General features: G+C 52.3%; 1 long non-coding RNA gene across 1 annotated transcript; it reads right to left on the bottom strand.

The window, feature by feature from the left end:
* Nucleotides 1-2,050: 2,050 nt before the first annotated feature.
* Nucleotides 2,051-128,388, bottom strand: LOC118988946 (uncharacterized). Its single transcript, XR_005066888.1, has 3 exons — nucleotides 127,843-128,388; nucleotides 94,228-94,321; nucleotides 2,051-2,173 (listed from the first exon to the last, which is right to left on the bottom strand). It is a non-coding gene; the product is annotated as an uncharacterized LOC118988946 (long non-coding RNA).
* Between the last annotated feature and the right edge of the window lie 159,970 nt (nucleotides 128,389-288,358).

Consider the following 288,358-nt stretch of genomic DNA (forward strand, 5'->3'; position numbering starts at 1 on the left):
GGCCACGCCCATTTGTCTCTCCGTGGCCTGGGGCTGCTCTCCTGAGTGGGGGGGCCACTGCAGAGCCCCGGGACCCACTCGGAGCTACGCCACAATGGCAACGTGCACGATTTCATCTTGTGCGTGATCACAGGAAGATTTATGCCTGACCCGAGAAGCCACTGTTAGGATATATTAGTACCCCCACTGTGGAATGCTAGTCTCTTTCCTTTAACCCACTGTTTTATTTCACCATCCATGCACACAGTATTCATGGTACACAGCAAACAAATACTGACTATTCCGCAGGGCCAGATCCTGATTTTTAAGGAGTGAAAAATACCCAGAAATCACAGAGTACCAACATGGCCATCAGTTCTGTCTGCACAGCTCTGTCACACTGACTGCCATGTGTTACCACCCTGCTAGACACCTGAGCAGCTGCCAAGCTGCAGCGCAGCCCGAGGGAAACAGGATACGGGCCACAGAGCACTGGTGGCACCTGCTGCCAGGACTGCTGACTCCTGGGCTGCCCTGCCTGGCCACACCCAGGGGAACCTGCCCCTCCAGGCCCCCTGCAGAGTGCAGCACAGGCCCACACGTGGTCAAGTGTGGACAAGCAGGCGTGCCCCCTGGGACCACAGTATCTCTTCATCTCCTGAACAACCCAACTTGCCCGTCCACCTTGAAAACCAGCTGTGATGCTGTAAGTAAGAAGCCTGTTCAAGGCCAAGCTGGTTGAATATAAACATGGGTTTTTCTTTGAAAACTAGCTTATTATCTCAATTCATGGTGAGATTCGTATTTGAAGGCTTTGTAGTAAACTACTTTGATACCTATGTAAATGTAAACATTGAACTCCATGCTAGAAATGTCAATTCAACAAACCCACATTTAAATATTAAACTCTTATAATAACCCATTACATTTTTTAAACTTTTGATTAAAAGTAAATGAGAGACAAAACAAGATAGCCTATATATATAAAACATCCACAGTTTAGACACTTTACTGACTTTAAACTCAAGTATGAATTTAACACTCAATGTGAGAAGTCTTTATATTTTTTAACTCCAGGTAAATGACAATTAAGCACAATGCCTTCCCAAAACTAAGCCAATGAGTGCAGTGAGTTTGTCAAGCAAAGTGAAGAGGGTGCAGATGAGAAAACAAGGAGAACAGCTGTGACCTATTATGCCAGTTCCGAAGCTCCTGAAGATGGCGGTTCCCACAAAGCCGCAGCACGCGGAAGACAATCCCAGACTAATTTCCAGGTGGCAGCAAGTAGTTCTTTTATTAGAGAGGCAAGTGGGGTAGTCGGCAGACCAGTAAATTACTATCACACAGCTCACCTTAAAAGACAGGCCAGAGTATTCGTCACAGAGCATCCTGAGAAACTAGCATTTCGCCAATAAAGTCGTGTGTGCAAACTGCCTCCCCAGTGCGGACACCAAGACGACTACCGGAGCTCGTACTCCAGTGAGAACATATACGCTTGAGACGCAGGGACTCTGCACAGGTGGGAGAGTTCAGTCACGCTACAGTCACTCTGACCGCCAGCCTACGAGACTCCCTAAACAATGTGCGGCCTGAGCAGCAGTCCCTTGGTCACTCAGCCCACACTCCAAGCCACAGTTAGTACACTTGACTAAAAGTATATGACTAACTCCAGTAACCAGTTGCTTTTGCGGCAAGGGTGGATTTTGCTCACAGGAATTCAACAAACATTCCGGTTTGAGGCCTGGTGTCCTTTTCCCACTGGCACCCGAGGACCCACGCGGGGCCCAGCGGGTGCGCGTCTTCCCTAGCCCCCACCCTACGGAGCTTCCACAGTAAGAGCCATATATGCATTGTCCAATTTACTGCAGATGGCTCTTTTTGGCATGAACCGTCTATCTGGAGAAGATGCACAACAGAACTCCGAATTACCTCCCGGCACCAGGAGGCTCCAGGAGGCAGAGCAGCGAGCAGTGACGAGAGAGGCTGGAGCAGCAGGGGAAGGCCCAGGGAGAGGACTCTGTGCTCAGCCCCACATGAGTGAGACGAGGTGGGGAGTGGCAGGTACCTGAACCCAGCTGTCGCCTGGTGACTGAGTGCTCTTTGCGTCAGGCGTGTCTGCCTCAGTCGGTCAGAGTCGGGAGTTCAGAGGTGCCGACTGGATGTGATTTCACCAATTCTTCTTCCGGTTCATTTTCTAAAGGGCAGAACAACAGTATAATGACCACCTGAAGAAAGGAGCAGCTGGTGAGAATTCTCTCCTTTGTGCTATTATACTTAACAAACAAGAGTGACGTTCCCAGACAGGTAACTAACTGCACATTAAGAAATGTGGGCATGACCCCATGCAGAAACACTGATAGGGAGGCCACAGTGGACATGCAGATGGGCTCTTGAGCACCTAGTACTTTACTTTGAAATCCACAATATTTAACAGTTTAAAATACGTGTCTAGGTTTAAAGCTCAAACTAAATGCACTTAATATTTAGGCCCATTATGAGCCAATTTGTAAGATTGTTATCTTCTTCAACACTTTGATGTAGTTTAAGAAACAAGTTAATAAGTGAGAAATACTTTAAATATGTAATTATTTCTTGGAAATAATGTGATTGCATTCATAACAATATAATCTGGAGATGACTGGGGTGGTTCCAAATGTCAGCTCCATTTTATTTTAGTAGAATAATTACAAAAGACATTATCTCAATTAATTTAAATTAGGATTTATTTACTAACTTTCTATCAAGGTTCTCTGCAACACTGTGTCAATGTTAGGAACTACTACCTACTTTCAGATATTCCAGTTCATCTTTTCTAACTGGAAAAGATTATTTCAATCAATAATGCCTAACAGAGGATCTCTTTTCATCACAAAGGAAAGATGAACTGGAATATCTGAAAGTGGAGAAGGAGGTGCCTCAGTGGTTCAAGCTATTGTTTCTGGTGCAAACCTCAACTCCGAGAGGCTCATTAAACCGAGTCTAGGGCAATAACAGCCGAAGTGTTAATGGGCAGCAGTGAAGTGTGTCAGGCAAATGAAGGACCCTGAGGGCTCTCCATGCTGTTCACGATCAGCTACTGGTACAGCATTACCATAAATCCTCTAAAAGACACTGCACTCCACTTCCTGTGTGCTACTTCGCCATAAAGAAAATATTCGGAGTGCTTTGCAGGGAGGGGTTTAAATAAAATAATATGTAATTGCCTATGAAATACACAGCCTATAAAATACAACCCTAACAAATTTTACTATTTTCCCTAATAAAGATTTACCAAATCAAGTACATAAACAGAATAACTCAGAAATACACATGAGGCTAAAGAGGTTTTAAAATTATGTACCCTGAAATATTGAGGATGAAAAATAGAGTAAGACTTAATGTTTGTTTTGTGTCAAAGTCTCAACTCATTTAGAGTTATGAGATTTTAAAATATGTTAAGCTTTTAATACAAACTGTGGTTTGTGGTTTCATTTACATGTCTATGATTTTGAGCCATCTATACTCAAAAATCTTTGATAACTGTGTTTTGTGACCTTTTCCTGTTGACCAGTACTCGACACACACACATGCATGCACACACATGTGCAGAATATGTGGGCACACAATGTCAGCAAGAAATTCTTCTCAATACTAGTTCTATTTATAGTATGATTTGTACATTTAACTTCTGGATGACAAAAGCAAACACCCTAAACCTTCTCATATCAGATACACCCTTACAAGGCACCTGGATTCAGAAGTGAGCTCTGTGTCCAGGCCAGGACACAGCAGTGCCTTGTCCACCCTCAGTCTTGAATGACACCCAGCAGAGCTCAGAACTCAGAGCCCGGGGCGTGTAAGAGAAGCAGTGAGGGCCACAGAGGCACCGTTTCTGCACAGCAAGGGCTCATGAGGAGTGTCCTTAAAGAACACACTTAACTGCCACCCGGCCTCCGTGGAACACGAGGCTGCACTCCATCAGGTACTACCCAGGCAGTGGCATAGAAGCCTTGACATGACTGACTTTGAAACTATAACATAATGGTTTAAATATATGGACAGCCACATGCATGCATGATTTCTAGGTTGGCAAAACCCATCTTAGCCAACACTGGTATGGGTAGTTTGGAGTCACTGAACTACTCTGAAGTTCAACTTTCTCTCTGACAGAAACAGGACTGAGCTGGCAAGGAAATCACTTCCTTCAGGTCCAAAATACCCAACACCTAAGTCCTCAATGTCCCACAAGATGCCTGGCATGGCTTCCTGCCTGGTGAACCACCTGTACGAGAAGTGTGCTCCTCCCATCTGTGAACGGGCTCAGAGTGCTCTGTCTGCCCAGTGGTCACAGCTTCCAAAGGCAGTTGACACTGGGAACTGCTCTCCACAGGCCTGTGGCCCTCGGTGCTTCCTGCAGGGCAGGATGCTGAGGACAGAGCTGCGAGCCGCCGTGGAGGAGGCGGTGGTTCTCTGTGACTTTCCCGGCAGGTGTCAGCACACGGAGGTGCAGACATTCTTGTCGCTGCCACCGTTGTCTCCTCAGATGTCTTATGTCAAAAAGGCCCCCTGATTAACTGAGTCGTGCTTAACCGACACACACGTGTGCCTTCTTGGCCAATCCTGCTTGGTGCAGGATTACGCACCAGCAGACATGCTTCTGGCCTTGTTTTCTCCCTAAGAAGTTCTACACGAGACTGGTTAAAAAATGAGAGATGGTTCTGACACCAGACCGGAGCCAGACGCTGCCTATCAGCATGGTCGAAGGAAGCTTCTTGGGCAGTGGGTGGCCTCTGTGAGCTCCACAAGGTGCCAGTTGCACCCCCGGCCCTGACTGCACGGTCTCCCACTTCCCACCTCCAGAGAAGGGCTGCTACTCTGTGAGCAGTCTTCTGGGCACTGCCCAGGCCCAAGCGGGATGCAGGAGGTGCCGGTACAGGTCTGTGCAGTGTACCCTGTGCAGGTGTGCTACGGCTGGCCCCGCCCTCAACACCAGGTCACAGACTCCAACTGGTGGTGGGTGGGGGTGGGTAGACCCTGGGGCCAGGCAGGCGGCCGGCTTCTGCTGGCCTTCCCTGCCTTGGCAGCAGGCTTCTTTCCTCTGTGTCCGGTGGAGCCCCTTGTAGTGAGTGGCACCCCTGTTCCCAGTTTTTGTTCCAGAAATGCCTGGCAGAGGACAGTTCACTTCCAACTGGCATGATACTCAGCACGTGTGCATTTCCGGTTTCCAGAGAAAACACAGATGATCATTTTCAGAAGACAGAGATAAGAGGAGATACATAATAAAATGAGTAAAAGAATGAGGATATCTTAAAATAGAAAATCAGAAGAATGTACACAGACTTTATAATCACTTTAATGTCACTGCAAATACTTTGCACCTCTCCTTCCTGTGTTTTGAATCTAAACCCTCGCACAGGTTTGCCTGGTGACTTCACTGCTGAGAGTGTTAGGACGTGCTTTTGACAAGTAAGAAGACCCAAACATTAGCCCGCGTGTGGCCTTTCTAAGAGTCTCTGTATTTCCCACAGTGTCACCCAAACCTCTCAGCAGGGAACCAGTGGTTCCAGTGTATTGACTGACAGCATAAAGGGTACCAGGAAGTGCAATTTGTAACTTGGAGCTTTTATAGATAAAACGGTGTACGCATGACCCATCCTCCAGCTAGTCTCTGATAACTAGGTAGTCCCATGCTTAGACCTGTCACTAAATCCACCAACTCACTGGTTCTCAGAAGGGAAACTCAGTCCCCGCCATGGGCATTCAGGGGGAGCTCCTCGCACTACCTGCCCAGAGGAGGAGGCACTGAGGTGGCAGCCTGTCTGTGTCTGGTGGCGGCCAGTGAGCAGGACATGGCAGAGGCCGTGCAGAGGTGGAAGAACAAGCTTGCTGTAAGGAATTCGGCAGTGTGGGTAACAACTTAAAATGTGCAATCCCTAGCCTAACAATTCTCATGTGTAAGATCGTTCAATGCAATACTGTATGTAATCAAAAATGGAAACCCTCAACAGTGGACTGGTTAGATTATGAAGAATCATTTAGGACTGGTGAGCACATCTTCACAGGGCAGAGTCTCCAAGTCGCAGAACAAAGAGACAGAGGGATGGTGCAGAGCAGCACACATTACCCCACCAGGGCACACAATGCAAGTCAAGAACCTGACAATGTTCATTTTCACACGTGTGCACATGTGAGGACGTGAACAGTGTTTTAGAGTGTAGCTCATCTTCGTGTGTGTGCACATGTGAGTACACGGACATGCAGAGTATAGTTCACATTCACGTGTGCGCACATGCATATTTATGATGTAATGCATACCCATACATGTGCACATGTGAGTACACAGACAACGTTTAGAATGGGTTGGGACCCAATGGTTAACAGAGATTATCTTTGAAGAAAGAAGTAGGACTTTGAGGATTAGGAAGGACTTCCACTTTTTAACCTTAATTATTTGTAATTGTTTATATTTTAGTGATAAAAATCATGTAACATTATGTAATAAAGTAAACTGAAAAATATCATTTCACACATCTATTACTATTTTTAGAAGTTATGTATCAACTGCTATAAAGAATGATCTACAAATTCAGGTTAAAAACTACACTTCCACATAATAATCACAAGCCACTTGAAACTCCGGAACCCAAACCACCCACTGCTCACGGCCCGTCTGTGACCGGCTCTGGGACCTGCTGACTGCGCACACGCCGTCAACCTGCTGCGTGAAGTCACGGCTCGGCCCCGTTAGATCATCTTCACTCATTAGAGAACATTCTCCCAGATCAAGCAAAATGATACAGAAAGGCAGTTGAACACAGAGGCCACTGGGTGCTGTGTCAGGAAGGGAGGGCTGTTTGGATAGCACCTGCCCTCTGGCAGCTGAACCAGCCCCAGGACCACCAGCAGAGTGGGTCACAGGCTTCCCACCTTGTCAGGCTGGCTGCAGGCCGACCGGCACCTGTGTGGAGTTAGAATTTACCACTGAGCCACAGCCCCAGCAGCACACGTAGGCAGAATGGCTTTTGGAGGCAGAACGTCAGAATGAAAGTAGCCGTGACGGTCTTGGTGTAGTCTTCCCTGTGTCTGAAGACTTGGACACTGAAACCCAGAATAGCTAAGTAACTTGCCTGAGGGGATGTGGAAATGGGGAGCAGGTTCGGGACAAGGACCCTCCTCAAACTGTGTGAAAACCACTGCAGAGAAATCTAAGAATGACTTTCAATCCACCTATTAATGACACCTGGTCCTCAGGGCATGTGGGTAATGCTCAGGCGGCACATAAGGGTGAGGACCAGTGTCAGCCCAGAGCAGGCCTTCGGGGTCTGTGGCTCGCCACTCACAGGTGTTTTCTGTCTGGAGGCCTTGGGTGTGAATTTAGGATCTCAGGAATGAACCCTCATGGACCCAGTGCTGGCTGGACCCTGTAGGGTCTGGTCCCAGAGTGGAGAGGTCCATCCGCGAGGGCGTTCTGGTTTGTCCCGTCTGCCCCTGGGTGGAACAAGCGGCTTTCAGTGAAATAAAAGCTTTCTAAGAGGCAGTGTCCAAACACGCCCAATCTAGGACTCAGAGACCTCATCCTGCTGTCCTTTCTCTCCCTGCACATGCGCCGGTCCGGACCCGAACCACCCCCAGCAGAGTCCACATCACCAGCTCCACTGGGCTCCTCTAACCCTGCTCTTCCTCTCCTCACCCTGTGAGAAGCACCTTTAAAACTACCGCTTTCGTTATGTCAAACCACTGCTCGACAAGAAATCAACTCAGTAATACTAGTATCATTACAAAACCTTACACACGTATCACACTTCAAAGTTAAGTGTTTCACAAACTTATAAATTGCACCCATTTGGCAGGCAAGCATAGCTTTAGTAGGAGCTAACATTAAGCAGAGCTGGAACCAAAAACATCCTCCCTAACCTTGCTTCCAAGGTCTTGCAAAGCTTGGCAACAAATTCTAAGTCTTCAGTTGCACTACTGCCCCGAGTGACCTTCGGCTTAAGACAGTGTGTTTTCCCATGGGCAGAGGGTGCTTTCTCACTCTGGGCCACATCAGTCTATTTAAATATCAAAGGTTTCTCAACCCTTCGAGCAAACTGGCCATTTATCTCTTCCGAGACTTCCCAGGTCACCCCAGCCCTGAGGAGGAGGTCATCATTTCTGAATTATGGCCATGGCCACCCTCCAGCCAGTCCTGACAGAGCGTGGACCATGGATATTCATGTCCACATCTCATCTGACATCCCCAGCTGACTCCTCAGTTGTTTCTGGTGTTGGCTGCTGCTTTTGTAATTCTTATAAAAGATGGAAGTTTCCCCACGTCAGACACGGCATCTGTTCATCTACCACGAGGGGCCAAAAGAGAGGCACTCTGTCGAATGAATGACTTTGAACAACAACAGTGAGTGGACTACGAGTTCCTCTGCCACACAGAAGGTGTTCACTAGTCTGTGAATTCCTCCTGGTCCCCGAAAGCACACAGCACGTGCCAGGCGCTTCTAGTACTTTCTGCTGGGAAACTGAGCCGTTTGTCCTAGTCTACTTGGGTTGCTGTAACAAAACACACAGACTGGGTGGCTTACGAACAACAGAAATCTGTCCCTCACACACACTGGGGGCTGGAGGCCAGGTCAGGGCACCAGCCCATTCAGGTGAGGGCCCTCCTCCGGGCTGCAGGCATCTCCCTAGGTCCTCCCATGGAGGACTTTCTGGCCCAGAGCTTTCTTCTGTGCCAGAAAGCTCTCGGGGCTCTCTGGGCTTAGGGGATGGGTCCAACTCACCCTCCTGTCCGAATCACCTCCCAGAGGCTCCTCCTCCTAAGGCCATCACCTTGGGGGGTGGGGTTTCAACGTGTGAATTTGGGAAAGACACACATTTAGACCACAGTACCACTTCTGAAAAGAGGAGGAGGCTGTGCACCAGGAGAGACAAGGACAGAGCACACCTCTGCTGGAATCGATTGTCTGTCTTAGGAGTGAGCATGTGTGCCAGACAACTTGACACAGGTGTATGCGTGCTCATGAGAGTGTTTGTAACTCCTCTTGGTCCTGAGATGCTGCAACTTCACGGATGGGATTATGCAATTAATCGCTCAGTGAATTGTACAAAACTGCAGGGATCCGGGGGTCGACAGCCAGGATTGCAGCAGCGACCCCCCTCTTAGAATCCATACAAATTACTGTCTGTCAAGGGCTGTGACTGCAGAGTGTGACTTAAATATGTTATTAATTCAACTCAAACCAAGGCTGCACGTTTCCACCAGAAAGCTCCAATGCTAAGGGCATGGGCCACCTACTGGTGGCACCTGTATGGGGCACCTTCATTTCTGGTGGAGCGATGATGCCAAGGACTAGAGAGGGCCTACCAGCTCCCCAGAATGCACAGCACAGCATCTACAAGGCACTCACAGGAGGGTGCCAACTGAGAAACGTGTCCCTCCCTGTGCCAGTGTACCCTCCAACTACCTGCTTCCCAAGTGAGAGAAAAGATCTTTCAAAGTGACAGGATTTTCATGATAATTATTTTATTTGGTCCTCAAGACAACCCTGAGGCCCTGGCTGGCATAACTCAGTGCACTGAGAACAGGCCTATGAACCAAGGGGTCACCAGTTTGATTCCCAGTCAGCGCACATGCCTGGGTCCCTAGGTAGGTGGCATGTGAGAGGCAACCACACAGTGATGTTTCTCTCCCTCTTTCTCCTTCCCTTCCTCTCTCTCTAAAAATAAATAAATAAATAAAATCTAAAAAAAAGACAACCCTCAGGACAGGGCAAATGAGGCACCATGAACTCTGCTTTCCGAGAGCAACGAATCTTCAGGAGGGGGCCTCCCTGAACCCCTGCCCCTGCCCAGACACGTACACAAGTGCAACCCTCCAGCACCCATGGGACACACTTCTGGAGTGGCTGTCAGTGCCCTCCAAAAATCTGATGCCACTGCACCTAGGAAACTGCGACCAAGTTAAAGACCTCTCAGGGCCTTGTCTGCAAGGGAGACAGCACACAGCTGCCCGCGGGATGGGCTCTGAGAAGCTGGAGAAGGGCCTCAGCTCTAGATACAGAAGCTGTCCCAATGCCTGTGCCAGCCCCCAAAACCGCCACACTGGAGAGCCATTCCTTTGAACATTAGTTTCTTGGTTTTTATTTTTATATTTTTAAGATTTCATTTATTTATTTTTTAGAGAGGGCAAGGGAGAAAGAGAGGGACAGAAACATAAATGTGTGGTGGCCTCCTATGTGCCCCCAATGGGGACCTATGCACCCCCAATGGGGACCATCAAACGCACAACCCTTTGATTCGCAGGCTGGCAGTCAACCACTGAGCCACACCAGCCAGGGTCGAACATTAATTTTTTAAAAGAATTTGTCTTTATAAAGTACACAAGATCCTAGAATAGCTACTACTTTAAGTCATTATTGATTCAAAAATACTTTTTTTGCATTGGTGTGGGCCAGCCATCGATCTTTTCTCTCACTTAATTTCTCTCTCTCTTACACACACACACACTCACTCACTCAACTCTCATTTTCAACTTCTCATTTCGACAGACAAGAGAGATCACCAGAGTGCAGTGATTACAAGGATTTGGATGTGGTTTTCAGGATAGCTGGAGACCTAAAAGCATGTTTTGCCCAGATTTATTAAAGTGCAACACTGTGGCACATTCGATGCTTGGCCGTGACAAGAGAGGAGTGCCCTCTGCTCCACTTGGCTGCTGGCAGCAGTGGGCATCTCCCTTTGGACCACAGGAAGGGGGAGCACTTTGGGAACCCCTGGCTCTCCACCCAACACCAGTAACGCGCAGCCCAGAGCCAGCTCAGCCCAGGACTGGCAGGACCTGAGCTGATGACAAGACCTGAGACAGACCAGGAGCCAGGGCACTGAGCAGGGAGGCCAGCCCTCAAGGCGTGGGAAAGGAGGCAGATGCCAACACTGACCACCATGTGTTGCTCAGCGACACCGTGGTGGAGGTGTGCCCAGAGAGCACGGGGTCACCGCCGAGGTGAACTGGCTCTGCTGCAGGAGCTGGGAGTCTCAGAGGAGTGGACAGCCACGCTCGTGGTGGTTTGAAGCACTGGAGGTAAGGAAGGAACAGGGGAAGTCTCTGGGGAGGGGCAGCAGTAGACACAGAGCGATGAGAGAACTGTGTGGGGCAGCAGGTCCTGAGGGTGACTGAACCACTGCAGGGTCTCACAGCTTTTGGAGAAGTCACTGTGGGAAGAAGGTGGAGGGGGAGATGGGTGAGGCACCCAGGACAGAGCTGCAGGGCTAGCACTGACCAGATGGACTCCAGCAGCGAGCCTCCTGCCTCGCAGTCCACCACGCCCTGCCCATCGGGACAGAGAGCAGTGCACATTTCATGAAACGTGCTTGGTTTTCATGGCTCTAATGGCAACATGTTCACAAAGCTTGAAAGAGAGGGATCTTTTGGATGTTTAAAATTATACAATTCTTGTTGGCCCTGTGAGGTTATGACTAGGTCAGAAGATTCTCGATGTATAGGGAATAAAGCATATTTTTGTGAATGTTCTCCTAAGTTGTAGCTGTTTGTGAAGGTCATCAATGTATGGTAGTTCAAGACTCCAGATACAATTGCTTGCAAAATACACACTAGAAAAGCATAGTTTGAACACATAGCTAAAATCTATAGAAATATGCAAAGTTAAGTTTCTTTTTGATAAATTATGATTTAAAAATTTTATGAATGTTATGTCTTTGCCTAATAATTTAACTTCTTGGGACAAGAAGAAAGAGAGAAGGAAATATAAGGTAGAAATGGAAGGAAGGAAGGGAAGTAATGTGAGCAATGTGGACCACACTAGGGATGTTAATTTTCATTTTGAAAATTTGGAAAATACTGCAAGTATCTACCTACAGAATAGTGACTAAGAAGCCAGGTTTTGGTATCCCCAAAGCATACGATCACTAGATGAGAAGCAGAGATATTTGGGGGGTAAATGCATGTATGAGCTCAAAAGAGACGGTGAGTGAGGAGCGGCCCTGGAGCCCAGGCCATGTGCACACACAGACAAGAAGGTGAAAACACTCAGTGCTGCCCAAAGGTCAGCACAAAGCCTGGGAAGAAGACCTCAGGGCTCCCGCCCACTCACACTTCTTTTCAAGCAAAGACACAGTTTAAATGTCTAAATTTTAAAATGTTGAGTTTAGGTAGCAACGTAGTATCTTTTGAACTTTAGGAAATCTGAAATTGTTTCACAGGGTGATGTCACTACAAACCACCTCTCCAGACAAAACACCCTACACCCATTTGCCCAACCTCCTCTGAGCAGCCTGACACTGGATCCCAGCCTGCACCCCACAAGCCCAAAGTGCATGAACCCCGGGCTGTGGAGGCATGTGCAGTCTCTGTGATGGGGCATCACTGCCCCTTTAGCAGTGATGACAGACGAGAGCAGCCAGAGTTAATCAGATGGCACACATTCCACTGTGCAGCGGGCACCTGAAGTGACAGTGATCTCAGAGGGACACTGGGTACAACAGACTCCATAGCTCAGAGCTTTAGTTCAAGGCCTGCAAAGCGGCACTTAAGGGTCACAAACCACCCCGTCACCACCTGGGAACTTGGTGTGAGCTCCCCGCCCCGGGCTTCAGTCTGGCTGCCTGGGAAGTAGGGACACCGTCGGGAACTCTCTCTGCTGTGGAAAGGCTGTGGGATGACTGAGAAAACACGACGGAGCTTTGGAATGTGCCCGCCACTGTCAGCTTCCCAGGGACCCGTCAACAACTGTCTCACGAGCATCCGATAACCATTTTCCAGTCTATTTTTATTTAGACCCCATAGTTAAATAATTAGAAACTACTCTGAGGGGAAAAAAGGACAGGCACTTGAAAAGTGATCTGCTTCACTCTCCTGTCAACTCATGGTTGGGTCCAATAGGCCAAAAGAAGCCACCACACAAAAGTAACCCACTGCAGTAACTCTTACGTGAGACGAAACGGGACTGGCGTCCAGAGGAGCAAGTTCACTGGGGGAACGGGTACACGAGCGAAGCACAACTGCTCCTCAGAGGCCATGCTTCCTCATGGAAGAAGGTAAGTTAACCTGACCCAGCCACGCCGAGATCTCAGCCGCACCAATGCCACATGCAGGCACTCGCTCCACCGCAAACAGCTGCTCAGGGGCAGACGGTGCCCGCAGGGTCTCGGAGGGCAGGGAGGCGGGAGAAACGGGCTCTGCGCAGCAGTGCGTGGGGTCCTCGTGACCATGCTCCAGGCCCTTGGACAACAGGCACCTATGAGCAGGGACCAAGTGCCCCCGCCCTACAACCCTTTCCAACATGTTGGTGCTCACGCACTGCCAGCCCATTCTCCATGTCACCAGTGTGTGAACAAAGGTGTGTGCGCACAGCCACAACTGTAATGTCAGACTGCAATCTGGGGTCTTTACCTTCTCTTGATAAATAAGTCTGTAAAAATTCTTGCTTTATCCTTTCATGAAATCAGTTTTAAAGTCCATCTGTGTAACAAAACCCAAGAAAAAATGTAGACTTTTGAGTAAATTTGTATGAAAGTAAAAATTATGTATATAAGAAATGATAACCAGTTTACACTGTACACACTGGTGGAGAACTTGAAGGTGAGGACTAGGTCAGAAGATTCTCGATGTATAGGGAATAAAGCATATTTTTGTGAATGTTCTCCTAAGTTGTAGCTGTTTGTGAAGGTCATCAATGTATGGCAGTTCAAGACTCCAGATACAATTGCTTGCAAAATACACACTAGAAAAGCATAGTTTGAACACATAGCTAAAATCTATAGAAATATGCAAAGTTAAGTTTCTTTTTGATAAATTATGATTTAAAAATTTTATGAATGTTATGTCTTTGCCTAATAATTTAACTTCTTGGGACAAGAAGAAAGAGAGAAGGAAATATAAGGTAGAAATGGAAGGAAGGAATGGAAGGAATGGAATGGAAGGAGGACAGGTTGGTGACCACCCGAGGCCTTGCAGTGGGATCTGGCCCAGACCTCAGTGTGTGAGGCCCCTCCCACCATGCCCTTTGGCCTATCCCCGGTGACACCTGAACAACGGCAAAACCATCCGGAGGGAAAGGCTAATTCTCTCGGTGCACCAGAGCAGCAGCAGCAGCAGCAAGGATGCAGGGCAAACAGAGCAGGCCCTGCAAGCAGAGGAACGCTCCATATGAGATCGGGGGCAAGCATTCACCAGGCACGAGGCTCCAGGAGATGCCGGAGCTCACTCAAGCACCTGGAAGATGTGCATCCTGGTTCTGGCTCTGTTCCATGTGAACTTCGTGGTCTTAGACAAATGTCCCACCTCTGTGGGCAGCTCTTTTCATGTCTAATTACCAAGTTCTACTGGGTGATCTTACCTGCTCTCAATTATAGAAGTCTAGCCATGACTGAAATGTTTCTCTTAGTGAATTTGATGACTTCATGAGTAATGAGATTTGATTAAGAATTTAAAGCTACACATAAATTTGACACAATGTACTTTATAGACAAAATACACTATTTCATCTGACTGAAGAAAATCCCTTCATGTTTTATTTGTTCTAACCTCCCCTCCTCGAAAAACAAAGAATAAAAGAGTTTTTTTTAAAAGGTACTCCCCAGGCCTGCCCTTAATGAACCTAAATAACAATTCGGAATCATGAAATCCAGCCTCTTCTTGGATTGCACACAGAAGGTAAAACAGGTTGCAGGTCCTAGTGCTTCATGTAAAAGCAAATGTCAAAGGGAAAGCTCTGATATTTGGTCCTGGGCTCCCACCTTCTCAGAGGCATTTCCTAAATCCGCCTTTGATGAGCTTCCCCAGCCGTCAATCCGCCAGCTCCCTGAGGAGCTGTGTAGAGTGTGCGGCACGGAAATGTCATCCGCCAGGGCTGCAATTACGGGCACCGCAGCAATCAGGGCACAATGCAGAGTGGGTCACATTCAGGTGAGGAGAGAACCAGCAATCAAGCCTGGGGATGTGAGAACAAAGCCATTTGCCGTCAACACAACCATCAGGCCTTAATTACGAGGCGAGAGTGGAGCTGGCTGCTGAAAGGCTGATTATTATAGAGCTCAGCTCCAAATCAGCTATGTATTGATGGACTGAGAAGAGAGGAAGCCGACTTGAACTCAGTGGAAAGGAACTGGAGGCAACGGTGATAAGTGCAGAGGGGACACGCTCTAGGGAGTAAAAATAGCTGCAGAAAGGAGGGAGGGTTAAGTACCTGAGAGCCGGCTAAAAATAAGTCTCCGAAAGTCAGACACACTCACCTGGCACACCTGTCGCTCAACCTAACACAAATGCACTCGTACAGGCAGCCAGGACTGCCTGGTTCTATGAGCTGTTCACCCTCCTGAATCCTTTCTTCTTTCTGAACTATGTTCCCGAAGGTTCCCCCAGGCTGGATGTACTGAGTGCGTTCCTGGTTTTTATTTCTATTATTTTAGAGCCAACTTAGGAGAATTCTGAAACAGGTTCTAAGACAAATGTTCCCTCTATATATCATATGCAATATTTTATATTTATTTTAAATATATATGGCTTACGTCTACATTAAAATATCAAATGTCCAGTTCAAACTGTCCTCTGGAGACTGAGATGTTATTACTTGATTGCAATCCTTAACTGTCTTTGAACAAAGCCTGTGCATTAAAAGTGAATGCACTCTTTACTACTACGAGTTATTGAATACACTAACATGCCCAGTTCCTTCCTATATTACAACACCTGCATTTAGGTAGGAGCTAACCACACAGCACGTTTTCCCCAGCATTGCGAACATGTCACTGTTAGAAGGACAGCCCACCATGGAACCTAACTGTGCTCTGGGTCAAGGCCTCAGGCGAGATGCTGCTGTCTAGTCGAGAGTACAGCCCTGCGGACCCCATACAGCCCACTAGCCGGGAGCACGGGCCTGCCGACTAGCAGGCTCACGTGCAGGCTGGGGTTGCACCGGAGAAGCACGCAGCGCCAGCCTGTCCGTGTGTGGGCCTCTGCATGTCCAAGTGGGGTCACACGGCCTGGAAGACAAGCTGCCCGGCCTGCCCCCAGGTGCAGCTGGTGGGAACCTGCAGGCCTGCACCCCTTCCATCACTTCTCCAGGGCTCTGTGGCCAGCAGGAGGCTCAGGTTTTCTTAGCTCTTGCTCGTGGGAAGCAGCAGGAGTTCAGAAAAATGAGAGAAGTGGTAATGTGACTGAGGAGCTGGCCAAAGCCAAGTGCCTCCAAGTTCTGGGTGACACCATTTTTGAAATCCATTTCCAGGGCAAAACTACAGTAAGAAAGCCACATGTGGGCATCGAATCTCGCTGGTGTGCTGGTCACCGAGACCAGGACATGCAGTCGCTTGGCAGGTTCTCTACACACCTTACACGTGAACTCGTCTGCTTCCTGAAACTACAAGAGGAGAAGTAACCTTCCGCCACTGCCACCAGCCTCCCCAGCACCACCTAGAACAGCCCACACAACTGGCTTCTCCAGGTCCCCTCCTTTGTCCTCCAGCCCACCCTCCACCCAGCAGAAGACCACCTCTCTAAAAGTCTGACTAAGCTACTTTCCCTCTCAAGATCCTTCAGGCATTTCTTACTAAATTGGGGGCTTCCCAAACCTACTCTCTTTATCAAGGTCATAAGGAACTGACATATCTTACCCTCAACTCCGATGTTACTTACAATGGCCTACCACGGTAGTTCCCAAAGTGGGGTTCAAGACACATTGAAGGGTCTTTTTGGCCCTATCAACAAACGAGTCTGTGAGGTTGTCCCTCATCTAACTGGATTACCTTTCTAGTTCCAGTCAAACAATTTAATGCAATATGTTGACTACAAATACAGATGAGAATTTAGCTATTCCATTAAGAAAGGCATTAAAGAGATTTTATAAATGTAAAATGGTGACTTTTTGGATAATTCTGTTATAAAAATATGGTTATCTTTCATAGAACCATATTAGTTATATTAACATATAATAAGGTTTTAAATTGCTATTTTAAAATAAATTTTAAGAGAAGTCATTTTTATTTTAATATAGTAGCGGGAGTCTCATAAACAAAACTGAGGTGAAGTCCTGAGAACATGAGTATAAAGGACCCTTGGAGCCCCTGTTCTAATACACTGGTTTGGTGGTTTCTTACACACACACACACACTCAACTCTTTATTTTGCCTGAGAAGCACATAGTACATACTTGTTCTTCTACTAGAAACACCAAGTCCACGCCTAAACGTTACCCCTCTGTATGGAAAAGGCTTATGGCCCACTCTCTGCATCAGCTCTCCATTTTCCTGTAGTTATGTTTCTTTATTTCCTCCCTACCCATACAGGGACACAGCTCCCTGAAGCCCAAGACTTGCCCACCTTGTTCCCTGGTAAATGGGTGGCACCCAGTGAGGACAGGATAACAAGTGCATGGTGAATGAATGCGGTACAGTTGTTGTATCTCAGAACAGATGACTAAAATGCTTTGAAGACCCCTGGTACACATTTGAGCATACAGCAGACTCTTAGTTGTCTGAGATGCGTAAGTGAGGTCTTGCTTGGCAATTGAAGGCCATGTCACGCGTGGGATACTTCTGGCAACCTTGGGAGTTGATGGGATGCTTCCTTCAGTGGTTCAGGATGTAGGGGGTGAGGGTGAGAGAGCCTAAAAACCTTCTGCCTCTAGGATCCCCTTTAGGGCACAGCTTGTAAAAAATCAGGTCACAGGAGAGAGTGAAACAGGCAGGTCAGAGCTAAGTTCATCCAGCCAACCCCATCCATTTTTCCCAGGAGAATGTCAGAGCAACCTGTCATGAAGAATCTGCAAGGTCACCCTGTGATGTCCTTTTCAATCCAGCTGAACCCGGGGAGGTGACACAATGCCCCCAACTTCACTTCCCTGGAAGAAGAGGCCACTGGGTGGAGACAAAGCACTGCTCTGTGAACCTGGCTGGGGGTGAGCAGTGCACCTGCTCTAGCGCAGGGAGGTTGGGCCAGCGCCTTGCCCAACCCAGAATCTGTGACTGTGTTAAAACCAGCTGCATATAAATAAGCAGCAGGAAAAGCTGACTGTGTAGCTACAAAAGCACAGAGACTTACTTGGGCATCCACATCTCGTTTTCTATCTCAGGTTCCCCTAAATCCCAACTTCCCATTTCCTGTCCTTTCAAGCGGGAGATGGCATGGAGGAGGAATCTTCGGGACTCACATTAGCCCAGCTTCGTGAAGTCCAATTTGCAGCCCCTACCAAACATGGGAAAGTGCTGTAGCACAGCCTCCAGTGCAGGCTGTTAACTTACCCCCTGAAATGCTTACTGAAGTCTTTTTCTGTCCCAGACGCCAAGCCTGTTCTACAACTGAGAGGAGAGACAAAAACAGACGCCGCCCCTTCCTGGAGGAAAGCAGAGCCGGTTGTTCCCACTCATATGCAGCAGAAATCTGACTCTTTCTAGACACTTCTATGTGGGGGGTGCATCCTGCTCTGGAGCCAGGAGGCTCCTCTTCAGACACCGTTCTGCCGCGCACCCTGCCATGATGCTCTCACCAAGGTGGAATTCTAAAATCAAAACGCTGGCCTGAATCACTGCATATTATTCTATAAATATACAAGCATTTCACAGAAAATTAATTCAATGCAGATAACACTTGGAATGTGGGCTAGTAGAGAAACGCACAATCTAGAATTCAGCCCCCCACTATGTACTTCACACAACAGTCATAAGAACAGTAAAGTAACACAGACAATTTCTAGGAAAATGATTCAAAATCACAACTATGGCCTTTGCTTCTTTTTCTTCACCCTTTTAACCAGTGTTACTTGTTGGTCTTCACCCTCCTGGATACACACAGTACAGAGAGACATCTGCTGTCACCAGCAGTGGGCAGACCGCATCACACACGGAATGTGGATTCAGCGGCCTGGCCCTGTTTTCAGGTTTCCGTGTCAAATGTCTCATTCATTCTCTGGTGTGTCCCCTGGGTGTCTGCTGACCCCAGCACAGCACGAAGCTTTGTCTGGGAGCCTCCATGGCCCTCCACTGTGAAGCCGGAGCTGTCTTCTGTCATGGGAGCCCTGAGGTATGGGACAGAATCCCGCAATCTGGAACAGGGTGGCGTCTGCTATAGTCTGGGGCCAGAGCAGAGCCCATGATTGCCACAGTGGGGCCCCTCCCTTGGGGAGCTAAGTGCAGCTGACTTGAGAATCCGTAAGTCAAAGTTTCAAAACCTGTCTGTTAACACTAATATGTTTGGGAATACTGATGCCTTCAAGTTAGAGCTTCCAGTTCCACACTTAGAAACGTGCACTCCCACTGTTTTCAGGTATTAACATCTGTGTCTGGGTCAGAAAACCATTTTGTCCCTCTGGAATTTGAAGATGAAAGCTACACCTTTGCCAAAAAGATTCACTGGTTAACAAACATGAAAATGCTTAAAGGTTTCAAAACACAGTGAAATCATGCGCCTGGGTGTCAGAATGCTGGCCTCTTCATACTGCCACCCGTGGTCTACCATAGCTCAGTGTTCTGACGTTTTAAATTCACTAAATGACTTCATACTGCCACCCGTGGTCTACCATAGCTCAGTGTTCTGACGTTTTAAATTCACTAAATGAGCTAAATGCACACGCTTTGCTCTCCATATTCCTATCTGTGATGCACAATCTATAATCTAATATTTGGTAAGCTATTTGTAGCTGGCAGGTTATAAGACAAGAGGTAAGAACTGAAAATCACTCACCAGCGGTCTGGTGTTGACACATCACAGATTCTGTGATGGCATCGGCTCCGGAGAGCAGAGCAGGCTGGGACAGACCACCAGGTGGGTCAGAAGCAAGGAATGCAGGTTGTGGGAGGCCATGGGAAAGGTGTGGGGGTGACTCTAAGGCTCTGAATTACATCTGTGCTCGGTCTCAGAATAAGGGGCAGTCCCAGGCTGCATTTCACGGTTATGACTTAAACAAGAAGACTTCAGTGCCATCTACACACAGAATGACTTTATTAAAACACCTACTATATGTACAGTAGGAATACTGCACAAAAAGGGAAAGAGGAGCAAAATCAATATTTGGAAAATTAAGCTAAGAATTTCCCTAAGTGATGAAAGATATCAACCCACAAACTGCAGTATTAAGAATTCCAAATGCGAGAAATACATAGAAAAGCACACCAGCGCAAATCACAGTAAAACCACTGGAAACCAAATGCTAAGAGAATAAAATCTTAAAACTTGTCAGCAATTACTGACAGCTAACTTCTGAAAATAAATTTTAAAAGATAATGGAATTCTATATGAAAAATGCTTCAAGAAAGTAATATCCAAATCTTGTTAAAAAGTCCTTCAAAATGAAGGTAAAGAAAGAATATTTCCAGACAAAACACAAAAGAACTTATCATCATGTGCATATTAAGAAAAATACTAAAGGACCCTTTAATTGGAAGAAAAATTATCTGATTATATTTCAGAGATAAGTGATGAAACAAAGATCAACCAAAACTCAAATGTGTGGTAAATGTAAATAGTTATTGACTGTATAAAATAACATTTATAGGATTCAGTACATTTATAAGAAAACGACTGTGTTTAATGCCGGTTTATGTAACATATGCAGCACTGCCTCCCCTCCAGCAGCAGCAAACCAGAGGTGGAAAGATGGAGTCAAAGGAAGGTCAGTGAGTTGTGGAAAGTGGAAACACACTCGCTATATTCAATTGAATGCATGCTGTAATTTCAGAGGAACCAATAAAGAACAGTTTTAAAAAGTGTAACTAAGGAGCCAGTAGATGTTAAAAAACAGTATAAAATACCAAAGCCTCTAAGTTTCAGAAGCAGTCATGGCGGCAGAGGTGGAAAGGAGAGCGAGCGCCGAGCGGGAGGCTGCAGCGCACGGACCACCGCAGTGACACCGAAAGGGCTGAGCGGAACCGTTAGCACCACAAAGCGTCAGACTCTGGGCCTGGGGCGTCAAGCTCATTTTCACTGGGGGCCACACCAGCCTGGAGGTTGCCTTCGAAGGGCCAAAACAATGTTTGGACTATATGCATGTAACTGCTCCTCAACTGCTAAGAAGCTGAAATTACATTCAGCCCAAAGTGACTGTGCAGGACACAGCTTCCCCTCCCACCTAGGAACTCATGTGACTTGAATGAAAACTACGTCGAGTGTGTCGAGCTACTGACATTACAGGCTGCATGCTCGGCATCAGCTGCCCCTGTCGGAAGAGCTGGCCTGCACTGGTGTACTGACCTCCTTTGTTCAGCTCTAATTTCTGACCACCTGCCCGCCTTCTCTCAAGGGCTATCTCCTTCCCCCACTGGAAGCCACCCAGGGAGGTACATCACTCACAGGCTGAGTCTCTGCTCGGCTGCCTGAGAGCCAGCCCAGGCACACACATGCTTTCCACCCTGCAAACGGCCTATTTATGAGAGGCAGGCAGCACAAAAGGAAGGTAGAGCTCAGAGCAGCTCCCCTTTCCACCTACAGTCTCCCTGTCTCTGGGGGCCGACACTCTTCCTAGCACACCCAAGTCTACTGAGCCTGAGAAGGTCAGACTTTGTACTCCACCACACAGTGGCTCTTCTGATCAGGGAGCTCTGCAATTACAAGTCATGGCGAAAGAAAGTGACGTGGTCCTGGGAACACACATGGGAGTGTTCTGGAGTGTCAGTAAGTGAAAACTGCCTTGCTCTGGAACCATACAGGAAAAGCCACCAGTGCAGGAATCAGGTTCCTGGGGACAGTGTGGTGTTCAGTCCCTGCCAGTGGTGTACAGATTAGATTTCCAGGAGCATCGATCTGTTCAAAATCAGTGTGTTTTGAAGAAGTAAATGAAGAACATTAATATTTAATCAGTAAGATATGTCAGGTTGTATACTATACATGAATCCCAACCCTTTAGGAGTGACCTACGGTGTTTCCTGTAGGACCCAATACATTGTCACTCCAACTACTGAAACGAAAAAAGTAAATGAAAATTCTGGAAACACCTAACTTGGAAGAGACAGAGAACATTCTCTCTCTCTGTGTGGAATAAACAGTTGCAGTAAATCCACAGTGACAACGATGCACACCGAACAGCTGCTGGGGGCTATTCTCTGGAATTGCATAATGCTGTCCATTGCTTCGGGATAAGCTGAGATAGAATCCGCACTCCTGATCGGCCAGCACGTTTTTCCAACTTGAATATGATCTAACCTATTACTTAATAATATTTTTGCCATTAATAGTTTTTTAATCTTAGGCACTTTTAAGTTTAACATTATTAGTGGTATTTTAAGATAAAGTCCTTATTCTGCAGTCTACCTCAAATGACAAATTAAAATATTAAAACTTTCCAAAAGTATCTTTTGAAGCCATATATCTAATGGCATGTAGTCATTGATACAGAAGTAAAAAATAGAGCTTTTAATTGAAAGCTAATAGCTAAAAGTAAACATTCTTATAAATGAAAGGGAAAATAGTTATTGCACACTGTGAACCCTGAGAAAGAAGACACTTCCTAAGGAGGCTTCCTAGTGGCTTAACTGGGCTCACGTTTTTTAAAACCCAGAGCCTCGCCGCCACTTCTGCCGGGGGCCTCTGGTACACAGAGAGCCCTTCGGGGAGTAGCCTGCCCTGAACTGTCCGCCTCCTGCACGGGTTCCTGCCACTGAGCAGCCTGGATGAAGCAGCCCCTGGAATCCTATTTCTACCAACGGGAACTGGAGCTTAGCCCCGTCCAATCTGAGCTGCAGCTATATCCCCATCGACATCTTCTCTGGCCAATCAGAGCAGCTCCAATCTGACCAATCAAAACAGTACTTTTTGGACCAATCCAAGTGCAAGGCGAGTCCTCATTTGTATGAGGATGAGCCAATCAGGACAGGGGGAGAGATTTATGTGTATATGTCAGCTTTGGCTTTGAGAGTGCACTTTCCTCTTCCATGGAAGACAGTATTTCCTGGGATGAGCTGACACAGACAATGTGTTGCTGGCGAAGAGCAGAGCAGTTCAGCCTAACAGACACCTGGACCCAGGGCCACCTCACAGCTGTGCCATGTCACAACAGAGTTGTTCTGCACTGGTTAAGGCTTCCTTCTTCAGTACAAGAGCAGCTTTTCTGAGTCCAAGCCACTAGTACTGTTTGCATCTGGTAACCCACTCTCCTCGGTGTCTCTGTGGTTGTCCTTCTAATGCACATTCCTAATGATGCATCTCCCTGCCTCCTTTTCTTCAACTAATGAGTCCACATCCAAAATCCTTAGATGGTCAGCCAAGGCCCTTTGGATTCCTGCCCACACTTCCAGTATCAAGCCCTTCACTCCTACCTAATGTTTTACATTATGACAACATCAAAGTCTTTATCATTTCCATTTCCAAAACACACTGGACTGTGTCACATCTTCATGTCTGTGAACATCTATCTTCACTGCCTACCTGGTTCTTGCTTTTTACCTAATAAAGTCTTGGTCATCCTAAACAATCTTAATCTTTTGAAAGTTCTCTTGATAAAACTTTCATGGTACTGAAGAGAAAATGTGACTTGGTCAGCACCTCGGTCCACCTTTCCATACTGGACTGAGTTTGCTTACCTGTCTCTCCCCTGCCTGGGCTAGAAACAACTAGAAGGCAGGACCTGTGTCTCACACATCTTTCTCTCCCTAACAACGCCTGCAACACTGCCGGCCTCACACGCCAAATTCAAACATGGCAACACAGTAGGAGAAAGGGGTGAGAGGTACTGAGTTCGTCCTTGAATACAGACAAAAATGTAATGCTTCCTCTCTAAAGTTCACCTTCCACAAAGCCACTAAAATCAATGCACAGTTAATGCTCATTATTTGCAGGCTCTGTATCTGTGAATTTGTCTACTTGCTGAAGTTTACTTTAACTCCCAATTTAATACTTGCCATAATTTCTGTCATTTATGGATATGCACACAGCAGCAAAAAATTTGAGTCTTGTGAGGTTTAAGAAGGCAACACTCTGCCTTCCTCTTTCAGCTCTTCTGCTGCAAACATGTGCTGTCCAGGGTCTAGTCAGTGCCACGTTTTCCACATCTGGGGGCTTTTCATTTAAAGATTTTATTTATTTATTTATTTTAGAGAGGGGGAAGGAAGGGAGAAAGAGAAGGAGAGAAACAGAGCATGTGTTTGCCTCTCACGTGCCCCCTACTGGGGACCTGGCCTGCAACCCAGCCATGTGCCCTGACTGGGAACTGAACTGTGACCCTTTGGTTCACAGGCTGGTGCTCAATCCACTGAGCTCCACCAGCGAGGGCTCATTTGGGGGCTTTATGTTGGTGATTCCTCTGTTTGAAGTGTCCCCAAGCACAGTACTGAAGGGCTGTCTAGGGCTCCTAAACGTGAGAGGCTGTGGAAAATGCACATGTTAAATGAACATTGGAATGTTAGATGAGCTTCACCCAGGCACAGGTTCTTGTGCTCTTGGCTGTGAAGTCAGTGTTAATGGTCAACAACATATGTTAACTAAGGTGTGTTTAAACAGAAAACCAAAAGCATGGTTATATACTGACTGCCTGATGAAAATGTGACCAGAAGCTCAGAGGAACCCAACTCTGCACTTCCCTTAGGAACAGCAGTTCAGAGTTTGCTGACTGAATGTTCCTGGTGACTTTATAAAAATAACAACTATGAGTAATGAAAACTCACTATATTCCATGTAATCATACAGGGTATGGCACAGATAACACCCATTTATTACAAATCTTTTATTACAAAATCATGGCATGTAATAATGTAACATATCACACTCAAACATACCATATGACATTTTAAATGAAATGTTCAAATTACAACTATAAATTATTACACTCATATTATTACCCTACCAACCACACTCAAACAGGTGTTACTTCTGCCAGACCTTGTATGTGTATGTATATGTGTGTGTGTGTATACACACATTTGTGATATAATATCACAAATATAATGATGTCCTTTCCTGTTTAAAATCCGTCCATCTCTAGACCTGATGAAAAGGAGAGCTCACATCTCTTTGCCCATCTTTTCCCTTTGTCAAAGAGAAAGACTTCCTTTTTTTAATCCTCACCTTAAAGTATATCTATTGATTTGAGAAAGAGAGAGAAAGAAAACACTGATGTTAGAGGGAAACACTGACCAGTTGCCTCTCCCACATGACCTGAATCAAGACCTGCAACCTTCTGGTCTATGGGACGACACTCCACCAACCAAGCCACCCAGCCAGGGCAAAGAGAAGGACATCCTGAAATGTCTTAGCAGGTTTTTGGGCTGAGCCAGGCCAGGGGTGCACTTTGTTGAATGAATGTAAAATAATACACTGTTTAGTATAAAAGTTGTAATGTCTATTTTAAGTACACTATCAACCAGCCAATTACATTTGCTGAATGCTATTCTTCTTATATAACAGAGACTGGCTCTGCACTAAGCCTGGAGCAGTAAAGGGTCAATTCTATAAAGAGTTCATGACAATTATTGTAGTGACACTAGAATGAGACTATTTTTTCATCACAGATTCTCTCGGGATTGATGAAGGCTATGAGCTTCCTCTTCTAAGACATACAAATGCAGAGACTTGCAATTTTACATGTTGTCTGAAAAGAACACAAACTGCCAGAAGCACATATACCTCCAGATATCCTCAATTGAGAACCACCCTGATTGAGAGCACGTTGGAGCACTGGGACTGCCCACACCACGGACTTGAGTTCTGGCCCTGCCCTTTTCTAGACCTGACCCTGACCATAACTCCCTCCCACTTTATCTTCCCACTGTCCACTCCAACTGAAAGGCTGGACAGAACCCCACCCTCTGCCTCACTCAGTCAGCCAGCCTCCCATCTATTAGGATTTAACCAATTTCACTGTCATGTACGGGGAAGTGACTCTAGGCACTGTACCTTGAGGGAGTGGGTCACAGAAATATCACTGGTCCAAACAAGTCTTTCTCCATATGCCTCATCATTAAGACACACCATCCTCTCATAGAGAAAGGAAGAGTGCATGAGAACAGGCATCTTGCAGCCACATGGCCTTGAATTTGAATTCAAGCTCTACACTTGCTACAAATGTGAACATAGGTTTAAAGAACCAAGGGTCCTGATAAAATGGGGCTGGGGCGACACGTGGTCTGTAGACCCTAATGAGGGTCACCCGAGGTGATGCTCCCACATGCCCACCGCAGCCCAGGCTCACCACAGGCCTTCCACATGGGCCAGTGCCCCACCCCCATGGGTAGGAATCTGAGTCATGTGGTGTCCACAGCAGGTTCTCTAAACTTTATTGAGGAGGCATTTTTTCAGTAAAGAAATTATTTTAAAAAAACAGTGAATGACACACACAACCCCCATTCTGTACTGATACTCTGTAATAACTATGGAACACACACACTAATAGCATTTAAATTTAAAAATACTTAATCTATAAATATGAGTAATCTTTTTTCCTTCTAAAATGTACCAAGAATGTTTTTAAAGTGAGAGAAATATCTTCAAATATAACATTATTTTTACAAATCTTACTTGACACTTTCTGATAGAACAATTTCAAGCTCTATTTCTTAGTTCAATTTATACTGATACTTGCTTTTAAGACCTGTCACAGCTGAAAAGATGCCTCTCACAGAGACAGTCATCCACACAGGAAGACAACTCACTGCTGTATTAGCAACTGCAACTAATTCATGACACTTATTTTTCAGTTACTTCTGCAACCCATGCCAAGATTTTTATTGAAATTCACCTAATAAATTTATCCCAAATGCCACAGTTGCTCTTGCAAACCAATCAAGAGGTGCTAAATATATATTTATATATTTTGAACTAATGGATTCAAAGCCCATTAAAATGATAAATGTTGACAGTTTTTAAAACTGTTTAAGCTTTTTTATTTCCAAATTTTAAGTGGGTAAATCTGATTATTTTTAATAAGTTTGAAACATCATTTATAAAAAATTTTAAAATCACATAACAATGATAACATTCCTAATCGTCTATTTTCAAAATGTTCTCTCTGTAATACAAGTTCTTTTTAAAAGAAATTCTCACTAATAACATCACCTTTACTTTAAAATAAAATTAAATTTGTTCATTTACCAAAAGTATCTGCTGATAGCATACTTCATTAGCCACTGTCCTCATTCAAAAATAACAAATTAGAAGTATATGCTTTTCTGTAAACAATTTAGTTCACCTTTAAGGATGACAACCCTTTTATTTAGATCTTGCTATAAAAGCAAGCAGACATCTTTGTGGTACAAATGATTTTCATAGTAGTATACCATTTCATCACAAAGTATTATGAAACACTGTAAAATAATTTTATAAATCCATTTACTGAGGCCCTCAGAAACTGCAATATGTAGCAACATGACAAAAACCAACAGAAACACCAGGTTCTGATGTCAAGACCTGCATTGCTGACTGCTCAGCTCAGCCGCAGGGCACCACGATGATAATGCTGCCAGCGTGACATCGGGTGATGTCATCATGCATGACTTCTGCAAAAACTGAGGGTGTTCATACCCATGTACATTTTGTGATAGGAAAATGTGGTGTAGTTATTTGCTTTAACTCAAGTACAAACATTTCCCTTATTCCCCAGGACTGTGTGGCCCCTGTGAAACACAGTCATTGTGCTTTGGACAGCAGCATCCCGGATTCCCACGTCACTGTTCAAAAATTCCCCCAAGATGTATTTCCTGGCTGAATCAGTTATTTATCTTTCCCCTTCTCACTTTTAGCTTCTCCATCATCTGTAATTAGTCTTAATAGTCAAAATTTCTCTTGTATATGTACAGTACAATCGTGGTTAAAGTCACTGTCATGCAAAGGTTGTCAAAGTTTAAAACACAAAGGTTCAACTGTGGTCACCAAAGAGCTGATGCTCCTTTCTTCCCCCAAAGCTCCCCACCCACCGCCCCAGGGTCTGGACCTGGGGCTGCCACTCTCCTCTGTGTCAGGGCCCCGGTCCTGGGTGGCCTGAGAAAGCAAAGATCCCTGGGTAGGTGTCTACAGTCTGTCTGCTCTTACAGTCACAGTAGGTTTATCATCTATCTTTTGTGATGGGAACAAAGAGAAATACATATGTCACAGAAGAGCAGGGAGGACAGATAAGTGGGAATGAATATTCTCATCAACTGGAGACTTTAGAAGAGAAAAGCTGAAAGAGATGGATTATGAAAGAGTGGAGCTTCAGCCCTGGCTGGTGTGGCTCAGTGGTTGAGTGCCAGTCCGAGAACCAAAGGGTCACCTGTTTGATTCCCAGTCAGGGCACTTGCCTGGGTTGTAGGCCAGGTCCCCAGTATGGGGCACGCAAGAGGCAACCACACAGTGATGTTATTCTCCTTCTCTTTCTCTTGTCTAAAAATAAATAAAAATTTAGAAAGTGGGACTTCTGTTTCCAACCCAGATGGAGTAACAGCATCACCCTTTCACCAGGAACAACCCACTGAGTAGAGAGAGAGACAAAGTACATGGAACAAGAGCTTCCAGACACCAGACACCAGACAGTAAAGGAGAGTGGTCACTGGGGTAGGCAGGAGCATAGGCTCTGTGACTGTCCTGGGTGTCTGCCTTGAAAAGTGCCCAGGTGAGGCCGAGGGAGGGGACCCAGCGAGAGCCCAGTGGACTCCGAGTTGAGGAGATGGGGCCAAGACTCCAGGGAGAAGGAAAGACCCAGACCTCAGCACTGAGCTGCGGAGTGACAAGGACTGTGCAGAGAGAGCCCCAGAGGTCTACTGAGCATCCCTCAGGCCACTCAACAGAGTGTGAGCCAGTGCAAGTCTCAGGAAACCGTGTGAGGCCTGAGGCCGGGGGAAAGGACCCCAAAACACCTGCAGGACAGTACGCAGCTCGCGCTCACAGGAAGTGCACCAAGCACTCAGAAGGGTGTTGACTCAGTGGCAAGGAACAGTTACTCACAGACGGAACACTGCTTAGCTGCTGTCTGATGAAGTTTAAAAGCTACACAACTAAAATTAAATAGTTTCCAAGAGCAAATCTCAAAACACACTTCTAGGAAGAAAACTATATCCAGCACTCAAAAAAGCAAAATTTACAATGTCTAGAATTCCATTAAAAATTATCAAGCACTGAAAAAACCAGAAAAATAAAATACACAATGAAGAGCAAAAGCAATCCAACCATTATAGAACTAACACAGGTGTTAGACTTAGCAGATCATAAACCATAATTGCATTCCATATATCCAAAAAACTAACTGGAAACAAAAGATATTAAAAAATAAATCATATTTCTACAAGTGAAATCTGTATACAGTGGATGGATATATGACACACAGGCCTTGAAGAATGAGAGCAGTGTGCTGAAGATGTCACCATAGAAGCCATCCAAAATGAAACACAGAAAAAAAATAATTTAAAAGTAGGAACAAAACACCAATGAGATAGATGGGTCAACTTCTAGTGGCCTAAAATACAATGTGATTGGAGTAACTAAGGAACAAAGGAAAACAAAAAATTTGAAGTTAATGACTTAAAATTATCCAAATTTAATGAAAAGTTTAAACACACAGATCCAAAACAATAAAACCCAAGCAAAGGAAATATGAGGAGAATTATACACATAAAATACTAATCAAATTGCTTAAATCCAGTGATAAGCAGGAAATCTTAAAAGCAAATGGAAAGAAAAGTCATGCCACGTATAAAGAAACAAGGATAAGAAATATAACATTTATCATCGGAAAAAAGAAAATGCAAGCAAGAAGACAGTCTCACATCAGCTCTAAATTCTTACAGAAAAACAAATCTTGTTAACCTAGAAGTCATGACTCAGAGAATGTACCTTTCAGAAATGAAGGTAAATACATTTTTTCAGACATATAACAGCTAAAGACATACAAAAGCTAAAATAATACATATCATCTGTAGACTTGTCCTCCAAGAAAACTTAAAGGAAGTTTTCAAGCAGAAGAAATACAAAACTTAAAGGAAGTTTTCAAGCAATACCAGAAGAAATACCAGATGTGAATCACCACAAAGTAACAAAGGCCATCAGAAATGGTAACCATGTAAATACATGTTTTTTTCTTATTATTTAAATCTCTTTAAAAAACAAATTGCAGTTTAACCAAAAATAATAATGTGGTGTGTCCTTTATAACAAACACAAAATTAAAATTGATAACACCGAGGCCAAGGGGGAAGAAATGAAAGGCTGCTATAATGTCATTTGAAGGTAAAGTGTAAAACAGTAAGATTTATTTTCCAAACATAAACAGACAACTAAAGTAACAATAGCTACCACAAAAGAGTTACAGCTAATAAGCCAACAAAGGAGAAAAATAGAATTTTTTTTTGGTCAATCCAAAACAAGGCAAAAATTAGGACAAAGGGAAAAAGAACAGATGGAGTAAACAGAATACATACAGCAAGATGACAGATTTAGATCTAACTATATTAATAATCACATCAAATGTAAATTATGTAAATACTACAATGAAAAGGCAGAAGTTGAATCAGATTTAAAAAGCAAAATCTAACTATATGCTGCCTACAGAAAAGGTTGTATATATAAGGACAAAAGGAAGTTAAAGCGTGAAAATATATACCATGTTAACAGTCAGAAGAAAGCAGAAGTGACTCTTTTAATAACAAGGTACCTCACAGAACAATGATTATTAACAGCGAAAAGATCAATTTATATAATAATAAATTAATAAAGAGAGAACACTCTTAAACAGTTATGCACCTAAAAACTCAGCTTTAAAATACACGAAGTAAAAACTGAAAGAACCACAAAGAGAAACAGACAACCCATAATCATTACAATAATTGGTAGAGAGGACTAGTGGACAGGAGACTCCGTAAGGACACAGGCTGCGCGACATGATGAACCACGCGGCCCTCAGGGCCGCGCACAGAACACTCCCTCTGACAAGCACGGAACACTACCAGGGTAAATCAAATTCTCGGTAATGAAACAAGCCTCAAGAAATTTTAAAAGATTCAAGTTATACAAAGTGTGTTCGCTGACCAGTGGAAATTAGAACAGAAGTCAATAAGAGAAAGTTCTTTGTAAAACCCCTAAATAACTGGAAACTAAATTTCTTTAGAACCAATAGGTCAAAAAAGAAATAAAAAGGGAGATTTTAAGGTGTTTTGAACTGGATGAAAAAACAAACCCACAACATACCAACTTGAGGGTTGCTATTAAAGCAGTTTGTTGAGGAGAATTTACAGCAACAAATGCATATGTCAGAAACTAATACAGATCAAAGACTCCAGCTTCTGCCTCAAATAACCAGACAAAGAGCAAATTAAACTTAATGTGGGTGGAAGAAAGAAAATTCGAAGGTCAGAGAAGACATCTGTGAAATAGAAAATAAAAGAGAGAGAAAAAAATTAATGAAACCAAAACCTTATTCTTGAGAATAGATATAAACTTGATAAATCTGCAATCAGGCTGATGAGAGAGAGGTAGGTAGGTAGTTATGGGAGAGAAGGGAGAGAGGAAGGAAGGAAGGGAGGAGAAAGAGAATATTAACAATATGAGGAATGAAAAGGGGAAATAAAGACAGAATATACACATTTTAAAATATAATCAAGGAACATTACATATAAATGGAGCCAAAAAATTTTACAACTTACATGAAATAGAAAAAATTCCTTGAAAGACAAACTACCAAGTTCTTTCAATAAGAAATACGTATCTTGGACAACCTATATCTACTAAAGAAATTCAAATTGTAGTTAAGAATCTTTCCACAAAGAAAATACCAGGACCAGACGGTTTTACTGGTGAACTGTATCAGACATTTGAGAAATCATATCATAATTATAGATAAAGTCTTTCTGGAGATTTGAGAGGAGGCAATACTTCTCAATTCATTCTATGACGGCAGCATTTTTCAGATAACAAAGTAAATCCACAGCATAAGATTACACTGTCCCATGATCAAATAAGGTTTAATAAAAATTAGTATGACATTTGAAATTTAAATGGTGTAATTCATTACAAATGAACTAAAAAAAAAGAAAACAAATCCACATTATCGTGCCAATAACTGAAGAAAGATAATGTGACAATATCCAACATGCATTTCTGATTAAGGCACTTAGCAAACCGGTAATAAAAGGAAATTTTTTCAACCCAATAAAGGGCATCTACACAAAATCTACAGCTTAAAACAACCCTAAAGTCAGAAACTAGGCAGGATTCCCTTCACTGCCACTTCTAATTCACATTATACTGGACATTTGCCAGTGCAATATGGCAAGGAAAAAAATAAAAGGCATACAGACTGACAAAGAAGTATTTATTTGTGAATGATGTGATTGTTTGCGGCAAAAATCTGACGGAATCCACAGAAAAGCTACTAGAATGAATAAGTGAGTTTAGCAAGTTTTCATGATACAGTTTAATACTGAAAAATAATTTTAATTTTCCCTATTATCAATGAGCATTCAGAAACTGAAATTAAAAATACATTATAGCATCAAAAATGTTAAGTATCCAGGTAGAAACTTAACAATACTGTGCAGGACCTATACACTAAAAATTCTTTAAAATTACTTTTCTAGAGAATTAAAGAGGATCTACATAAATGCAAAAACACATCGTGCTTGTGGTTCAGGAGAGTCAGTATTTTTAATATGTCAATTCTTCCCAAATTGTTCTGATCTATGAAAGTTCACATAAACTTTGAGACTAAGAGGCAAAGCTTTTCATTCCATAATTTGAAATAAAAAGCACAAAAACTTGACTCTCTGAGAAATAATACTTTGGGCATGGCTAAATGTGGCTAAAATTGAAATATCTTCTGTCTTAATAGAAGGAAGGAGTTTTGAGTCAGAAGGATGCCCCTGCACTGGTAAAAGTGCCTGGCAAAAGGAAATGTTGAGGGTGGTGAAAACCAGTCTTATTGGCTTGGTAGGCCACGTTGCTTTGCAGCTTCCTGTCCCAAGTCGTTGAGAAAAGCTCTGAGCAGATGTGCTGTATGCAGTCAGCAGCTATATCATAGGCAATTCGGTACTGGTGCTGGGTGTGAGGACTGGCTTGCTTTGTAAGCTTCCTAAAGACACCTTGCCTCACCCTTCTCTCCCTTGCACAGTGTGAGTCCACTGTCCTGCTCAGAGCCAACCCCAACAGGAAAAGGACGCAGGGCAGCAGGGCAGTGCAAGTCAGTAGGACATGGGGAGCAGGGAAGAGTGAAAATGGGAAATGCACTCTACTTCCAACACCCTGAACAGTACAAGCGGACTGTTGATCACAAGAATGATGCTGGCGGTTTAAAAGAGGGAGGAGGAAGAGAAAAAAGTAGATGTCAAAAAGAGTGATCACGATCAAAACAGGACATAATGGCATAAAACACCTATCAGCAGAGTCAGCAATGCAAAGAGGGTGCACACTGGAATATCAGTTTCTGCTTCGTGTCTCCCCATGCCACTGTCCTACTGCCATACTGTACTTACTTCCAGGGGTGTTTATGGAGGCTCTGTAGGGGTTTTTTTAATGTTTTTAATTTTTATGTTATTCTATTACATTTGTCCCAATTGTTCCCCCTTTGTCCTCCCCTCCACCCATCCCACTCCCTGCTCCCAGTCAGTTCCCACACTGTCCTCTATGTCCATGGGTCATTTGTACCTGTTCTTTGTCTATCCCTTCCCCTTCTTCCCACCATTACCCTCCTCCCCTCTCCCTTCTGGTCACGGACAGTCTGTTCCATGTCTCTGTGTTTCTGGTTCTATTTTGCTCCTTAGTTTACTTGGTTCAGTAGATTCCTTTTATTGGTGAGATTATACGGTATTTGTCTTTCACTGGCTGGCTTATTCCACTTAGCATAATGTTCTCCATTTCCATCCATGCTGTCATGAAGAGTAGGAGTTCTTTCTCTCTGCTGCATAGTATTCCATTGTGTAAATGTACCAGTTTTTTTTTAATCTACTCATCTAGTGATGGGCACTTAGGCTTTTTCCAAATCTTGGCTACTATTAACAATGCTGCTAATGAACATAGGAGTGCATAAATTCTTTTGAATTGGTGATGTGAGATTCTTAGAGTATATTCCTAGCAGTGGAATCACTGGGTGAAAAGGCAGTTTTATTTTTAATTTTTTAAGGAAATTTCATACTGTTCTCCACAGTGGTTGCACCAGCCTGCATTCCCACCAACAGTGTACTAGGGTTCCCTTTTCTCCACATCTTCACTAGTGCTTGTTGTTGTCTCTATGGTCAATTAATATTCAAAAAAGGGGTATGAGCATACAATGGAGTAAAAAGTCCCTTCAATAAATGGTGTTGGGAGAATTGGAATGATACATGCAAAAAAATGAAACTAGACCACCAATTTACACCATACACCAGAATAAACTCAAAATGAATAAAGGACTTAACTCTAAGTCTTGATACCATAAGTCCTAGCAGAAAGCATAGGCAGTAAAATTTCAGACATCCCACATAGCAATATTTTTGCTGGTATGTCTCCTAGGGCACAGGATATAAAGGAAAAAATAAACAAATGGGACTACATAAAATTAAAGAGCTTCTGCATGGCAAAAGAAAACAAAATGAAAATCAGCAAAATGAAAAGTGAACCAACTATATGGGAGAACATATATGCCAATGATACCTTGGACAAGGTTTAACCTTCAAAATGTATAAAGAACTCGTAGGACTCAAGACGAGGAAGACAAACAGCCCAATTAAAAAATGGGCAAGGACCTAGACAGACACTTCTCCAAGGAGGACATACAGAGGGCCCAGAGACATATGAAAAGATGTTCAACATCACTAGCCATCAGCGAGAGGCAAATTAAACTACAATGAGGTATCACCTCACACCTGTCAGAATGGCCATCATTAACAAATCGACAAACAAGTGCTGGCCAGGATTCAGGGAAAAAGGAACCCTAGGGAAGGTTTTACCCATATAATGGCACCCCTTCAGAGGCTTCCTAGAGGATGGGGTCGGGTACAGGTGACATCTCCCCCAGGCAGGGTGGGCAGGAATGGCTGTCACAAATCGAGTGTGTGGAGCTGCTGGACTTTCTTAATGGTGAATTGGTCAAGTCTGCTGAGTGTTTCTAGCTAACAGAAATTAGAATTTAGATTGGAGATCTCCATCAAGGACTGGCCCCAGAAATCTCTTACGGGTAGAGGAAAAGCCTGCTTGGAGCTTGTGATAGGCACAGAATGCATGTAAAGTCCCTGTCTGGAGACTGCACTGTCCTACAGCCAATGTGAGGCCACCACCATCAGGAAACAAGAAATACCAAAGGAATCAATAGAGTACTGTTGACTCACATGAGAGAGAGGGGCGAGAGACTGACAGAGAGAGGCAGGTACACAAGAACAAGCAGGAAACAACCGGGACCCCTCCCACAGGGACTCCACCCCCTTCGGGTGCCCTGGGGCGGAGCAAGTCTAGTGTCTTCCCTTACAGCCTATATAACCTGCTTTGCTTTGTCTGAATAAGAGTGAATCTGGTCAAACACATGCAAACCTTGAAGTCTGAACAACACTGAGGTACTGCATCTTAGAAGAGACATTTTAGACAGAGACAAAATTGCTGGGGCAAAACATTACAACAGGGGTGTCAAGCTCATTTTCACTGGGGGCCATATCAGCCTCATGGTTGCCTTCGAAGGACCAAAATAATTTTAGGGCTGTATAAACGTAACTACTCCTTAACTGTTAAGGAATTGAAATTACATTCGGCCCTTTGAAGGCAACCGTGAGGCTGATGTGGCCCCTGCATCACAACCCTTTATAAAGTAAGGCAGCAGCTCCTGCGGAGGGCCGCCACATCTGCCAGGGACTAGGCCCAGGCGAGGCCAGATAGATGGACACGATGGACAGGCGCTGCTACTGCCATTCCTGCCGGAAGTCAGCCAGTTGGACACCATGGGCTGCCTTCTCTCGCTTGACATTATTTAGTTAGTAAATGACTTCTATCCTTCCATAAATAGAACCATATTCTTTCAAGGACTATTGTATGTGGGGGCTAGGAAATAGATGTATGTATGTGTGTTATATGTGTGTATGTATACACATGTACACTCATATGCCTAATATGCCTATATAATCTATTATGTAATTATAAATATTAAAATTGTTTTATATACTTATTTTAACATACTATTTTATATAATATATACTTTAGTCTACCAAAGCAATGAGTTCATGATTTTAGAAATATGATTTTATATGCTATATTTTCCTTCAACTATGAGTTTATGAACATCTATTGGCAAATGAAAGATGAAGAGGCTTCACCAACATAATCTTAGAGACCCAGGGAGACTCCGGACAACAGACCACACAGAGACCTTTGTGAACACCCCCCACCTCCTTGAGAAGGAGGAGTCCTCAACTCTGGGGAACCAAGTTCTATATTTTAAAACAAAAATTTAGGCTTGTTATGACAAATTCTTAATATGATGTAATGTCAAGGAAAAATAAAACATCAATTTTTTCCAAAAAATAATTCTTATAAATGTTATCTTTAAAACGATAAGCAAAAATTATTATAAAATATGTAGATTTAGAAAACCACCATCATGAGACCCAAAACTTGGAATAAGTTTCTCTGGTTAACCAAAGCATCCACATGTGTCCTGCCTCCTGCCCAAACCTCCACCAGGGCCCTCCACCCTGACGCCGTGCAGGGTGCGTGAGGGTCTGGGCTCCCACTCCCCTCCATGCTGTCAGCAAACCCTAGGAGGACGACTGCGCTGAGCCACCAACCACCAGCCACAGTTATGTCTGACCTCTAAGTGTTAGTCACCTCCACACAGCAGAGCTGAGGTGACCCCTGTCTGGATCCAGACAAGGACAAACAGTAAGTCATGGAAGAATTAACTGACTGGCTCATTTCGTTCAGTGTAACAGTCTCCATTTCCATACATGCTGTTGCAACAGAGCTCCAGTGATGACATCATGGATGAGCTGGTGCACGAGGCCCACTACACCACCTACAGGGTCAAGGTGCAGGTGCATCAGGCCAACACCACTGTCCAGCGCTGGTCTCAGAGTTCCAATAAAGACTGCTAGAGGACCTGGTCAGCAGGTCCAACTACTCTACTTCCTTCGAAGAGGGCAAGGTACAGAAACCCACTGATAAAAGCCCGTGCCTCGCTGAGGCCCATTGCTTCTACAGTGGGAGCCTGGCCAGGCCAGGCACAGGGGCAGGGCCCGCCCCGTGTTTCTCCTCATTCTGGCTGAAGCAGGTCTCGGGGCAAGGCCCACCTTCTTCACACCATCTATGCCAGGCCCACCTTCTTTGGGTCGTTCTGGAGAACCTAGAGATGCCTGCAGCATCCCTGGAAGACCCGCCTCCACAGTTCGAGAGCACTGCACAGCCACAGGAAGGACCTGCCCAAGGGCTAGTGCCTGGTCCAGCTGGGAGCCAAGCCCTGGCCTTGCCTGGTCTGAAGCAGTACCTGAAGCCAGGATAGAGGTGTCTTTTTGAGCCTTTTATTTTGTTCTCTTAGAAGTTCTAAGTTTTACCCTAAATACATAAGAGGAATACACCCCAACAACATATTTATAGTAACAAAAAGGATAATTTTCAATGATATCACATTGTTTATATAAAAGATATTTCATTGAATAAAATACTGTAAAAGAAATATAAATAAAGTTGATTAAAAAATATAGTACTAGAATAGCAAGAGCTGAACAAGACCAACTAGCTAGTCCTCCATACCCTTTCATACCTATACAGTTCTTTACAGGCTATCCATGGGCAAATTTTCTCCATTAAAGATAATTTGAAAAAATAATTTAAATGCATTTAGTTATTTTGGAGTCAAATCAGTCATACATAAAGTCAGATTTGTAAACTTCACATTTCTTTTTACAAACAGTATCCAATATTTCGTTGTCTTAAACATTAAGCATTTCTAAAAATAGCTGATTTGTTAGATGGCAGAAAAGTTTTAATTTTTAAATTATTTCCACCACATGTTCAACCATTTGCTTTCATATATTTTTACAGACTTCATAGCCAATTTTGGTCTTTACATGATTGGATTCAAAAGGGTAAGTAGAAGTTCAAAGTCTAAAAGTCTATTTTGCAATTAGCCTTCAGATGGGAAAGATATTTTACTACTTCATTTTCATTTTGGAATGTTTTCAAATATTTCTTCAAAAAAGTGGAAAAAAAGTTTTTAAGCAAAAGCTTTGCAAATACAGAGGGGCAACCTGTGGCAATGAACTCCCAGCTGAAACTGTTTCACCATCGACCTACTCCACATGGGTCAGCTCAGGCAGACTCAGGGATGCCAATCAAACTCAGTGGTTATGTCAAGGCTGGTATGACAGGCAACGTATATTTGCTGTGTGATATGCTTGCAAGATGACTTTCTGAAAATGGCTCATCTAAACATGACAATGGAGAGAAAGAACAATGGAGACAAGTCACTTACGGGGAACAAGCTAGTTTGAGATCACAGGCCAACTCCCAATGAACCTTATCTCAATTTCTACGTGTACTGACTCTTTGGGATTCTCTGTAAGGCAACATTCTAGGGAGGGCTTCTGCCTCCCTGCCTGAGAGTCTCCTGGACTCTCCCTTGTTTAAAAGTATTAGGGAATGACAGCGACAGATGGTAGCCCTGAAGAAGAGTTCCCCTGAGACACTCAAATGGACAGCAGAGGACAAAGGTTGACGGGATCTGTGTCACCTGTGCAGAAGTCGTATTCCTGAAGAGATGGGAGAGAGGATTAGGTGACTACAACGATACTCTTTCCTAATTTTAAAAGTTTGCAGGTGAGAAGGAAAAGGATTAAAGCAGCTTGAGTCTCATCCTGTTCCTGCCATATCTACTTTCCCATTAGGAAAATAAATGTGGGTAATCCTTGAAAATGTCTTAGATTACGGCTGGTGTCACGGCTGGTGTCACTGACTCCGCAGTCGCACAAGGCCCACGTTTAGAACAGCCCCACATTTGGTGCAAGGTTCTTCGGTTGCCATCTTGAAATGTCTAAACGAGGAAGGAGCCCACACTTTCTTTGGCACTGGGCCCCACAGGCTGTGAAGATGGTCCTGCCTCAGGCATTGTCTTCAGCAATGATACCTTCTCTTTGGCATAGTGAAAAGATCTCTTCTCAGTTTCCTTGCCCCGAACTGGACCTTCTCTCTAGCTCATGAGCTGAATCAGCCCCCAAACAGGAATCTGCTATTGCCTATGCCCTCTCTGCCTCTTGACAGATCTACAGGGAAGGGGCCACAAGTATCCTCCCACCCTTACTACCAGAGGGAGATGGGGTGGGGAGGAGGAATTAAGAGTCTCCGCCTCTTGAAAGATCCACAAGTAATACTATGTACACCCCAACTCCGCATGCCACCCAAACCACCGTCTGGCCCCACTGCTCTGTTCTGAGTCACCAACTACCCTGGGCCGTTATTTATCATTTCTGGTTGGGATTACTGGTCTCCCTGACTCTAGCTTTACTTTCCTCAATCCATTTTCTCTAATTCAAGCAGACCTACCATTAAAATGATAATCTCATTCTATGCCACCCTTTCTCACAGAACACAGAGGTGATTAATTAAACCTCAGAAAGAAACAGCTGTACTGTTCATGATGGAGGTGAGCTCTTAGGTGGCAGGCGTCCACCCCAGCCAATGTTCACTGCTGAAGTACAGCAGTCAGTGGGCAGTAACTGCACTGGCACTGGTGTTTCTCCATACCTTGCCTCTCTTCTACTGTACATGCATATGTGCAGGTATGCACACATCTGTACACCTGCAGACACACATACAAACATACCACATACATGTTTCACATCTCATAAAAGACTCTTGTGTATTCCCACACTGTTTGCATAAAGACTTTCCTATAGGTACTTTGGCCCAGAGGAAACTGCATGTTTGAGAGACAGGAGGAAGAGGAAGAGAACCGTGACGTCTAGAGGGGGAAGTGACACTAGTGCAGTCTGAAATACTGGCAATGAGCGCAGGTTCCAGGAGGAGTGCCAAAGCAGAAGCAGGAGCTGGGAGGGACATAGACCAGACCACAGCCCTGGTGCTCTCTGCCCCAGCAGTGCCCGGTGTGGAGCAGAGTTGTGTCACTGAGTAAAAGCAACAGCACTGGCTGGGATGGGAGGATGTCAGCTACAACCATGATTGACCTGGACATAACACTAGAACTCAGTCACATGGCAGCTCACCAGGTATAAGGAAGGTAGACGTCAGTCCCAGTGTGGCTGACCTCTGGCCTGACACTCCCACCACTGCACAGCACAGGTACCTGGAGGTGGAAATGCCTCTCCATGCCCCCAGTATAGGTCTCCACACCACAAGCACAAAGAACCTTCCATGCCCGGTACCACCCAGCCTTGAGACAAGCTGATCAGAAACGCGTCTGCTTCACCACCTCTGCCTTACGTCAAACCCCTGAGATGTGTGCTAATAACAGGGACTGAGGGAGCCCACGGCATCAACACCAAGAACCTCACCACACAGGTCTGATTTCAGAGGAAGGTGAGGCCACTGTGACATGACACACGTGGTTGCCTGACCACCTGCCCTGCCAGCCTGGGAGATCTGCGTGCCCTTGGGGACTCCTTTTACCTCCTAGTCCACTGCCTCATGCTTCCTCTCCTATGCACTCCAGTCCTGGGACAGGAGAGGAGGGTGTGAAGGAAGGGGCCATGAGTGGAGGGCACAGGACTTGCTCCTCCTCTGCCCGACCAAGGGACGTGCTTGCCCTCAGTGAGCCCAGGGAGCTCTAGAGTCAGGACTGCTAAATGGTGACCAACGTCCAGTGGCCCCTAGACTCTGAGGTCCAGGTCTAGGTTTTAATCTGTTGGTTCACATACAGTTTTCTGGTCCTCGATGAGCCACCTCTCCAGAGTACGTCGTCGCTCCCACCAGGCTGCCCCCAGTGAACAACAAGGCCCATGTTTGGGTCTCTGTTCCCCACGGAAGCCAAGGCGGGTAGCAGGGCTTGATCAGCAGGTGCCAACTGGGTATATGAATGTAAACATTCGAAGGCTTAACAGGAAAAATGTCCCGAAAGAGTGATGTGAGAAGGGGTCAAGCTGAGCTCTCTAGGAAGGCTAGCTCAGTTACTTCTCATGACAACCCTGCGAGGCAGAAGTTTCCTTGGCCACATTTTACAAGTAGGGAACCTGTATGGCAGAGGGGTGAGCAGCTTGCCTCGAAGAGGAAGGAAGAGAACAGGACTTAAATGCGGGCTGGTCTGGCTCCAGAGTCCAAGTTCTTAAGTGTTGTAGATTAAACTATAACGAGGTGAGAGGTGGTGAGGATGGACCACTGTATCCACTTCCGGTCTTTTCATCATCCATTCTTCTTATGGGTACATCCAGGAGCCTATGCCTAGAGGTGTTGATGCAGGAGGAACCCCAAGAGAGAGGCCAGAACCTAGTGTTCAGACTTATTATTTCCCAAAAGTCTTAGTCACTACTGTGAGGACCATTTGTATAGTTTGTTGCCAGGGCATTGGTTTATCCCTCACTTGTGAAAATCAGGACTATCCAGGGGACATCTCCCAGTGCCTTTTAAACATCATAATGTGCAATGAAGTACACTCATTGTATATATTATATGTAAACTACATAATAAATTATAAAAGGCAGATGAATGAAATATAATCTACCTACCAGAAATTTCAGCCATTCAAAGTTGACAGCTCCAGAGGTTTCAGAACCTGCCCAGAGATGTGGCCTTCCCTGTTGGTGCCCGCATCTGATGTCATGTCCTCCCCAGGCCGTCCTGACCCCTGCTCTCACACCAGGTCTGTCTCTGTGGAACTGAGTCTTCTCTGGAAGGGCCTCCGTCCCCTTCCTCCCCAAACAGTTGCCCCAGGCCCCGCAGGAATGCCTGCTTCTCCCCTGACGGCACTAAGTCATGTCCTCTCGGGCCTATCGCCTTTCCATGGTTGATAAGAAGGGCAGTGGTACTTTGTTCCAGGACTCAGAACTGCTGCACCTCGGAATTATTCTGGGTGCTAGGCCTCTCCTGGCCCACACCTTGTTGCACCTGCTGGCGAGACCTGACTGGCAGACCACTCTCCCCTCCCTCCACTTGCAGGCCCCACTGTCCTAGCAGTCCTGCCCCCTGAAAGGTGCTCTTCCCCAAGTTCCTTATGGGTCCTCTCGGCCCTGACAGCGCAGCGCTACAAGGCATGGGCCTTAGGCTTCTTCTCTTCTCTACCTTTTTGGCCAGCATCACTTGGTTTTGTGTCATCACACACCATCTCTATGGTGACCCCAGAGCATAATTCTGAACTGAAACGTGCCTCTTCACTTCAGATGACAAATCTGACATCTCCACCCAGGGATCTTAACTGGCATCTCCAACTTCAGTGTCCACAGTGAAAAACTCCTTACCTTTCCCATGAGCACACGCCTCCTCTGTCTGGTGGCATCAAGATAAAAGGCACTGACGCTGAGCAGAGCTGAGCAGCCAGATCCCCAGGAGGAGCCAGCCTGCCACAGCCAGCCCCCACCCTACACACATTCCACAGGCAGCCGGGGCATAGGCATCCTGGGAAAGCAGGTCAGTACTGTCTGCCAAGCACGCTCCAGTCTACTCTCCCTGGTCTGCCTGTTTGTTTAGGCTAAGACAAGGACACTTTCATTTTGCAGATTGGATTTAAAATATGTTCCACACCACTGTTGATTCAGAACCAGCTGAAACCATCTGAAAACATGATGTCCCCTATGAAGCTAAAATTCAGGCATCAAAGACTTTCTAAAGTCTATGCCTACCTGAAGACAGGGTGAGGGGACAGTTCTGCCACATATACTCTCTGTCAGGTTTCATGTCTAAATTGGGCATTTTGGCCTCATAATTAGCCTGTGAGCACAACTATGTAGAAGTCCATCAAAAGATTTTCAATCAACAAAGGCAATATATTCAGCACACACATCCCAGTCCACTTTCCTTGGCTGCCAGGCTATACTGATATTGTGCAAACCATTCTTGTTATGTTAACAATAGCTGGACTTCTTCCAGACAGACCTCATATATACCTGTATGTCTATATATGTATCTGAAAGGACATTTTCACTCGATTATCAAATATAACTTTAATATTTTGCACTAACTTATACCTTTTAGGAAAAAATCATTGGAAAGAGAATTATCATTTGCTGACCATCCACCAGTTGACCAACATTGCACCCTGTGACTCAGATACATGCTATTTAATCCCTCTGACACCCTGAGAGGCACATACTATTAACTCCATCTGGCAGCTGAGAAGATAGGCCCCAGAGTCTTCAACCCCATGGCCCAAGGCCACACACCTCATCATGCCAGTAAATGCTCAGGATTGAACACGGGTTGTCGCTCACACCTGACACATCTCCATACAAAGACTAGAGAATAGAATCACCAATAAATGTCGAAGGTGGGGCGAGGGGACAGTTCTGTCACATATACTCTCTATCAGGCTGTCTATATTAGGCATTTTGGCCTCATAATTAGCCTGTGAGCCCAACTATGCAGAAGTCCATCAAAATATTTTTCAATCATCAGAGGCAATATATTTAAAACATGTGCAACAGGCTCATAATAATGATTTAAGCAGAGGGTGTTAAATCACCACAGGTTTTAAGCACAATCAAATGGTAAAGAAACTGTTTCATCCAATAAATGGGTATCTTATCTAAATAATACCATACATCTTCAAATATTGTTATCTCATTAGAATAAGATTACTTGCCCAAACCAAAGATACAGAGAATTTTAGAATTGAAAGGGAGCTTAGTGAACTTTTCTCTGTCTTTCTCCCTCCTTCCCTCTCTCTCTCTCTCTCTCTCTCTCTCTCTCGGCCAAACCTTCTTATTTGACAGATAAGGTATTTGTCTTTATGTAAGAGCTTCTTGTGATGAAAAAAATATTTTAAATCCTTTTAAATTAAGAATATACATTATAGTCTAGAAACATGTTCTGTCTATATAACATTAAAATAGCCTCCAATTATATAATTTACTTTAGCACAAAAGGTTTCAACCTTAATGTTACACAGATATGTTACAAATACAAATCAACTTAGTAACTTCCTCCAAATAACTTAAAATTCACAAAAATATAGTGTCATTTTTGTTCTTTCTTTTAAAGGAAACAGGTGGGAATTAACTATCTACCCAGCCGAGACAAGAAAGCTGTGCTAGATCTTTGAGTCTATTAATGACACAATTTTAAAACATCATAGGACAAATGTAAGCTAATAACAAGAACCATAAGAAGGGTGTGATATAAAAAGTAAAAGTCTCCACCTGGCTCAGTGGATTGAGCGCGGACCTGCAAACCAGACGATCGTGGTTCGATTCCCAGTCAGGGCACATGCTTGGGTTGCAGGCCAGTTTCCTGCAGGGGCCAGTTCCCTGCAGGGGATGCACAAGAAGCAACCATACATTGATGTTTCTTTCCTCTCTCCTTCCCTTCCCCTCTAAAAAGATAAATAAATAAAATATTAAAATAAAATATTTAAAAAAAAAAAGTAAAAGTCTCGCCCTGGCTGGCATAGCTCAGTGGATTGAGTGCAGGTCTGAGAACCACACGATCGTGGTTCGACTCCCAGTCAGGGCACATGCCTGGGTTGCAGGCCAATTCCCAGTGGGGAACACATGAGAGGCAACCATACGTTGATATTTCTCTCCTTTTCTCCTTCCCTTCCTCTCTAAAGCTAAATAAATAAATAATTAATTTTTAAAAAGAAAGTAAAAGTCTCCACAAATACCCCAGTAGGCTCCCCATTCCTCTCCTTTTGCAGTAAGAACCTTGTTGGGTAGTTAGCTAGGTATATTCTGTGCCTCTACAAATGGACACACACACATATACATACATTTAGATCAGTCTATATTAGATATATTCCATAGATTTATCACATATATTTCACATACCTAGTGTAACTATAGACACATATTTAACGTGACTATCCTTTTATACAAATGAACTCAGGTTTGGAGTGAGTCCTTTATACATATACATGTGTAATCTTTATTAGCATTTCTATACCACTTCACTCTTTTTTAAAAAATACACAGCATCCCTTTATCTGTATGGATCAACACTGATCCATCCTTGGTTTAGTACCGAACAGTGCGGTGGCTTCCACGGTTTCATAATGAACACCCTTCACCACACATGCTGGCACACTGAAGGTGTTTCCATCACTGCAGCTGCTGGGGCAAAGGACATCCACATTTACCACACGGTTGACCTTGCCAAATTTATCACTGCAAAGGTTGTACCAACCTGTACTCCCAAAGCTGGAACAACTAGCATTAGAAACCTAACTCCTGGTGCTCTGTAAACAATATAACAATGAGCTTTGATTAAATGCTTAATGAATGTGAGCGCACTATAGCCAACGTGTGGTATTAAAAATTTAACCTATTGGGTTGGCCCAAAAGTCCAGTTCATATTTGTTTTTTCTGTAAAATAAAAGACACATTTTCACCACTAACTTTATTGATTTGGATATTTTGAGTATGTTGGCTCCCTCCCACTACTGGCTTTGAGTGGAAAGAGGCCAGGGGTGCCGCTAAACATCCTCCCATCATAAGACAGCCCCACAGCAAAGAATTATTTGGTCAAAATATCAATAGTACCAAGAAACTTCACAAACCACTTCTGAAATGTCTGATCAATCACAGCACCTTTTCTTTACACTGCACAAATTGTTTTTTGCATTTCAGTTGTGTTTTTACCTTTCCTAAAATAATAAAGCATAACACCCTGGAAATGTTGCATATTTTCTTCCCTCTTCAATATTAAAATGGTTACACAATAATTCACTAATTTTGATTTTTTAAATACATGCTGATATGACAACTGTCACAATACAATGTAACACAATTGTTCCAAATGAAGTTACAGACAACTAAGCACCACTACAGCCATCATATGGGCAAAATGTAACGAACTGACTCTTTGGCCAACCCAATATATCATTTCTAAACCTTGCACCAGCCCAACCAGGTGCATACACCTAGTTCCATTTTCAGCTCACCTGGGAACTAAGTTACACAATACAGGCGCCAGCTCAGAGAGGACGAATACGAATGGAGACCGCCTGGCTCCACACTGCAATGTGAAGAGTCAATGTGTCTTAATCTAAGTTAAGACAGGAGAAAGCAAGCTTACAAGCCCATGAGTTACAAATTCCTGTGAAGAAAAACAGTTTGTCTTAAAGTCTCTGCAATTAGTAAGCAAGACACTGTACCCGGCACTCGATTTTCATTTTCGTTTATGTGCCTACACAGCTTTGACTTCAACGTATTTCCTCTTTTCTCATTTAAATCGTATCTCCAACTCTGCCCTCACCTGACAGTAGATGGAGCTCCCTGCTCCAGCTTACAACCCTGTCACAGGGCGAGCTGACTGGTCTGCAACTGAACAGCCTAGTCAGAGAAACGGGAGGGAGAATGGCTCTTGAGGTGAGTTTGTGGTGAAGGGGGACAGAACTATGGTGTCTATGTGGACTGGGCTCCCCACAGCACCCAGCAGGGGCTTCACGTCTGACGTCTGAGTCATTCACAAGAGTGGACGCTGAACAGCAGGTGATGCCTCTCTCTGTGAGTTCAGAGACAGGCTGGCTGCCTTCAGAGCCGTGACTCCCCCAGAATGGGGAGCACAGAGCTCAAGTCACATGATGACTGATGGGTTTTGCTAATTGTGCTGTGGTGGGAATGCTGGAAATTCCCTGCACTCCGTCCATCTCTGCCAGTAGGCTGGGTGCCTGTGAGGTGACATGTGACAGTGGAAGTCAGTTCCTGACCCAGATGCCTAGCCATGGAAAATCCCTCCCAGCAGCAGCAGCAGCAGCAGCTGGGGTGTCAGTGGGCTCCACAGGCAGCAAAGCCGAGAGCCCTGATGTTGCCGGTGGCTCAATCATGCAGTGAGGCTGCTTGCTGTGCTGGAGGATTCCACTTGGAGCCATCTTTCTCGGAGGTGCCTTTGATCTTTAGCTATTTGCATACTGTTATGAGCTCAGATGTGGAAAAAAGCACCTGCATGAACAGCTCTTGAGAGCTCTCAGCCTGCGTGTTCCGGTGGTGGAGACATGCGCTTCCTGAGCCCCATGGAACTGCGTTTCCTTCAGGGTTCACATGAGATCACCTTTGCATGCAGATCGGTCCAGGGCTCCTGCCCAGCACTGGTTTACGGAGACAGTCACCCAAGTCTCACCAGAACAGAGGACAGAGCAAAGGTGTTCTCTCCAACGTCAGAGGGGAGTGAGGCCCCCCTCTTCCACTGGGCATAGCTTTCTGTCCCCACTCTTTGCCTCAGTGGTGCCTAGACCAGCGGGCAGATTGGGAGGCAACTACTAACAGCTGGAATGCAGGCAGGAGGGACGTGCGCACGGTGGGACAGCGAAGCCAGACATCCTCTTCCATCTGTGCGTTCTCACGTCTGTTGTCTGTTTTCAGTCCACCTCCTTCTCTATGTCACTGTCCCTGGAGCTTTCTTTCTAGCTCTCCATCAGCTACCTATCATCTCTCTCTTTCTCTCTCTCTCTCTCTCTCTCTCTCTCTATTGATTTATTTCTGTCTAAATCAAACTCTCTCCCCCTGGCTACCATTGACTAATTCAATACACAATTATAGGCTCACTGAGGCATTGCCCAAGATGTTCAGGGCTCATTGAGGAAAAACAATGAAAACAAAAAGAAAAAATGACAAACTGATCTGAGGATCCATACAGCTAAATTTCTGTTTACCTCCTCCAATCACTCCCTGAGTCTCACATTTAGTCTTTTTTGTTGCTGTTGGTTTTGTTTTGCTCTTTAGAATCTGGTTTGGTTTGACAGTAAAAGTAATCAGAATAAGCACCAGGTTACCACAAATCCACTTTACAATAGAGGAAATTTCATTCCATACATATAGCAAAGGCTCGTTTTGCAAATATCCCAGGGAAAGAGAACACAGACACAAATACACAAGTGGATGTGAATTGCTGATGATGAATAAATACCCTCACTAAATGGGGAAGGACAGACATGCTCCCAGCAGTGAGGACCGTGAGGGCCCAAGAAGGGTGTGCGAGGGGAGGAAGAAAAAAGTGGCGTCAGAGAAAGGAAAAGCCACAGAGGAGGGGGCCTCCCTGCTAGAAGAAGCCCTGCCCTCTCGGGGGGGGGGGGCGTGGGCTCCACCTGGAGCTACCAAGGCTCCAGCTTCCTGAGCACCAACAGCTTCTGGGGTTTCCTCCAGCCATGGATGTGCCTCTCAAGAGTCAGTGTTCCCTAGTGACAGGAGCACTGGAACAGAAGACAGTGCTTCCATCTCCTCACTGACACCTCTAAGATGGGGTACCACCAAGTCCTGGGGGCTCCCATGAGGGTGCCAGCACTACACCAGCACCCAGGGGTAAAAACTGGGTGTAACTCTGCCTCGTCCTGATGAGGGAGGGAAACTCACTCATCTTCATTTGCCTCACTGGGCAAGATGACTTCCTGAGAGGTATGACAGGCATTAGGGGTGGTTACACCCTCTGTCTAGGTTTGCAGGTGAAAACTGTATGTGGGACAGGAAGGTGGTACCAGGTGCTGATGGGGAGGCGGAAGGCGGGAGCCTGGTGCAGGCCACTGTGGAACCAGTTCTTACGGCCGCTCGCTCACTGTGACCCAGCAGGTCTTCAACTCCTGGAAAGCCCTTTCCTCTCCCCCTGCTCCGTTTGCCCCGCCCCACCCACCTTTCCTCCCAGGCTGTCCTCCTCACACCTTTGGCCCACCGAAGCCTCTGTAAAGGGGCAGTGACAACAGGATGCAGCCTACAGAGCCACCAGGCTGAATAGGTGAGGTGATGTTTACAAAACAGTAGGCTTAGGACCAGGCACGTGCTTAGCCCTCACTAAATAGTACTTATTCACTGCCTGGATGCAACAGGTGCTCAATAAGCACTTGTGAATGTACAAATGAATGATAACTTTTAAAAAGGCCCCATATTTCATGTCTTAGACATCTGGGAAAAACTATTTTAGAGAGCTGAGGTTTCTCAAGATCACATACTGAGCTGGTGACAGGGTTAGGACGAGACTTGAATTCCAATTCTGGGTTCAGTGTTCTTTTTTACTGCATTAACTTACCTTTTTATGTGTTTAATTGAATGAAACAAATGTAAAAAGAATGGCAAAGGTGATCAGACATTAGCATGGGGTGTGCAACCTTTTTTTCTTGGATCACTTGAGAATTAAAACTGGCCTTGGTGGGGACTGTGCTGGCATAAGAGTAGCCTCTTAGCCATTCCCCACCCAACCCTAACAAGGCAAAAGCAAGTGGGGGACCTGGGAAGAGGCAAGCAAGGCAAGTGGCTGGGAGCCCAGACAGCAATACCTGCAGAGCAGGAAGATCATCCTGCTCGGTCCTTGGGGGGGGGGGGGGAGAAAGACTGCACGAGACCCTCTGAGCACCCAGTAATGCCACCTGAGTGGTCCCTGTGTTAACCTCTGTCCATGGTGTCACTCTGAGGCTACCTGCTCTGCTCTGCCTCCTGGGGGTGTCCCCACATTTGGTGCAGACTGACCTCACACTGGATGACTGCTGGTGCCTAAGACCATTGCTGAGCCCATGAAACGGACGAAGGGCAGAAAAGTGGTCAACTTCAGCACACGTCGCAGAACAAACACCTCAGGTCACAGCTCCCATTCACTTCACAGAGAGAGTGATTTTGAGAGGAGAGCAGAATCTATCAGCATCAGATTGGTAATGGGACAGAACATGAATTCAAAAGATGGAGCAATTGCCTTGGAGAGTTAGGTATAAATTTTCTAGCTGTGCTGCTGAACAACAAAAAAATCCATAATGAACTGCAAAGAGGGGTCCAGATCCTTATATTGTCTTGGAATATAAATAATTGGGCATTTCACTGTAATGCACAATAGTCAGGAGTAACAACAGCCTCTGCTGAGAAATATTTTTTGTTATTGGATTTTTTCCCATTTCTTTTACACAAGGCTGTGATAGGACTGCATGTACAGAGGACCAATCTCACAACCAGGCTCATAACTCTTAGCTAAGTCCATGCTTGTTTAATATACGAAAATGTAAAATCAATCTTACTAAAAAAACCTATTCCATATATTTAAATGGTAACTCACTCACACTCATCAGGGCGGGAAGCTAGATCTGTGAAATGCAAGGGCGCATCTGTCTCTTTAATGCACACTATCATGCTCCTCGTTACAAATGGGAATTAAGTGCACAGTAAGGACTGAAAATGCAATTCATGCATGTTGCTATTTTCTAGGTCATTTCAATTAAACAAACAGCATTGGATGAGCTTACAATTTCACATATGTCCTATGAAGACCATAAAACAAGGAAGGGGCCCTGCTCACGGCCTACAGGGCACAGCAGGAAGGGTGCTGAATGAGGAGCTCTCTGCTGTCCTGCAGGACACACTTACAGCGGGGAAGACCTTGCCAAGAGGACTTCCGGATGCAGATGTGCACATCTGCCACTAGTCAGAGGGTTAGAGGTTTGCTCTGGTTGGCAGTGCGGCTCCCCATCCACGGAGTCAACATGTTTCACTTCCTTGAAAGTTTCCTTCCCATAAGCCCCAGTGCTACATTATGGGTTGGTGGTATTTAAGAAATGGTTTCAAAAGAGTTAAAGAAGATCCTGGCTTAAATTATGGGATTTCTTCCAAGGTTGAAGTCTCAGTAAAAGGAGAGAAAGTTGCACTCACTCAGCTAGGTGAGTTGGGAGCTTAGAGGACTCAAGTGAATGAATCCGAGCTGTTCTTTTTTTTTTTTAAAGATTTTATTTATTTATTTATCTTTAGAAGGGAAGGAGAGAGGGAGAGAAACATCAATGTATGGTTGCCTTTCGTGCATCCCCTGCTGGGAGTTGGCCTGCAGGGAACTGGCCTGCAACCCAGGCATGTGCCCTGACTGGGAATCGAACCGAGATCCTCTGGTTCGCAGGCCCGCGCTCAATCCACTGAGCTACACCAGCCAGGGCCGAGCTGTTCTTTAGCAGGCTTTGTTTGTTTTTCGTTTGTTTGCATATGACAATAAAATAAATGTGCAGGCCTTCCTTCATCCCTCTGATCCTTCAGTCTCGGTCCTCTTTCTGATCACAAACTCAGGTTCATTTTGTTGGCAGCCTGTCTCCTGCCGCATCTGTTTGCTCTCTGAACCCACCCTCCCCAGCGTCCCCTTTCTGTCTCTGCCCTGCCTTTGTCTATCATCTGTCTGCCACAGCATTCCTCAAAACCTTCGATTCTGTTCTCTTAAGCAGGATTTGTGGCCCTGCCGAGGCACATTTTCAGTTGGTTGATGTTGTACTTGCACCTGATCTTGCAACTCCTAGTCTTGCCTGTGATACTACTTCCCAACCAGCATTCCGCAGAAGCTGTATTTCCTACTTCTCCTGGCCCTGTGAGGTGCATATTTTAATTCTTATCATTTTGCCACACTTTGATTGGCTAGGTAGGCACTGACTCACTGTGGAGCCCCCTCCCCAGTCCCTACACACTCCACACTGAAATCCATCACAGCTTCAGCAGTATATTAAATTCTCAGAGAATGGGCTGAGACATTGCAGAACAAGACATTTCTGTTTCTGCAACACTTGCCGAGCCTGGGTGTGGATGGACATTACTGCTGGCAGGCAGAGAGCAGGCACGCTCCTCTGCAGAAAAAGACCAATGACTCCATTTGCACTGCGTTTGAATCTGTGAGACAAGTGATTTTTACACCTCTTCACACCCCTCAAGAAACCCAGGAATTCGCAGGTTACCTACAGCCCACTATATCACAGCCACGGATTCAGAATCGCTCCTTAGTCTCTTAAAACTGCCTGAGAACCACTAGCTCCCCTTTCTCTCCTCATCCTACATCTCCCTTTTAGGGTATTCCTACTCCCTCCTCCCTGCCTGCCCCAAACCCTTGCCTGTCCCTTGCCCCACAGGTTTGACTCACTCCCACGCCCCACCCACCCAGTTCTGTCGGAAGCTTTGGAACATCTGCACCACCTGGCAAAATGTACCATTAATACATGGGACCTGCACAAATCGTGCTATTGGGCATGCTGTCTGTCCCTAATGGTTTCATCCCACCTAAGTCAAGGTGAGTCCAGGGAACCACAAAAGGTCCCTCTCCTTTTGCATTAGGTACCTAAAGTTTTCCTCACAGCACAGCTCTGGTAGTCTGGAGAGAGAATGGCATAGTGAGGAATACAGTTCTACAAACCTAAAGCCTCACACGTTGCTTTCTTTCCTAACAAAGCAATACTGTCAAGTGCCTTCAACTGTTACTATGTGTTTCCCTTTTCATTCAGGGAAAGGTAATGAGATGATGCCTTTTACTCCAAATGCCCACAGCCAGGGAGGCCCGAGCTGCCTTCAGAAGGCCAGACATGCCTGGAACATGCAGGGCCAGGGGAAAAAGACAGGAGCCCCCTTCCCACCCCAGCACACGGATGAAAAAGCCCTTTCCCCAAAGGGGAAGGGAGGCCCTGGACCTGAAGTTGTGAGAGTCCGACAGGCAGGGGAGACGTATAAAGTTAGGCTCTGCCTCCCCAGGGGAACCCAGCAGTGCAGACAAACCCTGGACTTGTCCCCAATGCACAAAAGACCAAGTCAGGGTGCTTACGTAGCACGGCTTGGATTTTCATGTTCAAGAACCTTCCAATAAAAGTGTCTTACTGCTTGTCCACAATGAAAATGCAAGAGCATTACATGATGGAAGTAGATACCTGTTTCATGGGGTCATATCTGGGTTATTCTTTAGACTATCTGACCCCTGGTTTTTCTTGGGACCACGGAACACAGGAGCAAATCTGAGCTGCTGTATTTACATAACAAAGGTGAAATCAAGACCATGGCCAGCTGTCCTTGCCTGAGAATTCACTTGCCCCAGTGTTCCTGGCCAGGTGCCCTTTCCTCTGGGCTTCTACCTCCTACTTACAAAGTGAGGCTGCCAGGTTAGACCAATTACATCACTGGGTCTGAGGAAACATTCACTCCTGTGTCTTGGAAGTTAGGGGGCAGTTCCAGGTTTATCTGTGACACATGTAAGGCTCCAGCTAATCTATACTTGAAGAAAAACTTCTCTGGTGAAAAAGTGTGCTAGAGATAACTGTTTACTGTCTTAAGATCCCTGTGCTGAATCATCCAGGAGAGTGACAGTCACTTTTCCTCGTTGGGTCAAAGTACCAGAAGAAGCTGGGGACCTAGCATCTTCAAGCAGAATCTCAGCCTGTGAAGCAGCTGTGCACAGCACACATCTGCAGGCTCCGGGCAATCTAACCACGAAATGGAGGCACCTGTGACAGTACCCTTGGAGTGTGGCATGTGACTGGAAGGCTGGGTGCCAATGTAACCATACCAAGTACAACCCCTACAGCTCTGCATTGACCAAAGAATTAAAAGCAAGCCCTATGTGACACCTTTCTAAGCCCTTCCACATAGCAGCCCCCAGAGCTACAGCCTCCTAGTCTCTAGGGAGATGGAGTACGTGACTTGGAACACCAGGGGGACAGGAAGCACAGGGCATGGTAAAGACCCTGCACCAAAGTGTGGCAAGATAAATCCAAGTATCAACATTCCACCCGCTTCCCCTTGGAACTCTGTCAAGTTTGCTTGTCATGCCAAGCCTGCTTCCTGATCTCCAACAGTAGCGACTGCAGTAGTTTCCCCCTGCTCCTGACATTGCTTCACCTGCCAGTGCAGATGTAAGTGCAACGTGAATTCAAGAGCAGTACGTGGGCAAAGTTGTTATCTCCAGTTTAGAGCCAGCACCCCAGCTCCTTGCTGTCACGTGTGCATGCTGTTTAAGCACCCAGTGCAAACACAGCAAATGCACGCATGCAGACATGGGGAGATGGAGGCAAGGAGAAGGCCGACAGTTTATCAAATAGCACCTAAAGCTTCCTGACACTACAGCTTCCTGGTGAAAATTTTTACAGACTAATAATACCATCTCTGTATTCAGTATTGTTGCAACATACATGGGTAGCGGATGTAACACACTTCCAGTTTCACAGAGAAGTTAACCTAACACAATTCAAATGAAGAAATGGTGCATTAGAGACATAGAAAGTGTTCCTGGTCCCTCACAAATGAGACACCTGTTAGTGTGAGGAAGAAACACTTCCATTTGAAGTGAGGTGGGAAGTGCCCTCCTGTGGTTCAAGCTGGAGGTATACTCCACACGGCATGCTGGAAACAAACTCACCGCTCCATCTGCTCTGGTCCCTAAATCTGCTCTCCTCACACCTGTCATGGCCCCAAGAATATTTTCCCTGTATCCCCAGTGGGCTCATGTGGCTATCTGACCCCCAGCCCAGCCACTGAGATGGGAACAGTGATAGCATCCAGGCAAGAGGCAGCTGGGGATCAGTTCCCCTGCTAGGTCGTGGATAGAGCCAGGAGCGGGGCTCCATGCAGGGCAGAGGGCAGCCAGTGTCCCTGCTCCTTCTCTCCCTGGGGCCCACTGCATGCAGTCTCCTTTTCTCTGAGTTTTTATTCCTTTTTCCCCAGTCTTCCAACATTTCCCCACTGTTTTCTCCATTCTATCTCTCTCACTCCATGAACTGATTACCCTATTAGAGAACATAAATTTGGCTTGTGACAAATTTCTTAAGCAAAATATTTCATTTCTTGCTCTGAAAAAGGCTGCAACAGTCTTAAGTTAAAAAGTACACGTACATATGGAAAACGTGGCATAGATCAATACCAAAATGGCAGCACTGGTCATTTCTAAAAGGAGAGATCCTTCTACCCTTTGTTTATTGTTGCTTTGAAAATTGACATAATTAAATACAGTATTCATAGCAATACAAATAAAATATGTGAACCTAACTCCTGTATCAGTCTCTAAACCACATGGCTGTGAGTCCAATGATCTGAGAGTGAGGTCTGGCCTCTGGATGTGACAGTCCCCTGGACACGACCCCAGCTGCTCTCCCAGGGCCAGGATGACGCTGCTCACCCTGCAGCCTCCAGGTGGGTCTTTTGTTCACGGGCACCTCAGATTGCCAGGTAGAATATTCAGGAACCCAAATGTGCCTCCTTCTTGCATGATTCACTCCAAAACAGGACTAAAAGGAATCTTTTTTGGTGGGGGGGGGGGGTGATTCTAGTGGGAGCTACAAGCAGCATAGTGAAGTCACACTCTTGACACCTGAACGCACACTTCCCATTTCAGTGTGTGAAACTGCTGTAACTCTCACAGTAGTTCCCAGGGAAATGCTCACCCCAGAGAAAACTACTCGCCCTGACTGGCACCTTGTTAGAGCTGCTTCAGCAGGACGGCACATGCAAGATGGACAGTGTGGACTGGCAGACTCCATTTTCTCAGTGACTCAATTTCAGACACACCCCAAAAGTGACTCAGTAAAAACTCCGTAATAAAATACTCCCAGGATCTTGGAAATTGTAATTTCAAACATGTTTCTATTTATGATGTGTGCTTACTAGTCCATAGGAAAACATTCTTATCCAAAGATGTTTCTATCTTGGTCAGGAGAGACAGTTTTCCCAAAGGCCAACCAACCCGTTCTTCAGGCCTTTGTTTCTTGCCTTCTGCAATGTTAAACAGGAAGCATGTGCAAGACTCCTGGTTGGTGGGAATCGAAGAAGGCATAAGGAGTGCAAGCAACAAAGGGAAGCTGACCACACCTACACTGGGCTTCACAGGGTGAGCTGCTTTCCCACAACCACCCCTCAGCCCCCTGGGCCAGGGGCAGGACCAGCCACACGCCCATATTCTGGGCAAGGAAGGCAGGGTTCCCGGGGGAGAGCAGCTTGCAGAGGTCAGTGTCCTCACACGATGACCGATGTGAGGGGCTCTCTGATTCCCAGGCTGCAGGCTCCAAAACGGGACCAGCTCTCTAGAGGGCAGGTTTGGCAAAGGAAAACAGTGATAGAGACACAGAATGGCCTCATTAGACATGGTCTTCAGCAAAAGTAGGCTGAATGGGCACCACCCTCTGACCCGCCTGCTCTGGACAGCAGTGTAGGTTCTCCCTGCAAACGAAAGCCCCCACATTCCGCTAGCTCTCCAGCCAAACAGGTCATCCCAGAGAGCTGAGGAGCCTATGTCACCACTCTGACATCCTTGGTAGGATACAGATCAGGGGAGAAAGTATGCCAGTCAGCCACTGGGCACCATGTTGTATCCTGTCATGCATTCTGAGTGAGAACCAGTGTGTTTGGCAGGAATGGGCAATGTGGGGTTAACACCACCTAAGCTATCAGTCAAATGACAAAGCAGGGCCTCTCTGGGACAGTTTGGGACAGGGGTCCACAGAATTTGAATGTTGCCAGGAGGCAAACTGCTGCACTCAGACAATGGGGAAGGAACTCTGCATAACAGAGAGGAATGAAAGCAGAGAGAGGAATCTGGGTGGAAGGTAATAGGTCAGGCTCTCCCTCAATGTTGGCTCCTATGGCCACCTGCACTGGGACCATTCTTGGCCTCCACTGTGTCTTAGGAAACCCACCAGCCCTGGGGTCTGGACCTGCTCCCACTGACCCATCGGATGGCCACCACACACTCCAGCTTGTGACTACTTACACTCCTGTGTTCCCTTCTTCAGGATAAAAGGATTAGATCAGCTGACCAGGTTCTAAGGATTGGCAGCATTTACACCAAGCATCCAGTCCTTGGTGTTACACAGCTAAGTGCTGCTTCTAAAGCAAAGCTGAAGTGTGATGTCAGGTAGAATGCTGGGTTTTCCCTGTGAGGTTGGAAAAGCCAACACTGAATCCTTTTTAAAAAATCTTCACTGTATTTTTTCCATTACCATTTAGTCCACTTATAGCCCCTCCCCCAGCAATCACCATACTGTTGTCTATGACTATGAACCCTTTATCCTTTTTGCTCAACCCCTCTACATTTCAACCTGCACCCCCACCCCCACTAGCTGTCGTCCTGCTCTCCATCTATGAGTCTGTCCCTATTTTCCTTGTTAATTCAGTTTGTTCATTAGATTCCACACATGAGTAAAGCCATATGCTATTTATCTTTCTATCACTGGCTGACTTCTCTTAGCATAATATTCTCCAGGTCCATCCACACTGTTACAAAGGGTAAAATTTCCCTTCTTTTACAGCCAAGTAGTATTCCATTGCGTAAGTGTCCCAAAGTTGTTTTATTTATTCACCTACTGATAGACACTTGGGCTGCTACCAGATCTTGGCAATTGTAATGAACACACTGCAATGAACACAGGCTTGCTTATGTTCTTTCTAATTACTGTTTTGGGTTCCTTTGGATGTTCCCAAAAGTGGGATTGCTGGGTCAAAAGGCAGATCCATGTTTAAACTTTGAGGTTATCTCCTTATTGTTCTCCACAGTGGCTGCACCAATCTACATTCCCAACAACAGTACAAAAGGGCTCTTCTGTCTTCATATCCTTACCAACACTTGTTGTTTCTTGATTTACTGATGAAAGCCATTCTGAAAGGTATGAAATAATATCTCATTGTGGTTTTAATTTTCATTGCTCTGATGAGTGACATTGAGCATCTTTTCATATGTCTATTGGCCATCTATATGTCCTCCTTGGAAAAGTGCCTACTCGGGTCCTTTGCCCATTTTTCAATTGGGTTGGGTTTTTTTTTTGGTGTTGAGTTTTGTAAGTACTTTATAAATGTTGGATATTAACCCCTTATCAGATTTATCAGCGAATACATTCTCCCATTCTGTGGGCTTTTTATTTTATTGATGATTTCCTTTGCTGTGCAAAACCTTTTAAATTTGTTGTAGTCCCACTTGTTTATCTTTTCCTTTGTTTCTCTTGCCTGGGGAGCTATACCCCGCCCCCAAATGCTACAAGCAATGTCAGATTTTGCTGCCTGTTTTCTTCTAGGATTTCTTTGGTTTCAGGTCTGACATTTAACTCTGATCCATTTTTAATTTATTCTTGGTTTTGATGTAAGAAGGTGGTCTAGTTTCGTTTTTCTGCACATATCTGTCCAATTTTCGTAACAGCATTTATTGAATAAACTATCTTTAGCCCATTGTATGTGCTTGCTTTCTCTGTCAAATATTAATTGACTATATAGGTGTGGGTTTATTTCAGGGCCCTCTAATCTGTTTCATTGATCCATGTGTCTGTTTTTATGCCAAGACCATGCTGTTTGGATTACTATGGCCTCATATTATAGTTTGGATATCAGGTAGTGTGATTCCTCCTACTTTGTTATTCTTCCTCAGGATGCTGTTGCTATGCAGGGCCTTTTGTGGTTCTGTATAATTTTTTGAAATATTTGCTCTAGTTCTGTGAAATATGCCATTGGAATCTTGATAGGAATTGCATTGAATCTATATATTGCTTTGGGTAGTATGGACATTTTAACGATGTTAATTCTTCCTGTCCATGAACACAGTATGTGCTCCCACTTATTTTTTCTTCAATTTCTCTGTTCAGTATCTTACAATTTTCTGAGTACAGGTCTTTTACATCTTTGGTTAGGTTTATTCCTAGGTATTTTATTACTTTTGAAACAATTGTGAATGGGACTGTTTTCTTAACTTCCCTTTTTGGCAGTTTGTCATTGGCAAATAAAAATGCAATTGATTTTTGGAAATTAATTTTGTATCCTGCTACTCTGCTGAATTCATCTATCAGTTCTAGGAGTACTTGGTAGAATCTTTGGGGTTTTCTATATGCAGTGTTATGTCATCTGCAAATAATGAGTTTTACTTCTTCCCTTCCAATTTGGATGCCTTTTATTTCTTCTTGTCTAATTGCTGTGGCTAGGACTTCCATTACTATGCTGAATAAGAGAGGTGAAAGCAGACATCCTTGTTTGTTCCTGATCTTCAGGGAACACTTGTAGCTTTTGCCTGTTGAGTATGATGCTAGCAGTGGGTTTGTCATATATGGCCTTTATTATGTTTAGGTATGTTCCCTTTATTTCCACTTTGCTGAGTTGTGTGTTTTTTTTTTACCATAAATCGGTGCTATACTTTATCAAATGCTTTTTCTGCATCTATTGAGATGATTGTGTAGTTTTTATCCTTTGTTGTTATTTTTGCAATTAATCATATTTATTGATTTGTGACTGTTGTACCAAACTTGCATTCCTGGAACAAACCCCAGTTGATCATGGTGTACGATCTTTTGGATCATTGCTGTTATTTGGTTTGCTAATATTTTGTTGAGGATTGTAGCATCTATGTTTATGAGGAATATTGCCCTATACTTTTCTTTTTTTGTAGTGTCTTCTTTACCCAATTTTGGAAATAGGATAATGCTGGCCTCATAAAATGAGTTTGGGAGCCTTCACCTCTTAAGTTTTATGAAATAGTTTGAGAAGGCAAGGTGTTAGTTGTTCTCAGAATGTTTGGTAAAACTCACCTGTGAAGCCATCCAGTCCAGGCCTTTTGTTTGTTGGGAGTTTTTTGATTACTGATTCAATTTCACTAGGTATAATCTCTCTATTCAGATTGTGACTCTTCCTGATTTAGTGGTAGAAGATTGTTTCCAGGAATGTATCCATTTCATTCAGGTTGTCCAGTTTGTTGGCATATGGTTGTTCATAATACTTTCTTACAATCCTTTGTATTTATTTGGTGTTGGTTGCTATTTCTCCTCCTTCATTTGTTTTTATTTGGGTCCTTTTTTTTTCTCGATGAGTCTGGTTAAAGGTTTGTCAACCTTGCTTATTTTTTCAAAGAGGAAGCTCTTGGATTCATTGATCTTTGATATTGTTTTCTTAGCCTCTATTTCATTTATTTCTGCTCTGATCTTTATTATTTCCTTCTTTTATTCACTTTGGGCTTTGGTTGTTGTTCAAGTTCCTTTAAGCATAAAGTTAGATTGTTTATGTGAGCTTTTTCTTGTCTTTTTGAGATAGGCCTGTAATGGTATGAATTTCCCTCTTAGAACTGCTCCCCCAGTGTCTCACAGATTTTGAAATGTTGCATTCTCATTTTCATTTGTTTCAAGGTATCTTTTGATTTCTTTCTCAATCTTGTTGACCCATTCATTGTTTAACAACATGTAATTTTGCTGTCATGTCTTTGCATGTTTTTCAGTGTTCTTCATGTGATTGACTTCTAGTTTCATAGCACCATGGTCAGAGAAAATGCTTGATATAACTTCAGTCTTCTTAAATTGACTGAGACTTGTTTCATGTCTTAACATGTGGTCCATCCTAAAAAGGGTTCCATGTGCATTTGAAAAATATGTAGATTTTGCTGTTTTGGGGTGAAATGCTCTGAAGATATCAATTAAATCCATTTGATCTAGTGTGTCACTTAAAGCTACTTTTTCCTTGTTGAGTTTCTGTCTTAAAGATCTATCCATTGACGTCAATGGAGTGTTAAAATCCCTGACCATGACTGTATTTCTGTCAGTTTCTTCCTTTATGTCCATCAAGGTTTGCGTTACATATTTAGGTGCTCCTATGTGGGGTGCATAAATGCTTACTAGGGTATAGTCCCTTGTTGGATTATTTCCTTTATTATGTAGTGTCCTTGGGGTTTTTTAAAGTATATTTTATTAATTGTGCTCTTACAGTTGTCCTGTTTTTTTTCCTCCCCTGTATTACCCTCTGCCCTGCACTACCCCACCCTCCAGCATTCCTGCCCTCCTTAGTTCATGTCCATGGGTTGTACATATAATTTCTTTGGCTTCTCCATTTCCTGTACTACTCTCAACCTCCCCCTATTTTGTACCTACCATTTATGCTTCTTATTCCTTGTACCTTCCCCCCATTCTCCCTCCTCCCCCTCCCTGAGGATAACCCTCCATGTGATCTCCATTTCTATGATTCTGTTCCTGTTTGAGTTGTTTGCTTACTTTGTTTGTTTTTTAGGTTCTGACTTTGATAGCTGTGAGTCTGTTGTTGTTTTACTGTTCATAGTTTTGATCTTCCTCTTTTTCTTAAATAAGTCCCTCTAACATTTCATATAATAAGGGCTTAGTGATGATGAAATTCTTTTACTTGACCTTGTCTGGGAAGAACTTTGCCCTTCCATGCTAAAGGATAGCTTTGCTAGGTAGAGTAATCTTGGATATAGGTCCTTGCTTTTCATGACTTTTAAAACTTATTTCCAGCCCCTTCTTGCCTGTAAGGTTTCTTTTGAGACATCATCTGATAATCTCATGGGAACACCTTTGTAGGTAACTGTCTCTTTTTCTCTTGCTGCTTCAAGATTCTCTCATCTTTAATCTTGGGTAATATAATTATGATGTGTCTTGGTGTGTTCCTCCTTGGGTTCAATTTCTTTGGGACTGTCTGAGCTTCCTAGACTTCCTGGAAGTCTATTTCCTTCACTAGATTGGGGAAGTTTACCTTCCTTATTTTTTCAAATAAAATTTCCATTTCTTGCTCTTCCTCTTCTCCTTCTGGCATCCCTATGATTCAGATGTTGGAACGTTTAAAGTTGTCCTGGAGGTTCTTTAGCCTGTCCTCTTTTTTTTTTTTTTTATTCTTGTTTCTTCATTCTGTTCTGATTGAACATTTATTTTTTTCCTTTTATTTCAAATTGTTGATTTGAGTCCTGGTTTCCTTCCCTTCACTGTTGGTTCCTTGTATATTTTTGCTTTATCTCACTTTGTATAGCCTTTACTTCTTCCCTTATTTTGTTGCCATACTCAATCATTTCTGTGAGCATCCTGATTACCAGCATTTTGAACTCTGCATCTGATAGGTTAGCTATCTCCTCATTGCTTAGTTCTTTTTCTAGACTTCATCTGTTCTTTCATTTCAGCCATGTTTCTTTGTCTTGGCACATGTGTTATGTTGTACGGGGTAGAACCTTAGCTATTCACTAAGGTGGGGCAACCCATTTTGCTGCATGCAGCACTGTATGTGGTGGAGGGGTCAAACATAGGGAACAATGCTGTTTGCTCAGCTCTTGCCCTGCTTTCAGTAACTTTCCCCACTACCTGCAAGTAAATTGGGCCCTCCTGGTGCTGATTCTGGGTTGGGTAGGTTTGTTATATTCTAGGACCTCATGGGTCTCTCCAATAAACTCTCCTTGAGGCTTGGAGTTTCTCCTGCTGCCACAACCCTCAGAGGTTTTTACAGCTAGTGGTTTTGAAGCTTTAGTTTCTTGTGCTGGAATGCTGGGTTGCACAGTCTGTCTCACTCCCCTGTTGTTCTTCCCAACTTATCAGCACCCAAATGTTGGATATCCTGGTCTTCCAGTCCCTGTATCATTGGTTTTAACATCTATTCTGTCAGATATAAGTAATGCTATCCCAGCTTTTTTTAAATTTCCCATTTGCATTAAATATCTTTTTCTTCTATCCCTCTAATTTTACTCTTGTGTACGTCCTTCAATCTGAAATGGGTCTCTTGGAGGCAGAATATATATAGATCTTGTTTTCTTATCCATTCAGCTACTCTATGTCTTTTGTTGGAGCATTTAAGCCGCTTACATTTAAAATGATTATTGATAGATACATATATAGTACCACTGTACTGTTAAGCTCTTTTCCTATCGCTTGTTTCCTTTTCTTCCCCCTTCTACTCCTGCCCCTTCCCCTCCCCCTGCTCCTCCAAGCATGTTCTTTAACATTTGTTGCAGTCCTCGTTTGATGTTAATAAAGTCTTTTACGTTTTTCTTGTCTGCAAAGCTCCTTCTCTCTCCTTCAATTTTAAATGATAGCCTTGTTGGGTAAAGTAGTCATAGTTGTAGGTCCTTGCTTTTCATTCCCTTGAATATTTTATGCCACTCCCTCTGGCCTGAAATGTCTCTATTGAGCAAGCAGATGCCAGCATTACTGGTGCTCCCTTGTAGCTAATTACCTGCTTTTCTCTTGCAGCTTCTAGGAATATCTCCTTGTCTTTAAGCTTTGTAATTTTAATTATGATGTGTCTTCATGCAAGTCTCTTTGGGTCCAACCTATTTGGGACTTTCTGAGCTTCCTGGTCTCGCACAACTTCTTCTTTCACCAGATTAGGGAAGTTTGGGGTCATTATTTTTTCAAATAAGTTCTTGATCCTCTGCTTTCTCTCTTCTCCTTCTGGTATTCCTGTAATGTGAATGATGTTGTTTCATGTTGTCCAAAATGTTTCTTAGTCTCTCCTCATTTTTAATTTTTTTTTCATTTTGCTACTTTGCCTGGGTACTTTTTTCCACTTTGTCTTCCAAATCACTGATGTGATCCTCTGCTTCATCTAACCTACTGTTTATTCCTCCCAGTGATTATTTCAGATATTGCATTCTTGATTTCTCACTGGTCCTTTTTTATGGTTTCTATGACTCTTTTCATACTATTGAGTATCTTTATAATCATTACTCTAAACTGTCTGATAAATTGTTTGCCTCCATTTCATCTAGTTCTTCTGAAGAATTCTCTTGTTTTCACTTGGGGTCTGTTTCTGTCTTCCCACATTGCCATTTTGTATTTTCTGCCTAAGTTGTTAAACTATTCAGTTGCTAAACTGATCAGTTGTGAAATTAATCAAACTGTAATCAGCAGCCAGGCTTAGGCTCCACAGGGTGGAAGAGAGTAATTCCTGTGGGCGGAGCTATTGTTCCCCCTCAAACCGATTCTACTTGGACAGGAGTGCTCTGCTTGAGAGAGATGGCTCCTGCAGTATGGGGGATGACTCAGCATGGATCCTGGTGTCTGTTCCCTCAGTTCTCTGTGAAGAGCCACCAAGCCCAGTCTTTCCTCAAGCATCTCTAGTCCACTCTGCACTCTGTGTGCCAGCACCCAGCATTAAGTGGTTGCAAACAAAATTTTTTGCACTGGCCCTTTTTCTAACTAATTTTTTTATTGTTGTTCAATTACACTTGTCCCCATTTTCCCCCCATTACTCTCCCCCACCTTACTCACCTCCACCTCCCACAGTCAATCTCCCCTGCCCACTGTCTTTGTCCATGGTCCTTTATACATGCTCCTGGACCACCTTTCCCTTCCTTCCCCTGTTACCTGCCAACCCTCTCCCCTCTAATCACTGTCGGTTTGTTCTCTATTTCCATGTCTCTGGTTCTATTTTGCTCACTTGTTTGTTTTGTTGATTGGGTTCTACTTATAGGTGACATCATATGGTATTTATCTTTTACCACCTGGCTTATTTCATTTAGCACAATGTTCTCCAGTTTCATTCATGCTGTTGCAGAGGGTAGGAGTTTCTTCTTTCTTTCTGCTGCATAGTATTCCATTTTGTAAATGTACCACAGTGTTTTGATTCACTAATTTACTGATTGGCACTTACGCTGTTTCCAGTACTTGGCTATTGTAATGCACTGCCATGAACACTGGGGTGCATAGGTTCTTTTGAATTGTTGTTTCAGGATTATTAGGGTATAATCACAGTATTGGAATCACTGGATCAAAAGGCAGTTCCATTTTTAATTTTTGAGGTAATTCCATACTGTTCTCCACAGTGGTTGCACCAGTCTGCATTCCCATCAAGAGTGTACTAGGGTTCCCCTTTCTCGACAACTTTGCCACTACTTGCTGTTTGTTGATTTATTATAGCCATCTGACCTGTGTGAAATGGTACCTCATCGTGGTTTTAATTTACATCTCTTTGATGGCTAGTGATACTAAGCAACCTTTCATATGTCTCTGGGCCCTCTATATGTCCTCCTTGGAGAGGTGTCAGTTCAGGTTCTTTGCCCGTTTTTTAATTGGATTGTTTGTCTTCCTGGTGTGGAGTTGTGTGAGTTCTTTATATATTTTGGAGATCAAACCCTTGTCCAAAGTATCTTTGGCAAATATATTTCCCCATGCAGCACTGGCCCTTAAGAAGCTCTCTGCATCTCTAGCCATCTGTCCATGACTGACAGAATGCCTGCGGCTTTTCACAGATGGGTGTTATCTGGGTTCCTTTTAGGCTCTGATGCTGTAGGCTGGGGGGCCCAGTTTGGGGTTTAGACCTCACACTTCTCAGGGGGAACACCCCCTGCTGTTGAAATATCCTTCTGAACTTCAGCTGCCACCTGCGATAGCTCAGCTAGCCCTCTGACATCTCCTCCACAGTCATGTGGAGGGGACATACCAGTCATGTTGTGGTCAAGCTATTTCTTCTGTCTGTCAGAGCTTTTGTTCAGTTGGTTATTCAGGATGACTTCTCAACAATGTAGCTGTAATTCCAGACTGTAATCCCAGGTCCTGGGAAGGGAGGCTCGTGTGGCTCCCACTTACTCCTCTACCATCTTGTATCTCCCCAACGTGAAACCCTCTAGCGCCGTGTGGTACAGAATGTGTCCTCACTATGGAGGCTGGCAAGGACTCTGACTCCTTCCTGTGTGTCACAAGTTTGCAGCTCACAGGGTTCCACGAAATCACATATAAAGTAATTAATGTAAATTCTTCACTCCATGCCTGGAATTGTTTTGAAAGAATTGTAGCTATCCTGACTAGCATGGCGACACAAAGAAGAAACTCTGTTGAGCAAACTACAAATATATTAATCAAATTTCCACAATTCTAATCTTCATCAGATTTCCCACCTGCAGACATTTCAGAGACCAATATACAATTCGGAGCAGTAGTAAACATGGAAATGCCGAGGACTCCTTCTCAGAAAGTTGAATGTTCACAGGGTTTAAAGAATCAGAGCAAAGCCCATGAAGATGAATGATTTTAATTGATACCGATGTATTTTATAAATTGTCGATTCATGGAGAGAGTGTTAAAGGTATCACTTATTCTGAGTCAATGAACTTGGACATTCCACCATAAAAAAATTTCTTAAAGATATAGATCTAATTAAGATTCATATAAAAATCTCACAAAGAAAAATAAGAATTTAACTTTGAACCCTTGATGTCACCTTCTAACATGATGAAAAAATGTCTTTTCAACACACACTATGTTGTATGGTCACAGGGTCTTCAGAAATGACAGGGAAGAATAATGACCCCCCAAAGACACTGATACCCTAATCCCCAGCACCTGTGCACATGTTCGTTCCCTTGCTTGGCCTGTGATTGAGCTAAGGATTTGAGAGGAGTTTCCTGCATGACCCAGCTGAGTCCAATATAGTCACGGTGTCTTACACCAGGAAGTGAGGCAGTCTCAGAGTTCAGAGAGAGGTGGGGAGATGACAGCTATGAACACGGAGGGGCCAGGAGCCGAGGAACGAAGGTGCCTCTGGAAGCTGGAAAGGCAAGAACCAGATTCTCCCGCAAGCCTCCAGGAGGAACCAGCCCTGCTGACATCGACTTCAGCCCCTGTGAGTCTTGTTTTGGTCTTCTGACCCATAGACCAGTAAAGGGACGAACTTGCCTTATTTAACCAAGGGTAACTGTCACAGCAACCTGGAAAACAAGAACAGGGTTGGTGGCCTCTCACATACCTAGTCCAGCCTCACCTACCTGAGGGCAGACAATTTATTTTTGTGTGACTTGAGTTACTGAAGGAGAGCGAGGAGAGAGGTGGCAATGATAACACAGCAGGTTCCAGGAAATATACTGACATCCCAGGCGAGCAGGAAACTTCCATTGCCATGGTGATGGCTGTTTCAGGGTCTTTGGAGGCTTCCCCTGAATGAGAGCCCCCTGCTGCACATGCATGCTTCAGGCTTTTCTCGTCCCCTTTCCAGAGGCCAGGGGGCCTGGGCAGGGGTGGCAGAGCTGCGATGGGTGGAATACCGAGATGTGCCCAGTGGAAGCTTTCCTATCAGAGTGAAAGGAGGAGGTGCTTCTTAGCTGTGAGACAGTTTCACAGTCCATGTGAGGAGCTCGCCCTCCTTGTCCTTCTTTCAGGCAGCTGTGGAACTAAGTGAAAAACCATGTCTGCTTGCTGAGTGCCTGCTGCATGCATGCTGCTGAGCCTGGTACTTGCACCTTTCTGATGACTCTAACAGCAGGTTATTAGTCGTTTATGCACCTATGTGAACTGACCCACAACATTCAGGTGGACATCAGCATGGACTATTGTGTTGAGGAGGGCTGGACACGTTAGAATTGCAAATCTCAATTCACTTCATTTTACTGATTGCTTACTTGTAGGAGCCCAAGTGTCTAAGCTTTTTGTTAGTTAAGTTATACCTCACGCATGTGAAGGGTGTTGGTTTAAGAAGAATATGGAACAAGAATGTGGCTGGGCTGAGAGTTCCAGAATCACCAGTGAATGTTTACTGGACTCAAGCAATTCTGAGACTTCTTAATGAGGATGTGAATTCTCAGCCCAACCTTTTAAAAAACCAACCTGAGTAATTTATCTATAGCATCTAACCCAGTCATTCCTTCTAAGGTTGTACTAAAAAAATAGAGTATAAAAATTTGAAGAAAATATTAATCTTATCATTAATTATAATGGACAAACTATAAATCTAACATTTAAAGGTAGAAAATAGTTAAGTTAGGGTAGTTTTACCAATAAATTATTTTCCAGACTCTTAAACGTTTTATACAGTACTTTCAATGCCATGGGAAAGGAACATACTATAAGATGTACCATAAAAACCTATTAAATGTTAATATATATGTTAAATGCTATTATCTCTAGCAGTGAAATTAGAGGTGATTTTACTTTTCTCTTATAATTTTACTTTATATAATTTGCTAACAATGAGCCTATATTCTTTTTGTCTTCAGACAGTCAATAATATAAATTGATTTTAAATGCACTAGAAATAGGCACACATGACTTGTTCCTGGCTTCACTCTCCCCACATGGTTTGCTGCCTGCCTTTGCACTGGGCATTCCTCCCAAAGCTCCTTCGGGTTCCCCTCCAAGGAAGCCCATACCATTCCTCCCACCCCACAAGAAGCCTGTCATTGGTTCTTCAGCCCCCACCCCACTGAACAAGCACCCTCACATCCCTTCTTATGAAGCTCTGTTATTACAAAGAATGCATCCAGGAGAAACCTGGACATTGAAGGACCATAATGACTGCATTTCATTAATGCTGGAGAAATGTTCATACTACTGGGTTATCCCAAGCTAACTGGTAAACAACTGATCCAATGATGAAACATACATTATGAGGGTTTGAAAGCAGTAATATATCCATTTTAAACAATGTCATCACTACAGAAAATGTACCCATCACTAATTGAGCTTCTTTTGAGCATCTAAATGGGAAAGGCCAGTTAAGTGTCAGAACACACACACACACACAAATCCATTTCATGTAATGATGAACATAGTAGGCACTCCATGAATACAAAATATGAAGAGAGATTTGCCTAAAGTTACCCCTAATGTTACCATGGGAAAAATCTAAAACTTAGTCTTTCTTGTCAAATACTTTATTCCTACTGTCAAATGTTCAAATGGCTGGGAGAAAAACGATTTCCCAATCCATACCATGCCTCAATTGACCTTTCTGGCTCTTTTTCTCACTGTCTGATGGAGGTGCCTCAGTCCTCACCCACCCCATTACCAGCTCTTTGTCCAGACGGCCTGCCCAATTCACTCTTATTCCAGCCCACCCTGCAATTTCCAGGTTAGCAGTCACCCTGCCCAGGGCCTTCTTCTGAACCCCAGTAGTTTCTCGGCCCTCTGACCTCACAACCTTGTGGATGAGCCTGTGCTGTCCTATAAGAATGGAACATCTGCTTTCAGGTATTTTCCTTCATTCTGCAGTCCTGGGATCAGCACAAACTCCCTTCAGGAACCACAGGATTCCTGTTTTAATTTTACAATCAAATTCTAAATTCTTGAGGGTAGAGTGGATGGGAGATGCAGGGAGGAAGGACAGGGCTGAAGGTGGGTCGTGGTCCTGTTCCCATCACTAGCACAGCAATGGAAGTACTCTCTGTGAAAACGGAAAGGTCTGTCTTCCTCCCATTCATCCCCAAGAGGATTTCTGGGTGTGCTCTTTAGGGTGCCTGATCACTTCCAAAATCCGTTCCCTCTCCTCTTCTTCCTTTTCTATCAAAATCTTCCTAGAATATTCTGTCACCCAAGAAATATATATATATGCCAGATCATTCTGTCCTTCAGGCCAAAATTCTTAAGGTTCATATCCTAGGTTTTCACTTGAAAGGTCTTCAAAAAAGTGTTTAAACCAAATTCCCATGTCGTACTTTACAAGGTGACTTTTCCTGTGAAGTTCGAGGGTTGACGGAAGAGCAGACATGAAAATAACCTAGCTTGTGCCTCTGTGGCCCTTCTGAAAGAGGAGGAGAAAAGAGAGCAAACCCGTCGACCAGCCAGGACAGGTACAACTTAGCAGCTTCCCTGTCTCCCCTGCCCTGCACTCCAGCCCCAGCAAGGGCACCTGGACCTAGTTCCCATTACTGGGAACACTGCAGCTCTGTATTAATTCACAGGGCAAGTCATGCTGGTGTTTCACATAATGACTTTGCCGCTTCACATAAAGCAGTAAGGAGAGTGCTAAAGTTCTTAATTTTTTGACTTTTGACTGAGTCAGCATACGAAATCTCTGGATAGTAGTCCAATCTGAGTGCTGCACAGTGGGGAATCTTTCCATAATGGTGTTATCCCACATCACCAACTGAAAGCACTGCCACATCTAGTGCACTGTGGGGGAAAGAAGGATGCAATTAAATGCAAGTACTGGGGACACATTTGTGAAACAACATTGCCAAAAAGTGCACATGCAGAAACACGCAGGGGAGTAGAAGAGAAGGGAGAGTGGCCAAGCCTTGAGGAGGGCCGGTGGCCCCATTCACGTGGAGGAAGCAGGAGCCTTGCAGCAGCCAGACTGTGAAACTGCTTCCCACCAACAGTCTCCTAACATTTGCCTAATTTCAGGCTGCAAGTCAATTCACCTAAGTTTTATTCAAACACTCTCTCAGGCAAAAAGATTATACAGTCCAGGGCCAAATTTCCAGATATGACACTCAGACACACAACACACTGTATGCACAACACAACATGACACTATGCATAACAAAGAGGCAAAATGGCAAACTCCACAGAAGAAGAATGGAAGGAGGAATGGAGACCATGTCTGGTTACTTCACAGAACTGCTCATTGTGTGTGTCCCAAATCGTATGTCACCGTACCATCTGCTAATGTTTAGACCCACAAATGTGATTTTGCATTTACTTGTCCAAATGCACCAGACAGATCATGGGATTTTGTATTAGACTTAGCCAATCCAGGGAAGTGCCTCAGTTCCGCAGTGTTTAAGCACACCCCAGTGACCAGGATGGGCCGCAGGGCCCTGCTGTGAGGGCCTCCACCCCTCAGTTTCCTGTCCTTGAAACGGTGCTCATGATTGAGGATCAAACGAACCAATACACAGAGATTTCCCAGAGCACTTGCTGTTACTTAGGCCAATAAATGTCAATAATTATCATTAGGTTATTTTGTCTTAAACTCCCACAAAAGTGATACAGATACAGGATTATAAAGTAATACTGCAGGATGAGAAATTCTTACTGTTTTCCAGTGAAAATGCTCACTGGCATCTCCTGTATTACTTTTACTTAACAAAGTTTAGTTGCCATTACAAAAATCACAGCTTCCTCCTTATGCCCGAGGAAGTTGCCACCCACTGGCTTGGCCGGCCCTGGCTCCTCCAGCATTCTCCTTTCTTCCTCCTGGGCCCCAGCCCCCCGCTCTCAGGACATGACCAGCACACCTTTCCTTTCCTCTCCTCCGGTCTACACATGCCATGTCCTTTCCGACTTCTACATTTCCAACATAATTCTCTTTATATCATTATGCTTTTTAACCTTTCTACTTGCAGGAAAGATTTGAGGTGACTTAAAAGATGTAAACAATTGATCAATAATAACAGATAAGGAGAGAATTTTACAGAAAGGGGATGACAATGGAATTTAAATGCTTTGTTCTCCTGAACCAAGGTGGTCTTGTCTCTGCTGCCCTTCATTTATGGACTGTCCTGTGTCTCCTTCTCCCGAAGCCCCCCAGACTACTCTATTACATGGTGACTTCTCCCCTCATGACCCACCCATTGGTACTTAGTCCATGTAATGCAGTATATCAAGAGGGTATATTGGGGGTTAATCATTTTTAAGCACAAGTCCTGTCTTTCCATGTAGCCAGGAGTCCCCTCACACATGTCTTCTGTTCTGGAAAGGGGCAGCTGGGCACCCAGGACAAACGCAGAAAAGAAAGAAACATGAAAAGGAAAGAACCCCACTGTTTACACTGGAGACTCAAATTACTTTGGAGTCAATAGTGAAGTCAGTTGCATTTGCTACCGAATATTCAAAAGATTTTAAGAACTTTAATTTCTAAAAATATCAATCAGGCATTAAAATCTGCAGGGTCAGTTTTCTATTTTTCAGCTATTTGTAACACACATACGTGTAAATTCCAAACATGACACGACATTCACTTTGATAATACCCATGACTGTACAAAAATGGCCACTGTCATTTAAAGCAAGCCCAGGACTGTCCTCCTCAGAGCACTATCATACATGTGCCAGTCATGGACAGGACACTGTCAATCTTCTGGGCTACAAGTAGTAATAGCCTGGACGTGGAGAAGTGAGCCAGTGAAGTGTTCACAAGTGGTGAACACCCTCTCTTATACCAAAAGTACATTAATTCGTGGCACAGCCACGGCTCTGCTCCCTGGTATGTTCTGCAGCTGTGGAGACTCACAGAACACAGAGATGTGTCAGGGTAAAGGCCAGTGAGTTTTCCAAAGAGAAAGTCCTCCTGGTGTGTCCACCCGTGACAGTACTATTAATCACCTCTTTAACTCTCTTGAACCATCTCTGGCCAAAGACAAAACATAGGTAGGCAGACGGAGGGTTCAGAGGTCAGGGAGTGTGCTAAATGCCGATAGGACTCCCTGAGGGAGATTTGACCTTCAAAGAGGTGGGAGGCCAAACTGGCCTGCAGACCCCAGGCCACCATGACCAGCTTGAAAGATCATATCTGAAAGGTAAAGTTACTGACCCAGTAGGCAGATTGTGATTTCTTAGGAAAGTGAGTGGCAGGGGGCTCAGATCAAGGGGTTGGCAAACTATAGCCAGCAGTCAAATCTGGTGCCACCTGGATTTGCACATCAAGTTTGTGGCACACAACCATGCCAGTGATTTACATATTGTTTATAAACTTAATGCTACAACAGCAGAGTTGAGTAGCAGCCACGGGGATCACATGACCCTAGAGTAAAGAATATTTACTATCTGACTCTTTACAGATCAAGTTTGCCAACTCCGTTTTCGATCATTCTTCAAGAAACGGAAGCACAAGGAGAGATGACAGCTTTGAGAATACAGCATAAAGGGCACGAAAGACCAAGCCCAGATAAGATGCAACATTCATGATTTGCAGGAAGGTGCAAAATGCACTTTAAAAAGCAGGAAAGGGATAAATGCATTGAGTGGTCAGATAATGCTGCCATGAGTAGCCAAAGCTATAGAAGAAGCAAAGGTATAGCACTAGTGTCAGCAGTAACAACAGGCAACAGATCGGATGTGGAGGCAGAGCCGGGGGAGGAGTGGACACCGGTGGTCAGTGTCTATTCATGGGTATGTGTGTGTGCAAACTCACACATCCACACAGACATACACACTCACAAACATGCACACAGTCACACATGGCCACCTCCCCAGCCTCACTGAAGGGTGGTGGTTTTCCCCTGGCTTCACATGCAGAGATTACGGAAACAAAGGTCACCTGCCCTGCCCCCAGAGTTTCGAACTCTGCAGACATGGCGTTGGGCCCAGGTGCTGTGTTTCTAACAAGCTCCCAGGTGCTGCTGCTGCTGCTGCTGATCAGGGGACCCAACTGGAAACTGCTAACAAGAATTGTCCCTGAGACACATCCTGCAGGGCAAGAACTCGCGTAGGAGAAAAGCTGTCCCTGCACTTTGCGGTCATGACTTTCAACTTGGGTCTCCCATTTGGAATGACTGTTGGGCCCGTCCCTGGTGTCTCACACCCTCAGCTGTCTCTCTGGGTTGGGGTCCCACAGCCCCTTGCTTTCCACTCCTCCACAGCTCTGAGGACGGCCATCTCAGAGGCAGCCACAGAGTCCCCACAGCTGATATGCACAGAAGACGCAGAGCCAGACCATCCCAAACCCATACTCCTTCGGCGCCAGTCATTCTAACTCTTTCATGTGCTATGGTATCAGAGAGAAAAGTTAAATAGAGCAACAAAGTGTGTGAGAAACAAAAATTAGACTGTGTGGTTGGCCTCGCCCTAGGCTGAAGGGTCCTCAGGAGGTTTCTCTTGAAATATACCATTTGGAGCTTGTCCTGTCTACGCACCTCACTAGCTGAGTGTGCTAGGTCCAGTTCTTTAACACTTCTAAGCTCCAGTTTCCTTCATCCAAAAGAAAAAAAGATGTAATAACAATGTCTAGGGATATGACAAAGATAAAATAACCTAACTTATGGAGAAAATGTTTGGAAATAGTCAAGTACCATCATGTGACTTCTGCTCCAACCCAGCTCCCCGTAGGCAGGTGCCGCAGCAGAGCCCACCCAAGGCTGCATGCCACCACCCACAGCCCATTGTGAGCACGGCCTCACTCCTCGGTCAGTTACCGTGTCTACTTCTTCCCTGAGCATCTTCAAAATTACTTAGCTCTCAGAAGACTCCACCACAGAAAAGAATGGGATTTGTGATTATAGTAATTAGAGCTCACACCTGGCTCCATGACTGACACGTAGTCTGGTAAACTACTGTCTAGCTCTGTGCATCAGTGACCACCAACAAAATGGCATTCAAGTTATAACATTTCACAAAAGCTCCATGAGGACTGAATGAGATCAAGTTTGTAAGTGAAACACTGGAATTCTAAAAACATATACAGACTTCAGTGTAGGCTACTATACCTCAAATGAAAATAACAGGTTTCATCAAAGCTGTTAACTTCTAACCAGGAATTCAATGCTATGAGGATGACATTATATGTCCCAACTTCCAGAATCAGTTACGTTTTTAATTTCTAGTGACTGATAACAGAATCATCTTACACTCCAGCTCAAGTCCTCTGTATTCTGGTGAGAGTATCACATGATTCCTTCTTCTATCCTATACCTTTTTATCTTACAGAAAGTTAATTTTCTGTAGAATTTTTTAAATATTTTAACCAAAATGTGATTTAAGTGTCTCCCCCCAAATGCCTCCAGGCTTCCCCCACTTTCATTCTTCCCTACGGTCAGGGGAAGCCCAGCTTCCCTTCTAGGCGGCATGACCACCCACAGAGCACCTGCAGGACCAGGAAGATCATCACCAGACCCTTCCCTGGATCCAGCGAGAAGGAAGATGATTGGTTTTGTTCGTTGCACCACTTCAACATCTTCTTGGACAACCTTTCTCCCATTTCCCTTAGGAAACTCCGCCAAATTCTAAAATGCACTACTCTTAGGAGCCTTTCCTTGATATCTGGTTACAATATTCTTTGCTGAAATTTCAGACTATTATTCTAAGAATTAATTTTGCTTCTCTGCTCCATGGATTAAGGCTACACAGACAAACAGCATTATGAAACCCTACCCCAGGAGCTCTTGGCTAAGGTGATATTTGCGTTGTTCTACTGACTCACTGCATTGTCCTTCTTCCAAACTAGGTTTTTTATTTGTCTTTCCAAAACATAGATCTCCAACTGTTGTTTTGGTTTTAGGGTTTTATTTTTTAACATGGCTCTTTGCAATTTGTTGTTTTGGATACCATAAAATCAAAACAAAAAAGTGTATTTATAATGCACTTATACATATTTGTCTTTTGACATTTTTGCTTATATTCATTATAAACCTGATTCAGTCTTTTACACAGATCCAAAATGATGAAGAAATATCATGAGTTAGGAGTATAGTTATGTCATCACCTAGTGTTGAATAGAAACGTTATTTGAATGGAACAGTGCCTGGAAGACCCACCACATTAGTCCTCTCTCCTAGTTCAGGGTGAAATGGAATCAGGTCCCACTGCAGGTCCTCACACTGTTAGCAGGAGGGCACTGGCTGAGGAGGAGCTTCTGATCTGGCCAATTAGGCAGTCGGCAGGCTTAGAAATGTACACAGCACGTTCACGGTAGAAACAAAGTGAAAATGAACACATGAGAGCACTGTGCTGACAGCAGCACGTCACCTACAGACAAAAAGAGCCAGGTTATGGAAAAACCACTCAAGCTTTAGGAAATGGCTTGATCATGGTACACTTCTGCTAAGATGAGGTCTTATTAACCTCTTCAGGACATACATTACCATGGTCTTTCCTGAGCCAACCAGAAAAGAGATCATGCACTGAGAACATGCTTCATTCCTTAACAGAATAAAAATAAATTTTACAAATTCATGTGGAAACAAATTGAAATGGGTTAAATTCAACTACACTGTCTCACAGCCCCTGTAAAACATCCCAGCCAGGACTGCTTCCCTGAAAGGGTCCAGCTTTGAGGACCAGGACTACATGGCACCTTGGGGTCACCTCAATGTGGCAGCAGGGCCGGGTCCTTCTTTAGCCACAGCTGCAGGGTTGTGGGCCCTGCAATGTTTTTTGGTTGCTTTCACTGTCGGATTCTAACACATAAAACAGTGTTTAACACATAGGCACTGAATAAAACTTCCTTGGTGGAAGGAATGAAAAAAGGAAAACAGGACAAATTATCTTCAGGGTAATATAATGAATGAATGGCTCCAGTGATTCATATTTCCCATACCACCTAATCTTCTGAAATTCTTTATAACCTTTCTAATTTTGTTTTAATATCCTGCCAAATAAAACTTTTCATTAATATTTGTGACAGCTGCGACTATAACAGTTGATCTGATCATCTTTGCTGCTGATATAAATTTTTCTAGCAAACCAATGACCAAATAATTTGTCACTGAATATAACTAAAGATACTTTTTTTAATACAGAGTATTTTTTCCCTTCATAGATTATGTTATGGGCCGAAGTGTTTTTATTTCAGTGAATTGGAAAAGATGTTCATGTCTACCTATGTGGCAGGTGCAACTATGTACATACATCATAAGTAATAAATAGTTTATCTCCTCAATTGAGAATAGCACTAAGTAAACAAAATTACTTTTTCCCAAACAGATAAAAAGTACAGATAAATTTTCAAACACAGAACACAGAGAAACTTAGAACTTTTAAATGAGAACTACTGCTGCCTTTGGAGAGGGCAATTAAATTTAATTCTTCCCTGGATGTCCAAATGTAACTCCTTTTTTCAGTTAACTGCTTACTGTTTCCATAAATAGCCCCTCTTCTAGTATTTAAGGAAATAATACGTTCATTACACATTGAAATGGGAGAGAAGCAAACCCTATTGCCTCTGGCTGCAGCCTGGACCACATACCCAGTCCTAGCTCAGACCTCATGGTGTCCTTCTACAGCTCCCAGGAAGAAGAGGTCACATACCCAATCCCAGCATGTGCCCGAGATGCCGGGAGTCTCCCCATGAAACACAGATCACTGCATGACCTCTGTGGTGCAGAGGAGCTGGTGCAATGGTTGCGCACTGCATTTCTGGAAGGCCCTGTACACACAGATATTAAGCACCTCACAGTGTTAGTTAACAAAACTCAGGACCAGGACTGACTATTGCCTCCCTCCCTGTGCTTTACCTACAGCAGAGAGCAGTGCATATCCTGGAGTCTGGTGGGTGGCATAGGACAGACCCCTCCACCCTTTAACTTGATTCCTGACACCGAGATCTTCAATGCTCCGAATTTCCAGGAAGTTACATGTCAGAGGGGACAGAATTTTTACGTGCTTGCTATCTGCCAACAATTTTATGCATCTTATATCCCTGCCTCTTACTTGAAAAAACTGGGTTCAGGAAGTTGAACCTGCTTGGCCAGAGACCCCTGGCCAGCAGGCACACAGTCAGGATTTGAACCAGGACATGACTCAGAAGCTCAAGTTCATTCCAATGAAGTGTCTGGATTCAGGCACTGGCCTGCTGTCACTGTGTGCTCATTCCGTGTCTCCAGGTCTTGGACTCATGCAGCCTGAGAAGCAAGGTGTGTGCCCTCCTGGTGAATCGTCATAGAGACCCGTGTCTGTGCTGCCCACTTTCTGCAGCACGGCCTGGCGCCCAGCCCATATGCCCAGGGTCTGACACCTTCTTTGTTGAGATCCACACACCATATTGTGGCATCAATAGAAATCCTAGGCTCTAAGCCCTTCAATTCTGCCTTCCCCAAACCTCTTTGTATACTATCGAATATAGGGCCATAGTCCTGTGCTCATATAACCTAATATTAATCTGCTGAGGAGACAATGCCTTACTTCTGCTGTGGGTGATTTCCATGGACTTAACCCCATTTTCCCTGCAACACTGACCTATGACCAGAAGGGCCACAGTGTCATTTCCCTGCATAAGTGACTCTTGTCTGCTGAGAGCACACCTCCAGAAGCCCTAAAGAAGTAGGGGTGCCAGGATGGTGAGATGAAGCTAGGCCTTGAGTGTTACTGAAAGGTCAGTGCTGCCACTGAGTTCAGGTGCTAGCAACTCCTGAGACCTCTAGAGAAGAAACTGAGCTGTGCTTGATGAGAGCACAGAGGACTATCTACAGCAAAGCCAGGGAAGCCAGATCAGCTTGGCACCCTTCCTTAATAGCATTTCTGATGCGTGAGATACCAGATTAAACGCTAAAGGAAACACAAATTAGAAAAAGAGATAATAAGTAAAAGCATGACATTTGGAAGCAGTCAGACTGTGGTTCAAATTCCTGCTCTATGATTTAATGGCTATAAAACCTTGGACACTTAAAATCCAGTTTCTGTATTTGACAATGGGAACCACGCTCCCACCCTTTCGAGCTGCCATCAGAATTCCAAGATGAGATCACATCGGTGAGACATGCAGCACAGTGCCTGGTGCAGAGAGGCATGGCCGGCAGCCTCCAAGGCAGCACCAGTGCCAGTACCCAGCAGGCAGAGTGGACCATTGGCAAGACCCAAACGGGTCCTAGATGACCTGGGACAGTGCACGAACCATTCAAAAGGACGGCCTGCATGTCCATGAGCACATGACTCACCCTTCCCATGAAGTTGCCTTCTCTGTAGACTGTTAGTAGGAAGGGCGCACACCTCCATGAGTGTGGGGAAGGTTAAGTTTAATCATCCTAAAACCTGGAGAGAAGGCAGTTGCTGTATTTACCTTCAGACAGTGATGATGATGAAAGGTGGAAAGGACTCTGATACGAGCCCTGAATGAAATACCACTGAAGACAACAAAGAGCCCTAAGCTGATGCACGGGAAGGGTGTGTTAAGTACCCTAAGAAGGACTGGGTGGTGGGTCTTAGTTGGGTGACAGAAACAGGGGACACAGCTCCAGGCATGTACTGAATATTTGCTGGGGTCTGATGAGAGCTTCACATGCTGAGTGACCGACAGCTCAGCCCAGCCCTCAATAACCTTATTATGTTTCAGGAATCATTTTAAGAGCTTTACAAGTGGCATCTCATTTAATCTTCACAGCAGCTCTGCAGGCAGGTACTAGTATTATGACCGCTTTATAGATTAATAAAGGGATTCTCAGGAAAGCCATATAACTTGACAAAGCTCACAGAGTTAATACGTGGCAGAACAAGGCTGGAAACTCAGATTTATCTGAGCCTGTGCTTCTTCTAGAATATGACACTGTTCCCCATGGGAAGAACTCTCCCCAGTACAATGCCAATGGCACTTCCATCAGGAGTTCTGGGAGCTTTCAGGGGTTAGGACCTCAATATTTACACCACGTGTGAGGTAATGATGACAGCACCTAAAACCCTACAAGGCTTTGCTGAGTTACATCTGGAACCCAAAGGTGCAGCAGTAAGAACACTGTTGGAGTGGAGCGGGCGAGGGGCCAGGACACGGAACCGCGGCTCTGTATGCTAAACACTCCCATGGCCAAGACCCACGGGACTTTTAAAATGGCGCAGGCACAGGGACTGGAATTGGGAGCACAGTGGGGAGAAGAAAATAGCACAGGAAGAGTGCCTGAAGGACAGGTAAGACCTTGTCCCACCACCACGATGAACAGTAATCCAGGTGGGGGAGATCATGAACCAGAAAAGAAAGGAAGGAAAGGTGTGCAGGTAACGATGGAAGGGCAGAGACTGCCCAGGTACAGGTGATGCCTGGGGAGGTTGTTTTACAAAGGATGAAGTTGGGAGCAACACCTACACAATGACAACATGGCTGCCCCTCACTTCCACCAGCTGGCCCTCACTGAATGCAGACATACCCGCAGGCGCTTTCCCTGCACCGTCCATTATCTTTACAGGAAGCCGGCGCAGTGTCATTTCCATCATGTCGGATGGAGAAACTGAAACTCCTTGAGAGGTTACATGGATTTCCCAGGTCCCTGAACAGGGAGAGGGCAGCTGGATCTGAAACCACAGTGATGCCATAAAGTGCCTGCTTTCCATTCTGTTTCAGGAAAAGAAAACAAAAAGCACACGTGACACCAGACCAGACTTCAAGAAACAAGGGGGCAGGGGACCCAGGGCGAAATCTCCCCCAAGAGAAGAGCCAGATTTTGTGTGTGGCCATGAAAGGCACCAGGCAGCCATAGTAGCCCTACGATCTGCACCCAACAGTCTGCATGCAGTTCAACAAGTTGAACTCAACCCAAAGAGGTTTGGTGGAAAGCGGCTGAGTGTGGCTAGGACGTGTTGGGCTAGAGGTGCCCACAGGCATCTAAGCAGAAACATGCGGAAAGGGATGAGAGTGAGCTGTCTGGCCTTCCATAAGCTACAGACAGGGGCCTGAGCATTCGCTGTAAAGGTGACGGTGAAACCATGGAAGGAACACCACCCACAGAGCAAGTCTCTACACGAGAAAAGGACCAAGGACAGAGGCTTCGGACCAGCTCCCCTGCACTCCCACCCGCTTCAGTTCCCTTTAAGTTTATGAACCCAGTATTTCCTCTGAATATGTGACTTGGACTGTCATTTAAAATTTAGCCTTCTAATTAATATTAATGAAGAGTGTGATTGGAGGGATAGCAGATGGAAATTCCAAGATGTTTGAAACAGATTTATGAAATGAGAGTTTCAAATCAGGTCATTTTTCAACTTCTCAAAACACCATATACATTTGATTCATACATATGCTTACTTTGGATGGAAGAATTTTATTTTCTTAAATCCAAATAATCAATTTCTCTGTCACTGTTAACCAGAAAAGTGATCGTGCACTTGAATGTCACATGGATACCAAGCAGCCATGGCCATTTCTCATCTTGCATCCTCACCTCTGCACTTACCCCGATTTGGGTGGGCTACAAAGAGTCACAGATCACCCTCTGCCTCCTCTTGTTCCACACAACGAGGAAAAAAGCTCCCATCTCTTAACAGGTGTGCAGATTAACCAAGATCAAGAATGTAAATGCCTTGTTCTCATGCAGGTCTCCGGTCACTGCCATCACCAGCTGTCTCTTTGTTTATTCCTCTCTCACTTCCCCCTGGATCACCTGCAGCTGCATCTGCCTGCAAGCTGCCTGCCTACGCTCAAGCACACAGGCAGGGAGAGGGTCTGAGTGAGGCCTTACAGCTCAGCCTAGCATTCACAGCCCCCAGCACACTGGTCCTACACACCCGCCATCCTTCTCCTCCAGTCTCTCCCCCCACATTCATGGTTTCTGGCACTTCCAATGCCCCTCACACTCTGCCCAAATGTCCTTCCTCCAGTCAGGAAGGCGGAATCTCAAGTGGAATCCTGCTACCTCCAAATCACAGAGTACTTTATCAATTCCTTCAAAGGCATTATGGCCTTCAATCTACATTAGAAATCAGACCAAGAGCTTCCTGTATTTGCTTCATCACATTTCTTCATTTATTAGCGTGGTGCATTATGTATTCACATACAACTATTTTCCCCCTTTGAACATACATTTGAGTCCCTGCCTTGTGCCAGACATAGGGATGCAATGAAAAGGAAAGGAAAGAATTGTCATTTAATCATGGATCAGTCCACTGAGGTCAGACCAAAAAGGTGACAAACAAGCAGAGAAAAAATTATAACCAATCTCCCTAATTGACACTCATTGCATGCAAGCATTTTTTAAGTATAGCAATAAAGGGACATTACAGACTACAGGCAATCAAGCAAAGCAGTTAATAAAGAAAATACAGCATGGCCTCTGGGTGCCCTGGAGCCCCCTTCCAGCTCAACCAGGACGCAAGGCCATGCGTCCGCTGGACCAGTTCAAAGGGTGCGGAGACAGAACAGAGTGCAATGCACAGCACTGTCACGTTAATAACAACCTTCCTCTTTTCAAAATTAGCTGAAGCTTGGCCCATTTCATTTTTCTTTCCTTCTTAATCACTTTGCTGACTTTATCATGTCTGTTAAAATACACGAATTTCTTACCAATGCCAAGAATCCCATGGCTCTTTCTCCCTTCCTGCTTCCATAATAATGATGCAGTGAAGTGCAGCGATGGGGGTGGGCCTGGTGGGAAAGCCTTGCTTACAGACATGCTTCTGTGTGTGTGCATGTGTGTACACACATGTGCATGTCTCTGCTGCCCCGAGGTCACTGCATCTCTCCTTTAGGCAAATAAAGCCCAGACCTTTGAACCCTGTGCATTCAGGCCTGGCTTCCTCACAGCCTCCTTTGTTGCAGGCATCTTTGGGCTTGGGACACATTCTCTCCCTCTGTGACTGTGCCACCACCTCCCGTGATCCTGGCTTCTCCAATGTGCTCATTCCTCTCCCTTCCTCAGTCGCACACTTCCATGGGCACACCTGAGACCTCGTTCACACCAGTAGCTGTATCCTTGCTATGGGCTCCACATCCAGTGCCCTATGCTCCAGCTAGCACCATTTCCCTTTCTTACACTCATCAAATGCATTTCAAGCCCCTTCTCCCTGGGACAGCCAGGCACTGGCCTTCCTACCTCCTCAGTGTCTCTCACCTCTCACACCCTCGCTAGGTTCTATGCTTGCTCTCCTCAAAATTCCCCCGTCTCTTCCACTCTGCTCACTACTGGTGATCAACGGACACCCAGGTCCCTGAGAAATCAGCACCTATGGCTGGCTTCCACCCTGATGGTGCCAAATGGCTGCTTTTGCCTGTGGCCACCACTCTGCTTGTGTGCTGGGTTCCCCTCTCCCCCTACTCTGCAGCCTTCCCATCTTCATGCTCAGAGGTTCTGCCATTTCTCTTCTTTGAAAAGAAAAGCAATGCCAGCAGACTCCTCACTGGAGTCTGCACCTACCTCCAGCTGTGTCCCACTTACCTGCCACCTACACGGCAGAACTCTTACACAAGACTGCTCATACTCACCACCCCCAAATCCTTTCTCCTTCTGTCCTCTCACACCAGGAAGCCCCAGGCCTACTATCAGTGCTGTGGTCAGGCTGGCAATGACCTGGACATGACTCATCGGGGAGGATTCTCAGTGCTCTCTATTCAGCCACCTGCAGCATTCAACAACCTTTTTCCTCAGCTTGCCTTGACCTCCCCTCCATTGTCCACACTGCCTGGCAGGGCCCCTTCACTGGAAGCTATGGCACCTCATACCCTGGGTGTGGAGGGTCTCACCGCTCAGGTTCGAGACCACTTCTCTCCTCTGTGAGTTTACTCCTTGGACTTCACTGTCACCTGTACCCCAACAATTATAAACTTTCATCTTCAGAACTGGTGGCTCCACTGAAGTGCAAGTTCAGTTACATACTTCATTTCTCCATCCAGTACTCACAGACATCTCCACTTCCAGACCCCTTCAAAGCCTCACGTCACCTTTGGTGCCTCTTTTCTCACCCTCCATGCCCATTCGATCAGCAAATCCTGTTCCTCCCAACCATATTTCTGTCTCCATCATCGCCACCCCCACCCGACTTAAAGCCATCCCCTGCTTATGTGACTGTGACAACCTTCATGCTCAATTCCCTTCCCACACTCGCCTCTCCTCTCCAACCACAACCAGAGGGACCCTCTGAAAATGCCAATCTCATTAGGTCACCTCTCTGCCAGAACTTTCTAGTGGCTTTCCATCCACACACATGGCAGCTGAGGCCCTTGGTCTTGTCATGTGCACGCCGCCCCCCCCACCCCATCAGTCTTCTCCCACTGCTGGCCCCACACTGTCTCTGGGACCTGCCCCAGGGCCTCTGCAGCATGCTGCACCCCCACCCCCCCGCCCCACACGCTGCTGCCAAGAGGCCCATGGCAGGCCTACTCTCCTACTCTTTCTGACCTTGGCCTCAAGCCACCGACTGGCCTTGACTCCCTGACCCCAACTCATAATTTCCCTCTTTCCTGCTTCAGTTTGCTTCACAGACTCATCCCCGTCCACTACCATGTGTACTCGCCTGTTTGCTGGTGGACTGCCCCCCAAACATGCACACACTGAGATGTACCTCTGAAAAGGCAGTGGTTTTATTTTCTATTCCATTGTTGGAATGACTGTAATCACTAATTTTTTCAAGCAAAAAATGAATAATGTAAAATGATTAATACTCAGCGAGTGAGGAGAAAGCTGAATACTACATGAAAGGAAACAAGCAATAAGAAGAGGGGTTTCACATCAGATTAAAGCACACGAACAGATGAGTGCTCACTGATATGATGTTTGGAGACAATGGAGAACAGTATGGATAGTGGACTGCCAGAGGTCATCCCGACCCTATTAGACATACCCCACAAAACGTGGGGCTAGCTTATCTTGCAATGCTTCAATGCACCTTGCCTGAAAAGACTCCAGTCTTCACCTGGAAAGGTATCCATTTCCTCCTAAAACCCAGTTCTTTTTCTGGCACCCTGCACCCAGAGCCAGTTTCTGGAGGAGGCAGGAAGCCACCCACAGGACAAGCAGGGCTGCAGCAAGCCTGCTGGCCTGCAAGCTGCCCCAGGTGAAGGTGAGGGGCACCTTCAGGCTCAGTGTGGTCCCTTTGTATGCAGGGAAATGGAAGGGAGGACACCTTCATTCAAAGTGCTTAAATGTCAGCATTGAATTACCACACCCCAACTAAACTAAATTTTCTTTCAAAAAATGTTAGGAGAATCAGGAAAAGGAGTACTTTTAATCATTCTTAAAGTGTAAAAACCATTAGCTTTTTTACTTTTAGTCAGCCCAAATTGTACATATTTATGCTCTAGGAGATTTGGGCTTGATGTAAGAATATCTTTGTGTGTGAACACATCACAGAGTAGGTCAATGGGCACTTGAGCCAGAGCCCTTGGCTGGGTCAGGGTCACTCCATCAGCCATCAGCCCCCATTGGAGATCTAGGGCCCTTAATCTGTGCTCCAAGGGAGATGCTGGGACCAGGAAAGTTGATGGCAATGTAAGGAGTCAGTTCAACACTGTCCCAGGAATGTATGAAGTGCTGTGAAGAGCAGCAGGGCAGCAGCGTATGGGCACAGGGTGGTGACTGGGGGCACTGGAGGGGTGTCAACACGAGCGGCCATTTCAGCCTGGTCTTTAGGGGTGACTGGGGCTCCACTGGGTAGACTGGTTTGGTTTGGAAAGAGAATTTAAAGACACCATTATAATAAATGTGTGTATTCGTGTCTGTGTGGTGTGCATGCATGCATACATGTGAGTTGTGTGGCACACATGTGCATTTACATGTGAGTGCACATCTGTACGTATGGTATGTACTACACAGTAGAAATGTGAGGATGTGTGTTTGGGAACATCAAGTAGATGGAGCCATGCCATTCGGGAATTCCATCTCCAACCTAAACAGAAGGAAGCAAATTTCTTCCAACCCCATTCTAGCCTCTGCGACCCTGCACTGTGAGGTGTCTCCAGTCCCAAGACGCTGATTTCCTGCCTGTGTGATGCTCCAAGCATCAGCACCCCAAACTAGGGACGCCCACTGGTCCAGCTGTTTCGGATGTGAACAGCAGGGCCTGCCGCAGTGAGCAGTTTCCCTGGGGCCACTGAGCTGAGAGACGTGGGCTCAGACCCCGGACAGTGCAGTGCTCCATGCAGTGCTTCCTACCGCATGGAGGTGGCGCCAGGGAGACTCAGATGCTGCTCTGGGGGGCCTTCTCCACCTCCCTCGTACTGCAGTGGGCCCACAAATGCTTCCACCCCCACACTTACACCCTTCCTTGCTGCCTGTAAGATAAATTCCAGACAACTCAGCATGGGATCGTCTCCTCCACACCCTCCTCTCAGCCATTTTCCCACATTTACCTTCCACAAGTAAGTAGCAAACCCCCACAGCATCGTGCTCTGTTCTTGCGCCCCAGTCAGGAGGAGGTGCTCTGCCCGGGGAGAACCCTCCTTGCTCTTCCATACAATCCGGAGGATGCTTCTCCCCATCCCCAACCCATCTCCCTCTCTGCCAGCTCACAGCTCACACCCCCACTGTGGGTTCTGCTGTCTCAGGTGTGCGACAAGCATCAGTGTGCTTCTGGAACGTGAGTGCTTCAGGAAGCATGCCTGGGGTTTCATACTCAGCACAGTCCAACACACAGGAGGACCTCAGAGTCTACATGCCGAGGAAAGACAAACTGTTTCAGGTTTCCTTCAAAAATAACAGAAATTTCTATTCATTAGGGTTTGTCTATGACTGAAGTTAGGGAAATGTGAGCACTGTGCCGGTAGTTTACCTGGTGTATGACCTGAAAGCAGGGTGCACACAGCTGGGTTCACAGAACCCTTCCCACGCCGCCCTCGGAACCCAGACGCCCCCACCCTTCTTCATGACTTCTGTTCTCCATAGCGGACTCCCAGGCCCATTTAATCCACATCCTTGGAGGAAACCCTCCAAGCTCTGCCCATCCAAATGACACCCTCCCCGGAGCCCCTCTGGCCCTGAGGCATGGCACCGGCACTCGCTGTCCCGTCTGCCCTGGCCTCACCAGCTGAGCCTTGATGAACCTTCTGAATGTTTGGTCCCTGCTCATCTCCTCGGCCCCACTCTCTGGTGCAGTGATCTGTACGCAACGGTGGCTCAAAACATACACCACGTGGGAACACTTCAGTTCCCTTTTACCAACTGAAATGAGAACTGGACTCCCACAGGTTGGACACACAATCCCAAATGGGAGGGAGGAAAAAAACAGACCTCACATAGAGAAAAGATGGCAAGAATGGAGAAAATAATGAACAGCCACTGTTCTAAATACTTTCATGCTTCTAAAACCCTTACCAGCAGAACTGTCTTCTTTGGAAAAGACAGTTGTCTAAATTCCCAATACTGATTCCTTTCTTAGGACAGCTACGAGTTAGGGTTTAAATAATATGAGAAAGGAGAACACTGTAGGATTAATTATGAAACTATAAGGTTGCTACCTCTCAAGTGTTATGTAAGGATAAACTGTAAGTGGCTATTCGAACATTGTCTTTATAGAAAAAATGCAGTTATTTACCTTTTGCAAAAGAAAAAGAAAGAAAAAGCAATGAAATACTCAAGATATGGTACGTGTCGTGGCTAATCTGCATAATCTATTAAGCTATACTGTTTTGAAGAAAAATATTCTTAGCAAGTTTTAAAAGCCACCTTTTAGCATTTCTTTAAATACCTTTAAAAATATATTCAATGTTACCAAGTCATAAAAGTCAATAATTATTAAATTACTGCTTTTGATTTTTAAAGAGAAAAGGAAACTATTAATTCTGAAATGTTTTTCATATTCAATATTAAGGAACTTTTCTACAAACAACTGCTTATATAAGAAATTCCAAGTGGAATATAAATGCAAAATTCCATAGGAGGAATTTAGCCCTGGCCAGGTGGCCCAGTTGGCTGGAGCATCATCCCATACACCAGAACATTATGGGTTCAATTCCCAGTCAGGGCACATGACCAGGCTGTAGGTTTGGTCCCCAGTCTGAGTGCGTACTGGAGGCAGCCAATTGCTGTTTCTTTGCCTCTCTCCCCCACCTCCTGTCTCTCTAAAATCAATAAGCACGTCCTCATGTGAAGGTTAAAAAAATTCACCTCTGTAGAAGTTAATGAGTGACCATACATCAGGGCTCTGCTATGCATGAGGTGTTCCTGGTGGAGCACCAGGAACACCTCATGCCACCTCCCCAAGGATCCTAAAGAGTCCAGACTTATCATCCACATTTTACAGCTGGGGAAACCAAGGCACAGAGAGGACCTTACCCCAGTTTTCAGAGGTAAAAGGTTGAATTATTCCCACAAGTCTGGTGTTAGAACTGCCCCTTCATTACCATGTTATACAACTTCCCATTTATTGAGACATTTTAATGTTGCAAATATTAAACAAATATAAAACTGTACAGAAAAGTATAATACCATTTATTCATCAATCAGTTACATTTGGCCAATGTAATTTCATCTATACTGCCATCCAATAATTACTTCTACATTATTTTGAAGGAAAGTCCAGAAATCATATAATTTTATCCAGAAATCTTTCAGCACACAACTCTAAATTATAACTTTGTTTTTCGAGAGCCATGACACTATTTACATACCCCCCAAATTAGCACTAATTCCTTAATGCCATGCAGTTGATACTTAAAGTTCTAATATATAAGGGCTCAACCTGTACTCTGATGAAATGTTTTTCTCTGGTCATATCTGAATAGCTGAGTTTCATGTAAAGGGGATCACTGAGTCATGGTGGGAGAAAGTTAAAGGATAAAGTGCCACCTTGAGGCAGAGAGCCAGGTCGTGCAGAAGGCAGGCGTACACCAACTAGGACCTTGCTAAGGCCAGAGGACATTGTTCCTGTTCTTAATTGAATCACATGTCCCCGGCCGGCTGTTGTCACCATGACTCCTTACCCAGGCGTGGAGCTCTGCCTGCTACTCACCAGCGTGCCTGGTTCCCCAAGAGGCCACCACTGAGTTCCCCACCCCTCACCCCCGGCATATCTGTGACTCAGGTGCCAGCTGAAGGAAACAGTTCTGATCGCCCCACTGGCCATCTTTGACCCCGATCGAGTATAAATGATCACTGAGATAGAGGAGGGCTGTCTCCAGAGTGGACCTCAGTCTCTAGGGCTCTCTGGTCCTTCAATATTCCTTGGAATCTTGACAGTTGTGACACTGTAGGTCCCCCTGTGTAGGGTTTCTGCTCTGGGCACAGAAGACAAACTCCCTTCATTCTATGGTTGAGATGCTGTAAGGGCTAAGGGTATTTACTTTCCCCATATTTCGGGCCAACTCCTGAATGGAGCTTCTGTCTAAAGTGTGGAGAAAAATAGTACCTCTTCCATGTTATCACTATATTGCCATGATGGAGGATATTATTGTCATGATGGATCATTTAACACACACGCAGCAGCAGGAAAGAGAGGCAGGGGAGAGGAGGAGGGAGAGAGGGAGACAATAAGACTTCCTCAAATTGTGCTATCTTGGACTTCAGGCCAAGATGGAGGCATAGGTAGATATATTCTGCCTCCTTGCACGACTAAAAGAATGACAACAACAAATTTAAAAACAAAAAACAACCAGAACTGCCAGAAAGTTGAACTGTATGGAAGTCTGACAACCAAGGAGTTAAAGAAAAAACATCCATTCGGACTGGTAGGAGGGGCATAGACAGGCAGCTGAGCGGGGGAGAGGATGCACAGGAAGAGGGTGAGCAGGTGAGGTAGCAGCTCGCACATTCCCATGCAGATAAACCAGGAGGTACAACTGGGGAGAGAGACAGACAGCACAACACAGGGTCCCAGTGCAGAGAAATAAAGCCTCAAAACTTCTGGCTGTAAAAACCTGTGAGGGTTGCAGCAGCAGGAGAAACTCCCAGCCTCACAGGAGAGTTCTTTGAAGAAACTCAAGGGGTCCTACAGAATACACAAACCCACTCCCCGCCCTGGAAATCAGAACCAGAAAGGCCCAATTTGTTTGTGAGTAGCAGAGGAAGTGACCAAACCCAGCAACAGCCAAGCAAGTGGCACTATTCCCTCTCTGACCACGCCCCAACATACAAGTGCTACAACACAACCATACGAGTTGCTTGGAGAAAAGGAAGAGCAAAAATGGAAAACTTATTTGAAAACATAATGAAGGAGAACTTCCCCAATCTGGCAAAGGAAATAGACTTCCAGGAAGTCTAGGAAGCTCAGAGTCCCAAAGAAGTTGGACCCAAGGAGGAACACACCAAGGCACATCATAATTACATTAGCCAAGATTAAAGAGGAGAGAATCTTCAAGCAGCAAGAGAAATGGAAACAGTTACCTACAAAGGAATTCCCATAAGACTATCAGCTGATGTCTCAAAAGAAACCTTGCAGGCAAGAAAGGGCTGGAAAGAAGTGTTCAAGTCATGAAAGGCAAGGACCTACACCCAAGATGACTCTACCCAGCAAAGCTATCACTTAGAATGGAAGGGCAGGTAAAGTGCTTCCCAGATAAGGTCAGGTTAAAGGAGGTCTTCATCACTAAGCCCTTATTATGAAATGTTAAAGGGACTTATTTAAGAAAAGGAAGATCAAAAGTATGAACAGTAAAATGACAACAAACTCATAACTATCAACAACTGAATTTCAAAAATAAAACAAAACCCAAACTAAGCACACAGCTAGAACAGGAACAGAATCACAGGAATGGAGATCACATGGAGGGTTACCAGTGGGGAGGGGGAGGAGGGAGAAGGGGGAGAAAAGGCACAGGGACTAAGAAGCATAAATGGTACATACAAAATAGGCAGGGGAGGGTAGGAATAGTACAGGAAACATAGCAGCCAAAGAACTTACATGTACAACCCATGGGCATGAACTAAGCAGGGGGAAATGCTGGCTGGAAGGGGGGTGCAGGGTGGAGGGGAATACAGCAGAGAAAAACAATGGGACAACTCAATAAAATAATCAATAAAGTATACTTACCCAAAAAAACTCTCCCTCAAACTTCCACTGGCTCCTTGCTCCATGGCCCGGTTGCTTTACCTGACCATTTAATTACACCTCCAAGTTTATCAGCTGGTTAGATCTGAGGTGAGTACAAGCCTCTATTTTATATCCCTTGGCTGATCTGTGTTTATAAGAGTTTTTCATTTGTATCCTCGAACTGGCAGACTCTGGACACTAGGCACTGACATCTTCTTTCACTTACTTCTAGCCAGAGAACAAGATCTGTGAAGGTCAAGTGGAAAGCTGTTGTTAGCTGGCTGTCCCTACAATGTGTACCTACTGATGAAGCAGAGACCAGCATGCAGCATCAAGTCAAGGATGGGGATGAGAGGCCAATGAAACAAAAGCTTAAATGTGGTCAATTTTATGGAATTTGAAATATACAAGATATATATTTCTTATGAGAAATATATAAGAAGTAGTAAAACCAACTATCAGAAAAGGGTAAAATAAAGAAATAATAAATATAATCATTCACAAAATTTAAAAATTTAATATTCATGAACAATTAAACACATTTGTGAGCTAAAATAGAAAGTATTCATTTCTCTAAGAAGCTTCTCTTTATAGAAGGGTTTCAAGCATGTAATACTCATGCTCATATGCAGAGTTCACAATGTTCATGGGTTAATGTGGTTTTTTGTTCCTATATTTTTGCTAAGTTGCCCTGATAGTATTTGCCTCTATGATAACCAAGTGTTCCACAAACTCCTTTGGAGTTTGGAGCAGGAAAGTCTCTCACAGCACCCCTCCCCACCCCTGACAACAGTGCAGTCCAGAGGTCAGCAGCTACAAACTGGGTGACTTGAACTCAGCTCTGACTCTCCAACATGACATTGAGTACCAGGGGCAGCAGCAGAAGAATCAGGGAAGAGCACCAGGAGCCCAGACGTGTCATTAGAGACCAAGACTAAAACCATCCACACCCTTGCCTTCTCAGTTACTACATATGGATATGAAGCTGGACAGTGAACATACTGATAGGAAAAATGGTGACCCATTTGCAACATGGTGTTGGAGGAGAGCTCTGTGGAACCCTGGACCTCCAGAAAGATGACCAGTGGGTCCTGGAGCAAAGTAACCCTGAAATGTCTCTGGAAGCAAAAACAACAAAATAGAAGCCATCCTACTTCGGGTTCTTTAGGAAAGACAATAATGCTGGAAAAACAGAAGGCAGCAGGAAGAGAGGGAGGTCAGTTCTGAGATGGGGTGACTCCTCAAAAGAGGCCTCAGGAGTCGTCCACAGGAGCTGAGCAGGGATGTGAGGACATAACATTTCAGATGTCACTCATTCACCAGGTCACCAGGAGTCAGAGCTGACTGAGCAGCAAGTAGCACACACAGTCCACAGCCTTCTTTCTCCAGCTCTCTCCACCTGGATGTGGGAGACAGTGCTCCCCACCATGGAGAGCTGTCAGCCTCTCAGTTCTACTGCAGTGGCACACACATACGTGCTGCCTGTGTGAAAGGAACCTTCCAGAAAACATACCCACAACCTGAGTGCATCAGAGCTATGTAATTCAGAATCCAGACGCCCTACACACAAGAATCCAACCTACCATTTGGAATCAGAGTGCCCACAGAGCACTGTATCCTTCACTTTACAGATGAAGTAACCAAGGTCTTACAAAATTCAGTGGCTCGCTGAAAGCGGCAGATTCAGGACAGATGGCCTAGATCCCCTATTTTTATTTCAGACTCATCTTTTATACCAAATTCACATACCAGGAAAGGCTTTTCATATCATAATCACCAATAGTTTGGGGCAAATGACTTTGTTTGCATTTTAACACAATCATTGGTAATCTGTACAAAGAGGGTGGGCATCGCTATCTTCATGGTCAACTGGGGAGAACTCTCCAGTAGCCCAGGAGTGTTGTCAAAAATTGAGGTCAAATTCATCGCTTTATAGAAACTTTCAGACTTACTCTAGTAACAGTTTAATTACCTTGAAAAGGGTAAGTTATTTAACTCTTATATTGAGGAAAATATAACTACCATCAAATATTTGGAATACTGTTCAATGAGACAGAAATTAGCCCTGAGCAGCTAGAACAGTGTCTGACAATAGCAGATTCTTAAAATACTGCCCTTGAATTGGAGTGAGTTGAACTGATCTCATTCTAAATCTCCCCAGAGGCTAAAGTGACAAACAATTGGTATATAATATAAAATCATAATTTTTCTCCAAAAGTATTATGAATAATATTTCAACCATTAACACAAAACAACAATGGGATGGGCTGCTTTGGTGCATAGTAAAGTACTCATTTCCGGAAATATTCAAGAAGTCAAAAACCCTTCCTCACCACAATTTGGGGAGGGGCGGGGCAGGGGTGTTCAGATGGCAGCCTCTGTAGCGCAGTAGAAGGCACACAATGCAACCTTCCTCCAATGATCGTGGACTTGAAACAGGATTAGGCATCAAGAATAATCATAGTCACTGTATTAAATAACTAATAATGAGCTTATATTCTTAAAGCAAATTTGTCACAGTGCTTTTCACACTATATATATAGCACTCAAAGTAAGTGTGGATTCTTTTGCTAAAGAAGAAACACCTCAAAATCACGGGCCATGTCCTACACATTACATATCAACAGTGTCTAGCTTAATGTCTCATACACAGTAGATACTTCATATGCTAAATTAATATCTGAACAAGTGGATCAAAGTGTACGATTTGGAAATAAGTTCTTAACATTTTCATAATATATATTGAAATAAAATTTTAATCTTTTAAACCTCACACTATGAGATTACTTTTTCTTTTTTTTTTTTAAGATTTTATTTATTTATCTTTAGAAGCGAAGGAGAGAGGGAGAGAAACATTAATGTATGGTTGCCTCTCGTGCGTTCCCTGCCGGGAACAGGCCTGCAGGGAACTGGCCTGCAACCCAGGCATGTGCCCTGACTGGGAATCGAACCGTGATCCTCTGGTTCACAGGCCTATGCTCAAACCACTGAGCTATAACAGCCAGGGCCTGAGATTACTTTTTCTTAAAGTCAAACTCATGGAAGTTGTATATGGAATGTCAGGCCATCCTCACACTGCTATGTTTAAAGTCACAGAGGACATACAGACACGTGACAAGACATTCAAGTGGAAGAGCATTTTGAAAGCATTATAATTCTTAATGTACAGTCTTAAAATGTACATATCTTTGACTTGGGTACTGTACTGTATGTTGTGGAAATAATTAACAGTGTAAAAAGTTTTACATAAAATATTGATCATTAAAACCTTTTTTATAAAGCAAAATTTAAAAAATTCAACTGAGAAAAATTACAATAGAGAATTTTTAGATATATTTTTACATAGCTATAAAGTGGAATACTGTCTACCAAAAAAATGTTACAGAAATGCACCTATTGATATAGAAAAATATGAATGATGCATAAAAAAGGAATAAAGAACAAATGTATAGTCCATCTTAATTTAAAATTATATGTGCAAAGAAAAACACTGTGAAGAATCTCAAACCAAAACATTAATGCCAGTGTTTTAATTTTTTATTATTCGTGTATACATATGCATCATAGTATTCTCATTTTTCTACAACGGACATATGCTAATTATGTAAATAAAACTAAAGTTAAAAAAATCTATCTCTCTGGCAGTTCAATATTAGTGGGAATGACAACGTTCAGGAGATAAGCTTCTGATGATGTTACCACTGGAAAGTGAAGGAGACAAAGGAGATAATGCCTAAGAAATGTGTAATTTTTCAACAATTAAAAATTGTGTAGCAAATAGAGAACATTAGGTCCAATGATTGGTTCATGTCTCACAGTCCTGATGGGGATTAAATTTGTCTTATATATACGAGTAGCACTTCCCAGTCCCACTCACTCATTAGAAGAGAAAGCAGAGGTCCAAAAAAGTCACGTGTGTACCTCAAGGTCATGGAACAGGGACAGAGGTGTCTCCAATACACTGGTCAAGGTAATGCTACTTTTTAATGGAGTTGGAAAATAATGAGATTACATCTCCAGGTAGATTTTAAAAGGGATACATATGACTGCCTACGATGAGCCACCAGGGAAAAAGAAAACTCTGATGTCAGAAAGGACTGCAGTTCTCAGTGAATTCTTTGAAATCAGTGTGACCTGAGCCTCTCCTTCAGCCTTGGTCCTCACGTCTATAGGGAAGTAGTGGTACTTCCTTTTTAAGGCTACAGTGAGATAAGATAACAAAGAGATAGTAGCAGAAAGTTATACAAAGTGGCCCTGACAGAAAGCAAACATGGAACACATGCTAAACATTATCATCAATCTGCCTCTCCATGAATAATAGATCACTAGTGAAGAGGAATTTTACAAAAGAACGACAGATTTCAAAAACTGTCACTTTTGACCCTCTACACTCTGAGTCCGACACAGGCTCGAGCTGACGGACTAAGGGAAAGGCAGAATGCATGGCTTACACACAAGGCTCATTAGGTACTACGCACCAATTAGTTTTTAGAGTTTTTATGAGGCCACAATTAAAGAATCTGAGTGGAAGAGCCTGAAACGTGTAAGGAACCATGTGAATCTCAGGAGTGAAAAAAGAAGCTAAAACACTGTGTAGAAATATAAATGTGATTTAGGCTTAAAGCCCTCAGCTTGATTTGGTTTGTTTCTGAAGTATTGAGTTTATATATATTGTTCTCATTAGTGTAAAGATGTAAGAAAAAGTCATAATCGATGTATCAGCTTAATGTGCATATTTAATCAATTACACAATGAAGTAAAACTGAAGCACCTAAATATCAAAAACAAGAAAAGCTGGTAGAAAAGAACATCAGACGTCCCAGCATCCCGAGTCCCACCTGTTTTCAGGTAACCTTTACAGTCCTAAGGTAAGCACAAGACTCCCTGTCTATATTAACATACCGCACTCTGGGACTCCTTGAATGTCAACGTGGGTCAGACAAATGTCCAGACGGCTTCTGCATGCACGTTGGCCTGAGTCTCCACAGCAGCTTCCCTGCACAAGAAAGAGGACAGAAGGTGTGGTTAGTGGACCTGAGAGCATGCCCTTGACCTAATGGGAACAACGGGTTTCCCGACAGGAGCTGTACTCCTTCAGCCAGCGGAGGCTGTGCACACAGGCACTGCCCACGCTGCAATTCAGCTGAGGAACAGTCCTGGAGCTACACACCTATTGTGTCTACTCAAAGCTGTAGTGCTTTTGAAATAAAAGTCTATACTTTGATAAAAATTACAGAACAAGGTTAAGTGTGTGAAAGTTGAGTCAGCCCCTAGGTCTCTGGCCTACAAAGACCACCCACAAAAGGAGATGAGTCGGAGGGCGCACGAACACCCAGGGACACTGCCTGCCTATCAGGCAGTGATCACCGCTGTCAACAGAAGGTGCGGACTGCAGGCAAGCACTCCAGAATCAATCGAGGCTCTGCCTGCTGAGCCAAACGAGGACCTCAAAGTCAGACGGCTTCCCTAGGGCCAGATCAGGGCTAAGACAGAAAGGTGGGAAGAGGAAGGGGAGATGTTTCTGATAGTTCCTGTTTTCCAGGTTTGCAGGAGAAACTGGAGAAACTGAAGAAAAGGGAAAGAATTCCTCTGAAACACAAGTTCAACTCTGTCTAACCACCAACCATATTCATTCCAATTTTAGCAATTCTGTGGGAGGAAAAATGAAACATGAAATTCTATGCTTTCCACTGTGCATATATTCCTTCCCTCTACCTGGAATGCCCTCTCTCCCTGGGTCCTTACAGCCTCCCAGAGTCACACTTTTTATTTTGGGTGAGGATAGTGACAAGAGTAAGCATTTTCAGACCGAGAACAGCACAAATAATAACTACCATTACTGAATATCTGAGAAGCCAGAGTCTATTAGATACTGTGGGCCCATTTTCTCATTTACTCCTCAAAGACAGGAAATATAATTCTCATGTTAGATCGGCTTGAGATGTTAGGAAGCTCACTGGAACACACAGCTAGACCGTGGTTAACGGGAGTGTGATAAGCTCTCTCTGACCCCAGAGTTCTCCCTCTGTCAGCAGACTGCCCTCCAAGTTCTCAGACCCTCAACCCAACATTGAAAGCCTGGGTCTGGCACTGTTTTCAAAGAAAACATCTAACATTTGTGAAGCTGCTCTGGTTCACATGCAGAAATACGCCCTTTTGCAGAGAGTCAATGACTATTCCAGGACAATAAAACCATTATTAAAATGTGGAGACCATTTTAGATCTTTCAAAATCAAATCAAATATATGCACACTTTGAAAAACATAATGTTGATATCAAGTTTCTGATGATTTCTAATAAGTGGGGAAAATAAAAGAACCCATTAGAAGATACTTCTGAGAATTTCAGGCCTTGGAATCTTACTTTATAAACTGAAAATGACAGTAAATCTAGTTTCTTCTTGGGTTAGAGTGTGCTTGCCTACTACAAGTCAAAAATTAAAGTCTTAATGGTTTTAAGTGGCCCAAATGGTTCCCTACACATGGGCAGAGCAGGCAAAGCCATTGGCAGTGATGCTGACACAGCAAACACAGTGCCTCCATGCTGGCTTCGGGAGCTGTGGCAAGACCCATATAGCCTGGCCTTTTCTCCCTTACCAGGGTGGTTATCTGCAGAATGGGGGGGGGGGGACATGAGATATTGAAGGCAGAGGGGGAAGGGGTTAATCAGAAGAACAGACTTGGTATCAAAAGCAACTTTGCTGAGATCTATTGTCCACTGCACTTAGAAAAAGAGAAGTTTATGGAACACAGACAGGACTGATGCTCATGGGATCATATAGGAAAGATAGTTACAGATGTCCACCTATGTGTACACATACATGATTTCATCTGAAACTGCCATTGCTTTCATTTTCATCCTGGCTCTAAGGTGAAATACTGGGCTGACGACCTGTACAGATGCTCAAAAGCAAGTGATTTAAAGAAATATTAACTAGCAGGGGCCAGTCCCAATCTTTTTATCTTATTTTAAAATGTAAATAATCTAATCACTGCATATGAAAAAAATGGTAGGATTTTAAAACTACAGGGTAACTTTCTCATTTGTAAAATGAGGGTTATGGAGAGTTAGATAATCTTTAGGGTTCGTTCTGCCCTTGAAATTAAGGTTTAGTTTTCAGTAAGTTCAGGAAGTTGGTCTTTGAACTTACATAAATATTCTAGTTACCTGATAGTTATTTCATATTGTCTTTTAAACCAATAAAACCCTAGTTATTTATACATCAATATCACCACTTTTCAACAGAGGAAAAGTGATGAAGTTTCCATGGAAATAATAACAGCAATGCAGCCATAACCTCTAAGCCAGGCTAAGCCTACAATTCAGGATAACTTTGGACCGTAACATATTCAAGAGTCAAGGAAAGTGACATCAGAACTGAGGACCTGACTCCAAGAACTCTCTGGTAGATATACAGGTCATGTTGAAATATTTACTTGACCTCTTCTATAGCCTTCCAAAACAGAAACCAGATTTCTCATTAAATGTATGAATTGACCTCATCTTAAAACTGAAAGCTCCTTAAATCAAAATTAGTTAATAACAAAAGTTGTTTTCACTTAGATAACTAAAAAGCTTTCTGCCCGTTCATACAAACTCCAGGCCTAGTCGTTTGTTTCCACGCGGGTTTCTGTGGTTCTTGATGCAGAGGTGGGTTGAGGCCTCCTGCTCCCAGAGGGAGCCCACAGGGGTACTTGTCTGCCCAACAGAACCCTCCACCCACAGCAGAGCGACACTGAGCCTCAGAAGGGTGACTACTTGGGTCCTTAACTCTAAGAAAACCCTCGAGGTGCCACTGCCTGGTTAGTGAGGGCATATTCTGTCTCCTGCTGGCAGACTGATTGGACCTTTTAGGCATATTAACCTCAAAGTACTCTTCTTTTATACTTCTGTTTATTCATACACATATTCTTCAGGCTTATACTATTTCCCACTCACACTTCAAGAATGATAGTACTATAGTTAGTTGCTCATATTCTTAATTTTAAAAAATGGCCTATTTGCTTATTACCATATTTTGCTATGTATAGTGTGCTCTTATGTATATTGCACACCCACATTTTTGGCCCAAACTCTCAGGGAAAAAAAACTATTGTTTTAATTTTTTAATTCAATTTTTTACTTATTTATATTTAGAAACAAAACCTATTATCATATTCCAGGGTATTATTTTGCATATAAATATCATGATTGCTTTCTAGAGTTATACTTTGAACATGTGAGCATATATTAAAAGATTAAAACATTTATATAGATACGAAATTAATACTACCTATGTATAATGTGCATCTTTACTTTTCCCTCAAAAATTTAGGCAAAAAGTACGCATTATACAAGGCAAAAGGCGGTATTTTTTCCAGGCCAGACTAATTTCATTTTGTGAGCTACACATCATGAGAAAGTTGGACTATGAGAGGTAAACACAAAATGACTTCCCATATCTGAGCACACAGCAACAGCCTATGGCGACGGTCCCCAACAATCCTCACCACCAGCAGACCACGGCCTTAACCTGGGCACGTGCCTCTTCGCCGAGACTGCACTCAGACCCTCTGTGCCACTGCCTGGTGCTCTGCAGTGGACGTCGGAGTCCCACTCGTGCTGCCAGAGGCTCACCAGCAGGCTGGGTGAACCGGACTGAAAATCCTCTCCAAATGGAGGGAGCACATTTTAAAGCACTTGACGTGAGAGAAATTACGTGACTTTCTTAGTATCGTGTGACATGAAAAGTGAGATTTATATGTAGATCCAATTAATTGCCCACAGAGTCAGCAATCCCCAAGCCCCAAGCTCACCTGCGTCACGGCATAAACACAGCCTCACTCTAACCCCAGAGCCCACAGGGTCCCAGGAGGCAGAGCGAAGGAGAGGGGAAAGTGTGCACGGAAGAAAATTTGCTCCCTGGGGAAGACCTCCCCGAGTCAGCTTGGGGATCCCCAGTGGGAGGCAGGATATTTCTGTTCTGACAAGGGCTTGGCAACCCACCATCACAACATCACACGTGAGTATCACACATGACAGTGGCTGACACCGGAGAGATGTCAGCCACCCAACTACGAATTACAGCGCGCAGTCAAAAAGGCCCTCTGCTCACTCTGGAATCCCCTTCTCGGAGCCATTTCCTCAGTAGGAAAACAAGGGCCTCTGAAAACTTGTCTCCAAATCACATTCTCCACCCCCGAGTGTCCCCAGCACACATCCAACCCGACTGAACACACGTCCGCACGTGCCCCGGAGGCACGCAAGGGCAGAACGCAGCCGGGCAGCGCTGAGCCCCGGCCCTACCTCCCCCGCCCTGGTTGTTCGAAAAGGGCAGCAACGCTCCTCCTCCGACAGAGCAGCACGGGCAGGCCCCGGCCCTGGTGCGTGTCCGGACGCCCTGGAGAGCTCTGAGACCACAGTGACGCCCACCTGCAGACACTGGGATTTAACGGGTCTGAAGTGAAGCCCAGAGGTCGGCATTTCTTCCTCTTCAGTTAAACGTGCTGGGACCACACTGGTTAATAACATTAAGTAACGTTCGGATGCACGGCTTCGTGTCAGAAAACATCCGCACCGCGTGCTGACCACCCGCGTCTGGTCTCCCGTCACCATCTAGTCCACCCCTTTCTGCCGCCTCCTTAAAAAGCTCCCCGGGCCACCCCAACGCGCAGCAGGGGCTGAGACTCGCTGGCCCAGAGGCTGGCTGCAGAGCCGCGGGTTCGAGTCGGTGTTCTGCCAGCTCCCAGGCAGCGCGAAGTTCACAATCCGCCCAGCGCCTCCATCCATCGAGGGACAGAAAAAAGGTCAAATAATAGAACCTGCCACGCCTTATAGGGTCAAGACGAAAGTCAACTTGGAAATACAGAGAAAAGCCTGATTGCGAGAGCACAGCTCTGCGTGAACTCTGCTTTCCCTTGAGGAAAACTCCGGGAAGTTAAACTCAAAGCCGTGGACGCAGCACCGGCGCGACCCAGGAAGGGGACTGGCGGCGCGGCAGAAAAAAGGGCGCCGTCCTCGGGCCTGCACACAGGGCTGCGGCGGCTGTTCCGCTTCCTCCCTACGGGCCGGGGGCGCAGGCGGGAGCCTAAACCCCGCCCGAGAACCAGCGTCCCGCACTCGGGCCGCCGGGCGCAGCCGCACGACTGCACGTCGGGCGGAACCAGGAGCCCCCTGAGCCCGCCGCGTCGCCCGGCCGAAGGGGCGGCCGAAGGGGCGGCCCAGGCGGCGGCCCTGGGGCGGGAGGCAGGGCCCTGGCGGAGCGGGCGGGGGTCCGCGGGCCGCAGCCCGCCCTCCCCGTGGGACCAGACGCTCCGAAGGGCGAGCGGAGGGTCGGCCCCCGCCCCCCAGGCCTCGGCGAGAGGCTCTTCTCCGGCGGGGCGCAGCCTCCCGGAAGTGAGAGAAAAACGCGGGACTTCCGCTCCCAGCGCCATGCCCAGTGTCCCGGCCGTGCGAGGCCGCACCGCCCGCGGCCTCGGCGCCGACACCGGCGAAGGCCCGGGGCGCCCGGACCAGACGCGCTCCTACAGCGCTCGGCCTCCCACCCGGGACCACGAAGCCGCGCGCCGGGCCCAGGGTAAGTACCTGGGCTGTCCCCGCCCAGGTGGCCGCCGCGACCCCAGTCCGCGAACCGCGCGCTGGGCAGGTGGGCCGGGAGGCAGGGGCGCGAGGTGGAGCCTCGGTGGGAAGTCGGAGAGGCACCGAGGCCCCCGGGGGCGGCGGCCCTGCAGGCCGGAAGTTGAGCCGGGCCTGGGCCGCCCACGGGGGACGTAGGCCCCGCAGACTCAGGGCGCGCGTGCAGCGCCGACACACGCGGGAGGTCTTCTCCCACCCAGCCCCGTGTCTCCCGGGCTTCCCTCAGCGTCTCTCTCGTCGAAGCTGAGGCACTTCGGGCGCTTCCGGTGGGCAGCGGGCGGGAATCTGCCGGCTCGACGTCACTTCCTGTGGGCGGTGGGTTCTGGCGGAAGTGGTGGTGCGAGAGTGACGAGGCGGCCGAGCGGCCTGCTACTCGCTTTCTGCGTGTACGTCAGGGTGAGGCCTCTGCCAGGACAAGAAGGCGACCTCGACGCCCGCGAGCTTGGTGGTCGCCCGTGATATGACAGCTGGCGGGAGGTTTCTGCGTGGTCTGGTCCCAGGGAGGCAGTTTGTTGTCAGAGGGAGTCTTGTGGTCGTGGGTGTCCTCGTGGCACGGTGACAGCGGCCTGGGGCGGCAGACAACCACCCCAGGTCGAGCGTGTCACCGCCAAGGCCGCTGCAGGGGCGGCGCAACACCTGCGGCACTGCCGTGACCAGGGAGAGGAGGGGAAGGGCCGCAGCCGGTAGAAGGCAGTGGCCGACGAACGCGACCGAAGGGCCTTCAGGTGGCGCCCGTTCTGTCCGTACTGGGCGGGGGCGGGGGGCATCCGAGCACTGGCACCACGCGTAGGGGTGCTCCCGCCGCCGCCGTCTCGCCGTGTCTGCGTGCGCGCCGGCCCGTCCTCCAGCGCCCGTGTTCCGGGGCAGCCGCGACCCCCCGATCGGTCCGCGGAGTGCGCTCGGCCGGGATGCGATCTCCCCTCCATGGCGGCGTGCGGGCCGAGGCCGGAGCAGGGATGAGCGCCCGCCAGGCGTATTTTAGGGAGCCTTCCCGATTAGGAGACACGTTGAACCATTCGAAATCTTCGCCACGCCTCTCTCTGTCAGAAGACACAGACGTGAGTGCTGAGGTCTTTGGAGCCCATAAATTCGGAATCAGAGAAGAGGAACGGTGGACAGGGCAGGCATAAGCCTGAATGTGAGTCAGACGAAGAGGAGCCGAGGACGGGCGTTCCAGGCAGGAGGAATCGGAGTCGTGCTGCGTGGGGGACGGGATGGCCATCTACGCCGAACTCGAAGTCTCGGAAAACTGCTCTGTCTGCTGTGCATCGTCCGTTCGGTCAATTACGTGCAGCAGCACCACAAGCATCAGAGAGTTTCTTCTGTCTAGCCACTGCAAGATGCTTGCCCAAGACGGGTGCCTTGCACTATGGGGAGAGGACAGTCAGCCACACGTGGATGGGGCCAGAAAGTAAGAGGGACAGATGACAGAAACGAACTTTCTGTCTTCAACGTCAGTTTATTTCAAAGGGGTGGCAACCCAAATATATAGAGTCAAGAAATTCAAGACCAGAGTTACATTAAAAAATCCCAGTAGGATAAATATAGAAAACATAGAAGATTTAATTTTGTTTTTCCAGGAGGTACCTATAACTGAGCCAGAATCAGTAAAAGTCACCTGAAATACAAGTAAATGACCTGTCATTGCTCCTGAAAAAAAAAAAAAGAAAGAAAGAAAAGAAAAAACCTATTTGAGAGACAGAAGGAAACAGTACCTCTTAAAAGCAAATGGAAGAAAAAGTTAGTCAGGGGAACAGACCAATTCTCCAGTAAAGAATGCTTGCCCTGTTTAGTAAACTGTTAATTATTCCCATTTAGATGATTTTTTTAAAGAGAAAGGGCATGATTCATAACAAATACTTCCATTTGGATGGCTTTTCCACTTTGGTTAAGAAATTAAAAATAAGCTTTTCGGTTAATATTGTGATGTGTTTTCTGAGTATATATGGTACATGATTTTTTAATGTCACTATTTCAGCAGTGAAACAGTCACTTTCCTTTTTGTAGAAATGCTGTCTCACTAATATCATTAACTCCAGGAGAAAAGGAAGGAGGAAATGATGCTTGTAGGGCCCATCAGTGTCAAGGTAAGGAGATCAGGGGGACAAAAGTACAGACAGGTGCTGCTGTGGGACACAGGTGCTGTCCCTGCAGTGTCCAAAGGCGCAGCTCAGTGTTCCGCGCTACAGAAGGAAGCACGTGGCTGGCCTCAGTCTGAAGGAGCCCGCAATCAGTGGCATCGGGAGCAAGCTTCACCTCTTCGTGGGCAGGTCGTTGAGAGGCTTGAGCATCACTCTGCCTAACCCAGTGTCTGCAGGGCTTCGGGCCCCACCAGAGGCTCCTCAGACCACAGCCTTCAGCCTGCTGCCAAGGAGGACAACTGCCCATGCTTTAGTGGGCGGCCAGAATCAGGGAAGCCAGGGGCCCCTGCTCAGGCTTTCTGCCACCAATCTAGGCAATCATTTAGGGCCCAGTGTGGACACTTCTAGGACAGGCCAGTAAGAATGCAAATAACTTTCTCTTAAAAGTTCAGCTAGGCACAATGTGCACAACCCATATCCAAGGCACATTAGTTCTGCGGGTTTTTCTCTGCTTTTCTGCTTCCCATAGGCACTTCAGTGGAGTAACAAAAGCCCCAGTGTCCTAGAAATGCCTTTTGAGTCATTTTTGCTGCTAGGCTCAAGGTAGAAGCATCTCAAAATTTGTATTCAAATACCCTGACTATAGGGTGACATGACTGGGGCACCTTGTTTGGGACAAACATTAAATTGGATGGGATACCTGGACATCAGCTATAAACCTGACTGCCTCAGGTACACCATGGTGTAGGGCCACCTGGCACGGTGCTTTGGACAGGGCAGAATCCACTGGTCCATCACCAATGAAAAAGGCTCCCACCAAGCACACGTTGTTCCACAGATGGGACATGGAATTCCTGTTAATTTTCCCCCAGAGACAGGTTTTAAAATTCGTAACATTTGGTCCCTTTCATATGTCTGCATTCTCCCCTCCCACCACACCAGCAGCCACATGCACTCCTCAGTCTGCATAAAGGCATTAGCTCCAGGGAGGGTTTCGGGAATTTCTCAAGAAGAACAAATGCATCCTTTTATGCAGAATGAAATATTGTCTTCCTCCTCCTCCTCCCTATTACCATATGAGCACTTTCCCAGCAAGGAAGGACAGCCAGAAAATAAAACTAATGCTTTCAAGAGCCACCTAAGGTAAGAAAAATGGCCCCAACTTTTAGTAAAGCAGAGCTATTCTGAGAAATCATGACCGACACCAATGTCATGAAGATTTTCACCTATTTTTCCTTAAAAAGTTCTTCAGTTTCACCTTTTAAGTTTAAGGCTTTAATTCATTTTGAGTTAATTTTGTGTATGGTATAAGGGTCCAATTTCATTCTTTGCATGCAGATATCCAGGTTTTCCAACACTTTATTTAAGAAACTACCTTTTCCCCATTGAGTATTCTTGCCACCCTTGTGAAAAATCTGGTGTAGGCAAGCATTTTTCCTGTTCTGTTCTCACTGCTCTCTTCTGTTTCCACTGCTCCAGATGTCTGTCTAGGCCAGTGCTCTACTGTTTTAATTCCTATAGTTTGAAATGTGTGTGTCTGTGTGTATTTACTTATTTGTTTGTTTGTTTGTTTAGGTTCCCTTTACATTTTACTATCTCCCAACCCCTTCCCTCTAGTAACCATATTGTTGTCTGTGTCTATGAATTAGTTTTATATCCCACGTATGAGTGAAGCCATATGGCTCTTAGCTTTTTCTGACTGACCGATTTTACTTAAAATAATAATCTCAAGATCCATACATGTTGCAAATGGCAGCATTCCATCCTTTTTATGGCTAAGTATGCCACTGTATGGCAGGGACCCCAAAAAGCCCAAGTTTATTTATGAAAAAAATTGTGTATTCTTACATGTTTAAACTTAAGTCACTTTTTAAATATATTTCATTGATTATACCATTATAGTTGTTCTATTCCCCCTTTCATTCCCCTCCACCCTGCACACCTCCTCCCCCACCATTCCCCCCTTTAGTTTATGACCACGTGTCTCAAGTTCTTTAGATTCTATATTTCCCCTACTATTCTTGCCCTCCCCCCATCTATTTCCTACCTACTGTCTATGCTATTTTCTGTCACTTTTAAAGTACTCTCATTTGATGCAATATACCTATCAAGACTTTTTCCCCACTGCTCAAACCAGTTTTTGAACTTGTCCATTTTGATACCTTTTAGTGCTTCTGTTTTTGTTTCACCTCTTCCACATTAGCAAAATGTTTCCCTTTGAGGACTTTTTTCATCCAGGGAAACAAAAAAAAAAGTCACTTGGGGTGAGATCAGGGGGATTGGGAGGGTGCAGCATGGGGGTCATGCCATTTTTTGTAAAAACTGCTGAATACTCAGAATTGGGTGGGCAGGTGCACCTGTAAATCACCCAGCATGAAATGGGCAAACACGTTGAAAGAGTCTCCAAAAAAATAATTCACTGAAGCCAAATGCAGCCTTTCACAACAATACCAGTTAGTGCACTGATACAGATGGGTTTCTAGAACACTCACCTAGTAGGGGAATCCTGTACTACAAGGGGCCCACCCCCCAGAAGATAATTCCAGTTTGGGGGGCATCCCTCATGTATATGTACCATATTTTCTTTATCCAATCCTGCACTGAAGGACACTTGGTGGTTTCCATGTCTTGGCCAACATGAATAATGCTGCAATGATCACATAGGTGCATATATCTTTGCAAATGTTTTTGAGTTTTTCAGGTGGACACACAGAAAACAGGTGGCTGTATCATATGAAAGCTCTATTCTCAATTTTTTGAGAGGCCTCCATACTATTTTCCATGGTGGCTGTGCCAGTTCGCATTCCCACCAGCAATGAATGAGGGTTCCTTTTTCTCCACAACCTGTCCAACACTTGTGATTACTTGCTTTGTCGATAATCGCTGTTCTAACAGGTATGAGGTGGCATCTAATTGTAGTTTTTATTTACATTTCCCTAATAGCCAGTTAACTTGAGTATCTTTTCATATATCTGTTGGCCATTTGTATGTCTTCCTGGGAAAGGTATCTGTTCAGGTCCTCTGGTCATTTTTTAATTGGATTGTTTGTTTGGTGTTGAGTTTTATAAATTTTTAAATATATTTTGGATATTAACTTCTCATCAGAGCTGTTGTTGTAAATACCTTCTCCCATTTGGTTGGTTGCCTTTTTGTTGTCGATTTTTTTGCTGTGCAGAAGCTTTTTAGTTTGATGTGGTCCCTTTCATTTATATTTTTGCCTTTACTTCCCTTGCTTTTGGGGTCAAATTCATAAAATCTTCTCTAAAACCAAGGTCCATGAGTTTAGTGCCTATGTTTTCTTCTATATAATTTATTGTTTCACATTGTATATTTAGGTCTTTGATCCATTTTGAATTAATTTTTTGTACAAACTGTAGAAAATTAGGGACACACTGCAGTCTAGTTTCATCCTTTTGCATGTGGCTCTCCAATGTTCCCAGCACCATTTATGGAAGAGGATTTCTTTTCAACATTGTGTGTTTTGGCTCCTTTGCCAAAAATTATTTGCCCATATGCCTATGGTTTTATTTCTGAGCTCTCGATTTTGTTCCATTGGTCTGTGTGTCTGCTAATCTGTAGTACAATTTGAAATCAGGTGATGTGATACTTCCAGCTTTGTTTTTTTCTCAGGGTTGCTTTGGCTATGCAGGGTGTTGTGTGGCTCCATAGAAATCTGATGAATTTTTGTTCTATTTCTTAAAAAAATGACACTTGGATTTTGATGGGGATTGCATTAAATCTGTATATTGCTTTTGGTAATATGGACACTTTGACTATGTTGATTATATTATCTATATTTTTAAAATCAGGAAGTGTGGTGTTCTTTATCAATTGCTTTGGCTCTCTAGGGTATTTTGTGTTTCCTCATGAATTTTAGGATGGTTTTGTTCTATTGTAAAAAAACGCCGTTGGGGTTTTGATAAAGATTTCATTGACTCTTTAGATGGCTTTGTGTAGTATGAACGGTTTAACAATATTAAGCAACAAAAGCAAAAGTGGACAAGTGGGGCCACATCAAACTGAAAACTGATGCACATCAAAGGAAACAGAGTGGAAGGCAACCTATAGAATGGGAGCAAGTATCTGCACTCCTATCTTATCAGGGGTTTCTACTTATGATATATGAAGAACTCCTACAACAGCAAAAACACCCAAGTAACTAAGGTAAAAACCAGGCAAAGGACTTGAGAAGGCTTTTCTCTAAGGAAGACATAAATGTCTGGCAAGTATGTGAAAAGATGTCCAACATCAGTAGTCATCAGAGAAATGCAAATTAAAACCTCAGTGAGATATCACCTCACACCTATCATCAATAAATCAACAAACAGCAAGTGCCGGCAAGGATGTGGAGAAGGGGGACCTCAAGCACACTGTTGATGAGATTATAAAGTTCTGTAGCCACTACAGAAAACAGTATGGAAAGCCCCCACAAAATGTTCTAAAAATTACCATGTGATCCCACAATCCTACTTCTGGGTATTTATACAAAAGAATTAAAATCATGACCTCAAAAAGACACCTGCACACCTGTGTTCTTTACAGCATTATTCACAACAGCCAAGAATGGGAACCAAGTTAAGTGTCCACGGATGGAAGGATGGGTGAGGGAGATATGGTTACACACATTGGAATACCACTCGGACTGCAGGAGAAGGATCCTGCCACGAGTGACACCCAGATGAACCTGTAGATGAACCTGTTACACTGAGTGAAATAAGCCAGAAAAAGAAAGACAGACACTGCGTGATTGCACATGCTTGAGGTATCCGCAATAGTCAAAGTCCTAGAGACGGTAGAATGGCGGTACCAGGGGCTGGGGGAGGGGCGCTGCCCATAGTTCAGTTGGGCAAGATTAATAAGTTCTGGAGATCTACTGGGTAACATTAATTTTTCCGTGAACAATACTCTGTCGTGCAGTTGAAAATTAAAGAGGTTAATCTCACATTAAGTGTTCTTATCACGATGATAATTTTTAAAAACCTACCACTCCTGCAAAAGGCATTAAGCGTTTCAGTATGCCTCATTCTTCCCCACTTCCCTTCACTTCCATGTTCACATGTTCACATGTCCTGAAAGTTCTGAGAAAGGCCTGAGAAGAAGCATGGGTAGGCTGGGTAGCTCTGGGTAGAAACTAAAGGAAGCAAACACTCATAAAATATTCTTAGCTTATTTGGCCGCCCAAGTATCCTAGTAATTAGTCGTTATGAGCTATGAGGACCAGATTTATCTGTGACTAGGCCCAGCTTTTAATCCCAGCTGGAAATATGAGCAGACACACCCGACTTCCACACCAGCTGGCACACACACATTCTGGGGGTAACTATTATGTACCAGCTAATGACCATTGACAATGGGGCACGCTGGGAGAGTTGAGATCTTTTGCTCAAAGGTCTTAGCTCTTTCTGAGGTCACAAACTAGAAGTATAAAAAAAAAAAAACAGTGCAAAGCTATGCAATAAACAATCAAATGTGAGCTAATTCAATGCAGCTTAAATGGGGTGGGATTTACCAGGGAAATCCTCATGAAGTAGATACGATTTAATTTTAAGAACTGCCTTTGCAGTAATAATTTGCTAGCTGCAATTAAGAAACAAACTATAATAGTACAAAGTTTTGTAAACTTTCAAATTGAAGGTTTTCCTTTTAAAAAAAAAAGAGCCAGAAATCATTAATGTGAGTAATACTCCTCTGTGTTTCAAAACCAAACACCTTCAATTAGGTTATCGATTTTGGAAACCTCGGTTCTGGGAGGGGTACAGGAAGGCAGCGAGCTCTCGGGGACATGGGGCGTTTATGAGGAAGCCATCACCTGTCATAGCATTGCTCTGAAATCCAAACGCCGAGCCACAGCACACGCGACACACACTCTGTTCCTGCGGCGGCCCGCCCCGTGCCGTCAGCTAGGTGCATGCTGGCCAGCTAGGCAGCCACGTCTGGCTCCAGCCAGGAACACCCTGTGCTTACGCAAGGGGGCATGGCGAGTTCCAGACACCAGGAACACCGGTCATTCTCCCAGGACCTGACACAACACACCTTGCTGAGGCAGAGCAGCCATGGTGGAAATCATGGCTCCACTGGGCCACAGAGGCACCCAGAATCCTCACAATCCATCTCTGCCCACATGTCACCAGGGGCCCCTGTCGGGCAAGAGGTGACCTCAGGCCATGCTGTGGGCTTACCAGTACGGTCTCTTCCAGTGGTGCTGGTGGGGAAGGGGGCTGCGTCTGGGACCCACCAGTGTGCGTGTCCACCCACCAGCTCCAGGGCCCAGGGCTGGGTGTGGGGCAGGGGCGAGGCGGTGCCTGGTCGGCCCTGGGAGAGGGAGGTCCCCTTTTACCTGTGTGCAGCTGCGGGAAGCTGCCGCCAGCAGCCGCCTCAGTTCTCCGTGCACCCTGGGTGCACTTCTGAACTAAAGCACGAGGATGGTCAGCAACAGTGGTGACTTCACACCTGCGGGCAGTTTATTCTTCAGCTTTGAGGATGCTGACTCATCCCCCCTTTACCGCCAGGCAGTGTCCCCGGCGAGTGTCGCCCAGACAGCCCACTCAAGAAGGTCTGTAAACACCTAGCAGCAGTCCAGGCCTTTCCTGGTCTGGTCCCTAAAGCGTGGTTTGGCGCTACATGACTTTTCACTGGCTTGCTGAGGCAGTGAATCCCTTTAATTAACTTGAAAGCAAAGGGGAGAAATTGATACTGTTTGATATGTCAGTGGCTTGGGAGTGGCGCTGGGCCAGGTCACCTGGCCGAGCTCAGTGTGTCCTTGCGGACGCTGGGCCAGTGCGCCTGCTTCCCATCAGAGGGCACCGGGAAAGGGGGCTGACCCTCCTCAGAAACTCGGCTCTTTCGTGGAAGTGGCCCTTTCTGTGCACACCGACTGTTCATTCGTAACGATGGGGAGCAAGACTGAGTCGGTGTCTCTGCATTCTACTGCACTCATAAAAAGCACACTCGTCCTCCGCTACGTGTCCGGAGGGGATTTCCCTTCCACTCGTCCTCGGGCCCCTGTCATTTGTCACAGCCCGGGGATGCCCCTCGTTCCTTTGTGTCCTAGGGGGTCCCTGAACCACACGGGGTACCACTTCTGGCAATCAGCCCTCAGCCTGGGAGGTCGACTGGAGGTCACAGGAGAGCACCCATCAGCTGCTGGGGTGCATGACCACAGGGCTGCTGGCCACTGGCACCAGCTGGGACAGTGCGCGTGAGTGAGGCACCTCTCTCTGAGTGACAAGCTGTTCCCCTCCCAGTAAGGGGAGGGTCCTGGATGGGGCTGAGCACTCTGGACCACAGGCACTTGTCCTCCTAGGACTGGTGGAGAGTTGACCTGAGTCCGCTTCTCCTCAGGATGCAGCCCGGAGCACTGACCCATCTGCATATCTCGCTGGAACGAGAGTGGGGGCGGTGGCATCCCGGCCAGGCCTTCTGCTCCCAGAGCCCCCGGGGGACGCCCGCTGTTCCCACAGTCCTGGAACAGCGTCCGGTCAGGCAGGGTCACAGCCACAGGGCTGGACCGGGCGCCAGTTTGCCCTTCTAGGCCGTCTGAAGGCCACGTGGAAAGCACGTTTGCATCAGCCTCTGGCCCGTAGCCCCGAGCTCCACTCCTGCCAGCCTCTTGTCACTCGCACTAGCCTGGCTCCGTTTTCGGCTTTCCAGTCTCTGCACACCCGTGTCTCTACCTGTTTGCCTTTCTCTGTGTATCAGCAAACTTAATCTCAGGTGTAAATCTATTCTTCATCACTTTATTAGCAAATATCCAACTCCCATGTTTGAGCCCCACTTTGTGCGAGGCACTGCTCCCCACACTTGGTTGTAGCAGAGAATGGGACCGAAAATGGAAGGGTGGGTGAATATGCCCCTGTGATATTCTCCTTTATGTGAAAATCCAGCTATGGAAATATTATGGACACCCACCACAGCAGCCAAATACTAGTCCATGTGATCACGGCCAAATGAAGATTATAAATATGTATCACGTGCCAATATGAGCTGTGTCCTGTTGATACACAATACATAAAAATAGTGTGACGTGTCAGGTTCACCAGTGGCCTTCTGTCTACCCCAAAAGTCACATTCCTGACAGGTTTTAAATGCATCGACATACGCACATTCCACAACCATTGCGGAGAACGCGCGCCCCCACGTAGGGGAAGCTAGGCGGCTGTGCATTTCCACAAACGAAAAACATGGCGCGATATGGAAACAAACTCCGCACCCAGGTGTGCAGTCCGACTTGAAGCTGACCTGGTCGCAGACTGGACCCAGGCGAGACTGCCGAACTTGCCCATCGGCGAGTGTTGTGTCACGTTCAGGACGTCGTGCAGCAGCTGCAGAAACCAACCCACAGAAGCAGTCTTGGCCCGCTCCTCCCTGTGAGTGTGCTCATCGATAGAAGGTGAGCTTTGCAGACGTGGGGCCACTTCCCTTTAAAAAGGGGGGGGGCTGCTGCACTTCTATTTCTGCCAGACTTCAAGACAAACTTGACTGAGATGTCAAATCGCGATGACTGTGCCTGGCACTAAACACGCTGATTTATGCACATTCCTGAAACCGGTGTCTGCTCGCAGCGAACAATGAGCTCTTCCCGCCCTGGGAGACAGGCAGCCCCGTGTGCTCAGATGGCGGGGACCGAACCAAAAGTGGGAGCCTGATCAAATCCTGCAACTCCTGAAGAATTTAAATGGGCTCCTTTGTCTCATCTAAAACTTTGCTGAAACCCCTGTTATTAATTGGGTTATAGACATGGTGATATGCAGTCATTACCTGAGGTATGAACAAAGTCCTTGAGAGAGGAAGCAGCAGACGGCTTTAAAGAATCAGACTTTTGTTTTAATGAAAAAGCAAAAGCTCTGCTGACTTTTGGGACTTCGTGGATGTCTCTGAATAATAATTGGCCCTGAGCCCCTTTTAGGTAAGTACATGTCTTTGTTTTTATTCATTCAATAAATTATTCAACCTATATTTACTCGGCACCTACTATTTGCCAGAGAGTGAGCAATTGGGCTCAACCCTTAATTCTAGGTTAAATATGATTTAAAAGAATAGCCATCGTCATAGTAACAGAGTTTGTGAAACTCCTTTCACATTTCACAAAATCATCTGATTTTATCCTTCCAATAACCTTGATAAACATGTCTTTATATTATGCTTGGTTTTACAGGTGGAGTTGGGATGTCGAGTGTGAGGCAGTTTGTGGGAAGTGCACAGCCAACCCCAGAACGGCAACGGTCTGACGGTCGGTCTGCACTCACAGGTGGACCTGGCGTCCGCATTCGCCCCGCGGCACCTGCTGCTCTGCTCACCATGGTCACGTCAGTCCCTCCTCAGCACAGACGGGGAGCTCAGGAGATCCCTATCAGCTGACTTGTTTACCAGAATATGCTGAAGAGCAGTGTAGTCAAAACTCAAAAATCGAATGCTGCTGTTTCCTAAGGAACATCACCACCCTCTTAGCCAGGCCTGGGCAGGAGGAAGGACCCCAGCCTTCAGCTACAGGTCTCAAAGCCCATGGACTTGTCCCTGCTGAAGGGACGTGCACGTGGGTGCTCTGTGGACCATGTCGGGACTGTTCCCAACCAGCCACACTGGGGAGGGCCGTGCCTCTCACAGCATTCCGTGTGGAGAGGAGTGTGTTTACTCTGGAGGCCAAGAGGAGGCTCTACACCCAAACTGAACCAAAACCCAGCTTGTCTGAGAATCAGCAGAGTTCGTGGCCGTATGAGCAATGCACAGCATCACCAGTGAAAATACTCGTCACTTCACCTCGCAGGAGAACCAGGTATGGAGCTGTCTGCCCCTTCGGGAGTTCTCCTGAGCACTGTTGCCGCAGAGGGGCCTCTCCCCTCGAACCACAGCAGGGCCCCAACTCACACACGCTGTCGCCCTGGCAATGGGTTTCCTTCTGCACCTGTCTCATTATTGGCGGTGTCTCGTGGACACTCTCTCACCCAAGAACAAAAATGTGAATTGTGATTACACAGAAGCAAGAAGCAAAAAGACACCAAAAGGTCAACTAGGAAGGCAGAGCCGTACTGGACTTAACCAAGTGTGAACAGTGCGCATCCCAAATCAGACTAATAATTAAGCAAGTATCTACTGACACCTTTCATCCGTGTTGGGCACTGGGAAATCCTTCTGGTGGCAGTTAATGTCGTGAAGGCATAAGGCACATTCCTAAGGAGAAACAGTCTGGTTTGGGGCAGGCAAGGATAAGGGCCAAGTTCCCTGCAGAAGTGTAGGTGACCTCGCACCGGTGAGGGGTGGCCCAGGCCACACGGGCTGTCGGGGTGAGAGGAGGGCCTGCTCCACTGTGGACGGTGGGCCAGCAGGACTGGGCAGCCGAAGTCCCAGGCCCCACAGCGCCCACCCAGTGTCTCCTCTGTGCTTCAAGAACTAATGATCTTCCTCATCCTCTGCCTCCCATTTAGTGATAAGCACTAAGTTCCTTTTTCCTTCGCTATCTTTAATCTTTTCATCCTTTCCGCTCCCTCCTGGAGAAGGAGTTGCCCGAGCAAGTCAGCCCTTTGCGTCTGTGTCACTGTGGCCCACAGCCCTGGCAGAGCCTGCTCCACGCTGTGCGCAACGCAGGCCAGCGCTGGGGAGGAGGTAGGCGTGGTTATGAAGGTTGTGTGTCCCCAGCACACACCCCGGGGCCACCTCCAAAACCATCACCATGGCAGCAGAGCCCGGACCGGAAACAGAAAGGACGTGGCCAGCTGCCGTTTAAATTGCAGGCAGAATGTAAAGAACACGGGCACCTCGTGGCCCTGGACTGCACCGCGTCTACACGTCCTCACAAGAGGCCAAAATGGATGCCTTAAACCAACTTTTGGTTGAAAACAAATACACAGATATTTAGAAATTGTCTATTGACAATCTGATCTCCTGATCTTAGACAATTTCTAAATATCTGCGCCCCTAATAAGTTTGATCCAGCAAAGCCACACTATTTACATCGCTCAACTGACCTTTTGTTGTTGACATTATCACACAACACGGAGCGTTCTGCATTGCCACAGGCCCACAGAGCTCGTCAGGATGTCACGTGCTGCCTGTTCCCCATCAGTGACTTCCCAGAGGCCCAGGGTGTGTCTGTCCCCTTTCTTCTGAGAACCAGAGTGGTGGCACTTCTCAGCCTGCACAGGACAAGGCAGGCCCCTCTGCTGAGGGCCTCCCTCTGGGAGAACGTGCCTCCTAGAATTCTGCATCTCACATTCCCCCTTGCTTCATCCTAGTTCCTGCTTCCTGGGAGGAAAGAGTGAGGAAAAGGAAAACGTTTCCTTCCCAAAGGGGTCCAGTGCGGCGTCCTTCCGAGCGCCCGTCAATTGCTGTGAATGAGACCCAGGAGCCTGAGTTTTCAAGGGTCCTTCTCAGTCGCTTGAACTCAAGAGGCAGGCGTACAACTATTTATTTTTAAGTGGTACCAAATGGCCCGAGTGAGTTAGAACACACTCATCCATGTACGTGGTGGAGGAAAGTAAAGCGCGTGGAAGACCGAGGGTCTCACGTTGCAGGCTGGACTTCTGACTGATGAGATTTTTACTCAGGCAGGTTAGAGGCAGCATCGTTTCCGAGGAAGTCCCTTGGTGGTTTGGGGACACGGGAGCACACGTGTGCTTCACGTGTCCTAAGCACCTTGTGGAATGCTCTCCACTCGGGGACAGCACACCCGTGTCCATATGTGAAGGTGTGCGGCCTCACGTGGACTGAAACAGAATGATCACACTCGGGGTAAAGACTTTCCCACTGAAGCAGGACATAAAAGCCGGACCCTTCAGGGTCCTCATAGAAGACGAGGTGTTGGTCATGCCAACAGCCACGAAGAAGCAGCCACGCTCCGTCTCTGCCCACCGGTCTCTCCACACCCACAAAGAGCTCCTGGGCACCTGCACGCCCACCGTTCGCACAGGAATGGATGCTCACGAAGAGCAGGATGTCACGGCCTCCCAGGGGCGGCCCCACTGTCACATAAGCCACTGCAGGTGCAAGGCGGTCCATGACAAGGACAGGGGGCAGGTGCCGGGGCGAGGGCTGGACATCCTCTGGAGGGAATTAGAAGGCTTTGTGGAAAAGTGCATTCGAACCAGCCCCCCTCGAAGGGCGGACAGTGACAGTGGTCACGGCGGGTGTTTTTGTGGACACAGGGCAGGACATGGCAGTGGGCGGGGATGGTGTGAACAACCCAGAGCCGTGAACGGGGGATAGTCAGCTCCTCACTGCAGTGACCACCTGATGTTAAGGAGGGCAGTGCAGGGACAAAAGGCAGATGAGAGCAGGGTGGGGTTTCCTTGAATGCTGGGTAAGGTGTTCAGGTCAAGTCCCAGGGCAGAGGGAGACCCTGGGGCTGTGCGAGCCCCAAAACACGCCTGAGCTGCGCTTGGAGTCCTCAGTGTGAAAACAGAATGTGGAGTGTGTGCCTGTGTGGGGGGCTGGAGGGGGAAGGCAGCACTTGAGGCTACTGTCCCCGTCCAGCAGAAAGATAATGACAGTCTCCTCGGAAGCAGCGGGCGAGGACTGAAGGGATGAAACAGTTGGGAGAGCTATTTTAGCGACAGAATTGGCAGGAAGTAGCCACTGATTGGCTGCCAGGTTAATTATCCCAAAGAATAGCTCTGGTCCTGTCACTCAACGGCACACAAACCTCCCGTAATTTCCCATTATCTGGAGAACAAAGTCCTGATCTCGGCCTGCGGGGACTCTTGTGAGTATGACACTGTGACCCTCTGCCACCTGCCGGCCAGCGTGTCAGGCCTGCCCTCCGCCACGCCTCGGGAAATGCCCGTTCTCGCCTCCATGGGGTCCCCATGCCATCCCCTAAAGAAGCCACGTTGCTCTCTGTCTTAGGGGTGTTCTCGCCTCACTTTCCCTGTCTGAACCTCTCCCTGGTCTGGAACCATCTGTCGAAACCTCCTTTTCCTCCCAAGATGGTCTCCGACGCGACCTTTGCGTGTCACTCCACCCAGCCTTCCCAACTGTCTCTCCCTCCTTTGAGAAAACCTAACACTTAATGGATGGTTCTTTACCATTTGTGCTGCATCCAAAACCATATGATAGTCCTTTATACGTTAGTTTTCTCTTCTCTGCAGTCCACAAAATTTCTGAGGGCCGAGGGTGGATCCGACTCATTTTCCCAGGACATACAGCATCGACCCCGATGAAGGTTTGGAAGGAGTGGAAGAAAGAATAGTTACACAAACAACTGTCGGCTAGGAGGGGGCTCACAGCGAAATCCCTCTACCTAATGCCAAAAAGCAGAAATGAGCAAATAAGAGAGGAGAGGAGAGGAGACACTTCCCGCCAGCCGCCCATCTGTGTGCATGCCACACCCCCTGGGTCAGACCCCAAGAGGCTGACCTCTCACCTCACACCCCCTGCAGCTCCTCAAGGTGCTCAGAACCCTGGTCTGAACATGGCCAGTGGGGTCTGATTTCGAGACCACCGATGCCAAGGGAGGAACTTAAGATTCTCATGCCCCAGATCACACACGAATCAGAAAAAGTGGCTGATGGCAAATCCCTGCCGCCGAGCTGTGAGCACCAAGATGTGTGCCACGTGGCAGGCTCGCGCAGACCACGTCACACATGTGCCTGTCTCACGCCTGTGCCTTTCGTGCTGATGAATGTAGACAAGGAGGTGGCCCAGCCACCTGGATCAGGTTACTGCCCCGCCTGGTCTAATCAGCACACTGCCGTGCGCCTCCGCAATGCCGAAAGGGACCTCGAGGGGTGCATCGCACAGAGACCTCTGGCTCCTGTGGTGCATGAGGGAGCCCCAGCACCGCCTTCCTGTGCTTACACCTGAAGTGTCAGGCTTACCGCCCAGGGAATCGGGGCGCACCTGCTGAGTTCCACCACTTGGGGTCCTGCTCAGGCTGCAGCCCACCTGCTGGACGGAGGCCAGGCCCCAGCCCCTCACTCACCAGCCGGGCTCTGGGACAGGAGCAAACAAACGAGGCCCTGTGTCCACCCTTGGTCCTCACCCGGAAGAAGCCTAGTCCGAGTGAGCACACAGTGTGGGCAGGTGGAGATCTCCCAGAGGCGTCATCTTGAGAAAGGACCTGAGAGCAGACACGCTCTCCCAGAAAAGCGTGACTCTTTGGTCTGGGACTCTGTCACCACGACAGCCCAGCCCGGCTCTGCAAAGCCCAGCACCGGGGAGGGCAGCAGCTGCTGCCGATTCACAGGCAAGCCCCAGCTCTTTGCGATTCCGAGCGCATCTCCTTGCAGTGGCTGGGTCTCGGTGAGCTCATGCCTCTGCCCGGGATGCACATGAATCACGATGCTCAGCTGCAAGGACTGCAGCATCCAACTGTGTGTGTGAGGCCACACGGCTCCGTGGCAAAGGGCTCAGGTGTGTGGTCAGGGGAGATGCATTCTGGGACCCCGCTGGGGAGGCTGCCTTGCCCCCTGGGGCTCAGGACAGGAGCTTAGGAAAGGATGGGATCCCGGGGGGAGCCTCGAGTGTGCAGCAAGGGCAAGCACCCCACACCTGTGAACTCACCCTACTTATGTCAGGACCCAGACCGTTCTGCCTCTGCTGTCCCGCCAGGTGGTCCCCGCCCCCAACACTGAGAACCAGCACCGCAAAATAGTCCCCACACCTGCCACACCTCAAGAGCATAGCAGTTCTGAGGCTTACTAAGGATTTTCACTCCTGGTGGCTTTTTTGAGAGTTTCAGCCCCTTATCCATTCTCCCTATTTTTAGATCCTGTAGAGATAGAGACAAAGCCTGCCTTTGGTTCACTGAGGACGGCGGGAGACACCCTCGGATCCTGTAGAGATAGAGACAAAGCCTGCCTTTGGTTCACTGAGGACGGCGGGAGACACCCTCGCTGCTTCAAGGGCGTTTCCCCACACCCCCCTGGAGGCGGGAAGGCCTGCCAAGACTCGAAGACACAAGAAGTGGGATGAGGGGAGCTTCTGGCCAGAAGCAGGCTGAGAGGAAGATGGGGAAAAAGAGTGCAGACAAGAAGACCTTTCTTGGCTCCTTGGCAAGCAAGCTAATGATTGAGGGGCCATTGCTGGACAAGAATGAACAAGCCAGAGGCAGCAGAAGTTGCAGTGGCCAGGGCATTAAGAAAAAAAAGGAAGGACTTGGGACAGCATTGAACCGGGGACATGATCAGCACGGACGTGTTTCGTCCCTCTCAGAGCTCCCGTGTGCTGAGGGCTCCTGTTCTGCCTACCCTACTCCAGTGCTCCACGAGGGAAGGGCAGGAACTAGTAGGTTTTTGTCAGTGTCTGTGGCAAAGTAACAGCATTAATATATTAAAAAAAACAAAGCTGATACACTTAGCCCATCATTTTCTGAGAATCTCAGCTGATGTAAAAATGAAGCCCGGAGAAGTGAGCGCAATCAATGTGCCCAGGCCCTTTGCACGCACTCCTGGGGTGCCAGCCACCTTTGCTGCTGGGGGAGGGGGGGGGCGGAGCCAGCAAGAGTGGGACCAGCTCTCTGCAGAGGGCCTGGAGCTTGGGAGGAATAACGTCTGGCTCATTTCAGTGAGACTGAACTGAAAAGGCTTTCGTCAAGGGTGGTTTAGGTTTATAAATCAGTTTAAAATAACTAGTTTGGGGGAAATAAGAAAGTGGGAAGCTGGACATTTTTCCTCAAAGAGCCACTACAGGGGAAAAAACCCCAAAACGTTTCTTGATGTCACAGCTGGCGTTGCGGCCACCTGTGGACTGGGGACGATGGCATTGTCGCCGTGTGAGTATCGAGGGCTGTGGTTCACCGTGTGGTGTCGGTCCGTCGTGAGACAGCGTTGGTGAGAACGATCATTAACAGTTTCACTTTCAGGGGCACTGTCCCTTCTCGGAGTCAGGTGTCAATCTGATCGTGCACAGGGCAATGAGCTGTGACTCACTGGGAAGCTGCAGAGACACCTGAACTGGATAACTTATTTACTGTCACAAGTGATCTCAGAGACATGCCTGGGCTTTGCCCTTCCTATGACCTGGGCTCCCAACACGTCTGTCTCGGCATCATGCCCATCTGTGAAAAAATGAGAAATTCCTACTTGCATAATTCCAGAGCAGAGAAGAACTAATGATTCCCATTGTGTGCTTAATATTTTAATTGTTTTATGAGAAAATGTATGAAATTATTTGTGGCTATTACAAAATTAAAAGTATTTAATATTTTTTGTTAGTCATCTAGTAAAAATAATAAACCCCTTATCTGACATATATTTAGACCATAGAATGAAATGATGTAGTTCTGAGAACTTTTTAAAAAACAAATTTAACGGTTTCCCAAATGCAACAGCCTCCTGCTTGTCTGCACGCACGACTCCCCAGCAGCCACGAGAGCCCACACACAGGCCACGGATAAGAGCTCGCAACCCACCCCCCCACACACACACTCCCATGGCATGCGACCATGACAGTCATCCAGACATTGTGAGCCTCTGCTACACTCACTGCGGTGACGTGAAGGTAGGCANATGTAGTTCTGAGAACTTTTTAAAAAACAAAGTTAACGGTTTCCCAAATGCAACAGCTCCTGCTTGTCTGCACGCACGACTCCCCAGCAGCCACGAGAGCCCACACACAGGCCACGGATAAGAGCTCGCAACCCACCCCCCCCACACACTCCCATGGCATGCGACCATGACAGTCATCCAGACGTTGTGAGCCTCTGCTACACTCACTGCGGTGACGTGAAGGTAGGCACCCTGTCTTCTCCCCACACTTCAAATCACACGCCTTCTCAGGAATTAGCCCACTCCCACCCCCACTCACATGCCACACAGGCCACTTGCCGTGCAGCAACGGGGTGCCTGTGGGGTCCCCAACGTGGGCGTGCTGCGCGCCGGACAGCAGGTCACCACCAGGGGGCGCACAACATTTCCTCTGGTGGCTCGATGGTCCATCGGGATTATCTCCTTTGCTTGTTGCTATTCCACCTTCTCCATATTTATATTTTGGATTCTCAACTAGACTTTCAGATCCTGAGGGCAAGGAGGAGGCCTCAGACCCAGCTGCATGCTGGGCCCGTAGACACCCCAGCAAGGAGCACTGCATCTCTCCAGAGCCGCGGCCACCAGCCAGGCCAGCGTCCCCCAGAGTGGCAGCGAACCCTCAGCCACACTCTGGCCCAATGGAAGCTTCACCCCTGGGCTTGGTTTCCTTAAACAGGAAACCGTATTTTTAATAACCCGAACTCTTCAACAGCAGGCTAACCTTGTCTCTTTATGATTACCAAAATAACGACAGCACCCACGAACCTACGGATTCCCGTGGGCTTTACCCCATGTCATCTAGGAATGAGGCATTCAGTGCCATGCGTGGTTCAAACAAGTGTCGATTGTTGCTCTGTTACCGTGGTGTTTCCCTGGCAGTCTGTTCTCATTTGTTTCCCAGCGGAACCTGTAAAGAGTTCGTACTTGCACACAGAACAGTAAGGGTGCTTATCACTTACCACGGCTGAGCTTTCACCTTCCGGAAGCCTGATTTCACAGCAACCCACTTTAGACTAGAAAGAGGAAGAGCCCAATCGTATGTCGTAAATGCGCCTCTTATTGCCCGTGGACTTTCTCCCGTTAACCTCCTTCCTGCGGCGCCTTCCATTCTTGCAGGTCTCTCTCCGCCCCCTTCACCCACACACGCGCGCACACACACACACACACACACCTGCGTTTCTCTCACTGCACCTCTTCCTTGGTTTGGGTGCGAGAAGCAGTTCCCAACTCTTAAAAATTACACATTTGGCCTTTTGAGCCCTTAAAAGCACAGATGATTTTATTAAATAAAGCACATCTTCATTTAATTTTCCCCATAGCAGCCTCCTCCGTAACAGTGAGCCGGGGAGGCTGTGGTGTCTCAGGTGAGAAGTCAGTGTCTCAGGGACGCAGAGAGAGCTGCCTGACCTTGCCGGGGGGCTTGGTTCTGTCTCACTCCCCTCCCCCACGACAGGCTCAACAGTCTTCTCTACTTCCCTGGACTATTTCAAAGACAAACTCAGCTCATCTGAATTGGTGAAGGCCGCATACCACCAGTTCTGTGGCAAAAGCTCAGGGGTTGTTTGTCCCCACAAGATCTTGTCACTTTGGTTGCTTTAGGCCACCAGAAGTAGGACACGGTTGTGTAACAGATTTTAAGTGCTGAGAATTTTAGCTGCTAAAACTTTCTATTAGCCTGTCGTACACTGGCTGTGACTGCTCCCTGAATACTGCTTCCTGGAGGGAAAGGGGGACACACAGCCCACGGGGCTGTTCCTCTCAGCATGGAGCTTAGTGGCCCCTGCTACAGACACTTCACGTGCCCTCATGGCAGGGAAAGGACACCTCTGCAGCCAGGTGAGTTGGGGGAGCAAAGCAGCAGTAACAGAGCCCTTGCTGCGCACACCTGGTTGTGAGCCTGTGGGGACAACCCCCCACCGTAGGGAGCACAACAGAAGACTTGTCCAAAGCGAAGTAAAATCAAAGTCACAAATAAAACGCGGAGAGAAAGGTGATGAAGAGAAAGTTCATTTTCAGCTACGTGTTCCAGTTTCACACACAGTCCAGTGATTTTTCTAGATGACCAAGGAGCCGTGGATGAGATGAAGTGCCTGTCAACTCAGCTGACTTTGGGAATGCCCGGTTAGACCCATCCATCAGAAAAGCACCTCCCCTGGATCCTGCAGCTGCCGGGGTCAGGCTGTCTTCCTGCTCTTCTCTGCAAGACAGCCCCAGACAGGGAGCAAGGTGCTGCGCTTGGGCAGGGCACTGCCCACAGCGACCCACCTGGGGGACAGGGCCATGTGGGGACGGCAGCTCCGGGGCCGTGGGGATGTGAGAGCCGGGGAGGGGAAGTCACAGAGCTCAGTGACCTCATTTTAAGCAAGGGCCCCAAGACGTGGAGGGCTGAAACGGCTTGTGCAGCCTCGTCCCCGAGTGATGGAGAGCTGGACTCGGATGAAGGTCCTTCCACCCCAGGTGCTTTCACGTGGGCTCTCCATCACTGTCTGCTCCGTAGGGACAGAAAGCCTCACTTAGAAAAAAGGACAAAAAAGGGGGAAAGATAACTACGATGCCCACTAGTGGGTGAAAGCCCCTTTGGAAGTTGGTGGGAAAGGAGACGTTTCCAGTATCGTCAGTCGTTTTTAAGACCTTGGGGAGTCAGGACCTGGGTGCATGTACCCCTCAAGGGGCGGGGCCAAACCAGACAGAGCGTTTCTGGGGCTGAAGAGCCCCGGACAGCCAGCAAAGGGGTCCTCAACGGTCCTCCGAGGCCTGCCCTTGGGTGCCTGAAAGTCAGGAGCAGGAGCAAGCAGGGGCACTGACGCAAGCGGAAGGGGGTGAAGATCAAGGAGATGGGGCCGCACCGGAGGGCGAGAAGGCAAGAGCTGGGGCCCCGACTATCCCGGGTGGGGCAAAAGTAGGTTTCTGGCTGTTGGCATGGAAAATGCTATAATAACTAATAAATAGTAACACAACAGTGAACTGGGTTCCTCATGCTCCCAGCCATAAGCTACTTTTGCCCCATCCCGCATAGATGCCTGTTCTTCTAACGATGTCTCACCAGCATCCCTAACTCTTCAGTGATGCCTTTGACACCAAACAGATGATTTAACATGCATGTGTCGGCCTCTGAAGATACGAAGAACCAAAGAGGAATGTCCTTGGCTGTACTTCTCCCTACAGACATCGTGCAAGCTAGCTCCTGGGTGGCTGATATCCACATTTGGGATATTTATCACAAGCCGAATATATTTTCTAACTTATTCAAACTTTAATGTATGTGAAATGGTATGCATTATAAATGAGTCGCTTATAATCTCACCCCTTTGGAGGTCTTCCCTGTCACACTGTCCCCTTGATCAGCCAGTGTTTTGGTCATTAACTCTAAAGCTGGGTGAACAGGTGGCTCAGCCTGCCTGTAAACAGGTGTGGTGACTTGCCCCCAGGGAACCGACACACCATTTCGAGGCTCGCACCACGGGTGTGGGTCTCTTAGGGAAAAGGATTGTTTTTGAGTTAACAGAACCCTAGTAACAACAGATGAACTAAAAAAATATGTTGTACCATTCTAGTTCTCAGAACTGTGAAAGGAACCACAAAAGATTCTGGTAAGTTTATAACGCAAATTCCATGGAAAATTCCAAGTGCTGACTCAGTGCCAGATATACCATGTGAACCAAAAAACACATACCAAATTAATCGGAAACTTATCTGAACACACAGTGAAGATCGTCTTCCCAGTTCCACGCGAGTACCTGGCACCAACCAGCCCCTCTCACTGTGTGAGATCTGAGACTTCTCTTTCTAAGCAAAGACACGCAGCATTTAACACCAAGCTACTTAAATTCCAGACTCTGAGAGGACACAAAACTAACTCTAATCCGAGTTTTCTTTGACAGGACTTAGTCTCCAAGTCCTCACATCTGAGCAGACGGGCATGCCCCACCAGCCCTGGCCCCACGGGAACCTGGCAGACAGCCCTCTGCACGGCCGGGAGGCGGGCCGGTTTTCAGTTATCCCTCTCCTCTTCCTTCTGCTGGCCCTGCTGCCAATGGTGAGCCCGTGGACAACCGAGTCACTGCCCCCTCAGCTGCCTGCTCCTGGGCGGCTGCTGATGTCACAGACTGAAGTCGCATGTGAGTGAGCAAGACCCAGGGGCCTTCCCGTCGGCTGTGGGCTGGCCCTTGGTCCATCTCGAGGGCCGAGTCAGGCCAGACTTGGCTGTTCTGCAGTGGATTTCTGGACCCACAGCTCCGAGGTGTGCAGACTGCCAGCCAGACAGCCCTCACGTCGCCGACACTCCTTCCTCAGAAGAGCGTCCGCGGCCAGCAGACTGGCTTCCGCTGCGACTGCAGGGCAGAAGGGACAGCTGACGTGTGCACGTGGAAGCTGCAGGGGGCGACTGCCCAGACCTCGCCCAGTGGGGGCTTCAGCTCCAGGCTTCGTGAGCAGGGGACAAGCTCACGTCAGATATGTAACCATCTGGAGAACAGCGATTCCACCATCCGTGCCACTGGGGGCCGAATCTCAGAATGATCGCCTGGTCCCTGAAGTGCCAGTTGTCTGAGAAGGGACAGAGGGCCCCCAACCCCCCACTCAGGACAGCCCCGCCCACCACATGGTGTGGACAGGGAAAGGAGGTCTGGAGGGGGTATGATCGCCCTTTACCAGGAATCTATGTATTTAAAAATAAGTATATATTTTATGTCTATATCCTATGGCTATATATAATGTATAACATATATGTGTTATGTGCAATGTATCATATGTCAAGGGCAATGTAACATGCATGTTCTGTGTGTGATTTAATATATCCAATATTAACGATGTTGCATATATTTACAGATTATACGTAAACATATACTTATGCATGTGCTTACATATAATTGATCATATATACTTAAGTATATGTTTACATATAATCTATACCTATAAATTCATCTGTATATATAGGATGGGCAAAAGTAGGTTCACAGTCGTTTATATACCAAAAGACACGCAGGTCATGAGTACAATAGCTTTATTAGCTCTGTTTCACATGCCCACAACTACAAGCCTACTTTTCCCACTACACACACACACACACACACACACACCCTGACTTGCCGTGGGCCAAACAGTGCACCCCACCCCCGTTGGCCCCGCTGGACACACGCGTGTTGCATGAAGCATGAGGAGGCGCTCAGTGTAAGGAGGCATCGCTTCCATCTCCCTCATCGTTTCCATTTTTCCTTCGGGGGGGCTGTTGAGGGAGCCCCCAGGCTGCCCGGCGCTGTCACTGACCCCCCAGGCTGTCACTAAGCTCCCCTCAAATGCAGAATCCAAACACAATCAATAAATTTGCAAGCAGGGTCCCAGGGCAGGAGAGCAAAGAAGAGGATCACAGCCCGGCAGCTGAAAGTCCCGAGCGGAAGACAGTCCCCTGACTTTGAACCCTGAGTTAAAGGTGTGCCCCAGCCCAGAGTCTGCAGCAGCCAAGCCGTCAGCAGGGTCTCCTGCTTCTCTGGTGGGCTCAGGCTTGGGGGGTGCTCAGACGTGGGTGGGTGGGCAGAGTTGAGTTCATAATGGGACCTGTTCACACCACATTGGCCACAGGGACGCTACAATTAAGCATTCACTTTTATTACTCTGATTCTATCCTCCAACGCCCTGAAAAAAGCCACAGAAGAAAGAAACGTCCCTTATTAACAGAAGAAGATGACGGCGACAACTAGTTACCCTTGAAGATGAGCCGCACAGCCCTCTTCCGGGACGGGGGGTCAGGCAGGGATCTGAATCCAGAAAACACAAAGAGCTCCGACCGGCCCCCCTGACCACTGAGCAGTCAGAACCGCACCATTCTCAGGGAAATGCACCCAGTTGTGCTGGGTGTCCACACTGCAGGCTGTGTGTTCCATTCAGGGAGCCAGCAAGTCTGTCTGCAAAGAAGGCTACAGGGAGGAAGCCAGCTCCACCGGCCCCCGCATGCACGCCAGGACAGGCTCACTCCTGCTGTCCCTCAACCTCATGACGCTGTCCCCTCTTTTCTAAAGCTGGTGACGAGCCATGCTTTCCTGATCAGGTGACAAGCAGCTGGGCGGACGCCAAAGGACCACACATCCCTGGTCGTCTAGCCCTTTTTAATCAACTTCCTAATTTAAAAATGCCAAGTTGGCATGAGGGAAGGAGGGAGGAGGCTTGGGATAGTTCGCAAAAGAGCATCCCCTAATCCTGGGGTTGCTGAAAATCTGTGTTCTGACAGATGTTTATGAGTTTTCCTGGCGCAGCAATAGAACTGATCTGCTCGTGCCTGGCCCTCAAGACGTATTAAGTTCATCCTGCAGGAAACTGGCTTCTGAAAAGCTCGTGCCCAGATGCATCAGGCAGGTGGGAGTCTCAGCGAACCGGAGGGCCCAGGAGCAGATGCGGCATTGATTTCTGAGCGTGCACAACCTTGCAGACCTGATTTGATGGCTCTCTATGGGGTGCCCAGCAGACACGATTATTTCCACAACCAGCCTGGCCAGCTTTGTTTCACAGCGACAGTGCTCTGTGCTTGCCGCCTGTGCTCAGAGGGCCCAGGCCGGCGACACCCTGGTCCAGGGCCGGGGGGTTGGGAGAGCTGGAGAACCATCTCTGAACACTGCCCACCCTGTCAGAGCTGAGCAAGGCGGCAGCCTCTGGAGCCAGGAGGCAGCGCTCACTTTGCAGAAGCCGTCCTGTTGAGTGCCCCTAAAGCCCGTGATGCATCTGGGCTGAGGGAACAGCATGAAGACACTACTCAAAACAGGGCTGGAGCTAGAAATCCTATAATGATCATCCCAGTCAATGTGCCAGAATGAGCCCCGCCCCATAAATTATTCATCTGTGAGTCGTCTGATTTACAGACCTACGCCTGACACTTCACACTGAGAAGGGTCTCCAGCGAATGTCCAGCCATCGTGAGGGGGTTTTCTCTGACATAACTGGAGTGCACTCTCCCAGCAGCGAGACTCCAGGAAGGGCGGCCAGTGAGCAACGCCGCCCTAGGCACCTCTCCACCACACGGACAACGCGGAGGTGCGTCGGAAGCAGGGGACCCAGAGCACATGCTGACCCAATGGCTCACACACTGTCAGCTGACTCACAGCGTTCCACTTGCACTTTCAGAACACACGTGTGTATGCACTCACACAGCCTTTGGAGAAATTCACTGCAGCCCTCCTAACACTGCAACAATATATCATAGCACAGAATTTTGGGGAAAAAAAGGTCAAGTGACCTTTGGAAAGGAAAGTGGTTGCTCCCATCTCCCTTCTCGGTCACCGGGAGCCCTGCTCAAGCATGGCAGCAGGCTGTCCACCCACAGGGACAGACCTCCTGAGACCCGAGAAACCCCAGAGCCCCCCACCCTTCCCCAGGGAAGCACAGGGTGTCTGACTTCAGACAATGCTTAGGCATCTGGTGGGTTGCCCCAGAACTTGCTGTGCAAGTCTGCTTTCTCATCCAAAGTCCATCTTCAGCCTCAGAGCTGAACTAAAAACAAAGCAAAAACAAAAACAAACCAACAAAAAACCAATTCCCTTAGAAACTGCACTTTCAGTGAGGTGGACATCAGCCTCTCTCTCACCCCGGGGCCTCTCATTGTCTCTCCAGGCAAGCCCTCCCCCGCCCCACAGAGCTGAGGACTAACCTGACAGAGAGTGGCATAAAGTAACTCTGTCAAGTGCAAAGTGATGGGACATAATTTTGGCCCGTAAAAAAACAAGGCTGGGTTCTACCTCTGAGAGGCAGCCGGGCACAAAGACAGCGCGGTAGGTGCCACGGAAGGGCTTCCTCCTCTTGGGGATGGGCTGGAGCTAACACAATGGGGCAGTTTGTCCGGGGAAGTCATAGCCCATCGCACGGCCACGAGCACTTATTTTCACCATGGAGTGCTGGGCTCAACTCCAAAAGGACATACAGCAAAGAGGAAGTCATGGAAATACTGCTTTTCTCTAGATAACATTACACAAATGTGTTTGAGGATATTTTGGTATTTAATATTGTTTGGGTTAAAAAACTCAATTTTCTTCATTCTAATTTACCAGCAAATTTTTAAAATAAAGTAAAATAGGTTATATATGTATATATAGGCATTGATATAAAAATGAAGAATTTATCTACTATACAAAAAAAATAGCTCAATGTGAATGTTTCAAAACTTGGAGTATGAGAGAGAAAATGATCAACACCAGTGTCAGAAGCTTCCCATGAAGGGTTAATATGATTTGCAATATCTTCTGAGGTTTAGGTTCATTGAGGTAGTTCTTTTGTTGCTGTTCTTTTCTTTTTTGGAAATGTATCATATTTTTAAACAGAAGAAATGACCCTTCTAAAAGTTGCATTTTCTGTCAAATATCCATGGTCATTGTGTGTCAGTCAACAGCTAAAAGTAAAAGCAACTCTTTCAAAAAAGCCTCAAAATAAAAGCAAAATAAACTCCGGTGGTCTGCAATATTCAGGAAACTGTAAACAGACAGTTAAAGGAGAAAGCTTTCTGCCTAATTTCTACCTTGAAAGCAGATGAAATAATTAGGTCATTTCAAATGAAAACCTTACCTTTTAAGGAGACTAGGAATCATGAGAACAGGATGGAACTACTTATCAGTGAATTCCCCAAGATGGAACGATATTAACTAAACATTGAAACACCCTATCATACTACTACAGCCACAGAATTACATAAGAAATGTGTGTCACTGGTGACAATAAAAAATTAGGGTTCCAGCAGGCTTCACACCTATTTCTCAACTCAGAGGGCTGCTTGGTAAAAACAGTCTCCATTTTTCTGACAAGCACTGGAAGTACCACGGGTTGTGTTAATTTTCACATTTCCTATCTATAAAGCTTACAGATCAATAGAAACTTCAGTTCAATTTTCATAACGTCCAGTAAGTTGCCAACAAAATTAGCCAAAATCCCCTTCCAGCTAGGAAAAATATACACCAGTCAAAACTAATTGTGTCTGGCCTTTCGCTGAAACGGGAGTCTGCTCATTTTACTGGTCTGGATACACTGTTCCAGAAAATATTAATTAAAGACACCAGATAATGGCTGCTGTCCTGAAAACAATACTGCCTCTACAGCTCATTTTCACTCCAGACCCACTCGAGGGAGGGGGGAGGAAGCCCCCGCCCCAGCCCAGCAGCCCCGACTGTTCTTTTGTTACTGACCACACGGAGTTGAACTTTGCTCCACTTTGGCAAGGGGAGCCACCGCCGGGCAAACGACAAGGAGACCAGGATGTATTTACCTGCAGGAACAGCAAGGCGAAACCAAAGCGCCGCAACACCGGTGCCTGCAGCCCCCAGCTCCCGGCCGGGCCAGCATGGCAGGCACCCCTTCCCCCGGCAGCCACCCCGCCTTCCCTCTCAGGGACTCACCCAGAAGATGCTCCGACCGGCTCCGCGGCCACAGAACTCTTGGAAGGCTTTTGAACGCCCACCATTTGTCCTCCATTCATCCAATCAACTTCCCACGGCACATCTCCCTACCGGTGCTCAGACACCGGGCCACTTCTCATCTGTATGCTAATTATTTTGCCACATGGACAAAAGTAATAATGCTTTCCGACAGGAAACTAACAGGCCTGAAGTCGAAGATGGAAATTAATAACTTGACACCACTAAGCGACAGGGAGGGTGGGCATGCGTGCTGGAGGCAGCCGCAGCCAGGGCCAGCCCTGCGCGTGCACCGGCCGGCTCCCCGGGAGATCACGGCGCAGCGGCAGCCTCTCCACTCCCTGCCGACTTACCCTGTCTCGGGCTGTGTCCTCTAAGCTCCACGAAACACATCCATCTCCCCAGATCCCAGCCTGGGAGGGAGCCCCATCGCTGAGCTAGACGCTTTTCAAGGGACGGCTGTGGATTAAACCGGTAATTGCCAGCCTTCCTGTTTATTAAGCTTGCAACACAGTCGGACGAGATTGGGGAGGCATGCTGTATGATTCTTACATTGTAGCCACAGGCCCCTAAATCTCCAGAGCAGAGTGTGTATCATGTGCAGGGCCGTATTTAATGGAATAGATGAGAACAGCGAATATCAGCGGCAGGCTGCTGGCAGCTTACAGGAGAGGCAGCCCATCTCAAAACCAGCCCCCATCACTTACGTGGGGGCAAAGCCACGCCGTGGCCAAAGAAACCCCACACGGCCACCTGAACCCGCAGTGTCTCCCACGGGGCTGCCACCCAGCTTCAAAACAAGACACAAAGAGGCCCCCCAACCTGCCCTGCCAAGGCTCAAAATGGGAGGGCAGTTCCCCAAGCCAACTCAACATCGCTTGCAGGTTGCCAACCACACTCAGGTCTGCTTCAGTGTGAGCTGCGTCTACCGTTTTCTTTGGAAACAAAAGACACAGAACGATTTCCTGAAGAAAGTTAAACCATCATCCACCTTTTAGTATTGTTTGCGGGAAGAAAATAACCAGGAAAAGTTTTATCTGAAAAGGCAAGGCCAAATTAGATTTCCAAGGTACAAAGGGGACGGAGATGTATGAGCTCCATTAGCCTTTTTCTGGTTAAAAGGAAGTGCTGATTTTATAAATGGCTTCTTGAGGCAAGCAGCAACTGCCTCACCCCAGCAGCGACCGCTGGGCAAGGCCACGCTGAACCACACAGGCTCCTTAGCGCCTCCCACCCTCCCCCCGACGCGAGCCTCGAACGCAGACTCCTGTTTAATAACAAGCCCCGGCGGCACGCAGGCTGCCGGGCGCCCACGGGGGCACCACCCCGACGGAGGCGCTCCGCGGGGACGGCGTCCACCAGCCGCGCGATTTTAAGAAGTGTGATAATTTGTCATCAAATAAGAGCTGGAGCTAGGTAGTCAAGGAGACAGCTGCGTGCTGAAGTGCCCAAGCGGCCATTCGGAAGAGCTGGAAGTGGCAACAACCAGAAAAACCTTAGGCGACCTTTAAATGAAAGGAAAGAGGTACCTTGATGCAGAAGAGTGGGTGGCCGGCCAGCAAAATCCTGTTCCGCCGTCTGCTTCCTTCCGCGCGCGGGCAGGGCCGCGTCTGCCCCGGGCGGGGGGGGGGGGGGGCCACACGTGTTGGTCCCCGGCCCCCACACCTGTGCGCCCTGTGCGCCCTGCGCTCCGGAGCCCGCGCCGGCGGGCGCCCGGGCCCTGGGAGCGCCGGGGGCAGCGCCGGGGGCAGAGCCAGCAGCAGTGACGGGCCCCTGAGCGCTGGCTGGCGGATGTCCGGGCGGGGGGCAGCGCGCAGGAGCCCGAAGTTACAGAGACACCTGACTCTAGCCTCTGAGGCGGTTCCTCTGCAGCCGAGCCTGCGGCGGGACGCCCGGAGCCCAGACCTCCCGGTTCCTCAGCGGCGACACGCAGCCCTGCGGGACATCCCCGCAGCGCAAGAGCCAGCCACGCTCTCTGAGCGCGCCCGGTGCCACCCGGCCCTCGCGCGCCACAATGCCCCTTCCACGCAGGTTGAACGGGTCCCCTCCCCCTCCCAACTTCTCCAATAATCACCACGTGGGGAGCAGGGGTTTTCTTTAAAGAGATACATTTGACGAAAATTTTCTAACCCAACAGCCCAGCACAGCAATGCTTCTCAGTATTTCTCTACATAATAAATAAGCATTTCTGCGTTCTTCCTAGTTTTCTAACACCTGGCTTACATTTTCTCTGCCATCTCTGATTACTTGCACAGATACCCCCGAGGACTCATTACAGTGTCAGAGCTTAAAACAGTTTCATTGTGAAAACAGGCATAGAAAAATCATTGTGTGTGCTTGAACAGGCAGGTGTGAGAGACCGGAGGGAGGCAGAGGCAGACGGCGCAGAGTGGGAGAGAGGGGACAGAGAGGAGCGAGGGAGTGGACAGGAGACGGAAGGAGGAGAGAGACAGAGAGACAGAGAGACAGAGAGAGAGAGACAAAGCGTACTCCAAGCTGAAACCATGGTGCGTTGAAACAGAGCCTACTGATGGAAAGATATATAGTTGCCACCTTAAATAATCTGGCATCAGAAAAAAATCATACAGTTACTACAAAAGTACAGTGTTTAGCAGTATGCCTTGTGCACGTTTATCATTATGGGCTATATTTCTGATTTGTGGAGTATGCCAATTTAAAATACTTATTTTTTATATCAGCCACACATGCTATTTGGATGTGATTCACTCCCCCCCCCCATAACTTCAAGATGACAGTTTAAAAATTTATAGGCATATGTACTCCTTTAACTTTGTGGTATCTTGCCTGTGCAGATTCATTGGGAGAGAATGTAGGTCGCTGTCAGGGAAGCGTGGTGAGGACTACAGTGTGATGAAACTTGGCGAAAAATGGGTTAATCGTGTTCAAGTTTTGTTCAAGCTCATCCTCAGTTGCTCTTTTCAGAAGAATGCTGCCCATTTCCCCCCAAAGAAAGCATTGATGAAGAGGGCATTTTGAGAGACTTAAAATGAGAAATCACAATTAAATTATGATATGGGGTAATTTAATTACAAGAATTGCAAAACTGGACATCTCTCTTCCTGGATTTGCCATTCACTTGCTTCCTGGCAGTGTTCTGGTGAGACTTCACATCACAGCAGCCTCTGTGGCAAAGCCCCAGATGCCTCTGAAAAACCGGTAATGGTTGGCGATTCCAACCACAGACTGAGGGGACGTTGGCCGAGCCACACACCGGTGTCAGAACAGGGTGGTCGCTACCAAAGGGCCTCTCCCTGGTCCCTTGTTGCCACTGGATGGGCTTCATAATGGACAATATTTGAGAATAAATCAAATGTCAAGTTGTTTGAAGTTTAAAATGTAGCCACAAAAATGTGTAATGAGTAAACAAAGTATTTTAGATGATATAGTATGTTTTCCAAAACAATGCCTCTCTCTCAAATTAGGTTGTCTCCCAGGCAGAGTCAGAAATCTTGTTTACATGTGAGACTTTAGAAATGATATTTAACAAAATAAAATTTTTGCAGAGAAACGATTGCATTTTATCACATGTGTGAAGTTTTTGTAAAAGAAAATCAGAATCAACAAATCATCAGATTGTTAATTTAAAATTTTACATCTGAAGTATAGTTTAACAAATAGAAAAACTTTAAAAAGCTTTGAAGTTGCAAAATATTTTATTTATTGTTGCTAATTGATTATGGCATAGAAAACAGACATAACAACACATTAGACAGTGAAATAACTGGGTATATTCAGTAGTAAGGTGTGAAATATAAAAATTTACAAGAGAGTAAAAAGTAAATAAGTCAGGTGCAAAATAGGAGCAGAACAATGATGTTTAGTACCTTGAAAACCCCCTCACTTGCTGAGAATCTTGCTACCCTGCTTTTGTTAAGTGTGTGCTCCTGTTTCTTCAGAAATTTCTGTGCACCACACACACAAGGCCACGAATCATGAGCCCTTCATCCCCAATCTCAGCTTCCAACACAAATTTATAAAATGGGCCTAAGTTTTGCCAGGAGATGCAAGTTGAACTCAAGAGAAGTTAAAATTTATGTTGCATGTATACTTTCTACCTACTGGTTCATCTTGATAAGCCTGACTCATCTTTTCAAAAATGAAATTTTATCAAGAATTACATAAAATTTCACCACCAATGGTTTTTTTCACACGAAAAGCATGTCCACATTGTGTTTACAGTTTTTTTAAAAAAAACAATTATACATATGTAAGTCATTTTAATGATATCCTATTACGTTTGTGATTTGGAAAGTCAGATAAAAATTTTTGTAGGCAAAATAAAGCTATAGAGATTGTGTATCTTTTCTGCCACCATCTTCAGACATCTGACTGGGACCGAGGATGCTGCCCCTACTCCTGCCTCCGCGAGGACAATGATTAAGGTGATGAAAGTTGCCATTTTCACGTTGCCAGTGAACTAGCAGGAAGTCAGTCACTGCTGAACGTAATTGCTATCAGCAGCGGACAGCTCCCGGTGCTGAAAGGGCGAGCCGCCTGGCTCACAATAGCTCACTCAACCAGCCTTTGAAAATCCACGGCAAAACCGAACGAGGCAGCGAGTGCTCTGGCTGCACAGCACTGTCTGCAGAACAATGGGCACCAACTCCAAATCCTACGACGATCACACTAATGAGATTAATCAGTGAATTAGCAGCAGTCAATGTCAGGGAGGCGAGGAAGAATCCAACCAAGATTGGTAATTAACTTTTTTTTGGGGGGGAGGGGAAATCAAACGAGCTACCTCCTAGGCATCTTCGAAGTTGACAGTTCTGCGTCACCAATCTGAAGGCCATAGGCCCTGGTCAGGAGGCAGCAGCACACTCTTTCGTGTCATAACGAGGGTCCGGGGACCACACTGCTGGTGGGGTCCTCCGAGAAAAGTGATGCCGTTTCAAATAATCTCTGTAAACAATTGGGTTTTTCCTGTTTTTAACTTTCTAAGTGTGAAATTAGTACTTCACACAAAATTACCTCCCTAAGCCTCCAGCTAAAATATAAGAAATACGGCTGGTTAACAAGGGAAGGGTTACATTATATAACGGCTACGCTTGCTTGTGTGAAGCCTATGACATTGTGACAAGACTTGTTGAAAGAGCCACCAAGTGAAAACTATCACACGAGCACATCAGCCGTGGTCTAATGGCATTGGCAGAGAGACTTATTACTGCCACACGGCCCCTAAATGATGACCCTGGAGGCGACAGAAGGGACACTTTTCTTTAGGTCAATTAGAAAAAACGAAGTCTCTTCAGTGTAGCATGCGCTGCTGCCTGTCACGCACAGCATACACCCATCGCTGGATGCAGAGTTCGTGAGGGCTGAAAACTTACAGCAATGCAGTGCCGCTGGTTTATGAAAAGGGATCACTGGGCAAAACCCACTTTCTATTCCTAAACTAATCGCATTTCTGTCACCATGGAAGACATGCCTCTGTAGCTGTCACTTTTGTGACACTGAACCATTAGAAAGACCCCTTATGTCCGAAGGGGGGAGTATGCACTTTTGTCTAGGAAGTGAATTTTGTTCAGTCAAAAATACAAACCCAGACAAAAGGCTCTTACTATAAAATATTTGCCCTCTAAGTAAGCAAATAACTTAAAATTCTGTAGGTTGTATAGTTTTAGTGGTATAAAAACTGTCGTGGCTAAATTAGTACTAAATTCAAAGCCATATGAATATTTAGCTCTATCTTTTCTGCCTTATTCTGATCTGCCTCAAAACTACAGTTTGCACCTTGAATTTTAGTTTATTAATTTACATCACCTTAAAAGACATTTCTGTTATAAAGTAAACATTGTTTCATTATTATGAACTTCAAACATTGAGATTGTAGTTTAAAAAAAAAACTTTGAGGTTGTCTATTGAATCAATGTAAGTCAACTTTCTTTCCATCAGGCAAACATCACACCACACCATGGATACCTAATGTTTTAACAGGCTTTCCATAAGTGATCCGCTGTATTTGTAATGCAAAGTAATCCCATAATGACTCTGGGAAGTTCCTGTTTCAATGTCTGCATAGCATCCGAGTTCTGTTCATGCAGTCAGTTTTTTTCATAAACAACACCTCGCTTAAGGCATGCAACCCAACACCCGTTTTGCTTTAGAAAGAGACTTTGGTGGGGGACTGGCCAGCTCTCGGGCTCAGGAGCCTGTCAGCCCCAGCCACGCTGTGAGAGCGACTAGGACATGGAGCAGACAATGGCCGCTGCAGCAAAGCCCTGGGACTACGGGGAGACAGACCCTGTCTGCTGCATCCACAGAATCAACCCCAGGCACACCACATACCTCACACCATGACCACAACCGCTCCCAAGTCACACTCGCTCAGTGTGGGTCACTGTGCCGGCTCAAAAGTGCCCAGGAGAGGAGCCCTGCTCCCCACCAGCTGGGAGGACGGTGCGGAAGGAGCCTACCACGGAGACGCAGAAAAGCTGCTTTTTGTCTTCAGTGAACATCGACACTAAAACCCATCGTCCAGAGAACAAAAAAATTAAAGCACACCCACCAACAAGGAGCAAAACAACCGGGGCTTCGCGCAGACTGCGGGGAAAGCTCTCACTGCGTGGGGAGCGGTAGCTTAGGGAAAAAATGTCGCCGGGCAGGCGGGGACCACAAACGATAGGCTCCCGGGCCTGAGGGATCTGCTCTGCTTCCGCACACAGCCCCGCACGCACGACTCCCACTCAGCCTCTCGAGACGCTTTTTTTCCACATTTTTTTTTCACGAGCTCCAAATCCCCGGCATATGACCTTCTGTTAAATAGATAAAAAAAAATTGCTTATCAGTCATGCAAATGAGGCTGAATTCATTTTCCACAACAGATGGCCTCATGGATAATGATGATGGAAGAGAGAAAATTGAATGTGTCTCACAAGGTGGCCATGGCAACCGAGAGCAGAATAATATCAATAATAAGCTCACTGCATAATAAGGTTGTCAATCCCACAAATCAAAGTCTCCAGCTAAATCAGGTATCCGCCCCAGCTAGTTACCAGGTAAATAAAATATATATACATATGTAGGTTGCATTTTACAGCGACTGTGCAGAAAGCTGGCATTTCAAGCCGTTCTGGGGAGTGTGTGTGTCTGTGTGTGTGTGTGTGTGTGTGTATGTCGGGGGCGTAGCTGGGTAATGAAACGAGATGTGACAGTTTCTCCCTTTCTTTTTCTCTCGTGTGTTCTCGGTGACGGACTTGGTTTCAGGACAGTGCTGGAGTGGCCATGTTGACGCTGGGGACGCGGCCGCGGCAGCCCCCTGCCTCCTGCCGTCCCCACACTCGCCCTGCCTGTCTGCACTGATGCCATCGCCTGCCTCGGGCGTCCACCTTGGCTCCCAGGGGGACATCCTGCAAAATGAATCAGCAGCCATCCTGAGCGGCTGATTAAAATGAAAATGGCAAGGCACATGTCTGGGCGGGGCTGGGGCTCAGCTCTGCTGCCTGTCTGGCAGGCGTGCTCGATATAGCTCTCGCTAATAATGGCTCACAGCCTCTCGTTTTTTAAAAAGGTATCGCCCTTTTTCCCCTTAGCCAGCTGGTGTTGGAGTGTGTGTTCGTGCCTGTGCGTGTGTGCACATGCGTGTGTGTGGGGGGGGGGCCAAGGAGATGGGAACGGGTGGCTACACTCCTGTCGTTTTCTGCTGCTCACATGCCGACTGCTGCCTGAGAAACCCAAGCCTGGAAAACTGGACTCGCCTCTAGCCTTCTTCCGGGGAAAGGGGCAGTGGACAAGCCTCGGGGTCACAGGGCCAGTGACACACTCGGGCTGCCCAGGAGACCTCCACAGCCTCTCTTCGCCCAGCAGGACAGTGTCCAGCCGTGCTGCAGGCAGCAGACCAGTGGGAGCCCTCCCTGCCTCGTGGGCTCACAGCAGGACCTGGGAGGCAGCCTCTGAGGAGCCTGTTCCTGTCCCCAGCACTTGCAGCCTGATCCTGGGCCCCAGATATTACGCAACCGAGAGCATCAGAATAGAAAGCTGAGGGCTGACTAATGATGCAATAACCCAACCAAATTTAATAAAAATAAATCTCTGGCTATTTTTTTTCAGAATTCTCAGCCATGGCTTTAAGATTACCCTAAAAAAAACTATACTTTTCAATACCTCTGCCAAATTTTTCAGGGCTTTGTTTTTTGTTTTTTTTTTAAAAAGGCATTCTGGAAATTAGACCATTATCATCTCATAAAAAATAGCTTAAAAGTTAAAACTGGGTTGTTGTTTTTTTCTGAATTCATTATGTTCTACTTTTCCCATACAGTTTACTATGAATTATCAACAATCTCAGTTTTATCGTTCAAGTTTCCTCTTTTCGATTCCTTTAGGTCATAGATGCAGGGTTTTTATGTGAAACTATGCACCTACGTGTTTTTGCCTTTAGTAATTCCTGTCCCTGGGAGGAGATCTCTCCCCCTGCACTGCTGCCCTGAGCTGCTGCGTGCATCTGAAATCGATGGAGCTGCCCTGATTCAGCCTCCCCCTCCCCCCTCCCCCCCTCCTCTCTCGCTCCTCCTTCCCCCTCTCTCTCTTCCACACACACACACACACACACACACACAGCCGGTGACGTCTGTGCAGCTTTCTCAGCTGATTGGGCACCACATCGGATGTTCTGTCAGCAAAGAATAGAGATCACTCACAGACACTGGAAAACACGGGAGCCTGGGTTCTCCTGCATCTGAGACACCGGTCCCGAGCTCCCCAGACAGCCCGCCATGCGGACAGGAGACAGCTCCTCAGACAACGGACTCCCCGGGGTCGAAGGGCAGCTCCCCAGTGGTGTGGCCCGGGGCTGAGCGTGCAGGACAACGGGACATCTCCATGTTGTAACGGACGAAGCGTCCCTGTGGAGAAGTCCTCAGAACAGTCTGTAGGAAGGTGTGAATGTTGAGGTCACACAGTGAGATCCAGTGCCCTGTGCAAGGCTTGGAATATACAATGTGTTATTATTTTAAAGCACTCCAGATTCACAGTTGAACATGAAGTTGAAATGGAAATATGTGTGTGTGTGCTGGACACACACGTGTGGAGCTATGTCCTGTAAGCTTCTCCGCCTCATCTGTGCTGTGCAAGCAGACAACCTCTCCACACCCTGCAGAGCGATGTCTGGTTCCCTCAGGTCACACGTTGTCCCCAGATCGCCCACCTCTCAGTACGAGATCAACAAATCTCTGAGTGCCAGTAAGCCACATTTTCAATCACATATCTATACATGCGTCTGTGTTTCTCGTGTGTGTGCACGTCTGTGACATGCACTGCACATTGGATGCAGGGTACTCACAGATGGTCATGCCCCTGCACACACGTGTGTACAAGCACACACACAGGCACAGCGCTGTCTCAGCAGCTTCCGGTGGCCTGAAGCTGCAGCTGTGTCTCCCTAACGGGGCAGGCTGCAGTGCGGCTGAGTCCGACACACGGTGTTTTCCCATGAAGGGAAGGTCCGAGGGCTCCGCTGCAGGGAGGGGCGGCCTCCTGCGCTGCCGCCAGCGCGGGTCCACCAGCCTCACAGGCTGGACGCCTGCCCCAGCATGAGCTGGGCTCCAGAGAAGACTTGGTGTTTCCCACCCACCCTCTGCCAGGGCGCAGAGCCTGAGAGGCTGGCACTGCACAGCTGCGAAGAAGAGGAAGAGGAAGGTGGGTCCGTCAAGATGCCCCATGGACAGCAGCCGGGTGGCACCTCAGCCACATTCTGCAGTTACGTCGTGGGCACACTTAGTGAACTGTGATTTCTTAATCGATGAAGCCAGGGCTCTGCGGCAGGGAACACCCTTCCGGTCGCATGGACCGGGGCACCCAAAGGCCTCGCAGGTTAACCATCTCTCTCTAGTTGGTAACTAAACCAGACAATGGAACGTTTGCCTCCGAATGGAGCTGTCCGACTCTGAATTGTTTCTCATATGCTTTTTGCTGCCCTTTAGAAGTGCACAGATCAGAGCCTTTCCGGATTAGGAAATTCATAGCTTATTCCTATTCATTAATTAGTAAGAGAAAATAAATGGGAGACGCAGACCCTCCTCAGGGGCAGACATCACCCAGGCCGATGCAGAGAGGACAAACCCGGCCCACCATCAGGGTCTTACACTGGACACTGTGTGGCTTTCACTCTCGTGGAGCGTCCGGGTCTCAGTGGCCTGCTGCCCCTGTTCCTGTGGACAGCAGGCGGGGCTCTCGGTGCAGCGGGACCGTCTGTCCGCGTCACCTCTCCGAACGCGGGTGCAGACACTGCTGTCAACACCATAGGTACTAACGGGGCCCATCGCCTGGCCTGAGATGCCACATTTCACTCCGGCAACGGGCTGGACCCCAGCTCTCTCGGCAAAGCGGGAAGTGACCGGAGTCACTTTTCTCCAGAATTGCATCTGCATCGATGGTGGGTTGGGGTGGAGCCCTAGGCTAACCCAACACAGCGATCCCCCCAGACAGGATCGCTGCGGTCAGATGGTAAACGGTCAGGACCTGGAATCCAGGCGTTGCCGAGTCTGAGCCTAGAACTATGCAGAACCAGGCAGTGGTTCTGCATAGTTCTGCCAAGCCTCCAAACACTAGGGGGGCGACATTTATGAGATGAGGGATATTTTGTTAAAATGTGAATAGCAGTGTGATGATGGGAAACCTATGTTCGTCACAGGGAATTTGCTCCAGTGAATCAAAACTTTGGTAAAGTGCTCCTACCGCAAACGGTGACAAGGAATAAGGGTCAGAAAGGAGCCCAAGGTGTCGTCACCGAGCAGAACTGGCAGTGGAGTGCACCTATGGGCAGAGGGAAGTGTGTCGTGTGACCCAAGAACTGGTCGGTCAGATCGGGTCATGACCTCGTAGGGGCTCCTGGAGTGGCCTCTGCTCGGCCCAGGGTGACGTGCTTCTGTGTGTTGACAGACCCCGGGGAGCCCAGAGCCGTAGAACCCTAAAGCATCCATGTTCAGGTTTTGTAGAGAATCTGTCCTTCGACAGAGTCGGCCTGATTTTATACAGCTGGTCATTGTGGGGCAAAAATATAAAGTGTCTCCAATGTAATTCCGAGAATTGAAGAGTTAGATGGCCAGCCAGCCAACTAAGAGAATCTGTGAAAGATATGTATCTCATCTCCAAGTTCGTAAGTTTCAGAACATGACCAGAAATTTCGTAAAAACAGAGTACTGTTCCTTTTACTGGTGGTGGCCCATCACACTCGCAAACACCCTGGCTGCCGGCAAGCCTCTCCCACTCCAGACCCCTGATCTCCCGCCTGAAGCGTCCTGCGTCTGGAGTCTCCAGGTCACGTTTTCATCCTTATGTCATCTGTCCGATAGTCTTACAACTATTCTAGCTACTTGAACAAAAGGGATTTTTATGTTTTCTAGCTTGAGATATAAGCTAATGGGTTTGAAATGATAATGTTACCGAACAGCAAATGGGGTCCCGGAGCCATCCACTGGCCCCCTCGCGGCAAAGTTGCAGAGGCGAAGGTTTGCTGATAAAGGAAAGGGGTCTTTATTTAAAAGCTTCCCAATTTGGGGGTAACAGCTTTCCACACGCACTGGTCACCTAAGCCTATCAGTGAGGCACCCGATTTCTCCCATCGTTTCCCCGTGTTAGTTTTAATTATATATTTCTACAGGGCTAGTTTACAAACTAAACGTCAGACACAAAAGTTGCACAGCGTCACAGGAATGGCAGGCTTCTGCCTCACAGCTGCCCCCTCTGGGACCCCCAGGAATAACCTGCCACCTGGGCCAGGCCAGCTGACCCTGGGCTGCGCCCGAGTTCCTTCCGTCCAGAATACCGCCCACTGGGAGACGCAGGCAGCTGCAGCTCCATCGTCCAGGTGTCCTCGGGGAGGGAGAGCCCGAGAGCCAGAGAGAACCAGAGGGCCCTACTTTTATTTCAAATCTCCTTGCCCATAATTCCATGCACTCTGGAGGCATTCGGCTTCTCAGCCAGTCCCGTCCTGGACCGATTCCCATGGCCTTGGCCAGCTCCTCCTGCAGCCCCTCCCTGCTTCTCCCAGGGACCTGGTCAGAGCTCTCCGTATCAGTAATGCCCTTGCAAATCAGGGGCTTGATACGAACATTCTGGTTGATTTTTAAGGATCCTCACTAAAGTGAACACACATATAGAGAGAGACATTTTCGACCACTTATGCTCTTTGAAATTGAACTTCCCTCTGCCGCGCTGCAAATAATGAATATCCTGCATATCTGGATCGGGTCCGTGCTGAAAACCACCAGGGAAGGTGAGTCTAGAAAAGGCGTGGTGCCGAGAAGGCGCTGGAGGTGGACAGAGGAGCAAACGCCAGGCCTTCTCGTCCGCACCACGGCGAACGTTTTCACTCCTCTCCCGTTTCCAGCACTGGAACCTGCTTCCTGCATCCGGCCCCCCCCAACTCTGAGACCCCTCAGCAGGGAGATGCTAAAATCAGCAGGCATCATTTCTCTGCTCCCCCTCCCACCTGAGATGTGGGTGCATGGCCTACGACCCCGCGTTAGGACCGCCCGTCAGATTTCTGATTGTTAGTTACCCGGAAACACACGGCCCTCCAGGGTTCTTCCACGGTGACGATGGTGGTCACAGTCTGATTGACGACCTCGTGGGAGGATGGCAGTGGCCACACTTACAGTGGCAGGGACCTAACCGGGTCGCCTCAATTGCACGGTCTGGGGTGTTGTCCCCAGTGAACTGGCCTCCGAGTCCGGAGTTTATCCTCACGGTTCCTGGTGACCAAACAATTAAACGAATGACTGGCCATGGCTGGGGGAGGCTTTTGGAGACCCCCCATGGTCCTATCGAATTGAAGAACGAAGGAACTGGGCACCTGTGATCAGAAACTGAGCTGACGGCCCCAGAAGGTCTCCAGGATCTCGCCTGATACTGGGAAGGAGTGGACTCCTGGACCCGGGGCACCTGCAGTGACAGATGTCATTGAAGCAACATTTTTTGCAGAAACATGGTGCAAGTTAACGACCCGTCCCCAGTCGGACAGTCTGGTGTACCGGAGCCATACTCACCTGGGAAGGGGAGCCCTCTTCCGTGGGGGAACCCAGAGGCCATGTGGACCCCTAGGTGAAGTGTCTCCGGGGCACGGGGTGGGGTCAGCGAGTGCAGGACACAGTGGGCGCTCAGTGAGGGGTGTGGCGGCAAGGACGGCCCTCAGCCCTCTCCTTGCGCTCTCCACTCTGGGGCCTTCTGTGAACGCCCACTACCGGTCCACAAGCCGCCTCTCTGCTTACATGAGCCGACTGGCTTCCTTTTCTTGAGCCAAAGAGCTCTGACCAATGCAGCTCTCAAACACAAAACACAAAGACATGCGTGCATGTACCCCCCACGTCTGCTCCAAGGTGGGAGCCAAGCCAGGGGCAGAGTCTCTCCAGGGTTTGTCATCAACACTTCCCCGCTGCCATGGCCCCAGCTCCTGGCTCATTTGTCCCCTGAGCAGGGCCCCCCATCACCTCACCCCTGGTGGCCCTTCTCCATCCGCACCCTGTGGCATCCCAGCTCTGAAGAGAATGGTTCTCCCAGCTGCATAGGCAAAATGCCTTCAGCTCAGGACAGGCACTGGAGGGGTCTGGAATCTAGGTGGTATCAGAAAAGAAGCCAGTCAGTTGGGTGACTCAAACACACTGGCCTCGACCGTGTCATCACCAGCCCTTTTGTGACACGGAGCCAGAAGGGACTGCGCAAGCAGGAACAGCTTCACAGCGTGTCTTTGCTGTGTGTCTCCTTTATTTGTCACCATGGGAAATTCCCGTTTATTTTTAATCCCTGCACGGCAGGAGTTCGGCTTCCCAGCCACGGACTAAGGGTGCTTTGCTCTGTCTTCTAGCTCACCCGTTCTCGAGATGTGCACAGAACACGCAAACAGCACCAGGACCCGCCCCCCGCGCCCTGGGACCCGCCAAGCCCTGGCATGAAGTCTGTGTTCTAGCGTGTTCCTAAGCAACCCATGCGCCCGGGGACGCCTGGGGACAGTGGCCCAGTGCGGTGATCTCCGGGAGGAATACAGCGCAAGCCTCACCAACAACGGTCTGGCAGCTACAGGAAACAGAAAGCAGAAGCAAGTGAACTTTAACAATTTGTTTTATTCAATCGAATATTATTATAAAATATTATTTCAGAAGGTAGTCAACAAATACTCAATGCATTATTTCACATGGGATGGATATATTAATACGGTACTTTGCATATTTTGTGTGCACTGTTAATTGTTGGGTTGACATACAATCGACACGTGATGTGGCGTTAGTCTTGTGTATAGTGTGACACGATGGCCACAAGCCTGGGTGTCCTCCCCACCACCACAGCTTCGGGGCGTCACTTCTCCTTGGCTGGGTCCTGAGGTCGGGGTGCAACCGGGAACCAGCCTGATGTCAGTGCCCAGTCACCATGTTGGCCACTGACCAGCGGACTGTCCAGGACAGGTCACCAGTTTTCTCCACTGTCTTTGCGTGAAGGCGGCAGTGCTGGAAATCGCCAGAGTCAAGCTTCGCCGGGGAAGTTCGAGACGACACAACCTGTGTGCCCAGGGAGGCCCGAGGGCAGAGGGCCAAGCACCTGAGCAAACCTAGCTGACTCGTGCCTGAAGTCACACTGTCATCAAAACACCTGGGAGTGTCTGGCTAGCAGGAAATTACAAATGTACTTGTTTATAGGCCTATAGTGCTTACATTGGGCCATGAACTTGAAATTGAATGCATTTATCCACACCAAGGATTGCAAGCAAGGTTTGAAAAATCTCATGGAATTTGCTAGGTTCCTTTAGCTGGGTCCGATATTCCAGGTGAGAGAGAGAGAACTAATGTACCAGGGACTTCACAAAACACCTCTGGTGCATTACCACCTTAAATTTGGAAGTAGGGATATTCACATATGAAGTACTATGAGCAATGTAACAAATGCCCAAACTTACCACCTTCAGAAGATCTGCCCCCTTCTGGCAGAGCCGGGAACCGCCCGGAGCCCTGGAGAGCCCAGGACAGGCTCCTACTCTTCAAGGACCGTCCAGGGCCCCTCAGGCTCCCGGACACGACACATAAAACTTCCTCTGTGTAGAACAGCTTCCTTCTTGGAAGATAAATTTCCAGGAAGAGCCAAAATCGTTCAAAAATCAGTCCTAGGAAATAAAGTAAATACTGCAGTTGTTAACACTCCGAGATGAACACTCAATGTGGTTAGAAGGTAACACGGCTGATCTTCAAATGCACAGCTCTGAGCTGGTTCTGAAGGATGCGCCTCAAAGAAAATGTCATGCTCAGTGGCCAAAACCATTTAAATAGACTTGTGCCGTCAAAGACGCAGCCCCCGAAACCCCGGAGTTGTGTGTGAACTTGCCCTCAGGGCTGTAGAGTCCCCACGGTCCCCTGGCCTTGCAGCGTGGGGCAGCTAGCATGCCCCACCCTCTGCCTCCCCGCCACGTCCCTGATCGCCAGCCTGAGCAGAAGGCGCCTCATGCCGGAGCCAGGGTCGCGAGTGTCCAGCAGTAAGTGTGTGCTGCCAGGCGACGTCTCTGTGATGCTATCGGTGGATGACACACGGTGACCAGATACAAGGATTCAGTGACACTTGCAAAGGGGTGACATCCTACTTCTATACTGGACATTCTCCTAAGGACGGAATATTCTATTAAGGACAGGCTTACCCTCTCCTGCCATTTGGTCTCCCGACAGATGTCACACGGCAGAGGCAGAGTAAGTGTTTGGCCGGGTCCTTTCTGTGCTGTGGCCGAGATAATTAATTTGTTCTCTATTGTCCTCCAGTGGGGACCAATTAGGTTTTTTTGATCTCCCAGCAAGGGGAAGTAAACACAGTGAATGGGTTTCTGCGCATCCTCACTGCTGTTCTTACGGAAGCCCCATCGTTCGTCGTGGCCGGCGAGGGCCGTGCCCGCGGGGTCCGGGAGCTCGACTCCGAGTCCTCGACAGCTCTCTCTGCGTCTGCATGTCACGATGCCCAGATTTGTTCCTTGCCTTTCCTGCTCCATTTTTCTGCGAGGCTCTGTCCTTCTGCTTTTCGCTGGGGAATAATATTTCCAGACCATCCTCACTGTGCTCAGAATGATCTCTGCGATCGAACCGGCGCTGTCTCCAGGCCCGTCGTGCATCCTGACTGCGGAGTCAGAGCGCTCTCGCGGAGCTCACAGGGCAAGCTCGGAGCCGCGGGCGTCCGGTTTTGTCTCTTCCGTGTGGGCCTCTGGCCTTTTCCCTGTCCATCAGGAATCCATCAAGGACTGAGGAGAGGGCTGAATTCGAATATCGCAGAATACTTCCTTTTTTCACACCCCCCAAAACTATTAGTCTCAAAATAACAATGCTAGATATCACTGAAAAGTTTAAAGCCATTTTTACAGCTGGCTGTCTCTGCGTCTGTGTTTGATAGTGGGGTCATAACTAGACTGTCCGAGGACACAGGCGTCAGGCACGGCACTGTCCCCCTCGCGCTCCATCCCCCCATCCCTGCAAGCAGCCGTGGTCACAGACTGTCGCCCACGTTCCTACCTCACGCGTCCGGTTGTCTGGGTCTCCTGACACTTGTGCTCCACAGACCCTTAGGGAAGACTCAAGAGCACGTGACCCCGAAGTTCTTGAGGCTTTTTGTTGGCTGGTTTTGCTGGACATAAAAGCTCCCGGCTTACATTTCTCTGAGATGCCTAACACAGCCTCTCTGTTTTCAGGTATGAATTCCCACCAGGCAGACCTGGCGGCCTTCCCCCATCTCCGCTATTGCCCACACCCTCAAACCTCCTCTCCCACCTTCCTGCTCAGATCCCTCCAGACAAACTGATCCCCCAGCGCCCTGTGCTCCCTCGGGATACCCCCGCTCCCCGCCTTGGCTCCTGGGAACAGTCACCTTCCTTCTGTCCTCACAAACGGCCAAGTCCCTGAGCTCCGAGGACCAGTGGGGCACCACTGACCAACCACGAGGGCTGAGTGCCGGGCGTGACAATAGGTAGGTGCATGGTGGGCAGGCGCTGATTGAATAAATGAGCAAGTGAGCGCCTTTGGCTCACAGAGACACTGAACATGTTTTGGGAGAGGAAGAGGAGAGACAAGTCCCCCGCAGCTCTGACGCTGGGGACCGGCACTCCACATAGGCAGGCCCTGTCCCAGCTGAGCCGCCTTGCGACACAAGCGCACAGTGGAAGGAGTGGGGAGACGTGCTCTTTCTCCTTCAAACAGTGCATTTTAAATTCCTAATTTTAATTACAATGCTCCTTAATTCATTCACCTTTTTTATTCACCCTGGGGTTTTCAGTCTTCACAGAAAACAAGGAAGAAAGTGAACTCCCTACAAACAGCCTCGCCAACCTCTCCAGGCCCCAGACACACCCTCGCTGTCTCGTCAGCGCCTGCGGACGCAGCTCTGGTGCGGCCCCTGCCCAGACCCCGTGGGACTGGGACGGTCTGACGGGGGCCTGACTGCCCCCACCAGGGCAGGGACACCCTTCATTGCTGAGTCCCTTACAGGTGCCCCCAAATCACATCACATAAAGCCAGCACTCAAAGCTGCATCGAACTGCAGAACATTTTCATTCTGGGAACCGCAAGCGCATCAGGAGAGAAGGAAACACGTTCAAGTGAGGGCAGGAGGCGCCCACGGGGAGGCTCGACGGCCGGCGTCACGTGTTTCTTTCACATTTGAAAGCAAAACCTTGAGGCTACGTGGAAAGCCTCTTCAAACACCCAGCAGCTGGGAAACGAGTGGGGGAAGTTCTCTCGAGATTCAGAGATTTGCACTGAGATTCGGGGACGATGCAACCCCTTCTGAACACAGACACGATGCTCTCGGTCTTCCGCCCCCCACCCCACCGAGACAGGTTTAAATAACCGCCCCCATCGGTTCTTGCGTTTGCAGTGGGGGTACTAACATTCTATAGACATAGACCCGAGGCCAGGAACAGCAGCAGAGGAGCAATATGAAAAAACAAAGGGAAGAAGTTCCTTATCTTCACCAGCCTATTATGAGCCTCGAATAGCACGGTCATTAGGTTGAGCTGCAGTGAATCGTCATTTTCAGGGGCAGTCGACCAGTTATGGGGAAGAGGAGTCACTGACGTCCAAAGTGAGTTGAAAACAAGACCTGGGAACAAAGCACGGTGAGTCCAGGCCCGAGTTCAACTTCGGACACACGCTGCTCCCCTCCAGAGCAGCGACATGCATCCCACCACAAGGACCCCCCCTGCAGCTCCGTGTTCCCCGGGTCATGGTCTCCCCATCCCGCCCAACCCCCGGGCACACACACACCACAGTGAAGGGTTTTTGTCTTGTATAACCTCTGTAAATTTTGGAACGGCTCGCTACACACAGCTGTTTACTTTCACTGGCGCTGCCCTGAAGCCTTGAAAATCCCGGAGCCCTCGGTGCTCGGTGATGCACCCCCACGGGGCACGCAGAGATTTCGCCGGCTGCAGGTCCTGCCCAGTGTCAGGTGCCTGCCACCGGCCCGTCCCTGGTCACGAGCTGCAGCCCCTGCCCTTTCCACATCTGCCAGCTTTTCTTGCTCCCACACCCACTTTATTCAGCAGAGCAGAATGAATTCCTCGTTTTGTCTCATGTTTTCACTGCTAATCAGTCCCCTTTGTGCCTCCCAGAGCTTGTCTCCCACGGCCCCCAGGCCTCCCCTGTCTGACTCGCATTGGCAGCTGATCCCCGTTAGCTGTTCTTGAGGTCCCTGCGACGTCATCGTCAGCCTTCATGGGCAGTTATTACTCCTCTTCAGGTGCCTTCTTCCCAGACAGGTCGCACCATGCCTCCCATCTCTGATTTTTGTGTTTTCCGTCTCAGCCAAGCTGGGTCCCTTCTGCCTGCTCGTTCTTCCCAGGAAGCCTGGCACCCAGGCTGCCGGCTGCACAGCCTCGGAAGAGAGCGACAGGAGAGAAAGCACCGCAGGTGCATGCCCTTCCTCGGTTGCATGTGGTCTCAGTTTGGCCACTCAGTGGACACCCACATTCCCACCCCTGTCATCGTCTGCACTGCAAAGGTGGCCGTGGTGACAGGACATGAGGCTGCTCTGGGGGCACAGGCTGCACAGTGGTGTGCTGTCCCCACGGCCAGGGGCTGGGGACAGGTGCCCTGGGGCGAGAGGTGTCCCCTGACCATGTCCCTTCCCCGGCTGCTCAGCTGTTCGGGGGATGCAATCACACCTCCTGGCACCCAGGGAACCCGAGTTCTCCGGGCCCAGTTGTCACCGCCGTCGTGATCACGGAAGACGAGGAGAGAACGGGAATTGCCGCCAGCTGCAGGAGGGGGGGCAAAGGCAGGTATGTCGCTGTTGGCATGGAAAATATTGCAATTAATAAATAACACAAGAAAGAACTGTGTGTTTCACACACTCACAACTGTGCACCTATGTTGCTCCACCCTGTACGACATGTTCTGGACAGAAGAGGGGCTTGCGCAGAACAGGCGAAATTTGAGGAGGAAGGCCTACGTCCCGATTAATCGCATCATGTTCGTATAAATGTCCTGGTGTCCTCGTGGGCTCAGACTACAGACATTGTTGGCAGGAAAGGATGAGGGGCAGGGGCGGGGCCATGCAGAGGCGGCAGCTGCGGGCCCTTTTCAGCAGGTCAGCTTATTTCAAATAGAAGTTACATAAAGCTGCCGACGTTGGAAGCAGAGGCGGCCATTTCCTCAGCTCTGTGACTGACGCGTGTCATGGGTTCGGTCACCAGGACGCCTCGTCCAACAGAGGTGTTGGGAAGTGGTGTGGCCCAGGTACACCTGTCCATTGCCTCTCGAGAAAGGGCATTTCTTCTTCACTCGTTCTTTCTGCATGCCCCATTAGGGTAGGTCTCCGCGCTTCCCCTCCTTCCCTTCTCCTTTTCTCTCTCTACTTCTGATTCCTAAATAGTAGCTTCAAAAAAGTTGATCTCAAGATTGAGTGAAGTGAGTGAAGGTGGTCAACAGGCGCAGACTTCCGCTTATGAACTCGGTGGGGTCTGGGGGGGTGCGCAGCGGGCGCCCCAGAGCTCCCCAAGATTGTTTGTCCGGAAGCTGGAGACATGAATATTTGATCAGCCCATTAAGGCTGATGTATTGTTTATGTTGCTGCCAACATGCAGAGTACGAAAGTCTTTGTTTGTGCCTTCGGATGGCTTTCATTGCTCCCATAAATCTGCTAAACTTTCTCGAGAGTGTGAAGAGTCCCCAGGTTATTTTTAGGTAGAAAATGCCATATGAGAACATAGGAAGAGCTGATCGCTGAAGCCAGGAAAATCTGGAGCCCCCGAGTCGATGCCGCATGCGGCCTGGGAGGCAGAGAGGTGGGTTTGAGGTTGAGGGCGGGGCAGAGTCCAAGGGCGCACGTGCACAGCCCAGAGGAAGCTCCTCTTCTGAGGACAAAGTGCCCCCAGTGAGACTGTCACAGCCCACGGTATTCCCAGGCTAGTCTCGTTTTAAAGATTCAGCCACACACGGCCCCCACTTCTCTACATACCCCTCAGGCACTTTCCGATTTGGGTCCCACCATGCAAACGCTGCTCTCTGATCTCAGACAGGAGCCTCTGAGATGCATGTTGGAGTGAGAAGACGAAGCTCTTGCCTGGAACAATAAACGAGGGCTACCTGCTCATTTGCGTGGAGAGTAGCAGGAGGAATCCAAGGGTGAGGGGAGGAGAAATGAAAAGTGGGAATTTTAAAATGGGTAAATATTGGGTTGGCCAGAAAGTCCACTTAGTTTTTTCCATAGAAGACACATTTTTCCTTTTCACCAATAACTTTATTGATTGGGACACTTTGAGTAGGTCAGCTGTCCCCCAGGAGGTGGAACACCGATCGTTCCCAACTGATGTCTCGACTTGATTGCTATCCCTTCAGCTGGTCCACCCGACGGTGGAGCATCGTCCAGTGAGGAATCTCCAGCACGAAGCTTCGCAAATTGCTTATGACACATTCAATCAGTTACTGCACCTTCTCCATACACTTCACGAGTCTTTTTACCTTTCTTGAAATAATAAAGCATCATGTGCCAAAAATGTTGCATATTTTCTTCCATCTTCAATATTAAAATGGCTACACAAAAATTCACCAATTTGGTAAGTTTATTTTTCGAATGCACGCTGATATGACAGCTGTCACAATACGATCTAACAAAATCATTTTGAATGAAGTTAAAGACAGCTGAGCACTACTAGAGACATCGCACCAGACAAAGTGAATGAACTTTCTGGCCGGCCCAGTACGATAACATTGGCCATGACTGGCTCCTGTCAAAGCCACAGACGTGAGAGCAAAGGGTGAAATGACAGCACAGACCCAAGGAAACGAGACCGAGGAAACCGATGGGAAGATGACAGTGATGAAGTTTTGAGAGCGGGAAAACACGTGGATTTTGGCAACCGTCCCTGCTCCTGACAGCTCAGCCCCGTCTGCAGGACGCCTAGAGGAGGCAGATAGGGGCCACAGAACCCCAGAAATGCTGAGGAAGGAAGGGGTCACACGCCCTGAAGGTGGCACAGAGGTGGTTGAGATTAGAGGCAGCATTGGAAAACCTTTGAGAAGCACCCACGTTCCTTGTAGGTCACGTGCTCACCATGCGGGCAAGGCCAGGCTGATGGGCTCCCAGAGCAGTCGGGGCCGGCATTTGTTTTCGGGGTGAGCGAGTGTCCAGCCCCAGGGGGCAGTCCTTGAGTTGAGCAGTGTGGGGGGCACTGAGGAGACTGCACCCTGAGCTGAGTCCCCAGACTTCCTTCTTTTTTTTTTAAAGATTTTATTTATTTATCTTTAGAGGGGAAGGGAAGGAGAGAAGGAGAGGAGAGAAATATCAATGTGTGGTTGTCTCTTGTGAGTCCCCTGCTGGGAACTGGTTTGCAACCCAGGCATATGCCCTGACTGGGAATCGAACCTTGATCGTGTGGTTCACAGGCCCGCACTCGATCCACTGAGCTACACCAGCCAGGGCCAGACTTCCTTCTTAGAGCCACTGCAGATGGACTTGGATTCTACAGGTGGAATTTGGCAGAATTTTTCTCTAAGAAGAATGAGAAAGTCGGGAGGAGGAATTACATGGGCGCTCAGCAGACCACCCCCCAGGGAGGCCCCTGAGTGAAGGTGAGGGGCCCACCACACGGAGCTTCAAATCCACTTCAAGGGGAGGGTCTGTGGCGGTCAGCACAGGCATGGACACAAAGGAGAGAGAGAACCCAGGAACCCTCAGGAAACGCAAGTTCAAAAGAATAGCTCAAAAAGCAGCTTTGTCAGGACAACAGGAGAAGATTGTGCATTTCTAACTCCTTTAGCTGAATCGTGTCTGGGAAACACTTTACCTGTCCTCTGATCCTAAATCACAGCTTTGCCAGGCAGAGTCATCTAGGTCGCGGGTCCTTGCTCTTCATCCCTTTGAGTGCTTCTCGCCGTTCCCTAATAACTTGCCAAGTTTCTTTTGAGAAATCAGCTGACAGTGTTATGGGGACGCCTTGGTAGGCACCTGTCTGCTTTTCTCGTGCTGTGTTGAAGATTCTCTCTTTATCCTTAACCTTTGGCATTTTAATTATGGTGTGTCTCAGTGTGGTCTTCACTGTGTCCAACTTGTTTGGGACTCTCTGTCCTTCCTGGACTTGCATGCCTATTTCCTTCACCAAATTAGGAAAGTTTTCTTTCATTGTTTTTTTAATTAGTTTTCAATTTCTCGCTCTTCCCCTTCTCCTTCCCGCACCCCTGTGAGGCGACCGTTGGTGCTTTTGGAGTTGTCCCAGACGCTGCTTAACCTACTCTGTTTTTGGATTCTTTTTTCTCCTTGCTGTTCTGATCGCATGCTTTTTTCTTCCTTATGTTCCAAATCGCTGATATAATTCCTGGCTTCATCCCCTCCACTGCTGGTTCCCTGTGAATTTTCCTTTGTTTCACTTAGTGGAACCCTCTTTTCTGCCCGGGCCTTTTTTATGCTGTCGAGGTACCCAGTGAGCTCCTTGGGCGTCCTGCTAACCAGTGTTCCCAGGTCTGCGTCTGAGTGACTGCACATCTCCATTTCATGCAGCTCCTCTTTTGGAGTCCCGTTCTGCTCTTCCATTTGGGCCACATTTCTTCGCTCACTTTGGCAGCCTCCCTGTGTCTGTCTCCGTGTACAGTGCCTCCCTGTCTTAGTGGCGTGGCCTGTCGAGGAAAAGCGCACTGGTCAGTGTGGGGCCTCGGCTGATTGGATGGGGTCCATCGTGTGACCCAGGTTGGCAGAGTCTCTGACACGGTGTCCCCGCTCTGTGGCCGCTGCAGGGGAGGGCTCAGAAGGGGGACAGTGCTGCTGCCTGGCCTCTGGGATTTTACTGGAGAGGAGGCTGTCTCCCAGTACTTGCGTCGATGTCAGTCGCTCCTGCCCGTGTGCCACCCGTGCCCCTCGGTCTGCGGCCCCACTGGAGCCCCGATGAAGCAAGTCTCCATCAAGTCCTGTGCCCATGCAGGCCCTTTAATGGGAGACTCCTGAGGATCCTGTTGTTTTCTTCTGCCGCCCCAACCCCCACTGGCTTGTGTAGCCAGAAGTTGTGGGGACTCGTCTCCCAGGCACTGGAACCCTGGCCTGGGTGGTCTGGTGTGGGGCCAGGACCCCTCACTCCTGAGATCTCACTCCTGAGTTATTGCTCTCCATTTTTACCCTCCACACAGCAGGTGTGGGACCGCTCATTCTACACCTCCACCTCTCCGTGCCGCTCTGCGCAGCTACGAGACTCTGCCCCTCCTTCTTGACTGGACGGATGTGAATGCTGTAATTCTTGGGGTTGTCGGTCCTTCATACAGCTCAAATTTATGACCATTCTGGGTGATAGCTGTTTGGAGTCTAGTTGTAATTTTTGCTATGGTTATGCGAGGAGATGAACCGTGTTTCCCCATGCCTCCATCTTGACCAGAAGTCAACTCCATTGCAAAATGCTGAGGAAAGGTGACTTCCAACCTTTTATCTAATCGCGTGAATAATAAAGTGTGAGAGTGATCATGGACGAAGTCACAGACCTACAGCTGCTGCAGACCCACCGGTCACACCCCACTGCCCACCTTCCTCACAGACAGGCTCTCAGGGAAGCTCCCAAAACCACCGCCACATCCAGGAGTCTGTACCACCTGACTCGCTGGGGTGCGGGTGGAGGGGTGAGGGGGTCTCTTTCCCTCCGAACAAAAGGATGGGCTAGTGAAGAAGCTTGTGTTCCTTCTCCCTGGAACGCAGAAGCAAGCTTAGACGCAGGGTCAGGGACAGCCCAGTCAAAGCAAGGAGAGGCTTGGATGGTAGCATCCGGCCTGAACTTGCCTTCTTGATTCCCGCCAAGTGCAAATGAAACCCAAACCTGCACCCTTTCATCATGCTTCAACGGGTCAGATTTTGTGTTACGTGCAGCCGAGTGCAGGTGGGACAGGTGTGTCCATAACGACTTCCTCCGCGTCCTTTCTGGTGCAACCCCACCAAAGTCAAAGTCAAGTGGCAAACCAAGGCAAGAGGAGGAGGGTGAGCCCAGGAAGCAGGGTGAGGGAGGACAGGCCCCCGAGTGGCTGCACCGCGACAGCCGGAGTGGGTGTTGGTTTCCACCCTGGGCCAGGTCGGCCAGGGGCACCCCGTGCTCCAGAAAGGATGCTCGGAGACAGGTGGGGCACAGGGGTCACCTGGCAGAGAGACTGGCCTCCGGGAAGAGTCTGGGCCTGAACCAGCCATTGGAACAAACTATGAAAATGAGCAAATACGGTAACTACTGCCTCTTGGTGGGGTGGACAAAGGCATCGGACAAGGAGGGCCAGCAGTCACCGTACCTGTGAGTCTCCATGGTGAGTAGTACGTTCGTGGTGAAGAGCAGTGGACGCTGGGTGATTTCTCTCAAAATCGTGATGGACCCGGTGCTGGAAGTTGGGTGGGGAAGTCGTTTGGTCCAGATGGGGCCAGGAGACCGAACCCTCAACCGGAAGGGGAAAGTCAGCCGATAACATCTCGGCGGAAAACACCACAAATCGAGGTTGGGAATGTAATCCACAAATGTAGTAGCAAATATTAGATTAATGGATAAATAGCAGAATAAATAATTTAACACTGAAAGTGGCTTTTTCTGAGGATAGAACACATGTCTAGTATTTCTCAAAACCATGTAGATTTTTAAAACCTAGGTGAATATATAATTCTGCTTTAAAAAAAATCAAAGGAATATATTGTGGAGTTGCTGAAGTTGGGATCATTTGGATGCCTCCATTTCCCCCTAAAATATGGAAGATTTTGGCATAATATTTGTAGTCGAGTGATGAACAATAGACATGAAACAAAAGAACATGGAAAGATAATATCAGATAGAAAAATGCATCTGAGCTGAGAGGGCTATGACTTCTGAAGTGCAGTGAACATGCACAATTAACTCCAGTACAGAGAACGACCACAGGGTACTTTGCCTGTTTGTGAAACACAGTCAGTCGCGCCGAGACGCGAGCCAACCCCCAGACCCGCAAGTGCCGTCCCTCACACACGGCACTGCCATCGGACCTCCGCCTGCCCCAGATTTCCGTCGGGAGCACCTCGGGCTGCTTCTGCGCACCTCCCAGGAAGGAAATCCGGGTGTGCAGCCTCCAGGGGCTCCCGGGGGCTCCGGGGCTCCAGGGCCGCACCGATTTCCTGGTGTGGCCCAGCTCACGGCCCCATCTGCCCCCTGACTGCTGGCGGGGGTCCGTCTGGGGTCCGAGAGCTGCCCGCCTTCCTTCACACGCCTTTCACTTGGCCCCTCCCGGGCTTCCGTGGGCTTCACGCTCGCTGACAGTGAATGATTTAAGTTACTCGTGTGCCTCTCCGTCCATGAAAGAGGGGCACTACACGAGGGTCCGCAAGCTAGACGTGGGCGTGATAAACACAAGGGAGAAAGCATACGGGCCCCCCTCGAGACACCATGACCCTGAACGCGTTTCATTTCCCGTGACTGGCTGTTCCACGTGTGCACAACCGCGCAGACAGAAAGGACTCCTCAGACTGGTCTGAGGACCCACCCTGGCCTCTTCGTCAGCGCTGCTCACTGCGTCGCTGTGCCTCCTGCCCTCTTCCCGCCTAGCGAACGGCCACCCGCGAACCGCGACGGCGCCGCGCACGGGCCGCCGTGAGCCCGGGTGTTGTGGCGAACAGCAGCCCGGACTACACAGATGGCCAACTGTTCGCACGTGGAAGACAAATGGGAGTGAGCATTGGAGCTGACAGCATCAGGAGTCACCTGGGGGGCTGGCACACACCTCCTCCTCCTCTATTACGGGCCAGGAAGCCGCACAAAGTGGCCCGGGAGGCGGACGTCCAGGGTCACGCTTCCCCCGGGGAGGGGCTCACGCTCGAACCCCACGCTCCGGGCTCCAGGGCCAAGCACTGGGTGCCCCTGCCCACCCCTCACGTAGCCTCGGGTTCGTATCCCGTTCAAACTGAACAGATGTCACACACGTGCCCGGGCCTCTCCAGGCGCGTGGGACAGAAGGGACAGCGCACAGAGCAGCACTGGGGGGAGCGGGGGGCGGGCCTCAGACCGAGCCCCTCTCTGCGAGACTCTCCTTCCAGGCCTCCTGCCACTGTGGACTCACTCCACAGGGACATCGAGTTTCGGTCTCCGAGAGCCCCCTTCCACCCTGCTGTGAAGGCCCCTCTCAGATAACATCATCTCAGAAGACGAACTTCGGGGGAAGCAGCCATGAGCTAAGACAGAGTAAATGGCTCTGGAAGCAGGATAGGGTGTTGGGGTTCGCTGAGCGGGGTGGGGGGTCAGAGGGGAACACTTGCCCCTCGTGACTGTGTTCGGTGCTGGCCTGCATCTGTCACCCCGAGAAACCAAGGAGACAGGCGTGGGCCACCTGGGCAGTCCCGCGGTCCCTTCCCCTGTCCGAGCACTCCACTGCTTCTGCGACGGGACGCCAGACGCTTTGGGGCCCAGCAATGCCCAGTGTGAAGGGGTCACATTGCCAGTGAAAGACGAAGCCCTCATCCCCGGGGGAGGGAGGACGCACCATTTAGTAAATACTTCATTATTTTAAAATGTCTGAATTCCCAAAATTATTTAACCCTTTCTGAAGTGGTAAAAAGCTGGCATTGTATCATAGCTCTAGAAAGGGTTTTGATCTTGACTAAATTTTTACTCTTCATCAATTTTACTGAAATCAGTGAGGCCAACCACCACAGTCTAGAGCAGCCCAGGTTTAACTTTATTTTAAAACACAGGCCTATAAACCCTTACTCTACACGCTTTTCAGAAGCAGGTCAAAGGCAGACTTTTTTTCAGGGCACACGTACCACTGTGTACGCACGACACCCTGGTAATCAAAACGAACCGTCACAAGTGTGTGGTGGCCGCACTCAGAGGTGCCCATCTGCCCGGGGCAGGTGTGACTATCTCGCAGCCCAGAGTGGGCAGGTGTGTTGGGCTTCCGGGCTGTGGGTGACAGCCTGGACACCCATGTTTCCGTCGCTGCGATGTCTGTAGGAGGCACTTGTGTGAAAAAGAAAATGAAGCTGATCTGTGAAGCAGTCATTTCACTTTCCAAACACTTCTAAAGGAGGAGAGGAGGCAAGTCAATACGATCATAAATAATTTCTGGAGTATCGGTCCTGCAAGTACCATGATTCAAAAGACAGCCCTTCAGGCAACCCTGAGAGAGGCACAGGAGTGCATTGACTTCGAGACGTAAAATGCAAATTCGTCTAAATGAATTCTGCTCTAGCCGAACTGATTTATATACGAAGAAAACCTAGGGAACTTACTGACTGACCACTGCTTCAGAAGAACAGAGTGCGTTTAAGAATATGTATGATTATCCGCCAGAATTAATGCAACTGTAACAAAAGAAAAACACTTGAGTAGTCAGTCTGCTAGTGGGGGCTTTCAAACAGAGCATGATTGTGTGAATTATGTTCTAGTCACCTTGGCACGTTCTATAACCCATTGCTACTAGATGAAATTAGCAAAGGCAAAAAAATTAGACGACGAACAGGACAGGGCTTTTGGATGAGGTCGAGTTTTTGCTGCTCCAACGCAGAGCAATCCCTGGAGGCAGCGAGGCAGCGAAACTACCTCTGTAGGAAGGAAGTTGGAATTTTCTACATTGAAGTGTTTGTTACTTGTTACCTGTCACCTGACTTGATGACACCAGAGGACAGTGTCCCACAGGGGAGAGGAAAACACTTTTGAAGAATCGAAGACAACGAGTTATGGCTGGGAGCTGGGCTGAGGCATGGACAGAGCTCACCATGGCCACGCTCCGGGGTGTCTCTGCCACGCTCTGGGGTGTCTCTGCTCACGTGAGCTCAGCCGTGACACCAGTCACCCCACGACTCCCTAGTCCTGTCTGCACACACACGAGACCTGAAAGCAACCCCAGAGCTCCCCTGAGTTCAGAGGCTTGGATTCAACTTGGCTTTGGCCCGATGTTATGACTTCCTCTCAGCTTTTAAACTATTTTTACCTCTGTTATGAACCGCAGCGCACCGAGGAACAGTGTTGCAGGCGAGGGTCCGCTCGGGACGCTGAGAGACGTGCTAGACGGGCCATCTGGAAGCCCCAAAGGGCAAATGGGGAGGCAGTGCCATGGGCCCGCCAAGTGCGCAGTGGCCCCGTGGGTTCCGGGGAGAGCAGGTGGCCCGGGAAGGTGGGACTGTCAACATCTCAGACTGTTGAATTTCTCATGAGCAAAGACGCGTGTGCAAAGGCAAGTCAGGCGACGGGACACATATCCAGGCAGGCACACACTCAACACACACTCAGGCAGGTGCACACTCGACACACACCCAGGCAGGCCTACACTCAGCACACACCCAGGCAGGCGCACACTGCGTGGTGTCCCCGACTGCATAGACAGTCCCGTCGCTGCCAGGACTGGCAGCTACGTGTCTGAGAGCTGCAGGGTCCAGATTGCTCTGCACACTATATTTAAATATTTTTCTGCAATTCTAAGGTGCTGTCACTCACATAAAGAAAGAAGCAAGAATGTGTTGCTTGATAGATTTGACGACTCCCAGCCACTTGCCATATTTGGAACCGTCCTGCATGCCCAGCAGACAACCCTCGAAAGAACACCCTGTCCTGTCCTGTCATGGAGGCCACAACAGGCACAGTCCCTGGTTCCTGGGTAGAGGGGCACCCAAATGCCATGGGAGCCCAGGTGGGCCACCTGACCTCTCCAAGCCTTTCTCACCTTTGTGGGAACTTCTATGAATTCTGGAGTCACGGGAAGAAACGGTGGCAAGTTCAGAAGTCAAACACAATTAAGGAGAAAGATTCCAGGCTTGTAATCAGTATTTTGCCTGCACCATAGACCCAGAGAAAATATAAAATTTAAAGACAAAACTCAGGGTATCAAGGCCAAAGCAAGATACGCGTGTGTGTGTGTGTGTGTGTGTGTGTGTGTGTGTGTGTGTGTGTGTGACTGCGATGACTGACCTGAAAGAAACAGGACAATTCTGTGGAAAACTTTCACAGTTAGATTTCAGGGTCTCTGAAAGCAGGGTGGGCGGGGGTGGGGCTTCACAACAGGAGGCCAGTTCCCCACGTTGCTCTTCAAAGAAGGGCACTGGGGAACCCACAGAGAATGCCTTGTCCTCTCCGGTCTCCTCAGGGGCTGTAAACCACCCTCTGGCCCCCCCGCCTCCACTGCTGGCCCCTCACTGCGGCTGTTACCTGCCCACACTCTACCTCCTTTGGAGGGCTTCCCACCCCTGTGAGCCGCTGGACATGTGGAGATGGGAACGACGTGTAGCAGAGCCTCGCAAGCAGCCTGTGCCGAAAGCCTTCACCAGCTTCTCACGGCTCATGGGAGGGAGACCCAGCCTAAGCCTGGTCTGCAGAGCTCTGAGGGCCTGGCCACCGTCCAGGTGCCTGCTTGTTCCCGGGGCCGCGGCTTCCGGTCAGGACGGATGGGCTGACGCTGTGACCAGATGGCCTGTTATCAAAGTCTGAGCCTACTAGGCAGACTGGCTGTGTCCCCTGTTGGGGCCAGAGACAGACAAGAGCTGCAGACAGCAAAGGCTGATAGGGAACGGCCTCCAGCATGTGTGTGGGAAGGTGAGCGAGATTCAGGATCCAAGAGAGTGGTTTTGCCGTAGCTGCTGCGTGACCTTGGACGCGTCACTTCCTGTCCTCAAGCCTTGTTCTCTCCTGCACAAACTGTCAACCATATTGACCCATCACTGCCACCCAGCTGTCCTAAGAGAAGGAAGGCTGACGAAGGCTCATTCAAAAGGCTCACGAGCTCTTGGGGCTTCCCCTCAAAAGCAAAGCGCTCCTCCCTCTGCTGTAGAAAGCAGCTGTGACCTGTGCAGGGCTCCCTACTCCCACCCCCGGGCCCCCCACCCCCGGGCACCCCTGGCCCTGGCGCTCGGTGGGTGATCTGCTGTTGCCGCCACTTGGCTGTTGCTCTGTGCCATCCGTGCAGCCTAGTGTCTGGGCTGGATGGAGACGGAGCTTCGCAGACCTCGGCAGGGAGAAGCACGGAGCAGCTACCCCCGTCAGTGTGTGCAGGGGCAGGAGGTTCCTCCGGCCGGAGAAGCCAGGCCGTGCCCATTCTGTTTGCCGTGTGCTGAGTCCCACCCAGCAGGGGTCATGGGTGAGGACCGGGTCCACCTAGCAAGGTCGACGGAGTCCTCAGGGCTCATCGGCCAACGATAGCCGAGTTTTGACCTGATGGCCAGTTCTGAGAGCCAAGCGACTGGGCGCTGCCCGGGCCTGGCGGCAGCAGGGCCCCCAACAGAGACAACCGAACTGATGCTGTTGGAGGAGGAGCAGGTTTGGGTTTGGTGAAGGGACTCCAAATTCGTGAGGGCAAAAATAATAGGAAAAAACACAGAGAAAGAAAAAGGAAAGAACAAATGTTAACAAAATAAAAAAGAATGAAATAAAGATTAAGATCCAAAGGCTTAAAAAAAGGAAAGGAATGGAAAACCTTCTTGTATGATTGATTCAGAAAACAGATAAAGCACAGATTAAATAAGACTAGGAATCAAAATATGCCCCATAATAAAATCTAAAGAGATTAGAAGATAAGAATATAAACAACTCTATGCCAAAACCTTTGAAATCTTCAATGAAGTGGCTAGGTTCCTAGAAAAATATAATTCCGAGAATTTACTCAAGTAGAAAGAGGAAAACTAGCCTAGTCCTGTAAGCATTAAAGTGGAATCCACAGCACACCCCCCCCCCCCAACACAGTCTCCAGGATCAGGCGTCATGCAGGTGAGTCGCAACCAACTTGCAGGTGAGTCGCAACCAACTTGCAGGTGAGTCGCAACCAACTTGCAGGTGAGTCGCAACCAACTTGCAGGTGAGTCGCAACCAACTTGCAGGCGAGNAGTTCTGAGAGCCAAGCGACTGGGCGCTGCCCGGGCCTGGCGGCAGCAGGGCCCCCAACAGAGACAACCGAACTGATGCTGTTGGAGGAGGAGCAGGTTTGGGTTTGGTGAAGGGACTCCAAATTCGTGAGGGCAAAAATAATAGGAAAAAACACAGAGAAAGAAAAAGGAAAGAACAAATGTTAACAAAATAAAAAAGAATGAAATAAAGATTAAGATCCAAAGGCTTAAAAAAAGGAAAGGAATGGGAAACCTTCTTGTATGATTGATTCAGAAAACAGATAAAGCACAGATTAAATAAGACTAGGAATCAAAATATGCCCCGTAATAAAATCTAAAGAGATTAGAAGATAAGAATATAAACAACTCTATGCCAAGACCTTTGAAATCTTCAATGAAGTGGCTAGGTTCCTAGAAAAATATAATTCCGAGAATTTACTTCAGTAGAAAGAGGAAAACTAGCCTAGTCCTGTAAGCATTAAAGTGGAATCCACAGCACGCCCCCCCCAACACAGTCTCCAGGATCAGGCGTCATGCAGGTGAGTCGCAACCAACTTGCAGGTGAGTCACAACCAACTTGCAGGTGAGTCGCAACCAACTTGCAGGTGAGTCGCAACCAACTTGCAGGTGAGTCGCAACCAACTTGCAGGCACCAAGTAATCCCACAGGGTTTACCCCGGACAGTGCAGGGTACGTAAAAACAGGATATTTTGTGAATTATATTATGTACAATTCACAAAGTGATGATCTCAAATCACTCTGTGAAGCCAGCATAGGCTTCCTTTAGAAAAGGAAGACTGTGTGAAAAGATCCCAACGTCCTAAGGAAAGGAGGTTAAAAAATTGGAAATGAAACATTAGCAAAAAATCCAGCAACATACATATGTGTAGGTTTGCACATCAAAAACCAAAATCAAATTGTATTTTCCTAGAAGCACAACCCGTGTAAACATCTAAACACCAAACAGAATAATTACCTGACACGGTTCTGTGCACTTGGGAGACCACGTGCAGACCTGGGGCGGGGCTCAGGGTGTCTCCGAGGAGTGGGGGAAACTTGATCAGGAGACAAGGCTTCGAGTGTTGGGAAACCCGGCCCCCCGAGGACCGCAGTGCACAGCTCCTGCCCGGCTGGCACCCCCACTCTGCCAGCCCCCGACTCTACGTGGGCCGCACTTCAGGAGAAAGGAAACCCCACGATTCCCGCTTTCCTACCTACCAAGCCTTCCGCTCCTGAGTCGGCGTGAGGGGGTGAGGGGCCTCTCTGTGTGTGCACTGTGGCGGGCCTCCCTCGCTGTGGCCCCGAGGCCCCGTCTGTAGTGGATGCGGCGGCGAGCGACGAGCCAGGTGTCCCCTCCAGCGATCGCCGGCCTCTGGGCAGCCACAGGCTGGGCCCACACGTGGGACTCTCCGGCCTGGCTGCTCCCACTGCGAGAGGTCCAGTTAGTCTCCGGTCTTCTGTCCAGCAGGCACAGGGTGGCTCTTCTGAAGAGACCGTGAACTCTCAACAGAACTAGAACTTGTGCCAGTGACTCTTGGCTTTCACGGGACTTACTGGGTTGTTTCATAGAAGCTCACGCCCACGAGGGCACCAAGGAGCATTGTTCGCAGGCCAGTCACTGGGCCCACGCTAATCTATCTGTCACCCGGGTTCCTCATATAACTAGACCCCTCTGATCAGCGGCCTTTATTTGCCAGTGAACTTGCCTTGAACCACACAGCACACGTTGTGTCCACTGATCATCAAAAAACCTGAAATCCAAGGTGAAGGGAGGTAGCAGGCCTGGCTTTTCTGGGACTGACATTCACATTTTCTTCACAGGGGCCACTCATGGTCCTCGCCCTCGGCCTCAGCTTTCTGGACCCAGGGACTCCACTGGTGGGTCGGAGGAGACGACAGGGCAGGACAGAGGAGAGGATGCCCAACGTTCTTCGAATGCCCGCCCAATGCCAAGCGCACTCCATCCGCACACAGCCATTTATGCCTGGTTTTCAGCAACGTAAGGGCTCTCCGTTTTTCTACCAACACTCCTTCACAGAAGAAAACCCACCTCACCGAGTCTTCCAGAAAGCTGCCGGGGCTGATGGCGAAAGTCGTCACAACGGAGTGGCGGTCGCATTCCAGGAACCCAGGAACTGCAACCTGATGTCCCTGTGGTCACCTTTCAGAATAGGTCTCAAGGACATGAGAACAGCCGTGGGTCCCCAGCACGGACGTCCTGCACCTGCGGGAGCCTCTACATCTTCCTGGGGGGGCCTGTAACCGGGCAGCCACTGCTCACGGCCTCCTCCCCGAAGCAGCCCCGGTAATCCCTGCCGAGGGGGAGAGAAATTAAGGGAGAGAGAAATCGGTTCCCGTGGAGACAACTGCCTTCATTTTGAACAAATGAGCATTCCTCGAGAATCCCAGACTCACGGGTCGATTCCCTCACGGCTCCCATGGGCCATGCTGGTCAGAGGCCCAGGAGCCTGCACATGGAGAGCGAACCCCAGGCACCGGCCTCGTGGGGCGTACAGTTGGCGAGGGAGGCAGATGCTCGTGGGCAATGACAGAACCCTTCGCAGGACGAGCCCCCTTCCACCCTTCCTCCGGAGGCAGCACCCTCTTCTCCCTGCGCCCCCACCCCTGTCCGGGCTCCAGGCCTGAGGCCACGAGGAGGGCAGAGCTTAAGTGGAAGGAGGTGGTGTCGGAGCGAGTGCCACCTGAGGCAGGCGGTGGCTGGGGAGCTGCACCAGTCATCGTCTCCACCACTCTGGCCATCACCATGCTGCCGGGGGAGATGCCCCGGGGCCCTCTCGGGTCCCGTACGAGCTGCCCCATGAGGCCTCGGGGAGACGGAGCAGAGAGTTCGACGAAGGCATGGTCACGGGTGTTCGTTCATGAGTACATCTCAATGTCATGACATACAGTTCTGACTAAAACCACAACAGTTCTGTGGAGGGCAGATGACCTGTGAGTGCGGTGGCAGCCCAGGCAGGGGGACCCCACCAGCCGTGGAAGCCTTGGGGCTGCACTGGGGCAGTGGCACCGAGAAGAGTGGCCTGCTGTTGGCTGAGGCCAGGTCGAAGCTGGGGGCCCTGGGGAGACAGAGGCTGCCCAGCCTGCACCGTCATGAGGAGGAGCCGCAGGAGGTCCGGGAGTCCTGTCACCCCAGCGAGACGGGAGGGGGAAGCCAGGCGGGTCCACACCTGTCCTGGACAGGTGCAGGCTTCAGAGCAGGTCTGCAGGGGAGGCCACGCTGTGCTCTGTGCACCGAGCATTGGTGGGCTAAGGGACTGTGAAACAGCCTTGAACTTGGAGATGGGATAACAGAGAGCAAAAGTCGGGTCATGCAGAGGGCAGGCAGAGCACAGAGCCGGAGGCTGGGTGGGGCAATTATGGGAGTGAGTTTATGGTGGACTCTGCCTGCCCATCTCAGGTTGCTCCGAGCCTGAGACTGGGGACGCCGTGCATACCCATCTGGGCAGTGTCGGGGAGCCCTGACTGCAGAGGCCCAGCTTGCAGAGCAGCCAGATGGAGTGGCCCCCCGGGGGGTGGGGGGTGACTGAGGAGAAACACTCATCTCCCTGGACAAGCTGCGTCCAGGGAGCAGGGGCTGCGCTGTTGGCTGCCGCGCGCGAATCTATGAACGCAGACATTTGAGACCAGAAGTGGGATTGATTTCCTGCTTATCACAACTTCTGTTCAACATCCTGCTAGGAATTCCAGCCAAGATACGTCGAGAAAAAGAAGTAGGAGATATGATACATGTAGGACAGAAACAATATTATTTACTGTTGCTGTGACTGTGTGCATAGAAAATCCCAAAGATTCTGCTCACAATTTGTAACAATTGAAACATTAGGCTAGGAGTTGCTGAAATAAAATTCCATACAAAATTAATTAAATTTTAGCCAACAGAATAAATAAACAAACTGGAAAAGATATCTTCTAAAATAGCAACAAAAATATTAAACATGTTTATTAAAATAAATCTCACTTGAGAAGTAGAAGAATTCTCCAGATAAGATTATAAAATTTATTAGTAGGCAGGCCCTGACCCGTGTAGCTCAGTGGATTGAGTGCAGGCCTGTGAACCAAAGCATCACCGGTTTGATTCCCAGTCAGGGCACATGCCTGGGTTACAGGCCAGGTCCCCAGTATGGGGTGTGCTAGAGGCAACCACACATTGATGTTTCTTTCCCTCTTTCTCCCTCCCTTCTCCATCTCTCTTAAATAAATAAATAAATACAATCTTTAAAAAAATTATTGGTAGGCAGTCAAAAGGAGGCAGTTACGAGGGAGGACTCCAAAAGAACCTGAATGATCTTCTGGAGGGTGGGCCCCTTGTAGTCCAGGCTTCCCCACCCCCCACTAGGAGAGTGTTCTAGGAGCCCTTCTGCATCAGTGGACCAGCTGGCGTTGTTGTGAGAGGCTGTGTTCAGCCTCAGCGAATTTTTCTGAAGACTCTTTCAGTGTGTTTGCCCATTTCACAATGGGCGAGTTACACACGAGTGCACCTGCTCACACCATGCTGAGTGTTCAGAGGTTTTGGACCAAATATGGCGTGACCCCCATGCCCCACCCTCTCTGTTCACCAGATCTTGCCCTGAGTGATTGTTTGTTTGTTTCCCTGGATTAAAAGAAAGTCCTCGAAGGGAAATATTTTTGCTGATGTAGAAGAGGTGAAACAAAAAACAGCAGAAGCACTAAAAGGCATCAAAATTGACGAGTTCAAAACTGTTTTGAGCAGCAGAAAAGAAGTTTTGATAAGTAAATGAAGAGGACTTTGAAGGTGACTGAAGTTTAAACTAATGCAAGAATAAATACACAACTCTTAACAAATAGATTTTGGCTTTTTGGTCCCCCCGCCCTGTCTATGAAGATATGTTCATGGGTTGAGGGCTTCTATGTAGCTGAGATATAATCTTCTCTAAATCTGCTAGATATTCAATGTCATCTCAAAACATCAAGTGTGTGTGTGTGTGCGTGTATATGTGTTCAAAGCCTAACACGACCCGAGGGGGGGTTACATGGGGTCAAGAAGAGTCAACCTGCTTTGAAGGCGATTGGGAGGGGCTTGCTCTGTGAGCATCAGCGCTGACTCTGAGGCCACCATAAGCACCAGCGGGTGACATGGTGCCAACAAAGACGAACGCAGCAAAGAGCAGAATGGAAAGTGCAGAAGCAAAAATGTACGCAAACACGGGCACTTGATTTACGACCGAGATCACGATTCAATTCAGTGTAGAAAGAGCGGCGTTTCTAAAAATATTTGTAGGACAATTTGAAAATAATAAAAATTAACCTTTCTCCTAATATGCTCCCCACCCCACCATTCATACACATCATTTCCACAGGCGAAAGAACAGCTGAAATGCGATGTCGGGGAACATTCGTGACTTCTGGGGAAGTTGGCTGCTGATGTAAGTCAGCGGGCACACCAGTCCTACAGGAAAACTGGGATCCGTTCAACTGCATTAAAGCAAGAAACTCCTGCTCCACGGTGACACCATCCGCCTCATGACTGTAAACCCCAGAATTGGAAGATGCTTCCAATACCTGTAAGTCACAGAGCAGTATCACCCAGAAAACAAACAAGCAAGAATCTGCAAACAGTAAGAAAAAGGAAATGGGAAAAACATGTGAATGGGAATGTCAGAGAAGAAACTCTTCCAGTACCCATAAATGGGTATGGATATCCGTGAAACAGACCTCCCCCGGGGGCCCGTCGCCCACCCCGGAGCTGCCGTGGAGAAGGGGCGACTGCGGGTGATGCTCACGGGCGTGTTTAGAGGCAGGTAGGACGGGCTGGGGGAAGGAGGCCCCTGAAGGGGAACGCAGCCCTGGAAGGACGGCCCTCCAAGGTGCTGGGGTCGGAGGTTAAAGACGAGAGAAGCAGAGAAGCCAGAGACGGGATGCGAATGGGGGGTGAGGATGTCTCAGACAGAACTTGTGGGGGGAGGGATGTTTGCAGAGTTTGAGATGACAGATTTTCTAAAATAGAAACGATAGCAAACAAAAGAAAGACGCGGGATGTCAGACTGAAAGACCCTGGTGTGTGTCCAGCTTAGTAGGCCAAGAAAACACCCAGGACCTCCCCAGACACAAGTGGGTGGGAGGAGAGAGGGGCCAGTTCAACACGAGGCAACCTGAAAAGCCCCTGGAGATGAAAGAAGAGAGACAAAGTCACAAAAGTCAGGCGGCATCAGATTTCTCCACTGCGAAGTTGTTTGCTCGTTAAGGCTGTAACGGAGTAGCATTCACTTGGAAGAGGGAGGGCTGCCGCTCTGTGACCCCAGAACAGTTCCAGATGGTGGTCCACCTGGGTGACCAGTCCCTCACCCGGGCAACTGCCCGGGTCGCTGGTTTCCAACGCCCGCGGCTTCTGCCCTGCCACGGTGCACTTACCTCTCCGTGAAGCGCTGTCCCTCCGGCCCTCCGCACCACCACCCCACCCCGAGTCCCCTTGCTGTTTCCATCCTGGCTGGCCCTGGGCCTGTCCACGCAGCCGCACGGCACCACCAACGCCAGTCCTTGCAGAAGGAAGAGCCTGACAGGGAGCCCAGTGCCTTGCGAGGCCGGGCAGGGCCCCAAGAGCAGAGGTGGGCAGGCCAAGCAGCCAGCGCTTGGCTTGAGAGGCACTCGAGCAAGTAAGGGGTGCAGCGGAGGGGGGGTGGGCTGAGTGGACAGAGAGCTGATTGGGCAGGAACACAGGGGAGCACACGGTGGCCCAGGAGGTCCCAGTCCGATGGCAGTGACTTCCCAGGGTGCACCAGCCAAGGTCACTCGGCTTCATTGTTCTGTCTTCTGAGTGACACTGCACCCATCTGCGTGTCCCACTACCCCTCTAACCCGTCACACGGGGGACCGGTGCTCTCGGCCTCCCCTGCCCTTCCCTCACTTCCCCAGGCACCAGGCCCACGCCCATCCAGGCAACGTGTGCAGACCCTCCGGACCGGGCACTGTGTGTCCCACCGGGTTGGCCTGTGATGGCCTCCTTGGGCCCAGAGAGCTGGGCTGTCCTCTGACTCTGGGTCACCTTCCTGCCTGTGCTGTGCACCCAGGCCCCTCGGCCTCACTCGTGTGTGGGCTCCGCCTGCCTTAGCTCGTGAGGCCAGCAGGGCCCACTGCCGCGGGTCACTGCTTGCCCAAATCCCCCAGGCTGAAGATATGAGTCTACATGAGGGCCTTGAGGGATTCCTCTAAAAAACAGGGAAAGCAGTACTTTCATTGAAACACACCGTATTTTCATTTTGCAGAGGTGGGTGGTGACATGTTCACTCTGGGAACGGGGCCGCCCAGCACTTGGAGCTGAAGCCGGGGAGACTGTGTCGGTGAGCCTGTGTCGGTGAGCCTGTGTCGGTGAGCGTGGCCAGAGACTTGGGGGCCGCCGGGCCTCAGACAGAGCGAGACACTGGGGCTCGGAGGCCCCCCGAGTGCGCCCGTCTGTCCCAGACTGACTGGGACGGAGCCCATTTCAGATATGCTGTCCCACTCTCAGAGCATGTGTCAGACCATATGTCCACATGCGTGTTACGGGAAATACGGTCCTCGCTGCTTTACAAGAAGGCAGCCCCGAGTCGTGGGGAGCCTCCTGGGTGGAATCTCCTCCCCCTCCCGGGGGAGAGCTCTCACAACTGCTCTGCGTCCCCTCCTGTGTCCCCTCGGCTGGGCTGGGGGCAGTGTGTGCGGGACGGGACCAGCGGGGGCTGCCGAGCCGGGAGCCCAAACAGCTCTCTCGTCCACTGCATTTCCTGGTGTGTGTTTCACATGGTCCTTGTCCTCCACCTTGAAATTTTGCTCAACTACCAGCAGAGCAAAGAGATTCAATCTCTCTCTCAGCAGAATTATCTGAGCATCTCATATAAGGGGGTGCCGTTCCTCCGCCTTCTCCTGCCTCTTGAGCTGGTTTGTGCTCACACGCACACACAGCTGAAGGCGAACAGAAAGCAAGGACAAAAGCAACGCGCGGCTTCTCCTTCCAGGTGGTTGCATGCGTCTCCTCTCACGCCGCCTCCCACAGCGGGTCAGAGGATGCGCCCTCTCGCACGGCCATCAGCGAGCGAACCGGGCTCCTGTCCCCTGAATTCCCTCTGAGCTCCGAGTGCCGGAATTCAATGCCATGAGGGAGTTCTCTCTCTCCACAAGCCCCTGATACCTCTGGGGCACGGGACAGGCTGGAAAAGATGGCCCCCAGAAAAACGAAAACACCACACCACCATTAGGTTATTGTTCAATTACTTCAAAATGAGATTTATAACCTAGCTCAAATGATGTGTTATAATTTGATAAATGTATATCTTTATTTATTGAGCATTTTCTTATTAAAGGGAAGTTAAAAGTCTGACAGAGATAATCTAATTATTATGTCTAATTACAGAATGAAATAAATCATTAAAACCAGCTTCATGAGTCTTCAATTCGAATTAATACTCAGACCAGAAGCTGGAGCTGCCGCAGCCCAGCCGCGGGGCCAAGCCGAGGGGGCACCTGGGTGCACCGTCCGCTCCCCACACGTGTCTGAAATCCCTCCCTCCTTCTGCGCCCGTCGAACGGGGCTACCTTCTTGGCGGTTCCATCCCAGTCCAGATTCTTCACGAACACACTATGCCCGCCCCTCGCCCTGTGGAGATGCTCTTAAACAGCCAGCTTTGCTGTCATCTGCTGAGGTGGAGGGAATGACAGGGGGTCTCCATGAGCAGCGTTGTCACCAGGCCCGCGTGTGTGTTGGGAAGGTGGACGTGAAGGGGGTCCGGAGAGGCAGCGGGGTGCTCGCAGGCACACGAGGTCGCCGGGCTGCCCTGCCGCCTGCCCGTCCACCCTCCCTCTGGTCCCGAGCCGAGGGCTGGCACCAGGGCTCAGAGGCCAGGCTGCCCCGTGAATCCAGCCCCTCCCCCCAACAGGAGTGAGGGCCTCGTCCCCTCTCCTGGCCCCATGTGCCCTGTGTAAATCCAGGCGGGGGCACTGAACGTGGCAAGTCGGAGGGTGAGACGCGTGGGTCTCACTAAGGCAGGCAGATGCAGCTGGGAGCCGGCACTGTGTCTGCGAGCGTCCCCAGAGGCCCGCCTGGCAGCTTCGTCCTCAGCGTTCCGTGGTACCCTCGGTATTTACTGCCCATTCAGGGTGGACACGGTCTGACAGCCCACCTCACAGCAGGGTCACCGGGGAGCGGGCCACGGGCGCGAGGGAAGGGGCACAGAGCCCGGGTCGCATCCACAGCGGGGCACAGGCTGAGTGGAAACAGAAGACAGCTCAGTTGGCGCTGTGCCTTCAGGCCACTGACAGTAACGCTGCCAGAGGGGTGTCACGGTGACAATGACCCAGGAGGAGAGAGCTGGTGGGGACTCTGGGAGCTTGTCAAGGACGTGAGAAGAGCAGCTTCATTCTAAACTCCTCTCGAGCTGGATTTAGGTCACGCCCGTCAGCCGCTGGGGAGGCAGGTCCTTCCCCGCCACTTCGGGGCTCCAGGCGGCTGCAGCACACGGCGCCGCGTCTCCTAGCAGCACGGGTGAGGGCAGTGTCCCTGCCTGGCCCCGGACCCACGGCCGGGTGTTCCAGCCACGCAGCAGATCGAGGGCAAAGCGTCCGGTCCTTCCCAGTAACACTGGACTCCAAGCTCGACATGGTTTGCTTGTAAAACACAGTGGAAACAAGTGTGTGAGGAGGGTTCTGGGAAGCAGCAATTTATTCTCCGAATCCCAACCCGAGGGGCCGCCCCACGGCAGGGGGCGGGTGTGACAGGATGCTGAGCCTAAGCAGACACGTCACACCTCTGAGACGGAAGGCCTTCCCCTGGAGTGGAGACGAGACCGGGGCACCGAGTCCTGTCTGCTTCTCCTGCTCTCCTTCATCAGAGATGCTCGAGTCACTGAACATCACAATGAAACGGCACCGCATCTCCGTGACCTCCTCCCCAAGGTCACGGGCGACCCAGGGGCTGACCCCCATCCCTCCCTCAGATGGCTTTTCTCCTCTCGTTCTTGGCCGCCCTCTTTTCTTTCTCGACCCTCGTTCTCACAGAACGCCTCCTCCTCTCTGTCCCCTGCACTGTCCTTGCCAAAAAACTGCTGGTATTAAGATGACTTCCAACTTTTTGTAGTTTCTCCCAACTTATACACATTATGGGCCACTGTGTCACCCCCAGCTTCAGTCACTGCCTATGGCTGCACACCCCACGTGTCCCCTTAAATTCAAGCTGCACCAGCCTTGGAGAGGTACCCTCTTGCTGCTTACGGGACACCTTTACCTGGATGTACAGGGTCCGTCTGGAAAAAGTCCAGCCATTGTTAATATAAGGGGAACAGTTTTCGTGACATCGACGTCACCTGGCATCTAAGGAGACTGGACTGGAACGCACATGTGTGAACAATGACAACTTCACTGTACTAGTCGGGGGGGCAGTGGATGCCATTGAGTGAGCGTGAGCACTGTGTGGCCGTCACATTCAAAATGACTGAGCAAATAGAGCAACAAACCTGCATCAGATTTTGTGTTCAGCTTGAACCTTCCTCTGTGGAAACCATTCAGATGGCTCAGAAGCTGCAGCTCTGGGCCGTTGGTGATGGACAGCTTCATTCTGACAACACCCCCACTCACGAACCACGTCTCGTGCAGAGTTTTTTAGTGAAACACCAAATCACCCGGGGACTCAGCCCCGCTACCGCCTGGATTTGGTGCCCTGTGACTTCTGACTTTTCCCAAAACTTAAATCACTTTTGAAAGGCTATTGATGAGATTCAGGAAAATACAACAGGGCAGCTAATGGCAACTGGAACTGTGAGGTCCCAGGCAGCCTGTTTTGAAGGGGACTGAGATGTCACTGTCCTGTATACAGTGTTTCTTATATTTTGTACCTTCTTCAGTAAATGTCTGTTTTTCACAGGACACGGCTGGACACATTCCAGAGGGAACGTGACACTGTCAGTGACTGTGAGCACGTTACAATGTTACCCTTCACTTTCCTGATCTGCCCCCTCCTCCCTCTACAGCCTATTTTCTAGGCGTGTGGCCACCACGTCCTGGAAGCTCGGCTGCGCGTGTCCGTGAAACACTCTCCCTCCCTCCCTCAGTCTTCCCGGTCGTGCCATCGCTCTGCCCTGTGGTTCCTCACCATGACCACAGCGACCCTGCACAGGTGACCTCCCGTCTCCAGCCTGCCTCCTTTCCACTTCCCCTCCACACACGCCAGTGGCCTTTGAAAATGCACCTGAGGTCCTGCGACTTCGATGTCTCCCCGGCTCTGCACCCTGGAAGAAGGGCCCTCCCCGGGGCAGCTTCCTGCCCTCCTGCCCCTGGGCCTAACCGGCCTCGCCCCGGGAGACTCACCACTGGGACTTCCTGTCACAAGCTGTGTTGCCCGAACTCTCCCCTCTGCGGACCTGCTGGCACCCTCCCCACGGGTCCTTCCCCAGCCTCCCGCCAGTTCCTGCGTGCGGCACGGCAACACCCTAGTACAGTCCAAGTTGCTGCTGGCCGGCTCCCCCCGCCTCAAATGCCCACCAACCCACCGTGAGTACGTGGCCATATCAGCTCGTTCCTGGTCAGGCCTCAGTGAGCACGTATTTAATAACAGGGTGATATAAAGAACACAGTGTGTTGGGGGTTTAAAATTCTCACCCAAGGAAATTTTTCCACTGATTTTAGTGACAGAGAGGAAAGAAGAGAGAGAGACATTAATCGGTTGCCTTCTGTATGTGCCCCACTGGGGATCGAACGCGCACCCTGGGCAGGTGCCCCAACCAGGAATTGAACCCGTGACCTGCGGTCTGGACACTCCACTGGGATGAGCCATGGCAAAGGTGAGAGCACAATGTGCTCCTCCCAAAGAGAAGAGTCAGGTGCCTGGGAGGCGTCGGAGGCTGTTCTGCGTGCTCAGGGGTGTCCGTGATTGGAACAAAGAACCCCGTCTTCACGAAGGTCACATTCCCATGCAGAGGGGACCATGTGAAAAGCAGGTAGGATAAAAACATAAAGTATACGATATGTTCGGACGTGACAGCTGCTACAAGAACAAAAACCAAAAGGTCTGGCAGGGTGAAGAGGGTCAGAGGTGTGGACAGAAGGATGGCAAGTGAGCACGAGCACACCCGACTCGGGAGGCGCTGCTGGAGTGTGACGGACAGCGCAGGTTCGCCCGCAGCCGTGCACCCGGGGGCCGCACAGCGGGAGACCACCATGGACAGCCGCTCCCAGACGCTGGCAGATGTCCCAGGAGGCTCCAAATCAGAGCCGAGATGTCCTGACACGGGATGCACAGGACAGTCACGAAGAGGCCAACAGGGAAACCAGCAACTTGCTCAGTAAATGGAGAAGGAGAAAATGGAGCCGCAAGCCACCCAAGAACCGCAGGTGAAAGGGAGACTCCGTCTGCAACTGGAATTAGACAACGGAAAGTTTGCATGATGCTCAGTGTTGACAAACCACTTAGAGAAACAATACGTGGCATTTCTGTAAGATAAAGTATTCACAAGAAATTAGAAATCATGTTGCAAAAAATAATTAACAAACGGAGAAAGCATTTACTACTAGTAATGTCAAGGGACTAGGAAATTTTGCTCGATAACATTTGCGACAATTTCCAATGTTGCGTATAAATCGTGCATGTGTGTGTGCACAGCAGTGTTTGGGAGACAGACATGGAGTAGGAAGTGGGTGGTCTCATCTGCTTTGCTGCAGCTTTCTGTATTTTGTGAACTTTCTAAAGTGAGTAGTTATAGTGTTATTGAGAAACAAAACAATGATATTAAATATAGGGAAAACTGCAGCTGAACCCAACGTAAGTGAAAACATACAAAAAATTCAAGGGACGCCGCATGCACCGTCAGCAAAGGAACCGCGGCTGCGGGTCACAGAGGACGGCCGTCCGGAAAGTGCGCCCCAGCCCGGCGGAGGGAGTCCGGGCTTTGTCCTCCCTCCAGAACGAAGCACACACCAGTCCTATCAAAAATATGTATTTTTAAAAACTACAAAATATACTCTGTAGTTGACTCTCGTGGCTAATGATAGTGAGTTGACCACATGTATGTAAATATTCTTCCTCTTCCTCAAATAGAAAGAAATCAGGAAAAAAATCTCTAAATCCATAGCAACATAAAGGACAAATGAAAAAGGAAGAGCTGTGGATGGAGAAGTCATCATTTATTTAGCAGGAAAGAGGAAGCTACAAATGAAACATCGGCACAGGCCGATATCAAAGGGAAGCACACGAATTTGCCAGGCAAACTCCTCCGAGCTGCCCTCTTCACCCTGCCGACCCCCTGTGCTCGGGGTGAGCCTCACCTGCCCCCTTCCACCCCCCACCCCACCCAGAGCACAGAACGTGAGCTTACTTCCCAGTACAAGGAAGGTGGGGGAGGCCCGAGAGCAAGGCGGTCTTTTACACCCGATATTCGAGACAGACCCCAAGACACCCAGCTATTCATCTACAAGGACAAGTATCCCAGCCACACAGGCCCAGGCAGGAGGCTGGAGGGTCATTTCTGGAGAAACCACACAGACCCAATCCCACTGATGTGCAGTCAGGGCCTACAGTGAGTGGCTGCCCTCTGCCCTCTGCCCTCTGCCCTCCACCCACCCCCAGCCAGGCCTTCGCAATGATGTCTGCCAGTCCCCAGGTCTTATCTGTGCATTCTGAACTTCTAACCAGCTCATCAGTATATTCTTTGTTGAAAGGATTGTATTTATTTATTTTTAGAGAGAAAGGAAAAGTGGGAGAGAAACACCAATCAGTTGCCTCTCGCATACCCTCAACAGGACCAAACCCACGACCCAGGTACGTGTCCTGACCGGGAATCGATCTGGCGACCTTTTGACGTGTGGGACGATGCCCAACCCACTGAGCCACACCCGTCAGGGCTTGTTAGGTGTCCTCCACAAACATAAAGCCAGGCACCTCTTAACATTTGCAAATGGTTTCAGTAAGAAAGGAAAAATGCAACTGAAACCAAATAAATGGTATGGAGGAAGCAGAGATAATGCGAGAATGGAAAGCACATTTTTAACTAAAGCAGAGAGTGGAGAGAAAAGACACGGCGTCTGGGAAATCAGAGCAGTGTCTTGTGAAGACCAAACAAAGGGAAAGCCCGTTAAAACTAGGACCATGAAAAGCCAAATGAAACGCACATGCTACACGTCGGTCAGTCGAGGGGAAGGTAGAGAACGACTCACAAAGGACCCCGCAGAGGGAGAGACGGGAAATCCAGCGCGGGGCAGGCCTTCAGGAGTGGGAAGGCTCCGCCCCTGAGGGAGCCGCTCTGGGCTGGGCAAGGCACAGCCTCCCTCCGGGGTCTGAAGGGAGCAGGACTCCCCAGGTGGGGTTTCACACCCGGTCAGGCTATCGAATGGCCGTGAATTAGAAGCAAGGAATTTTCAGAAAGTCCAGCGTTTAGGAAATCTGGCCATCAGGCCTTCTGCCCGGGGAAGACAACGAAGGTCACAGAAAGGTGGGAGCATAGGCGGGAAGGTCGGGGGTCGGCGCAGGCAGCAGAGGAGGAGGGGCGCAGCCCCCGCAGGGCAGGAGCATCTCGCCACCTGGAAGAAGTTAGAAAGCTCGGAAAGGACGTGCGGACAAAGGAAGACCCAGGGACTGACTATGGGCTGGAGCAGGTCACAAGGCACAGAGTGGGCGGCTCACGGGGGAATCGAGGACGATACAGGGGAAGCCACGCAGGCAGCGATGTCCCCCCGGGCTGTCAGGGAACAGTCAGAGAATTGTGTGTGCAGGTTGATGTGTGACCCCCATGGTCCCGACCCCGGAATGGGAGGCTGTGGCCTCATTTAGAGTAGAATCTTTGGAGAAGCTCTAAAATTAAAGGGAGGACATTACAGCGAGTCCAGCATGACCAGTGTCCCTATAAGAAGAGAAGATGGAGACAGAGACTGCAAGCACCTGGAGACCAGGGGGGTTGGCTGCTGTGAACCGGGGACAGCAGGGGACCCCGTGCACAGGGCCCGTGGGACTGCCAGCGCCCAGACTCAGGGCTCTGGTCCCAGTGCACACGGCAGCATGAGCAGCTGCCCCCAGCACCCCACTCTGTGACGACCCCACAGTGGCCCCCAGAATCTGGAACCCCATGCAGTCAACACAGGGCGTGACCAATATTTCCTAATTGGGTAGCAGAGCAAAGGGAGAGCATTGCAAGTCAGCTGTACCCTCCTCAATTATGCATGCGTTCCCCAGACAATGACCACCTTCTTTTAAAAAGATTTTATTTATTTTGAGAGAGGGTAAAGGAGGGAGAAAGAGAAAGAGAAAGACATCAATGTGTGGTTGTCTCTCACACACCCCCTACTGGGGACCTGGCCCACAACCCAGGCTTGTGCCCTGACTGGGAATTGAACCGACGACCCGTCAGTTCATAGGCCAGTGCTCAATCCACTGAGCCACTCCAGCTAGGGATAATGACTATCTTTGACAAATTAAGAAAGAGTGTTGTAATTACATGAAGCCCACATTTATTGAGCATTTACTATGTAATATCCACAATATTTATTTGGAGAATAATAATAAAAAATTTAATTTTGTACTGCATATAAACCTTATTACTCACTAGCTAGTGTTGTAGAGGTCACACGCACTAATTCATTTGTTGCTATAGTGGCTCTGTGAGCGTTCCCTGCCACCGTTCCCACTTTTCTTTTGGCACAGAGGGACTGAGAGGCGCTGGAAATCTAGGTGATGAGACCCGGGTCCAGCCCAGTGGCTCTGGGGTCAGAGTCTGCACTGGGAGCCGTGTGAAGGGGCCTCTCGGAGCCGAGAAAACAGGGCAGTGAATGGGAATCCACTGTCTCCGAGGCCGCAGGTCAGGATGCAGACCCACCAGAACCCTGGTGCCGACAGCGGCACTGTGGTCATGCCAGCTGATCCAGAACGCAGCGCCAGCCTCCTGCCTACACACACGTGCACACGGAGGGTGCAGACAGTCGCCCATGGGCACGGGAGCCACGAGAAGCAGGAGGAGCTGCTACATCACGGCATTTCACGTCACGAACAACTAGAAAGTGAATCAAACAGCCACAGCCACGTGGGTGCGGTTTGGAAGCGCTTTGGAACACGAGCAGAATCGTCACACATGCACCAGCACAGCCGCCCCCCCCCCAAATGGGGGGCACAGACACCCATCAGAAATGACAAGGAGACAGAAGGCTCACAGACCTGGATGTGTTGGCCCCAAGCCAGACCCTCCCAAACGTCCTGCCCCAGCAGAGCCAGCGTGTAACCGGGGGGTGTGCCCGCGGGCAGAGCGGCAAGCAGAGGGGTGCAGACGGCCCCGCCGGGCACCAGGAAGGGCAGACATCTGAGACCCATCAGTGTCTGTTTTTCTGAACTTGTCACGGAGAGAGGGTGTGTGCCAGTGGTCACGTCCCTTCCCTCCCCGCCCACCCTGTGACACGGATGGGAAGGACATCGCTTGGTTCTTGTTCACGGAATTGTGTACTTAGTGTTTGTATACTTTTCTACGTGTATGTTCAACTGAAATTTTTAAATCGTGAGCTTAATAAATGCATCTTCCCAAGTGAACTTCCCAGAGTTCACGCAGAACAGGAACACTTGGAAACAATGAAGCTTCCGGAGATGAAGGGGCGTCGTGAGGGGTGGAGGTGGGCGGAGACTGGCACCCGGCCCTGTCACTTTACCCGTGCACCCTCTCGGTCACATGCTTGATCAGTTTCCTTGCCTGGGACCTGAGGGCCTGGCACCCAAGAGGGGTCCGTTCTGTGGGGACGAGACCAGCCCTGGACGGTGCCCCCAGCCCTGGCGACCTGTGCACTTGCCAGGAGGTTCAGACTGTCGCCCCCCCTTTGGGGGGCTACTCCTCTTTCTGTGACCTTTCTGTTAAAATGTTCATTGTTGTGCGATGTTCTACATTTTATTTGATTTTTAGAAATTTCTTCTTAAACTGTCCATTGGCTTCTTCCAACTGAAACAGCAGTTAAGCTTCTAGAGGCTGGAGATTGTTTTCTCCCTTCGTGGGTGCGACTTCCTTCTTTCTGAAACAAGATTAATGTCAGTAGTTTGAACCACATCACAGGTCGGAAGTATAAAGGATCCCTGAAGAATAACAGAACATGAGTGCGGGTGCCCGATAGGTCTGCATCGCCTAACGAGGGGGCGCGCACTTTCTGCCCTGTGGCGGGTTGCGATTCCCACCCCCCCGCTCCGCCCTGAGGCTCGGCCACATTCCCGAGCCTCCACTCCCCACGGCACCTCCGCTCTCTGCCTCTCCACAGTGACCCACAGGCACCTATCACTTGTGCTTCGCATTCGGGAGGGGTAAGCAAGGGGCACCGTTCATGTTTTTAAAGGACTTGCACCCGGATCTTTCTGGTTCATTCCACCTGGTTCAATGCTTCCGTTGGCCCTGATGAGTGGGACTCCGTGCCTCTCCCTTAACCTCTGACGTTCTTCCTCCAGTCCCTGGTTCTTGGGTTCCAGATACACGGTCCCTCTGGTGTCAATACTGTGTGTCCGTCTTGCCTTGATTTCCACCTGTCTGTCTGTGAGGCACGAGCCCTGCCTGTGGCCTTCTGAGAAGAATGGGCTCTGGAGGGAATGTTGTTTTGCGTGTGTGGCCACAGCACCCTCAACGTGCCCGGTCTCCTCCCAGCAGGGTAAGCAGGGTCGGGCCCAGATAGCACTCGGGTGGGAGGGGTGCTGTGCTATGCTCTGCTCGGAGGACGAGGGAGACGGGAGTGCCCACGGGCTGTGTCGGGAGTGGGTTTGGAAACCCAAGTGAAGGTGCGGTTCCTACACGGTGGGTTCTTCATCAAACATGGCTGGTGGTGTCCGCCGGGGGGTCAGGCAAAGTTCGCACCCACTTCCAGCAGTGGGCGCCAGCACCCCTGTGCCCAGGCTCCTCTCGGACCCATCGCAAGTTTCCTGGCCCTGAATGCTGAGGTTCAGAGGCCCCAGACGGAGAAGGCGGGCGGAGGAGAGGGACAGTGCGGAGGCTGTGGGCTTTCAGCAGAAACGCAGCAGGCACTCGGGCAGGTCTCTGCGGGCCTGCAGGACCCTGCGCTGCCAAGGGGAGAGGAGCAAAGCAGAGGTGACGAGCGTCTTAAGTTTTGCGTGTGATTCAGTGTTATTTCTTGGCCAGTTCTTCCCTAGTTAAGACTACGTTTCATGTGTTTGGAGCCAAATCCGAGTTTCTCTTGGGTGTGACACCCAACTGAGATAAGCTTCAAAGACAACGAGGGTGTCACTTAGAGGGCCACCCATACCCCTTCCACTCCTCACTCCATGCAACTGTCTTCACCCCAGAGCTGGCGATGGGCCCAGCTTCCAATGGCTTTGTCCTGAGCCCTCTGAGGGTCACCTGGGCATTCCTCTCATGTCTGTTTCGTACCTGACAACGACTCTCTGGTGATTTCACTCCCTTCAGTCGCCTCCGGACTTTAAGAGGATCCCGCCCTGTGTCCAGGACTCACTCACCCACGTCCCGGGTCTGTTTGTGCTGCTGACCTTAACTGCTGCAGCTTAGCTGCCCGCGACCTTGCAGGGGAGGGAAGTCTCCATGCCGGCAGCTGAGGTCCCGTGTTTCATGCAGGCTCCACACAAAGACCAGTGGGCACCTCCCGAAAAGGCCTCGGGGAGACACGGGAGGGTGGGGTGGGGCGCACCTGAGGGCCTGGCCCACAGACAACTCCGCTCGGTTAGGAAGTTCCAGTTCGTCACGACACTTGCATTATTCTCCCTAAAAGCTTAAAGGTCAGATAAATCATCCACCCAGCTCAAATTTCCAAGCAAGAAGGTAAAAAACTTTCACTTCTATATCAGTATTTTGTCAAGGGAGGGGACACAGGACCCACCCTCTATCGGGCTGCACGTCTCTCAGGAGAGCTGCGGCCGGTAGGGTGCACCCAGCGTCCTGCCCCTCGTCTCTCTCGCTGGGGGAACCCTGGTGCTGCCAGCTGCCCCACTACCTGCCTCTTCCCTCCAGGCCAGCCGAGGTGTCCCCCCTCCTCTGCCAGGGGGGCTTGGGGGTGCAGTTTAGGCAGAAGCATGTGGCACAAGGCCAGCCAATCATACCTGAGAAGAGAGCGGTGGTCTGGCTTTGCTGAAGACACAAGGAATGGTTGGCCTCCTCCTCTAGAGGACACTATGACAACTGTCCATCACAGTGACCCCCGGGGAGGTGGGACTAAGGTGGCCACAGAGGAAAGCCAAGCGCCAGGGCGCAGATGCGCTGCTCTGAGTGACGCAGCAGGACGGTCACATTCCGCACTGGTGAAGCCGTCCTGCCCTGGGCTTCCTGTCTGGGACGACGGCGCTGCCATGGGTTTGAGTTGGGATTTCCACGCACTGACCTTCCAAAATATCTAAGGAAACAGCTGTCTTCGCCACAGAAGGTGCACTCTCTTCTTTGCCAAAAACACAGACACGTCCCCGAGTCAGTGGGTTTGGTGAGCCCTCCTGTGTGCACACCAGAAGGAGCAGGGGACCTGGGGCAGGGCCAGCTGGCGGGGTCTGCCCGCTCCCTCGTGGCCGGTGTGTATCCACAACGTGGCCTTGACCTCGGCGTCCTCAGGTCTGTGAGCCACAGGGGCCTGATTCCACCTATTCAACACGAGTGTTATCTGTTCCTCAACAGCTTGTTTCACAGTTATTCTGAGCAGAGCCCACAGCAGCGTCCATTTTTATCTTCAGAACAAGTACGTCAAGTATCTCATTGTCAATAGTAGGCTTTATTGGCCAGAATATTCTATATAATTTTATACATATTTTTACACAGACTCTGGTATTTCTAAGTCAATAGGCATCTTAATGTCCTCTTTAAAATTCATCCTCATCTTCAATAAATAATTAAAAACCCAATTGTATAGCCTGTTATGTGTACAATGTGTGACTGAGATTCTTGGAGTTGGCAAACTAAAAGAGAATTATAATCAGTCATTAAATTCAATGCATATTTACTGAAGTCCCTACGATTGTTTTCATCATTACTGACATATATTTGTATAGTGTTTTCAAAATTATAAAGTAATTTTATATCTGCTCTTTATTTTAATCAGATTAACATACACTCAGAACTGTACCAGATGCTGAAGGAATTCAGGAAAAATGCAAAGCTGGCTTGACTAACTGAAATAATGCCAAACAAATGCTTTTTTTTAAAAGTTTATTTAAAGCAAAATATTAGCAGATTGAAAAGAGTTGATGGACCTAGGACTTTGCAAAAAAACATAGGAATTTCCTTCCAGAATTGCTTCAACGACCTAACTGTATCCGACAAAAAGGTACTGTGTGACATCAAATAACAAAAAGAAAACCCCAAAAAAGACATTGTTTTGATTAGTGACTCCATGACACAATTCACAGCCCGAAAGTGATAGGTATGTCAAGTTAAAGAAGCCCTTTTTATGTAGACACATCTATTTTATTTGTGATTTAAATATCTATCTAGTTACTAAATATCACCTATCATTTATCTATGTACCTGTCTCAGTTAAAGAGTGCCATTCTTAAATAACTTACACATTTTAAAATCTGATTTTCCATTTGGACCCAAAACTAAATCTGCAAAATTCTAAAAGGCTTCTCTATGACGCCACATAATGTATTCCTCCGCAGCATGGAAATTATTTGATGTTTTTCTTATATAGCTTTTGTATTTGTTATTTATGGGAAGCTGGTCAGAGAGCTCACTTGATATTTTTGTCATGTTAGACGTTTTTCCGCAAACAATCTTACATCCGTTTTCCTAAAGAAAGCAACAGAGAAAGTGGTCGTCCTTACAGGTAAAATAAACCCTCAGGAGGTCATGATGCTATCAAATGTAATTATTCTGATTCGTAGTTTTAGAAGTTAGGAATATCCTAACTTCTAAAAAGTTAAACTTCATGTTAACTTCACGTTCTCCTTAAAACTATGATGGTCAAACACAAACAAACAAACCAAACACATGACTTTGCAATCTGGCTGAATCCCAGACTTCAGCCTCCTCCTTCCCTCGCCGCCGCGAGGGCCTGGAACAGGTGCTGAACTTCGGCGGGTCTCATCGCACTCATTCATAAAACTAAAACGGACACCATCCGCACACTACCTGTGACAGTTCTCAACAAAATAGTAATGGACCAAATCTGCTGACGTACAGAAGGATTGCACACAGTGACCGGGCAGAATACAAGGTTGGTTTTAGCAGCTGAAAGTCATATTGATTGAATAAAAAGCAGAAATCTGAATCGTCTCCACAGATGTTAAAAAAAATGAGAAATACACTACCCCTTTGTAATAAAAAGACTACAAATGAGGAGTTGAAGGGAACTTGGTCACCTTCCAGGAGATGTGTGGAGGCCCCGCCCCTGCCGGGCCAACTGGGAGAGACTGAGAGGGTCCCCACTGACGTCTCCGCGGTGCCTGCTCCCCCTCCCAGCCCCGGCTGCTTGGCCACACCCTGGAAGTCTGACCAGGGCCCTGAGGCAAGATGTGGAAGCAAAAAGGCAACCCGATTGGAAAGAAGGAAGTAAAATTGCTTCTTTGTCGATGACATGACCTTGTGGGTACATAAAATCCTAAAAGAAATTCATCATGAAATGTTAGGACTAATAAGCACATTCAACAATTTCAGTACACAAAATCAGCTGCATTTCTATATGCTGGTTATGAAAAGTCCAAAAATAAAATAAATAAAAAAACAGTTCCACTTACAATAGCATCAAAAAGGGATAAAATGATTATAAATAAATCTGGCAAAAAAGTTCATTCTCTAAAAGTTGTAAAATGTTGTTGGAAAAAACTAAAGGAGATCCTAATAGATGAAAAAACACCTCATGACCTCAGACCAGAGACTTACTATTGTTAAGGTGGCAACATTCCCCAAATCAATCCACAGGTTCAGTGAAACACGCATTACAACCCCGGCTTCCATCACCCAAAGACTGACGAGCTGGCCCCGACAGTCACAGGGAAACCCAGGAAACCCGGCATGGCCGCAGTGATCTTTGAGCAGAGGATGGAGCTGGGGGGCCCAAGCTTCCGGGTGTCTGACCCTACTGTACGGCCACAGCATTGCCGCTGGGGGGTGCTGGCAGGAAGCCCAGGCGTAAGGACAGGTGTGCAGACCGATGGCATAGGACTCGGTGTCTGAGCTAAACGCCCACGTTGATGGTCAATTGATTTGGACAAGCGGGCAAAACAATTAAATGGTGTATAAAGCGTATCTCAGTAATCGTATTTTACAGAGAACTTTATGTCTCCATGGATACACGTATACATGTGTACGTGCAGTTTCAACATAGAGAAATAAATACTAATAGAAATGAGAGGGGAAAACAGGCAACTTTACAAATGCTGATCACACGGGGAAAATGGATTAGGTGGGTTATACAAAGAGCTTTTATGACCAAATCATATAACTGTTCATTCATTTACACACTTACAATTTATGATCTGTGTCCTGACAGAAAACTCTTATCCTATGCAACACATAAACATTCTGAACATCAACACATAAATAAACAAGCCAAAGCAAATAATTCAATTAGAAAAGTGAACAAAAGACGCGACTGGGCACGCGTTAAAAGGTTTCAATGCACTTTTCCACCAGGGAAATTCCATCAAACCCCCGCCGACGTGCGCACACCCCCCCCCCCCGGAGCAGGTCGGAGCGAGAGCGGCGAGCGAATGTGGGGGAGCCGCACGCGCCACGCTGCCAGCGGGAGGCATTTCCCCGGCATGTCGGAACACTCACCAAAGATAAACAATTATTTCCAGAAATCCGTGGCCCCGAATTCCTCTCTGAGGCATGCACGCAGGGGAAATGTGTGTGCGCGCCCACTAGAGACACACAAATTTGCTCAGAGAAGGGCCGCTGGGAACTGACCCGACCTGAAGTCTGTTCCGCACGAGAACGTGTGAGCTGCGTGCGACCACCTGTGACCCCACGGACGAGCTCCACGAACACAGTGCAAAGGGCACCGGCGGGGCACAGAGCATCCACTCCACGAGATCTCCCTCATGGACCATGTGTGTTACGTGTGGTGACACACCGCTTCCTCTTCACTGTCCCTTCATTTGTTCCCGGCAATTTTATCTAAGGAGGTTGAATTTGGCTAACTTCGCAATGCAGACGTGAAAACAGAGAGTACTCGGGAGGGAGTTGGGGTTTTGGTTTTTATAAAACCGCTTTATGGGAGTCTGGTCGGCGCACAAAATTATGTGCACATTTAGTGCACACACCTCGACTCGTTGGGAGATGAGCACACATCTGTGTGAGCGCCCCTCGCCCTGGGCCCATGCCACAAATGTCATGGGTCATCATTGTTATTATCGCCATCACTGTATTATTTTCCGGGAACTCATGCCACCCAGAGATGCGAGTGGTGACAGGGATCTGTGCCTGCCATTTGGAGTGCACACGAGGGCATCGGGAACAGGTGGGCAGAAGCAGAGGTTGCCCCCCGGGAGCCCACCCATGGGAGTTCCTGGAGGGTGACCAGCCATCACAGGCACTGGGCCCATCCTCCACTGCTGCCCACGGCCCCTTTCCCCACTCCCAGGTCCTAAGCAGGAGGCCCCGGGGGGTGAAGAGCAGGCAGCAGGGGGACTGAGAGCCCTTGCCTTCCCCTCAGGGTAGCAGGCAGCTGGGCTCCAACGTGACTGGTGGTCGGCTCCAGCGGAGCCAGAGATATTTTCCAGAAAGACAGGCAAACATGGGCTCCGGAGTGTCTCCCGCACGCAACATGGTGGCCAAAGGGGACTTGGTGTCCCGGGAAGTTGGGGCTGTGGGCCCACCCCAGGGTGGCAGCAGCTCCTCCTGTGCACCCCTCCCCTCACCCCTTTCTCTCTTCCAGCCCCACCCACAGCTTTTGGTCTCCGTGCTCGACTCCTCAGTGCCTGGCTGTGTCCCCACCAGCTCTCTCGTCCCAGAACAGCCTGCCCTTCACTGGCCCGACTGGCAGGATGCCCCCTGAGACTTTACCATTAGCCCCCGCTGGGTTGTGAGCTTCTGGAGGGTGTGAGTGGTGCTCCTTCACCTTTAAATCTGATCATTTCATACCTCTGACCGCAGTCCACAGCTCAGGAGCCCAAGGCGCAGTAGCCGCCTGGTAAATGCGGCACAAGTGGCCTCATTTACCGTCATGGCTTCAGCCAAGCCCACCAGGACGTGGCTCGCACGTTCCAGCTGCCCAGGGGCACCGCCCTCACCACCCGCCTCCACCTCCCCAGGGGTCCGGCCTGTGTCTCCTGCCTGGAACACAGAGAAGGACAATTTCCTGGTCTTCCTCCCACGGCCGGCGTGTTTCCCACACTGATGGCAGAAGGGCCCTTTTCACGTGCAAATACGAATGTCACTTAATCTAATCCATTTCACCAAAATAAAGTGAAAATTCCTCACAGCACTGTCATCTCTCGCCTTTTGTGTGTACTGAATTAATTGATTGTCACCAAATTTCAACCTCGTCTTTTTCACTTACTATCCTTTTTGATTATTATTCACTATCAGGACTCATTGCTGCCGTGGGGGGGCTGTCTCAAAGCTTGTGGTGCCTGGGGGACAGGCTGTGACACCTGGGAACAAACCCAGGAATCTGCATGTTTCAGGTAGATTTCCTTTCCGCTTCCCATCAAGAGAACCAATCACTGAACCATGAGAATATACGGTTCACATACCTGTCCCTCTGCTGCGAGGGCCCCGGGCCTGGGGGAACGGCCCAAGGTGTTGCAGGCAGCCAAGCCCCAGCCAGTCCTTCCCCGGGTCGGCACACTGCTCTCCTGCTCGGCACAGACACCTGCTGCTCTTCTGGAAGCACCTGCCCAGTCCAGGCAGAAAGCAGGACGTGACAAAGGATGACAGGGAATCTGCATCCCCACCCCACATGCAGAGAGACACACGCACACACTCACAACCCCCACACAGCTCCCACCCAGTAGGTGTGGCGGCCAGCACAGTGTCACAGGGCCCCCGAAGCTGGAGGGGCTGAGACGGAGGCTCGGAGGGCACTGTTCCCGAGCCCCCAGCCCCCAGCCCCATGGGCCAAGTGGGGGCAGCGGTGCTGCTTCCGCACACAGGGAACCCACTTTCAAGTCTAGAAGTTCGCTTCGGGCAATTTCAGAATAAAACCTTGTATGTTCCCAAGAAAACCAATCAAAATGTAATACCTGTGACTTCCTCATTTCCATTTTAAGGCAAACCCAGAAATCCTTGATGCAAACTGTAACAAGGAAATAAATGAAAGAATTTCGATTCGATGGGGCATGTTTGTATTCCAAGCCTGGCACAAGTCAGAGGGCACGACACCAACGTGAGTGAGCTGTGGCCTCTGTTCTGGGGGCCCCGCAGCTGAGTCGGGGAGACAGTTGTTGCTGGGACACCCTGACCTTTTGCATTTACGTAAAATTGTCTCAGATCTCAATTCCACCTCATCGAGTAGAATCTAATGTCTGCTTTATATTTCTACAAATTTCATGATGGGGGAAAAATAGGGATTTACATTTACACGTTCACCTCTGGCTACAGGAACTCACCCGCCTACACTGAACTCTTGGTCATGGCTGGTAAACACAGCAGGTGGAGGCCTGTCCTGCTCCCCAGCCCTGTGCACACCCACACTCGTGTGTGCACACACAGCCCTTCCCTGCTAGCACATTTTAGTAAGGGTTCGGAAAGACAGAGTAAGCTTACATTCAAAATGCAAACAGGTCAACAGTCCAGATTTTAAAACGGCAACACCTGCCCAGCCCCCTCCCTCTTCTTGCTCCCACCCGCCCAGCTCGTGGCCCCTTCAAAAAAAATCCCCCGCATTATTATAAAAGCAGTTCAGGTTTCTCTAAATTGCACAAAAAAAACTACGTTCCAGATTTCTCTTTGGATTCATAGCCACCGATTGACTTGTTCATCTATAAGCAAATGCTTATTGAGTCCCTGCTGTGGGCCAGAGCTTCTCCTGGGCACAGCAGACAGTGGGGTGAGTGAGAAGGGGCGTGTGGCTGCCCCCACAACACAGAGAACAGATAGGGACACAGTGCAGGCAAAATACATCAATCGAAGAAATACCAGTAAGTGTAAAATTCTGGTGCAACAAGTTCGACACGTGAAAGATATGTGGACTGATGAAACGATAAGACAGGAGCCTTCGACTTGTGCAGGGAATTTGGGGAAGAAGTTCTTGAGCCTGCCATGACCAGGCAGCTCACCTCGCAGGCTGTGGAAGGGTGGAGGAAGAGGCTGGGGAGAGCACAGAAGCAGACCGAGGAAGATCACGGGAGCCTGGGGACCGGAGGGGACCCTCTGGGGAAGAGGAGACCCGCACGGCCGAGCTGCACAAAAGCAGGTGCTGGGAAGAGCTGGGTGCAGCTGGAGCCGAGGACGGGCCCACATGGGCCCCACTGTGATGCTGGTCTCCACACACTTGGAGAGTTTGGCAGAGAGGTTCGCTGTGACCGGATCTGGTTGGAACAGACGATTTATACTACATGTTCGAGAACCTACCAGCAGGCAGAAAAGAGAAGGAGAGACGCCAGGCTATTGAAGGGGCACAGACTGGAGATGGCTGTCACTGCATCCAGGGGAAACAGGCGTGTAAACCACCATCTAGCCTCTTCAATCCCCTGTGACCAAGGTTAAGGAAGGCACACACACATCGCCGCAGTCACCCAGAGGAGGGTTAGGGTTCGCCTGGCAGCAGGGTGAGCGGAGCCAGGTTGCAGACTGAGATCTCAACAGTGGTCACCGCTGCCTTGCCAGGACCCAGAGAGGCCACGGCAGCACCTTCATGAAGCCAGAACACGAAGGAGTCAAGGCTTCTGATTAGAAACAAAAGCTACCAGGACTTCCGGGCAAGATGGAGGCATAGGTAGACACACTGTGCCTCCTCACACAATCAAAAGGACAACAGCAAATATAAAAACAAAAAGCAAGCAGAGCTGCCGGAAAATTGAACTATACGGAAGTCCAACAACCAAGGAGTTAAAAAAGAAACACTCGCCCAGACCAGTGGGAGGGGCAGACAGGCAGCCGGGCAGAGAGGACATGCAGAAAGGGGGCAGCTGGAGGAGCAGGCGGTCCCTCATTCGCACACAGATAAACCAGGAGGACCAACTGGGGAGCGAGACAGACTGCACAACCCAGGGCTCCAGGGGGAAATGAAGCCTTAAAGCCTCTGACTGAAAACACCTGTGGCAGTTGAGGTGGCGGGAGAAACTCCCAGCCTCACGGGAGAGTTCACTGGAGAGACCCAGGGGGTCCTAGAACGTACAGGAATGAGCACCAGGGAATGAGCACCAGAAGGGCCCAATTTGCTTGTGGGTAATGGCAGAGGGGACTGAAAGCCAGATGAGAGCTGAGCAAGTGGCACCGTTCCCTCGCTGACCCTCCTTCACTGACAGCACCAACCACGTGCAGCGACACATGTGGCTCTGCCCTGCTAAATGTCTAGGCTCTGCCCCTTCCTAGGGAACAGGTCTTCCAGACAAAAAAAAGTATGGTCCAAATGAAAGAACAGGAAAAGCTGTTCCGTAGCTCCAGAAAAAATACAACTAAGTGATGAAGAGACAGCCAACCTATGAGATACACAGTTCAAAACACTGATAATCAAGATGATCACAGAATTGGTTGAGTATGGTCACAAAACAGAGGAAAAAGTCAAGGTTATACAAAGTGAAATAACGCAAAATATACAGGGAACCAACCGTGAAGGGAAGGAAACCAGGACTCAAACCAGCAATTAAAAACAAAAGAAAAAATAAACATTCGACCAGAACAGAATGAAGAAACAAGAATTCAGAAAAATGAGGAGAGGCTTAGGAACCTCTGGGACAATTTTAAATGTTCCAACATCCGAATTATAGGGGTGCCAGAAGGGGAAGAGGAAGAACAAGAAATTGAAAACTTACTTGAAAACATAATGAAGGAGAACTTCCCCAATCTGGCAAAGGAAATAGACTTCCAGGAAGTCCAGGAAGCTCAGGGAGTCCCAAAGAAGTTGGACCCAAGGAAGCACACACCAAGGCACATCATAATTACATTACCCAAGATTAAAGATAAGAAGAGAACCTTAAAAGAAGAGAAAAGGAGACAGTTACCTACAAATGAGTTCCCATAAGACTGTCAGCTGGTTTCTCAAAAGAAATCTTGCAGGCAAGAAGGGGCTGGAAAATATTTGAAGTCATGAAAGGCAAGGACTTACATCCAAGATGACTCTCTCCAGCAAAGCTTTCATTTAGAATGGAAGGGCAGATAAAGTGCTTCTCAGATAAGGCCAAGTTGAAGGAGTCCATCATCACCAAGCCCTTATGATATGAAATGTTAAAGGGACTTATCTAAGAAAAAGAAGAAGATCAAAAATACAAACAGTAAAATGACAACAAACACACAATTATCAACAACAGAACCTAAAAAAAAAACAAAAACAAACTAAATAAACAACTAGAACAGGAACAGAATCACAGAAATGGAGATCACATGGAGGGTTATCAGCAGGGAGGGGAGGGGGGAGAGAGAGGGGAAAGGTACAGGGAGCAAGTAGCACAGACGGCAGGTAGAAAATAGACAGGGGGGGTTAAGAATAGTATAGGAAATGTAGAAGCCAAAGAAGTTACATGTATGACCCATGGACATGAACTAAGAGGGTCGGGGATGTGGGTGAGAGGGGGTGTGTAGGGTGGAGGGGAATAAAGGGGAGAATTGGACAACTGTGATAGCATAATCAATAAAATATATTAGAAAAATAAATAAAAACTTATCAAAAAGAGAAACAAAACTACCATGTTACAGGTGGTGCCCCAACAATGTCCTTGTACGTTATTAAGTTTTGGTGTTCTTTTCAGCCATTTCCCATTTTCTTGGATTGAGTAGCAATCTAAAGACAAAAATTTAAAACCAGGCCTCAAAAACAAACTAAATATGACACTGAATTTTTACGTTTCTCTTTCCTGAATACCTCATGTGCTCCTAAGTGGCAACTTTATCGTACCGAAATACGCATGTTCTGCTTGCTTTTCCCTTCATTTGGTTGATTCTGTGAGTGCAAAGACCAAGGCATCACCGACGGTTATAACAACAGGTACTTGGCATATTCATTTTGTAATTTTCAAAACACATTCACTTATATTGTGTCTTTACATGAGACGACGGGTGTGGGAAGTTGAAAGCTACTCAGATTTTCTTACAGATGGGGAGGGGTGCTAGTTACACCCCAGCCTGTCCACACAGGGAGGGGTCGAGGGAGACCCCTGCACGCCGGCGGCCCCCCACACCCGCTCCCCGCAACGCTGCAGCAGCACTGCCCTGGTGGAATTCAGTAAGTTCGTGTGAAACCTGCCCTTGCCTTGGCGGAGCTGCTGCAAACGCTGAGCCGGACGTCATGCAGGGAGAGGTCCGCATTCCTCTGGATGTGGACTTAGTGGTTCTCGGGAAGCCAGTCAAAAGGAGACAGATCACTGACATTGTGCCTAAAAATGGCAGGGCTGGGGTTCCTGCATTTGCCTCTTCAGAGCCAGGCATAGGAATGCTGGCCAATGGCCACTGCCCCTGACCCAGCCCCCTGTGGCCACATGCCCTCCAGTGGGCCAAAGCCAGCGGCGTCTGTCCCTGAGCCATGGCAACTGTCCCTGAGCCACAGGCTGGACTTGAAGAGTGCCCAGCTGGCCCCTGTCCTTCGTCCACACTGGCTCTGTGGATGTGTAGACAGTGAGGCAGAAGATGCTGAGGCTGCAGTTTCAGAACCATTTCCATAACTTTCGGGAGAACTGGCAGGTTGGAAACAAGTCGATAGCTCAGATAGATTGTCAGGTAATAAGGAAAGTCATTAGGGCAGGGGAATCACGGCAGCTGCTTTGAACAGAGCAGGATTTCAGCCAGACGTCAGGGCGGGAGCAACGCGCCTCCCTGTGCCGGCCGCCCGGCTTCTCTCTGCTCCCCACACAGCCTTGTGGTCCAGGGGTTCAAACAATAGGTAGACAGCTGCAGCCCCCAAAGTGCCTTCATCTCCCGTGCCAGGCAGACCACAGTGAAGTCGAGAGAGAACAGACTGATCTCGTGCTCAGAGTCTTAGCACTCAGAAAAAGGGCAGGACTGGGCTCCACGGCCTCAATTATGTGCACAGAGAGAACTGGAAAATTCCGGCAAGTCAAGAAATTAAGAGACACAAAAGCTGGTTGACATTTCCTGTGCTCTGACGGAGTCACTGTGGCCACACACTGCTATGCTGTTCAGCTGAGTCACACAGCACTGGGATTTCCGGTGCCTCATTCTGGGGGTGGCAAAGTGTCTGGAGGACGACGAAAGGATGAGCCAGCCCGGGGTGGGGGGGTGCCCAGGCTCCCACCGTCCTCCCACTTCCTAACGCGATCCACGTTCACCTGTAGGAGAAGCCCTGTCGCAGCTGCCCTGTCGTGACATGTGACGTGAGTGCCTGCACACGGCTCACTCTGGGACCATGGCACTGACCCCCCAGGCTCGTGGGAGGGTCCTGTGAGATGGTGGCTGTCTGGGTTTCAGGAACGACTACAGAGCACTGACCCACAGCACAACCGCACAGGCCAAACCCCAACTGCAGGCACTGGTGAGGGAGGGAGGGAGGGTGGACTCCCGGTGGCTTGCAGGGCGTCGACGTCAGTCTCGCTCCTGCTTTGAGGCCCAGATCAGACGTCAGCTCCCCGGGGAAGCGTTCCCTTCCCATCATCCACCCTCTCAGAGTGATTTATTGATTTGAGCCTCCGTTCCATCTCTGTTATTGATCGCGCCTCTCGTAGCGGACTCATCCGTATTTCTGCACTGGCTCTCTGCCGCGGTGGCCTCCCCCCACACATCACGGCCGTGGGCCATGACTCATTCGTGCTGTGTCCCCAGTGCCCAGCACTGTGTTGGGGACAGTCAGAAATCATGGCGTGGCCGTTCATGTCCCAGCCTCTGCATTCCCAGTTCAAAGACACTGCGGGGTGAGCGGCCAGTGGGGGCAGCAGCCACGATCTGGGAAGGACAGAAAGTTACATTGAGGGCTTTCCCCACCCCCAGTTTTCAGAGGCACAGGGGACCCCCGCAGACCTCCCGTGGCCCACACTGCAGTGGCAGTGCCAGGGCTAAACTCCAAATGTGAGGGGGGGTGTGAGTGCGGGGACAGAGACCAACTTGCTGGGTGCTGCCGACCTGCGGGCGTCAGGGAGCTGGGCGAGCGTCTCCTTTGGCTGACCATCTGCTTGGCCACCTCTGCTGAGCTCGGGTTTTCAGCCCCATCTCTGCCTCCATCCCTCCTGAGGGTAATCTGCTCTTTTCCTAGAAGTTCCGCACATGCGTGTGTCATTTCCCACCACGGTTTCCGGTTGGACATTTCGCTACCACCCTCTGCCTCCGAGTCGCTGACCCCTGGTGCTCCCCGGGGTCATGCCCCGCTGTTTTCGTCTGCCTCCGGCTCTGTCATCCCCTCGGTGTCTGACTCAGGCCCAGTCACAGAGCCTGTGGCCCCTCCTTCCATCCTCCCACCCTCCCTGCCCCCACTTCATCCTCCAACTCCGCCCACCCCCAGGACCTACTCATTGTTTAAAAAGAAAAATGAATCTTTGTACCTCTCTTCTCTGGCCCTATTTTCCCTTTTTTACCACTTCTTTCTGTTCCTGGCTGGCTCGGGGCCTGACTCCTTCCTCTCGGTGTCTGTCCGTATTTTTCTGATGCTGTGCCCACGATACTTGCAGAACCCTGTTCCCAACCACTGCTTCCCACACCAAACACCCACAGTTTCTCTTAGGGCAAAGGCTCTGCGTGGTCTGCATGTTCTCCCACTTTTCTAGGACATTCCGCCCCGCCCCCTCCTCAAGTTCAGCCTCTTCCTGGTGCAGCTCCACCCCTGGACCCTGATTCAGGCCACCACCTCCAACTGGAACCCTGTCCTCTCAAAGTAAATTCTGTTTCCCTGTTTTACCCTTCACCTGAGGACACCCTTATTGATTCAGAGAGAGAATGGGGGGAGAGAGAAACATCAATCGGCTGCCTCCCATATGCTCCCTGACCGGGGATTGAACCCGAAGCCCTTTGGTGCACAGGACATTGCTCTAGCCCAGCGAGCCACCAGGCTGGGGCTCTACAGGCTGTGTCTTAAACAGCAGCCAGTCTGCAGGCCTCTCTGGTTTCCACTGGGCTCCGGGGTCTCCGCACAGAAGTGGAGATGCCCCCCTCAGCCCTTCTCCAGCTCCCCTCCGAGACTGCCCTTCCCGACTCCAGCTCCTCCACCGCCGGACCAAGCCCACCGCCCACCCCTGGCTGGTGCCTTGTCTCTGTTCCCTTGGAAAAGGTGGGGTAAAAATGCCTTAAGGACCAAAAATCACAGGCTCGTCACTCTAGCCCACAGTGACAATGAAGCTTTGTGGGCTGTTCTATTAGCATCAGCAAGACACTTGCACACGTGGCTTCCTTGTGCCATTGAGGACGTGCCACAGGACACTGTGGTTGGGGTGGCCCGCGTGCCCCCACTCTCCCCGAGGCACACCAGCCTCCACGTGACCCCGACACTCCCCCAGGGCGCACACGCCTGTGAACACTCAGGTGCCGCTGCAGGACCCTCTGTGCCCTTTCTTTATTCAGATGGGGGGGTGTCGTTAGGAGATGCTAAGTTCTCTCAAGTGTCTTCAGGCTCCCTCTTCAAATAAATTAACACTTTAAATAAATCCAACCATCCCATAAGATAAAAAGTGTCCTCAATAAGAATACTCAAAATATACAAAATCTTAAAAACAAACTTATTCTCCCAGCAGTGCAACTGCCGGGTAAAAAGGCAGATCCGTTTTTAGTACTCAGAGGAACTCCCATGCTGTTCTCCACAGTGGCTGCCCCAGCCTGCGTTCCCACCCACAGTGCACGAGGGTCCCCACATCCTCTCCAACACTGGTTGTTTGTTGATTTGTTTATCATGGCCATTCTCACCCGTGCAAAGTGGTATCTCATTGTGGGTTTAATCTGCATCTCTCTGATAGCTAGCAATACTGAGCGTCTTTTCATATGTCTCTGGGCCCTCTGTCTGTCCTCCTTGGAGAAGTGTCTGTTCAGATCCTTTGCCCATTTTTGAATGGAGTTGTCTGTCTTTCTGCAGTGAACTCATGTGAGTTCTTTATAGATTTTGGAGATCAAACCCTTGTCCGAGGTCTCATTGGCAAATGTGTTTTCCCATACAGTTGGTTCTCTTTTCATTTTAATGCTGTTTTCTTTAGCCATGCAGAAGCTTTTTGTTTTGATGAGGTTCTATTCGTTTATTCTTTCCTTTATGTCCCTTGCTCTAGGGGACAGATCAGCGGAAATGGGGGTGGGGTTTAGGAACTACAATGAAGGACACAGGGACAAAACCAAGGTGGGGGTTGGAATCAGGGGAGAGGGGTGTGGGGAGTGGTGGTGGGTAAATGCAGACAACTGCACTTCAACAACAATAAAATAATCTTTAAAAATTAATAAAGCATAAAATAAAAAAGAAAACACTTGCAGGAGCTCATGGGAGGAAATGGTCAAAGGAGGCGGAAAGAACAGAGGCTCCTGGGAAAGAAGAGGGGGCTCTGATGCCAGGCAGAGCATCGGAGACCCCATGGGAAGGCGGGGGAGGACGTCACATCTAACGTTAAATATCTCCGCTGGAAAAAAACCCACGCACTCAGTCTCAGTGTCGTGTGGCCCTGAACTTCCGCAAGGCAACACTGAGAACGGTCTTCGGACACAAACTGAGACGAGGCGAGACGCCGTTCCCCGCGGCCCTTCTCGCACTTGGTTCCGACTGTGTTTTTGGCAACTGGAGCACCTGCATCGGAGTGTCCGCGGTGGTCCTTGATACGTGGTCGCCTCGGCCTGCCCTGGCCCGAGTTCCAGCTCCGTGCAAGTCGTGGGGACCCGTCTTCTCAGACCGCCTTCCAGGGTGGTCCATGTGAATTTGAAGCTTGCCAGTGAAGGTCTTAAAATCAAGGTACTTATTTAGCAACTATATGATCGGGGGTTCGCTGTGCTTGTTATTTAAATGGTAATTCTTATAAATGTATCTTAAGGACACAATTAGAACAAATCAAGATGCCGTCCCACCTGAAGCCGGCCTTGGTGGTGTTAGTTGAACGTGAGAGCGGCTGCGGTTCTGTGGGGACGGAACCGGGCCCAGCACAGACGTCACTATTACGCTCGCTGAAGGGGGGAGATACACGCAGCAACGCAGAGATGGTGAAGCAAAATGAAGTTGTATGTGAGCCATTATTACGTCTGTGTGATGCTAAAATGCAGCTGAAATTAGGAAAACAACACGGAAAGAAAACCAACTATGCTGAGGTGGAGAATTTATAATTAGCAATGTTCTTCGTCAGTGCTCTGATTTTGTGATGAACCTTTAGGGAGAGAAATTCACGGAAACCTCGTAGTGATCAAGTCAGATAACAGCAGTGTTTGAAGGGCATCCAGCCCACGCCTTCGCTTCTCAGGGACTTTGCGCCGAGCCCCTTGCTCTTCCCGTGAGCTCCTGCAGTGCACGTGCCGCCCCCTTGGCCCTGGCTGAGGGCAGAGGTTGGAGAACGGCCTTCTGGGAAGGGAGGGGTGCGCACGGAGTCACCATGCTGAAAGGCTGAGGGATGCGGCGGGTCTCAGGGGTCCGTGGATTTGCAGACAGAAGCCAGGTTGGAGCCAAGAGAGAAGGGCTCCGTGTCTCCAGGCTCAGGCGTCTGGGTCTTCTCTTCAAGGACGCATGTCATGGACGATGTCTGTTCGAGAAGATAAACATTTGAGCCTGTTTGAAGGAGCAGGAGAAGGCAGTCCATGGGGCAGAGGCCGAGACACAGAGCCAGGAGGGACTCGACCGCAGCGTGGAATCTGTCACCCGCGCCGTCCCTGCAGAGTGCTCGGACGCCACTTCCTGAAGAGAACCGCCTATGCCCGGAAAGTGGCCGCTCTATGCCAGCCCACACCGCCTTCCAGATTAGACATCGGGGGGAACGGACGCCACGTTGGGAAGGAAGGCTACGCTTACAAAGGAAGTCAGGAAGCAAGCGTGGTGTTTGGCTGGGAACAGGCACTTCGTACGGCTGCCGGTGAACGAGACTGACCGCCTCCCAGGTTCCCAGACCTAGACCTGGCAGACACACACCTGGGTGGGATGCTGAAGTGCCCCCTGAGAAAGCCCTTTGCATAGTCCACGCACTCCCCATTCTCCTCTCTCACTGTGCACCCCCGCGGGTCTGGCCCTGAACGTGCGGACCGCTGACAGCTAATTGGCCTCGGAACCTCGGATGCACTCCTGGCCCCTCTTGGGCTCAAGGAGAGAAAGCTGCCTTCTGGCCTCAGACAGTCTGTACATGCATATTGGGCACCTGCCTCGTGCCAAGAACTGAGAGCTGTGAGGGACACAAACAAGACACTGCGGATCTGGGAGTCACAGGCCCTGACTGCGGGCACCAAATCGCTCTGACGTCCTGTACAAGTCACTGATGAGGGGGGTGCATGGCCCCAAGTGGGCACATCCTGGGAAGGGTCCAGGGTGCCCACCCCCCAGAGAAATGGGCTGGGCAGCTCAGCCAGACTGGGCTGCACAGGACAGAGCTGCAGGACAGAGCCGCACGCTCTCCGCCTCCCTTGGTGCACCTGCCTCTCCCGTTGTCGTTTTCTCCTCCTGAAGCCCCGCGGTGCCGACTTCCCATGCGCTGCCCTCCGTATGCTCGACTGCGGGCCTTTCTTCTCCTCCTGTGGGTTCTGAGCCCCTCCTGGCTCCACCCCGCACGCAGGCACCCCACTCCGGGCCAGTGCTCGCCACGTGTGGGGCACCACGCTCTGGGCAAGGCCCACACTGTGTCACTCAGCCTATAAAGTCGAAGCCCCCTTCTGGGGGCTGAATGGAGGTCTCGGTCAGCAAGATTTAACCTGCTGGTCTGCGCGCTGCCTGTACGAGCAGCGTGACCTCCACACGGCACTGGTCACCATCTTCAGGGCGGCACCTGAGCAAGCAGCCGGCTGCCAGCGGCCTGCCACCGCGGGGCCTGACCTCGGCTCGTCACCGCCATCCCAAGGGCACGTCTAACCCCCGTGCTTCCCATTGCGTGGGCTCACCCACGGAGGTGGCCTCACTGTCAACAGCAAAATGACACCACTGAATGTTTACCCTTTTAAGCATCTTTTGAAATCAAAATCCCTCTTTAATCCCAATTATGGTTATTAACTAATTAGTTCCCTCACATCTCACTTAAATAATTTATTGCAGAACACACTCAAGGACAATTCTCAAGCCCAAGTACAGCTTCAAGCCCACGTAATTACACGGCCTTACATGGATGGCCTTACAAGGATGACATTACAAGACCGAGAGGCCGGCGGCGGTGGCTCTGCCTTGCCGCCCCAGGCACCTCCTCCTCCCCCCGGCAGCTTGTCCTGCCCTGTCCGCTGGTGATGGCGCATTCGGACAGACAGAAGGGCTGGGTCTTACCGCAGTAACCGTCCAGGGTTCCCTTGGTGGGCTTCTGCCCTAAGAAATCTTTGTCTGCCTCAGGTCATAAAGACGGCCCACTATTTTCCTCTACCAAATGTTTTTAATGTTCCACTTTAGATCTGCAATGTGAGAATTACATTGTGAACTGGTGAGGTCGGGTGAAGATTAACTTCCCGAATCTCCATCCGAGTGACGGGTGCAGTTCATCGGAAAGACTCAGGCTGGGAGCCACCCCCTGCCTCGTCCTGCTGGTCTGTCTCTGCTCTGCCGTCCCGGGTGGTTCTGACCCTCCCCACCAGGGCCTGGCCTGGCCGCTGCAGCCGTCCAGTCATCGTCTTGTGGTTTCCAGGTCTCCTTGGCCCCTTGCACTTGTTTAAAGTTGAGGGACACTTTCTAGTACCTCCCAAAAAACACTGCCTATTCATGTAACTGCATTACATCTGCAGGTCAGTGGGAGAAAACGTGAAATAATGCAATACCGATTCTTCCAAGCCCTGGGCGTAGAATATTTCTCCGTGCGTTTGGGTTTCTGATTTTTCTCTGTGATGTTGCATAGCTTCCAGTGCCTACATCTTTCATTCCTTTGTCCAACTTATTTTTTATATGTTCAACGTGTTCTGATGCCATATTTAACTTTATTTTCCACTGTTTTTTGTTGCTATATAGGACTCTGATCAGTTGGTGTATAGATGACCTTGCAACTAGTAACCTTGCTGAGGTCACCTTCTAATTCTCCTGGTGCAGCTGCAGAAAGGCCCCGAGTCCCCGAAGAGCCATGGTGTCCGCAGAGCAGTGTCCTTCAAACGCACTGAACGCACCAGCTTGGCCCGAGGTGGACACTTCGGGTGTATGAGATGCCGGCAGTTCACTCTTCTCCTGTGCCCCACACTTCCTGCTGGAATCCCTCCTCCCTGCTGGGCACGCAGAGGACAGACACGCAGACACACAGGGGGATGAGCACTGCGTGTGTGTGTGTGGGGCCGGAGAAGACGGCAGCAGGTGACGAACCGGAGCAGGTACCAAGCAGCAAGGAGGCCCGGCCGCAGGCTCACCGGAAGCACAGGCGGATCTCACAGGTAAGCGGCCTGCGGTGTGACCGAGACCGGCGCGTTGGTTTGTGTGTTTGCGAGCTGCTTTCAATGGCCATAAAAACGATTACTTAAGGAATTTACCTGCATGTCACAAGTATTCTGTTTCTCACACGTGAACCAAGTAGCTAATAACTTCATAGTCATTTTCCTTTTTCTTCTTCTTATTCCTATTATTAATTAAATGTCTTCTTGGTCTTTTCATGGTAAAGCAATATGAAGAAAAACCTATGAGAATAATATCTTATTTACATGTAAAAGAAATATTCATTTGCATTTTTTCAGAGAATGGTTGAACGTAAGTTAAGTTTGGACCTTCGCAGTGTGATACGGGGCCACAGCGACAGTAAAAATAAAGCAGTGAAGTGAAATAGAGACCAGCACTTCCGAGTGGCTGTGAACCATGTTTCCGTTATAAACTGAGGCTACGCTGATGGGCTGGCACCTCCGTGCCGTTCTGGCCAATGACAGGCACTGAAATCATCATGTCAACTAGCATCTTAGCCATGTGACTCACCAGGACCCTCAGTGCAGGCGGTCAGACCCCGACTGCTGGGCTGGACCCCTGTGGGTCCCAGGTGGGGCTCTGGGACCGGGACGCCTGTGCTTCTGTCGTGGTCCTGACCTTCCTTTGCAAGGGAGGCGGGCAGTTTGAAGACAGAAGAAGAAACGTGAGGAAGGCAGGGGGCGGAACACGGGGAGAAGAAGGGAAGGTTGGGGAATAAACCTTCATAGAAGGAGGTGAATGTGACTATGGTGACTTCTAAAGGTCAAGGAGCTTTGTTCCTCATTGTCTTTCACAGTTTGCCCAACCTCGTGCTCAGGGGCATCCGGCACCACAGCCACCAAGGAGGTGGCCCACGGTGGCAAATGGGGGGGGGGGCAGTGAGAACAAAGAAAGCCATGCTTTGACGAAACATACATTCTTTAAAATGTTCTATGTAAACTGTATGTAAATTTATCATAAAAAGTAGTCAAATTTGTGGCAACGCTAAGCCACCACCAGACTACACCACCTGGCTTGTAAATGTTTCGCTCTAACGTTTTCCAACAAATGCCCCTGGAGGCTTGTCATGGAAGCCTGTTAACCTTAAGGAATAAAATCTATTGCAAACAAATAGGAAATGTTATATTTTTGTCCATAAAAATAACTGGACATTTGAGACATAGGGGAAATTTTATGGTTTAAAGATACCATGTGAAAATAATATTTTTATTGGCTAAGAGCCTTCAGTAGGCTGTGAGTGCCGAATAACTTTCTGTCTTTAGAGTTTTTAAGGGAGGCACAGTGATAGGAATGGGGGCGTGACACCCCCCAATGCCTTGGGCTGCCGGGGCCTGTGTCCAGCACTGGCCTTGACCTGGCTTCACCTGGGGCACGGAAAGCAGGGAGGCCCAGGGCAGGAACAGGAGGGCGAGGGCCTGGAGGGGGGCAGGGAGCGGGTGGTGGTCCTGAGTGAGACACATCGCCAGCCGGCTCGACCCAGCCTAGAGGGAGGACAGGGACAGTCACAGGCTCCGTGTCAGTCAGGGCTCCCTGGAGAGACAGAGCCTATTGGAAGGATGGGCACAAGGACCAATGCTACACAGTAGACAGATGATTGACAGATAGAATATCGGTAGATAGACAGATGATAGAATACACAGATGATAGATTGATAGATTGATGATAGGTAAATATGGAGGATAGACTTGTCACAGGAACTGGCTCATGTGACGTGGAGGTGGTCCCAGCCCTGCCACCCTGTGGGACCTCTTGGAGAGGCCCTGTGGTCTCGCCCGGTGCCCACGGCCTCCCTCCCGTGGGCCTGGTCACCTTCAGAACTGGCTCAGGCCATTCCCCACTCTGGAAGTCCCCTCGGGTCCCTGGACCGGCCCTGATCCCTGTGCCTGAACACACGTTCACTGCCGCTGTTTGCAGGCTGACCACTTCCCAGGACTGCTGGGCGGTGGCCGCCTGCCGCCCAGCACTCAGACCCTGCTGGGTGCTCATGCACCAGGCTGCACGAGCCGGGTGGACCGCTCCTCGGCGGTGAGGGTCACACCCTACTGGTCTCTGTGTGGCTGGCTTTCTGGCATGAGCACGACTTGCCACTGATAGTGCAGTGCCCCCACTCAGACTGGTCTGTCCTACAGAACAGAGTGACTCACTGAGCCACCCACCACTGAAGGTCTTGACTCCGTGTGAGGCGCACGACGACTTCCCAGAGTGCCCAGGGGTTGAGGCTGGCGGTGTGGGAACTCTCCCTGCAGTGGTTTGGATGAGTCAATATAATTACTTAATGTCAACAAATCCAATCATTTCTAAGTCCCTGCTAGGCTCAGAGGCCTCCTAATTCCCATTGTTTAAAACACATTAAGCTTCCCCGTTGTCCCAGGGAGGTAAGCAGGTTGCGAGGCGCCTCTCACCCCTCCCGCACACGCGGAATGCTGCAGCTCTCCCTGCATGGCGCCTCCTTCGGTCTGGAGCTGAGAGAGTGTGCACAGGAGGGTGACTGACGGGGCAACGCCAGGTGTTGCGGTTCAGAAGCTTTACCCACACAACTTCCTTCGTTGTTCCCGGAAATGGAGAAGCCAAGACTTTCCTCCATGGTGCAGGCCTTGTCGTTGGGCTGGAGGGCAGCAAAGGAAGGTCCATTCCAGTCCCGTCCGGCTCAGAGACGGTGGAGGCGCGGATTCGAAGTATCTGGACGGCAGGAGCTGCTCGGCCTGTGATGGTGCCAGTGAGAGCAGACGCAGGGCCAGTGGGGTTGCTCTAGCTCCCGTTTTATGGCTGAGTCAGCACCCAGGGCCAACCCTGCCCATGGTCCCCACACCCAGAGCCACCTGACACCCTGGGGCCCCTGATGTCCACAGCACCCTCCCCACATGGAAAAAGCTATTTTTTAACTGCAAAGAAGAGCCTCTGGGGAGAAGCTTTCCCCAGCTCTGCCACCAAGTGAAGGAAAATACAAGCATTCTTCATGAGTTCCCGTGACCCAAAAAAGAAGCATTTCCCAATGCCATCCTGCTGTTCTGGTTGGTGCTCAGGTAGCAAGTCCAGTGAAAACCTCAGAGGACTGCTCCCAGGGTCCCGCCCACTGTCCAGCCACCTGAAAGGACATCTCTGGAGTTCAGTGGCACCAAGTCCCAGGGCTGTGATGCTGCACCCTGGCCCCGAATGTCCCAGGAGCTCCGCTGTGCGGGCGGGAAGCCCCAGGCTCACCCTCAAGGGAAAACCAACCAAAGAGTAAGTGGGAAGAGAAACATGGAGCAGAGAGTCGTGCGTGTGCCAAGTCCCATCTAGCTCTTGGTTGAGGTGACGGAAACACTGGGGATGGGTCTCTGCGCTTGAACACAGAGCAGCTGTCGGAGCGTCGAAGCTCAGTTTCCAGACTCTCAGCATCGTTAGAAGTCAGCCTCACGACCACTCGTGACAATGACGATGATGAGACCGAGTGGTGAGAGGGGAAGCACAGTCTCTTCCCAGTCACACCCTGCACTAGACACGGAAAATTGTCCGGCACGGCCATCGAAGTGCCCGTCACATGCCCTGTGCATAGGAGATGGTCGCGGTGCGTTAGTCCATAATTTTTAATGATTCCCACTGTGAGACAACTCCAGGCGTCTGTACGGTCCACATGCCTGGTTGCACATTTGCTGAGAAACCCTGCACGTGTCCCTCCCAGGGCCAGCTGCTGTCGTGGGAGCTGGGGCCCCTGTGGCACTGAGACGTGGTCCCTGCTGTGGAGGTACGAAGGGAACGCAGGGGTGTGCACAGACACACGAGACCATGCACTGGGGCAGGAGGATGCGGGCACAGTGAGCAAGTGGGGGCACGGGGGCATCGGGCCTGGGGTCAGGGGGGCCAGGGAACAGCGTCTCCTACCACGTGGGAAGAGACATCACTCCAAGCAGAAGTGTCACAGAAGCATAACGCGTAACCTGCTTTTCTTGGAAACTTCCCACAATCTCGAAAGGCTCTTTGGATTCGCCATAGAAAAGGGTCTACCTTTGTTGGATGGGATTGAGTAACTTGATCAGTACAACTTTTTAAACGTGAGCGTGCATTTCAGACAAGTAGATGCAATACTTGGTGTTTTGGGTGAAAAATTTCTAGTGTGCAATGGGCAAGGTCACATGTTATCTTCTGACACGATGTAAGTTCCCACAAGGTCATTTACAGTCAGCTAACCTGTGGGTCACTGGGACCCTTCCATCAGTATAGGACGGCCCACCTGACACATTTTCAGTTAACTCTCAGCTGTGGATTCTGTGCAGATAACTGAGACTTTGACCCACGGGAAGAGGAGATGTGGATTGATCCAAACGTCCTCCATGGGACAGAGTGTCCGCATTCTGGACGACAGAAAGAGGACAGCCAGTTAGCTTTGGAAGGTGCCACCGCTGAGGGCAATGACTGGCCCACACGGCCAGGCTGGGCTGGGAAACACAGACGTACCATGGAACTTCTTGACCCTGAAGATAAGAACAAGAGTCTCTTTGCCAGTTGCGCAAATTCTGTTTAATAAACCTCGTCTTTGACTGACAAGCTCTCGAATCTCAGGATGACACACGCTCTCAGACTAAGCATGGCCCCCGAACCACCCACAGCCTGGTCAGTACGAAAATCGGCTGGAGTGGGTTTTCTTTTAAGATATTTCTATTGATTTTTAAAAAGCACCCTGATGCTACAGAAATTCCAAGACCTAAATACAGGATCTGAAACAATAAAATACAAGGAAGAAAACGTAGGCACTGAGCCCTACATTCTCTCTTAGTCAGAAAGAACATGATACAAATTCGACCCCAAAGGCGGGGAAGTAAAGGCAAAAGTAAATGGAAGGGACCACATCAAACTAAAAAGCTTCTACACCGCAAACAAAACTGACAACAAACCAAAAAGGCAACCAAGCGAACGGGACACACCGCCCCGCGGTGGAGGGTGTGCTTCCCGAGGAGAAGGGGCTTCTTGAGAGTCCCCATCACCCGCCGAACAGTGTTCCGGCACCACTCCAGACACCTGACAAGTATTTGCTGAGTCGGTTAAGGAGCAAATGACATCCACGTGCATGGCCGACAGGCTGCAGAGTGACGCTGCCAGACCGCGCGAGGTGACTGGGGTGCCACCACCCTCCTCCAGACGAGGAGCAAGTCTGCTTCACAAGGAGGAGGAGGGTGCGTGGAGGCGACCTCATCAAACAGAGCCAACTGGAAAACAAGGCCGTTACCACGGCCCGTCGGAGGGCCACGGAGGTGACCCCGGGGACATGGGCACCACACTCCCGACTCTGTTAGGACTAGATCAGGGGTATGACGCAGCACCATCGAGATGGGTGTCCAGCCTGAGTCCCACTGAGCAGGCTGTCCAGGAGCTGGGGTCACTGGAGAGGAGCTGGGGTCAGCCGGGGGCCCTGAGTCCCCCAGCTCCGTGCGCAGGGAGTGCCTCCTTACACCCAGTTGTCGGCTGCACATGACATGAGTCTGAGCGGGAAAAGCCGGTCGGACAATCCTCAGTTAAGGTGGCAGCTGTCACAGGCCTGGATTTGGGGGGGGGGGGTTTGCTTCCCGGCACAGCCACAGCAAAGCACGCTGAGGCAACAGGCTTTCGTTCTCCCAGTCTAGGGTCAAGGGCCCCAGTTGAGGTGTCTGCAGGGTTGGTCCCTTCTGGGGGCTCTGCGGGGAAACCCGTTTCATGCCTCTCACCCAGCTCCTGCTGACAGGCAGCAACCTGGTGTTCCTTGGATTGTAGGCGTGTCATCCAACATCCGTCTCCCTGTGTCTCCTATGAGGACAGCAGTCAGTCGCATTGAACTTAAGTCATCCTAGTGGCCTCATTGTAGCCTGATTTGTCTGCAAACCCTGTCTCCACAGAGTCCCGCTGACAAGCAGTGGGGCCTCAGAGCAGTGTGACCATTGGGGGGTGCAGCTTGTCCCACAGGCTGGGGCTAGCCTGTCCCCAGGGTGCCGTGAGGAGCACGGAGACCTGACCAGTCTCCTGGTCTCCAGCCCATATGCGAGGGAGATTCCCTTCACAGGGCAGCCCACGACCACCAGAAACCCTGCCCCAGAATTCTGTCTCTTCGGAAGGAGCAAGCTCTTCTCCTTGCAGGGGGAAGGGGGTGCTCTGCTCTGTGTCTCAGCTGGGGGGCAGCTGCACGGGCAGGCACACCTGTAAAAGCCCATCACGCTGCACACAGATTTCTCTGTCTCGCTGCATGCCAATGACACCTGAAAGAGATTTCAGGGGGGTTCTGGGCCAGGTCCAGCCCCACTTCCCGGGGCAGGCGCCTGATTGGAGTCAGCGAGTACCTGGCCTGCCACCAAGCCACCCCCTCCCTGACTTTGTGTGACCGGTGCCAGCGTGCGGCAGGGACTTCTCTTGGTTAATTGCGCACATGCCCTTGACTTGGCGTTTACCAGCATGCTTTGCTCCCATCTGTTATTTATGGATCCACCTTATTAACTCCCTTGGTTCATTAGTGTCCTCGCTGTACGAGTCTCCTGCACCCAGACGCCGCAGTGACTGCTGCAGATGCGAAACCGCCTTGGACCAGGCCCTGCAGTGACCCGACGTGTGCAGGCCTGGGGGGCGGGCAAGGGGCCTGCAGACAGGCCCGGTGCCTCCCAGCACTGCTCATGGCATCGCACGGACACAGTACCACAGGCTGAGGGGCCACCAGGAGGGCGTCACTGTCAGGCAGAACCCTGGCCAGGGCAGGGCAGGGGATGATGTCCAGGGGAGACAGAAATGCAGGAGGTCACTGGCAGCTGCAGAGGTCAGGCCCCTGGACAAAAGACAGAGGGGTGATGGTGTGACAAGGAGATACATGCACAACACATGCACATGCACACGTGCATGTATGTACACCCCCTGCATGCGCACAGACATGCACAGGCGCACACACATGTAGGCATGTGTGCACACATGTGTGTTCTGGTAGTGACCCTCTCCTCAGGCTTCCCGAGGGCGTGGGCTCCATCACTTGCCTGGTCAGCGCCAGAAGCTGCTTGTGCTGAGGAGGGCGCAGCGAGGCAGGGGGAGGCTTCTGCTCTTACCGGCTGCCCAGGGCGCTGCCTCCCTGAGCCTGGCCCCACGGCTAGAGCAGAGACCAGTCCCTCCTGGTTACAGAGATAATGGGTGATTTTTCTGTCTTGTGCTTCTCGGAGCTGGCTCCTGTTCACTCTCTCTACCCTGCAGGGCAGGCCTGTGAGGCCGGCACAGAACGCGCTCCCGCATGGAGGCCGAAACCAAGGCCCAGAGACGCCGACGTGCCCAAGTGCCACCAGTTCACACGATGCCACAGCCCCAGTTCTGTGGCCACCATTCCATGCTGCCTCTCTGAACACAAGCCTGGCTGAGGGGTCTCACACCTGCAGCCACACCCAGGGTTGGTGTTGCCCTGCGGACGGCCCAGTGAAAGCGCTGCACCCACCCACAGACAGTCTGCAGGTGTCGGGCCCACAGGGCTACGCCTGCCCCGTGCAGCCACAGGAGCAGGGGTGCCTGCTCCCGGACCCCAGGGCGGCATTCGAGGGGCCCTCCATGCAGCCAAAGTGCTGCCCTGCACGTAAGACACTGTCGCTGCCGGGAGGGCCACCCCACCCGCCCAGGAGTCGGACCCACGCCTGCCCACCCGAGGGCCGCGTCAGTCCCCAGGCCTCGGTCGCACAGCTCACCACCCAGCTGCCCAGAGTGACCTGGGACCTTTCTTCGTGGCCTGCAAGGGGGTGTTTAGAGTCTCACCATTCCAGCCCTGGAAGGCGCGGGCTCATCTGCAGGGACACTCGCCACCCAGCTGCCCCACGGGCCTGCCGTCCTCTCTCAAGAGCCTGTGAGCAGCTGAGGAAACCGAGGCTCGGGAGGGCTGCAGGTCCCGCCCTCCTCCCTTAGTGCCTGGCAGCGGGAGTAGGCAGGCGCTCTGACCTCATGGGTGGCGGGCGTGGGCTCCTCTCCGGGAAGAGCCCTGCAGTGCTCAGCTTGGCTCCAGTTTCCAGCCACATCCTGCTGACTCGTGATGGACACAGTCCACTGTGGGAGCCCACAGGGCCTTTCGGAGAACGTGGACCAGAGCCAGGACCGGGAACCCCACCTGCTCAGAAAGACGCTGGAGCCCGTGCTGCCTCTGCCCCGTCTCGAGCAGCCTGTCCAGGTGCCACCAGCCAGGTGCAGCCTGCTTAGACCCTACAGTGGCTCGGAGCCCCAAACAAGAGGTGCGGGCAGGGCCCTGAGGCAGGGGCAGGGCGGGGATAGTGTGACAACCCTCTGAGTGGGGACCTGCTGTGGCCGGGCCCGCCTCCCCTCCCTAGGTCTCCACAGTCCATCGGGATCGAGGGAAAGTCAATATGTCTGGGAGAAACTGGGGTCCAAACCTCAGGGAGCTGAAGACGGCTCCCAGGAGGCTTCAGAACCCCTGCGTGGAACCGCAGAGAGCTCAGTGCTCAGCCTGGCTCAGGCCGTGGTCTTGAGGAGCCTCTGGGCCAGGTTTTGGGGGGCCCAGGTGGCACGGTCCTGCTTACCAAGGGGGACCCTGCCCACAGACCCTGAGCCCTGCAGGTGAACCACACAGGAACTAAGACACAGTTCAGAGAACGCCGCAGACCGTACCACTGACAGAAACACTGGTGCCCCCATGGCCAGAGGATGCTAGTGTCCACTAGGTACTGACCTAACAGTCGGGGGCGGGGGAGTGTCTACCTAGCACCGTACACAGGGGACAGCCGGACACAGGACGGTCACCACTGCCCAGGGCCTGGTTCCACATGCCGCTCACAGCGAGAGTCCGCTCTGTCTCCTGGTTTGCCTTCCCAATGACGGCCCGTTATTTCATTGCGTAGAGTGTCCCTCAGGGTCTCCCTCAGACGTTCTGGGAAGGGGTCTGTGATCGGCTCGGGGCGTCCCCACGGAGGGTGGGTGACGACACGCCAGGAGGGGCGGGCGCTGCCCCAGTGGCTCTGGGAGCAGCGTTCCAGAGAGCGAGGCGGCAGTGCTGTCGGGGCCGTGAGCCTGCTGCCCAGGTGGGGCAGGAGTGGGCCCAGAAGGCAGAGACCCACTGAGGACCCAGCCACAGACAAGGGCCTGACCCACTCGGCAAGACGCCGCCCAGTGGGGAGAGGACAGAGGGGACTGTCCTGGAAAGCCGGGGCTGATCAAACGCAGGACACTGGCACCTGCCTTCCACAGCCTCTTTCTCTGAGAGCCTCCGCAATGGCTGGTTCCAACCTGCTGACCCCCTCCCGGCCTGTGAGCCCCAAGCCGCCCACAGGAGACTCTTTTGTGACCACACCGAGTGGACAGGGACCCCCAGGGCCCCAGACTTCCCAGCACTGTCCCCACCTCAGGAGAACTCTATTCAGCCCTCCCTGCCCATTCTCCCCTGTCCTGCTGTGGCGTGGTAAAGTGAGTTAACACAGAGGAGACAGAAAGGGGGACTCCCCCACAGTCTGGGTGGGCCTGAGGGGACAGGGAGCCCAGCTGTGCAGCAGAGAGCAGCTGGGAGACGGCGGTGAGGCTCCGGGACCTGCTCCCAGGACAGCGGAAGCCTGTGCCCGCGAGTTCACCAGAGGACTCCCGCCTCTTCCTCTTTTGTTCTACTTCATGCAGGATACAGAGTGGGAGTGGGAGGGCCCAGGGTGCATGGCCATCGCCATGGAAACGGCAGCTGGTCCCCAGCAGTGCTGACCTGCCTGCGCCCCTGGAAGCCCAGCCCTGAAGGGGAGCCTGTGGAGACCCACGGGAAGAGCTTTGCCAGGCAGAGGCTGCCCGTGGCTGCCGCCTCCGCCCTGCGGGGACTCGGCAGAATCTGCAGAAACGCTGAGTCAGGTGCTTCCTGCCTGAGCAGAGGGCAGGCCTGCTGCTTCCCTCTCCTCTCCTGGCGACATCTTCAGAGGACGGAGGTCGAGGGCCACCAGCAGGGGCAGCGGGTCCTCTGCCCTGGCAGGCGGGCCAGACAGGTCAGGGGGTCCGGGCCCCACAGCGTCAGCAGCCCCTGGGACCTGACGCCAGGCTGCTTTCCTGACTCGACCTTCACCCTGGCCCTCGCATAGCACCCTGGGCTCACTGTGTGGGGGATTGTGGTGGGCGCTCCACATTCAGTGGCACAGCCGATCTTCCCAGAGGAGCAGGGGGTCCTGCTCTGAGTCAGGGTCAGGGGGTCAGTGCAGGGTGGGGCCCAGGGGGCAGAGCTTCCTGGAGAAAGACGCTATCCCCATGTCCATGGCTTCCCCCCACCCCCCGACCAAAACACCCTTTCCCTGGAACCACAGAGCTAGAAAAGAAGGGGGCTTCTCTTTACTGCAACGGCTCTCACCCATGTCTCAGCCAGAGAACCCGTCCTGTGGGATCTTACGCTCAACCCCCACAGGTGTGGGGGCAGACGGGGGCAGGCCTCCCCTTGCGGAGGGCAAGGCAGCGGGCAGGGCAGGGGCGTGTGGAGTCTCTTGTCCAGAGCTTTGTGTGTTTGAGGATAAAATGGCTCCCCTCGACCTCCTGCTGTTCAAGGAAACCTCTGCTCTCGGTCTGCACGGTCACTGTGCATTTTAGTCCGAAACGCCATCGGAGATGGGGAGCTCACTACCAGCCAGGCTACGCCCTTCTGCGTTCAGACCAGGTTCTGAGGCTGCAACTGGAGGACCTGGCTGCCCATCTGTGAATCTCGATCTTCCTCATCAGGAAAGCAGAGCAGTGATGGCACCGCCCTCATGGGTCCCAAGACTGAAAGGGGACGGTGAATGCAAAGGCACCTCCGTGACCTGAGGCCTGAAGGGCCCGGCACCGCAAGCTGCTGCTCTCCCCCTCGCTGTGCTGAACGCCGGCCTGTGCCCACCTCGGCTGCGCCTTTGGGAGCCACCAGAACCGACGGGGGGGGCCCCAGCTCAGAGAACCCCTCAGATCGCCGCCAAGACCCCTTCACGCTCCAACAGCGACCGTGAGCCCCCCCAGCCCCTGGTCCGTTCTGCTTGTCCTGCATCCTCGGGACTGTCCTCTGTCACCGTCCTCACCCGTCCTCCACGGCACTGCCCCCTGGCCGCTCCTCAGTGTGCACCTGCTCTGGCTGTCCCCGCCACGGGGACTGTCCCTCCCTCTGTCACGCCTTCTCGGGAGGCCCGCATGCCCCCGGCTTCTGCGTTTCCTGCCAAGTGTCACAACGGGTCCCAGCAAAGTCTCTCTCGAGGAAAAGGCTGCCCTGTGGTGAAACCAAATGGGCGGTTCTCAGTTCTATTTTACTGAATCTTTCAGCAAAATGAGAATATTGATTACGCACTTCTTTGTTCAATCTCTTCTCCAGGGTTCCTGACTCCAGAAGCCGTGTCTTCCCCTTGGCCGGCACAGCGATGTGACTCCGGCCAAAACAAAGGCCGGAGACCGGAGCTGAAGGAACAGGGGCTGGAGTGTGAAGCCACAGGGCCAGGTGGGGGGTGGGGGCGCGGCTCTGAGGCCTGTCCCCTCGGCGCGCAGCCAGCCGCCGGGGCCCCATGTCCTCGCAGGGCCTTCCCTCTGGTGTGTGTCTCTGGCGCTCCTCGGTCTGTGTACACTCCTCCTCTCGTAGGACACCAGTCACATCGGCTTGGAGCCCACCGAATGGCCTCGTCTTAACACGGTCACCCCGATCAATGACCTGTCTCTGAATGCAGCCACACGCCAGGGGCCGGGCCTCAACACGCACGTGCGAGGGACTCAGCGCTGCCCCCACGCTCAGTCTTCTGTGCGAGCCTCTGCCCCTGCCACCGATCCCTGGGGCCCTGTCCTGGACTCTGCCGCTGCGACGGCCGGGGCCTCACCCCAGAGAAGTCACTCAAAGGCCACCTCAGCTCCAGTGCTCCCGGGGTCGGCCGCTGGGCCCCGTGGCAGCTACAGGGCAGCTGGCCTCTCCCACCTCTGCACCCTGGCCCCGGGGGGCCTGGCGGGGGCCCTCACTGAGCCAGCAGGAACACTGTGGCCCTCGCTCCCCTTGACCCCCAGCATGGCCCTCACCCCTCAAGGCCACTGACCCAGAGGAGACTCAGTGGGATGCCTTTCCCATGGCCCCCCAGCCCTTGGGTGTCCCCATCTCAGCCATCACCCCTCATCAGACACTCACAGCTGCACCTCCGCCACCACGCGGCACTGGCTCGTTGAAACACAAGCGGTCGAGGCAGTGTGTGCACGCACCCCCTTGACACGCTCAGCGGCGTCACCAGCGAGCGTGCCCTGCGACCACGCCACGTGCTCTGCTCCTGACGTTGCTTTGTGTCGGAAAAGGCAGGTTTGAGCCGCGGCGGCTGAAACATGAAATGAAAAATTATGACCTGCATGGCAGACTTGGGGCTTCACCACGTGAGATGCCTTTGCAGAAAGGACCCTAGGACAAAAGACGGAGCCACGAGGAAGCGGCCGGCAGGCGGTGACACTGCTCTGGTCACATGGAAGGCTCCACGGACGTCTCTCCATCTGGGAGCGCTGACCACCAATCACACACGTCAAAGTGAGCGAGTGGAGCTGTGCACTCAGAAATTTTTATATTATTCACAACTTGAAGGAGAGAAGAAACTAATGCCAATGTTAAGGTAGTGTGTGGGCACTACTGTTTACTGGCAAGCTACTTCCTTGCTGAACAGAGCCTCTGCGTATGAGCACCATTTTTTCACATTATCTGTCTACTCAACTAAAACTGAATTTTGGAGGGCTGGGGTCATCCGTACCTTGTGCATGTCACGTCCTGCAGTCCCTGGTGCGTGACTTGGCATATGCAGATTCCTACGAACGCGGTGGGGGGGTCAATGACTGGATGACGAATGTGTGGGTGGGAAGATGGGTGGATGGGTGGGTGGGTGGATGAATAAATGGGTGGATAGGTGGGTGGGTGTGTGGATGGACGGGTGGGTGGGTGGGTGGATGAATAAATGGGTGGATAGGTGGGTGGGTGTGTGGATGGACGGGTGGGTGGGTGGGTGGATGAATAAATAAATGGGTGGATAGGTGGGTGGATGGACAAAATTCTGCACACACATCCACCCCTCAAACTTTGCAGAGTGGCTAAGGAGATGGGTTGTCAATACCCGGCACACACACTACAGGTGAGAAATTGGGTGGAGACGAGTAAAACACAGGCTTTCAGTTTGTCCGAGAATTCCCCAGTCTAACAAGTCTGGTTCTAATAAACTTAAACCAGGTTTGCTCAGCCCCAACAGCCATGTGCTTCCTGTGTGGACAGCAGCCAGTCTCTCTCGGGCTGCCCTGGCCCATGTCGCTGGCTCCGGTCAGATCTGCAGCCCGAGCCTCTCCGTTAGCTTATTCCCCCCCCTTCCCCGTCTCAGCCTCTCCGTGTCAGGCCACAGTCTGCTCTTGGCCTCTGTCTGTCCTCAGAAAGTTGAGGACATCTAATCAGGAGGTGCCCTCAGCCCCGCGGGCCTGGCTGCCTCGCCCTTCCTCCCACACTGCCTCTCCCTTCGCCACAAGCAAACCAGGTCATGTCTTGGGCTACTTCACCCTCCTTTCCTGAAGCCTGTCTCTCTTGCCTTAAGACTTCGTCTTCGCGGTTCCGCCTCTGCCCACCAGCCCTCACTTGGCCCCTAAAAATTAGCATCGCTGGGACAGGTTAACCTATCACATTCACACTTCCTCCTGGGCCCAGTGGGGACACAAACGGAACCCCTAGGACCGGGCGACTCTTCATCAGTCCCCTCCCACCGGAGGCTGGCAAGGGTGTGGTTTGCGGCACAAAAAGGCAACCCTCCCCTTCTGGCCCCCAGCCACGTGTGCTCTCTTTCCCACGTCTATTTTGAAGAAATTTCTCTCTCCACAAGCAGCTTCCCTGGATTTTTGTCTTGAACATGGTGGCTACGGCCACTTGTTTGTTTGAAAATAATCGTCGCCATTAATGACAACACCCACTTCCCTGCCAAGGCTGCCCAGCAGGCTGCCAGGAAGGAGCCTGCCCTGTGGAGGGGCTGTCGCCGGCCCAGCACGGAGAGAGGGCGCACAGAGGTCAGCCCCCTTCGGACCACACACTTGGCGCCTCGGGAATTCCATTCCATTCCTGATTGTGTTTCTCGTCCCCTGCAGTGACAATCTGAGGAACACATGCCCATTCCAGACCAGCGCCTCACAAGGCCATGGAATTGCAAACAGATCCGTGACCTCATTTGATCCCAATAGTTACATGAAGTCGCGAAGGACAGAGCCCCCCACTCTGTGGGCAGGAAGCTGAGGCTGAGAGGAACACGGTGTCTCTCCCGAGGTCTCCATGTGGCGGCAAACTGAAATCCAGGTCCTCCGGCCGTGCATGGCTCTGACAGTCGTCTCTCAAGGACCCCTACACTAGACAGGCTCACTCCGTCTGTCCCTGAACTGGAAGGAGGCCAGGGTCTGGCTGAACAGGACATACGGAGTGAGCAGCCCAGGGCTGAGGGCAGAGATGCAGGCCCAGAGGGAGAAAGGGGGTTAGGCCAGGGGGCAGGAAAAGAGGGCGAGCCAGCCAGGAGGAGGAGCGGGTCGCCAGGGCCGGGGCCTGAGGGCACCCCCACACATGCCCTGGCCAATCGGGGCCACCGCTCCCCTACTGGCTGCCTGTGCCCACCGCCCGAGACCTGCAGCCTTGTGCAGTGGGAGCTGTAGGCACGCCCAGGGGTGGGCACCTGACCATCTCAGATTGGTCTGAGACTAATTAAAACACCTTCGCTTCATCTTGCTTATTGCTGAAAAGGCTTCTGGGATGACAGGTACTTCACCAAGCCATCAAAGGTTCCACACCTCTCCCGGTCGATGCCAGGAGAGGGCAGAGAAGGATCCGGCCTCTTCCCAGGGGGCTGCCCCGGGGTTGGCCTGCAGCCTGGCCTGAGGCCCGGGCACCTGCCCACAGAGAGCGCTGTCTGGCCTCATGCCCTCCGAGGGACAGGCTGCTGCCTGGTGGGGTGACCCCTGTTCTGGGCCCACTTCCAAGCGGCACAGTGAGCACGGGGTTGGGAACAGGGTGAACTGTTGACGGCAAAGGCTTGGCCTCAAGGCGGAAAGGTGCGCCTGCCTCTTCAGTCGCTTGCTGAGTCTCTGCACTCACCTTTGCGAGGTGAGAAGTCCGCAGCGGGGTGGTGGCTGGCCTTGGCCTGGGTGCTCAAGGGCGTCAGGGTCAATGCCTCTACTGTGTGTCCTTGTCCTTTCTCTGGCCATTGTGCCTATGTGCCCAGCAGGGAGGCAGGCCCGGGGAAGCGAGCAGGCTGGCCCAGGGCCAGAACCAGGGGCTCCTCAGGCATCTCATTTCAATCTGTCCTCTGAGAGAGGCCGGGAACGTCCGTCTCCACTGTGTGCACTGCCCTTTGATGGCCGGGGCCCCGCTCTTGGAGGTGGAGCTGGCTGTGGGCAGCAGGCGTGCCTGTACTCTCATGAAGTCACGAAGGTGCCCCTGGCTGGTTCTGGGGCAGATGAATCACATGCTAATCACTTACCAGCGAATTGTGTGCCCTCAGTTTCCATAAGGAGAGTGGCAGGTAAACCTCTCTTCTCTCCCTGGAGGTACAAAGAGACCACGGGGGGTGGAGTTTTCCCTGCCCCGTGCCGCACGAGAGGCGTCGGGAGCTGGCGCACCCTCTCAGGCACTGGCTTTCCTACTCGGCTCAACACCCCTGGGCGTCAGCTTAGTCACGGGAGGGGGTGGGGGGACCCCCTAGAGCAGGTCCATTGGAGGCCAGGACTCGTGAGAGCACGTGGTTCAGCCCTGAACTTGGCTTCGCTTCTGCAGCCTCAGGGGTGGCCACCACTCCACAGTGGGGCACACGTAGAACCAGGTCCCCGGGAGGAAAGAATGTGCCCTGCAGTGTCTATGGCGTGACCTTTGCCCTCCACGGGGATTCGCACATTAAATGAGCCCTTGGACCCAGGGGTGTTCAAACCCGACGGACAGACACGCAGAGGACGTGCCCCTACCCAGAGGCGCTGTCCTCCTCCAGAGCAGCCCACAAGTCGAACCCCAGGTGCCTGGGGTCAGTGCCGCCTTTGCTCCCGGGAAGCAGTGGGTTCTGGTCCGTTTCAAGGCGTGAGAACCAGACAGGGTGTGAGGACTGCACCAGACAAGGCTCATGAGGGTGTCCTGAAGGTCCTCAAACGGGGCCAGGCGTGCCTTGTCCGGGGAGGGAATGCACAGAAAGCCCAGAGTGGCCTCCGTCCCAGCCTGGCCGTGGCCCAGGAACCGGCTGCAGGGAAACTGCCGGAGCCTCAGGTTCTGCAGCTCGCCCAAAGGACAGGAGCCACGGCCCTCGCTCTCGCCGCGAAGCTGCCGGGCGGTTTAGGGTGGCGGTGCCTGAGTGGCCCTTGGCAAACACGGATGCCACCTTGGGCTGTGGTGTGAGCCCCGACCGCAGAGTGCCCACCCAGGCCAGGGCCCCACGTGGCAGTGTCCCCGTGGCCAGGCCCTGTGGGGGAAGGACAGCACCCAGGCCAGAAGACACCAGACTCTCTGACCCCGTGTTCAGGAGGACGTGGCATCTGGCTGGGGCACCTCCATTCTCTCCATCTTCCTCTCAGGGCCTGGAATAGGGCGTTTCAGACAGGAAGCCACGCGTGGTGACGCCGCTCCCTCAGTGGTGACACCGGGGCTGAGAGACTGAGCCCACACAGTCCACCCTGGTGACAGCTCTCCTCCAGCTGCCTTGGGAGAGAAGCTCCCTGCAAACTACTTGAAAAGTTAGCAGAAATCCTGTGTGCAGGGCGGAAGGCAAGGCCAGCGACATCTTTGTGCCTGTGGGGTCACAGACCTGCCTCCCCGGCCCCCACCGGCACCAGCCAAGGGCAATCTTTAGGCTCCTGAGACTCAGAGTCTTTGGGATGGTTCACTGAGGAAGGGGCAGAGTCCCAGGGCCCGCCTTCAGCAGAGGTCAAGTTCCAGACGTCAGCCTCCTGTGTTCTCACCAGCAGCACGTGGCCGGGGGGGGGGGGGGATGCTGCTCAGTGGCCAGGCTACTAGGAACCTTTCCCTGGAGGCCTGGGGACCCCACAGGCCTCAGGGCTGCACCTGGCTGGGCCTCCTTCCTGGAAAACACAGGCAGGCTGGCCCACACAGTGCCCAGTGGGTGCCAGGCTGCCAGGGGTCACGGCAGGACGCAGCTGCTCCTGGCCTCAGCAGGGTCATGGGGCTGCAGCCTTCGGGGCGCCTGTGCAGAGAGCTAGTGCCTCGGAGCAGAGGGCTGCCCCGCCACCTGGCACGGGGAAGCTTGCTACAACTGCCGAGTCCCAGTCCCCAGGGGCCCAGTCTGTGACGGGCGCCCAGGTCGCCTCAAAGGCAGGAGGTGCTGGCTGCAGGATACCCACTGTGTCCGCAAAGACCCGGGCAGCGGGAGGCTTGATGTGCCTCTTGGTCTCTCCAGCTCTGTGCCTCTAAACGAACCAGTGGGATTTCTCTGTGCTGGGCCAAGGTCGCCTTGCTGGGAAGCCCGCCCTGCACTGGCCCAGATTCTGAGGACGTGGCGGGTGGGGGCGGGGGCCACGAAGGCCCCTGGCACTGGGCTGAAGCTTTACCCCAGCAGGTGCTCTGCCCACCAGCTCGCCTGGGCGGCTTCCAGGCTGGAGTGGTGGCTGCTCCTCGTCTTCGGGGGAGGGAACCAGCCTGAGTGGCTGCCCCACCAGCAGGCTACCCCTGCCGGCCCTGGACTGAGGGCAGCAGCCTGGGGCCTTTGGGGCTGGGCAGGGGCAGGACTGTGCCTGGCGGAAGGGCTGCGGCCGTTACGTAAACGAGTCCAGAGGCGCCCCTCTTCCCAGCCCCACGTGCAGACACACGCAGCACCTCAGAGCCCGTGACTCTAATGTCACCTGGCCGCCCCAGGCCTCCTGCCCTCCCCACTGCCCCCATGGCCTGGCTGCTGGTTCCTGCCTTCCAGGGCTGTGCCCTTGGCAGCCTCAGGGTGTCCCCCGGGGCCCCCACTGTCCTGGGTGTGGATCTGGCTCAGAACTGTGCCTGCCGTGCGACCCTAACTGTTCACCGTCTGGGCTAGTGTTGCCTCTGCCATTTAATCTGCAAGACAGGCAGTGAGCTGCTGCCTGTCAGATGGTGGGGAGGGCCGAAATGACCTCGAGGCCATGCGTCTGAAAGCGCAGCATTCGCCACCTTTCCTTCCCCACCTTTCCTTCCCCTTCCTCGCCAGCATGTTACTCAGCTCGGGCCGCTGTCACAGATGCTCGGACGATGCACTCGGACAGCAGCGTGTGTGGTCTCAGGTCTGGAGGCTGGACGTGCACCAGGCCGCCAGCAGGCAGGTTTCTCCGGAGGCCTGTGTCCTTGGCAGGCAGACGGCCAGCTTCCCCCGTGTGTGCCCCGTTACCGCCCAGGGTGTGCATCCCGGTTCCCCTGGGTCCACTTGGCCTTTTCTATCCAGGGCGCCTGTCACACTGGGTCAGGCCCCACCCTCATGGCTGCATGTTAACTCAGTTGCCTATTCAAAGGCCCCATCTTGCCCTGGCTGGTGTGGCTCAGTGGATTGAGTGCAGACTGTGAACCAAAGAGTTCGATTCCTAGTCAGGGCACATGCCTGGGTTGCGGGCCAGGTTTCCAGGAGGGGGTACATGAGAGGCAACCACACATCAATCTTTCTCTCCCTCTCTTTCTCCTTCCCTTCCCCTCTCTCTAAAAATAAATAAAGATTTTAAAAAATAAAGTCCCCATCTCTACATGTAGTCATATTTGGAGGGACAGGGGGTAGGAATCTGACATGTGAATTTTGGGGTCACAGTCCAGCCTACAGCATCCACCCCCTCCCCGCTCCTCCTTGCTGTGGTCCCTCTCAAATTCCTGCTTTTCTGCAGGTAATGCTCTGGGCCTCACCTTACCCTTTCCTGCTGAGAATTGCTTAGGAAGCTGGCCTGGGCCTCCTCCTCAGAAGCCTTTTGCCAAGTCGCGGCCCAGGATATCATCCTCCGTAATAAGTCCGAGCTAAAGCACCCCTCTGCCCACCCACTCACCAGCTCTCTGCCAGCTCTGTCCCAAGAACCGTCCGAGAGCCCCGCCCTGTGCAGCCATCAGAACTGGGAGCCGAGTGACGCCCCCCCATCCCGAGTAAAAAGAAAATCTCTGGCTGGGGCGCTCCCCCACCCTTTCAGCTTGAAGGCTGGATAACTCTCTCATCAGCCTCACCCAAAAGCATCAGAAATTCTCACGGGAGGAAGAGCACTGTCCTTGACCTTTAGGTGCTTTACATTCATCTCACAAAGAGAAAGCTCAGAACTCGGCTTGGTGATCGTTTCTGCGTCGTCGTGAAGACCTGCAGCCCCCCCTGTGCCCTGCGCCGCGCCACAGGGAACCCCGTGCTGCCTTCTGCCCACAGGGAGCTTCGAGCTGGGGACGAGCGGCTGGCCCCGCAGGCCGCTCAGTGACGATGACACGTTAATGAAACCTTTGCAAGGCGCCACCTGGGCGTCCTGAGGATGTGCCGACAGCCCTGACAGGAACCTGGGTGAGAGGCCCTCCTCTGCGTGTCATCCTAGAGACAACCCTGTCACGAAGGTGTTTTCGTCCTCCTATGTAAGCAGAGGGACTGAGAATCGCATCGAACAGTTGGCCTGGATTTACTCGGCCAGAAGGTAGCGGCGAGATTCAGCACCGGGCTCCGGACAGCGACCCGACCACGGCCCGGAGCTGTCCCCGGTCCTGACGTCCCTGCCACCACCCCGCCCAGAGACGAGGAGACTAACTCGGGTGGTGCCGGAGACTAGCTCTGGGGACTGAGGGCTTTATTTTCCTGAGTTAATTACAATGGAGGTGACACTTTAACCCTTGCCCCACTGAGAATTTAAAAACTAAAATGCCTTTCTTTTATTAATTCACTTGACTCTCCAGTGAACACAGGGATGGACTCAATAAGCACACGGAGGGACAGCGGTGTGGCACACATGGCTGTCCCTGTGCACCCCAAGCCCCGTGAGCCTGGAGACATGTCCGGTCTTCATGACACCCCCTCACGAGTCTCCCTCCTCCCACGCTGCCTCGATTTAAACTTCCGATACTATTATTCTGTTCAAACGTGATGATATACATTTCCTGCCCTAACTGCTTCCAGCTCCTCCCTCCTGCCGCGAGGTCAAGAATCCTTGAGCCCCAAGCTTACAAACCCATTACTGTTCCCCAGGACCGCTCCCCCCACACACACACCGCAACTGAGACACACACTAATGCATAACAGGTGTTTAATGCATGTTTGTGGGATCGAAGATGGATTTCCACCCCTACAGAAGCACGTTGTCACCTGGAAAATTATTTATAGCAGGAGTTGCAGGGAAGGGAGGCTGCTGGGTTTGATCTGTGAGCAGAAAGAGTGTGAGAGGCGGTGGGGAGACGGGAAGAGGGGGAGATCCAGGGAGAGGGTGCGAGAGAGGCTGCAGACGCGAAGAAAAACACCCTGTGGAAGCTTGATTTATAGCAAAGTGCAATTTTAAAAGATAAATGCACAGGCTGGAGTTGGGAAGTAGAGCTGCCATTTCAGGTTACATAAGAGAGAAATAAACACTTCCATTCCCTTCCCCACCAGACCAGGCGGCGCTACCCCGCTTCCCGCCCCAGCCCTCCCCGGTTTCCAGGGTTCCTCCGTCTCTCCCTCTCCCTCCCTGAACCTCCTCCCTCCCTGGCTGCTCCCTCCCTCCTCTCGCTCCTCTCCAATTCTCTCTGTCTCTCTCAAACGCCCACGCGCTCTCTCTCTCTCACACACACACACACACACACACACACACACAGGCACGCACACACTCCCCGCCCCCTCCGGGCGCCCTCGCCCAGCCCTGGCTCTGCAGCGGGTGCAGGAAGCAGATTTATGGCGACGGCAAGCTCTGCCCCTGCCTCCCAGACACAGGCTCATCCCACACTAAGCTTCTTTATGTGGGGCCGTTAGCTCTGCTCCGCTGACTCGGGAGGCTACGTATTTCTAATCTCGGTGATTTTTAACGCCATCCCTCATCCCCGGGCTTCAGGCTGCAGCCGCACTCTGACCTGAGCGCACCAACAGCAGGGAAGCTGCCGCCATTTGTCAGCCCCGCGCTGACCGCCTGGGGTCCTTAAATTAAAGAGCGTGGGAGGGCGCAGCTCTGCAGCTCTCTCTCAGCCCTGGGGACGGGCTGCAGGCTCAGGGACCCTCGCTCTCTGGCCTCCGCCGCCTGCTCTGCATGGTGACAGGGCTCCTGCCTCTAACAAAGGGAAGCGCCTGTGCCCGTGGGGGAGCTGCAGGGACGGGCAAGAGCGGAATGTGCTTACACGTGCTTTGCTTCCATAAGGCAAGCCAGGTACCAGAGGGGAAGAGCCCGGGATGGGGCAGGAGGGGGCCTTGCCAGCAGCCCCAACCGTGGGGCCCGCAGAGCTGGGTACCAGGTGCTGTGTGGCCCCCAGGCCGTGTGACAGCCACCAGAAGGCCCTCTGGTGACTGTGCCCCTGCTTCCCCTCGCCTCTGACTCCTCTGGTGCGAAGGTCAGGGAGGCAAGATGAAGTGGGTATTCAGAGAGCTCTGCGCTTTGTGGGGGGCTGGTGCCTCCTCGGTGGGGAGCGGCTGCAGTGCGGCTCCAGCCTGGAGGATGCTCCGGGCACCCCCCCCCCCACTGCACACCCACACACACGGGCTCCTCTGAGCCCCACCCTGCTCTGCAGACATGCTCCCAGAGACAACTCAGCCCCACTCAGCCAGCGAGAAAGGACCCGGGGGAGGTCCCTGGCCCATCCCCATGGGGAATACCGCACGGGAGCTGCGGAGGGTCCCTAGCTCAGGGACCCCGGTCCCGCAGAGCGAGCCCAGCCCCACACCTGGGCCCCAGCAGGCACCATGGGGTGGGGCGCCCCTTCCCTGGCGACAGAAACATGAGGGGACACTCACAGTGCCACACTGGTACTGGCCTAGTCGGTGGGACCGTGCCGCAGACGGGGCAGTTTTGTGGCAGCAGCTATTCCGCTGCCGATCGGGCCGGCGGGGGGCGGGGCGGGCAGGGCCTGGGGCAGCAGGGCTGCCCATGTGGGCTGAGTTTGAAAATGCAGGCAGGCCTTCATTTCTGGGTCAAAACCTCCCCCACCAGTTCCACACTTTGAAAACGGTTTTCATGCATCCGTTGGAATTAAGGCTTCCAGAGACCCCTGGGGAAGGGAGCATCCGGGCAGCAGGTTACCACTGGGGTGGGGGCGAGGGCCCAGCCAAGGGCGTCCAGAGACAGAGCCCGGTCCCCACCCAGCATCCGTCGTCCTGAGGGGAGAAGCTGCACGTGGACACCTGGCTACTGTTCTGCACACCACGCCTTCACCTCCCGCCTCAGTGGGGCACTAATCACGGTTCCTCTGCTCGGTGACTTGTGCGTGTCAGCCTTCTCGCTCCTCCGCGACAGCTCCTGTTACACGATTCCTGATAGTTTCAGACGGCAGCTCGACATGCATGAACTCGTCACGGGGCCATGTCTGCGGAGCGCTCCCTAACTCCTGCCTGATGACAGACCACTGCAGGCAGATCGCGCCGCCATCATCCGCACCAGGCCACCCGCCTGCAGACAGCTTCACTGGAGACCTCCACCCAGCCCTTAAAGAGTGAGCACCACCCTTCTCAACCTCTCCGAAAATACAAGGGGAAATGCTTCCAAGCTCGTTTCATGAGGCCAGCACATCCCCGTATCAAAACCAGACAAAGACACGTCGAGAAAAACGGCAAACCGATCTCTCTGAGGAACAGAGACGCAGAAGTCCCCAACAAAGGGCTGCAAACCGGATTCCACGGCACACTGGAAGGATCGTGCGTCCCGATCGAGCGGGACTTCGTCCAGGGGGGCAAGGATGGCTCGGCTCCTGCGGGGCAACATGACACGTCGAAGGGAAGGGAGGGAGGAAAGCCGGACCGCACGAAATCTTTGCCCCTGGCAAACCTGACCTTGGCTTCACATCCCAAGTCCCCTGGGACAGCGTGGCTGTCTGCTTCTACTTGTCACAGGCCAGCAACACAAACGGGTGAAAACCAATGGGGGCGTTTTTTTAAAACCGAAACAATCTCCTGTGTCTAATCAACAGACAGACTATTTGTGACTGTGCCCTACAGGTGAGTCTTGTGGCACAGGAGTCCCTCCTGGTGCCCCCTCTCCTGCAGCCCCCGCCGGAGGGTCACCGGTAACAAGGCCCTCGGGACCCCCTTTCCCTTTCCCTCTCTTTGGCCTCACAATTACCGCGTCCCCTCCTGGGAAACACTGTTTTGGCTTCCAGGGGAGGGTATGTCCCCAGTTGTCCTCTGATCACAGGTCTGCTCCTTGTCTGCTGTCAGCTACGAATGGGCGGCATCTGGGGGGCTCTGGGCACAGCCTGCGTCACCCACGTGCACAGTCCTCCCAGTCCCTGCCTCTACAGAAGGAGAGGAGATGGGCTCCGTGGCTTAGAATGACCTTCATCTGACCTCACAGCTCCTCTCCGGCACCTGCTCCCTGTCCCCACCCTGCACCTGCCGCAGAGCGAGGCCTAAGCTACACGTAGCCCCCGTTCACAGGAGTCCTACCCCAGGCTTCCCTGCCCCTCAGCCTACACAGGTGCCGGGCACGTGTAACTAAAAAGTCAGTCAGCATCACATTCAACTGTATGGACACTGGGTTTATCAAAGTACCATTTACACTTCAAGATGTCTTCATACATAGTCCCTTCTTCGATTTTTACGAAAACACTTTGAGCAGGAGACAAGTGTGACCGTTTCCAACCTGCAAACAAGAACATCAGAGCCTATGCCCTGGCTGGTGTAGCTCAGTGGATTGAGCACCTGCCTGTGAACCAAAGGGTTGCTGGTTTGATTCCCAGCCAGGGCACATGCCTGGGTTGCAGGCCAGTTCCCAGCAGGGGACTCACGAGAGGCAACCATGCATTGATATTTCTCTCCTTCTTTCCTTTCCTTCCTCTCTAAAAGATAAATAAATAAATAAAATCTTTAAAAAAAAAAAGAACATCAGAGCCTGGAGAGGGCGAGGGTATGACTGAGGACACTGGCTTCATTGGTGGCCAGCTGGGGCCCTTCCCCAGGGCAGGGCAGAGTCCTCCCCCTCCCCTGAGCGAGCCCTCCCCTGAGCCCAGAGACTAAGCAGGGCGGCTGTGGCTCCTACTGAGGGGACTGAAGGACGTGCATTGTGTCACTCAGCCCGCTGGCTCCTTGTGAGCGAGCGACAGCTTCCTGTCCCATCCACTGAGACGCCCGGTGCCCGGTAAGGAGTCTGCAGGGGTGACGCCCACTCCTCGCAGAACTGCAGGTCTCTTGACTAGTGGGTGGGGGTCATTGCCTCCTTGTTCCTTTTACAAAAATAGGAACTCCCCTCAGTGTGAGCCCCCTGAGCCCTGCCCCATCACTCTCTGTGTCCTGATGTCTGCAGCCTCTTCAAACTCGCCTCCGCGGTGTGGCCAAGACTCCCACTCGAGTGACTCCAGCCTGAACGCCACGCCGCTCCGTGAAGCCAGAGGAATGTTGCTCTGCGGCCTCCCTCTGGCCCTGCACGCGGTCACTTCCCAGCTCCGCCTCCTTCTCTTCCTTCTTGTTCTGACTGGGAGTCCAGGGACGCAGTGAGATGTTCACGGAGCATCGAAGACGCCTGCCTGCCCGAGGGATCCCAGGCGTGTCCCTTTGCTCGAGGGACCTCAGCTGGAACTCTGTCACGAAATCAGAGAGAGCAGATGGACCTCCCATGATGCAGAGTCCCCACAGTGGTGGCATAACTGTCACTGTTGTTGTCTCGCTGCCCCTGGTGAGGCAGAGCTCCCAGAATTGGGCTCCTGGTCACCTACAACTCAGGGCTCGCAGTCTCTGGTTCACGCCCATGGGAAGCTGCAGGAACAGCACCACCAAGGAGCCTCTGCCCAGTGCTGCGCTCCGCCCTGCTGCGTGGGTCCCACACTCACATCACTGAGCTCACCCCACCACCGGTGACAGGGGCTGTCCTGACCTTCCCCTCCCGGGGTGTGGACAGTCAGAACGTCCAGTCCCTGCCCAGGGCCAGGCAGGCAGCTCTTGCAAGTCACTGGCCAGGTGTCAGTGAGGGGTCTGCACATCACAGACGCCGACTCTGGCTCAGCTGAGAGGAGAACAAATGGGGGAGTGAATGGACGAACGAGTGAACAAATGAATAAATGAATGAATGGATGGATGGATGAATGAATGAATGAGTGAATGGACGAATGAGTGAATGACACTTACACTACGTCATCAAATACAGAAGTGATGAAACAGGGACCAGCTGGGAGGGTCCGGCACTGACTCACAGAACTGAAGGGCGGGACTTCCAGCCCTGGGCCCCCAAGACAGGACACTGCATGGGAGGGCTCCTGGTCCCTGGGTTTCATTAGTGCTGGTCGGCGCCTGGTCCAGGGACAGGCGAGGGCAGGCCACCTCCCCTGCTGCACTATGGCGGGGATGAGAAGGACTCGCGGGACCTGACGCTGTGTCCCTCAGGGTCCTATGGTGAGAATGGATATTTTCATTCACTCTCACCTAGATTTGCTCTTTCTTAGCCAAAATTGGAACTGTTTGAGCCATCAAAAGGGGGACGAATGTGAAGGGTCCAGCAGTAGCTCTGGGGAGCCATTCGCGGGAGAGGCGGGGCGCTGGCAGCCTGACGCTGAGCCCAGGCCCAGGGCGCAGGGCATGTGGGGGCCCTGGGGGAGGGGCTCCCAGAACACTGGCTCCTGCAGCCTGGGATCCCATCACAAACATGGACTCACTTATCCAGGACCACAAGGCCTGAGCTGTCGTGAATGAATGAAGATCCTGTGGGGGTGCTCGGCCGGTCACCCTCCTGCTGAGGGGTCACCACCCTGTCCCAGCCAGCAGCAAGTGGAAGGTGGCCCAGCAGACGTGCGGAGGGTCTGGTCTATGTACCTCCTGGCCGTCGCGGCCCGGGGCCGGGGATGGACAGAGCCAGGTGCTGGGGCCCACAGAGCCAGGACTCTGGGAAGCAGACACACCTCCTTCAGACAGGGGTGGTGTCGGCAGGCCCGCTGTCCTGCAGCCGGCCCTCAGCGAAGCGACAGCAGTGAGCGACAGTCCCATGTTTAAGGCTGACGGCGCAGTGTCCGCCTCCCCGTGGTTCCCTCGCGAAACATTCCTGGGCTGCTTCACATGAAGGCGCAGGGACTGCCGGACCAGGGCCGGGCAGGCGGGCCGGGGCTGGGGTGCCCAGATCGAAGAGGTCCCCTAAGGGGTCGCCATGGTGGGTGAGGGAGGGTGGCAGAGCGGAGGGCCGCTCCTGGTGGGCGATTCAGTTGGGGCGAGTCCAGGAGGAGGCGAGAGGCGGTGCACACACGGTTCTGTCCAGCAGCCCAAAGTCACGGGCATGGTTCCCACAGGGGCTCTTTTGTCCTTCCACTGAGCACGTTGACAAGTGCTTGGTGCCATCACACTGTCACCGAAGACGGACTCTGGGAGACACGGGGCTGCATGAGCCAGACTCTGCCCCTGGTGCTAATGACACAATCTTCACGACGTGGCTGCCTCCAGAGGGGGTCCCGCTGGCTCCTGGCCAGGAGAAGAGGGAGCTGGCCAGCACCCCCGCATGAGGCCAGCTCTCGCCCCGGACGTCCAGGTGGAAGCAACCAGCCGCCTTGGTCCTTCCCGCGGGGACCTGGCCTCTGCGTGTGCTCCAGCTGGGCAGCGGTCCGTAGGGGCTCTGTGAGTCCCCAATGTGGAGCATGTGCTTGTGTGCACGTGAGTGTGCAGTCTGTGTGAGTGCAGGCATGCTCACGCCTGCAGACAACGCCGGCCGTGGGAGGGGCGTCCCGGGCCACTCTGCAGGGATGTGCCCTTCGAGTCCCATTCAGCCAGGCCTGTTTCTCAGCACCCCCCTCCCACGCCCCCCACAGCCTGGCAGGGACACAGGGAGCCACATGGCGGCACAGCTGCTACAGGACGGGCTGGCGGCCGCTTGATCTCGGGGACGCTTGGCGACCTCCTCTGGCTGCCGATCAGCCTGGGAGGGGTCTGGCCGCCTCATTCATCCTGCATATGTTCCTTCTGGCTGGCACAGCCACGAGAGGCCCAGGTGCGACCTGGCTGGAAGCACAGGTCGGAAACCCAAGGTCACCCTCACACATACACGATCCTCGTCTCTCGGACTAACGTGACTGGCCCCTCGGCTGCTGAAGCCGTACATTTGCTGAGACCTGTGTGTAGGGGCTGCGGCACGGCCAGCTCGCCGAGGCTCCGGCGACTCCTCGCTCTGCCTTCTCCTTAGTGCAGTTTGCCCAGTAACGATGCGGACACTTGGCAAACACCACAATCACCGCCCAAGGCACACCCAGAAAACACTAACTCTTCTTGGCATTATTTTTTAAAAAGGACATTGGAAACAGGGAGCTAATTTACTCCAAGCTATTTTATTGGGAAGAAAACTACCACCAGCTTTCTGGTGGTAGAAAACTGGTAAAAGGACCTTTGGGGCCAGGGCATGAAGGCTGAGCCCCCATGGCTCAGGCAGGAAGAAACATACAGGCTAACGTAGCCGGGAAGATGAGCGACCTGCTTCAGGCACAGCTGGCTCAGGGCTTCTAACAGCGGGACAGCGTCGCTCCAGGCTCGAGTCCCCGACTGCCTTTGTGGTGTGTACTTTTCCTGCTCTGCTGCTACCCCAGCAACAGTCAGCTTTAAAAACAGTCCACCAGGGGCCCAATTCCCTGTGACTGGTGATCACAGAGTTAGAGAGCTGCCCCTTGCCTGCAGGTTGGAATGCTGCCTGGCAGTAGGCCAGAAGTCATCCATTTTATGCATTTTTTTTCTTCAAAAGTGTGTGTGTGTGTGTGTGAGAGAGAGAGAGATTTCTAAGATCCTTTATGATACCCTCACTCACTTGCTCACCTGCTGCATCCCAGTGCCTACTAAACGCCTTGCTGAGCAGCCCAGCACCCTGGAGTCTGGGGAGGCGAGGAGACCGCAGGGCCCGGAGGGAAGGGTGCACAAACTGTCAGTGGTCAGCGGCGTCTGTCACACACGTGTGACTGTCTGCAGTCCAGCCCAGGAGACTTAAATAACAAATGTGCCAAAGACCCTAAGATGGAGACTGGTGAGCAGGAGCCAGTCTAATCAGCTCCAAAGCCCCTCTCCGTCACCCAGGCTCTGCCCCGGAGACCGGAGGACAGGAAGACAGCGTAGGTGGACTGCAGGTCCACAGAGTGCCCTCCCAGGTGTGAGCCGGGTACATGCTCTTCTCCCCAGGGAAGGACCGCAGGAGCAGGGACCCCACCCTGCAGCCACACCACACGCTGTGGTACACCCGGCAAGTCCCTGGGGGCAGCCTGGAATCCACCTGCGCCCACCCCACCCACATTCCGGGGGGCAGGAGGGGTGGGGACAGAGGTTGTCTCTGTCTTTGAGGCCATTTCCAAGAGGCAGGCACAAACCTAGCCCCTGGACATAGCTCGCCACACAGATGTTAAGAAAGGAGGTCTTCTAGCTATGGGCACTGTGTGAGCAGAAATGTGAGTGTGTGTTTTCACTACAGGAAAAGTGATGGATTGCTGTAGGGAGGCAATCAGCATTTCCTGCTACGACGGATACTTCACATGCCATGAAAGACCCTCAGACAGGACATCAGCTCTCATCTGCCCACCCGCCCACCCGTCCCTCCATCATCATCCATCCAACCATCTGTCTACACGTCTGTCCATCTGCATCCATCCGTCCGTCCACCCGCCCGCCCATCCACACGCGATGGGACTCCTCGTAGCTGCAGGTTCAGACGCCCTTTGTTTTCTGTCCTGGACCCTGTAAGTCCCCCTCACAGGGGGAAAACTGCAGACCCCTCTGAGCAGGTTCCTGCCCCTCCCATCCATTTACCTGGGTGCTCATCCAGGGCCCTTGCCCCAAACCCCATCCTCACCACTGAGATCACCCCCTGAGGCCCCAGGCAGCCCAAGAAGCCTCTGCTCCACCCAGGCGCACACGCTGGCCCTAGCCCTGTGCGTGCCGCCCCCACCACCCTGCCCGATGACACGCCCTTTCCCCCTCGCCTCCTTCCCCAGGCTCCTGAGCCCTGCAGCCAGAGGGGACCGCCTCCTCCTCGTCCTCGGGCTCTGGGACCTGGCCCAGGCGACCCCTCCCTTGGCTTCGCTCTCTGGGCCAGAGCAGGCCAGGCCTTTTGTGTGTGTTTTTCCTCCAACACAAATTCCAGGGCAGTGGCTGGCGACTCAGCTTCTGATTGAAAGTTCAGTGAGCATCCCCGTTGGCTGCCAAGGGCCCTGTGATGAGCAGGAAGCCACGCTCTGACATGATGGCCACATGTCACCCTCAGTTCCCTTTGTCACCCTGACCTTGCTCTCTCCCAAGAAGCAGAGAGAAAGCTCCCGAGTCCTCCCAGCCCCATGCATTTCAGGGGCTGAGCTGCACAGGGAGGGGCAGACTCCCCACCGGAGGCTGGAGGGGAGCATTTCCCACCGAGTGCAGACGCTGCCCCACACGTGCCCAGCAGACTCCATGTACTTGTCCTGCCCATCACAGTGGGGGGCTTGGCCTCAGGGTGGGGACACCGGCAACCTGCACCGGTCAACTCAGCCAGCCTCTCTCTGGAAAGCCTTCCGGTCTCAGCAGCAGGGCAGCTTGTCCCCACAAGGTGACGATGACAGTGGAGTCACACCACTGCTCCCTCCAGAACGCCCAGGCAATGACCTAGAACTTCGGGGAATCTGGGGTGCCCTGGGGTGCACTGGGCAGCACCTCCCAGCAGGGTTTGAGCCCAGGAGGCCACCCCTCTGTCAGATGCCCGTCCTGACCTTCGCCCTCCCTCCACGGGCCCCTCCTCACCATGAACAACCTGGGAGGTGGCCATCGAGAGGCCTGGCTCTGAGCCTCTCGGGGACGAGGGGCGTGGGCACGGTCCCTCTAGCTAGCCGGCAAGCACTCCACCATGCCTGGTGGGACCAGCCTCCAAGCCTGTCTGTGGGTGATGGCTGAACACGAGGCCGGAAACACCTCTTCTCAGAGGAGATACCTGTGTCTCAGGGCAACTCACACCTTTCCTCCCAGGGAAGGAAACGTCCAGGGGGAGATTTCAGGGGGGCTGTTCAGCTGCGTCAGAGACAGCCGGGGCCGTGGCATTACCAGCAACCAGGACGGGGGCCAGCGGCAGGACACGGGTCCACAGAAGCGAGGGCCAGACTTGGCTACAGCTGCTGTCTCAGATGAAAGTTAAAAAGCAACTGACCCAAAGCCATCTGCAGATTCAGCACAATTCCTATTGAGATTCCAGTGACATTTCACAGAACTGGACCAAATATTTCAAAAATGTAAACAGAACCACACAAGGCCCTGCATAGCAACAGCAATCCTGAGAAAGAACAGAGTTGGAGGAATCACACTACCTGATATCAAACTATATTTCAAGGCCATAGTAATCAAAACAGCATGGTCCTGGCACAAAAACAGACATATGGATCAATGGAATAGAATAGAGCCCGGAAATAAACCTGCACAGTTACAGTCAATTAATATTCAACAGAAGAAGCACTGACATAGGCTAAAAATAGTTTATTCAATAAATGGTGTTGGGATAGTTGGGCAGATATGTGCAGAAAATGAAACTAGACCACCTTCTTACACCAAACACAAGAATAAATTCAAAACGGATTAGAGTTAAATGTTAGACCTGAGACCATAAAAATTCTAGAAGAACACATAGGCAGCAAAATCTCAGACATTCCTCATAGCAATTTTTTATCAGATATATCACCTGAAGCAAGGGAAACAAAAGAAAAATGAGACTTCATCACACTAAAAAGTGTTTGCACAGCAAAGGAAATCGTCAACAAAATTAAAAGACAACTCACAGAACAGGAGAACATATTTGCCGATACATCTGATAAGGGGTTAATAAACAAAATTTATAAAGAACTCACAAAACTCAACACCAGAAAAACAAACATCCCAATTAGAAAATGGGCAAAGGATATGAATAGACACTTCTCCAAAGAAGACACACAGGTGGCCAAGAGACAGACGGAAAGATGCTCAACGTCACTAATCGTCAGAGAAATGCCGACAAAAACCACACAAGATACCACCTCACACCTGTCAGGATGGCTGTCATCAATAAACCAGCAAACGCCCAGTGCCGGTGGGGACGTGGAGAGAGGGGACCCTCGTGCATTGCAGGTGGGAATGCAGACAGGTGCAGCCGCTGTGGAGAGCAGACTGGAGATTCCTCGAAACACTGAAAACACCTCTGGGGGGGGGCTGTGCACTGCACTGCACACGCAGAAACAGGACGTGCCACGCCCGGTGACCGGGATTCCCGTCCGCACGGATCGGTCTGCTGGGAGGGACGCCTCCAGCCTCAGCGAGGGCCCCAGGAAAGCCCCCCGGGGCCAAGGGAGGGGCTGCATGCTGGGCACAGAGGTGTCCAGGCATCTGGGAGGGCAGCAGGTTTGAAGTGGGAGGGGCACCCCAGGGGGCGGGAGAGCAGGGGCTGGGTGCCAGGTGGGGAAGAGGTGGGGGCCACAGGGGCTGGAGCTGCCCCGCACTGCGCCTCAGGTGGGGCTGGGCGGAGCTCTGGGAGGAAGGGTCAACCCTAGGGCATCTCCAATGTCCCCCCTGGGACGCCCCCACAGGCTCCCAGTCCGCTCCTAACTCACAGAGGCCAAGCCCAGGTGGCTGGCTCCCTGCTCTCACCTGCCCCCGCCCCACATGGCCCCTCCGAGGCCCTCCCTCCCTCTGTGCAGCAGGAAGCAGGCGAGGCCTCCACAGGGCCCTGTCCCTCCCTCTGGGCGGTGACTGTCACTGCTGCAGCTACAGCCAGCACCTAGCCGGCCGGCTGCTCTCCAGAGAAGGGACTCCGTGGCCACCCACAGCACATCCCACTTCGGTGCAGAGCCACCTCCAGGCCAGGGGAGCACTGTGGGCACCTGTGCCCCCTCCGCTGCTCTCAGTGCACAGGCTGCTGGGCTGCCCCCCAGGGGTGACCCCGGGGGCCTGGGTGTCTGTGTTTCCCAAGGGCCTCATAACACTGCTGGGTGCAGGCACAGGTGGAGGGGTCGGAGCGACATCTCGGGAAAAATACCCCGTGAGTGAGGAAGGGGCCCCTCAGGGCCTGGGCACTGGGCGGCGGTCAGCGAAGTGCTGGCTTCCACCTGCAGTGCCCAGGGAAGGTGCAGATTCGGACGCCCCGGCCACAGTGCCAGGCCTGTGACTCCACGTCGCTCCCTGCCTCCTGGACCGGGATGCCCCTCACACCCAGGACAAACCCAGGCCCGGCCGGGAGGCCACGGGTTGCTGAGGGCGGCGCCCACGTGTGTCCAGGTCGGTAAAAGGAACAAANTACCCCGTGAGTGAGGAAGGGGCCCCTCAGGGCCTGGGCACTGGGTGGCTGTCAGCGAAGTGCTGGCTTCCACCTGCAGTGCCCAGGGAAGGTGCAGATTCGGACGCCCCGGCCACAGTGCCAGGCCTGTGACTCCACGTCGCTCCCTGCCTCCTGGACCGGGATGCCCCTCACACCCAGGACAAACCCAGGCCCGGCCGGGAGGCCACGGGTTGCTGAGGGCGGCGCCCACGTGTGTCCAGGTCGGTAAAAGGAACAAAGACGAACCCACAGTGGAGACCGTGTGTGCCCACAAGCCTGACCTGCTCGCCTCCTGGGCCGTCACAGGTGATGCTGAGGTTCACCCTCGGGACCACGTTGAGAAGGGCAGACTCGGGATCGGCTCCAAGCCTCCTCTTCCTCCTCCACTCCCCAAACCGAGGGCGCAGCAGCTGGGAGAGAGAGACCAAGTGTCGGGAGAGACAGGGGGGCATGAAGCGCCATCCCGTCCCCGGACCTGCTTCTGCATCCCACACACTTACAATGCAATGCCTATGTTATTGTATGTTCAGTGTACACATATGATGTGTTCCCTCACAATCAGGGAAGCCAGCAGTGAGGCGGCCCCAAGGCAGCCCTGGGCCTGAGGGACTGAGAGAAAAGGGGACAGTTTGGGAGTTCGTGGGGATGTTCATGGGACACCCTGGTGAGTGCCCCGGGCTGCAGACACAGCTGCTGCCCGCGGCCAGGTTAAGCCCATCTTTGACCTGTGATGTAGGGCACTGTGCAGCACAGCAGTGCTCCCTGCGTCTGTCCCCGTCCCTAGGTCCCTGCAGCCTCCCGAGCAGCCCAGCCAGCGGTGGAGGCAGGACAGTCAGCGGCATGACTACAAGATCAGAAGGAGAAGGTCACCATCTGACACCATCACTGTGGCCCACTGGGCTGTCCCCTGGTCTGAGACGGCAGCTTCAGCAGGAAAGTTGGGGTGCAGTGAGCAAGCTCCCTGGGAAGCAGCAGGAAGGAGGAGGGTGCAGCCCTGGGCAAAGCCAAAGACTCTCGCCCAGACCAGGCCCCACAGGCTGGGCCGGGCTAGAGGCCACGACCGTGCTGCAGAGGACTGAGTGGTAGTCATACCGTTGCAAAGTGTCATAGGGACCAAGCGGCCGGAGAAGCCATGGCAATAACAGGAATTTTACAGTAAGCAGCATTGGAACCGGATGTGCTGCTGCGCTGTGGCAGGTACCGGGACAAGCCCGCGGTCCCAGTGTGAGCGCAGAGGCAGGGCGGTGCCTGCTGAGATTCTGACCACGGGGTGCAGGGTGGGGCCGGGTCAAGGACCCTCACAGCATGGTGACAGTCAGGAGGCCCGGCAGGTGCTCGATTCAGGAAACAGGGCTCAGCCTCGTGGGAGCCCCGCACCACCCAGGTCGGGGGACAAGGGGGGGACTCCGGATGTGGAAGCTCCCACCCCACCCCAGGGTGTTGGCACTAAAGCTCAGGCTGCAATTAGCAGAAAAGGAGGAACTGGAAGAGGAAGCAAGTCCTTGGAACAGGGTTGTGGCCACCTTGGGGAGCTGCAGGGGAGCGGGTGTGACTGTGCCCTGAGACTGGAGGGCCACCTGCACGTCGTCCCCACCTCTCCTCACACAGAGCGGGAGCCCGCACCTGGCGTCCACCAAGCACCCACACAAGGACGTGTGCGGTTCCTCCTGACCCGCCCTGTCCTCCCTCCGAAATGACGGGAAGATTCAGTGACAGCTTCACAGACGGTGCAGTGGCGTGTTTTCACCAGCGGCAGAGATGAAAGTCAATTTGAAAATGCCTGTGAGTGACTCGGTCCCAGGCTTTTCCCAGGAGTAAAGAAAGAAAACACACAGACACGCCCCCTTGTTCCTCCCGCTCGTTAACCCCACGTCCATGTATGCTAATGAGGCCTCTCAGATCGGGCCCCAGCCCCCAAGAAAGACAACAGCTGACAAGTGAAAGACTCCAGCTGACACGCTTCCCCAAATCAGTGCCCAAGACACCAGCAGCTGTGCCCACAGTGGCCGGAGCCACCAACCACAGAAACACAGAAATAACGGGGTTAGAACCGACCATCTTTTATTTTAAGATGGAACAGGAGTTGGGGGCGGGGGCGGAAGGGAGAACAGGGGCCTGCGGTGTGCACATCTGTTGCGGCCATTTCACCTCTGCTGTGGCTGCACCGAGAACGACCGTGTGGTAGCACACACACGCGCACACGCGCACACACACGTGTGCATGTGCCTGGGCTCGCACACCCAGGAAGGGCGTGGTGCACCCAGCTTGACCCACGAACGTTACCAATGCAGAGGGAAGCTCAGAAAATGGAAAAAGGAGATTTTGAAGGAGCACATGGTGTGTCAAAGTGCCCCCTCACCCCCGTGGGCTGCGTCACTTTCGTCTCTGAGACGGAGCGTCACCTTCCCAGGAAGGCTGCCCTGGGGTGGGACCCACACCCTAGGCCTGAGGCCAGCGTCGGCACCACCTCACCCCAGCAGCAAAGAGCTGAAACCGGCGTCCAAAATGGGTGCTTGCAAGTCGGGTTCAATCACTGGTCTTGCCCTTGTAGCAACGCGCCGCTCTGCGGGGCGTTCCGGGCATTTCACAGAGACACGAGAAGGCTGCCTCCTGTTTTCTCACAGAGACTGAGTGCAATTCCTCAGCTCCGAGGGCACGGCCTCTCCAATGCCCCAGGCCAGGGGTCAGAGGCACCTCGGCGCCCAGTTCCTGCCACACCCACCAGCAAAGCCAGGGGTGCCCAGCCCTTGACCTCGGGAGACACACAGGTGGAGAAAACCCAGCCAGATGATAATTAGGGAAAAGCCTGTTTTAAACCAGGGGTCCTGCACCATGATGTGTGCATCTGCACATACTAACTACTAACCTATCTTTTAGACAAACTCGTATTTCAAGTTAAATCTTCCAAAACCGAAAATATTTCCCTTTAAAGGTTTAAGAAAACCTCAAGAGTGGAGAGGGTTTCTCCACATGATTATAAAAAAGGGAACAAAACACACACATACGTGCACACACAAGAATGGGTGCACATGCATGTGTGTGTGAACATGTATGCACACACGATGTTTTGTTCTGGGCCAGCCCACTGCTGGGCAACCCACGCTTCCATGTCCTCTCTGTCCCGTCACATGCATCACGGTGTCCCTGCCGTCATTCAGCCACCTCCAATCTAGCCTGCCAGCCAGAGGGATCGTTCCGAAATTGAAATCTGCACATGCCTTATACAAAAACATGACTGTAACTGAATCACAGAGCTAAACATAAAGCTATGCAACTCCGACAAGAAAACATAGGAGAAAATCTTCGTGGCCAAGGATGAGTTCCCACACATGGCACCCGGCGCACAAGCCACAGGAGAGAAACCTCATTAAAATTTAAAATGAAAATTAAAAATATTTTCTCTGCAAAAGACCCTACTCGGCAGATAAAGACAAGCTACAGACTTGAAGGAAACACTAGCGATTCAGGAATTCAACAAAGGACTTTTATCCAGAGTATAAAAAGAACTCCCCAAACCGAGCATAAACAGCCCAGTTAGAGAAATCACTAGACAGACTGCCCAACAGACAGAACCCCTGAGCAGACGCTTCTCCGAGGAGCAGCAGCCCGAGAAGGGGGCCGGCACCCTCAGCTGCTCCAGGCACGCAAATTAAAACCTCGATGGGCATCACCAGCCAGAGAGGCAAAAAGAAGAAACACCGGTAATGACCAAGTCTGCGGGGCTGCGGGCACGCGGGCTCCTCACCCGTCGATGGCGGGCATGCGAAGTGATTCAACCACAGCAGGAACAGCCAGCAATTGCTTTTAACATCAGATACACACTTGTCCTGAAGCCAGCTCCTGAGAACACAACCCCGAGAAATAAACACTGGGCGACCGCACAGACATCCGTGATGAATGCCAGTCTCAGCTGCGGTCACGATCGCCAAAACCAGGGCTGAAAACCACGGCCCTTCAGTGGGAACGATGGCCCTTCCCGCCGCCGGGACAGCCCGGGTGGGTCTAGGGGAGCCTTTCTGGGTGTGAAACCAACCCCCAGCATCACCTGGTCTCTCATTCTCACTGCCTGCCTGCCTGCCCGCTGGAGAGAGGCGGAGGCGGGTCGGGGTGTCAGGGGCGCATGTGGCAGCGACAGCTGTGAAGGCGAGACGTGGTGCCTGCCACTCGAACGTGCACCTAGGACCGGCCTTCAGTGCGCGGTGAATGTGCACAGAGAGTGGGGGGCCCGGACAGTGTGGGGGGGTCCGGGAGCGGCCCCTGACCTCTGCCGTGGTGAGGTGGCCCATGGCCGGAGCCCACAGCCCTGACAACTTCCGTGACACTGTCCAACAGCTGTGACACTGTGGACAGAAAACGTCTCCTAGAAACCCTTATGCGAGCGCTGCTCTGATTCAACTGCTTTAAGAACATCACGCCGGCCTCGGTGTGAAGACCGCGGCCCCCAGCCGGGCACAGGGACGCCGCAGGCCGACAGCTGGCCCCCAACCTGTCGCCTGCGCAGCTCACGCCTCCGCAGTGTCGCCATTTCACCCCGCCCATCCCGGCTCCCGTGGACGGTTCCAGACCCTTCTCTGAAGCCCACCGACCCCAGCCCCCGCTCAGCCGGGCGCCCTCTGCACCAGCACGTCCCCTGGCCGTGTGCTGTGACAATGGCCGGTGCACCCTCCGTATCCAGGCACGGAGAGAGGGACCACGAATTCCACCTCCGCGTTTCCCTGGCACAAAGCGGGTTCTCAGCGAGTGTGCCGGGAACATGTATGACAGAAAACACGCTAGGAACATGTGTTGAACAAATCGGGAGAAAAAAAAAAGAAGCTATGAAACAGACTCACCAGCAAGGGAGGCCAACCCCCCGGGGGCGGGGGAGGGACAGGTGAGGGCTGGCGAGTCCCAACCAGGCTCCTGGGGCCTGCCTTCCTTTTCTCTCTTCTCCTCTTCAGCCTTTCACCCCAAAACACGCGTTGAAGGTCCACCCTGGCCAAACCCCGCGCGCCCTCCCGCGACGCCAGCACGACTGGCCGTGGACCCTGCGGGGACCCCGCCGCCCAGTAGGAGGGGCTCTCGAGACGGTGGTGGCCGCGCCGAAGCCTGAACTCCGACCTGAGACAGACCCGCCCTCTGTGCTGCCCAGGACCCCGCGGGCCGGGGGCGTCGGGCTGGGTGGGCACTGCCCGAAGGCCCTGAAAGCTCGGAAAGGCCCACCCTGCGCCGCAGACCATAAGCAGGCGGCCAGCGTGGCCGACTGTCCCGGCTGCTCCGTTGGCGGTGCCTTCCGCTTCTGCCCAGGACCCGCGCAGTCGCGCGGCGTCAGCGCTTTAGGCTGCGGTTTCAACGGAGTAAGTTCACGCAAGGCGGACTGAGTGTCGGCTGTCAGTCAGCCTTTGGGGTTCCTGAGTCCAAACACGCGTGTGTGCCCATGTGTGCTCGTGTACTCACGCATGTGGCTGTAACTGTAGCTGCACGTGTCAGTGACCGCTCTGGACCGACTTGACCGCCCGAAACGCCCGGCGGCCGGCGCGGGGCCGAGGCCCGGGATCGCAGGTGCGTCAGCAGGACGGTGGGCAGGTTTCCGGTCCTGCTGCAGCGTCTCAGCTGCCGCCCATTCCATGACCGAGGGGGAGTAACCGCAGCTGCGTTTACCCTGCCCCAGCACGCAGACGCTTGCTCCCGGCCTCGTGGTCTGAGCCGTGGTTTCACGGGTACGGATCTGGTTTCAAGGCGGTAACAGAGGCTCCACACGGGCAGTGCTGCCCGCCAGAAGCCGAGGGGGGCATTCGCCCGGGGGGCATCTGGACCTGTGGTTTCCATGGGAGGGGCAGGAGGGGGTGGCACTGACCCCTCCCTTTCTCAGCCCCCCAGCCCCCCATGCAGCCCTGCAGGCTGCGACCAGAGCACCAGAGAGCAGTGTCTCCCTGTCTCCACGCCCCACACATGTCCTCTTCTGCTTGTCCTTCCTCAGGGAGACCCAGAGGGACACCGAGGAGCTGGGGGACGCATTCCACCCCATGTGGCACTCCTCTCTTCCCTGCACCCACATTTTGCTATCTGGACCGCTGACACCAAGCTTTGAGAAGTCTCCGTCGAGGGGCCTGCTGGTCTGCATCTCGAAGGCCACCCGCACCCTTGGCGGTGCCCCAGTGGCAGCAGCCCCGCATGGTTTCCATGGTTTCACACACGTGTCCTCAGCCGGAACAGGAAGCCCAGGCTGCCTGGCCGCACGTCTGAGGACCAGGAATGAGACCTGGGCCCTGGCTCGCACCCTGAATTGCTGTCGCTCCTCAGTGCTGGGGACAGGCGCTGCCCGAATAGCTGTAGGACCTGCCTGGGCACGCCCTGTCTCTGCAGAGAGGGAGAGGGGTTCAGGACTCTCCACTCTCAGCCGCTCTCAGCTCAAAGCCGCTCAAGCAAGCCCTGCTCGGTCTGGGATCCTGGGCAGTGGAGGTTTGAAGGAGCTGATCGTGATCCAGCGTGGGGAGCAGGCAAGCAGAGCTAAGAGAGAGCAATGCCTGGACCAGCCTTACAGAGAGAAGGACCGGCATGTGTGTGTGTGCACGGGTGTGTGTGCAAGTGCATTCACACACACAGAGCAGGAATACAGCTTGAACAGGACCTGGCCCCACCCCTCAGAGCTGCAGGACCGTGGCCACCCCAGCTGTGGGTGTAAGGCAACCAGGGGGGCAGTGCCTAGCATGAATGAGGCCAGCATACGGTCGACACAGTTTATTTTTCTGTATCTTATTTAAAAAAGTCAGCCCATGAAGGGACCTTCATTTCCTGGGCATCATCTTGGTGCTACTGATTTAATTTTCAAAGACACCAAGAGGGGATTTTGTGCCAAAGCACAAAGCACAAAGCACGTGGACCCCGATGTTACTGTCGGGGTCCACGTGCTGGGTCCAGGTCAGGAAGAAGCTGAGCCCCAAACAGCCAGGGCAGGTGCAGGCACTTCTCAAAGCCCCTCTGATTCCACCAAACACTTCCTCCCACCTGTGGGACGAATCCCTATGCTGGGGGAGTGTTTCGAGCTCCCCCTGGTCCTGCGCCCCCTGAGGGGGATACCTGCAGCTTCTCGGCGCTGGGCTCCTCCTGCCTACAGACAGGCCTTCTGGAGACACCCCCAGCACCACCACCTCAGCTCCCCGTCGCCCTGCGCTGTGGCTCGACTCCTGCCTGCCATGAGCTCTCACAGCAGGCAAGCCCAGCTCAGCAAAGGCCGTGGTGGCTCCTCCAGGCGGTGCAGACCCCAGAGAGAGGACCTGGCCAGGGCACAGCCAGCCACTCCCTTCGAAGCCCCTCCCTCCCACCAGGACGGGAAGCGAGAGACAACCTTCCCCACTTCTCCACACGTGTGTCCCTTCCCTGCCCAGCATTTCATGTTCAGAGTCGGGGAGGAACCTCGAGAGTGGAGGACTTGTTTCCCATGATTTCCTTTGTTGAGTGTCCCGGTGGCCCTGCCGCCCTGGACGAGTCCCCGTGCAACAGGGAAGCGGGGGCGGGTGGCCACGCCAGCGCCCCTCTTTGTGTGCAGGCTGCACCCCGTACTGAACCCCGTGCGGGGTGGGGAGCAGCTTCCCGTGGAGGTGCTCTGTCTCCACCGACACACACAGCACCTGTACCCGGAGCAGCCGGGCCATCTCCTCCAGTCGCCCAGGGGACGGGCAGCGCTGAGCGGGGCCCTGACAGGGCCTGGCTCCCTGGCTCCCTGGTGCCAGCTCGGCAGCCACCCGAGGGCTGGGCCCTGCTCTTCCTCAGCAGGCGGGGGGCTGGGAGTCCCCATTTCTGGCACATTTCCCTGGGCTGGGCGTGTGAGAAGCACCGCCTGGGCTCACCCACCTTCTCCAGAGAAACCTCTTCCTCCCTGGAGGCACGTGGACCCCCCTGCCCCTCATCGGGGACTGTCACTCTTGCCTCTGATGCTGCCACCCGGGGTTGGCCTGGCACAGAACCAGCTGAGCTGGGCGGTGTCACCATCACGGAGGGTCCCAGCTGCCCTGGGGGCTCAGCTGACTGAAGGTGGCTAATTGCCCTCAGTGAGGTCGAGAAACTCATTAGGGTTTCTCAAGAGGGGAGCAGAGCGGGGACCGTGGGGAAAAGGGGGTGGCGGAGCAAGGCACCTGCTCCTCTGAACAAGGGTTCACCTGCCAACACATACCCAGGGCCAGCGTCCCCCGGGTCTGCCAGGGGGTGGCAAATGTCATGCAATTTCATTAACTGTAACACTGCCCCCAGCAGACCCGAAACCACACACTCTGATTTTCTGCATTTGCCCCATGCCTGGTGTGTGGAGGGTCACATAAATAGGTTGGGGAAGGAAAAATTAAATAAATGAGAAAACAAGGTAATTGAACAGTAGAAGCTGTGCGTGTTCATTTGGAATAAACCAATTCATGAAGCTAGAAATGACAAGGCAAATTAAATGCACTTCCTTTTGTTACTGTTTTTCTACACCCTCATCAGCCGATTGCATTAAAATCATTTAGCAGAGGGTCCTCTTTAGAGGAGGACCCCTTTAAAGTTACATAAACTCTTCTCAAAACCCCTTCTAGTGTCTGATTGACGGCTACGCTGCAGTAGTACTTATCATATTTCCTAAGTTTCTGATTCCGAGTCTGCCGTCTGGACATGGAGGTAGGTGCCCTGGTGCAAACACGCCTGAAGAACTGAGAGACATCACTGCCCTGCTTCTGAAAACTCCCGGCGCCTGTGGGCTGCACAGCCAGTGATGTCTCCATGTTCACAAACACCGCGACCAGGCGACGGCTTTGTGGGCGTTGAGAGCCGGATGGTTGAGGTCTCATTGAACCGGCTGAATGTCTGTCTCCTGGCCTGGGTGCTGGCCACGTGAGCAGGTTCGTGTCCTGTTGTGGCTCCAACAGCTTCCGTGTCTCGTTTGCATGAAAGCAGTCTGACTAACGCAGAAGTGAGTTTCAATCGCCTTAAAGGTTAGTTACTCTCTACTTGGTTACTGTATCCATTCAGGAGTCCCGCTCAAAGACAGCCAGCCACCACCCTCATCTGGGCACTGTGGTGCCGTCCCCCGTGTCCACGGACCCAGGCAGGTTTCTTTCCTCCACTGGATTGGCCGACACGCTGCCTTAAGGGGTCAGAGACTCCTTCGTGGGGGAGCTACGGTCTCCTGGAGCCCCTGAACTCTGGAGGCAGGGGGCTGGGTGTGGGCGGCTCTACCAGACATCTGAGCTGGCTGGGACATGCTCAGAGACAGGGTTGCCGCTCTGGGGGCCAACCAGCAGCCGCCCCCCCGCTGCACCCAGCCCCGACCTGCCCGAGCCCTTTCCAGCGCCCTCGCCATCCTCGGCCACGCTGGGCCCTACCTCTGCCCTGACGCGACAGGTAAGTGCCGCAATTCACTGAACCCCTTGCGGCTTCTGTTTCCTCTTTGCTAACTTGGGGACGGGGAAACCTATGACCTGCAATTATCTAAAATAATAAAAATTACAGAGAGCAAGAGGCATCCGTCCAGGGCTGCAGTGACTGATTCATTACCAGCCCGATTCCTGTCGTCTGCCCTTCTATCCCCTGCTGCAGCCCCTGAAACAAACCCTACCTGTCCCCTCCCACCTTGTTGCCCCCTGACTCCTGCTGCTGCGGAGCTTCGGTCCAGGTGAACAAGGAGAACAAGGAACGCACGGACATCCTGCCCAAGGGCATCCTCTCCAGGAACCCGCCCCGCCCGTACCGTGCTTCCTGGTGGGGTCTCAGCCGGGTCTGAAGAAATCCAGACCCTTCCCCGGCGACTGGACTAGTTTGATGATGAAACAGAATACACAAAAAATCAAATAAAAGCACAGGAATCACCTAACCCACTAGTGTTACAGAAAGTGTAGGAAAAGCTTTCGTCTTGCGGGTCACAAGGGACAGGTCTGCACGGCCGTGCGAGTCCTCCACTGGGGAGGAGCTAACACTGCCCACTGCCGCTGCGGCGGCGGGGGGGGGGGGTACAAGTCGCTGTTGCAGGTGAGTGCACGTGTTTGCCGTTAAGAACAAGAACTCAGGTGTGAGCGATGCTGCAGCTGTTGAGACTGCGCTGCGGTGGGTGCTTGTGTGCTCCTACCTGCAGGGGGGACAGAATGCAGGTGAGAAAAAGCACACTCACAGGAGGTCTCCAGCAGAGGGGACGAGTAGGACACTGTATTCGGGGACAGTGAGAAGAACCCTCTAAGGGAATTTGTGACAAACAAGCTGCTGGGTCCCCCCAGGACAGCAGCCACCCTTTAAACGACCTGAACTCAGTTTAGTCTGGACTTCCTGCACCTGTGCCTCGGCCTTGCAGTGTGACAGCCATCTTGTTCCCACAGCATCTCCAAAGCCACAGCGATCTGAAACGGCGGGGGCCACCCTGACCCCTGAGGCTGGTCTCTGAGACTGGGGTCACACAGGATCCGCCTCCCCTCCTTGGAGACCTGGCAGGGAACTGTACAAGGAGAGCCACAAGAAGGCACTCCGGGAAGCAGAAATTCTGGCATTAAACATCCCCCTGTACCCTGGCTGGTGTAGCTCAGTGGATTGAACGCGGGCCAGTGAACCAAAGGACTGTGGTTCAATTCCCAGTCAGGGCACATGCCTGGGTTGCAGGCCAGTTCCCAGCAGGGGACACACAAGAGGAAACCATACATTGATATTTCTCTTCCTCTCTCTTTCCCTTCCCCTCTAAAAATAAATAAATAAAATATTTTAAAAAAACAAAGCATCCCCCTGTGCTTCCCTGGGGGTGGAGGGAAAGACCCGGAGTCGAGATGGGCGCCATGGGTTTATGGGACACTCTAGGTGTCTGCCAACAGCTGCCTCTCCAGTATTTCTGCTGCCCAAGGGCAACTGGCGGAGTGCGAGGGGCCGGGTCCACAGAGGAACTCCACTCAGCTGCTGACAAGGACGAGAAGGACAAAGCAGCGCAGAGGCCAGGCCCCTGCTGAGCGGAGGCAGCCGGATGGACAGAGGCTGGCGCCAGGCACTGCCACTCCACTGTTAAAGGGCGTCCCTTCGCTTTTAAAGAAACACACACCTTACTGGGCGTTCAAAACTCAGCGACGTAAAAACGCATTATTCACCACCTCATACAGAAGAGAATGAATGTTGAATGTAAAAGTTTGGCACACCGTCCCTCCAGGAAACTTTCCAAGTATAGATAATTTTAATAATACCTAACTGGACTTATGAAGTGGGGGGTAAATTCTATTTCTGGGAAAGGCTTTTCCAGAAAGGTTTTGCATATCCACTTAAAGGAATGTGTCCTCGTTTTCTTATGAAATGACTTTCCCATCCTCCACCCCGCTACCCACAGCTCTAGGCTAGGCCCAGCTCATGGTTCTGCCGGCACAACAGCCTCCGGGCCCAGGAAGGGCCTGGGGGTGATTCATGCCTCTCATCAGCTTCTCTGTCCTGCACCGTGGCCGTTGCACCACTGGGAACAGGAGCACCTGCCACACGGGGTGGCGGGCGGCTCTCTGAGTCTGCGCCCCTGCAGTACTCGGGACATCACCCCCAGTACATGCGCATTACGCGCCAGGCATCACGACTGTCAACACAGGGAGAAGGCCGTTCTGCTCTGGCTTTTCACAGGCGGTTCTTTGAGGCCGACGAGCAGCTTTCTAAAGCTGGGTCTCCGATTTGGGCTCAGAAGCCAGCGTCCCCCACCTCCAGCCTTCATGGGCTCAGTGCCCTTTGCTTAGGACCCCGGACTGGTCCCCTTATGCTTATTTCCCTTCTGTTTCTCTCTTCTCTGGGCTCCTTCTTCCCGTGCAGAACCGGCCCTCCAGGCTGAGTGCACGGCTGTGTGATGAACCTCGGCTCCACCCTGGGCACCAAAGTGCCTGCCCAGGTCTGCAGCCTGAGAGCAGGGTGTGCCACGCCGACTCCACCTCTACCTGCGGTGCACATGCCACTGGGCTCTTCCAAAGACTGTGCCCATGGAAACTACAATCCCCAGCATGCACTGCCCCGGGCCACCCCTACCCACTAGAGGGTCTCGGGACTACGCTTCCCAGCATGCACCGGGCCGCCGGCAGCCCGGCCAGTGTATCCTGGTTACGCTCTATGCGGGCGGAGGGTGCCGGGCGGTGCGGATGGGGCCCCGGCGGGCGGGGGCGTCGTGTGCTGGCTTCCGAAAGAGTTGTGGGGGCTGCGGACGGGCACGGCCCGCTTCCCTCGCGGTGGATCCTCACATCCGTGTTCTGGAGCTGGAAGCAGGGGGACCGCGGGAAGCAAGAGCAAACCGCGCTCAGCCAAATAGGGCTCGGTCACGTGGAGGGAGGCCCACCCGCGGCGGCGGCAGCGGCGGCGGTCTGACCCCAGGCGGTGGGTGCCGGTGCGCCGGACACACCGACCGTCAGGGCTGTACCCTGGACACCCACACGATCCTGTTAGCCAGTGGCACCCCGATACATCTAATAAGAACTGCCTTTAAAGAGCAAAAAAAAAATTTTTTTCTGTAAAAAAAAGAAAACCCGTGGCTCCATCCACTCTACAGCCGAGCGGAAGTTCTAGGATGTGGCCGTGCACACAGGGCCGGCAGTCCTCGTGAGGGGTCACGGGGTGTGCTCCTCTGGCGTCAGGCGCAGCTAGCTCGCCCCGGAGCCCTGGAATCGGGAGCGCGCAGGCATTGAAATTCTGTGCGTCTGCGTGCAAGCTGGCGAGCTGGTGCTGTGTGTGCTGGTGTGTGCGCTCCCCGCAGACAGCCCTGCAGGCCGCCGACATTATTTACAAGAGAATATTCTTAGGCTCAGGACCGCAGAGGCTCCGACTGCTTCTCCCGGAGGCCGGGCTGTCAGATGGGCCACTGAGCCGCAGGCCCTGCCCGGCCCCGCCTGCCGAGGACTCCCTCCCCCACCCGCAGCCGCCAGGCAGGGCCTTCGCCTCACTGTCTCCACTCCCAGGGCAGCATAAAAACCCCAAGGCCACGCGCACTCGGAGCCTGTCTTAGATTAGGCAGGTGCCTTCAGGGGCCCACTGCCACCCAGAGACAGCCTTCAGCGGTTTCTGTAGCCCCAGCCTGCGCTCAGCCAGGAGTTACCTGGGGCGCCAGCACCACGGGGGCGCGGACTGAGCACAAGGTCGGCCTGCTCTTCCCGGCTGCTCCCCGCCCCCTCCAGCAGGGGCACGTGCTGTGCTTGCTAAGCGTGTCCCCTGGGCTGCTCCCCGAGGGTTGTGTTCTTGTCCTTGACTCTGTGCAAGGACAGGAGGCTGAGAACAGAAAAACTAAAACTGAAAAACAAAGTATTACAGTCAACTCCCTAATTCTGCCGAGAGGCAGGGAGCAAATGATCGAAACCCTGTGACTGGCGGGCCTCGTTCGACGTGGTCAGACCCAGCGCTGCAGCCAGTGCTGGGGTCCCCCGGGGAGCCACATGGGGCCCTGCAGCCAGAAGGGCCTCACGCTCGGCCTACCGCCCTGCTCTCACCACCCGGAAACTTTTAATAATTTCTGACAAGGGGCTGTGCATTTTTATTTTTTACTGGCTGCCAGGGTACTGAGAGGCACTTGCTCAGCTGCCTTAACAGATACCGCAGACAGGGTGCCTTAAACAGTAAACATCTATTGCTCACAGTCCGGAGGCTGCAAGTCCAAGGTCAAGGTGCCCATGTGGTTCTGTCCTCTTCCCGGTGTGCAGACAGATGTCCTCCCGCTGCTTCCTTGCCAGGCAGCGGTGGTGGGGGGGGGGGCTCTCTGCAGTCTCATTTATAACAACATCACCGGTTAGCATGTGAATGTATGAATTGGGGGTGGGGGCACAGACATTCAGCCTGTAGCAAGCACCAGAAGCACCAAATCTTTGCTCCAGTTTGGAGCAATTAGACCTAGAGTAAGCACTGTTCTATGGCCGCCGCAGTCGCACTTCCACACGAGCCCCACGGAGAGGATGAACCTGGCCAGGTTCCTCCGAGGAAGGAAAGCGAAGGCAGACTCGGAGGTGAGCTGCTCCGGGGTCTGGCCACCTTCCTTGGCCTGGGGGACGCTACAAATCGTTACACAGATCCAGGAGGAAAATAAGTCAATAAAAGCAGACCAAGAAATAACAGGTCTGATGAAATGAGCAGACACAGACATTAAACCGGCTATTATAAACATTATAAATATGCTCCAGTATTTAAATGAAAACATGAACATAATGAGGAAAGAAATATAAGGCATAACACATAACCATTGGCATCTAAAGACTCTGTCGACAGAGTGGAAAGGCAGCTCACGGGTGGGAGAAAGTATGTGCAACTCACATCAGACACGGATCAACATCGAGAACACGCAGGGCCCCTGGAACTCAGCAATGGCAGGCAACGGCGTGACCTAATGACAGGCAGAGGCCCCAAGGAGACCCTTCTCAAAAAAAAAAAAAAAGGGAGGACTTCTACCAAGATGGAGGCATAGGTGGAAACACTGTGCCTTCTCCCACAACCAAGTTTGACTACAACAAAGGTTTGGAGAACAAAGACACAGCCAAAAAACAGAAAATTGAATTATACGGAAGTCCGACAACCACTAACCATTCAACGGGACGGTAAGAGGGGCGGAGCCAGCAGCAGAGCTGAGTCGGGCAGGAAAGATCCCCAGACCCAGGCGCGCAAGTGGCCCGGACCCAGTCAGGGTGTGGGGCAGACTGACCGTGGTCGCACATTCGCGCACTGTGAGACGGACCACGCAGGCCCCAGGGGGCGAGAGCTGACGGCGGTGGCACACTTGCGTGCAGTGGGACGAAACAAGTGGGCCCGGTGATGGTGGCAGCTGCCGCACCTGTGGGGGCCTTGGCAGGAGATGGCAGACGGGATGCCTTTGTTCCTCTCTGACCCCGCCCCCACATACAGCGTCACAACCCAGCGACTGAGTTACTCTGCTCAGGTGAAGACCTAGGGCTCCGATCCTGCTACTTCACAGGCACGAACAGCCCAAAAGATGGCTCAAGAAGAACTCAAAGTCTCAGAGCCGATAACTCTAAGCGACCGAGAAATTGCCAGCCTCTCAGAAGGACAGTTCAAAACACTATTTATCAGGATGCTCACAGAACTGGTTGATCATAGTCACAAATTAGAGGAACATATGAAGGCTAAACTAATTGAAATGAAGGGAGATGTCCAAGAAACCAATAGCGATGGAAAGGAAACTGGGACTCAAATCAATGGAATGGACCAGAAGGAAGAATGAAACATCCCACCAGAAAGGGCCCCTGGAACTCGGCAATGGACATCTTTAAACGTTCCAACATCCAGATTATAGGGGTACCAGAAGGGGGAAAGAAACAGCCACGAGTGGAAAACTTATTTGAACAAATAATAAAGGAGAACTTCCCCAGTCTGGCAAAGGAAATAGACTTCCAGGAAATCCAGGAAGCTCAGAGAGTGCCAAAGAAGTTGGACCCAAGAAGGAACACACCAAGGCACATCATAATTACATTAGCCAAGACCAAAATGAAGGAGAGAATCCTAGAAGCAGCAAGGGATAAGGGGACAGTCACCTACAAAGGAGTACCCATCAGACTGTCAGCGGATTTCTCAAAAGAGACCTTACAGGCAAGAAGGGGCTGGAAAGAAGTATTCCAAGTCATGAAATCCAAAGACCTACAGCCAAGATTGCTTTATCCAGCAAAACTTTCATTTAGAATGGAAGGACAGATAAAGTGCTTCTCAGATAAGGTCAAGTTCAAGGAGTTCATCATCACCAAGCCCTTATTATATGAAATGCTAAAGGGACTTATATAAGAAAAAGAAGATGGAAAATATGAACAGTGAAAGGACAGCAAACTCACAGTTATTAACAACCACACCTAAAACAAAAGCAAACCTAGAGGACAGCTAGATCAGGAGTGGAACCATAGAAATGAAGAACACATGGAGGGTTAGCAACAGGGGAGTGGGAGGAGGAGAAGGGGGGAGAAGGTACAGAAAATAGCATAGATGGTAGGTAGAAAATAGATAGGGAGAGGGTGAGAATAGTGGGGGAAATATAGAATCTAAAGAACTTGAGACACGTGGTTATAAACTAAGGGGGGGAGAATGGTGGGGGAGGGAGTGTGGGGGTGGAGGGGAATGAAGGGGGGGAACAGAACAACTGTAATGGTATAATCAATAAAATATATTTTAAATAAATAAATAAATAAAGGGATGTAAAGACAAAAAAAATACGGTGACGCCCGGCCCCCGCCCTGAATTGCAAGGTGTGCCTTCCAAGACCCCAGCAGATGCCCGAAACCAGGGATATCATCAAACCCTCCTCAGCCCCCGACCTGTGCGGGAAGCGTGGCTGCAGCTCCCTCGTCCGTAGACGCAGCTGCCCCTGCACTTCCTGCGTTTCTCGGGGCACCTGTTCCGAGCTGCAGTGGCTGCCTGGCACCGCAGCCCACGGCCTGGTGTCGCTCCTCTCATGGGGTCCCCGCGGAGGCTTTCACGCAGGTCCGTGCTTCCCGGTGCAGTGCGTTGTCGTCCATCCAGTACGTCTTCTGTTCTGTCTTCCTGCACGGATTTAACGCATTTTCCATTGTTACTGAGCAGTTATACCACACACGGTGGCCAAAACTGCTGCCGCGCGAGTGTGACAGCAAAATCAGCACCACTTTCTTTTCGTCCTTCAGGGTTTGACAGCTGGAAGGTCCATTCTCACCGTAAACCTCGGCAGCCTTAGCTCACAATTTCCCTCCTTGTCAAGTCGAGAACCTCCCCTTTCACGGAAAGGAAGTGCTTTCCGGATTCTCGTGGGGGCATCCGAAGTGCCAGCCTCGCTCCTCTTGTGGTCTGGGGCCGTTAGTGAAACAAGGGTGCAGAGAACACAAGCCCTGCCCGAGGTGACAGCTGATCTGATAACAGAGACGCTGCTGAGTGACTGATGGGGAGGAGCCTCAACAGCCTGGAGGCAGCGGGTGGGAGAGGGTGACTCGGGTCCAGGTGGGCCAGAGGGGGGACTGAGCGAGGTGTCCTCACAGGGGCGCCAGGTTTGGGCAGGGAGAGCAGGAGGCGGGCGCGGGGAGCACCCCGGTCTCCAGGCCACAGGCTCTGGGAGAAGGGTCTGCACAGGACGGCGCCCGATCTGGGGCAGGTTGTCATTGGGTCCCAGAGTTCCTTGCGTGTTCTCGATGTCACGCCGCGTCAGATGGGTGAGCTGCAGATACTTCCCCTGTTCCGGGAGCTGCCTGTCCACTCTGTCGTCAGGGTCTCTGGGTGCACAGTGCTGAGTCTTTGTGGCTTGTGTTCTTCCTCGTCCTGTTACATCCACACATGGAACTAGATCCTCGGGTCATTGGCCATGCTGACGGTTGAAATGTTTTGAAAAAAATGAACAAAAGTACTTTGTGGACATCAGTTTTTTCTATGCACACTTTACAATGGATTACTAGGTATTTATTATTATTTGTGACTTCGGAATAACACGCACTTTACGTCACACAGTTTTAATAATCATGTGTGTGTATAAGCACGCATTAATTTGGGGGGAGCCTGCCCTTAAACAATCAGTGCAGCCCTATAACCACTGGTGCCAGACCGTGGAAGCAGCAGGTCCTCGGGGACCTACCGGGGACAGGTCCCTGGTCCTGGCAGTGATGCGCAGGACGGTCATTGATACCGCGAGGGAGGTGAGGCCAGTGGGGTCCTCACATCCCAGTGGGAGTGCCTGGTGCCACCCCAAGCCCTGTGTTTGCCGGTTTGGGGCTGGGTGCGGGCTGTGGCAAAGCTACAGCACAGAACGCCACTGTCAGCCTCCAGAAGGACAAGGGCGAAAGTCCCACCAGAAATCAGTCGGCCTCTTGCCAACCAGGCCTGAGCTCCTGTGGCCCCCTCTGCCCACGTGCCCACTGCCCTGCTCTTCCCGATCACCCTCTTCCTTCCGGGAGACTCGGCCCCGTCTCGGGGTCTCTGGGGGGGCCTGACTGATCACACGTCTCCGCCTGCCTCTCTCGGCGCCTTATTGGAACACTTATCAGGCCGCGTTGTCTGTCAGAGTCCAAAACTGACTGTGATATCCTCAGAGACAGGGAGAGAGAATTACTCATCTCTGTTAGCAGTTAACAACAATTTCTTATTGAATAGACTAACAGCGATGCGCAGCTGATAAACTCAAGGATATGCCCTCTGTAGTGATTCTGGGCTGTCGTCGCGACACCACTGCATGAAGGAGCCACGTGGGAAGGTCGTCTGCAGGCCCCACTGCAGAGGGGCCTTGGGGCCACGTTGAACTTGGGGTTCTCACAGTCGGGCTCTGTGTGGGGTGAAGATGCAGTTCGTCCGTGGGCTGCAGAGTCGGGGATCAAGATTCATCTGAAGGTCGGTGTTCAGAGATGTTTTAGGGATTGAGGACCGAAATAAATAGGTATTTTAAAAAGTCACCCAAGCTGGACGTTTTGCAGTGAGGTGCAAGAGGGGGACTCCAACGTGGAGCCTGTGGGCACTGAGGCCTAGGGTGCACGGAAGTCTTTGCTGGAGGAACTGAGTCGTGCGGTCTGGCCACCAAACGGCTCGGCGACAGCTGAGACTGGCGTTGCTTCTCACCTTTGTTCACTGAAGGACAACACAGGCACCAGCGTGCACAGGTGACAAATGTGCAGCTTGTGGGGTTCTTTTGAAGTGACGTGCCCGAGAGGCCACCACATAGTTCACGAGGCAGGAGAAGAGCGTCAGCCAAGAGCGTGGCCACTCTCTGTGACACATCACATCTGCGGCACCATGGGGTCCATGCACCAAGCCACTGCTCCTTACCACCCCAGGCGACACTGTCTATCCCGTTCCGAAGGCCATCCCCGTCTAGGTGGCTTTCGATGGCACAGCCGTGAGCACCGCAGCAGGTGTCTCGTGATGCACACGTCCACGCCTCTTCCGAGTGCACACTCAGGGCTCGGGTCACTCAGTGGAAAGGTAATGTCCCTTTTCCCTACTTTCCCTTCTTCTGGCTTAACCAACATATTTTCAAATTTTACTGATATGTTCCTATTAATTTCATGAACTTCCCTCCGGTAAGGGTTAGGATTATAATTAAAGATGATAGATACTCTGTGTCCTTGATTAGTAACAGTCAGACGTGAGTTGATGCCTTCACCAACGACGTCACCTCAGAAGACTTGCAGTGACTGATCTCTGGTGTCCCTTCCGACCTCCCTGTGTGCTGACCACGTCAGGCATTATTACCATTTTTCGTTCAATATTAGTGTACGTTTGCCTGTGTTTCCCCTTGCTCTTGCTCGTATTTCTTACGGAATTTCTGTGTTTCTCTCTGGAATTATTTTCTTTCTTCTTAAAGGATCCCCGTTACGATTTTTCCCCACACAGAGCTCCCGGCATCGAAATCTCTGGGCTTTGGGTCTGGTGGAGGCGTGTTTGCTCCGCGCTCCCTTGAGAGGGATGCGTCCCCAGGCAGAGCCGGGCCTCCGGGCCCCCTGCCCCGAGACACAGACCTCAGGACGCCGTCCCTCCCCAGAAGGTGACCACGCCTCTGCCCTGCCCGCGCCCTGGGTTCCTCTCCTCCTCCTCCTCCTCCGCAGCAGCTTGTGGAGACACCTCGGGCGTGGTTTCTGTTGTGTCTGCACTTTCTGTGACTACGACCTGAGCCTGCCTGTCAGTTTTGGCAAATTCTCGGCATTGTCCCTCTGAACCCTCCTTCTCTGCGGCCCGCCTCCCCCCTCCCCCGCCACTCACCACCAGGTGGGTGATCACACCAGCCAGGTCTGCGTTCTCCTGTCACTGGAGCCGGGATCTTCCCGCCAAGCCTTTGTCCCACCACCGAGTCCTCCCTTCCGTGCGTGGGCTCAGCTGCGGCCTAACTGAGTCCTCGTCTGAGCTGCGGAAACCGCCAGTCGGCTCTTCTTACAGATTTGGGTTCTGATTTATCCTCATCTTCACTTCTGCATGTTAACCAGAGCTATTTTAAAGTCCATGTCTTGATATTGTAACTACAATAAATGGGCTCTTTCCTGGGTTCTTTCTTTTGGGGGGGGGGCTTTTCCTTTCCTAGTTCCATCTGGTGAACTTTTATGAAATGCTGGATACTCTGTGCAAATTGTGGGGTCGCGGCTGGCGGCAGCGTCTTTCTCTCTGGTACCCGAACCTCAGCTTCACCGTGGGCTGAGTTCCCCCTGCCTGGGACGCAGGGTTGCTTGTTTGCTGGTTTGTTGATGCAGTTTTTTTAAAAATATTTTATTTATTTTTAGAGGGGAAGAGAGGGAAAAAGAAAAGGCAAGAAACCTCGATCTGAGAGAGAAACATCAACCGGTTGCCTCTCATCCTTCTCTGGGGACTGAACCTGTAACCCAGGCGTGTGCCCTGACTGGGGGTCGAACTGGCCACCTTTCCCTTGGCAGGACGACGCCCAACCCGCTGAGCCACACCGGCCCGGGCCCTTGAGGTAGTTTTGCTTGCTCCATATTCCTCTCCTTTTGCATTCTTCCAGAATAACCCCCCAAGGTGTTCAGCTGAAACACTAGAGTATTTCCAAGCATCCACCTACCTCTTAAACTCCAGTTCAGCCACAACACACCCCCAAGTTCACTCTTGCAAACTCCAAACTCCAAGGCTTTGTGCTTAGCTTCTTCGCCTCCTTCCCCATTGGCCCTACGAATGCAGCAACACCCTGGGGGGGCCACCTCGACAGAGTGCCCTGCGCTGCGCTGCCCGTTCCCGGGATCCCACTTCCTCCCGCCGTGTCCCGCACACCCGGGAGCTCAGCTGTAGCCCTGCTGACCTCCGACCCCCGTCAGGGCCTGGGGCCTCTCTCTGACTGTCCCCCTCAGTAACTCCCTCCACCAGGACCTGCACGTCTCAGTCTCAGCTGCGAGGGCAACGTTGCTGCCTCATGACCCGCCTCTGCTTTCAGACTTTCCTACTTGTTCTCGAAGGGACACAGTCAGGGGCTGGCGTGGCTGTCTTCGCTATGACAGGGGTCCTGAGCTTGGGTCTATGATGCTGGGGTCCAGGAGGGCCCTCGGTAGCCACGCTGGGAAGTCTGGGGCCCCTCTCCTCCAGCTCTGCCTCCCTTTATGGGGAAGCCCCGAGGCCCCCCCCCCTCAGCCAGCTGCCCCTCCCAATCAGGGAAGAGCTCCTGATGACCACGGACTCTAGTCCTTGAACCCAGGACAGGGCCTCGGAGCTTTGTGAGCCCTTAGCCCGAGGCCTCACCTGGACTCCGACCCACATCTGGGTTACGCAGCCCTGCTGGCCAGACCCTGCCGATATCGGCAGTGGACTGGGCTCGACGGTTTTTCTTCCCGAGATGGTGGTTTTCCGGGCCAAATCCAGGCTGACCTCTTGTATTGCAATGCTTGTGTCTCCTCCCCCAGCACTTAGAAAGGAAGAGAATAACACTTGGGCCTGAAAAAGAGGGTTGGGAAGACCGTGCAAACATTTGGAAAGCAGCCTAGTTTGGACACTTGAAAGGAAAGTGTGATATAAACGATTATCTTTCAAAGCGCCACGTGGAGGAAATGCGATCCAGCTTTTCTTAACGGAGAAGTGTTTTGACGTCTCATCCCAATTTCCTGATGAATGGCGACTAATGAAATGTTTGTCTGGGACTCGGGGCGACGGGGGGCTGTGTGCAGACGGATGACGTCGCTGGCTCTGATCTTGCAGGGAAGGCACCTCACACAATGGTGAGCGACACCAGGGTTCGGGCCCCTGCACGATGTCACCTGCGGTCCCATTGCCTCTGCCTCCCGTCTCCCCCTTGTGTGTCTCTCAGTGAAAGAAAGAGCAGTTTGGAAAGGCTTGTAAATTCCACCCCCTGTCTTTTAAAACGGCTGTGCTTCCCCCTCACCTAAACGCGCAGATAGACCCCGTTCCTTAAGCCTCTGATGGAGACCCAGAAGGCAAGCGCGGGGGTGTGGGTGCGGATGGGGCGCCCTGGGGAGCCACGCACAAGCCCAGAGCTGGGGGTCTTCTCTGCCCTGTGCTGCGGACAGGCCCTCGGGTCCCGGGAGGCGGAGCCCCACGTTGTGGGAGGGGCTCAGAAGTGAGTTCGCAGAAATCCGGAAAGGAATTTGGAACCAGCTGCTCACAACAAAGACCCACCCAACTGTCTTGGGCACTGTTGACTGTTGACTTGGTGAGGCCGTAGGGAGGTCGGGGGCCCAGCTTCCAGAGAGGTCACCTTCACGGTTGCTTCGACCTTCCACTTGTCAGCAGGTCCTGACTTGGCAAGGACTTTGCTGCCTGACCTTGGGGAGGACCCACCGGGTGATCAGCCTCTTCCTCATGAGACAGCGGGTGGTGGCTGACCTCGGTCAGTCAGGGCCACCTGCCAACGTGTCCGCTCAGGGAGGTGGTCCGGGGGTCCCCGCTGCCCCCTCACACGGATCCCAGTGTTTGTAAAGTTGTTTGTTGGCGGGTTTGTTTTTCTATCTACTGAACAGAAAGCCCCAAACTTTTGCTTTTAGAGAAGACTTTACTGTTCCAAGAAAATGTAAAAAGTAAGACTTACTAAGCAATAAAAATTAATACTTAAAACCTCAAAGAGATTGTGAGGTGTCAGTCTTCCCAAGCACAGTTTTTAAATTTGTCTTAACTTTTTTAAAATTTATTGGTTTGAAAGAGGGAGAGAGAAACATCAGTTTCCTGCTCCACTTAAAGTGCCCACACGGGCTGAGTCTTGTATGGGCCCTGACTGGGGATTAAACCCCTTTGGCAGGTGGGGATGATGCTCTGACCCACTGAGCCCCCTCCCCTGAGACTTAAAGAGGGTTCATCGACATCAGGTGAGTGCCCTGGGTTGCTGGTCTCTGGCCTGTTTCTAAAGGTGAGGCTGAGAGAAAGCAGGTACTGGCCTATTTTTAACCATATTTATCCATGAAATTCAAGTTGTTTAGACTCCGATGGCTAGGATGATGAATAATGAATGTGAAGCAAAATCTTGTTTTAGAAAGTGTGCCGGTCTCCTGGTACGAAGTACACAATAGCCTCAAACTTAGCTGTGTGCCCGCGCACGGCCGTCCCCTGGCCCAGGGGGTCCCCTGTGTGGCCCCTGGCGCTTGTCTTTCTGATTTTCTCTTGGGGCTGCACTGCTGCGAGGGAACTTGCGGGGGCGCTCTCCCCCCACTGCCGGCAAGGACAGTGAGCGAGCCGAGGCTGGGAAGGGGCGCCCCCTGAGAGAGGCAGGACCTCAGACATCCACCCCTGCACTGCCTGCACCAGTGCAGGGGCCACCAGAGGCAGCCCCGGCCGAGGCAGGTCCGTCACAGAACCATAGAGGGTGAGGGGACCTCGGAGATCGCTGCTCCTACTGCAGGGGCACTGCCCTGACCTCGGCTGCCCTGTCACAGAAGTTCATGTCCCCTGGCCACCAGCCTGGACAGAAACAAGCAATGACAGTGCAAAGCCACTCCTCCACCTGGAATGTCAGCCACCAGAGCAGCAGGAGGCAGGTGGGCCTCTGTCGGGTGGGGCACCCCCCACCGTGATCTTGTGGGGGCTGTAGTTTCTCCTTCTATAAATGAGGGTCCTGCGAGGGGCAGGGGTTGAAAATCAAGAAGACTGATCCTCGGCTGTTCCTGGAGTTCCAAGGGTCACCCCGGAGGGGCTGGAGTGAACCCACAGCTCCGGGGGGCTTTCTCGGGGTCCTTTCCCTGCCCCACCCCCAACCCCTGCCTGGGCCCCTCTCCATCTGCCCGAATTCTCCCGCACGACCTCCAGCCTCAGCCGGGGAAGCTCGTTTCCCGGGAGCACGTGGTTGGTGGTTTATGGCTGCGGCTCGGGGAAGCTAAATCAGCGCGCTCTCCGGAACGCGCGCATGAATAATGGATCGGCAGATGCCAGGAGCCTGCGTGCAGGGTCTCCAGGCGCCTTGAGAGCCTCTCAAGGGTGCTTGCCGAGGTCACAGGCTGCTTGAGCTGTTCCGGGCCGGGAAGCAGAGCTCTGCAGGTGGGGAGGAGATGCCGAGAGGAAACACCGTTCCTTGCCCGTGCCAGCCCCCCCCACCCCACTCCCCCACAGCAACCACCTGAGAGGCCCGGCTGGGACGGAGGAGCTGGGGCAGCAGCATCTGGCTGGGCTCCAGGAAGGTCCCCTTGATCCTCCGGTTCAGCTCAGCACCAGGGCCAGGTCCTGCTCCAGACATGAGACTGAAACCAGACAGCCCCCTGGCCCAGAGCCTGCATTCCTTCCTTTCTTTCCATCATCACCAGTCAGAGCAGGACGGGGGCCGGGGGTGGGGGGGCAGGAATTAAAAACCCGGAGGTGAAAAACCTTTGCGCTGGCCCCTCCTAGGAAGCTGGATCCTCACTTGTCAGGCTCCGTGACCTCGGCGTTCCCGGGACACAGAGACCTCCACATGCTCTGTAGTCCTGGACGCGATGCCATTCGGAGCCAGAAACTGAGCAGTAGGTGGACAGGGGCGTGTGGGGGAGTGCAGGACTCCAGCTCCCAGTGGGCCCAGGTGCCCTTCCCACACGCGTCCTTGCAGAGCGGAGGGGGCAGAGGCTGCGGGCCCACGGCCGGCTGGGCTCTCGGCTGGCAGCGCGTGTTCGTGGCAGCGCATGGGAGGGAGCGGAGGCAGGTGTGTGTCCCAGCATGCCCTCCGGGATCAGCGAGAGTCCACCCGCCTCCAGCCCCGGAACTGGCACAGGTGACTCTGCACACAAGGGCACTTGGCAGCTGTGGTGACGTCAAGAATCTCGGGATGAGCTATGGTCTCGGATGACCCGGTGGCCTGATGCAACCACAGGGCCCTTACAGGTGGGAGGCAGGAGGGTGGGGTCCGAGGACGTGCTGTGACCAGGAGACAGGCTGGAGGAGAGTGGCGGCCACCCCCGGAGGCTGCCTTTTCCTGACCAGCCCTGCCCGTGCCCACCAGGAGCACAACTCGCCCCAGTGCACGGACGCTTTGTCCCTGAGCACACCACGTGCCGCCAGCACGGCGCTTGCCCGTGCCGGCTCTCTGCCCGCACAGCTTGTCCTTCAGGTCACAGCTTGAGTGGCTGCTCCCTGGCTGACCTACCCCTCCCACCTGCAGAGCTGAGGGGGCGGCACGGGACAGAGCCTGAGGTGGAGGACTCTGCCCAGACCTGGATGCAGGGCCACCTCGCTGGGGGTCACCAGGGACCAGCACTGCTCAGCAGGCTGCCATGCCAGACAGGCAGACAGGCAGTTCTTCACTGCACAAGGTCGCCATGCCCTTGGCTCTTCCTGATCTGACAGAAAGCTGTCCCCAGTTACTGCAGCACCCAAAGGTGCCCCTGCCCCTCCACCTGCCTCCCAAGGAGGCCGCTGCCCTGAATCAGAATGAACCCCACAAACAGCCCTCACTGCTCTGATGCAGACAGATGGATCGCTAGCTGGCTGTGGGAGGGGGGGTGCGCCTGCCTGGGGAATGGGCAGCACCCCAGGACACGGGAGGGGCTGGTGCAGGAAGTGGGGTGACCCTCTCTCCTGGCACTCTAACGAACCTCTGCCAGGGGGCAGGAGGGAGGAGCTTCGGGTTCGGAGGGAACCAGTCGCATCACCATGGGCGTGTGTCTCAGAGTCGAAGACCCGCGTCCGGGGACCAGCCAGGGGTCCAGAAACGCAGCAAGACGGGTCCGGTGTGTTGTTTGAGTGAGAGAGAGAGAGGTAGGGCGGACTCTGGTGTGTCCGTTCCTGATGTGATGTCTGACCAGCGAGGTGTGACTGAGGACGACTCTAAATTGCAATGCCCCCGTGCAGTTTGGGGTTAAGTGTTAGTGCTGCCCCTGGACCGGGGGAGCCACCTAGTTCCTGTGGGGTTTCGGCCCTGCCCACAGCAGCAGTCAGGAGCACGTAACATCTGAAGACGCCCTCAACTGCAGGTTGTTTCATGTGAGCCCCGGGGATAAGCAACCTTTGTAACAGTTTTTTATTTGCTCAGATTTGTTAAACCCGAGGAAGCGTGTAAAGCATAATGCAATGCGTATTTTTAGAAAACCATGAAATAAAAGTAACAGGGCTCAGCACAGACTTACTTGCTGCCCACACCATCCTCTGGCCCAAACTGACGCCCAGTCCCCCTGGCGTGGGGCTGCTGTGGACGACCGGCACGTGGATGCCCACGGCCACACCACCGTGCAGATCACCCTGCATGGCCACCTCAGGGGGTCCTGGGAAGGCCACCTCGGTGCCATGTGGCAGCTAGCTCAGGACAGGGCTCCTGCCCTTGCATCGTGGACCGATGCCTGCCTGTGTGCACCCCAGTCCCACTGCCAGTTCAAGAACAGCCTCAGACACGGCACCACCACCCACCCGCCCACCTGCCTGCGGAGGCCTGCACTCCTCCCAGCAGGATGCCCCGCGTGCCACCCCCCACCGCCGCCACCTTTCCTCCCCTGCAGGCTGGCAGCTGCCCAGTGCTCTCAGGGCCGAAGGAGGTGAGAGCCACGGGCAGAGGGTCCTGGGCCCTGAATGACACAGTCCAGGCACCTGCTGGCCTGCATTCGCCTGGGATGGGAGGAGCAGGGCTGGGTCCTGGAGGGGAGGCCGCAGTGGGAGGAAAGGGCAGGCTGAGCCTGGAGGGGGCAGGTTGGGGGCGGGTGTAGGGGGGGCAAGATGGGAAAGGCCGGGAGCTCCCTTCTGGGAGCCAGGTTGGAGGTGGCTCCTGGCTGACCGGGCAGTGACGTCCAGTAGCTGGCATGGGGTGCCCAGGAGCAGGCCTGAGCTGGAGATGGGTGTGTCCGAGTCCTTGTCCAGGGACAGCACGTAAGACCCAGGCAGGGGGCAAGAGGCCGGAAGACCAAGTCCTGGACATTCCACGTCCTAAAGGTGAGGAAGGACCCGTGAGGAGGCAGAACACCGAGGTGGTCTGGTGTCCCGTGAGCAGCAACACTGTGACGGGGGCACATGGGAGGGCATTCCAGGAGGACCTGTCCCCCCATCCTGGTCACATGGCCAGTGCCCAGCTGAGGCCTCTCCAGAGCTCAGCCTCCCGTCACCGCTGAGCGGGCGGTCAGACGCCAGTGGAGGAGAAGTTGTGGGAGTGTCATCCTGGGGGCCCCGATTCCCGCCCACCCTGTCCCACCTCCCCCTCTGACCCACGAGAGGCACTGAGTCTTCAGGGGGATGAGGGGCTCGGCCGAGTCCCAGAGCGGAGCAGAAGCTCTGACCGTGTTCCTGGCCAGCCGGCTCACAGGTGTGGGCCCTAGGCTTCCACTCCGATGCCGGCTGGCCCGAGTGCCAGAGGGGGCACCGGTCACTGTACTGGACCCCTGAGGGGCTGGGCACCACTCTGGACGCAAACTCAGACTCCTTTTCTCAGGACTCTGGGCCCATCAAAGCCTCCGGTGGCTCAGCACGTGCCCTCCTTTGCCACGCGGAGGAGCCCCACCCTTCCTCTCCCACTGGAAAATACAAAGGTGCCGGAGAGGCCTTCTCCCCGTTCCCGCCCCAGTTCTTGCACCAGAGCCCGCAGCTACCTTCCCATGTTTGACGCCGCAGCTCCCCCACCCCCAGGCATTTCTGTGGACGGCTCATCCTTTGCAAAATCAATGCTTGGCAACAGCCCAGGTGCGCGTGGCTGGGCCCGAGGAGCATTCCTCAGCCAGAGCCAGGATGCGACCTTAGATGAAAGTGCAGCTTTGGGAAAGGACAAATACCAAGTAAATCTTGTCCCTAATGGCCGTCAAGTACTGCCCGTGAAGNCCCTTCCTCTCCCACTGGAAAATACAAAGGTGCCGGAGAGGCCTTCTCCCCGTTCCCGCCCCAGTTCTTGCACCAGAGCCCGCAGCTTCCTTCCCATGTTTGACACCGCAGCTCCCCCACCCCCAGGCATTTCTGTGGACGGCTCATCCTTTGCAAAATCAATGCTTGGCAACAGCCCAGGTGCCCGTGGCTGGGCCCGAGGAGCATTCCTCAGCCAGAGCCAGGATGCGACCTTAGATGAAAGTGCAGCTTTGGGAAAGGACAAATACCAAGTAAATCTTGTCCCTAATGGCCGTCAAGTACTGCCCGTGAAGATTAGCTGCCCGAGCCGGGAATCTCAGGACGTATGAATCACCCTGCCGCTGACAGGCGGCTCATATACATTTTGTTGAAGGGCCGGGTGTCAGAATTCATCTCTGGAAATCTGCGTGGGGAGGTGCACGCCTGCACTGCTACCCGTGTGATAAACTCGGGGGTGTGAAATGCAGACTGTGTCTTTGAGTTTTCACACCTTCCCTTGGCCTAGAATCCAAGACTGGGACTTGAACCCGGTGCCACAGCTGCTTTCCTGGGAGGAAAGCAGAATGTGACGTGGCCACATTCACTCCCTGGGAGCCCGGCTGTGGAACCGGGAGGAGGCCCGCCAGGGAGCCAGGCCCGATTCCCACGGATGGACGTGTGGGCAGTGGAGGGGATGCAGCTTGGCCCAGATGTGGACGGCAGCACCGAGGGGCGTCCTGAGCGGCCCTGCCTGGAGAGGCAGCCGCGCCCCATGAGCACGGTCCTGCGAGCGCGCGTCCTGCAGCGGCCGTGCAAGCCGCGCAATGGACACGGGTCCTGAGAAGTGCGCATGTGCGTCGCTCAGCCGACTCCGTTTTCGTTGGCGAGTCCAGGCTGGAATCTAAGCCCACAGGAGTCAAAATCACTCTCCACCTAAAATTTGGGGTGATTTTTCATTCTCCTTTGTTTTAAGGCTCTGAAATCTCTAACATTTGCCCCCCGCGCCTTGACTGCCCCCTTTCTCAGGGGCGGAAAGATGGAGGGGTCTGAGGAAGGTTTTGGGGGGCTCCCCCCGAGCAACAGGCACTCCCACTTTGTACATTCATTTTTAAGCTTGGCCAACTCATGGCTTAAATCATGTAGCAAACGTTACAGTAATTGCTGGTGGCTGGCTACTTTTCCAACTTTCTTTACCTGCTTTCTCCTGTTTGCTTTGTTTAGTCTTGAGGAATTTCCACACACATGTATCCCTGGTCCACCCACGTATTATTCACACGTCTCCCTGCTGTTACTAATGGTGCCAGTACAGGTCGTGTCCACCAGACACCCGCGACCGGCCAGACACCGCCCGGCCCTGCCAACTCTGCCTTGGGCGAGGGGCGCCGGCCAGCGCCCGGGTCCCAAATGTGGGCCTCATGCTCCCCTTTTCCAGATGAGAAAACCAAGAGTCGGACCTGCAGGGTGCTGGCCTGTCCCTTCCAGCAACCAGGACACGCGCCTGGAGGGGCGAGGAAGGGAGGGGGTGGAGGGGTGTGTGTGGGGGGTACAGAGCCCTCAGTTTCTACAAGGCTGTTCAAGTGGGAGAGACGCAAGCACACTGCGGCCTGCAGGGAGGGCCCGTGACAACCTGGGACGTGCAGAGGTGGTGTCAGACAGGGGAGGGCAGCCGTGGGGCACAGCAGACGGGCCTGAGTTGGCAGGGCCCCACCCGGCGTGGAGGCGAGGCCCGCATTGTCGCCGGCGTTCCTGGCGACCACGCAGGCACAGCTGTCTGACTGCTCACTGCCCCACCCCATACTGCGGAGGGGAAGCCCGTGCGGCCCCACTCCTCCGACACAGACCTGGGCCCAGCCCTCGGGCACGGGGTCTCTCGCCTGGTTGATCAGGGGCTTATGGGGGCAGAGCCCCCGGGAGGGTCTCGTGAAAATTCCTTTGCTGAGAGAGGGGGGTGCTCTCAGAGGAATTTAGTAAATGGCAGCAACTGAATGAGCAAGGATCAGCCATTTAGATTAACTAGAAGTCCTAAAACGTATTACTGCAACTCAGAACGGCAAGTGGCCAGACGACGCAGGGTGAGCCCCAGAACTGCGCTTTGTGGGGATGGACATTGCCTGCGGGGTTGGTGGGCAGCCCGGGAAGCAGCCACCCTCCGCCGCCCTGCCGGGGTTCACACCCCGCAAAGCCCCTCCCCTCGCGCGTGGGCGGGGCCACCGTAACCAATCAGCCTGCGCAGGTGTGGGAGCGCCCCCGGGTGGGCGTCACCCTGTGAGACTCCCCTCCCGCAGGTGCCCTGGAGGCTGGTCGTGCCTGCGGGGTGAAGGGTGGGGAGCAGCTGAGGACGACCTCTAGGAGCAGCGGGTGACCTCTGGGAGCTGTTCGTGACCTCCCGCTGACAGCCAGTAGGGAATGTAGCCGCTGGTCCTACAGCCACAAGGAAAGGAATTCTTCCAACGCGGAGTGAACCGGGAGGTGACCTCTCCCGCAGCTGAGCCTCAGATGGAGGCACAGCTTGGAGGGATGGGCACGGCCGCTCCCTGGGACCCGGAGCCGCAGGCCCAGCAGACCCCTGCGGCCCAGACTCTTGGGCTGTGGACTGCATGCGGCGCTGGGCATGCGCTGTTTGAAGCTCACCCTGCGGCGGCTTGGGACGCAGCCCCAGAGAAACCAGACAGATGTAGAGGGAGAAGGAAGCCCATTCCAAGAACCTGACCTGTGAGGTTCCGGGCCCAGGAGTCCGGGGCCCACCTGCTGGCTGCGTGCGGGAGAGCTGGCAGAGCCGGCAGAGCCAGCGGTGCGGCGGAGTGCAGGTCTGTCTGCAAGCAGGAGAAGAGGGCATCCAGCCCAGCACGCAGCCACGGGGCCGCGTTCCTTCTCACTGGCCCTCAGATGTTGCCCCTGCACGGGTTGAACGAGGCCCCCGCATGCTGCAGGGGGACAAGGGACAAGGACAGCCCAGAGGGGCCCGGCCTGCGGGCCAGGGCATGTGACACAGCAGGACCCACTGCCCGGGGGCCCAGGCACCTGCATGAGCCGCACCACAGCCAGATGATGGGCCCTCGAGTCGGGGAGCCAGAGACACTGCCTCCCCGAAACACTCCGTGGCCTGGAGCCCCGAGGCACTGCCCTCCCCTCTGGGTCCCACCGGTGTTTCCAAGTGACATTTTGCAGAGCGGCTTCCACACCTGCTGGAGGGAGGTGCTCAGTAGATGTCTGGGGAGAGAGTTGTCACGACAACAGCAGAGAACGCTGTTCTTGGCGACCTTTGAGACCTTCCCAATCAGACCTGGGACAGGAGGGTGGAGGGGAGGGGGCAGTGGCTGGGGGCCCCCGCCTGGCGCACCGTCTGCCACACGTCCTTGCAGGCCCTGACTTGCATCTCCTTCTCCCAGGGCGCCCGCCCAGGCGCCCGGAGCCCACTGCCGCCTCTAACCCTTCTCTGTGGCTCTGAGCACCTGCTGCCGCCTTTCAGCGCCCTCACTGAACTAACAATGGGCCCCGAAGCCCAGCTGACCGACCGCTGGAGGCCTGGGGGTCAGAGCCCCACTTGCTCAGACGTTCCTTCCCAAACGCTGCAATTCAAACCGAAGCAGTGACCTTCCCATCCCAGGCAGCGCCAAGGCGAGGAGCAGAGCGGTGCAGACTGGGTCTTTCTGTGTCCCTGGACCACGAATGCTGGTGGGGAAGGGCCCACAGCTCAGCCAGCCTGGGCTGGACACGCAGCGCAGATGCCCTGGTGTCCAGAGTGTCCTCTGATCCGGCACCATGCACGCACGCTCGAAGTGGCTGCTGGGCGCAGGACGCGGCTTTTTGGAGAACGCATAGCCCTTGGCGCTCCCTTCGCCTTGGCCCTGGAATCTGAAGCAGCAGGGCCCCCCACGAAGCAGCAGGGCTCCCCACTTGCCTCCCACACGTCTGCCAGGAGAGGAAGGTCATGTTGGAGAGAGAAGGAGGAGGCAGGGAGCGGGGGGCAGCAGGGGCTGAGGACGCAGGGAGGCATGCCAGAATATGCCAGTGGAGGTCGGAATCTGAGTCTCTCTGGAGGGCTGCTCAGGCAAGGTGTCTCCATGGCAACAGGGACCCTCGTGTGTCCCCACCTGGCAGGTCTGGGGAGAGCCCTGACGGCTGCTGCAGTCCAAGTCCTTCCTTCCTCCTCCCCCAGCCACTCCCTCTCAGATGCCTTCCAAATGCCCGAACGAAGCTGCTGGGCAGCTGGGGTTATGAACCAGGCGCGATTCCCACTGAACCCGTCTCCATCAGCCTGCGCTGTGAAGAGTGGGGACAGTGACAGCCTCCCACCCCGCACACATGTGCACGCGTGTCCACATGCACACAGCTGCTGGCCTGCAACGGGGGCCATGGCAGCAGGGGCTCTGCCTGGTTCTCTCCTCCCGGGAACTCAGCAAGCAGGCTCTGCCTGCACGGGGTTCCGGTCACCCCCGCACGCAGGAGAGCCCTGCCCTGGCAGGAAGTCCTCCAGGACAGACTCTGCCAAGTTTTCCGCTCTGGAGAAACTGTGCAAAACCGCTCGCTCCCACACCATCCCCTACACGCCCACGTGGGAGGTCTATCTGCGTCAGGGTCGCTGGGGGAGGCACGGTTGTGCACTCGATGTCCGGCTCCGCGACAGCCCCACCAGCTGCCACCTCCCTCTCTGGTGCTGCGGGTGCACCCACCTGGTCTCTCTGAGCGTCCTCGGGGATGGCAGGACAATGACACCCTGGCGCCGAGCTCCCCCTTGCCAGCAGGCACGTCAACACGTGAAAGGAGAACAGCATTCCCGAGGAAATGCGCTGGCACGTGTCGGCCAGCCGGTCAGAGACCCGTGCAGGCGGCAGGCGGTGCGACCACGTGCCTCATGCAGGCGGTGTGCTCAGTCTCCGCCCTGGGGGATCACTGCTAGGTGTGTCGGGAGGGGACACACCAAGGCGAAGGGGCTGGAGGGACGCAATACACATGGAAGGTGGGGAGGGCCTTGGAGAGGAGGGCTCCCCAGACCCCCTGGACCGGGACCAGGAACGGCAGCCATCAGGATGCCCTGGGCCAGGAAGCTGGAGGGAGAGCAGCTGGGGATAGGTTAGCAGCACTGGGTGAGCACCTGGGTGGTCATCCGGCCTCCTCTGCCCACCGGGGTCTTGACGAGGCCCCGGGCTCAGACCCGCTTGTCCTGAAGCTGAGTGGCGCAGACACCTGGTGCAACACAGCAGGGCCAGCCGAGCCTGGGAGGAGGCGTCCAGGGGGTTAAGAGCACCTGGTGGAGAGGGAGGGACGTGACGAAGCCACAGGAGTCTGGACACTGTCCCAACGAGGGCGGCAGAGGAACCGTGGCTGGAACTGTCAGCCCGGACACCCGGACTGGAGCGGGCCCCACCACGGCTGCAGGCGCTCGGACCCCAAAGCCGTCCCGCCTGGAGCAGGGGATCCCCGGGGGAGGAGGAAGGGGGCTCGGGGAACCAGGAAGCCGTCCAGCACATGCGCATCCGGGTAACCGGGCTGGAGAGCGAGGCTTTGCTTTTATTTGCCGCCCAGATTAAAAAGCCGGAAGCGCACGCGGTGTTACCGAGGAGAGAGCAGAGACGGAGGCGCGCTCCTGTGTGGCTGCTGGGGAGGCATCTCTGAGACTAAACAAGGTGCCTGGGAACAGTGGGTGTCGAGGAGCTTAGCGTTCATACCCCTTGACCTGTTTCCGCCAACTCTTCCTAATTAAATCGTCTGGACGGGAACACGGGTGTGTGGGCCAGCGTGTCTATCACAGAGCTGTCCCTAGTGTTAAAGGGAGCAGAACGCAAGAGTCCACCGTTGGGAAACGGTCAGTCAAGGGGCGACGCTCCCCTGCAGTGGGGGAGAAGGGGCCGTGGCCAGGCCCTCCCAAGCAGGCGGACCGTTCCAGGGCCTGAGCCAGTGGCCACGTCCTGCGTGCTGTGGACCACACGTGCCCAGAGGAAGTGGAAAATCGGAGACCGACACTGCGAGTACATTTCCATTGCACCGTCCACCTGTTTCCTTGGCCACGCCCTGGGCAGAGAGCCCGGGGCTCTGAGCTGTGGGTCTCCTGGGCTTCCCATGGGCGAGGCACGTCCGTCCGCGGCTGCAGGGGGCGGAAACAACAGGGGAAGCTGAAGTGCCGAGGTCTCTAATGGTGCTCCTCCATCGTGCGCAGGTCTGGGGCCCTACTGTGCGCCCGGCCTGTGGGGTGCCAGGATGTCCTCTCTGACCTCAGGGGAGAACACAGGGCTTGAGCCTCTGGTCGCCTGCAGGGCTCCTGCCAAAGGGCCAGAGGAGGTGACGTCCAGGCCTGGTCTGGTCTAGCCCCCAAGTCCTGTCCCCGGCATGGGAGTGCGTCCTCCTGGTCTCCCCCGGGGAAGGGCCCCCAGGGGTGTGAACTCCTGCCGGGGACTCTGTTGCCAGCAGGTAAACCCGGCAGAACTTGACGCGTTGCAGCGCGGTCCCCGGGAGCTGCGCTTGCTCCCCACGGACGGCCAGGTCACGCCAGCTGGCTTTGAGGGACAGTGCAGGGACCCTAGGGGGTGGGTGCCTGGGCCTGGCAATTCCAGGAGTCGGGGGAAGGTCCTGGGCAGAAGGTGCTTGTAGGCACACAGGCATCGGTCCAGGGTCAAGAGGTGGGGATGGGACTGGCCCAGATTCTGCTGGGTTGGTGTTGGTGGTGTGACCGGTGGAGATTTTGTGAGTGATGCTGCAACACTGTGCTCCAGGAGGACACTTGGTCCTCGATTGCCACCCCACAGTCCTCCTCGAAGACAGGGACCAAGTCTCCCGAAGCTTTTCTAGAAAAACATGCACACCCTGCAATGATGCTGGGGACCCCAGGGCTCTGGCGGCTGACGAGGGCCCGGGGGTGCTTTGCTGGAGTTGGGGACTTCGGACCTGGTGACCTCTCTAACGGCCCCCTTCCTTCTGGTCTCTGTCCTGCCACCTGTCAAAGCATCTGGGGAGAAAGGGCAGGGGGCCCATCCAGGCAGGCCCCTGCTCCTTCGGCCCCACTGTGGGCTGGTCTGTTTGCAGCCAGGCCAGGAGCTCCCGCTCATGGGGACGCCTGGGAGTGTGCCCCACACAGGCTGCGCCCCGCCCCGTTAGCCCCTCTCCCCAGGGGAGCCTCTGATGAGAACGGAGAGGACACCCCCAGCCCTGCGGGTGACACAGTCAATACTCATGCGATGGAAGCAAACTGTTCTCGTCTCTTTTTCTTTGCGTATTATTTTTTGATTCTTTTCCCAAAGCCAAGGACTTCCTGAGTAAGAAAATAGCACAAAGGTGGGGGGTGGTGCTGACAGTCAGCGAGAGGGGGGCTGCTACCAGCCGTGGGTGCCCTGTGGCCCGCGGATGTGCTCCAGGCAGGGACGCCTGGCCTGGGCAGGAGAACACCTCTGAGAAAGGACAGCGGGGAGGCTGGAACCCGAGAGCACACGTCGATCAGCAGGGAGTGCGCCCCCCGCGCGGGCAGGGCCGTGCTGGGTCTGGGCCCACCTGGGGCCGACCTCCACCTTCTCCAGCGAGCAGCTGGGCCAGGTGGGCCCAGACACAGAGGTCCTCTCAAGGAACGAAGCACCTGCCTTTCCTGCCAGGGCACCCAGGCCCTTGGAGACTGGGATTGCCCTGCGTCCAGTGCACACACAGGGTAGAAGTCTGGCCCCCTCCAGGACAGACCAGCAGGAGCCCCGGGCCTCTCCTTGCAGGGGGTGCAGGGCAGCGAGGCGGTGTCCCCTCCCCTTCCGCTGTCTCCGAGCCGCCCTCAGAAGTGCAGCCAGGACGATGAATAATTGATAGGATGAGAGCCTCCTGTCTGCATTATTAAATGCCCGGTGCCTGGCCAGACCAGCCCAGAGCTCAGCCGCACTCGGGGCTCTTGGCGTCTCTGATCCTCTTCCCTGGACACGAGGCGAGCCCAGATGTGGGCCGGCGCCTAGGGACAGCAAGGGCACCTGTCTGGACTGAGACCGCTGAGAACCTTCACCCCCCACCGCAGGGTGGGGCTCCCCCAGCCGAGTGAGCTCGTGGGGTCAGGAACACCCCATCTCATGCCTCTGGAGGCCACACCCCAACTCGGGGCACAGCATGGTACCGGCATCCTCCCCGTTTACCAGAGTTTGCCTAGAGGGGCGCCGTTGACCCCTCAACTCGCTGCTGACAAGGTGCTTCCTTGTTCCAGCTGCACGGCTTCCTCCCCAGGAACCTGAAACAGGCACTAATGGAGGGCGGTCCCGGACCCTCTCTTTCTTTCTGTGCTCTGGGCCACACTCACGGGGGAGGTGAGGGAACAGAGCAGGGGGCCAGGAGGCTCTGCCCCGCGGTCCCTGCCCCTGCGCCTCCTCCTTCCCACAGCACCGGGGCGGGGCGCGCGTCCGCACCGGGCAGGGCCTGGCCAGCCCTGGTTTTCTCTCCAGCTGTGTGACTGCAGGGCGGAGAGGCCCGAGTCACAACAGCACCTCCCCCTGGGCGGGGACAGACGTGCAGGTCCCTAATGGTTTCCGTCCCCACCCCCACCCCACTAGGGCTGCAGGCGCTGCTGGGTAGAGCTCCCTGAAGGCAGGGACTTGCCCCATTTCTCCCCACGCCCCCTCTGACTTGAGCGGCTAGTGACAGCCCTCGCCTTACAATTAAGAAAAGAAGGGCCTGCAGACAGCTGTCCCCTCCATCCGCCACCCCCCCTGTGACTTCAGTGCCGACAGTGTCCTCCGGACATGGCGGGACGCAGGCAGGAGCTCACCGATGGACCCCACGACAGCCCTGGCTGGCACCGCCCTGCAGTCCCCGGGCTCAGGTACAGTCCTCACGAGACAGCATTTGGAGGAAATGGCCAACGGCCTAAGGTCATAAAGAACTGCCCGTTTTCCCGCTCGAAGAGGAAGCAGCAGGCACTGGCAGCCGAAACCTCCACCCAAGGTGGAGAGGCGGAGACCTCCACGGGACAGACGGGACTCGGCACAGGCGGCCCGTCTGTGCCCCGCTCCAGCTGGCCTCTGCTGGAGGCGTGCACACGCTGGCCGGAGCCGCCGGAACACACTCTTCTCCCTGCCCGGGGCCTCCCCCGGAAACGCCCGTGCAGATGCCGGGGGAGTGCTCTCAGCCTGCAGGCAGGGCCCCAGCCCCCACCACAGCTCTGTCCCTGGGACAAGGGCACACAGCCCACTCCCTCAGGTAGAGTGACAACGGCCCCTGGCCTTGCTGACTGCAGGGGGCGACAGGGAGGACAGCCTCAGCTGTCGGAGCCCCGGGCCTCGGTGCCACCCTTGGTGCCCAGGGCTCGGGTGCTAAGAGAAGGCAGAGCAAGGTGGTGGTGCCAACGGGCCTGGGGACAGGCCTGCCACCCTCCCAGCTGGGCCTCTGCCCAGATGTCAGGCTCCATCCATTCCTGAGGCAAACGTGGCTCCCACCAACTCCTTCCGAGGGCGCTCAGGACGCAGCGGCATCCAGAGAGAATTGGGAGGAAAGGGTCCCCAAGTCCTCTCCACTCTAGAAAGCCCGGCCATCTCTCTCCTGCTCTCTCCCGCCTCCTCCCCGCTGGCTCCTGGACCATGCCCAGCCCCCTCCCCTTTCTCTCTCTCTCTCTCTCTCTCTCTCTCTCTCTCTCTCTCTCTCTCGTGCGCGCGCACACACACACACACACACACACACACACAGAGAACCGACTGACAGTTTGCACTGACGATCCAGTCACCCTTGTTTGCCCCCACGCTGGCAGCTCTGCGGGAGGGTCTGTGGTCAGTGCATTCCTGGCAATGTCTTGCCACGCAGGGGGCTCTGGGTGTCACCCCTGTCCCTCTTTCTCTCCCTGGGTCTTGCTGTGACCCCACCAAAAAAGCGGGCTGGAGACCAGTGGAGGTAGAATGACACGTACTTCCGAGGGACCGCTATGCATCAGGCACCACTCTGCGCGTGTTCTGGGTGGGGACCTGGCAAGCTGGGCCTAACGGCCCCTCTTTGCAGGCGAGGGGTCTGCAGGACGAGCAGTCGGAGGCCCCGGGAGAGCCCTGCTGTGAGGACCCTCTCCAGTCTGTGAGCGCCCACCCAGAGGAGCTGAGAGCCCTGATGGGGGGAGCGAGCCCCCCAACCCCACTCCAGCCACGGTCCCTCCCACGGCTGCCAGAGACTGGAGGGCAGGGGCTCAGTGCAGAGGAGCGTGGACACTGGGGAGGGCGGGGCCATGTGGGGTGGGGCAGGGCAGGGGGAGGGGCCAGCAGCACCCAGAGAATGAAGGCACCTGGTGAGGCACCCTCGGTCTGAGCCTGAGCCTGAGCCTGGGCCCCAGAGTCAGGGCACAGCACTCGGCCCCTCCTTCCTCAGCCCGGGGTCAGCCGTGCATCATCCCCCGTGAGTGGGGAGTGACGCACTCTCCTTGGGGTGCTGGGTGAGGACCCAAGTGTTCCAGGAACCTCAGCGTGACCGAGGCCTCTGGCCTCCCGTGTCCTGTTGGTGGCCCTTCCCACTGTGGGAATAGTGGGGGGCAGGCCTTTCTGTACTTCCCACAGGAACCAGACGTCTCTGACAGTTCTGGGAATCGATGGCTGTTTCTTGCAAAGCCATTAGCTATTAGGTTTGAGAGCCCAGGGCCGGCAGAGGCGTGTCTGCGGACAGCAAAGACAGCCGCAGGGTCTGCTTCCCCTGGGAGAGAATGGCGGCGCCTCAGTCACCGCTGGACCCCCAGGGAAGCATCACCCACTGACCTGGGAGGGGCGGCTCCAGGGGCGGGGGGGGGGCATTTGAAGGTCATTTCGGCCGTAGTGCCTGTGGGACCGGAAGCCCTGAGCCCCTCTCTGCTGGCCGCGTGGCCTTGGCCGTCCTCCGCACATCTCTCACCAACCAGGTGTGGCACACCTTCCTCATGAGAGAGCAGGGGCCCGCGGTGGGAGCAGACGGGGCTTCTCAGCCCGTGGAGCTGGGGAGACAGGTGAGGGTGGGAGGGACAGACACACAGACACACGTGCACACACACATACCTGCGACGCCCCTGGACCCAGTGCTCGCTCCACCCCACCAGCCTCCTCCTGCCCTTCCTGCCGCATCAGTCACTCACACTCGCCCAGGCCACCTCCGCGTTCACTCTGTCAGTCACGCAGAGGAGGCGGCTATGTGACCCAGGCAGCTCGGCAGGACAGTGGGAGACTTTGGAGCGAGCGTGTTGGTGGGGAGCAGCACCGGTTCCAGGGTCGTGGCGGAGGCTAAAAGCTGCCCTCGCTCCCCATTCACACTTTCCACGGGGCACCCACTCCAATCACAGGAGAACGGGCACATCAGTAACTGCTCTCTCTGTCTCTGCCTCCCTCCGTCTCCGTCTGTCTGTCTCCCTCCCCGTCTCTGTCTGTCCCCCTCCCTCTCCATCCGTCCCCCCATCTCCGTCTGTCCCTGTTCCTGTGTCTCTCTCCCTCATGCCCAGAGTCTCTTTGACAGCATAATTGAAGCCGAGGGGATGGAAAGGCAGGGAAGCGCGAGCACAGATGTTCCCATCGCAGGCACCTCAAATAGCTCCAAAGGGCCCCCCCGGGAGGCGCCCGTGCCTGGATTTCCTGCCTGGCTCGCCGAGCGTCAGCACTGGCAGCCATCACTGCGAGCACAGGGTTCTGGACGCCTTTCAATCCCACAGCAACCAGCCACGGCCGTCGCCGGCTGTCAGCCCCAGGCACGTCACAGCCGACATCTCCTGCAGGACTGCAGCTGCCGGCGTGTCCCTGTCGACAGAGCTGTGCCCCCTCTCACCGCTCAGCTGCCAGCAGGCCCAGCGCCTCCCTGGTGCTGTGAGGGGCCGCCCCGGTGCCCAGGGGCTCCAGGCTCGGGCTGGGGGGCCCCACGGGAGGCGCCAGCCGGCCACCCTGAGCATCCCGGGGAGGGGTTGCTGGGCCCTCTGTGGAGAGCCTGGGAGGAAGGGCAGTCGTGTGGGAGGCCTGGCCTCGCCAGCTCCGAGACTATGGCCTCTGGGACGCCCTCGTCCATCTTGGTCCCTGGAGTAGTGGGCAGACGGGACCAGGAACGCTGGTGCTGGGGCGGGAGAGGGGGCATCTCCTCGAGGCTGGTTCTCACCCTTGCTTCAGACGCTCAGATGCCGGTTCCCACACTGGTTTTAGTCACACGGAGAAAACATGGGTGCAGAGACAGGGAAACACAAGTGGTGCCTGGTGGTCTCCTCTCTCTGACCATCAGAGGAAATATCCCTCGTCTCCCTGCAGAGGGCGCCCAAGTGCTGAGGCCTGCCCCCCCCCCCCCCCCAGAGATCCAGCACCGGCTTCGCACACCTGATGTGGGAGACACCCGTGAATGAGGCCTGGTGCCAGCTAGGACTCAACAAGGGTGAGGAGAGGGCATTTGTCCCCAATGACACCACTGCCAGGCCTTGGCGGACACCGCCCCCAGAGGCAGTGGTCCCTGCAGTGCCCCCATTCTGCTGGCCTCCCCTGTGGCCTCAGCCTGCCAGTGGCCACGGGTTGCTTCGCCTCGCCCTGTGGTCAGTAGGGCACAGCCACCTACTGTGTCATTTTAAATGGACCCTTATCATCTGTCTGCTGTGCCCCGACAGACATGGGCAGTGTGCAGGCACCAGCGGTCAGGACTCACTGGGTAGACGGGAGTCTCAGGCAGGTCCTGACTTCCAAGGGCATCCAAGACACCAAGGGCACTGCAGGGACAGCCCAAAGTCGGAGGGTAAACAGAGCTGGGGGCACTGTGCAACCCGCTCCCCCCCCCCCGCCACCGCTGGGCTCCTTCTCCGCTAGGCCTCATCCTCGGAGGCAGCCCCCGTCTCCGTCTACCTGTCTGGTCCCCCCATGTCCTGTGGGCAGACCTGGGCTTGCTCAGGCAGGGCAGGCCCCAGCTCGGGGCTCCATGGCCTCCCTGCCTCCCCTCGAAAGGGGTGAGCTGATTGCCAGCTCCCTGGACACAGGTCCCTCCCCCAGTTACTGGGCTCATTTCAAGGGGTCTGGGCAGCCCCTTTCCTGGCAACCCTGGCCCCATTTCCTGGGTGTGGGGGAGCAGGGAGGTGCATGCAGAGCCTGGGCACCCTCCGCCTCCAGGGGGACCCTGGGAAGCTGTGCCGGCGTTGCGAATCCGGGCAAGGCGTGGAGAAACAAGATTCGCTGTGGATTTCCTCTCTCTGCTGAAAGCAGCCATGTGTTTCCCCAGAGCCGTGCTTGAGACGTTTGGATAGAATTTGGGAGCAGGAAGAGGGCGGGGCTGAACAGTGATTCCTGCACTGAGACTCTGGCAAGCAAAGAGCATCGGACAGGGGCCTGCCCGCCCAGCCCCCCCGCCGTGTCCATGCTATGAATACGCAGAGCCCCGCAGGGGAGGGTCCCTCTCCACAGGTGGACTCCTGCCCCTCAGGGCAGGTGGGAGGAAGGGTCTCTGTCAGTGAGGGTTACAAAGCCAAGTTCCAGGCTGACATCTCCCGTAGTGACCAGTGTCTTTGTTCCTGGCCCCCTGAGACAGTGAGCCCCCAGCGGGGTACCCTGCCTACTGTCCCGCTTCTTCTCAGAGACCAACCTCAGGCCCCATGACTCACAGCGCGGCCCTGGTGGAGATGCGCGCCCTGTGCAGAGAGAGGCCCCAGTGCAAGGACAGCCCTGGCTGTCAGACTCCCTCGTCTCGGGTCCCATCGGGAGGTGGTTTCCAGGCACTCGGAGCCTGCTCCCGTCGCCCACAGGGTGCACAGCGCCCTGGGCTGAGCAGGCAGGTGGCTGTGGGCACACGGCCATGACCCCTGTCCAGTCCCCAGGGGTCTTCGAGGTGCTTTGCAGGTCTGGGGCTGCGAGCCTGTGAGAAACAGCTGGTCGTTCTGGGTCGGCTACTGAAGAGACAGGCCCAGCAGTGGTCAAGAAAAGACCCTGGAAGACAGGTGCCACCTCCTCTCACAGCTCATCTCAAGGGAACAGCCTCCCCATGTGAGCTGGTCCCGGAGGTGGTGGGTGTCCCAGACAGACAGTCTCCCTGCAGGTCCCCGCGGTGCCCGTGGACTCACGTCCACCCACGAGCCGACATGCGGCGAGTGAGCGAGCGATGGGTCTCAACAAAGGAAGCGGCGCTCTGGCCCTCCCTGGGCGCAGGGCTGCGGGGGGCCAACAGGACCAGGGGTCAACTCACTGACCCTTCACCTGCCACCCACAAAGGGACGTCATGGCCACGGGTTCCTTCCTGGGCCCCCAAACCAGTGCTTTCCCCAAAGCCAAGTGTGCTCCCCAGCCCCGAGCTGCCCTGGGCCGGGCTGTGGTGAGGCGCTCGGAGCACGTCCCCGTCCGGGCTGCCTGCTTCCCTCCTGTTCTGCCCGAGGCTGGAGCCTCGCTCTCTGCTCCGCGTCCTCTGCCGCCCACTTGGTGCCCGCCCCAAACCCGCGGCAAACAGGATAGGCTCCCAGGGTCCAGTCCCAGCCTGGCTCCCAGGGACCTTCCAGGCACAAGGAGGGGCTGAAGGGGACGCCGGGGGACACCCTCTGTCCCGGCTGCGCAGGCTGGGCCAGCCCCTTCCTTCCGTCAGCCGCAGCCGCCCATCTGGGAAGCTGGTCACGCGGCGTCTGCATGCGGCTCCTGCCTTGCATGCGTGGCCTGTGTGCCCAGGGCACGCGCTCACCAGGCTGCGGTGGCACGAGGTCCACTACCTGCTGTCACTCAGCAGCTTCCCCAGGTCACAGGTCACCCCAGGACAAGGACGCGGGCGCCCACACTCAGCGACCTCAGCCCTGAGGGCGCAGCTGAGACCCAGAACATGCGATCTCAGATGTGCCCGAGCGACGCCGTTTGCCCCCGACGCAGGGTGCTGCGGGGCTGTCACACACCTGCACCCCTGGTCCTCAGGAGTGTGTCCCAGGTGACCCTCAACAACCTGACGACTGGTGGCCGACAGGAGGAGGGCAGCGCACCCGGGGCTCGGTGGACACTGCCAGAGCCTTGCACTGGGCGGGGGGCCTGGGTCAGACCTGACAGCTCAGGGACAGGCCCTTCTGCCCCAGGGAGCAGGGGCGGGGCTCCAGAGCCACACAGTGACGCGGGCCCTCGTGGGGACCCGGACAGCAGCGCAGTGGGCCGTGACTCGTGCGCCACGGGGAGACCCCAGCGAACAGAAACCCAAGTGTAGAAACCCCTGAGTCAGAACCGGAGCAGCACATGTCACGGGGAGAGGTCGGCGACTGCGTCGTCTGGGGCCGGAGGTGCGGCTTCCGTCACTTCCTGTCCACATGAGCCTGGGAAGAGCCAAGTCCCAGGACGTGGGTTGGAGTCCTGGTTTGGCAGAGCATCGCTTCATGACTGTGGGCAACCTTTGACCTTTCCGAGCCTCCTCAGTCTCCTCATTTCTGAAAAAGCACAGGCGGTTCTCCCTTGTCCGCTCACACCCGGACTTATCGGTGCCTCAGATGAGACACGCTCCCTGAGTCTGTGCTGGGTAGGGTGAGCTGCTCTGGGTGTTTAGAGGCAGGTGTTTAGAGTGGTGCAAACACGTGTGCCTGACCGGTCGGCAGGCCGGAGGTCCCGGGGCTGGGGCACGAGCACCGAGCAGCAGGGACGCGTGAGCTGACTCCGCACCTTCGCCCCCACTCACCCGCCCACCACCCCACACGTCGCGCCAGGATCCCACAAACGCAGCATAACTAACCTGGGACCTTACCTGCCGCCCCCTGTGGAACGCAGGGGCTGTCGTGACAGACGGTGGGACCCTGCAGATCTGAGGTGACAGTCTGCACAGTGAACAGCACCTCCATTATGGAGCACAAAGGAACATAAAGACGGTAGAAGGAAAGCAAAGTCCCCAATCCCTTCATTACAGGGACAATAGGGAGCTAATTGCAAAATTATGTTTAATTCAGATAGTTTGGCGAACAAGTTCTTGTACACCGAAACCAAGCGTGAACGTTGGACGTGCTCCTGCAGGCCGCCCTCCACCCAGGATTCCACGGGGCCCAGCTGGGAGCCAAGGGCGGAGGGTCACTCGTGTCCAGAGCAAAGCCACAGCGTGTGAAGGAAAGGGGACGGAGACTCAGCCCTGACCAGCGTGGCTCAGTGGGTTGGGCATCGACCTGCAACATGGAAGGTCGCTGGTTCCATTCCTAGCGAGGCCGCACGCCTGGGCTGTGGGTTCGGTCCCTCTCCCCAGCTCACACGTGGGGAGAGGGCTGTTCCCACACTCTCAGGCTTCCAGGCCGTGACGGGCCAGGATGCCCCCTGTGAGTCTGCCCCAGCTCCGCCCCTTTCCTGCCCAGGGAGCCAGTCTCAACACACCTGCCTGGGGAGGGTCTCACGTGCACCCTGCACCCGTGGGGACAGCTACTCTTTTTAAAAGATCGATCGATCAATCAGTGAATACAACAAGGGTGAGGGTGTGGGGCAGCTGCGGCCTCGTGCTCCGCTGGCGGGAGCACAGACCAGTGCAGCCACAGTGGAAGACAGCACAGCGATTCATCCAGACATTGAAAAATTTCCCTGCGTTCTAGAAATTTCACTTCTGAGTATATGTCCAAAAATGGGAACTAGGACCTGGGAGAGAGAGGCGTTGACGCAGCCATGTTCACAGTAGCCGAGATGCAGGGGCAACCAGAGTATGAGCAGACGGGAGGGCGGGCGGGCGGACAGACAGACAACCGAACGCCCCTCGGCTGTAGAACAGGACACTCCGGCACCTGTGGCCCTGGGCTGAACTTGAGGACGTCATGCTGAGCACAAGTGGGTCACAAAGAGACCAAAATGGGGAGGTTCCAGCAGAACGTCGGTCGGGGGTGGGAGCAGGGGCTGGGGGAGGGGCGCTGGGAGCCGCTGCTTAATGGGGACAGTTTTGCTTTTCCAAGATGAGGAGACTCGCTACGTGGCGTCACAAAGCCCCTCGACCGTCGGAGCTGTGCAGTCAGAAACGCTTCAGAGGGCAAATTCGTGTGTGTGCGTTTCACTCTAACTGAGGAAAAAGAGACCCTCCCGTGTGCGGTTGGGAAAATAACTCCCTGCCACACTGTCGTTTGGGAAATGCCGCGACCCAATAGGGGCCGAGTTCAGAGGGAGCCCACCCGGAGGACCCTGAGGGCCTTACAGGGAACGACTGGAAAGAGAGTGTGAATCGCCCAGTCCGGGGAGAGTTTCTGGTCTGAGGGAGGGGCTGGCCCCAGGCAGGCGACCAGCCGGAGAGAGGAAGTCACAGCCAGAATTCCGGCAACCCGGACCTACGCCGCCCTGGCACACCGCTTCTCTGTTGGTGCCAGGACACCAGTGAACACAGGAGGCGCCATGCACAGAGGAACCGGCCCTGGGGGGCCACAGAGACTGCGGGGCAGGGACAGAGGGACAGGGAGTGCCCAGAGCCCATCCCCTGCCAGGTCCTACTCGTCCCTGGACTCTGACGCCCTGTGGGACCATCGGAACTCATAGACGTCCCCCAGCTTTAGAAATAAAACAGCAAAGCGTCCTGCACTGCATTAACAGACACCAGGCGAAGGCCGAGCTTTGCCACAATGGACAGTCAACCCAGAGAGAAATTTCTAGGGGGTCACTGGTGATCCGAGAGAAAACAGAATTTCGCCCCGAGAGGAAGTCGCCGAGTCAGGAAGCAGCCAGACAGCACACTCCTCTCTCTCTCCCGGCCGCGGGGACGCTCGGGCCCTTGCCGTGGCTTCAGCAGTCAGAGCAGCAGACGGGCTGTGAAGGTGACTGACCGGGGACCACAGAGCCGGTGCGCACCTGCTCTGCTGGGGGCGCGCAGCTTGCTGTGGCCATGATGAGTCAGAGGCAGAGACCGGAGCACTGTGAGTGCTCCGCACGCCGGGCGAGACGCTCCCTGCGTATCACGGGTCCCCCACAGGGCCCTGGAAGGGGGTGTCGATGCAGGAAATGACACGGGCTGAGGTGACAGTGGCCAGAGCGTAGCAGGCTCTAGACGGGATGAAGGGCGGCAGTGAGCCAGCAGGTCCAGGCCAGGAGGTCCCGGCTGCACACGCTCCATTTGCGCACCCAAGAAGAAGTCTGGGCCACGGGGCCAGTCCCAGGTCTTGGCGGCCGGCCACCCCCGGGTACTCTCTCTGTGTTGGGAGGTGGATGACCGGGTCTGGCTCTGCGGAGTTTAAGCAAAACAGAGCTGCTGGGAGGGTCATCAGCGCAGCACACACCCGCAGGTGAGCACCCGGCCCTGCACCGGTTCTGTATGGGGAGAGGCTAGCTTCAGGCTCCTCTGTCCACGTGCCTAAAACAGGACCCGACACCCTGCGGGTGGCTGATGAGCTCCAGCCCCGAGGGACAGGCGGACCTGGACGCCTTTGAGGGGCCGGACGACTGCCCAGTAGAAAAGTCTTCCGGAGGCCCAGCCCTGGGGCAGCCCTACGAGTGAGCGGTCTGCTGGGTCGCGGTGCTCCTCCCAGACCCTCCCCACAGACAGTGAGTGACTTTATCAACCCCCGCACATCTTCACCGGAGAAGGTTTGATTCACGATGTCCCCTAACAGATCGCTGTTCGCAAACCCAGCAGGGAGGGGTGCTCACGGGCGGTGGCGAAGCCTCGGTCCCAGGCACTCACTCAGCCTGCAGCCTCGTGCAGGCCCCCGGGCCTCGGGCAGAGCCGAGGGACTCCAAGGACAGTGAGGAGGGTCAGGACAGAGTTCCAGGCAGGGAGGCCTCGTCTCAAAGGGCAAGGGGATGAACAGGGGACGCTGTCACCAGCAGCTGATGGCGGTTTGCTCCAGTCTCCCAGTTAGAGCTGGTCGGAGGTGCCCCGTGACTCCGGCATGAATATTTAACAAGGAAGCGTGTCATTAGAGCAAGGCCCCACGGCAAACGATTAATATTAATGGGATGGAACTGAGCCTCCTTTTGAACCCCGGGAGAAGGCAGCGACCACGGGAGGACTCTCAGGTCTCCAGAACTGGCCTTGACCTGGGCAGGGCTCAGCAGGGGCCCTGGGGCAGCAATTAGACATTCCACAGCTCTCCCCTGGCCCGGATGCGGGGGCTCAGGCACGCCCAACAACAACTGCTGAAGGCTGACAGGCCCAGAGGCTGACGGGCCGGCAGAGGGGTCCAGGGGGGCCTCGGAAAAGAGCAGGGAGCCAAGAGGCCCGAGGGCAACCGGATGCCATCCCAGGGCCCCAAAGATGGATGAGGACAGAGGGGGCTGAGGTCCACTCTAAGCCCCGTCTGCAGGGCTTTCTCCTCCGGGGGAGTCGCTTGAGGACGGCAGTGTCCTTGAACTTCCCACCCCTCCCCTGCACACGTCCCGAATTGCCGAGAGACACGAGACCGCTGCGGGCGGTGCCCCACAGGGCCCAGGCCAGGCTGGGGCCCCCAGGATGGGGCTACTCAAGTGCCTGGATGGATGAGCTCCAGGAAGTGTGACTCGGGGGCCTGAGGGGGGCCAGAGCTGGCCCCCAGAACCAGGGAACCCAGGCAGGTGGCCTCAGCCCTCAGCTCCGGTCTGGAGGGGGTGCCACTCTGGAGGGTGTGGCTGTGAAGTCCCGCCCCCTGGGGTTCCTGGGCTCTGCAATAGGCTCACGCCCCCTCTGAGTGCTGGGCTTGGAGAGGCTGAGACCCCTACTCACTGAGATACCCAGCAGAGCATCTGGCCAGGACGCCCATGGGCCCTGAGACTACGGAGCAAGTTCTGGCCACAGTGACCACCAGCCGCATGGCCCTCGCTTGTCACTGTCACGAGAGGCACTCGGGGGACCCAGGGTTCGGACCCAGCCTTGACTCGGTCAGAGAGCCCAGGACTGGAGCCTGCGTCCACTCAGGCTGTGGGAGGGTCGGTCTGCCCTTGGGCCTCCGTCCACAGCGTGGAAGTCAGCCCGGACCCACTGGCTGCTTCCTGGCTCTGAGCTCTGCCTGGCTTGGTGAAGTCTGCCTCTCGGAAACTCACCCGCTTGTGGCTCTGTGGTTCTTTACCAGTGAGTGTGTTTGTGTGTTTGTGTGTGCAGATGTGGGGCACACAGGTAGGCGTTTGTGTGTTTGCACATGTGTGTCGCATGCGTGTGTGCATGTTTGTGTGCAGGATGTGTGTGAGTGTGTGTGCTCGGTGGGGTCTGGGGTGGACATGGAACCTTCGGCCCCAGGTTCCGCAGCCTGACCGACTGAGCTGCCCAGACTCAGCCAGACGCTCTGTGCTCGGTGCAGCCGACCTCGCTCCGCGTGAGGAGGGAAGGCAGCGGGCCCGTGGACCAACTTGCAGACGTGGTCTCAGGCAAGCAACACAGGAACCTGACACGCGTGCACCCTGTTACCTGTTTATATTGCTGACAAGGAGACCGGCTCCAAGACTCGAACTCCCAGCCCGTCCCCTGTGCCTGTGGGGGTGGGGTGGGGCGTCGTGGGGCCGGTCTCGGGGAGGCAGCGGATCCATTCGGAGACACAGCCTCAGAGGGCAAGTGCGGGGCTGAGACAGGGAGAGAGGGGACCAGAGACCGCGGCGGCCAGCAGGACTTATCTGAGAAAAACACTCGCTCATGGATGCCTCCTGCTCACCTAGATGACGTTGCCATAGAAACAGGAAATCACCTGGATTTCTCCAACACACACTACACAGCAGTGCGCCCCCTCGGGAGCCCCTGCTAGCCCGAGGTCAGGGCTGCGGGCGTGGGTGCCGCCAGCGGGTGGGCCATCTGGGGTGGGAGACATTGGGGGTGGGAGGGTAGGGGCTGGGGAGGAGCCCCGCCCTGACTAGTCCCCGTCGACCGGGCTGGCGCAGGGCTGCCAAACCCAGCACTCAGGTGGCTGGCTTCTGGAAAACAAGGAGACAGCGAGATACTAATAAAATTACGTGGAGTGAGAAACAGGCGTGGAGAGCCCAGAACACCGTTTCCACGGGAAAGGCGCCGGTCCGAGCAGGCTGCGCGCCGTGTGACTCCCGCCCCGCGGCATCCTGTGAGGGCGGCCAACCCCCGTGGCGCTGGGGAGGGCTGGGGCGGAGGGAGGCGAGCAGGTGGGGCACAGAGGGTGGGCAGGGCAGCGACTCCGCGCCGCCTGGTGCAGGGAAGGCGGATTGGTGACACTGCACCCCTTTGTCCAAACAGCAGAGTGAACGCTGGTGCACGCCACGGACTTGGTCACTGACCCAGCAGCAACGTCAGCGCAGACGGCGACAAACTCACCACGCCAGTGCCGGAGGTTAGTGGTGGGGGAGGGTGGGGTGGGCACGGGAATCCTCTGTCCTTTGGACTCAGTTTCCCTGTAAACGAAAACTGACCTACAAACAAAGTCTATTGATCTAAAATGTGTAGAGCGAATTCAATGCCTTAAATGGCTCAGCCCTCCCCCATCAGGGTGGCCCCCACCGGTGCCCAGTCAGACGCTGCTCTTCCTCAAACCTGGGTCCCCTCTGCCTCTGCCTGTGCAGAGCCTCCGCCCACACGCTGCCCTGGGAAGCAAGCGCAGAGCCGACAGCAGAGCAGGCATCCGTCACGGCCAAGGGGACGATGCCCTGCCCAGGCCTCCTGGCTCAGAGCCTGAGTCTGTTCCCCACGGGCTCCCCAGGGCTGCCAGGCCCCGCCCACACCCCAGGCTGGGGCCACAGTGGGCATTGCAGGCACCAGGCTCTCACTGGGGACTCTGCAGTAGTCTCAGTCTTGCATCCCAGTTCTCTGTCATTGTTTCTGCCCAGCTCTGGCCACCTCCCCGTCCCTTGGGGCCCTGGCTTCGGTGGCACGGGGGTGGCCCCGGGTTGTCTCCGCACACGGGAAAGCCACTCCTTGCAGACGATTGGTTTTGGTGCCTGGCTGTCCTCGTCCTCCTGGCCCCAGTCCTGAAACCCACGGTGGAGGAGATGCCAAGCCAGGTGCTGTGAGTGACAGAGATGAATGAGATTCCACCGGTCCCCAGCAGCAGCGGCCTTGGCAGACATGCAGGACAGCAGGCGGCAGGTGACAAGGCTGGAAGGAGACTGCAGGGCCCTCCCAGCTCCTGCAGCCATGCCCACTCAGCCTGCCAAGCCCCCCTCCCCGCCCCCCTCCCCGCACTCCACGAGGGTGGGCTCTGCCACAGGAGCAGGGCCAGCAGCCAGCCCTCAGGCTGAGCTAAGTTGGGTGTTCCAGGTGCCTATTGCTGCGTAACAAATTACCCCAAGACCCAGGGCCTTAAAATACATCGTTTTATTAGAGCTCTGGGTATGGCAGGTCAGGAATTGGCGAAGACGCAGGTGGGGGCATTTGTCTGCTGCACGAGGCACCGATGGGTTCAGGGGGGCACTCGGCCACCAGTGAGGGGGCTGGGCTGCCCCACCCGCACGCAGCGTCTTGGTGCACACCAGGGAAGGCTGGTCCCTGGGCCCTCACCGTGCCCCCAGGTGTCCCCCAGCAGGTGGTGGGAGTCCTGGGGCCTGCAGAGGCAGCGAGGCAGGGCCAGAGCTCCACGTTGCCTGTGCACTGGCCGCCAGCGCTCCGTGGTGGCGTCTCCACATTCTCTGAACGGACACACGGGGAAGGCGGTCTAGAGTCAGGAGGGAGAGTGAGGCCCCACTGCGGAGGAGGGCAGGATGGAGATGGGCAGCAAAGAGCTGCAGTGGAGCAGGGGGCACGTGCTGTGGCCGTCTCTGCCACCTCGCCCCAGGTCACCTCACAGAGGGCCCCGTGGCCAGCACCTCCAACCCCAGGGGAAAACTTCCCGACATTCTCTGTCCATCGCCCCACCGGAGACTTCTCACTTCCATGTCACCTTCAGTGCCTTCGTCACCAAGGACATGTGCTATGCCTGGTGTTTAAATCCACAGGAGATGTGGATTAAACACGCGTCTGTGGCCAGGAGGACGTCTGTTGCCTAAAGAGCCCTGCTCAGTGGACCCCAAACCCTGAACCCAGGGCTGCCTCACAGGGGCACAGTGACTGTGTTCGGGTGGGCTGCAGCATCCCAGGAGGCCTCCGGGCATCTCCCGGAGACCCCCCCCACCGGACCCAGATCACCGACCCCCCTGCCGAAATGCGCCCCCAGCAGGGCGCTGCCTCGGGCAGAGTGGGTGCGGGGAGCCGGGAGCAGGGGGTGTGCGGGTCAGTGCGGGCGGCAGGCTCTGAGCGTGAGAGACCGGCAGCGGACGCCGCACACCTCTGAAGTCGAAGGAAAACTGCACTTTCACGATGCCATCTCCCAAGTCACCTGACAAGCGACGGGCACCAGGCATCTCTCCTCTGAGATAAAAGTGGACAAAACACAGTCAGGCTTGTGTGACTGCCGACCCTCGTCTGCAGCACAGAGCTCGTTTTAAACGGTCACATGTGTCAAACCTCCACGGAAGCACCTGCCCTGGGTTCCTGATGAGGAGCACCTGGCTTGGGCAGCCAACCCCAGTGGATTCTGGGCCTCGTCTGTGACCTCATCACGTTTACTAGACAGACACACTCCTGTTCCATCCTCGCAGCCTGCGCTATTTCTAACGTGCGGCTCACCGTTGTGCGTGCAGTATGTCCACGGGCTCCTGCGTTGCAGAATGAAGTATCAAATTTCATCAATAGCAGAATGTAGATGCTTGATTGTAAAAGAGAGGAGAAATGTAGGTGACTTTATTTCCTTAACCTAAATGAACGTCCACTCTGGTGCTCAGGCCAGAGCATGCCTCCCCCAGGGGGGCCCCGGCACCCATCCTCTGGGGATGGAGTGACTGCCTGGCCCACAGCTGGACACCTGGGCCTCCTGGAGGACCCCCTGGCCCCTCCCGGGGAGGCACTCACTCAGAAGACCCCCTGCCCGCGTCCAGGTGCAGCCGGCCTTCCGGGAAAGGGGAGGGTGGCCACCTTCTAGGATGGGGGGCTTCCTGGGCCGGCAGGAGCCAGAAGCCCCTCTGAGAGATGCCTCCTCCACCATCCGCTCCGCCACGAGCTTGCCAATAGCCGGGCGAGATGATGCATTAACCTATTTCTGGCCGAGGCACGGCCATCCATCAGACCCTCTCTCCTGCCGGCAGGACAGCCAGCTGCCAAGCACAGCCGCCCCACAAGGGGCCAGCCCAGGGCTGTGGGCGGCCGTGTTCTGGACCAACCCCGTCCCCTCTGAGCCTGGGGCTGAGGCTTTTCGAAGTGGGGAGGACCCCGAGAGCTGCCAGCCCTGTAATTCCCAGGAATTCTGTAATTCCGGGAAAGGGCCTGCAGGCATTTCCCTGTCCCGAGACCGGTTCCCACTGGGGTTTCGTGTTTGGTGCAAAACGAGCAGCGGTCTGGGGGGGGGCGGTTCGGCCCGTCTGCGGCATTTCCACCAGAGGCTCTGGTTGGCCGCCCCCAACCCTTCCCTGAAATCAGAGTCCCCGGGAGTTCGAAGGTGGGTGCCCACCATCCCATCGTGACTCCGAAGGTGTAAACCAGGGCAGCGACAGCCTGGAGGGGGGAGTGGAGGCCAACGGGCAGAGGGTGCTGTCTGGCACACGATCACCGGGGACCTGGGCCACGCTCTCTGTCCTCGGGGTTGGGCCAGGCCCTCTGAGGGGAGCTGGCTGTCCCAGGGGCTGACAGCGCAGGAGCGAGCACCGGTCCTCACAGGCCACTGGCTCCCTGTGGCCCCCCCTGCCCAGCAGTGCCCCTCGACCGCCTGCTGGCCCAGGCTCAGCCCTGCTCACTCGGGCCTCCTGTGATCAGCCCCTAGCCGAGCGTCTGCAGCTCTGGGTAAAGGACCCAACAGAGAGCCAGGCCCAAGGCCACTCCGCCTCAGGATGGGTGATATTTGGCAGAATAAGAGCCCCCGCTGAGGTAGGGCATTTCAGAAGGTGTGATCTGGGGACGTGGGCTGTGACAAGGACCAGCATCCTCTCCGACTCCTGAAAACTCACCTGAGCTGCCAGCCTGGAAAGCCGAGGGTGGGGACAGGCCGGACTTCCAGGAGGGAGGCAGGTCCCGTAAGGGAGTCTCTCCCTTGTGCTCCCCTCCCCTGGCCTGCTCCCAACAGGGGCCAGGCAGTGAGGTGGCGCCACGGGACAGGAGCAGCTCAGGGCCCCAGGGCCCCACGGCGTGGTCTCCTAGCACCACCCCCAAATGCGCTGGTGGGATCAACAGACCCCGTGGGGAGGGGAAGTGGGAGGCAGCCTCGGGGTTTCCGGGCCTTGATGGTCCCCAGCCCATCACGGAGGCTGCTGCCTGCATCGGACACCACCCGTGCCCCGCCTTTCCAAGCCGAGTGTCTGGGGTGCAGACTGGCAGTCCAGGGTGTCCGTGTGGGAAATGGTGTCGGCAGAACGGTCTGAAAGCCCTGGGTAGAAGAGGGTTTGGCCTTCAAGTGGGGGAGTAGGTTGAACCTGCCAGCTCCTCCTGCCAGCTGGGCTGGGCCGGGCAGCTGCCATGACCCCAGGGAGCTGCTCTTGGGCCAGGCACTTCCGTCCTGGACGCGTGGCATCACCTCCACACATGGGGCACAGACAGGAAGTGGGTGTCCTGGGCATTCCACACCCATGGCCAGATGCACGAGCCGTGTGGGTCTGGGGCCGAGCGGAGTGGCTGTGTCCGGTGAGTGACGAGCCCAGCTGGAGGCGCCGTGAGGAAGGCGAGAAGGAAGAGGCCCTTGGTGGTGGAGTGCGGGCAGGGGCCAGGAAGGAGAGACGAGGAGGGAAACCCAGTAGTTTCTGCCGTGTCCACAGCACGGCCCGCGCCTCTGGGCGCGTCTCCCCACTCTTCCGTCCATTCCGTGTATCTGGGCCCGAAAGCTTTGTGAGGAAGGGGAACCACCGAGAGGAAGGGGAGGGAGATGGGGCGCTCCAGTCACCTGGCTGCCAGCCGAGGTGGGCCCGGGGGTCTCTGTGGGCCCAGGCGCCCTCCCCAGGGGCGGGATGCGGCCGGCAGCCCAGGCTGTGTGTGCAGGGCGGAGCTCTGACAGTTCACAGCCCACTGGCCTCGGGCTTATCGGCTGGTGCGGCTCACCGACCCCAGCCCCTGCTGTCTGACGGCTCAGCGCCTGCCAGCGTTATCTGTGACAGACTCCCAGCCCCGTGGAGTGGCCGGCCCTGGCCGTGTTGGTAAGCTGCCACCACTATCACCTGGAGGTCTGAAAGTGGCTTAAGCCACTTATCAAAGCTCCTGGAGTGGTCACCCTGGAGCCCCCGCCACCGTGTCCCCACCCGTGGCGTACTTCTCAGCTGCACCTGGGACCCTGTGGAGGGGGTGCCAGCGACACCCAAAACTCCCAGAGGAGAGGAAGTGAGCGGGCGCGTCTTCCTGCTGAACGCTCGCCCGGCCGCCGGCACGGTTGCTCAGTGGAGCGGCAACACCTCGTCACACCTGTTACTCGCAAAGTCGCAGGCTCTGACCTGACGCTTGGGGACCTGCCTGGGGACGGGCTCCCCTCGAAGAGGCCCAGCTGTGGGGGCAGGTGGCACAGGGCGGGGTGAGGAATGAGCACACTGTCCTGCACTTTTGCTGTGGGCACCGCCCCCCACCCCCTGCACCGGGTTCCACCAACAGAGAACCCTCCTGGGCACCGAGGGTGCTTCTGTGAGCCAAGCCTTGCAACGCAGTACCACTGACACTGGGGGAGGGGCACAAAAGCCCCACCGGCAGGCGCACCCACAGACGTCTCTGCCTTGGGCGATGAGTCCTAAGACCGCCCTGCTTGGCCTGGGCCCTGTTGTGCACTGAGTCGGGGTGGCGGCCTTGCTCTGGGCAGCTCCCAGCACGGCTCTGGCAGCTCCGGGGCCCTCAGCTGCCTCAGCGCCCCCAGAGCCTGAGCCCTGGACTCCCCACCAGCTCTCACCAGCCCCAGTCAGGGGCACGAAATCCCACAGCCTCAGTGCCCTGACCAGCGGCAGCCAGGGGAGCACAGAGTCATTGTCGCTCTGCTGTGGATGGGAGTGAACCTCAGCGGCGCCCCAGAGCCTGCCAGGGTCCCTGAGCCCCACGTCCGAGGCCTGGCCGAGCCCATTCTCTCCGGCCCTCTTCCCTGTGCAGCCGTGCCTCTCCTGGGATGGCCTCTCTCCTGCCTCCTGCACCCAGCCTGGCCCTGCTTCCCGGGAGCGGAGGGACGGCCCAGGGTCAAAGGTCTCCTGAACAAGGCTGTTTCTCTCTGCCTGGTGTCTGGGGCACCTCTGGGACCCTCGGGTGGACGGCTGATTCCTGATGTGTGGCTTAGCTGCAGATGTGAGCCGAGACAGGTTATTTCCTCCCCAAGACTCGGTTTCCCCAGCAGCATCCGCTGTACAGATTGTGTAAGGACCAAATGACTCGGGAGACGCATGTGACTCTATGCTTCACTGCTGTCCTGAGGGTCCCCCTGGATGCCTAGGTCAGGCCTGCGCCTGCCCCCCAGGCCTCGGTCCCACGTCCAGGACACAGCTGAGCTGCAGGGAGGGCACAGGCATGTACACTCTGCCAGCCTTGCACACACGTGTCCCTGCCTGGCTCCAGCCCTCCCCCACTCTCACCTGGGCCCCTCCCTGCCAGCCCACCCAGCCATCTCCTGCGCACCTGCCCTGCACATCCAGCCCGTCTCTGGCTGGTCCTGCTGCTCTGGGCAGGGCTGGAGGTCTGATCCACACAGCAATCTCCCGAGAGGCTCTGCTGTCTTCCCCCGGGTCCCCGGCACACCATCCCCTTCACGGCTAGCCCCACCATCTGCCACAAGACCACCGGTGTGTGGGGGTCACAGGCTTGTGCCCTGTCCCCTCCCCTCATCTGCTGGGCCCTGACTCACTCCCTTCAGTTGCTCAGCCTTCTCTCACAGCCCGTGACTACTGGCCTGTGCTGAACAGACGGCTGTGGGAGGAATGGATGAAGGAAGGAAGGAATGACATTGTTGTACTGGTGGAGATTCCCAGGAGGGGTGGTGGGGTCGTGTTGCGAGCCCCTTAAAATCTCTGCAAGTAGGGACCCTGGAGGGGGGTGGGAATTGGTCCCTGAGGCTTCCTCCTTTCCATCCGTGTGTCCAGGGACAGATTCAGGCCACCAGGCAGCGGTTCTCAGCTTTGGCTTTGCTTTGTAATCGCCGTCTGGGCTCTGGGCTCCCACCAGGGACCCTGAGCTGCCTGGTCCTGGTGCAGCCTGGGTGAGGGCAGGGGGTTGTGAGCTCTCTGGATGGTTCTGACAAGCAGTCACGGTGGAGACCTGCCCTCCCAGGTGGCCCGGCCCAGGGCCCGAGAGCGTGCATTCACATGCCCTCAGGGACTGTGACGGCCACCCACTGTCCCTGCAGAGGTCTGGGCTCCCTGTGGGCCCTGCCTCCTTCCTGCCCGGTCTCTGTGCCGAGAGGATGTGCACGCCCTGCGTGCAGAGAAGGGGGTGGGAAGATGGTGACCTGGGCGGAGCAGATGCCCACGTGGCTGGGGGGGGAGGGTCAGGAGCTGGCAGATGGCCTCCTCTGGAGACGGGCCTCGCGTCCTCAGCTCGGGGCGGCCCAGTTCCCCCATCAGATCGAACTCGAATCCTTGTCTTCTGAGCTTGGCTTCCGGCCACATCCAGATGCCAGGAATACGATGCTCTAATTAGCGGCTCTCATTAATCAGGCCTCCAAGTGGGCAGAACTAGAGATCCCAGGACAGTTGGGAGAGGGCTGGGACGCTGGGACCGCCCACCGCCCGAGACCGCTGTGGGCACGGCACCAGGCGCTGGGCGGGACGAGGCCCAGTTGTGGACAGGAGTCACGGACAGACTACAACCTCCAGAGAAGCCACGGAAATGTCACTGTGGGTGGCTGCAGCCTCAGAACATAATTGCGTTCTGTCTGCTTCATCGCCCAAACCCTCACAGCGGCCGCCCACGGCCGGCACAAAAGAGCCAGAGCTCTCAGCTCAACGTGGCGTGCCCTGGGATCCGGCCCCGGTGACCCAGTTTCCCGGCTCCACCGCCGCCCCCGACAGGCACGAATTAACCCCTGGCTCAGGCGCACGTGGCCCCGGCCGTTGCTCCCCCTGCCCAGCCGGTGTTAGGGAGCTTCTGGAGCCTCAGCTGAGAGGCAGCTCGGAGAGGCCTTTCCTCTTCTCGCTGTGAGCACACACACCACACACACGGATACAGACACACACACGTCTGCATTGTGGGCCTCTCTCCCTGGCCTCCTCTGGCCCCCATCTGGTCAACTGTCCTTAGATGCCCCCCGCGCCTGGCCACCACCTCCAGGAAGCTCTCCCTGAGTCCCCCACAGAGGCCAGGGCCCACTGAGCTCTCCCCGACCCTGTGCCGGTCCCCAGCTCAGCAATTGCCTAACTTGCCTGTTGCTAAGGAGCATGTGACCATCCCCAGGGTCCACATGGGCTCCAAGGACAGTGCCCTCCACACCAGAGACCAGGGGCTGAGGGTCCAGCACAGGTTTGCTGAGCTCAGCCAAGAGCCAGAGTTTTGGCCAAATTCCGGTCACAGCAGCCCACCCAACGGCCATCCTTCCCTCACTGCCGGCTCCTGAGTGATGCCCACCCCACTGCAAAGCCCTTCAGAACTATCATGGATTCCAGGAGCTGAGAACTGAGAGCCCCCAGGATGGGAAGATGCCGTCCTCACCACCACGCCTTTAAGAAGAGGGTGTGGCATAGCCGGCATGGCCACTTGCACACAGGGGCCCCGAGGTGCATGCCCTTTCTCTCTGCGTCCCCATGGAGATGAGAGGGAACCGTGGGTCCGTCACCAGTAGCTGGACAGGGAGCTGGCCCGACAATGCCCACCCGGCACGGAGCCCCACAGGGGCACGGGCTGCCTCCGAGGCTGGGCCACCTGTCCGCACCACAGCCGCCCTGTGACTGCACAAGAGACACACTGACCCAGAGAGCGCGCTCCCAGACGGGCAGCCGCTCCGGCCCCAGATGTGGCCCCTCTCGTTGGGTCCTCATGGGATTCGTCGGGTTTGCCTGTTCATAGAGTCTGCTTAATTTCTAGCCGTGCCCTGTCCTGTCAAAAAAGTTATCTGTAACAATTACACAGTTCACTTGTTTAATGGAAAACAGATTTGTCCTAATCTCTTACTAAAAATGGCTTTACCTCCAGTGAGTGCTCCCAGCCTCTTTGCGGTGGCCCTGGGGTGGAAGTCGGGAGGGTCCCCCGGCGCCACCCCTCAAGCCCAGGTGGCCTGCCCTACTGGGACTCTGGGGCGTTTCAGAGGCAAGTGGCTTCTGATGGGCCCTGACCTGCGACCCTACAGACGGGGCCCGTGGTGTCTGAGGGGCTAAAGGTGAAGTCCAGTCCACAGTCTCATGTGCCCCGTCCCGCTCTGGCTGCAGTCATGTTTCCACGCAACAGCGTCACTCACCGCCTGCGCCTGGATCTCCCCAACCTCCCGGGAGACCTCCGTGCACCTGGCAGAGCCTTGGCAGGGGTGGGGGGTTGGGGGGCAGGGATGGGGGAGTAGGGATGGGAGATTTCCATCATGACACTAAGGAAGTGCTCCCTCCGTGTCCCCGGTGTCCAAGGGGCAGACCACGAGTGCAGGAGAACCATGTGAGACCAGGGAGGCCACCAGCCCCACAGGACCTCATTTCTGAAGGTCTGGTGTCATTGGGAGACCCGCTAATTCAGTTGGGGGCCCCGAGGTTACTGGGAAGCCAGGATGAACTTCCTCACTTTCATCAGTGTTTCTCAGAAACCCGCAGGACGCTGCCAGGGCCCCTCAAGTCCGTTTTTACGGACACGTTCTCCCTGGTTCTGTTCCCGATAGGAGAGGGACAGACACCAAGTCCAACTCTTGCTGGGAGAGCACCTCCCAGAAGCAGCTGGGGGGCGGGGGCGGAGGCGGGGGGCTCCCAGCCACACCTGAGGAGCTGGTGCCCTGAGCAAACCCATGCCGACCTCTGGCTCTAACTCCTCACCAGCCCTGGATGCCCACGAACAAAAGCAAACCGATAGGGGAAGTGAGACCCACCCCAGCCCCGGGCCAGACGCTGCCCGGACCTGGCTGCTGGTCCCCCTGAGACGAGACGCTGAAAGGACTCACCTCGAGAGGCGATCACACTCAACACCCGGCGTTTACTCACACGGCCCCCTACGGTTCTGACCCCAAGCAGCACCAGGCACCGTTCCAGCTGGGGGGCACAGCGGGCATCACCTGGCGAGGGCCCTGCCTTCATGGGTGTCCACCCGGTGTGAGGCCAGAACAGGGACAGGGACAGGGAGACAGCAACCAGAGCAGCACATCAGTGGGCTCAGAGCACTGCAGTGGCTCAGCCTCGGGGACTCGGGTGGGCAGCTCTGGGGCACAGGAGTCCTGCAGAACGAGGCGGGAAGGTAGCTCCATGCCAGCATCCGCCGCCCGCCTCGCCCGCAGGCAGCAGAGGTCTCCACGCCTCTGCTCTCTTGCATTTAAAAAGACGAGAAGGAAACACCGGACGTGAAATGCCAAGCACGCCCATGTGGCCAGCACACGACGCACACCCACTTCCCATCAGCTCCCGCTGTTGCTGTGGCGTGCGCCTTGCCAAGGCTGTCACAGGCAGGGACAGGGACAGCACAGGCTGGGGAGGGCAGGGACAGCTCCCTCTGTAAGAAGATTAAAGGAACTAAGTCTCCTCTTAAAAGCCACACAGCACAGGCAATAGCCCAGGAACACGGAAACGCAGTCCCACCGCACCATGGGGTCACCAGCCCTGGTGTTGCCACTGGGCCCCTGGGGAGCTTCTGGGAACCAAACTGGCCCCCCAACCCTCGCGTCCTCGTGTGCAAGAAACAGAGACGCCGTGGTGAGAAGGCCCAGGGTCCCCGTCTGGATACCAAAACAAACCTGGAAACGAAGAGTCGAAAGCCCACTCAGGATGAAGGTGAGGTCTGTGACCCCATCCCTGCCTCTGGTCTGCCGTCTGGCTGTCGGGACCAAGAGACGGGGGCACAGCTGCCCGAGGGCCGACACCGGGTGGGCAAGCACCTGCCGTCCGGCAGGACAGTCCCTCACCTGGGAGGGAGGCCACCACCGCTTGGCCCACAGCACCGCGACTCCAACCAGCCCATGTGCCCAGCGGGAGCTGACCTTTGACAAAGGGTGGGTGCACGTGGGGGGGCAGGCCCCGGGGCCTCAGGCACCCCCACAACCACCCACCACAGACTGTTTTCTAAATTCCATTTGTGGCGTTCTGGTGAGCGATTGCCCCCCCCCCGGGGGACCCCTTCTCAGCCCTCACCCCTGATCGCCCTGGCGTCCACACTCGCCTCCCGACCGCCAGCAGATCGGCCTGACACCCCGGTCGGGCGGCGGGATCTGATAACTTGG

Source organism: Sturnira hondurensis, unplaced genomic scaffold (assembly GCF_014824575.4).
Source record: "Sturnira hondurensis isolate 20B ecotype Veracruz unplaced genomic scaffold, ASM1482457v3 Scaffold0006413, whole genome shotgun sequence".
In the NCBI taxonomy this organism is placed as follows: Eukaryota; Metazoa; Chordata; class Mammalia; order Chiroptera; family Phyllostomidae; genus Sturnira; species Sturnira hondurensis.